General features: G+C 38.5%; 5 protein-coding genes, 4 long non-coding RNA genes, 3 other non-coding genes and 1 pseudogene across 25 annotated transcripts; 6 read left to right on the forward strand and 7 right to left on the reverse strand.

Annotated features, from left to right (window-relative positions):
* Nucleotides 1-5,092: 5,092 nt before the first annotated feature.
* On the reverse strand, nt 5,093-60,642 carry TRIM66 (tripartite motif containing 66). Of its 5 annotated transcripts, XM_087921060.1 has the most exons (22): nt 49,212-49,289; nt 48,705-49,019; nt 46,646-46,824; nt 44,154-44,263; nt 40,208-40,355; nt 39,316-39,448; nt 38,097-38,213; nt 36,972-37,086; nt 35,710-35,856; nt 34,559-34,676; nt 32,129-33,126; nt 29,823-29,966; nt 19,194-19,463; nt 18,334-18,556; nt 15,523-15,583; nt 14,556-14,730; nt 12,471-12,757; nt 11,473-11,608; nt 10,678-10,752; nt 8,656-8,811; nt 6,796-7,014; nt 5,093-6,478 (listed from the first exon to the last, which is right to left on the reverse strand). In XM_087921060.1, the coding sequence occupies exons 4-22, from the start codon at nt 44,160-44,162 to the stop codon at nt 6,419-6,421; spliced, it is 3,591 nt and encodes a 1,196-aa protein (XP_087777186.1). In that variant the 5' UTR covers nt 44,163-44,263; nt 46,646-46,824; nt 48,705-49,019; nt 49,212-49,289; the 3' UTR covers nt 5,093-6,418. The 5 variants fall into 5 exon arrangements, with proteins under 5 accessions (XP_087777186.1, XP_087777188.1, XP_087777185.1 ...); XM_087921062.1 differs by lacking the exons at nt 46,646-46,824; nt 49,212-49,289 and adding an exon at nt 60,461-60,642; XM_087921059.1 differs by lacking the exon at nt 46,646-46,824.
* A 1,544-nt stretch (nt 60,643-62,186) lies between these two features.
* LOC148128125 (uncharacterized) lies at nt 62,187-63,939 on the forward strand. Its single transcript, XR_015740901.1, has 2 exons — nt 62,187-62,358; nt 63,815-63,939. It is a non-coding gene; the product is annotated as an uncharacterized LOC148128125 (long non-coding RNA).
* On the forward strand, nt 62,882-63,014 carry LOC113440375 (small nucleolar RNA SNORA3/SNORA45 family). Its single transcript, XR_003374713.1, has one exon. It is a non-coding gene; the product is annotated as a small nucleolar RNA SNORA3/SNORA45 family (small nucleolar RNA).
* Nucleotides 63,940-67,446: 3,507 nt separating the features above from the next.
* Nucleotides 67,447-72,254, reverse strand: RPL27A (ribosomal protein L27a). The gene is made up of 5 exons (XM_026706481.2): nt 72,164-72,254; nt 71,520-71,583; nt 70,100-70,175; nt 69,098-69,272; nt 67,447-67,639 (listed from the first exon to the last, which is right to left on the reverse strand). Exons 1-5 carry the CDS (start codon nt 72,164-72,166, stop codon nt 67,511-67,513), a joined length of 447 nt encoding a protein of 148 aa, XP_026562266.1. The 5' UTR covers nt 72,167-72,254; the 3' UTR covers nt 67,447-67,510.
* Nucleotides 69,672-69,803, reverse strand: LOC113440376 (small nucleolar RNA SNORA3/SNORA45 family). Its single transcript, XR_003374714.1, has one exon. It is a non-coding gene; the product is annotated as a small nucleolar RNA SNORA3/SNORA45 family (small nucleolar RNA).
* Nucleotides 72,255-72,298: 44 nt separating the features above from the next.
* On the forward strand, nt 72,299-100,401 carry LOC148128126 (uncharacterized). Its single transcript, XR_015740903.1, has 3 exons — nt 72,299-72,384; nt 87,435-87,538; nt 100,275-100,401. It is a non-coding gene; the product is annotated as an uncharacterized LOC148128126 (long non-coding RNA).
* DENND2B (DENN domain containing 2B) lies at nt 78,734-235,749 on the reverse strand. 6 transcript variants are annotated; one of them, XM_026706479.2, is made up of 21 exons: nt 235,308-235,749; nt 188,698-188,791; nt 155,846-155,950; nt 143,616-144,836; nt 140,052-140,188; nt 126,295-126,443; nt 122,631-122,846; nt 121,584-121,680; nt 120,456-120,500; nt 117,263-117,447; nt 116,731-116,840; nt 115,705-115,774; nt 106,214-106,291; nt 100,225-100,365; nt 98,483-98,631; nt 87,424-87,601; nt 85,892-85,933; nt 84,446-84,557; nt 80,988-81,227; nt 80,075-80,161; nt 78,734-79,767 (listed from the first exon to the last, which is right to left on the reverse strand). In XM_026706479.2, the coding sequence occupies exons 3-21, from the start codon at nt 155,923-155,925 to the stop codon at nt 79,733-79,735; spliced, it is 3,372 nt and encodes a 1,123-aa protein (XP_026562264.1). In that variant the 5' UTR covers nt 155,926-155,950; nt 188,698-188,791; nt 235,308-235,749; the 3' UTR covers nt 78,734-79,732. The 6 variants fall into 6 exon arrangements, with proteins under 6 accessions (XP_026562264.1, XP_087777210.1, XP_026562263.1 ...); XM_087921084.1 differs by lacking the exon at nt 143,616-144,836 and having other exon boundaries at nt 235,308-235,417; XM_026706478.2 differs by lacking the exons at nt 188,698-188,791; nt 235,308-235,749 and adding an exon at nt 187,969-188,102.
* Nucleotides 101,051-103,526, forward strand: LOC148128127 (uncharacterized). The gene is made up of 2 exons (XR_015740905.1): nt 101,051-101,089; nt 103,305-103,526. It is a non-coding gene; the product is annotated as an uncharacterized LOC148128127 (long non-coding RNA).
* Nucleotides 188,072-194,509, forward strand: LOC148128128 (uncharacterized). Its single transcript, XR_015740904.1, has 3 exons — nt 188,072-188,191; nt 192,771-192,811; nt 194,354-194,509. It is a non-coding gene; the product is annotated as an uncharacterized LOC148128128 (long non-coding RNA).
* LOC113440185 (cytokine-inducible SH2-containing protein pseudogene) lies at nt 212,892-214,601 on the reverse strand (annotated as a pseudogene).
* An 11,051-nt stretch (nt 235,750-246,800) lies between the features above and the next one.
* Nucleotides 246,801-253,807, forward strand: AKIP1 (A-kinase interacting protein 1). Of its 4 annotated transcripts, none has more exons than XM_026706606.2 (6): nt 246,801-247,044; nt 249,846-249,998; nt 250,853-250,930; nt 252,077-252,190; nt 252,555-252,677; nt 253,477-253,807. In XM_026706606.2, the coding sequence occupies exons 2-6, from the start codon at nt 249,861-249,863 to the stop codon at nt 253,621-253,623; spliced, it is 600 nt and encodes a 199-aa protein (XP_026562391.2). In that variant the 5' UTR covers nt 246,801-247,044; nt 249,846-249,860; the 3' UTR covers nt 253,624-253,807. The 4 variants fall into 4 exon arrangements, with proteins under 4 accessions (XP_026562391.2, XP_087777199.1, XP_026562392.2 ...); XM_087921073.1 differs by having other exon boundaries at nt 246,828-247,044; nt 249,793-249,998; XM_026706607.2 differs by lacking the exon at nt 246,801-247,044 and adding an exon at nt 247,293-247,558.
* Nucleotides 253,808-253,859: 52 nt separating this feature from the next.
* Nucleotides 253,860-267,194, reverse strand: C1H11orf16 (chromosome 1 C11orf16 homolog). 2 transcript variants are annotated; one of them, XM_087921071.1, is made up of 6 exons: nt 267,092-267,194; nt 264,753-264,935; nt 264,161-264,314; nt 261,091-261,307; nt 257,217-257,882; nt 253,860-254,422 (listed from the first exon to the last, which is right to left on the reverse strand). In XM_087921071.1, exons 2-6 carry the CDS (start codon nt 264,917-264,919, stop codon nt 254,229-254,231), a joined length of 1,398 nt encoding a protein of 465 aa, XP_087777197.1. In that variant the 5' UTR covers nt 264,920-264,935; nt 267,092-267,194; the 3' UTR covers nt 253,860-254,228. The 2 variants fall into 2 exon arrangements, with proteins under 2 accessions (XP_087777197.1, XP_026562389.2); XM_026706604.2 differs by lacking the exon at nt 267,092-267,194 and having other exon boundaries at nt 264,753-265,104.
* A 939-nt stretch (nt 267,195-268,133) lies between these two features.
* LOC113440184 (uncharacterized) lies at nt 268,134-270,314 on the reverse strand. The gene is made up of 2 exons (XR_015740902.1): nt 270,180-270,314; nt 268,134-269,023 (listed from the first exon to the last, which is right to left on the reverse strand). It is a non-coding gene; the product is annotated as an uncharacterized LOC113440184 (transcript).
* Nucleotides 270,315-274,873: the final 4,559 nt, after the last annotated feature.

Consider the following 274,873-nt stretch of genomic DNA (forward strand, 5'->3'; position numbering starts at 1 on the left):
AAAATCGGGCAAAACTCAACAGATTTCTCATTTAGCAACAGAAACAGACTCCATTGTAGTTGTAAGTCGAAGGACTACCTATACTAATCTTGCTTAAGAATTAATATGTCCAATCACTCAGGGAGAAGGAATGGTCATAGTACAATATTGTGATTCTGTTCACAAAACACAACCCATAGTTTATCAAGGTTGCATAGTTCAGATGAGTTTACTTAATTACTTGGGACTGCACAATACACTGAACACAAATTTCTCAATTACATTATCCTAATGTACCAGGTGAACCCAGCTTGTTGGTTGCCTAGGAAAAATGTATGTATCATCATTTATCAGATTGATGCTCTATTTGTTATAAGAACCAAAAACTTCACACTCTGAATTTCACAAGCTATTATTCAGTATTACCATAAAACAATCTAATTAAACAATAAGAGCAAATATTAATAACAGAAGTTTCAGTATGTCCTAAAACTAATTGTCTTTTTAGATTTAGTACAAGGAGAACACAGATACTATCATCTATGCTTTCAGAACTTAGTTAACAACTCAATGTACAGGTTATTACATATGTTATTATGCATGGCTAGTTTCTCATGGCCAAAAAAAGTTTGATTGTAGGTGACATAGCATCTTGCTTTCAGAGAATGAGTTATTGTATGTACTGCAAAATCTGCTTTGAAGATTCTGCTAGATCTATATTACATATTTTGAGAATACATGTAATCAATTATGAGGAATTGAAGACCATCTACCCATATAGCATTCATTTTCATCAAATTTTCTTCTCAAACAATTGACCAGATTCTATTTTGGTAAGCTTTATTGAAGTATATACTTGGGTATATATTTGTTTTTTAAAAGTAGATGACAGTTGTGGGTTGTTGTTTTTTGGTAAAGTGCTTAATGTTAGAAAACACTTTATCTCTTTAAAGATACTTCAATTCAGCAAAGTCTTTTTCAGGTCTATTTTCTAGTCAAGATGTTTTTTTATCTTGTTTATCAACTGCAAACACCACTGTTGAGACTAATGGCTGGGTCACTAAACAAATATTTCATTTGTTTCTAGTGAACCGTGTCTGTGGCCACAGATGACCCAGCAAGCATTTCAAGGCAACCTAGAAAATTCAGTTGCTACTGAATACAAGGGTTGTGTTGTATGAATAAGTTGAGTTGCCAAAAACATTTCAGTATGTCTTATGCCAGCATGGATACGAATTATCTTCTCATCAAAGAGCTATATACTAACTGGCTTTTGCATCTAGTAATAATAAGCATAAATAGAGTATGAAAAAGCAAGAACATCAGCCTGACATTACCCATTCCCATAGCTACCTAGTGTTGCAAAATTTGGACCATGAAAAACTAGACAGAAAAATTGACTTGTTTGAGTTGTAGTGTTGAAGAAGGTTCCAGTTCATTTCTTGATCAGCAAAGGGGACAAACAAGCAAGTAACAGAGCATACAAAATCAGATATATTACTGGAAGGCAAAAATCACAAAATTCCACCTTACTTATTTTGGCCATGTCAGGTGATCAAACTCATTAGAAAAAGGCATTTATGCTCAGCAGTAAAAGGAAATAAGGGCAACAAGAACAGTGACTGGACACCCTGAATGCTGAAACCAGTCACGGCATAAAACTGAAGTAAACCATACAAGATCAGAAAATGTGGAGAGAGATAGTCTATAGAATTGCCAAGAATTGGACATAATTGAACAAATACCATCATCATCATCAATCTTCTATATGGTCCTAGTCATATAGATTCATACCTGGGTGCAAATCCACCAGACAAGGAAATTTACTTCTAAGGTGAGGTAATCTTAAGGCTTCTATTCTAAACACAATTGCTAGAAAGTAATTTTTAGTATTACAAATGAAATTTAATAGATGCTTAGAGAATAATTGCATTGACTGTGACTACTAGATTTGAACTGCTTCCAACCACTGGATGGAAGCAAAGAAATAGGGAAATTCCAAAATGCACCCTAAAGTGGTTCTCTCCCGTGCTGCTCCTGCCAACTTCAGAAACTCAGATCTGGGTTGCAATTGGTGGACAACGGGGCCAGGCTGGTAGCCAAGCCACACTACAGAGCTAATTGGTATTCCTCCTGTTCCTGACTCTTCCCCACTAGATTGAGATGGCAAACCTCAGTGGCTAGCTTCTATGTGGAATCGTCTATCAGTTCCTGCCTTTTCCTTCCTTCAGGTATTGTTCCCTTGTCATTATTTCTTGAACCTTTCCTTTCCCTTATATTTACATACATGGATGCGTTTACACACACCAGGAGAGGGGGGAGATGGAGAGAGAGAGAGACAGAGAGACAGAGGGAGACAGAGAGAGAAATAGAGAGAAACAGAGAGAGAAAGAGACCGAGAGAGGGGGATCTAGCCCTCTCATATTACATCTTTTAACATTTACACAGACTGTTTCTATTTTTAATCCCTTTTGGTACCCTTGTGATTCCAACACTACAATAATCAAAAGTAATAAGGAACAGGATGTTCTTTCGTTTCCGCTTTCCTCTGTAGGTCTCCGGAAACTTCATAGCAATGTTGAGCTGATTGTTTAGCTTCATAGAAACAAAGTTCTAGTGTTCCTATTTCTAATGTAAAAAAAAATAAAAATAAAAGGAAGGCAATAGAAGTTTTATAGTACAGATAGACTTCAATCTATGGCCTACTGATTCAACTACTGATTGAAGTTGCAATGCTGCTGAACAAATGATAGTTACAACCAGTCCTCAAAGTTCCAGCCTTCCCAGCACCCCATGGTCTCTTGGTTGCAATCTGGGCATTTTTTTTAAATTTTGTCAAGCGATTATTAGATAACAGGTATAAGTATAAACATGGTTATGAATACATGAAATGGATACATATAAGAAAAATAAAGAAACAATAGGACAGGGACAGTAGGCACGTTGGTGCACTTATGCACGCCCCCTACAGATCTCTTAGGAAAGGGATGAGGTCAATAGTAGACAGTCTAAGGTTAAAGTTTTTGGGGTTTGGGGAAGAAACCACGGAGACAGGTAGAGTATTCCAGACATTAACCACTCTGTTGCTGAAGTCGTATTTCCTGCCATCAAGTTTGGTGCGGTTTACCTTGAGTTTGTATTTATTGTGTGCTCTTGTATCGTTGTGGTTGAAGCTGAAGTATTCATTGACAGGTAGGACATTGCAATGTATGATTTTATATATTATACTTAGATCAGACCGAAGGCGGCGTAGTTCTAGGTTTTCTAGGTCTAGAATTTCAAGTCTGGTGGCATAAGGTTTTCTGCAATGAGTAGAGGAGTGGAGAACTCTTCTTGTGAAATATTTCTCGACTTTCTCAATTGTATTAATATCAGATATGTAATGCAGGTTCCAGACTGATGAGCTGTATTCAAGTATTGGTCTAGCAAACGTTTTGTATGCTCTAGTTAGCAGAGTGATATTATCGGAGAAAAAGCTACGCAGGATTAGGTTTACAACTCTTAATGCCTTTTTGGCTATGTAGCAACCTGTTTTCACTTATGACCCATTACCAACTGTGCTAGGCAGGAGGACAGTTCAGTTTTTCTAGGCCAGAACTGCACAATTTTTCCTCAACCCATCAGTAACCTACCCACAAAGAAAACATCTGCCCATCTTTGTTACTTCGATGTCAACAGTAGTATTTTCTCACTTCTGCCAGGATAAGCTGTGCCAAGCAGTCCACATGCTGTGCTTCACTTTGTTATAGGTGATGCCTTTTCTCCAAACAGCTATTGTTTGATGAGCATGCCCCCTCCCCTTTGAATTTGGATGCAGCCCTCTGTGTCAATCATCTGGGTTACCAAGCTGCTTGCTCCCCCCTCCCACTTCATAAGGAACATTTTCGTACTAAACTGCCTTTTTCTCCACTGATAAAATGGTGGGGTTTTTTTAATGTTCACTGATGGTGGATTGAAACATTGGACATTGCTTTTCCTTTTCCTTTTAATATTCCTATGTAAGTGCTGAAGCTACTTGCTACCATCATTCCCCTGTACAAATTGTCAAATAAGAACATTTGGGAGCTGGGTGAAATTGACAAGAGTTCACTGTACTTCTTTTAGAACAGGTGACTGAAAGGACTAAGAAATGGTGTGTTTCCCCTTGGTGAAATGCCAAGAATAGGAAAACAATTCCTATACTGAGCCTGGGATTGGAGTAGATGACTTCTAAAATCCATTCCAACTATATAACTGTGGTTCTATGATGTTAGTCATTGTTTGCTCATGCAAATGGAAACCATATATCCTCAAAGATCCATCCACAGAAAGAAAAGTGATCAGTCCTTATTTTTGCAGCATGTATGGGAGAGGCAAATAAGTATGGGATACCAATCAGAGGCCATAGATCCATGATGGCGAACCTATGCCATGTGTGCCGGAAGCGGCATGCAGAGCCATCTCTCCAGGGACTCAAGCCATCACCCGTTGTTCTTCCTGGTTCCGGTGTGCCAGCCAGCTGGTCTTCACATGCATGGGAGCGCTGGAAAGCAGAACAGCAGCTGCCCGGTGCACATGTGCGTGCTAGGCAGCTGCTCTTCTGTTTTCCAGCATGCGCATGTGCACTGGCCACCTGGTCTTCCGGTTTCTGGCGTGCATGCATGCATGAAGACCAGGTGGCTGGTGCACATGTGCGTGCCGGAAACCAGAAGATCATCTTCCCGGCGTGCACATGTGCACCAGGCGGCTGCTCTTCCAGTTTCTGGTGCACTCATGTGCACCAGCCAGCTGGTCTTCGTGCATGCATACGTGCCAGAAACTAAAAGACCAGGTGGCCAGTGTGCATGCTGGAAACCAGAAAAGCAGCCACCTGGTGCATGCATGTGCCCCAGGCGTCTGCTCTTCCGGTTGCTCTTGTTTCGGCACTTGGTACCAAAATGATTCACCAACACTGCCATAGACTATGCCATCAAAATAGAATATCTGGGCAACAAAATTGCTTGAAATTCAGACACCAAATTTTTAAGCGAATAGCTCCATATGCAAGTAGATTAAAGACTGCTGGGAAGAACTGCCTTAAGAACTTTACAGGAAATAATGTAGCAAAACAATTTACATTCCTTTCATAGGCTAGTTTATTATACAATTGAAAAAGAAATATTTTCTACAGAGTTTATATTGAATATTATTCACAATAATAATGGATAAAATATTCCAAACTTCCTAACAACTCTATAAACTCACATAAAGTGCCTTCCACTGAAACATTCATGGATACAATATTGAATGAATTCATAAAAATTGTGCTGAAAAGCCCTCTTCGTGTCCAGCAGTGTTTCTTAACCTTGACAACTTTAAAATTCTTTGCTGGCTGGTAAATCCTGGAAGTGGAAGTTCATACATGTTAAAGTTGCCAAGGTTGAGAAACACTGATTTAAAGTATGGTCTAGTAGTGTATCTAGGAAATTGTTATCCTTTGAGCTATTAAATCACACTTGCTTTAAGAGATGAGAACTAGGGAAGATAAAATGTCCACTACCCATACTTCCAGTTGCTCTGTATGAATTACATAATTCATGGGTTTGAGAATGAGGCACATGGGTGGCTTTATGAACATAGCATAATCAGGGCTCAATATATTTTAAATTAGATTCCATACCAATCAAAAGTGGGCAAGAAAAATATTCTCTTCCTCTATCACTCTGATAGTTCCAAAAACTCACACTTGTTGATTGGCTCCAATAACATCCTCTCTATTTTATAGTGAAATCAGATAAAGAATTAGGATAATCGAAATATATCTGTAGTGTGAGTTCTTGGTGTCTTGGTATTCACATCTCCCAATTTCTCCAGGAGCAACATTCTTGCATGATGTGCTTTCCATTTTTATTTCTTGTAGAGTCACATTCTAGAATTCTATTAAGTAAAAAACCAAGACCTCCTGTTTCATTTAGCCTCTTAGGATATAGTCAACCACCGACTGCTTAGCCAAAAATACCACGTGCCTAGAAGGGCACTGTAAGGTAGATTTCAGTTTCTTCAGTGTAGGAGGAGATAGACTTAGACAGTGCTGCCTGCAGTATAACAGTTAATAATTTTATTTCAAGAAAACCAAGTGGGAAATATGTGTTGCATACAAAAAACTGCCATGTAGCTATATTACTTAAAACTATAAATCAAAGGAGTTTTAAAAATAATTTTAAAAATAGCATACCAATACTAATCACTATTTCATGAAACTTCTGTCTAAATACAAATAATTAAACAGAACAGATAACTTGGAGAGTGTCCTTTAAAATATATTATGTTTAGAATGTATCCTCCCTTCACAGATATAAAATCAATCAATCACTCTGAAATTCATATTAAGCCTTTAAATATACATTTTCCACCTCCTCTTACAAAGTCAGTTCCTTTGTTGTTGCTGTTGTTCATAGTATACCAAGCAATGTTCCAGAAGTCATACTTGAGAGAAACCTTTCGCAGGCCAAAACATGGGTCTTTTAGGTTTTTCATTTTCCTGTTTAAAAAGGGAAACAAACATGTGAATTGCATAAACATCTCATCTTTTTCATAATTATTTATTTTCTTTTACATTTAATATTTATAACCCTGCAACTCAAACATATCCTGATTTATTCAACAGTTTCTTCACAATGAAGCTGTGGGTGTACCTGAATAATGGAGACATTATGATAATATATGGAAAGGAGCACCCTCATCTGAACGGTATTTGGGAATATATTCTCAAACACATCAATTCTGTACCAACAGTTTTGAACAGAATTAGCTTTATGGCCATTTAGCTATGAGGGGAGTTTGCTCTTGAATTCTTACAGCATGTCTCCGTCTTCTTTTAGGCTGGATACACTCTTGCCTATATGAAGGCCACTGCAATCCTTCAGGGGTTGCTTGACTATTCTCATGTTCCACATCTTCTAAATCAGAATCATCTTGTTGTACCAAGGGAAACCTTCTCTCTGGATAAATTTCCTTGAGTTTACTTTCAAAGAATATTTCCAGGCACCTTCCAGCCTCAGCAACTTCTGAATCAGGCTGCAAAAGAAACGCCATAATTAATTAGGTCATAATGTTGTTTAGGATAATAAATCTCTATTATTTTATCTATTAAGGTTATTTGTTTTTCAAAACTAAATCACTTTACAGTAACATATATAGTTCTAGCAAAAGCACTTAGACTTACTTATATACCACTCCACAGTGCTTTACATCCCTCTCTAAGCAGTTTACAGAGTCAGCATCTTGCCCACAACAATCGGAGTCCTCATTTTACCAACCTCGGAAGGATGGGAGGCTGAGTCAACCTTGAGCTGGTGAGGATCAAACTCCTGGCAGTCAGCAGGATTAGCTTACAATACTGCATTCTAAGCACTGTGCCACCAGGGCTCATATATAAAGCCAAAATATTCATTGCAACATACACTAAGAAAAATGGTCCACAGCAATAGCATGTCAAAATAAACAATACTATATATTAGTATAATATATATAGTAGGACTTCAGTACCATCATTAATTGGTTCCAGGAGGCATGCTAATACCAAAACCGATGAGTACTAAACAAGTTTTCCCCATAATGAATAATGTAATGAGTCACAAGGCAGCCAACACCAACAAGTTCTAGTTTGTGCATCAAGTACCAAACAAACAATGTACCGGGACAATTTTTTTGTGACAAAATACATTGAGTACCAAATTCGAGGAGTTCCAAAGCAGTTGAGTACAAAGTACTGGTGTAACATATATTATACTATGTAATGGAACTAGAATGGGTGGTACATAAGTTTAATAAATTATCTGTTCACAACTGTGTGAAATTAGAGCTGCCAGTTCTGGTATGGGCTTTCGTATGCATCAAATTCTTTCAAAGAACCTAGAATGTCGTAATGTATCAGCATAATATATGTGTGGATCCAAGCAATCTGGCCTTTTGCAACTGACAAAGGGAATTTTGTTAATGTGCACATTTTCTAAGTGCCATCCAAGATTTTTTTAGTATGGTACCCAGTATACCAGCAACCCACTGAAACTACCACAGCCACCTCTCAATTTTGATTTTCAGCTCTCAATATCTCTCATGTTCTCCAGTTCTTTGTCTTATATTCTACATACCACATCAAGTATCCATACTTATATTCTACATATCACATCAAGTATCCATACTTTCAAGCTATTCATAGTCTCCAGTGCCCTACAGTTGATTGGCAGGTTTTTCAGGTACAGTGTTTTACCACTGAAATTAAAAATAAATAAATAAACAACAGATGAGGACAAGCAAAAATGACAACAAATTACAATTTGCTGAAGACATGTCAAACATAAAGTCTAAAATAATTCAGCATACTCGTTCCCTCATTTTTTGTACCTTGGTTTTTTTTTCTTTCAAAGCAGTGGAACCTGCAGATGGGCACAGACTGAAAGGATGAAGTACTCCTTTCTCCTTTAATTCCCTTAAAATTATTTTGAATTACACTTTTCAAAATTAAAATATTCAAACCAGAACTAGTACCAGTGTTTTTTCTATATGCATCTTTTCTCCTTTTACCTCTAGCCAACTCCATATTTTCTTTATCTACAATCTCATTTAAAAACTCAAATAAAAATATCCATTGCAAAAGAAAAGCCGTGTCCTTTTTGGGTATAAACGTGTGCTGACTTCTGGAATACTAGAACTTACATAGTTGAATGTTGCACAGTTCCAAAACATAAGGCGCACGTCAGACACCAGCTCTTCTGAAGAGGTATAATGCAGTTTGTCTATTTTTTTCTGAAGTTTTTTCCGAATGATGGACAAGTCCATGGGCTTTTTGATAATCTGATAATAATGGCGAGCCTGCAAATAATCCCATTAGCAAAATATTTGATAAATCCCATGATGCTAAATAATTCACAAACCAAATATTTCCTTAATATTTGTAATCAGTAATTCTAATAAAACCTCCAAGTTTTTCTGGTACCTATAGAAACCCGTTACTTATGTACGTATTAGAATGAGGTCCCACTAGTTGATGTGGAGTTCAAGAGGGTGTCATGTTTTGAAACTAATTTTTATTGGGAGAAAAGAGCAAAATTATTAAATAAATGACTACAGATTCATACTCATTCACTGAATTTTAATTCGATGTATAGTCAAAGTCAATAGAATAAAATTCAATTTACCTTTGTCATGACCGTGCTCCCTACTTTTAAGGAGAGCGGCCACACTCAATCCATTCAAAGCACGTGCAACCATTGACCTAAAATGTCTATGGAGACTCTCTGTCATCCAGGTCATGGTTGTCCCAAATATGCTTTTTTCAAGAGGCAACTGGCCTTCAGTTCTGACTAAATAAGTTTCTTGGATGAAAAGCTAAATACCTTCAAGGGCGGGGGGAATGACTTCAGGGCCAGTTGCCTCTTGAAAAACATTGGAAAAACATTTGGAACATTGACCCAAAAGAACTGCCATGCTTAGCTTTTGACAATACTGACCATGTGAAATTTTAGCTATATATGTTTTTTTTAAAGCAACATTTTAAACATTTCCTCTGCACCTCTTCAGGAGAGATAGCAGGGATGAGAAAGAATAGCAACTTTAAAACTCTTCAGCAAAGCACCAATAGAAAAATCAGGCTGAACCAATCAATGTAATGAATATCTTATAACACCTAAGAGAAAAAACTTTAAAAAGCTATGACTGCCTGCTTTTTCTGGAATGGCAGATTGGCTGGCATGGCTTATTGACAAAATTAGCCTTTTCTGTGAATGATGGATCATGTATTGCTCGTGGAACAATTTCAAAAAAGTGATGATTATTATTTAATAGAATAGCCCGTTCTCTAACATAGCAACACTTTCTCCTTTCAAAAGAAATGCCCTTAAATAAATTATAACATAAACAATAAAGCAATTATTCCTCAAGTAGGCAGAATGTATAGAAGTTGTCAAATTTACTGGCCAAATACAGGTAGTCCTTGATTTACAACAGTTCACTTAGTGACTGTTCAAAGTTACAATGGCACTAAAAAAGTGACTTATAACCATTTTTCAGACTTATGACTGTTGCAGCATCCCCATGGTTACGTGATTTACATTCAGATGCTTGATAACTGATTCACATTTATGACGGTTGCAGTGTCCCTGGGTCAGGTGATCACCTTTTGCAATCTTTTTGACAAGCAAAGTCAATGGGGAAATTAGATTCACTTAACAACCAGGTTACTAATTTAACAACTGCAGTGATTCACTTAACAAATGTGGCTAGCAAAAGTTGTAAAATGGGGCAAAGCTGACTTAACAAATATCTCATTTAACAACATAAATTTTGGAGTCAATTGTGGTCGTAAATTGAGGACTACCTGTATTGTATTCATGTCAATATTAAAGAGCACATTGTACCTCCCTTCCTCTTCTTTCCTTTGTACATGTAGTATATGGAAAGAAAGCTGGAATAGTGTTTCAAAGTCCATTGAATCTCTAATCTGCCTTCACATTTTTTTTGTTTACAAATCTACCAACTAACTCAATTACAAGATTAGATCAATTTCTAACATAATTGGCAATTTTGTTGAAATAGGTCTGCTCATTTAATTGATAAAAGTATTTTCATTATAGAAAGCAAAGACAAAAAAGACTGTACCCACTGAAAGGGAAAAAAAGGGTAATCATTGATTGATAAGGTCCTACTGCCCAGAGAAGTTACTTCATTCTGTGTACTTACCAGAGGACTGACAGGTTCATGGAATGGAAGACTCAAGCTATTGCAGAACAGTGAAAGCACCAATTTTTCACACTTCTATAAAATATAAATCTACAATTAACTTATGTATATTAAATGGCTACATGAATATCTCTATGTTCTGTATAAATATTTATATTATACACAGACATTTGTATTTCTTAATATTCCTAGCTTCTCATAGTATAATTCTAAAACAGGTTGATCTCTATGCAGCTTAAAACAAATTATTGGCTAGCTTCCACTGTTTCCATTCTATTCTTTTAGCATAATATCTCTAGTAAAATTCAGCACAATACAGTAATACAATGGGATAGCCCTGACAAGGCATGAAGACCTGGTTGTTTCAGGAGGCATTCAGGCCAGCTCTGCAGGTGTTGATTTGTATTTTTGTGATTGGGGGTTATTGTTTTAATTTTGGGCATTGTGGATTATATGTTGGGGTTTGTGTTTTAATCTTTGTATACCACCCTGAATCACTATTATGAAATGATCATCCATACACATCATTTAAATAATACATTCCAAGTTAAAAATTAGTATCCTGTACATATTTTCCTTCTCTCCTTTCATTTCATAAAAGAGAGAAAAGCCAAAATAATTCAAAAACTGCTTAATTTATCTAGATAAAATTCAGTCCTATTGTAACTCAAATCTTAGAGCTCAGTTCTTCCCAGAAGCTCTTTCAGTGCTGTTTTCTGGGACATGCAAACTTACCGAAAATACATTGTTGGCAAAGAAGATAGATTTGTCATTAATATTGTTACCTGAACCTACCTTTTGGTCATATTCACCAAGGCTATAAACTGGTCTTGCTTGCATGAGTGTATTGTAGTCAAATCGTGTGTTTTCACAATCATAGACTACCTCTGGGTTTTCCACGTTACGACAAAGTGTGCACACCCATTCTCCTCTGCAGCACAAAAAAACAACATGCAGCTTTGAGCTACTGTACAGTTTTATTAAAATGGCAATGGTAGACAATGATTTAACCAACATTCCATTAGAATCAAGTGTCAAACTTGATTTCATTGAGGACTTTTTTCGCTGCCAGAGACACTGCAGGCATGTTTCCTTCCTGTTTCCAGGGTAGTCCTGCAGGCCAGATCTAAGCACCCCGCGGGCTGCATCTGGCCTGTGGGCCTTGAGTTTGACATGCCTGCATTAGACTAAGAAATTCTTGATTTTTTAAAAATCTGAAATGCTAAATTAGAGAAGAATTTTCTTTTACTCATTACCCCTGGCAAAAAAAAATCCCATTGCAACAAATACTGCAGAAATCTCTATAAATTCTACATTCTTTAAGTTAATCTAATAAATTTAATAACATAAGAAAGGACAGAGGATAAACATAAACAGGATTCACAAGCATCAGGAGCAAAGCAAAAAGTTACGATATTCTTTCAAACATACTTGTTTGTTTGTAGAAAGTTAGATTGTAATAACCTGAAAAAATACCCAAACGTCTTTTTGGTGTTTGTCAAGCTAGTTATCCTCAATGTTTGTCTTGTTTCTTCTCAAAAACAAAAATCCCATTGGAAACATTTATACTGTGTTAGATTTTTATATAATCCAAATTTAACATTGAATAAGTTCTTATTTATTCAAGATTTCAAAACAAACAAACAAAATCAGTAGGAAAGAAGCACTAAAAGTAACACATCAGTTCAAGGACAGATACTGAATTATTTGGGTATGTATGTTCTAAAGCAGCTCACTTGCAAAAATCTAGCCCCAAAGAAGAGAACAGATATTCCTAATTCTGTTATACTCACACAGGAAAACTAAGTAATGCAGGAACATGGCATGAGAGATGAAACACCTTCGGGCAGTAATCACAACACAAAAGTTCTCCTCCATTCAGGCAAACAGCACAAAAGTCTTCATTCTCAATAGGGTGATCTTCCTGAGGAAGCCCAGATTTCTTCACATTATTACTGAGCCTGTGATCTCCTGAAGGAAGTAACACCTGTTCACTCAGCTGGCTTGTGAGGATCCTGCTTTTCTCCAGCTTTTCTCCAAGTTTAGGATTCAGACTTTCAGATGAATGTCCTTGATTGACCTGTGACGAAAAGTGAAAATATTTCCACAAAAAGTGATTGATATACTGCAGAAGTTTAAGTATAGTACATTTCCTGTAGCAAATGTAATATATTAGTTTCTTTTGAAAACTGAATATTGGGAATGTCTCCTGAGGTTTCAACTGTTACATAATCTCCAGTTAATATTCATTATATAATTCATTAATTTTGCCCAGAGTTTAAATGACCTAACCAACATAGTCACCAGCTAATTATAAAGCTAAAATGTTTGCATCTGAATGGAAGTATACCTTATCAGTTAGACATATAAGCCCTTCCTTGTAGTCAATCTGGCCTTTTAATGAAAAAAGATTCCTTCCATTTAAAAGAGGGAAGGAGGTTCAATGAAGACACCCTAACAGAAGAAAAGGGACAGCGGGGGGGGCAGGGGGGGGCGGGAGACAGAAGCAATGTTTGCCAATTTGTTCTTTTTCTCTGCAGTCTTCAGAACTGCTTCACATGCTAATCTGAAGAAGCCTCCATCTGGGACAAGGGGATAATAAGGGGTCCTGAAGGGAAATAAAATAGGAATATACCATAGGCTGAATGAAGTTTCAAATTGCACTCTGCTCAATGAAAGTTGCAATCCACCGATGATATTGTATTTTCATTAATTATGATTTTAAAGCTTTGCTTTATGGCATGATCACTCCTGCTGGCTTCTCCATTAACTCTGTTTGTTAGAAGACAGCAAAGAAGTCTCAAATGCCAATCACATGCCCATGAAACATTGCAATGTTATAATTGTGAGCCAGTTGCCAACTGTTTGAATTACAATCATGTGCCTGCAAAGATATTGCAACAGCCACAACTATGAGGACCTGCTGAAAGTCCCCCTTGTTCAACATTGTCATAATTTTGAATGGTTGTTAACTGAGTGGAATTAAAGGAGGACCTCCTACATTACTTGCGAAATATAAGCATGACAAATTGAGATGAACATATAATTATTATTCATAATAATTATTTATTTATACTTATTATTATTCATTACTCTCCGGCATTCCTGCAAGTAAAACCATAGCTTTATAAACTTTAAGTAAAGTAATTGCTTTATAATATTCAAGAGTGATATTACTTAAAATAAAATAAAATGTATATATTAATGAATATTAATGTAATAATTTCTTCAATGGCATAGCGGGTAAAGCCACTCAAAGAAAATAATAAAAAGAGTAAATACAGTAATATGTGGGTTCTACAAGATTTTAATTTAAGCCACTTAACAATAACAATATTCTCAAAAGCATTGTATATCCCATCTACCTCAGTGCATATGCAGAAAGAACAGTTATATATTTCACTTCTGTAAGTATTTGACACAAATGGAACTATGATTTTCAATGTTTGGTACACAATGTTTGAAAACTCTTTTTTTATTATTATTTAGTATGCTACTGTATACTGCTTCCATCTGTCAGCACCTACTCTTCCAAAAACATCACAACTTCTAATGAAAGAATACTTCCAAGTCAAGATCCATATGTAGCATTTATTTCTGAATATTTCTCCCATTAGGATATTCATTTTGATATTTGGGATATGTATTTACCTCAGAAAAATGGCTTCCCAGAAAAGCTACCCTCGTGCCCAAATTTAATGTTACTTAAGCATTAAAAATTGGGAGGATGTGATTATGAATCCTAGCTGTCTCTATACTTTGGCTCAAAGTATATCACCATGATCAAATTCACCATGATTATAGTTCTCAGTGAATGCTACTAAATGCATTTGAATAAAATGGAAAAAAACAAGTTAATGCAGATAAATTAAATTTACCTTAATAGCCATGCTTGAAGACTGAGTACCACATTCAATAATCAACAGAAATGTCCCATCATGTGTACTTTTTTGTGGCTGCAATTTAAAAATTGGAAGCTCTCCAGATTCTGATGTGCATATTTTCAATCGTTCCAATCGCACATATGGGATTTTCACCTCTTTGGCACAAATTCTAAAAAGTGTTAAATAGTGAATCAGTGCTATGGATCATTCCTCTATCTTACCTTTACCATTTTAACACAATTTGGCAAACTAAGTCAAAATATTGCATTTTGTTAATATTTAAATCAATACTAATGTTTTAACAATTTTAATTTTAAAAAATTAAAATATTTTAACATTGTTTTTATTAATTAATCTTATATTTCCACACTATCATTTCTACTTTAACTTCAACAGATTCCCCTATACAATAGTAAGCTGTTTCCACATTTCCTCAAATAATTTTTATAACTGATTCCATATATTAGTAATTTTGGAATGATGTCTAGGCATTTTAGAAAAAAGGCAATATAAATATATTAGATATTATGATTTCTTATGATGCATATAAAGGAAATATCTGATTTTAAAAGACATATACAATTGTTTCAAAATTAGATAAACTAAAGTGAAAAATGGATTTATGTAATTATAGTCATGTTATAATTTCTGCAGGATATATAATTCCTTTGATGTATTGAGTAATTTATGCCACTCCTATCTTATTAGGTATGGTACTACTTAAACATAATAGCTAGTTATATTAGTATTCATATCTGCAGTTTTACAGACAAATTTACAGTTTTCCATTTACTGTATAATTTGGATTAATGTATGTTTCATACATTTTTCTCATCTAGAATTGCTTCATTCTATCTCGATTATTTCAACAATCCATTAATTCAAATTTACATACTTTCTAAATGAAAAAAAATATTCATTGCTTGAAATGAGCCTTAAAGCTTCCATTAATTCTGATTACCTGTTGTTCTGACTACTTTTAATTTCCTTTTCAAAATGTTCTTCTTCATAGTTAGGACAATCTACAAGAAATAAAATGAGTAAAATAACACAAAAGCTACCTTGATTAAAAGGGAGAGATATTTTTTTAGCATCCAAAATACAGACCTACAGTAAATTTCTCACAGAAGTACAGGTAGTTTTCAACTTCAATTCGTTTAATGCTGGTTTGAAGCTACGATGATACTGAAAAAAATGACATACAGCACATCCTTGAAGTTACAACTGTTGCACCCCCCCCCCCCAGTTATTATAATTCAGACACTTGGCAACCGGCTCACATTTATGACAGTTGCAGTATCTTGTGATTACATGATTGCAATTTGTGATTTTTCCAGCCAACTTGTAACAAGTAAAATCTGTGTGTGTGTGTGTGTGTGTGTGTGTGTGTGTGTGTGTGATTTGCTTAATAATGATGTGATTTGTTTAATGACCATGTGGTTTGCTTAATGAGTCAGTTAATGGCTGCAATAAAAATTGTTGTAATCATGTCTGGTCACATGATTGCATCACTTAGTAACCAAAATTCTAGTCCCAATTTTCATAAATTTAGGAATATCTGTACTTTAATTTCAGTCAAAATCACTAAGATTTGCTCCAATGGAATCCACTGGAACATGAACAGGTGTATTCCACAGAATTTCTTATTGTTGTCTCAAAATATTTCTTAGTTCAAAAGACATGGACAAGGAATTTATTGCACTGCATAGAAAAAGTTGCATTCAGGGCAAAAATAGCTACATTATGACGATGATGTGCAGATAACATGAATATCAGAAGCTGTAATTCTGGAGCTATTTTTAAAGTATCTCACATTTACTGAACTTAGGTTGATATTCATATCCTTAATTTATTCCTTCCATAGTCCATTAACAGAAAAATCATGTAGGAAGAGAGAATTCATGGCAGGACAATTCCCAATGCTTCTTGAATCGATGTTCCAAGAACCATAAAACAGGAGGGTGAGTTTTTGCCTCAAACTTTATTCATAGTTTGCTTTTGACACTTACAACAGCTCCAGGGATGACATAGTTTTCTCCAATTACAGGAAGATACTGAGAAATAAGGGGCTTTGTATCCAGCAGATACAGACTCTGTTCTAATCTGTCACTCGGGTGATCTTTTTAGTCTCTCACACAACTATATTGGTAGAGCTCATCCCTGGAAGTCAAAGGGAATTTGAAGTTTTCTTTCTTGTCAGCATGCAAATTTCTATAATCATTTTTAGGAAAACTTAGAATATCTATGATTCTTGAAACCTCTTAGGGATTACAGGATTGTATTCTAACACATGGGGCAGGAAAGTCTAGAAGAAAATGTTCTTGGACTCTTATTAATATAGAGGTGGCTTTGTTTTTCTTTATACTTATGAATCTACTTTTGTGTTTTCCTAGGGAAGGGGGCATTGCTAATCTTATTTATAATACTGACCATCATTAAGTGTCAATATGGTGACCTCAGAGAATAAATGCTTTTTACAAAAATCTTTATTAATAAAGCAACATTACAAAAATTAGAGATACAATTAACATATAACATCTAAAAATAGGCTGATCTATTCACAAAGTTTCCCTACTTTTGACCTGACACAAGTCTAAAATCTTATCAACTCTCAATTATGAATCTTAAATTCATAAGGCTATTATCTGAGAGCACAAGTCCTCCACTGGCAACGTTAGTGGCTGGAGGAAGCTAGGAGCTTGGTGGTTTTCCAACGGCCTTTGCTGTCAGCAAGGAGCACTGCTGGGGTGAGATCCAACCACGGTGAAGACCTTTATTGCATTCAAGCAGGCGGAAATCTGTTGGTAGTTCTCCTTCCGGCAGTAGTCAGCAGGAAGCCACAAAATGGGTGTTCTGGGGTGGGGGCATGGAAGAGTCAGTTTTAGATCTACTGGATCCAAAGCTATCCTATTCCCTCAAATGGACCTAATTAGTCTTATCAGCTATACCAACCCTGGAGTTGCCAGAAATAATAGCCCCCCGCCTAAATGGGAAAGAAGAATGCTATAAATTTGAAGATTCAGTGGGGCAAAAAAGCTAAAGAAAAAAAATTGTTCTGCCTGAGACAAGCCAACAGAGCTTGAGATATAGCAGAATTCAAAAGCTATTTCATTCTGAAAGAATTGTGATATATAATTGCCATCAATGGTATCCTTGTATAGAAAATACATATATCCTAATTCGGATGTACTAGAATCTAAATGATAGTTGGCAGATCTGTTGAAAATGATTGTTCATCCTACAAAGTTACATCGCTTTTACCTTCTGTAAACTGGCCTTGCAGTACCAGTTAATCACAATGAACAAAATATGCAAAGGTGCATATGTCAAGTGATGGTGATAGTATCTGGATGTCATTCTTTAATAGCCAAACTCCCTGCTACCTTTTCTATCTTAATGCATAATAAACTCTTCTCTGCTATTTCTCTTCTGAGTAGTACAACAATACTGATAACATTTAAAATTGTACTGTATCAATTTTATTTATTATGTTATCAGGCTCATTCAAATTAACAGATCTCTAATATTAAATCAAGCCTAGACAAATATTATATTTTTATGTATTATTAGCCAGGAAGTTGTTCCATGTTTACTAAAGGCCAGTATAGTGAACATTAATAGAAAACATGGGACAGTTACCTAAATCATAATTTAATTAATGGTTTCTCATTATAAAACATTTGTATTTTCAGCAGCAAATCTTGAAATAATTATGCTATGCAATATATGATTTTGAACATCCATGAAATATAAAGAAAAAATAATCTGGTACCTTCAGTGTGTCCTGGTTTGGGATTAACAGACTGCATGAAGGTTGTGTTGCTGATAAGTAAGGGAGGGGAGGTACATGGCTGAGTTTTCTTCACTGAGAGATTAATGGGCTCCTCCAGAATATTTTGTAAAGGAAGAGCCATTTCATTCATGCCTTTTGATTCCGCAGTGACAATATTGCTCCCAAGAGGATAACTCACATGGCTAAACTCTTCATTTTCCAGCTGATAATTGAAGGGGGAAAAGAGTGATTTGCAAAATATTTTAATACATCAAAAAAATAATCAATAGAAAAGCAGAATTATTTTATTCCGTATCAGGGTGCTTCATTCTGAGGGGCACACAAAGCATGAGTTCAAATAATTTAAGATCTTTGAATAACATATCTACAACAAATTTTCACAAATTTCTCAACATCCTATCATATATATAGGCTCACTCTATGTGGCAATGGCAAATTACTTCTATAACGCTGCCAATAAAATTCCTTGGAACTCCTTCATGAAAATCCAAAGTCTAATTTTTCTTGAAGGAGATTTTAACCTTTTGCCATAAGAACAGAAAAGTCACGCATGGATTCCAAGGTGGTCTCTAAGTCAAGAAATAAGACACTCTTGGCAGGAATTTGATCTGCATAGAAGCTTTTGAACTGGGTTTATACAAAAGGCACATCGAGTACTGAACTTCCAGATAATTTAAATGAGGCCTGCATAAAAATACTGCCACAATTTTTCAGGTTCCAATAATCTTAGCAGAGATTTTCCAGCTCTGTGGTGGTTTATGAAATAAACTAGAATGACCATTCTTGTGATTTTTTTGACCCCATATCAAATGATTATCTGATGGATCAACTGTTCTTACCTTGCAAACTGGGTTTACCAAAGGCATGCCACCAATTGCTAAGTGTTCTATATTTTCAGAACTCAGGGTCCTCGTTCTATCCAAGGACATATTGTAAGTAGATATCGATTCAGGAAGCATTTCAGAGACATGCGGTACATTCTGGGACAGGTTAGGTGTTGCACTGCAGATTTCTTTTGCCTGTGAATCAGCTTGTCTGGGTGCCCTTGTCGAAGACAAGTCAACTTCTAAAATGTTTGGAAAACCCACTATGTTCATTGAAGCTGACCGCTGGGAGGAAGAAAAAAAGATCATAGGAAGCTCAGTATTCATTGCAACATTAATTTTTTCACTAGGAAGGTTTTTGTAGCTTGATTGCAATATTACAATATTTAATTGTATTATCTTGTCTAACACCATTCTGAATGCTTATTATAACAATGGTCTGTCTATTTTAAATGTTTGAATCCACTAAAAGGTTCCTCAATTATCAGACAACATATGTGTTTTCTTAAAATGCCTGCATTCATTCATTCATAGATGGACAATGACCTAACAGAAAAGACCTTTTGTCATCTCATTTAAAAGTAGAAAATGCTTCTTTTTTGAAATTATCCATACTTAAAACCCTCAGATATAAAATTTAAAAGCAAACTGAATGGCTTTTCATGATTAATTCAGTTAACAAGTTTTCAAGTATGTAAACCTCAAGCAAATTTTACAAAATTAATTGTTATGATTTTTCATTGAGTTATATTTTGATTTATTTTATATATAAGGAAAGAAAGGAGTTTTTTCCTGTTATATACAAATGTTATTTTTTTCCTATGATAAGAGTTATAGCATTTTGGCTAATCTATTGGCTGGTGGAATTTTCATACATTGTGGCTTCTGAAAAAAAGTCTTCCCAACTGGAGATTCCATATTTGGGAAATCAAGATATTAGAGCTTCCAAGTGCTAGAATCAGAATTTTAAGAATCTCCAAATATCCCAAAATTTGGAGACTCTCATGTGACTGAACCATTCCCTGACTACTGTATGTATTATTGGGTGGAAGTGCTAATCACTCATCTTTGATTGGCTCCAAAATTGTCATGTCTTCCCTGCCAAACCCTGTCCTGCTTCCTGGTTTGGATGACTTCTAAATCGCTACAAAATATTACTGTTAATAACCAATAATAAAAACCAATAATAATACTTTGAGGATACGTCATTCACAAACAAAATTATTGGTTGCTTTCCTCTGACTTGCTACCCATTCCAGCATACCACCAGCCAGTGGGAAAACATCACTGTGCCATCTCTAATTTCAGGCCTCTCCCATGATCTATTTTCCCTAGCTTGGGTTGATGGACCCTCCTCCCACAGCTCACCTGGGCATCTCCCAAGTTGAAATAACAAACACATGGGAAGGCATCAGGACAGAAATTGCTCCAGAAAAGATAGAAAACTGGTTGTATAACTAATATAGAAGAACTAAAACTGATTTGCTAGTGGGAAATAGATTTCTTCCTTTAAGGAGAGGGAAGAAGGTACAGAACATGGCAAATAAAAGGAAACTAGCAAGGAAGTAAACCCTTACTTTTCCCCCCAAATAAAATAGGGAAGATGAATGATGCTTTGTCTTGTTAAACGACTGGAGAAAAAATGATGTCAAAAGCAAAGAGACGAGTAGTTACAGATCTAGAACTAATTTTGGGATATAAAGTGCTAATAAGACAAAGGCTGAGGGAGAAATGGACAAAATGAATGCTGGCTAGTGACAAGAGAAGAGGTATAATCCTTGCCTCTGTACATTTCAAAAATACGACTCAGGCCACATCCACCCAAGATATCAGGATGATAAACTATAAAGATTTTTTACACACTAGGGCTGTCCTTGGTGTTGAAAAGTGAGGAAATATTTCTTTGTTACTGGTACAGCTAATTATACCTTCAGCTAGTCTCATCCATGAATGAGATCAGGGCAACATCTTGGAGACAAATAAGGACAGTGTCACTGTTATGGTATTGTGACTACGAATAGGAATTTGGGAAAGACTTGGTACTTAGACCTCAAATTACCAATAACATTAAAGAATTTAAATTCTTTTAGTAGCATAGTTACATGGAAAATATAACTCCTTAAGTCAATATAAAATTTTAATCTTACTAAAAGAAGGAAGGAAAACTAGCAGGGAAATAGGAAATGAAGCTATCATGTCACCTAGTTCTCTCTGGACTAAAGGTTAATTTTCTGATATCAATAATGAAGAAACTACGCAATGCCCAATAAAATGTATATATGGAATGGTGTACCTATGTGTATGTGTGTGCCTACTTATCTAAGATCCCAGCAAGATCTGATGCATTTTCATGCTGATTCACAAAGCTACTGTCAAGGATACAATAAAAATGTATTGGGAGTAAGGTTCATTAAGTCCAATTAATTATCTCTTTAAAATGATCATTCCTTTTTCCATTAGTGGAGGAAAGGGAGAGGAATCGTCCCCCTGTGGTTTTTACTGCCCTAAATTATGATACTTCCATCCTATTTTTATGTTGTCTAAAAAGATTTAATATCTCACCCTTCAACATCACAAACGTTCATGTCATGTGCTTTTGTGCTGCAACTTGTGCTATCAATTCATTTGACTTGATATATTATATATTGCGCACACTTCTGTTTACAGCCTCACATATATTCTGCAGTTTGCTTGCTTTTCTCAATCCTTATGTGTTCATTTGTTACTCATTCTCATTTGTTTCCACACATGTAGTGAAAGAACATCTCACTTCTATATTTCTCCTTAGACAAACATATAAATTGCAGGAGCATCTGAAATGATGCTCTTTATCTAAGATGAAAATGATTAATTATGACCCTAATGAAAAAAGTGTTTATTTTCCTACATTTCCTTTCATGTTTACTGTGTGGGTTTTAATATTGTAGGTGCCAGTGTTTTCACTGTCTTTATTCCATACATTTAATGTCAGCCTTATATAGAAAAATTAGGATATGATAATATTAATGGCATGAAAGTGAAGAAAATATTGACTTTCTTGTTTTTACAGTATCAGGAACAGCTACAGCACAAACTGGATAGAGAAATGACAGCTGTTAATAAAAAAAAACAGGTTTTGGATTTGCTAAAATGGCATAGAATCTTTGCAATTGCAGAGAAATTACTGAGAATGGCTACAAAGTAATAAAAGATGCAGTTAAGTAGAACAACATCTTGGCAACTCCTTTATGCTGTAAACTTAAACAAATGCAGTAATTCAAATCAAGTTAGCTCAAGTTTAACTCAGAGTGACCAGAAACCTATACCTGATTTTAAATGAATTGTTCCTGATCAAAAGACTCTCCTGTTTACACGAGAAGGAACATAAAGTCAGCTCTGTATTCTGTAAAAATTCATCCTGAACAAATTGAGTTGGCTTAATATCACAGAAATAGTCAGCAAAACACATAGAACTGTATATTATTTATATTCCTTTCAAATCAATAAAAATAACATTTTTTTTATTGTTAATAACAATAAAAATAAATGATTTGACAATTGTCTCCCCTAAAAAAAACAGAAAGGGTGAGGAGAGATGATGAGTTGGCCTTCTCTAATGCTCCAAGATGCATAGGGTGCTTAGAGTCCAAAGGCTCTGATCCTTGCCTATTTCCACTGATCTATCTACCTCCATGACATTTGTGGTACACTGGCATCATGCCCCCATTTCTAACATTTAGGACTGCCAACTGACCTAAAACAAGGGGGAAAAAACTAAGCAACCTTTCTGCAAAGTTCAAACCAGCTTGCCTGTTCAAACACATGGTCAGGAAGACAAAAGATAGTTGCTAGGCATATACTGAGAGATGGATAGCATAGCTTCTCACAAGACATGATCTGAAAGGAACAACTTGGCTGATGCTGAATACTTACTCCATCCTGAGTGTTTGATTAGTAACAGAATTACTCTTTTGTGCTATCATATAATCAATCATTTTAAGTGAATTCCAAATGTAGAAGTGCTTTGGATAGCAAGGTGGATGGTATATGCACTTACATCAATAAATGTATAAATAAATGTATAAATAAATACATAAATAAATAAAGTAATACTTATTTATAAATTGCCCTGCCTTTACGTATAATTAAGAGAAGTAAACAACAGAAGTAAACCTACCAAATTAAATCTATGATAGAAACAAAACTGTTTAAATGTCAAAAGACTCTAGGATAAAAGGTATCTTTAGGAGATCACTACCTGCATTCTGGTTTTATTAGAATAAACAGCTTGAAAACGTGGTAAAGTTACTCTGACAAAGCTGTAAGCTTATGTCAGGTGCATATTTAGCAGTGCAGCAAGGTTTAGGATTTAGCCACGAATGACTACAATCATCAACAAATTTTGAAACCTTACATCCACAGTAGTGCCAAAACTTTTTGTTATAAATTGGATAAAATTGAATCTTATAATCCCAGGTTTCTAGTACTCAGGGAGGAAGGAGGGAAAGAGGAAGACTCCAAAAGTTCTATATTTGAATTGGTTTTTATGCTGGTTTCACAATGAAATGGATGAATAAACAACACAAGAGACATGTGGCAAGAATTCCGCAATGGAATATGGATCACCTGCACTGGTTGCAAAAGCTTGACAGAGCCTCCACATATGGCATTATATTGTAGATTTTAAATGTAGAATAAATAAATAAATGCACATTGAAAGATTACATGTAGCCTTTTCTTTTTCGCAGAAAATAACAACATGCATTGGTTTACTGCATCATAAAAAACATCCTGGAAAGGACACATTTTACTAAAAGGACCAAGATAAAGTATGAAATTACACATTTTATTGTAATTAATTTAAATTGCTCTGAGAATCCCTGTTGCTATCTAAATATTTGTTTTTCCTAAGCCCCAGACAAGTATTGCTGTTACTTGCTCATTCTGAGATGGTGCTCAATTTTCAGTTTAAAGATTTCTCAGACAGTCATAATCATGTACAGATGGTCTTCATATGACACTGTACTTGCACATATACTGGTCATATTTTTCCTACTATAGTAGTTATTTCAGATAGAATTTTTATAAGAGTGAAGTGAAGCCATTAATATTATTGTTGCCCTAATATGAGATACCCAAATGATTAGTGTTTGCATGTGTGGTAAGCTTAAGGTGAAGCTTAAAATGAAAGTTGAGTAGTATTGCTATTGGGCTCATTTGATGTTTTGCGTTCTTAATAGGTCACAAGTCATGTATATGACACTTATGTCATCACAGCAATTGCAAACAAAGTACAAATAATTATCACCATCTTTATGCACAGTATAATTTTCTACCAACAAATCCATACGATTGATATGCTTACATATATCTCAATGAGTTTCACATGACTATATTTCTATATATCATCCACACATTAGCAAATACAATAGTGTTTTTGTTACAAAACTACAGTGTTAGTTGAATAGTCAAAGAATATTGTATACTTAGTGATGTTTCTCCCAGAAGTATTGACACTGAGAATGCAATATACAGTATCACTGGCAACTATCACATGAAGTTCCACATCTTCCCTCCTGTGTTCATGCCACTATTGCTTTCTCAAGCTATCAAGGTTTAACCTCTTCCCTATTCAGAACCACACGTACAAGATTGTATGTCTAACCAACATTTCAGAAAAGACACAAATGGCAGCATGACTATAGCCCCATCTATTGGGTGGAATATCCTCATGTTCTTAAGAGTTGTTGTCATGCTATCTTGCATTTGCCAAATTACATTTTCAATCATTGTTTGCAATAGCTCTGAATATATACCACTGCAGTCTGTCATGTAAAGTATCTGAAAAACCTGAAACTAAACAGAGTTTCCAATTGTGCAACTGCATTATTTTTGGAATGTATCTTCTATCTGCAGAAGGTGATTATATAAATATATCGGTTATTGGATTTGATTCATATATAATCATAGTGGCATCTGCTAGCTGCAGTTACAGTATTGCCATGTCAGGGCACCCCTTTGAATGCATGGGGATGGGAAACTGCCTGATGGTACCAAACATAAAAATAATCTTTAAATCATCCCTAGACATTTGGTTATCTTGTTTTTTTCATCAAGACTTTGCGAAGGAAACATCCGCTGCTTTCTATGAATAGGAGGCTTTAAAGTCATATTTAGCAAAAAAAAAAATTGCAGCTAGTCAGTTCAAAGATTCTCCCATTACAGTTAAATAAAGTCATAGCTCATTTAACTGAATTAAATAATGTTGCTTGAAAGCATTTTAAAATAGTATTTTATTGAAATTAATGTTAGTGATTGAGTTTCAGATATTTTGCCAACTTAGTAATCTAAACTACCCCCTCCATTTTCCAATGTCCTTCTATGAAAGTTTCTTCTTAAAAACTGAAAGAAAAAAAACAAATCAAGGGACAAAAAATTGTTTGCAAGATAGCATTACATTATTAAACTACATGCTTAAAATGTTGTCAGTACAATGTCCACATGTTATTTGACCGATTTGAGAAAATGGTACATTGGAAAACGCCAATGTTGAAACTATATTACTTTATCTTTTTGTAATAGGTCCTTGAAGAAGGCAGAATTTTCTTTAAGAAGTTGATGTGCCTTTGCTGCTTTCCAGTTGGGGGAGAAGACAAATCCTACATAGCATCAGGTCAGAAAGCAGATTATTTTTTCAGTAGTTCCAAATAGTTAGAGTATCTTTAATGAAAACATGTTGAGTATTTACTTAAGTCTATCCCTATGATATTTCCTAAACAACTTCCAAATCAAGGCATCTAGAATAAAGTGATTGGCATTGGTGTGTCCGATCTGTTGAAGCTTTGAGACACATATACTCAGTTAATAATTGTAGTGAGTTGGTGTAAAATACAATAAATCATAACTCTGTTGTATCAGACTGATTTAGTCATAGTTATCCTTAAGAGTTTTGTGTTGACTTAGGGAAATTGATGAAATAATAGAAGAGTCCCTGGATTAATTTGTTTCTAGCATGCAGTTGGCTAAAAAATGGTTGAAAGACCTGAAGTGATACCAGTTTGATATGCTGAACAAACTGATGAATTGTTTTAGGAGCAACTGAATTCCAGTAATAGTTGGCTTCATATTCGGATGTTTTATAAAATCTATCAAGTCAATCTTGGTAGGGAGATGTTGAAGGTCCAATCAGAGAAAAGGGCTGTACTGTTTCATATTTGGTTCACTATATTTACCAATAAAAAAAATCTTCTTCAAATCATATTCATAATCTGGTGACTTCATTGACATATCCTTCATTGACATAACCTTCATTACAATAGTATAGAAGTTGTTACAGTTAGACAGATAGCTTCTCTAACATCTCTTTTGAGATGAAAGGCATAAAAGTCAATTCTTTATATCAGCTCTTATAATGTAAATAATTAGCCTGCAAAGCCATGGTAGAGTTAAACCCAGAAAGCATCTGACAAAGAAAATTCAGCACAACAATTTTCTTATCATGGGACTCAAATGATGGGTTTTTCTGTTTTGTGCATTATATCAAAAATGTAGAAGACTTTGTCCATCATGTATCATCAGGGGATGGATTCCATTTGATCAGAATGGGTGTACTGGGTGTTGTTGTCCAATCTATCGGTTAAGACCATTGTAAAGTTCTTCAGATCCTAATTAATGAAGGACATTGAGCAATAAGATGCAATCATAGCCTTTCTCTGTTTTATCTATCAGTTGTTTTCTATTACTCATGAATAGTATCTAATTAGTCAAATTTATGCAAAATGTCTCAGTGTTTTTCTGTAAGAATTATATACAAATATGTCTTTTTGCCTTGCTTGTTGCTTTGCAAATGGCTCCAACAAATTCACTGTTAAATTGCATTTGTAAGGCATCCCTTCTTTATTATCTATAAGCATTTCATATCATGAAGTACACCATGGAAAAGAGAACAGAACAGAAGAAGATCAAGAACCTGGAAAGAGCTAACATCAGGGCTGACACATGAAGAGCTCAAGTTGCAATTCCAAGAAGAACTGTCTCATTTCCATATCTGTCAACTTAAGTAAGCAGCTTTCATAATGTTATATTACTTATATTACAAAAGGAGGTTCCATCAGGCATGGCTGGAACTGAAACAACAACCACATATATAGTAATCATTGGTACAGTCCTTAACAATTTATTTCTCTGTCTCGTTATACATGTAATATTAGGAAAGATACCTTCTGTGCATGTTAAAAAACAAGATACTTTTTCAATACGAACCAACCAGTAAGGACAATTCTTCCTAGGTGTCCACACCATAAACCTCCCTCCACCCTATCTATATTGATATCAACATAAATGTATCATTTTTATTGTCACTGAAGATAATATATCACTCTTCTCAGCAACAGGGCAGGGGGACCTCATTGACATTATGCAAAGAAGACTTAGCTCATCTACCTCCACAGCCTCAGAATCCTTACTAATCTACCAAATTCTTGTATTCCTCTCTTTTCTCTTCATGGAAAATGTGAGGCAGGGGGCATTTTCATATACCACATTTTGGCCTGAGCTCAGGCTTCATTTATCTGATTGTTGTCTTGCTAACAGATCTTCCCTCTTCCCCTCAAGGCCAGCTTTTGTACTCACTATAAACATCATGCCCTGTGAGCAGCCTCCCAGTTTGTACATGTCACCTTGCAGTCTACTGAAGTTCTTGCACTCCCAATAATATATAATACCCAGTGGTCACATTCAAGGGGATTCTGAGATTTATAGCTCTTGGCATATCAAGAATTTGGAAAAAGCTAAATCACATGATAATTCTACAACCTGTGGAAGTAGGAATTAGGAAAAAAAACTACATGCCTCATCCTGACATCAGGATTGTCATTCTTTACTTCTCTGCCTTTCTTACCTTTACAACAGTCTCCAATTCATTGTATTTTTCTACATTACATGTCAGATTTGCCAACATTATTGCTACAATTTTGTATGTTAGTTAGAAGCCTTTAGTTATAAATATTAATTATTCACAAAAGAAACAAAAACAATTTTCCACATGAAGGAGCAATACTGAAGTTCTTTTTAAATAAAAAAAAAATACAAGTAAATATAAGGCTTTAAAATATCAGATCTTGCTTGATTTGTGATAATAAGGACAAGAGTTGTCCAGAAAAGTTAGAAACTCCCTACAAAATGTTTTGATTGGTAAGTCTTAATGTATATTGGCTGCCTCTGCTAATTATTGAGTATTGATTTGATATTAATAGTAGTTTTAAAATGCTAATTGATAAATGCTTTGGGTGTTTTTTTTTCCAGTTTTATATAATTTTAAAATCTCTTTTCAGCTTCTTTCCCCCCCCTCTTTTTTCTTGGTTATGCTTTCAAATAAAATAAGTAAAATAAAAATAAAATAAAATATTATTTTAAATATACAAACAAACATCATCTACAAAACAGCCCTAAAACATGAAGGTCCATCTGGAAATTCATAACTCATAATTCATTGAAGAAAGACCTTTGTGGATTTTTTCTGGTATAATTACATTTCAAAGATTCAAAGGTGTGTGTGGGTGGTGGTGGTGGTGGTGATGGGTGGGTAGGATGCTTCAGCTCTAGTTGTAATTCAAAGGCAAGTGGATTCAAAGTTATGCAATGTTATTTGTCAGCCGGGACAGTAGAAACAGGTTGACACAAGAAAACATCAGGCTTTGAGAGAAATGCAGGCCATTATCTGGCACAGATAAAGCAGCATTTTTTTTTAAGAGCAGCAAACATTTTGGTCAGTGCTTATGTTAGCCTTGTACCCATTTATTCCTTAGTGGATGAGTTAAACCTGTCCCACTCATGAGGAATTTAAAAATAAAAGTTGACCCAAGAGACCCGAGGTTGGGTAAACATGAGCCCATATTAAAGTGCTCAGAATTAAGCGCTCAGAGTTAAGGTCAGATATGTTACATTCCAGATCCAGCATGATAAAAGAGCAGAGTTAAGGCTTGTGATTGGCCACATTACAGAAAATGGCAGTTGAAAAAGTAAATGAAACTCAATTCAAGGTTACCTTTATCATCCCAAAAGAGCTCTAGTTGGCAGGCAATTGAATGAAATCATACATGAGATGCTGGTTATTCATGTCAAGGTCAGAGAGTCTGTTACACATCACTTCCACCGAATATTCTCAATGTATGAAAGTGAAATTGCAACAATGTACTTGTCTGCAACACTCCCAGCAGCAGAAAAGCCTCTGAACTTGCAAATCAAATTGAAGTACTGCATATTTATTAAATTTATTACATCAAAATGGGTCTTTGCTTCACCTTGCAAATCTGCTTTGATAGGGTGATTTCAGCAAAAAAAATTGTCGAAGCAAACTATCCTTTCAGAGTTTTACCTTGCCATAATGGATATCTAAAACAAATGAAAGGCATTTTGATACTTAAACCTTAAAATGGCTTCAATTACTTTGCAACAGAAAGCTCATCTAACAAATACTTTCCCCCCTATGTTTTACTTCATTCACAATGTTCAAATGTGCTTATAAATAGCATGATATCATGTAAGGTTTCTACACAGAATTCCTCCACAAAGGTGAAAGATTCACCTTCGATTTTTATAAAGGTACAGAAAGAGGGTTTTTTAGTACAGAATTTAAAAAAATATTTTATAGGAAGGAAGGTTTACCTTTCTGACTGGACTCAATATACTCTCTGGAGATTGCATGTTGACGGTGGCTTCATCTCCTGGCTGAGACATAGATGGAATCACATTTCTGTCAAGAGGAAGTGGTGGCTTTTGACCTTCTGATTCAGCAGACTCTTCGCCAATCTTTCATAAAGAAATAGTACATAGATATAATAGTTTGTTCAGTCAATGATCAGCAAAATAAAGGAATAATAAGCACATAGTAACAAGATCACTTGCAGCACATAAATGTGGTCATTTATATTATCCAAACAAAAGGATACCTTTCAGGCTTCATATATATGTATATTCTATGTTAACCTGCCTGCATTTGACTGCCTAGATATCCACTGATTTAGATGTTGCTATCCATTTTGAGATTCTTAAATGTCCTTACCCCAACATTTCAGTGAACACATCGCTTCTCAAATGAACTTCATAATACTTTCAAAATTTCTGAGGTTGCTTTTGATTGCATATAAGAGAAATTTATGAGGTTATGGAAACCTGGGAGACCGCCAGTTGCTGGGAATCAGCAGAGTGTAAAAATAGTCCCCAGATCCTATTTTTCTCAGTCATTTAGTTTGAATTTTTGTTGCTGTAACTTTTGTTTGTTCAACATTTTATTATTATTTAAAAAGAAATATTATTTGAATTAAAATATGGTAAATCACATAAATTGCCTTTCAGCAGAAAATATATTAATAAATTTTATAAATAAAAAGATCGTGCTATCTTAAAATAAGATTTCATTATTATTCACCTCAGAGACAGCATTTTCATTCCACTGGTATTTTAAACTTATAATGTTATCTATTATGAAGAGGAAAATGTTTCTTTTACAGAACATTCTCACATCATTTTCCAGGTAATGAATCTGATCATAAATTTTCTCCAAAACTGTAATTTGCCCTGGAAATACCAGATTTCCACCCAGAAAAGGATTAACTTTTTGGGAAGATGAGTTTTATCCAGTTTTTTTTTAAAGAAAAGGTAAAGATTTCTCCTACCAGACATGTCTAGGGTGCAGTGCTCATCCCTGATTCACAGCAGAAGATTATGGGTGTATGGGTGTAGAATTATATAATTATGTATACTTGATAGCAGGCAAAAGGATTTCATTTTTTATGTGTATCGGTTTGCCCACAGTAAAAAATGACAATAAAGGTTCTCTCTCTCTCTCTCTCTATCTATCTATCTATCTATCTATCTATCGTCAGCATTGTCCAAAGATATACTGTATGTGTCATGTGGCCAGAATGACTATATGCTGAAGCCGCATGGAACGCTGTCACCTAGTAGTGGTAGCTATTTATCTACTTGCATTTGCTTGCTTTTGAACTGCTAGGTGGGCAGGACTTGGGACAAGAATGGGAGCTCACTCCATCACATGGTACTTAGGTCTGGAACTGCCAACTTCAGATTGACAAGCCCAGCATCTTAACGGATCGGTCCCCTTACAACATGGAAATATATAGAGAAAATTCACTCCTAATTATAGACTGGGAATTTCTCAGTGGATTCTATTTAATCAATGTTTGGTATAACTTTAATGTAAGTTGACTCTTAGAGTAACATGTCAAGCCACATTCTTTTCATCATGCACTAACTGTTGGTTTGTACTGGTCTAAGAGTCAAGCAATTGTAGGCATCCTACAATCACATCAAAGTAAAAACAGGGCAGTTTAAGATGACAATATTAATCCACTATCCTTTCCTTAATGTTATCTTTGATTTGCATCCCATCTTTCTGATCCGGTAACCATGCTCTGTTCTGAGGAGGCCCAAAACATTTAAAAACAAAAACAAGCATTAAAAAGTAAAAAAAAAAACCAGCTTTAATAAACATTACAACTATTTAACAATTCTTCCCCTGGAGAAAGAGAAACATCTTTGAAGATTTCCCTAAATAAAAATGAGAGAATGGGAGCCAAACGCAATCTATAAGAAACTGTTCTGTAGCCCTGAAACCTTTGAAGGAAGGATATCTTATAACTCTAATTTTCACGTAAATCTCAATGGAAAGCTTAATCTTTCGAGCCTAGCTTAAAGATCAGTTACCTGATAAACATATCTACTTATTTATTTAAAATAAAGTTAAGAGTTATTCTGTGGTATGATGGATGGCCAATAAATTTTACAAATAAATAAATAAATAAGGTTAAATTAGCAGTTATTTCTTAATCTGGGCTAAATGTCTTTTACTCAATCCTTAGCCAGCCCTGTTTAAGATTGAATATTCATTAACATTAACAAAGAAGCGACCAAATGTGAAGATCAAAAGAAAATAAATCTAGTCAGCTCACTTGCTGTACTTCTTCTTGGTTTTGCTGCTGAACCGTGGCTGGCTGCCTGACAATGTAGTTTATTTGGCCAACAATGGTTTGCTGCACATGCTGTGGCTGCTTGGCCTGATTGAGCTGCAGGCTTGGTTGCTGAGCCTGAAGGAGAAGCTCCAAATCTTTCTTCATTTCCTCCAGTTCAAATTGGTGGTGCATGATGTCCAAGCTCTGTTGTATCACTTGGTCATGAGCCTTCTCATTTGGGCCTGCGGCAGGTGACTGCTGAGGTGAGAGTGGGGGTGGGGGTGGGGGTGGCAATGGATGTTCCTGTTGTGGTGGCTGTGACTGTGACTGTGGCTGTGGCTGTGGCTGTGGCTGTGGCTGTGGTGGTGGCTGTTGCTGTGGCTGCAAATTATTCAGCTTTAACTTCTGCAGGGGACCGCCTTGAACCTGCACTGTTGGACTGTGCAGAGAAGACTGTGCAGGGAGTTGCTGGGAGTGACTACCTTGGCTTTGGTGGCCATCTTGTGATGAAAGGGGATAAATAGATGGAAGGGCATGGTGCATTGGCTGCTCATGGGAGTTCTTGCCCAATCTGGTAGTTAGGCTATCAGACTCTTGGTGAGATTTCTGCTCAGCACATGGCTGTATGCTTTTCAGCACTCGTGGGGCACACCTCTGCTCCCTCTCATGTTGCTGCAAGCTGTACTGCACAGGGAAATGCTGTGGGTGGTGTTGCTGCATTTCAGAAGGCTGGCGGAAAGCCTGAGGATGGCTCACAGTTTGATGAGAAAGCTGCCCTTTGTTCATATGTGGGATATTAAGGCAATGAGTACAGCACATGGGTGCCAGGCAATGGACAGGAGGCTGAAATTGGTGGGGCTGGTTATTGAGTGGGTCATGTTGTGGCACTGGAGAATGATGGCCATGATGGTGATACAGAGATGGCTGTATTCCTTGTATACTTGCATAGGTTGGTACATCTGAATGGTGGCTTGGCCCCCCTTCCATTGACAAGTGGCCTAAAAAGAACAAACCAGAAATAATGTAGGACAGCATCAATAGTCCCCATTTTAAGACTCTTTATACAGAATGGGATGTCTATGGAGATTCTCAGTCATCCATGTCATGGTTGTCCCAAAGGTGCTTTTTCAAGAGGCGATTGGACTTTCTGCTTTTATTTTTTTAAGATTTTTCATTTCTCATCCAAGAAGTTTCTTCAGTTCTGGCAGAGCTGAAAAAGCTTCTTTGATGAGAAGCAAAATGTCTTCAAAGAAAAAGCAGAAAGTCCAGTTGCCCGTTGAAAAAGCACCTTTAGGACATCCAGAATAGAACAATTTCATGTTCAGTAAAAGGTGTAGAGAAGATAGCCATCTAAAAGCTTTCCATCCTGGAATTCTGCTTACCTTATACAGTAAGTATAAGAACAGCAGGAAAACAGCACTGATCAACTAAATTCGGAAAGACAGTTCTACTCTAAAAACAGTATTGAGTGAAAATAATGGTTTGATCCAATCTATCAGTCTTCATTTTTCTATAGGCAAATATGAAATCTCTGTAAGTCTGCACTTGAGGTAGCTGACCCATACAGGGATTTAATCCATGACCCAGGCATTATCAGTACCATCAGCAATATTACTAAAATTGTTGATATTTGACCAAATGCTAAGCATCAGAAATCAAAAAAGTATACCGCAAAATGTATATGTAGAGTGTGCCCTTTTCTAATTGCCGTCATTGTTGATTGTCTACCCCCAAAAACACTAGACTGAAGGAAGGCATTACAATGTAGTAATCAATAGAATATAAATCCATGGAAGTCCTTAATAATCAAAATAATAATGCAGTGGTTCCAGTGCTTATCAGCACACTGGGTGCATCTGCACATCAACAAAATGTCATCAAAACAGGATATCATATTCCCAGGTTCAGGAGCCTTTCAAAACCCTGAAGACACCAATTTTGAGAAAACTGTCAACAATCTTGTTATGCCATCTAGCCTGAAAATATAATATTGTACTTTTTCTGTTTATCAGTTAAACAGGAGACTGGATCACTAAGATAATCAGAGTTTTATTTCCAATATAGCAACAAGAAGGAAAGCGTTAAAGAATCCCTGGGCTCTGCCAGTCATTTAAAACCCTCCAGTGACCCCAGGGAACCACTGGAACAAAGCTCTTTTATTGGAAAATTCCCAGCCTGCGATTTCTTACAATGGTCTCTCCTAGATTCTGATTTGTGTTCTGTTCTGTCACATCTAAAACTTTTTTGGAACTGTAAGAAACAATTCTGAGCTGGCTTCCTCACTCCCTTGGTCACAAAAACATTGGAGAAAGGACAATGTCACATAGGTAACATAGAAATAAAGAACCATTCTCTCTGTCTCTCATTCTCACACACACAAATACATACATTTTTCCAAAAAACTGTATAATTATGCAATATACTTTTTACCTAAATTGGATAGTTGTTTAGTCCAAAAAGATGGGTCCCATGTGAATCTGATCTTCCAAGGACAACCCACATCTGGATTATAATTGGTTTCTAGCAAACGTTGGATCTGAAAAACAATCTAGAGAGAATCCCGAGAATTATAGTTTAATGCAATAAATATATAATTGGCTGCTTATAGCTTAGGACTTGAAATTGGCATCTAGTCCTATATTTCCTTATTGTTCCCATTCACTATGGGCTTGCTTACATGGGCTTGCTTAGATATTTAAGTAAAGATTCCTAAGCTATTATGAACTGAAAAGAAAAAATGAGTAGAATGCCATTTACTATAAAATAAATTATCTTGCATTTAGACAATAGAGTTTTAACTCAGTTTTATCAGCATTAGGAATTTTGGAGGCAACAAAGGTTGTCCACCATAGTAATCAATGATGATAAAATCATGGCTCACATGAAAAGCCATTCCAGAACAATGATTATTATATAGGTAGTCCTCAACTTACAACCACAATTGAATCCAAAGTTTCTATTGTTAAGTAAGTCATTTGTTAAGTGAGTTTTGCAACCTTGCTTGCCATAACTGTTACATAAATCACTGCAGTTGATAAGTTAGTAACCCAGTTGTTAAATGAATTTGGCTTCCCCATTGATTTTGCTTGTCAGAAGGTCACAAAAGATGATCAGACGATCTTGGGACACAGCAATGGTCATAAATATTCAGTTGCCAAGCATCTGAATTATGATGACATGATCATGGAGATGCTACAATGGTCATAACTGTGAAAAACAGTCGAAAATCACAATGCTATTTTAACTTTGAACAGTCACTAAACAAACTGTTGCAAGTCAAGGACTATCTGTACTTTTTCTTAGAGACTTAATAACTATTTACTTCAGTTGGGATGACTATCTTTATTTGCTTAAAAAATCATTTTAAACGTTTTATTCACAGGAACAAGGCACTTTTGACCTATCAGTACTACCTTATCATTGTCTACTTATTTTATTTCTCTCTTCATAATCTTTCATGATCATTCAAGAAAGATCAGTCTGAATAATTCTTATAGCAAACCATGTTCATTTAAAAGGTCAAACTACATTTTAGACAAGAAGCCCATCTAAAGTATCTTGAGGTAAGCATTTACCCTTACCAGCTCTTTACTGAAGAGGAATGGAACGGTGCTTTTACTGCATACTGCCCAGCTAAGGAAGTTTTGCACGTGTTCAAACTGCCTGTTTAGCACCATGATGCTCTGAAGTTGTTGTTCCATTTTTTGCTTCCTTTCACAGGTGATCCGCTGTCAACAATCAGAAACAAAGAAGCAAACAGTTATTTTAAAATATAGTTCGCTTTGTAATAAATGATATCTATATTCAAAATGAGATATAAAAATCCACAAATTAGATCGGGAGTAAATAGCCCTTGCTAAGTCAATAGGCACAAATAAAATGGTTCAAGTCTATGCTTGGCACTCTCAGAAAATGGCTGCCATGGAACAGTGATTTGTTCTTATAACATTTAGGCATGACCCAGTAAGTACGGCTACTCACAAAGAGTACTCTCATTCCCAGAAAAATAAACTGTTTTTGTAGCTCTCTGTCACCTCAAGAATTATACGACTGTTGCTTAGTTTTGTCTCTTTTTCTGTGTAGATGAGCAAGCACTCAATAGAACAGCCAATCTCCATTTTTATTTTTAAAGATGGCCTGTAAGACTTGGAGCATTTCTTGTAAATATAGTTATCAGTAGATGCTGAATTTTTTGTTTTAGTACACAGGCTGATTTATTTCCAATTTAAAAAATCTTTGAAAATTAATTCAGGTTATGATTGAACACTAATGCTTTAATCAACCAAGAGTGGTAGAAGTTAGTTTTCATTCATTCTCTTTTCCTTTTCTAAGCCTAAACAGTACTAAACCTTCAGTACTAAGTTCCCGTAGATCTAGGTTGACATTGTGAATCCCATCAATGGTACAGATCTTATAAATATCTAGCTGTTTCTCTCTCCCAAACTTGGTAATAGCCTAGGGAATTGCCAGACTTACTTACAGAATATAAATATCCTTCCAAGTTTTATTTTCCCTCATCTAGTGTCAGCTTTCCCAGGTAGATCAGACAGGAAACATAACTAGGTGAGCTAATTCTACTTTACTGTAAGGCTACATTAAGAAAATCTTGCAAGTCTGATAGTTGAAATTTCCCACAGTCTTTTCTTATAGTATGGGTTTCTTTCTTTGCCTATGTCCTCTCTTATCTAAACATTCCCTAGGAGGCATTTTCTTCCCTCCCCCAATCTCTCAAATCAGTCTCACAGATTATTATAACTAGTGAGTTTATCAACCAATCAATGCTGCAGTAAATTGGCATCTCCTGCCTCCTTATCTTCTTAGTTTCAAGAACCATCCTATTTACCTCCAACTGTTCAAGGAGAACATTTGTCCGCTTATTTATTTCACTGATCAGGACCATTTTGGCCATTTTGATCTGATTTTCTATTTTCCGTTGCAAGTGTTTTGCTTCAAACAATCTGTAGAGAGAGATTAACAATTTCAATAACTATAATCATATTTCAAAATGTTTGGAAGAAATCATATTTATAGAGGTTAAAAATGTGATTAGCTGCTTATTTATGATGTAAACATGTGCAGAATGAATTTGTATATGGATTTAGGGCCTGAATTTTTCAAGCTGCAGGATGCATTGATTCACCTAATATTTACTTTTTAGCATTTGTACACATTTAAATGGTATACTTAATGGGCTTATCATTTTTTTCTCAAAAGTGAAGAATAGTTTTGTCAATATTAAGCACTACATTTTTAAATTTTATTTGCCAGGACTTTTGAACAATTATTAATTGTATAACATTCAATATTTACTTGTCACACATAAGTGTTTCAATTTTATTTTAAGAGTATTTTGGTATCTATTTTCACATCTTGAAGAAACCCAACCTCAGCACTTTTTTCTCACAATGTAACTTTATACCCATAGAACATGGGTTCATATTTTATGAATATTTATGAATGTTAAAAATCTATTTTTAACCTCCATGAATATTTCAGAAACTGAATAAACAAAAAAGGTTATTGAAAACTTGTCACCATATAGGCTATACTGACAGTGTCCTAACCTGTACTAAGTTACTTACTACCCAGTAAGTCATAGTCTATACCAAAGTTACACCTCTGTAAACATCAGAAAAATGTCACTAAAGAAATTAGATTAAAAGAGGAAACTTTAAAAATATGGAATGCTGAAGGTTGATACGAGGATTGTCTCATAGCTGAGGATTATTAGTTAGTGCAGTGCAGCTACGGTGGTGTTTGAACAATAGCATGACTGCATGATGTCAATCCACAGTGAAAGACGCTCTGAATTTGAATGAATAGGGAATTTATAGAGTTGCAAAAGCAGAGGCACCAAATCATTCTCTTTGTAGTCCCAGGAATTAACTCTTAGAATTACAAATCAATTTGTCAATGAAAAAAGCCATTACAGAATTCATCTTCTTAAAAGAAGGATCTCCTCAGTTACCTGTCTTCAATATGTTTAGCCGAGACTTGCATTACATTTTTTTTCTCTTCTACTTTGCAGGTTATGTTTTCCAGGATAACCCTTTGATTTTGCAATGCTTCTTGAAGATGCCTGAATCTAAGGGAAAAAAGAAAAGTCTTTGAAGTTTTATCTTGGTTCAAGAGGTCAATCAGATAGTTTCCCTAACAGTCTGCCAACCCTCCTCATAAGCTCGATCCCTTCAAACTTCATTTCTATTCTCTCTTCCAATTCCATAAGAATTAAACAGTAACTCTGTATTCCTCAACAACATATTACATAGCAGAGATGGGCAGCATATATTTCTTGGCCTAATTTTTGGCATGTGTGGGAAGCCTAAAGCCAGAGAAAGTGGGCAAGAAGAAAATAACAACAGCAATAGCACTTAGGCTTATATACCACTTCATCGTGCTTTACAGCCCTCTCTCAGCAGTATACAGGGTCAGCATATTATCCCCAACAATTTTACCTTGGAAAGAAAGGATGAGTTCAACCTTGAGCCAGTCAGAATCGAACTCCTGACAGTGGGCAGTGAATTAGCCTGCAATACTGCATTCTAACCACGGTTCTGATATAAAGGAGAAGCCTCTCCGGTGATTATTTCAGATCTAGGCCTATATCAATGAGAATCTATGGAGATTCGCAGTCATCCAGCTTTTTGCTGCAAGGACTACACTGGGCAAGCACCAGGAGTCAAGGCACAAAAATGAAAAAGGATAAAACCTCTCTCTCCATGGTTAGAGAAAAAAGAAAAAGAAAAGGATGGCAAGAACAAAATAGGTGGGAAACAGCAACAACAAAAAAGAAAGTTGTATGCTGCAAGCTGCCCAGAGTTGCTGTTACAGAGAGTGTGGCATATAAATGTAATAAATAAATACATAAACAAAATAAAGCCCTATTACGTATTTTTTATTCTAGTCCTGCTTACAATGAGCAGAGCCTCAAATGTATTCACATTGGCCATATTGGCCCACTGATTTAGTGGGACAGAGAAGCTTCCCCGGGGTGGCCAGGAATAGGAGCAGGCACGTGGGTGTTCACAAACTGAAAGGAGGGAGGACTTCCAGCAGGTATAACTTGCTTGAAAAGTTATACCTGCTCCAATTCTCTTTTCTGCCTAAGTCTTAAAAAAAGAAGGGACCTTGTCTTGTTATACCAAGCCATCTTTGGGTGAGTCAACATGGCAATTTTGATTTTCTACCTGTGATCCTTGTGCTCTGTCAGGAGGCAGCAGCGACAGGTAAGGACGTCACAAGTCTCACAAAACAGCTTAAGCCTCTCTTGGCTGTGAATTGGACAAAACAAGGGATATTCATTGGCTTCCCCTTCAACTCCTGAAAAAGAAAACATTGCCATTAAATAAGAACAGTTGCAATTGCCTACAACATCAGTTTCAGGCAACAAGCTGTCACAACACATGGACTGGTAGTCAGTTGAACCGAAAAAAGTGGACCCTGCATTTTGCGAGAAAAATTCTAGGGGATAAAATGCAGATATAACAACATGTTGAGGTTGATTTTTAGAGAAATATTGGTTTAAATTTATGATTACTAAATGGTCTTATATAGTAAATTCTGAAAGTTAACACAATTAATCTTGGGTTGTCAGGAATCATGTATTTTCATATCCATCAAATTTCAAGCTCATATGTAAATCATCTAAATTCTTCATAAGCAAATATCATAAATTTATTATGCTTCACTATTTCAATTTTGAACTGAAAATCATGCCTTCAAAATACACTATGTTCCTCCTCTGGAAGGAGCTAAAAAAATAAATAAATTAGAACACACATTTAGGTGAATCCACAGAATTTCAGAACCTTTTTCAGTTTCTCTTTGGTGATTTTCAGAAATTTTTAGGAAGGATATAGAAATTCTACACCAGCAGCTCATAATCTTTTGGGCACCAGGGACCAGTTCTGTGATGAGAGGTTTTTCCACGGGGTTGGGTGGGAGTTCTGAATTCTGTTGAGAACTGCAACACATTAGATAAGGGAGTGTTTCTGCACATAACACAGGTCCTATAAGTGAATTACAGATATATTGTTCAGCATCAGAATGGGAATAAACATGAGCAGGTTCCATTTCTACCTGAACATCCCTTCAAGGAGACTGGCAAAAAATGTTCTCCAGTTTCTTTGCTATGGCTGTGTTCTTCTGTACATAAGCTACAAAGCCACTTGTTGCAGTTAGTACACAAACTATGTGCAGGTCTCTTTTCTTTACAACCAGAGCAGTTCTGTAACAGATTCAAACAGGAGAAAAACAGAATTACATTGGGATTACTCCCATTAGCTGACAGAGTCATTTTCTCAATATAATGCACATTTGGAAGTTATTCTTTTTAAAGGTGGCATTTGCTGTTTAATAGGTCAGCAGTGGTTTGAAGCACATATAACTATGATGGCACAGGTCATCTCTTTACTAGCATCTTATAGCATTATCCAGCCTTTGAAATTAATAATTTAAGGCAGGATTTATATCACTATAGTGATAGTTGGCTATGAGATAATATAATTCACTGGAGAGAAAATAGTCTTAATGGACAAAGAGATTTCCATCTCTTAAACACTATGTAAGAGAGGGGAAAAATCAGGGGATGGCGAATTCACACAAATAAAATGTTAAATTGTGCAGACCATTCATTCTGGTAATATGTGGGTTGCAAACTTCCTTGATCATCAAATCAAAGAAAGTCCTTTTTCAGAGTTCATCCAACTAAATTGAGAAATTTTAGAGACACCCAGTGACATGTTTCCAATAGAGAATGTAAAGCTTGAGCACCTTATCTAGTGGCTGAAGTAAATAACATATATTATTTGACATATCACATTTCCAAGCTATTTAAAACAGAAGTATGGGATTTCTGGCTCTCTTATTATGACTGTATGAGTGCTTAGCATCCTTCATTATCAGCCATGCTAACCGGGGTTGCTGGGAGTTGAAGTTTAATAAAATTTTCCATCCTTTGTTTTAATGGCAACATTTAGCGTTCTGCACCATACATTGCACCATGCAAAAGAAATGGAGAATCAAGCACATGACCCGTTCTTCTTGATCTCTCTAACTATATTTAATTCACATATTCAGTGAATGGATAAGGAGTCTGAAAATTCAGGTACAGGAAGCTTACAATAAATTAGGAAACTTTTACATGTATGAGACATATTTAAATTATTTCATCATATCCTATGTGTTTCTTTTCACCTCAAAATATATGGGAAGTAACAGGTAAGGGTATCATTTCAGCCTTAAACTCTTGTTCTATTTTCTAACCAGTATTTATCAGAATTCAAGCATAGCCTTGAATTCCAAATATATATTTTGCCTTGGAAAATATAAATATTTTCCAAGGCAAAATATAAATATATCCAGTCAAACACCTGTTGCAATTTTTAAAAAATGAAAGCAAATGAAAAGTAGCAGATTCTCATGATCTTGTTCTCCCTAACTAATAGCTATGCTTTTAGAGTGATAATTCCTTGAGTGATATGTGTGTGGGGAAACCCACAAATTCTTCTTGAAAAAGTTATTTTCAAGTTGGCAGATCATAAGTGGGATGTCTGTCTTTAAATGTCTTTTTCTAAAGCCCATGTTCCTTTTTTCAGGTTTCCCTTGATTCATTTTGCAAACGAGTAATAATTATTTAACAGAAGTACACACCCCTATACTACCCAGAAAAATGCCTAAAGTCTCATGGAACTCTTTGGAGTTTGTAGCACAAATATAGTTAATCATAAATCTAAACTTCAACTAAAAGTAGAGTGGCCATGACAAGTAATGTATATAAAATTCTTCATCTCTAGATCTTACTACAGTACTGCCGGAAAAAAAAGAACCAAATCTAGAGTGTGACCACCTATAACTTTTGAGCTATTAAAGACTGAAATTCTTCATCATTAGCTACCATGAAACCCTGAGCTGCTGTAACCATTATGGCCTCAGCCTGGATATCTAAATCCATCAGAACTGCAACCTTTGGTGTCTTCAACAGAGTCCAGTTCCCTGTTACCTAGGCTTCCTTTGTGCGATTACTTAGAAGAGGAAGTCCCTCTGGGAATTTGCCCGAATTAGACTGACTGAAAGCTCAGGAAAGCTTTTCTGTGCACTCTCAGCCTGAGCCAGACTGTTGCTGAAGTAACATCTCTCTTGGGGCTCTGAGATCCTGTTTGTTCTTTGCCAGCTCTGAGGTTCATACTGTAAGTTTTATCAGAAGTGAGACAATGGAGAGTAAGAATTGTCTTTGGGGAAAAGACCAAGGCTAGGGTACAGTAGTTATTCCTTGCTATTCAATACTTCTATACATGTTTTTCAAGTCATTACAAGTCATTGACAATCTGTGTCATGTATAGAAATCAAATATAATTTGCTCTGATTCTATATCCCTACACAATTGTGACAATACAATTAATGGAAGTAAACACCAACTAATAAATGCTCTGTCCTGCACAATTGGCAAAAAAAATCAGAACACCAAATACAAGTTGGGTGAAAACAATCTTGTAACCAACCCTCACTTTGCCAAGGACCTAGGAGTACTCATCTCAAACGATCTAAGCCCCAGAGCTCATTGTAACAGCATTGCCAAAAAGGCATTAAGAGTTGTTAACCTAATCTTGCGAAGCTTCTCCTCCGGTAACATTGTATTGCTAACTAGGACATACAAAATCTTTGCCAGGCCAATTCTTGAATACACCTCATCCGCCTGGAATCCACACTGTATATTGGACATTAACGTGATTGAGGGGTCCAGAGGTATTTCACGAGAAGAGTTCTCCACTCCTCTACTCACAATAGAATCCCTTATGCCACCAGGCTTGAAATTCTCGGCTTGGACAATCCGGAACTGCGCCATCTGCGGTCCGATCTAAGCATACTACATAAAATTGTCTGCTACAATGTTTTACCTGTCAACAACTTCTTCAGCTTCAACCACAATAATACACAGGCAAAACAATTGATACAAACTCAAGGTAAACCGCTTCAAACTCGATTGCAGAAAATATGACTTCAGCAACAGAGTGGTCAATGCCTAGAATGTTCTACCCGACTCCATTGTTACAGCCTCAAACCCTCACAGCTTCAACCTCAAACAGTCTACCATGGACCTCACCCCATTCTTAAGAGGTCCCTAAAGGGGGCGGGCATAAGCGCACCAGTGTGCCTACCATCCCTGTCTTATTGTCCCCATTTATCTGAACTTACTTTGTTTATGTTTATGTATATACCTATACCTACTATCTTGTACATGTTTGACAAACAAACAAATAAATAAAATAAATACATTTTAGCAGTGGATGCAGCATAAAAATTTGAAAACTTCTACATTATTTAGCTCTGATAACAATGAAAACCCATCCTGTATAACATGTGCAGACACATGAAATGTATTTTATTAAGGAATTCATGGCTGAGCAGGACTAACCATTTCTTTTTAAACATGACTGCTTCTTTCAAACCACAACTACTGATCAACAAAAATGTATGCCCTGAGTATCTCCTTCTTTTGCTTCAAAGTGGAAATGGACCAATAACAACAATAAAAAACATTGATGGAATTCAACCTATGCTCAGAATTCAAAAACTATTTTGTAGATAGAACATAGTAGACTATTACAATGAAGAATAGAAACTCCCAGGCATATCCCTATTATATAATGAAATATTAGGCTTTAAAGTTTGTTAAACTGAAACAGAGTAGATTACTTAATCCACTAAAGAAGAAGCAACACATGGTCTATAATAACTGATTAAATTATTCAATTCAACAGTGTGTTAAATTTTCAAAATAAAAAAACATACTGTCAAGAACACTTAATTAAAGATATCTACGCTAATAATCCTGAGAATTTATTTTTTGGATTAAGAAATGATTAAATCAGATTCTTTTATAAAAATTTCTTTTTAGAACCCCAACAATCAACAGGAGCTGGACTATTTATCCAAATTTGTACCATTCTTAAAGCATAAAAACTCTGAAGTTACTTAATCTGTACGAGGCATACCAACTTATTAAACAACTATACCCCATACTTACTCTTGCCATGTCTGGCTTTTTTGTGGCAACAATTCCTATAACAGAAATCTTCTATGATACAACATTCCTTGGTACAGTAATATAGAAGTCATGTACAAAATCGATGCTACCTACATAAAAAGAAGGAAAAAAAACCATCAACACAATTCAGAAAATCACATTTGAACACATTTTACATATTTGTCTTGAAATCTTAAATGATCATATATGCACCTAAGAATTCAGTATTTATGAAGAATTTCGTACACAGAATAAAGGTACCTGGCTAGTACAGACCCTGATTGCTTGTTGAATGTATTACTGTATAATAACTGCATTGCTACATAAAATCAAGCCAAGATTTTAAAATCACGATTTATTGAACAAATCATGGTAGCCTAGTTCATATATGACATCACACCAGAATGGTTGAATTTATACACCATGCTAAGCCAAAAAACAATAATACCTCAATTACACATAACATGAACTTGTTTTTAAATGTCTTTCTTTCAAATTATGCATCACTACCATCATATTTGTTCCATGCTCTTCTAGAGAAAGTTCAGGGAAACTCACATGGGAGTATTTCTTTCACAACAAGAATAATGGCTAAGTGATGAAAGTAGGAAAGAAAGCTGTACTTTACTTGAAATGTATGAATGAGCAGAAAGGCAAACCTAAGATTTCCTTGTTCAGGTATATCACACTATCCATTAAAGAAAGGATAAGAGATAGATAAATTTTGCTCTTACATAGCATCTCATTTCTTTCAGAAAATATATGGAAGTAAATAAAGATGAAACAGTTAACTGAAACCCAAATTTTGTCAATGTATTAAAATTTAAAATTAATACATTTCTTAAGATAGTGGATTCTTACTTTTTTAAAATGTATTTTCAGTATTATGATGTTTTTCGTAGTAGCATTACTTGGAGATGTCCTTATCACTTAACAAATGTAAATAAGAAAACAAAGGAAATATGAGGACAATTATGTTGTGTTACTGACCTACTCACATAATATGGACAATATCATTTTTCCACATTATATATTTATTTGATTTATATTATTCTTTCAAGTCAAAATAAGCATTTAAAACAAATTTATCTGATGGCCTTGGAGCCTTATTTTTTAATTTCATAACTGTTTTGAGTGATTATGCACAGATTTCACCAAACTGTGAAATTGTAGCAGGAATACCTTATGGAAGATTCTGGAAACTATACAAAGATAACAATCAAAATAGCAAATTGAAATTATTTTCTGACTACCATAAGTTTTATGTATGAAGTAATTGGCTTTTTCATTGCTTTTGCTTCGTATTATTCTTATAGCATCTGTGATGATGACTCTGAAATTAATTTAAATAAAAAGCATCAACTAAATCAATCCTTTTGTATTTAAAAACATTTAGTACAAATCTAGAAGCCTGGGAGAAATTTCTTAAGAGTAAATGATAGACATCTTCACTTATTGTTCTAAATCAAATTTCAGGATAGAGATAAAAATTAAGTAATGAAAACCTCCACTGATTTGACTAATCTAGATATATATAAAAGTGAAACACCTCTCATGCATCATCACAAAATCTCTAGAACCGTAAAGCCTACAAACTTGAAATTTGGTACGTATGTTCCTCTTGGCTTCTAGGTGCTCACTAAGAAAGGACTTTTTGAAATGACCATCAGAGCATTAGTATTTTGTATATTATTATTAACACGCTCTGATGCTAAGGAGTTCTACTCTCCCTCCCCATACAAAAAGAAATCTGTTCCAAATACAAAACACAAGCAGAGGAGAGGAGTTTCAGTTTTAGTTTCACAGCACCAAGCAGCTTTAGTACAGAACGCTTGAGTTAAGCCACGCCCAGGCTCCTTGGAGTCTTCTTCTTGCTCACACACTAAATACTGTTTCAGTTTCCAAACAGGACATTAGTCAGATGAATACCAATGGATGCTGGTAGGCAGAGGCAGATTTTTTTTCCTCCTTATTTTCCTCCCAAAAAACTAAGCTGACCACATAATATCCTAGAGAAGCACAGGTATCGAGCTAGTTTATTTATATAGCTACCCATTTGTCAAGCAAAAATAGAAGAATGAGGATACAAGTGCCATAATCCCTATTTTACAAAGGGCAATTACATTATATTACATTACATTAAAGAGGCATCAGTCTACTAACTGTAAGTATCCTCTAAGTCAGTGGCCCCCAATCTTTTGGGCACCAGGGACCAGTTTTATGGAGAGAGGTGTTTCTGCAGACTAAAGTGGGTGTGGTTTCATGTGCTGCCTGCATCTTACGGATGGGGCTTCATTTGGTTTGTGCGGCCCAGTTTTTGGCATGCCGCAGCCTGGTGCCAGTCCACAAATGGGACCCCTGCTCTAAGTAAAAGAGTAGGCCAGTCTTGGTTAAAGAACTGAAAGGAGGAAAGCAGCGGTTGTTCAGTTGCCCATCAGGACTTATCACTTGGGCAGGACACAGAACAGATTTATAGTTCACTTAATCGGTACCTTTTCCACTGTTCTATGTCCAGCACCTTAACTGAGCATAATAGTTTGTTGAACTTAGACTGGGGAAATCCAAATACAAGTCCCCACTCAACCACAGAGTGGCATAAAGCTCTCCCTTCTGTATTTTTGAACAAAATTTTCCCAGGCTGACCATTCTTCCATGTGTGAATCTGGGAAGACTGAAACAATACAACACATTTTGTTACACTGCACCTTTTAAACATATCTCTGTAATAGTTTGCCCTAGCCATGTAAGGACAAAGGAGAATTTGTGCCAAGCATGATATAAAATAACATTAACTACATAAAGCAAAACATTCATTATGTTAATGCAAACATAATCAAGCTGTGTGTTATTAATGCATCTGTGCTTTTTTAAAAAAATGCTGATTTATTATCATAAATAAATACTGTGACTATTCATGGAGCTCATTTAGTGACTTTGGGCCAGTCACTTTGTAAAAGACGTATTAACAAGATTGTTATTATGAGGGGACCTCCAAGTTAGCTGACTAAGACTCTTAAGAGGAAAAACAGGATAGATAAGCAATAAATAAAAACATATTTCAATTATTTAAATAAATACATATTTACATTAAATTATATATATGTGTATCATGTATTTAAGTTAGCATATGAAAACTTTATGCAAATTGATGTCATATCTTTACTTCTTTTTGCTGATGCGCTTCCATGGGGGGACAATGCAAAGATGCAGGGGAGAAAACCTAGCAGAGGAAAATTCAGCACCTCCTTCCCCTCTCTATTCTGCTCAAAACAAGTCACTCTTTCTGGTGACTTCTTGTATTAAATCAAGTGGCCATTATAAACACATAAAATCAATATACAAATGTGTTACTAAACCATTATTATACATTCATGCAGGCACAGTATCTGAAAATCAGAATAACTAGGACAAATTTTTAGACTTTATTGGAGAAAAGACCTAGCAAATATATCAGTTGTTCCAATGTTTGCTTCCTTTTTAAACCATTTAAACTTTGTTTTTTAACTAAAACAATTTAAGTAAGATTATTTTTCTTGACAGCTGGCGGCTCTACAGTACAATTCGTTGGTGCTGACAGCTGGAGTTCTGATGCAGAATAGAAATGCATAATGCCCTTGTGGGGACTTGTATTTTAATAGAACAAATTAAAAAGCAGTCTATGGAAATATGCTCTAATTTGCACTAGTCTCTGCCTAACAACTGTATCTGAAATGGTGTCCCTGGAATTGCTATGTGTCAAAATTAGGTTAGATGTATTTCACCAATGGGCAGATCTTTGAAAGCTTGTACTGTACAAACGTGATACAGGGGGAAGAGCCCTCATCCCCCCCCAAAATTGTGACAAGTTCAGTACAAAGATATAGTTTAAACAAATAAACATCTGAATTGGTCTATCGTTCCCAATCAACAAAGCTTCTGGACAAGGACAAGTCAGGTGATTATGACCTTCAGGCCTTTTAGGTAAGAAAAGAAGCAATGGCAACAGCAGCAGCACTCCAAATATAACTGCTAGTATAGCAGACATAATAAAGCAAAGTCAAGACATATGCAGTTAGTGCATTAATCAGCTTCTCTCTCTCCCTCTCTGCCTCTGCCTCTCTCTCTTTCACACACACACATACCCCCCAACTTTTACCTTTTGATCAGCTATCTAAATATTATTCCATCTAGTTTTTGGTTGGTACATTGCTGTCTTTATCTCACAGAGAGAGAACAATTGCCCTTCAGTTATTCAAAGTCAGAGCATCACCTACTTCCATTACTTGGTAATTTTAAACCTGAGCACCGAAGAGATGCACCACTCTCCTCCCCCTCCACGTGCCTGATGGCTGTTACCTTTTAAATCTATATATTATTTAACCATCAATACCTTTCCTATTGGAATGGCTATTCAAAGTTCATCAGCATACCTTTAAGCAAGTCTGGAAAAATAACCAGGCAATAAATCGTAACTGACAAGACAGCTCCTCTGATCAGTAATGTTAAGGGCTTATGATCCCAAGCTCTGCACAATTTCTTCAGAAAAAAAAAATACTTCTCATGTTTCCTTACCTGTTCTCTTTTTAAAGTGGTTCACTTAAGAGTCTCTTGTTTGAGGAAATGGGTTGTTACTAAGCAGACAAGCATGCACAGCATAATCCCTGGAAACAGCTTTCACTGTTCAGCATCAGGCTTGGTGCTGCGAGAAAAGGGTTAGACCTTCACGTGCAGCATCTGCAGGTTCACTCATCTTTTCTTTTCTTTCTTTTTCTCTCTGTTAATGCCCACTTCAAAAACTAAGCAACACGGTTAGGTGCAGAGATCACTGAACAGGTTTGTTTTTCTTCTCTTACATTTAGACCTCCTCTGAATTATTTTCCCTGTTTTCTGGAAGAAAATACAATTCCACAGTCAGGTAAGAAGTTCAGCAACGTCTCTTTTGTCAAGTAGATTTTTTTTCCAAAGAAAGTCTCTCAACATATTTCACAATAAATTCTCACAAAGGGAAAGTACAGTATAATGCAGCAACCCAAATTACAAACAATTGTTTACAGTCAGGTATTTCATTCAGTTTCCTACCCATCAAAGTGGCTGATTTCACACCCAAGACCATATCTTTTTCCAGCACCTGCATCTTAGGGAGACTTCTTTTAAATAAACCATTATTATACCTCTGTTGGTAGAGGAAAAGTATTCAGCTTTGCCCTAGAGATTTACTGTTTGTACGTATGAAGAATGATGCAATCAGCAAATCTAAATAGCAATCCAAGATGAAATTAGACAACTCAAACCACAGTATTTTAAAAGCAATAGAGCAAATTCAGTTTTTGTATTATTACATGGTCCAAACTAACACATCTTGCTTCTTACAAAAAAGCTGCCTTTAGTCTTTGAAAAATATTTTGATTTCTCCAGAAGAATTAATATTACTTAATGCATTCCATAGGGCTGTGACTAAATTTATCAATTACTAAGTTGTTGGTTTGAATCCATAGCTTTCTATTTATGGCATTACAATGCTGTAAAAATAATCACAGTGTCACAGGTAATTCAGAATGAACTAACAAAAATCCTTAGACCATTAACTCATATAATGCTTATTTTGGAGTTTCCCACGTCTTCAGAATGCAGAAGTACAGCAGTTAATGAAAATAATCTTTAAATGTCAACCTGTGCCACATCTGGGTAAACAAGGAATGATAAAAATAACTAGAAAAAGCTAAAATGTGTTTCCATAGTAAACCAATAACATACCATAAAATCCATAATGATTTATTTTAGCTACAAAAAAAGGTCAGGAATTTGTCCATACAGACATTAGAGGTCAGGCCCACTTTGATGCATCTAACATTATAAAAATAATATAGTATTTTTCAACTGACAAATATAGAATAACATGCAACAGTATAAAACTCCCAAACCAAATTTGGCTTGAAATATAAAGTTTTGAAAAATAAACATTCCCCTACTTTACACCTCATCTGTGGGTATTTGCAGGTGAGGAAATAAGTGCATGATGCAATTTATGTAATTCACTTCATTTACATGATGATGTCATGATGCCTATGATACAATGACTTCATTACTTCTCACGCTATTATCTAGCAGGGAAGGGTGGCTTGCAATACAATCTGGATTACTGCAATGCACTCTACATGGAGCTGCCCTTGAAAAGTGTTCAAAATTTCAGCTGGTACAGAATGCAGCTGTACAGGTAATAAATGGTGTTGGGTACTAAGCCCATGTAACATCACTACTTTATGAGTTGCACTGGCTGCCAGTGTGCTTCTGGGTGCAATTTAAGGTGCTGGTTGCCACCTTTAAAACCCTTCATGGCTTCGGACAGAATTCTTTCTACCTTGTCATACTCAAGCTTCCATTGGCAAATGAACACCAACCACCAGGACAGAGGAGGTATGTTTTTTCTGTCTCTGGAGATCAGGATGGCCCCATCCCTGTAGGAATGGGACAACTCTCCATGACCAACTTGTTGCAGCCAACTCATCATGGCCAACTCGCTGCAGGATAACTCATTGTGGGACAATGTAACAATTCTATTTAATTATTTAAAATAAATAACAAATATTTAAATTTTTGCCCTTCACATTTCATTCTGTCCCATCTTTTGCATCCTTTATTTAATGATTCTATTCCACCATTTCTTTGATATTAGTGTAAGTCTTGTCCTGCAGCAATTTGTCCTGTGGCCATAGCGAGTTGTTCTGTAGCAAGTTGGCTGTGGTAAGTTGGCTGTGATGAGTTAGCCATGATGAGTTGGCTGTGGCAAGTTGGCCATGGCGAATTGTCATAGACCCAACCCTGCTGGCCTTTTGTAATGCCCTAAATACCTGGTTAAGTGCCTGGGCCTGGGACTCCAAGTGTGAGAGTCTCATCTCCTGCTTGTTTTAACAATCATGGATTGTAATATTCTCTTCAGCTACTGTGTACATTTTAAATTTTGTATTATGACAGCAATTTGTTTTTAATTTATTTTATGAATAAATTTATTTTGTTCACCATCCAGAGTTACTTGCCATACATGAGTCACCTGTCATACAAAATGAATAAATAAATAATATTCAAAAGAGAATTCTTAGACTTAGAGGAAACGTAATTGCTTTATTGTTGCTTTATATTCCCAGATATGAACACAGTACTGATTCACTGGGATTTATTCTCCAGTGAAAGCATATGGGATTGTATTAATATAATGATTTATAGGTATAATCCTCTCCACTATTGTTTCAGAGAGTAAACTGCATTGACCTTAAAGAACATCTTTTCTAGGTAAAAAGATGTTACCTAGGTATTTATCTATCTGTGTATTTGTTTGTTTGTTTATTGATTAAATTTATATGCTACCATCTCAAGATTCAATGCAACTCTGGGGACTTACAATGTAATGTAAACATGCAACAGGTTGGACTATCTTAGCTTATACATATGCCCGGTCAGTATCAGAGTGGATGTTTTTACTGATACACCAAGCTTCAGACGTACACCACTATTCTAATAATCATAAAACATAGAATTGAATAGTATTTTAACAAATTCATATTATGGGGCAACCAAGCCTACATTAGTACAAGTACTAACAGCTTCAAAATAATATAAATGATCGAACCAGATTGTTAATTTAAATAGTACCTTCATGGCACACTTAATGTGAGAAACACAACACCAAGGAAACAGCTCATTTGAAAGAAATTATGATTGGTAGGATTCCCCCGGGTTCTTGATTATCTCCTGGATTAAGAATCTAAGAAACAGCCTATTACAACCCCTAATAGAACTGGCCTCTTGTTTTCCACAGTGGCCAATCAAATGCCTTGCCAATGGGAAGCCTAAAGCAATATACAAAGGCAACAGCTCACTTTCCCAATTACTGCCCCCAAGCATGGTGCAGCAGCAGATCATGCCTTTAAATCTGAGAATCTACATCTAGCATGACTTGCAGACTTCAAAACAAACAGAACTTCTATAAAAGTGTAAAATTATGCAACACATAATGCCACAGAATATTAAATCCACATATTTCTTTCAGAGCTTCTATATTTTCTATATTATCACCATATTTCCCAAATTTATTATTGTGCATCGAAGATTATAAACAATATCCAGTTTCTATTCATTTATATTATGTTTGCTTGTGTGCTTTACTGTCAACAAAATAGCGACCCTATTTTAGGCTTTTTCTAAGACAGTAGACTAATCATATATTAATGTTTAAATATTGAGAATATGATAGGCAGTTTGACTTAGTGATTAAGAACTAGATATCAGGAGACTAAATTCTAGTCTTGCCTTAGGCATACAGCTAGCAGCTGACCTTGGCTAGTCAGTTTCTCTCATCCTAGGAAGCAGGCTATGGCAAACCATTTTTGAAAAATCTTGCCAGAAAAGTACAGAGACTTGTCCAGGCAGTTTATGAGAATTTGACACAACTGAATGGAAAGGGAAAAAATTGATAATACACGCCTCTCTGTGCATTGTTTTGTGACCTGAACTATAGCAGATCAAACTGAACTTGAACTATTTCAGATGAAGTTATTAGTTCTCAGCATTTTTCTGTCTTTTTTAAACCAGCATATAGTATTTTTCAGTTATGATAGACTGACTGCAATGGCCTCATTCTAGGAAATAGTGAAGAAAAAGCTGTATTCTAGAATCAAGATATTTATCTGGACAATCTATTATTTCATTTCATTTATACAGTATAACCAGGCTCACACACTGATCTATGCCAGGCACAAATAAGTCACATTACAGCCACACAGGAATGTAGTATTTAACTTCCACCAGCTTGAGGATTGTATCTGATTTTGCACAGCATGTTGAGACCATACTCCTCATCTGGATGTGGGAAGGAGGTCCAAAAGTTTTTAAGGCTATAGAATACTTAATCATTTGACCCTTTAACCCATTTCCACGAATCACAGGGGGAAGGTATGTATGTATGTATGTATTTTGGTATGTATGTATGTATGTATTTTAGAGTCTAGAGGAAAATCTGGGAGCCATAAAAGATACGCAGCCCGGTCCCCAAGTTGCTTTTTCTGCATCCCTGGCTTTAGTATATCATGTAAATCCAGTCAAATAGACAATAATCCAGCAAATCATCATCAAGCCATTTTAGGCTTAGCACAAAGCCTGAAGTCTCTCACAGAAAACAAAACGAATGGACCCAAATTGTATGGAAAAATATCCTTCCAAAACATAAGCCAGTGTGAATGGTCCAGTAAAATTATATGCATCACCTGGGTTTGAAGTTTTATTAAGAAACTCAATTTTTACTAAGAAATTCAACACTACCCATTCATACACTGATATGGAGATATAGGGGTTTCATTTACTTCAGTCTGATTGATTCGACATCTCCAATGCCTAGCTATTTCACCTTCTGGCTAATCCTACTTGTTCTAAGCAAATGCTAAGATAATAAATCTCCAAAAGCTTTACCTAAATGCTTAGAACACTTGGTATTATTCACATGTTCTCAGAGGCCCAATTATGGGACCTGACAGCACTGTCTTAAAGGCAAAATAGGTATTGTATGTCTTTTTATTTACTTGGCCAACTCCGTTGTTCAACTTGCCTTCTGAGTGGAAAGCAAAAGAAGGACCGAGTGGGCCTCACAGTGCCCAGGAAACTTACCCTTATGCAAACTGCTTGCAACATTTTATTTTCCTGCCCACACTTCTTGGTGTGATTAATAATGCTTTCATCTACACCTCAGGGTGAATGTTTAATTAAAACTAGGGGGTATTCATTTTCAGACAGGAGAATGTGTAACAAGTTGCATCACTTGCCTTTGGAGAGGCTTCAACAAAGCAATTTCACTTGCAATCCCTATAATCTAGCACCAATAATATAAAGCTGGTCAAAATAGCATACATAATTATAATTTGCTTTTTCAAAAATCTGCAGTAATAAAAATGCTGCATCAATTCTACCATTTTCTATTTTAGGGGTTTCTAAGCAGCTAAAATTTGGCTGGTCAGACATTCCTGCTTCTAGTAGAAGTATACAAAAATCATTCCTGATTCAAAGATAGCAAGTTTAGGCAACAATAAAATAAATTCATGGACTAAAAGGAATTTACTCCTGGAACAAATAGCAGTGGTCTTTTTATCTACTTTAAAAATTAGTATTCATCGGGGTGATTGTTAGTGTTCCTTTGTGCCTTTTTGGTATTTATAATTTGCCCTTAATTGGGATTTTTCTGATAAGTTTCCTTAAGAATGCATAAACAGATCTAGTTTTTGAATGTCTATTGAAAGGAAATGTTTCAAGCTTCATCACTTTAGGAAACTTCCTCCTCACATTTTCATTCTATCATTACACATCTCTCATTCTTCGACAACCTAGATAAAAAGATTTCACAACTCACCCACCTGCCCACCCCTCCAGCCAGGAATGCCTCAGAACATATGAAACTTTCTGGGAAGAATCAAAGAGCTGGATGAGACAATCAACCTTATCTAGAAAACTATTATGTTACCAGGGGTGGGATTCTACCAGTTCGCACCTATTCGCTAGTACCAGTTGTTAACATTCTAAGCAGTTTGGAGAACCGGTTGTTGGAAGAAATTACTGGCCTAATCCTGTAAGGAAGGCAGGAAGGAAACATTCTGGTGTTGCTTATAGAAACTGCCTCTTCATTAACCCTTATTACATTGTTGGCAGGACTAGACTTCCTGTCTCAGGAACGTCTCTGGAGGTTTTTTTCCCTCTTTTGCTGGTACTTTGCTTGTGTGGAGTGACCATTCAAAGTTACAATGGCACTGAAAAAAGTGACATGACCATTTTTCACACTTAACACTGTTGCAGCATCCCCACAGTCATGAGAGGCCAGGCGAGGAGATGCGTGCCTCGATGTGAGTGATATTGAGTTGGCCACAGCCAGCCAATAACATGACCGCCAAGCCATGACTACCCAGTCACATGACCACCAAGCCATGCCCACAGAACCAGTTGTTAAAAAATTTGAATCCCACCCCTGTATGTTACCCTTTTAACAGCTCTAGGGGACTTAGAACAGAGGTATAAAACTCAAGGCCCACAGGCCAGATCCGGCCCACAAGGTGGTTAGATCTGGCCCACAGGGCTGCCCTAGAAATGGCAAAGAACTGGACCACGGCGGCCTGGCCTGACCCAGGCCGACCAGGCACAGAACTGCAACATGGTAGTGACTATCTGGGCTGATATGTGCCCAGCTTTAGATCCACGGCGCTGCTCTGGAGTCAGCAGGGGGCTGCCCCAGCCCTGCCCTCTTGTTCATGCCCAGAAGGAGGTGAGCATGTGTGGAGCCTGGAGTTCCCGGGGACTGTCTTGCCCCACAGGCTAAGTTCTGAGTGCTTCGCTTTCACCCAGGATGCCAGCGCTTCTGCCTCCTACCTCTTCTTCCTCCTCCTCCTCCTCTTCTTCCCCATTGTCCTCCTCTCCTGGAACTCCAAATCGGCACGTCTCTCCAGGGTTGCAAGACAACCAAGCAGCAGCCCAACTTAAAAATGGGGGCTTTCCCAAAGTTTTGTTGGAGAGGGGCCCTCCCAAGGTATTTGTGGGGGGGGGGGATGCCTTTTTCTCTGAGTGAAAATAGGGGCAGGGAGAAGCTACTTTTCACCTTAATTGCTGCATCTCCAAGGGAATCCCTCTCTTGTTTGCACCTTTTCCAAGACAGCTGGGCTCCGTTACACTTCAACCGGAGTTTTTTGCTTTTGTTTTGATGCTTGAGGATGCCTCATGTGTTTTGACTACATCCTGCCTGTTTTATGTGGTTTTCTTTGATGTCTGTGTGTGTGTGTGTGCGCGCGCGCGTGTGTGTGTGCTTAAAGGGTTTTCATGCTTGCTCCAAGCCTTTGCAAGCTGAGGTGACTGCATGGTTCAGGTTTGTTTGCAAAGAGGCATTGTGCTATGCCAAGTTGGTTTGGTATCTTTTGGGTTTTTTAATTGTTTTCTCAGCACTTCCTCTTGCTATTTTTTCCTCCTCCTCCTTTTTCCTCACTTTCTTCCTCTCTGCCTCCTGGCACCTCAACAAGGCTCAGGTTCCTTTCTTTGTGTAGCTCCCCAAGTTTGCAAGCCAAGCCAAGCGTGCTCCAACCCAGCTTGGAATGGGAGATGGAGGAGGGGAGACTCTACCCTTCCTCTCTTAAGCAAGTGCTGTGTCTCCAAGGGAATCCCTCTCATTTGCACCTTTTCCAAGACTGCTGGGCTTCAATTTGTTTTGCTGGAAGGCTTCCAGAGCAGAACAAAAAAGCTTCTTCCTGTGAAGGCTTTTCCATGTCTTTATTCTGATTTTCCCCTGGAGCAAAAGGAAGTCCTTTCTAGTGAAGTCTTTCCTGTGTGTTTATTCTGATTTTCCTCTGGACTGGAGCAAAATCATCTGGTGGCAGTCCTTAAGTAACAATCCCACACTTATTTTACTCCGTGTGTGGCCCACCCACTATTTAATATACCATTTCTGTCTGTGCCTCTTTTCCAAATTGTATACCTCTCTCTCTCTCTCTCTCTCTCTCACACACACACACACACACACACACACCACATACATACACACATCAGTCCATGGAAAAAATGTCTTCCATGAAACCAGTCCCTGGTGCCAAAAAGGTTGGTGACCTTAGACCATGCAGGGTCCCTACAGGAGAGCCCTTTTAAGAATTATGTATTAATAGAAAAGCAACTAACTTAGCTCTGTTCCTAAACACTAAAGCTATTGCATATAAAGAACAGAGGAGCTCTGATCAACTATCACAGCCACCATTTTGACAATTTTGCTGTACTGTGTCTCGGGATAAACTGATCAGGATAAACTGAGCTTGGTTTGTTTTCAGCCTTTTAAGGGGCCACAAACTACTAGTAAAAGTGGCATTTAATCACAAGGCAAGGAGGCATCGAGAAATGTTTCCCCTTTTGCATTTGAACATCCACGAAGGGACAGGAAAGGAGAAAGGGAAAGAGGAAAGACAAAGAAAAAGTGGGAAAGGGAAAGAGAGCAAAGAAGGAAAAAGAAGGAAAGAGCAGAAGGAAGAAGAAAGGAGAGGGGAGAGGGAAGGAAAAAGAAGGAAAAGGAAAAGGAAGGAAGGAAAGTTCCCTCCCAGCCCTGCCCAGGCCCCCACAGGTGTTCCCCAACACAAGTGATGTCGAACTGGCCACGGCCCCCATGGTCCCACCACACTACCACGCCCCCCTCAAAGTCCACCACAACCCTAATGCGGTCCTCAATGAAATTGAGTTTGACACCCATGACTTAGAAAAATACAAGCCAAAAACAAGACCATATACCTACTCCTTGCTACTTCCTTGGTTAGTAACCTTTTCCAAATATCACAGTGATAAACAAAAATAATTCATTTTCCAACCAATGCACCCATTTATGACTGAATTTCATGTGCTTAACAACACACACTAGAGTGAAAGAGTAACTTTGGCATAACTGTACAAGAGAATTTTATCTAAATGAGACAGCAGTCTCTTTCTTTTCTCTTCCTTGTCATGTGTTCACTTAACAAACATATTAAGTAACCTGGTCGTTAAAATGGAACTAAGTCACTAAATGAAGAGGTGTGCTTAGAAAAATTAAGAATATAAAGCCTTAACACTAAAATAATTGTGGAACATTAAAACAATTTAAAAAGAGAATTTGGCAATACTATAATTAATAAAATGGGAGGAACGACGCTGTTTGTAATGGTTAGTTCGTACTCTCACAAACCATACATTGTTATTCACTTGTTGAAGCAAAATTTCTAGCTACAAATTTCAAATTCAACCTTCTCCCTCCCTATTTCATTGGAAGCCAAAGTGTCATTAGGCAGTCATTTTCCTTAAGCCCAATCTATTTGAGACAACGATGAATCCGCAGTTGAACAACTAGCCTCCTGTTGTGACCAGAACAATCTGGAACTGAACACACTCAAAAACGTAAAAATGGTGGTAGACCTTAGGAGAAACCCTCTCATACTACCATCTCTTACAATATTAGACAACATACTATCAACAGTAGAGACCTTCAAATTTCTAGGTTCTATCAGGTCTCAAGACCTAAAATGGACACCTAACATCAAAAGCGCCATCAAAAAACACAACAAAGAATGTTCTTTCTGAGCCAATCAGAAAGCTCAAACTGCCCAAGGAGCTACAGAGGAATTATTGAGTCTGTCATCTGCACCTCTATAACTGTCTGGTTTGGTTCTGCAACCCAACAGGACAGACACAGACTTCAAAGGATAATTAGGACTGCAGAAAAAACAATTACTACCAACCTGCCTTCAATCGAGGACCTGTATACTGCACGAGTCAAAAAGAGGGCTGTGAAAATATTTACAGACGCTCACATCCTGGACATAAACTGTTTCAACTCCTTCCCTCAAAACGACGCTATAGATCACTGCACACCAGAACAACTAGACACAAGAACAGTTTTCTCCAAACACCATCACAAATGATTCCCTCAACACTGCCCAACTCTTTACTAATTCTGCATTACTATTACTATTAATCTTCTCATCACTCCTATCACCCATTCCCTCCCACTTGTGACTGTGACTATAAGTTTGTTGCTTGTATCCTTACAATTTATATTGACTGTGTCCTAGTATGATTTGATTGCTTATTTGTACCCTATGACTATTATAAGTGTTGTACTTTATGATTCTTGACAAATGTATCTTTTCTTTTTATGTACACTGAGAGCATATGCACCAAACAAATTCCTTGTGTGTCTAATCACACTTGGCCAATAAAGAATTCATTCATTCATTCCTCTCTCTTACATGATTGTTGTGGAAAAGAAGCTTTATGTTTGCTGCCTTGAGGTCCTCTCTGTAACTATAATGGTATGTGACAATGACCTTGGGAGACATGTAGAAGAACCACAGACTAGTTATCAGAAAAGTGGCAGCTGAGCCTGTAGAAGGAATTTGGATGTGGTAAACATCTCAGAAAAAAACCTTTCCTGGTTTCTTGAACTGTAAAGGTGATGGAAGGAGGAGACATACTTTCAGATTCACAAGATTTTGTTAATTGAACTTTACAATAAAGTTAGAGCTAGCTAGCACTTTTGGGTATGCTTCTTGTCTGGACTATCTCACAAGACTGATAGGAACTCTTTAAAGCAGCTGCCACACAACCCTGGGAAAAGGCATGGTTATATTAAAGAATGGAAGACAAGAGTTTAATTCATGCCACTGTGTGCATTCCAAGAAATCTTTTGGGAATCAAATCCAAGCAGTGCTTCAGAGCCATACTACTGACTTGTACTTACTTAATAACCAATTCTCTAATTCCACAATCATTTTCAGGCAACATGTTTTCTGCTTCCCAAATGAAAAAGTTCACGTTTGTCTCTTATTACATTTTATATTGCTGTTTTCAGCATCTTTCTTTAAACAGATGAGTTCAGAGGACATGACATTTTTCTCAAACTGAAAAAAATTCTCATGCTGTCCCACTTCCATTCCTGATACACCTGCATAAGATGTCAGGATGCAAGTAAACAAAGGCGTTTGTTCCGCAACAGTGCAACACCACTTTTATCTTCTGGACACCCCCCACACCTTGAATTCCATGAAGATGCCTCCCCCTAAAACCTATCAAGATCCCACTCAAAATACATTCCTGTTCCTTAGGCTCTTTCTGCAACTGATCGCTAAGTAATTTTTGAACATTCCTCATCTCTAGGGTAAATGATCTTTCTAGGCTATGAACATGTCGGCTATGAAGGTAATGTAGATTACTATAGAGTGTGGCAAATATAACCTATTATCACCATCCTTACCCTTGTTAGAACTGGGAATCAATTCCGACAAACAGAATAATAAACACATACTAGACCAACCATATACAATAATTTATCATTTGAACTGTAAATGAGAAAAGTGTAGCTGATTCTCCATTATCATTTCTTTCATACTGCCTGTAATCTCAGTTAAGTAAAACTCTTCCATGTTTTCTTCCCTCTCCATGCTGCTAACATATTAATTAGAGTTTTGCACCTGGTGCCTTGCATGGGCCTATGAGAATATAACTGTTGATTGATTCTTCTCTCTCCTTTCTCCTGGCCTCATTTCCTTTTAAAAAAATATATTTGAATTTAAAAAAGAAAAAAACAAGGACATAGAATTATTAACAGATTCTATCTCCCCTTTCCTACCTTGTTCAAGCATTCTGGTTTTGATTGGTTAGTAATTTGTAATTACTAATTTTAAACCAAACCTTTAAAAACATTATTATTTCTGTTAATCAGTTTTTTTATCAGTTTCAAAAAAAGAAAAAAAGCCAATCCCACACAGATCTAATGTGAATACGTGCAGCATATTTATACTCACATTTGCAGCTTTGTCCTTGGTTTTGACCACAACAGTTCACAGCTCACAGCCGTGAATTGTAGAAGCTGTTCTTTATTTTAAAAAGTAGCCTAGGGATTCAGTGTGCAGAAATACTACAGGGAAAAGCAATCCCAAACACGCACATAATAATATAGTAGAGTGTGAACTCAATACAAGATGTATTACAGTGTTATCCTGTTTTCAAATGACAGTCACTCAGTTCAGGCTAAGTTTGCTATTAGATTCCTTTTGCTGGCAAAACAAAAAACACACTAAAATAGTATACGTGCATGATTTAATGTTATATTTTTGTGGCTTTATATAATACTGATATAATTGTTAGACTTGTGTATATTAGCATAAATATAAAAAGGAATAAAGTTGAAGATTTGGTATGTAAATATCAAGCAGTTGTTTAATAAACAAAACAGAAAATAAAGTGTTTGCATTGGATTCAATGAAAAGTCCAAGATTCTCTTCTTTTTTCTTAAACTGACATGCTAAAACAGAGACAGGAATTTGACTCAGTATCAAATCATGTATGAATAACTTCCAAAACATAATGCAAAATAATTTTTCAGGATGTAAATTTTAGGTCTACACCCTCATCATAATGAAAATACTAAGAAAAAGAGAACTCAGAATAAATAATAAAGGTTGAAAACACAATGTTTATTTTTACATGAATTCACCGAATCATGCAAATACCTGATAATGAACCCTAATTCTAACATGGAAATTCGGAATTAGGCTTCTAAATTATGGTGTGTTATTCATATTTTGATCTACAAATCTTATCAGAGATTGGAAGACTTTCGATATAGAGTAATTAAGTTCTATAAAGATGATAGCAGATCCAAGGCCCTTCTAAAGTACTTTTATTTTGGCGCATCAGGAGAATAGCAGGAAGGGGAAATACTTATAACAGGCATCCTCAACTTATGAGCATAATGGCCCATTATAGTCATCAGTCATGGAAATTATAAAGTAGATCACCACGTGACCCACTTTATAATTGTAAAACAGTTGTTGTAAAACAAATGTTGCAGTTGTAAAGTGAACCCATTGTTCGCTCTGGGTCATTTTTGGCAAAAGCCAGGTTAGGGCAAAAATATTGTACAACAGGGTAGGGTTGCTGCAAAGCAGGACAGTAGCTGAGCTCCTGACATAGGATCACATGGCCATGGAGACAGGTGACTATTGAAATTTCAGAACCAAGTTGTAAATATCTTTATGGGCCCCTGATATAGCTTCAACTGATTGCTGAGCAATCAACCACAAGTTAAGGACATCTGTACACATATTTACTTAATAATGGGTGCATTTATTAAAATATCTTATCAGGCAGCCAGTAAGGAAGCCTAAATAATCACCATACCACATTATTCCTGAAAGAATCCCTGTGTATATATATCTGCCATTCGCAGCTTAGTAAGAGTGGTATTTTTATAAATGCAACTAAACGACGAGGAACTGCTTAAGAAATGACTTCAGCTTAATAGGAGCTGAAGTTGGAGTTTAACTTCTCGCCTCAAAACAGCTGCTTTGTATTCTCCCACATAACTTATCCGATCGCATCAAAAATGCCGGCTGAGAGCGCGCGATTGACATCATCTTTATTGCGAGAGAGAAAGGCGGAGTCTCGAGACCAGCAACGTACAACCGAAAGGAACCATGGGGAACGTCTCTAATTTCTACCATAGAGTTACCACGGGCTAGCAACGACTTGTCACTTTAACAGACCATAGCGACTCCCGGCGCTTTCCTGGCATTATCGGATGTTGAGTGGCTGTGCTTCCCTTTCCCGCGTCTTTTCTCCTAGAGCATGCTGGGAAATGTTCTTAAAGAAAACCGTCTTCCGTTTTATTGGTCTTTCCTGTGCAGCGCTTGGCAACGTGGTAAGTCTCGGCGGGGGCTGTTAGAGAGAATGCAAATAATCAGCGTCGGTTGGTTTTATTTAATTCTTTTAAAAAGAAAAAAATCGGTGGTATTGCGTTACATACGTTAGATTTTTGTGAACACGGAAAGCTAAAACAACACCCTAGGACTACCAGTCATAGCTATGATATGGTGGAAAAGATATTTTTAAAAAATTATTTAAATGAAATCAATTAAAAATTAAATATTGCGCTTCTGTAGAAAAAGAAATAACCAAAATAGTGGGTTTTCAGGACGATTTCCAAGATTCAGCGTAAACCTGGAGCAGCGTAGTTTTGCACACACATTTTTTATATCTTTCCTTTCAAACCTAAACATGAACAATAGTCCTGCTTTTCTACTGCTTTTGACAAAAACTGGTTTCTATTTTTGCTCTGCTTCTTTTGAACGCTGCAACCAATAAGACATTCACAATATGTACCATGACTACAGGTGGAATTCCTCTACTAGGCTGAAAGTCTTTTTAGCAAGAAATTATTTGTGATCGAGACTAAGAGTCACATCTAGATGCCATCAGTCATCATGGTGTGCTATAGTCCTCGAAGAATAATAACTGACCTTTATTCACTGACTCTGTGATTCATTAGCAGGGTCAGCTGCCAGGTTGGTAACAGTTATGAATTATAACAAACTTGCACTGTATTGCTGGGAATAGGAGATACTTTCTGATGAAAGTAGTATACACTTAAAATGTAAAAACAAAATGGAGAGCAAAAAGGACAGGCCTGTTTTGCTTTCTAAAAAAAAGCAATTCTCCAAAAAGGGAATAAAATACTAGAACTACTTAAGTTATGTTATTTGTAAATGTAAATAAATTATTTTAAAAAAGCTATTGCTTGGTAGTGAGGTTAGGGTTAGGATTGTGTTCCAAAATGGGCTTGACCGGTACCTGAAATTATGCCCCAAAATATGGATAGTTTCTATAGATTCTATGAGCGATTAAAATACTTTCAGATGTTTTCAAATAGGCATTGATTTTGATTTTTTTTTAACGTACTGTAGTTAGAAAATTTAAAAAGTATCAGTGAATCAGGATTTGCCTACTTTTATGTTTGCACAGAATTCTCCATAGAATTACAGAATCTAGATTAGGGGTCTCCAACCTAAAATGCCACCCAACTCCCCACACCAGTCAACCACAGTACAATCGTTGTGCAAAACCCCAGTTGCCCCACCGCTATGTTCTCCAGAAGTTCTTGATGCCTAGCTTTACTTTCCCATTAACCCAACCATTTTTCTCCTGCCTGCTCATGAGGCATGCCCTATTTGGACAAAGAGTGGACCATGTGACTTGGGAGAAGTAGCCTCAGGAGGAAGACCTGGTGTAGCCAGCTACAAACTGATAGACACAATAGCCTGATTATATATTGGTAAATTGATATAGATTGAATACTGACTTTTGATTTTTTTTTCCAGGGTTACTACAGAATCGGTGAAAAGAAGGTGTTTTAGTAATTGACTACAGAATTTATCTGCAGCTGACAAACTGATGTACAATATTTCAAAGTTTTATATTTCAATAAAAATATATAAAAATTGAAGATTAATTTCTCCTTAATTATTTGGGCATCAGATTTTGAGAGGTGAAATGAAATTTCCATGTTCTACAACTTTAGTTGTCAATATCCTGTTTATTTATAAAGTAAGATGGTGTTTAAGACATTATTATTTATTATGGAGAACCAGTTTGGTGTAGCAGTTTAAGGCATCAGGCTAGAAACTGAGACCATGTACCCCTTCAGGCACAAGGCAAACTGGGTGGCCTCGGACCAAATTTTTTCCTTTAGCTCTAGAAAGGAGGCAGTGAGGAATAGATAGAAGAAACTGCAAAGTTCAAAGCTTATAAATATATATCCCACAATGGTTCCCCTGAAATTAGTATTTGGAAGTGTGCTACCCTCAGTGTAGTATGCGTTTTCAAAACTAATAGCCCTTGATATATTTGTTTTTCATGAATGTACTCGGCTGTCTTATAATCTTTCAAGATAGTCTTGTAATAATAACTTTTCCAGGTTAGTAGGGCACAGTAAGAATTGCTCTGGTCTGTTCAAAAACTTGTCCATGCTGGACATGATTTCATGTATCTCAAGTCAAGTGTGTATGCCTTGCCTTAATTCCAACTGGGAGTTTAACATTCTAGCATTTTCCTCATCAGATAATAATAGCACTTAGACTTAAGACTGCTTTACAATGCTTTACAGCCCTAAGCGGTTTACAGAGTCGGCATATTGCCCCCAACAATCTGGGTCCTCTACCAACTGCAAAGGATGGAAGGCTGAGTCAATCTTGAACTTGATGTTCTACCCTCTTGACTAGGTAACAAGTTCTTTGGTTAAGGAAATCTGCAGATACAGGATGAGGGTTACTTGGCTTGGCAATACTGTGTTTCTCATATAATAAGGCCGGGTCTTTTTTTTTTTTTTTGAGCCCCCAAAAGACCCATCCGTGGACAGGGAGGCAAGGCAACGGCCTGCGCCATGTCCTCCGCTGAGCTGAGCCCGGCCAAGTGAGCGCCGATGCCCGTGGTGCAGCATTTGGAGCTGCCGGTGCATTTGGAGATGTGTGAGGACAGGGACGGGCTGGGTGAGGTGGAAAGGACGGGTGGGTTTGGGCTCCGCCGGACCCACTGGCCAGGGAAGCAGCACTGCCGTCGCCTCGCCTCCCTGTCCACGGACAGGTGGGCACTATCACTGCCTCGGGCAGCCTCTCCCGGTGGCTCCTTTGGGGTCGGGCTGGAGGGACTTGGGAAGCCAAGCTTGGGTCAGCCCGGCTTTTGCTTGGCAGGCGGGTGCGCACCTGCAGCTCACTTTCCCGGCTCTGGCGCGGCCCTGGCTGGATGAGCGGAGGGCCCAGTGGGGAGGCACTCGCTGCCTTGGCCAGAGTTTTGCCGCCAGGCAGGAGGGCCCGCCTGTCAGCTGCACTGGGTGCCCCAGGTAAAGCTCTTCGCACTCTGCCTGGTGCCAGGCAGGGGTGGTGGCTGGGCGCTTCTCCCGGGGTGGGCCAATCTTACGCTGTGGCTCCGGGAGATTTGCCTCCCCATGTGGGGTTGGGCTGCCCTCTCAGGCAGAGGAGGCTTTGTTGTACAGGTAGTAGGGCGTCGTTTTTAAAAGAATAGGCTTTGCCTTCGAACGATGCCCGGGAAAGCGGCGCCAGGAGCACCTGAAGCCGAATGTCTCCACCAGGCTCCGGTTGCAGGGAGGAGCCCTGGCTGGCTGCACGTGGCTGCGCCAAACATTGCGGCTTTGCTCTAAATGCCACAGCAGCACGGGGAAAAGGGAAAGCAACGGTGGTGGAAGTTCTCCTGATATGAAGTGCCCCACCAACGCCGAGGTCAACACAGGCAGCACCATATCCGGGTGTGCAACAAAAATACTTCCTAATGGCAAGCCCCCCAACCATTCCCCCCCATTTCACATGCTTTAATATAGGCCTTAATTTGGGGGGAGGGGCTTAATTTCATTTCATGCCTATAAAACATGTTGGGACTTCCTATTGGGGGAGGCCTTATTGTTGGAGAAACATAAGTGTCTATACAATCCTAAAATCGTAGCTAATCAGAAGTCAGTAATGTTACACTAATTGCAAAAAGACAAGTTTTTTTTCCAACAGTAGAATTATTTTAAAATTATAGAAAATTAATTGCCCTTTGTATTCTGCACTGGTCATTGCCTGTAGTATTCTTACATTCTGGGCACATCACACTGGATCCATATCACTAATAACCTAGTTGTATTTTCCTAATGGTCTGTCAACAGTTACCAACTGGTTAAAATCATTATTTTGGGGAATAATATGCAACCCCTTTGACCAGAAAGTGCTAATATCCCAAGTCATTATATATTTGTTTTCTTAATCTGCTACAGATCACGCATTTATATTTTCTCACAAACTTTTGTTATAACATTCCTATTCCTTAGCAATTCTGTGCTTGTTTCTATTTCCTGTCTTAATCTACAATCTTCCTATTAACTATAAATTTACAACTTTATGTTCTACATCAACATTCCTGTTTCTAGTTCTGTCTTAACTTTTTCAGTCTTTCCTTTTCTCCCCAAGAAGTCCAGTTCTTGCAATAGCCAATCTCAGTCCATTTGAATGTGAAAATGCTTTTTTGCTCTTCTGGCCTTGCGAAGATTCTCTCTTCCACCACCACCCCATCCCTGCCTTTTCAGGAACAGATTTGTGAATTCTGATTCTGAGTTGCTACACACTAGGCTTGCAGGCTGATTCAGACTCTTGCTCTTCCCACTCAGCTCCCTCAGCTAGTCTTGCCATTTTCTTTTGCTGTAGAAAGACCGCTGCTGAGATATTGCCTTTGTGTTCTTTTCCTTTTCTGTCATCTCCTGGGCTTGCCTCCTTTCTTGCTTTCTGTTCCGTTTTGAGAAGTCTCCAATTAGAGATGGTGGTATCATTTCAGCCCTCCTTCCCATGTAGCACCAACATCCAAACCCAGGAGAGAAATGTCTGCTCATTCTGAGTGGAGTGTTCATTCTTGCACACCTCACTAGCTTCTTCCCCCCATTAACTGGGCAGATTGAGATGGCTACAGCTGTACTATTGTCAAGACATTTGATTTGCCTTGGATGCAGCTTTGCATTCATAATATTTTTTCAGCTTTTTCTCTAAGGGATAGATTTAATTCTACCCAACACTGTCAATATAGGGTTTAAGATAAGTTGGGGATGTCCTCTACTGCCACAAAACATATAATATTCAGAATAAAATAGCAACGGATAATTGGAAGTGGAATAAAATCCCATGTTAAAGTGGGAAATTGTTTTATATATAAATGACTGGCCAATTTTCTATTATCCCACATGCAAGATAATTAACATAGAATATTCTGCTCTAAGCACTAGGAAAAGTCCTAATTATAATTTTGATAGTGGAATCAATTAACTAGGGAGGTTGTGGTTTCCTAGTTCATCAATGAGAACTCAAATCTGGAAATTGGATTCGTGGCCTAAATGTCATCTTTCAGGTCAACATTTCTTCTCAAAATCAACTTTCTAGTATTGAATATAATTGTGAGAATATTCAGATGAAAAATCGTTCCAACATTTGAAAGTTTATTCATGCCTGAGATTTGAGTTTGCATACATATATAAACTTTTATGCTACTAGAACACAGGCTCCTCCAACTTCCTTGATTTTTTCTTCTGCTCTTCGGCTGAAGAATTTTGCTTTCACAATGACAGGCTGCTTGGGCAGCTTTCCTTTGCCCAGGACTTTGTAATACCCCTGAAAAATATCAAAACAAAAGTTAACGAATAGTCTCTTGAAGTCATTACTCATGGTGTCAATAAAATTAATGGACAGGTGTTTTTAAAATATTGTATATCAATTCTTATAACTGATGTCTTTATGGATTTATTAGGAGGGGGGAGTATTGATCAGCAGTTCTCTTTAGTTTGTGCATACAAGTTACTGGAAGGTTGGCAGTCCAAGATCAAAGCACTACATAACAGAGTAAGTTGCCATTTTGCCCCAGCTCCTGTCCACCTAAGAGTTCGGAAGCAAGAAAATGCAAGTAGATAAATAGGTGCCCCTTCAGTGGGAAGGTGCACCTCGGCATATAGTCATGGACCATAAAATAGTCTTTGGCAATGCTTGTTCCCTCATTTAGGAAATACCAGGTGAGCACTGCCCCCTAGAGTTGGAGACAACTTGACAAGGGAAACCTTTGTCTTTTAAAGCATAATTGTATTTGAATAAGAGTGTACTGTTTCTCATCTTACCCAGTTTCATTTTTGTTGAAGATGACTATTATAGCCCCAAGTTTGAATTCTCATCAAAATCTCGAAAAATGATTACATTTCAATTTGTAAAATCATATAATCTCTAAAGTAAAATGGAGATGTTTGGATCTGGATGGACTTCGCCTTAATCAAGACTGAGTGGGCTATGGCTGTTTGCCCCGCCTCCCCCAGGGTTGAGGATATTTTTATCACTGGTATTGGATGGATAAGTTACTCTTCTCCATTTAAGACTGATGCACAACTTGGGTGGTCCTCTTGGATTCACAGCTTTTGCTTAACGGCAGCTATGGCCAGAAGGTCCTTTACATTAGTCTGCCTTGTGCACTGGATGTACCCTTCCCTCAACCAGAAGGCCCTTCAGACAGTCACCTACTTATGCCTCTGTCAGTTCACAACAGAACTGTTACAATGTGTTCAATGTGGGACTGCCCTTGAAGACCACCCAGAACCTAAAGCTAGTTCAAAATGCAGTGGTAACACTGCCTATGTCATCACTGCTATGTGAGCTGCATTGGCTGCCATATGGATCTGGGTGCAATTTATGCTTGTTACCTATAAATCCATTCCTAACACGGGGCCTGTTATCCTAGTTAACAGGCGCCTATTTGTCTCGATATGTTTGGGTAGAGCAAGTGCATTCAAGGTCTCCTCTATTAAATATTGTCATCTTGTGGGACAAGTAAGTGTGCTTTCCCTGTTGCTGCCTCGTCCTCCAGAATATCCCCCAAAAGATACATCCAGTGCTCACTCTCCTGGCTATAGAAGAATGTTAAGATCTGGTTCTGTTCCAAGGCCTGGGATGTGTGTGTGTGTGTGTGTGTGTGTGTGTGTGTAGATGTCATATTTGTATTGCTTTTAGTTCAGGCTATGAGCTGCTCATTTACTGGAATGGGCAAACATAATATATATGAATTTTCAAAAAACAGATGATACCACTTACAGAGCGTACAACATCAATAACTGGAGCTAGTCCTGCTGGATTTTTAGCATAATTCAGCCTTGTCTGCTCACTAACAAGCGTCCAGAGCTTATCCAGATTCACTGTTGGGCAGAAGTGCTGGTTTTTTTTCAAGTGGTAATGTCTCATACCAACCTTTCCAAAATAACCAGGGTGGCTAGAGAAAAAAAAATGCATACAAAGTAAATTTACTGGCCAATGCATTATGATACTCACAGGTAACCTTAACTAGAAAATACAAAAGACATCCATCCATCATCTAATTTATTGGCACCCGGCGTAGCACAGGGTATTCTATAATATACAGAAGAAATCCCTTTTGTCTTCAGTTCATGACTTAATGTCATAATAAAGCTTGTAAAATCTTCAACACATAAAATCTAATTAATTATATTAATATGGTTATTACAAACTTATTTCCTGTACTCAATGCTATTCCCCTCCATCTACTATGCCTAGATGCCATTCCTACTTCCAAGTAGAAATACCAGGGTCCATCAATAGCTAGTTACATCATTTCATTTTAGAAAATATGTAATTTCTTAACCATTCAGAACCTTGTTACCAACCCTGGTGGCTGACTGTGTTGGGAAAGAGACAGACAGTGAATAAAGGTCAGTTGTTACTCTCTGAGTACAATAGCACACCATGATCACTGGCAGTACCAAGATGTGACTCTAGTCTCAGCTATTTGTAAGTTACTTCTGATAATAAATTATAAATGACAACTGCGATCCTAAAACTTTTATTAAAGTTTTATTAAAACAATTTTAGATGTGATGAACTGCGCAATTTCCATCACCTGGCCAGAAAACTCAAATAATGAGTAAGTATCATAGCACTGTGTGCAGCTTTGTTTCAGTAAATAGGTAACAAAATATATCCAGGATATGAAAGCTGATCTTGGTTCAAAATGTAGATCTGCTCTTTGTATTCAGAAAACTAAAAAAGGCAGTTATGAGATAAAAAGGGAAAGGAGCTTACTATTTGTCAAAGTTAATTCTATGGTGGTGCATACCGCCAGCATTTCCACGGCCTCCTGGATGTTTTCTGTGTTTGCCTATGACAAACAACAAAAGTTATTAATTGGAATTTGGTCTAGAAAAGTTATTCAGTCTAGAATACTACTTAATTTGTTGATTTTAGCTTTCTTTTAATGCCGGAGTGTCCAGCCTTGGCAATTTTTAAGATTTCCCATGCTGGCTGGGGAATTCTGGAAGTTGAAGTCTACAAGTCTTAAAAGTTGCCACGGTTGGACACACATTTGTTTTAATATAATAATTACCATTTAAGTTTCATTCCAATAAATCATGTAGATACTTTGAATCTGCACAGTTAACACAGCAATCAGTCACAGATGTGAAGACTTGGAATATCTAGACAGAACTGTTTTTGTGTCTTGCCTTTGAGATTTATTATTAATCCTTCTTCAGAGAAGATAGTACAAATGCAAGATACGTCGCATGAAGATGTTATGCAAGCCAATCTACATCAATAGTCAAATCCAACATGAATCTTGACAGCCAAAGATGGAAGCTTGTGGTCTCTTGGAAGTTACAGTGTTGTCAGTATAGATAATAGATAATTCTACCAATTCAGCAGCCTCTAGAAAAGGAAATTTTTTTATTTTGATCTAGATGATATTGCCATCTTCAGTAAGAGAAGCTTAACTGTGAATTATTCCTTGCTTTTTGGTAACCTCTGCTCTAATTTTCATATACTAAAAGCAAGCATCATATATCTGCTGTTCTCTATGTGTATATAAAACTGTAGCAGCAAATTTATTTACCTAATTATACTGCATTAATTGCACTAATTTTCAGGACTGCAATCTAAAACAACCTTCTGATGTTGTTTGGTAAATTATTTGACTACTGAGTAAATATTTTCATGATTAAAAATGTCTCTCCACTAAATATTTTGTATTACAAACAAAATCAGAAAATCCTACTACTGTAATAAAAATATTATAAGGCAGAAAAACATTCATCTCAATTTAAAACACCACAACTCTCAAGACAATACATTCTGAACACGAACAAAATATCCTACATCAGAAGCAAAACAAGGGGCAAATCTGCTTTTTCAAAGGAAGAAATCAAAGACCTACAATGATCCATATTATGAGTGTTCTCCACCCTAACATTTTTAGATGATAGGAATAGCTAATGGGGCATTTGATACTTGTCACAAATTTAAGCACATTCATATGACATCTCACCCTCAGTAAATTTCATAATTTTCCCATACAAGGAATTATTACTGTGCATTGTTTAGCCAAAGTAATAATATAAAAAACATTCAAAAAGTGTGTGTCTTTCCCAGGATTTCCAATTTTATAGCATAAGGGAAACAAAATCTGTATTTTCAAAATTTCCAAAACGTTTATATCACTAGTGCTTACCAATACGGCCATGGCCATGACTGACGTGCCCCCTTAGTTTCCTTGTCTTCCTCAGTCTGGAAGGCTTTCAAAATATAAAAAACAAATTTGGTTATAATAAATGTACCCTATTTTTTGAAAAATCCACCCCCCTTTACTTCGCCCATCTCTGCGGAAGGTTTTCTACAATCTCTATTTATACAAAAAAACAAGATTTTTGCATTGGGTTCGCTTCATTGATTACGTTTTTTTAAAAATAATAATAAGATGCCTGGAGAAAAAACCAGAGGGAATTTGTTTTGGTGGTGGCAGAAGACACGGCTCTCCGATCACTTTCTTTCAGGGAATGGTGGGCTTCGATCCAACCCCAACAAATAATTAAACCCAAACCCAATAACATGAAAAGTGGGTCGGCTCCCGTCCTTCCACGGACATCTAACGAATGTGGCTTCTCCCCCGTTCCCGCCAGCCCAGCCCAGCTCTCCGCCGGGGAAGTCTCCCACCCTCAAGGCAACCTCTCCTCCGAATATGAAGAGACATACAGCCAAAGGGCTGCGCAGCCCCGACAAAAGCAGCAAGCGAAACCCGCGCGGCGTCTCCCTTGCCCGAAAAAAAGGAGCCAGAAACCCCCCAACCCAAGACTAACCACGTTGCTCCCAACCTACCATCTTGCTCGATCGGCGACAAAAAGAACGAAGGAAGTTGGAAGCAACGTCTCGCGAGATTTCGCGTCCCCCTCCCGGAAAAGATCTTTTTCTCGCGATCTCTTGAGAGAGAGAGAGAGAGAGAGAGAGAGAGACGCTCCCGTTTCCGCTTCCGGTTTCTCCGAAATGGGGCTTTCTTTAAACCCGGTAGCATTTTAGGAATTTTGAAAGAATAAGGCTGTGTGAGATAAAAAAAAATTGTTTCGCTTTCGAGTAATCCTATCCCGTTTTCCTTCCTGTTTTTTTTTTAAATAACTTTTTATGATGGGTTTAGTTGTTGACTGACTAAATAAAACACTAACGTTGGAAGGTGGGATAGAATAGCATAGAATACTTTATTGGCCAAGTGTGATTGGACACACAAGGAATTTGTCTTAGTGTAAATACTCTCAGTATACATAAAGAAAAGGTACATTCCTTAAGAATCAAGAATCATAACGTACAATGATAGTCATAGGGTACAATCAACAATCAAATCATACTAGGAAACAGTCAAGTGGGAGGGGAGGGGTGATAAGGAGGGATGAGAAGATTAACAGTAATACCGTGTTTCTTATAAAATAAGTCCAGGTCTTATATTTTTTTGAACCCTGAAAAAACGGCTAGGCCGTCTTTTGGGGAAGACTTAATTTCGGCCCCCTTGCATCCTCGTCTAGAGCACCCTGTGGGCAGCCTCACCACCAGCTGCTCCTAACGGGTGATCATGGCAGAGTGCAGAGAGCTCCCTACTTCCACCAAACACCTTTGCTGCAGACCCGAGACCTTCGGCGCCCACCGCTGTTGCTTTCCCTTCTGCCCATGCCACCGCCACGTTTGGAGCTGCCACTTCCATGTTTGGAGCACCACCGCTGTTTGGAGCACCGCCACTGTTTGGAGCACTGCCACTTTTGGAGCTGCCACTTCTGCGTTTGGAGCTGCTGTCACGTTTGAAGCGCTGCCGCCATTAGAAGCGTCTTTGGAGCGGCGGAGGTGCCAAACACGGAAGCGGCAGCTCCAAATGCAGCGGTGATGCTCCAAACAGCGGCGGTGCTCCAAACATAGAAACAGCAGCTCCAAACGCAGAAGTGGCAGCTCCAAACACAGCGGCGGGCAGTTCCAAATGGCAGCGGCGCTCCAAACGTGGAAGTGGCAGGTCCAAACGCCGCTGCGGCATGGGCAGAAGGGAAACAACAGTGGCGGGCGCCGAAGGTCTCAGGTCTGCAGCAAAGGTGTTTGACAGGAGTAGGGAGCTCTCCGCACTCTGCCATGATCACCCATTAGAAGCAGCTGGGTGTGAGGCATGGCTGCCTGCAGGGTGCTCCTAATGGCAAGTCCCCCTGCCCTTCCCCCCATTTCGCATGTTTTAAAATAGGCCTAAATTTGGGGGGAGGGCCTTAATTTAATTTTATGCCTAGAAAATATGCTGGGTCTTCCTGTTGTGGGGGCGTATTGTTGGAGAAACACAGTAATAGTGTATACTTTGTAAATAGTTGAACAATGTTGAGGGAATTATTTGTTTAGCAGAGTGATGGCTTTTGGGAAAAAAGCTGTTCTTGTGTCTAGTTCTGGTGTGCAGTGCTCTATAGCGTCGTTTTGAGGGAAAGAGTTGATGTGAGGGGGTCTGTAAATATTTTCACAGCCCTCTTTTTGACTCGTGCAGTATAACAGGTCCTCAATTGAAAGCAGGTTGGTAGTAATTGTTTTTTCTGCAGTCCTAATTATCCTCTGAAGTCTGTGTCTGTCCTGTTGGGTTGCAGAACCAAACCAGATAGTTTTACAGATGCAGATGATAGACTCAGTAATTCCTCTGTAAAACTGTTATCAGCAGCTCCTTGGGCAGTTTGAGCTTTCTGAGTTGGCGCAGAAAGAATATCCTTTGTTGTACTTTTTTGATGATGTTTTTGATGTTAGGTGTCCATTTTAGGTCATGTGATATAGTAGAACCTAGAAGTTTGAAGGTCTCTACCGTTGATACTGTGTTGTCTAGTATTGTAAGAGGTGGTACTATGGAAGGGTTTCTTCTAAAGTCTACCACCATTTCTACAGTTTTGAGTGTGTTCAGTTCCAGATTGTTTCAGTTACACCACGAGGCAAGTTGTATAACCTGTGCGTATCCAGATTCATTGTTGTCTCGAATGAGACCAATCACTGTTGTGCCATCAGCAAACTTCAGTATTTTAACAGATGGATCATTTGAGATGCAGTCATTGATATATAGGGAGAAGTGGAGATAGCACACAGCCTTGCGGGGGGTGGGCTGTGCTGATTGTACAGGTGTTGGATGTGATTCCGCCTCACTTCACCTGCTACTTCCTGTCTGTTAGGAAGCTTATGATCCACTTACAAATGTGTTCAGGTACCACTAGTTGGTTTAATTTACTTAGAAGAGTGTCTGGAATTATGGTATTGAATGCTGAACTGAAGCCTACAAAGAGGACCCTTGCGTAGGTACTTGGAGATTCAAGGTGTTGTAGGATGTAATGCAGAGCCATGTTAACAGCATCATCTGTCAATCTATTTGCTTGGTATGCAGACTGCATGGGATCTAACAGCAGATCCGTGATGGTTTTCAGGTGGGAGAGCACAAGCCTTTCAAAGATTTTCATAACTACAGATGTTAGAGCAACTGATCTGTAGTCATTCAGTTCCTTGGTGGAGGGCTTCTTTGGCACTGGGATGATGGTAGAACGTTTGAAGCAGGAAGGAACATAGCACATCTCTAATGAACTATTGAAGATTCAGATAAAGATGGGGGCCAATTGGTCAGCCCAGACTTTTAAGCAAGGAGTTATCTTGTCTGGCCCTGGTGCTTTTCCTGGCTTCTGTCTGTGAAATAGATCTTGCACTTCTTTTTCTATGATCACCAGAGGTTGTGAGCCCAATGGATTGGGGCCAGTTGTAGGAGGCCCGCGCTGTTGTTGGTGTGTTTGAGATGTGGGTTGTAGAGATAGGTGGCTGTAGGGCTGTTAAATTTCTTGGGGATAAATCGAGGTGAAAAGTTTGGCAGTGGGCATAATTTTAATTTGCTTTATTTATAAACAAAAGCGCTTCAAAGAAGACGCAGTGTAAAAGCTCTTCTGCCCTGCTTTTGTTTCAACCCAAGGAATGCGATCCGCTTCTCAAAAGCTGCCTTTCTAAAGTAGTCCGCCACTGCAATCAGACATTAATCGGACATCTCATGGGTAGCCCCTAATTCAAGGGGTCTGTAAATTTGGCAACTTTTAAGACTTGCGGACTTCAACTCCCAGAATTCGCCAACAAGCATTGCTGGCTGGGGAATTCTGGGAGTTGAAGTCCACAAGTTTTAAAAGTTGCCAAGTTTGGAGAGTTCTGCCCCTAATATAATCCTTATTAGTCTTCCACTATTTCATGAATTTCTGACCCTTACGCATCCTTTAGAGCAGTGGTCGCCAACTGCTGGGCCGCAGCCCAATGGTGGTCCATGAGAAAATTTTGGTGGTCCGCAGAGAAATGTCACCCCCCCAAAGCAATTGATTCAGGCTGTGTGGGAACACAAGGCTTGCGTCACCTGTATTACGGGCAACACAAGGTAGTGGGGAGAGGGGGGGGGACTTGCCCCACTCACCCCACGCGCCTGGCCTGGCCACCGGGCTGCTTCTTTCCGCTTCTTCTGCTTTTGGCTGCATGCAAGGAAAGCAGCAGTTTTTCTTTCTCTCCCCCAAAGTTCACCAGGAATGGGTCTTTGGGGCCCTGCAAGGCATCCTGCTCCAAGAGGCTGCGCCAGCAAAGACTCATTTCTGGCGGAGTTTGGGGGAGAGAGGGAAAGACTTCTGCTGCTTCTGCTGCTTTCCTTGCATGAAGCTCTCACTCTCTCTCCCCGTTAAGAGCTGGAAACAGTATCCTCCGATCCCAAATAATGATTGATCAGTAGGAATATGGGGTGGGGGATCTTCCCGCAGACTTTTTTGGGGATTTTCCCATGGTCTCTGCCAGCAGAGACCCTCTGTCTCCCTCTCTCTCCCCCGCAAGAACAGAGCTGAAAAGCAGGTTAGGAATATGGCTGCCTTGGAGGGGGTGTGGGGATGTGAGGGTCCTGTGTGTATCTTTCTCTTTCTCTCCCACCAATGTCAGCAAGCCACCGTCCCATCAAAATTCATATTAGTGGTCCCCGAGATTTAAAATGATAAGCTTGGTGGTCCCTGAGGTCCAAAAGTTTGGCGACCTCTGCTGTAGAGGACAGTTAATGTGGGTTCCTCGGAAACGCTTAATCCAGGGGTCTTCAAACTTGACAGCTTTAAGACTTGTGGACTTCAACTCCCAGAATTCCTCCTCCAGTTATGTAACTCAGGAATTCTGGGACTGGAAGTCCACAAGTCTTAAACTTGCCAAGTTTAATTGGTTTTGGTTTAATCCATAGTCTGATTTCTCTTAAGAGACCTCTTAAGGCACCTACATTAACTAAATCTAATCCTGTTCCCCGTGTGACTTTTAAAAATATCAATTAAATCATTGCCCTCACCGGAGCGTCAAACAGCAAAAATCTGACTACAGGAATTTACATTGATTGAACCCTCACTATGCCCCATTTCCCCTTCTGTCCATGTGCATGATATATAATGGTAAGTCCTAGCAGGATTGCAGAGGCCAGTCAAGGGGCAAAGTTCAGAGCAGGTTTTGACAGTGCTCCTCTTGCACAGCCTCCTGTACAAGGCTTTAAAATGATTATCACTTCTCTCTAGAACTCGCCTTTCTAAATGTTGACAACTTTAAGATATGTAACTTTTTAACTCCCAGAATTCCCCAGTTGGCCAACTACAGTGTGAACTGTTTGCTCCATTCCCTGCCGGGGGTATACATTTGTTCTTACTATGCATAGTTCTTACCATTAAAGAAACAGAATTAAAAAAGCATTGAGCGTTACTGAAGAAACAAGCAACAAATGCTCAATGCTTCTTTAATTGCCAGGTTTTTGCCTAGCTTTAGATCAAACATTGTGGAGTTGACATCTCGCCTAAAGCTCAGTAAAACTTACTTCTGATGAAATGGATATCTGGCCTTGGCTGTGGCTCTGGTGCAAGTTTAGCAAACTCAATGGCTATCTTACCTGCTCTAAAAAGGGAGGGTTAATATATCACATAACAGAGTAAATCTAAAAAATTTACTTAAAAGACATATTAACTATCAGAAAGCTGATGTTCAAGCATCACCGAGGCAGATATTTGTGCTAATTATTGTAAGTCGACAGAATTATCAAACTGCTGCAATCCAGAAGATTCATGCTGAATTCATGTGTAGTTCCAATAACCTTCTCTGCTTCCTCTCCCACATATTTAGTTTTCAAAAATATAGAACTTCAGCCATTCATTTAATAAAGTGGAACTGTCTTTGCTGGATTCCAGAGGTGTGTATTTAAGGTGTGTTTAAAAAGAAAATATAAGAATGTATGTATAACCAGTTATGACCACCAAGGGCTAGTGGTAATAGTCCCCCTTTTAGGGCATTGTATTTTTTTAAAGGCATATTATACCTCTTTTGAACACACAGAATGCATTTTAACTACAGCAGCACGTAGGGTTGCATAATTGGTTTCCTAAAGTCATCTAAGTTCACAATACTGCATCCTGATCTACGATAACCATGTATTTCTCAAATATTTATATTATTTGTATGATCAAGCAGATGTACAAATTAGTCAAATGAGATAAATTGACAGAATTGGTTTTAACATTTTAGTGCTATAAAACTACTCAAAAACTACAGCTGGTGCTAATGTAGCAGTCATACAGCAGTGGAAGAATGCAATTATTGTCTACTGGTTGGCTTCTAGTGCTGGCCATTACTTATAAAGTTTATAGAGCATGCCACTGGGATATATCAGGAACTACTTTATCAAGTGGGATTCTGCCCATCCCGCAGTTTGAACACTGCATGAAAAGTGGTTAGACTCCACTTTCTTTATATAGAGCTCTGCATTGTAGAAGTTGCTGCTTCTGGATACGTTTGACCCTGACTCTGAATTTCTGAAGGTCTTGCAGGGTGAATGTGGACAGCAATCTGATTTAGTCTTGATATTTGTTGTTGAGACTATTACATTCTTACCTGCTTTTATTATGCTAATAATTTTTGTGATTGGGGCAATTTACAAATATTATGAATAAAGATACCAGTGACATAAATTTAGATTTAACAGACATTTGGGTATTGCAGGCATTCTATCCCCCCTAATAGTTTTGTATATTATGATTTTACTATATATTCATCCATGTATTATGCAATTTAACTGGCTGGAATCCACTGCCAAATAGGTCCATGATATGAACCAGAATGTTACCATTCTGTGATAGGATCCATCTTTGCATGGTATTTGCCAGCTCCTCAGAATGGCTTGTGATAGGAGTAGCAGTAATAGGAAATTTCATTTTTTAGGTCAAAGTGTGCTGCTTATTCTTTGGAGCAGTTTGCATAATCTATTGTATATGTTATTTTGTCATGAAATAGAGGACATGTTACAATATTCTTTTCAAAATATGGATTATTAAAACCAAAGGCTCTTTGAGTTCAGTAGGATTTGCTTGAGGTATAGGATGGATATAGGTTGTTAGGGATTTATTTATTCAATTTACATGCTGCTGATCTTACTGTCAAGCAATTCTACATGGCTTTATAGTTCAAACTTTATTTACAGTGCAAACCTGCATATATCTAAACAATAAAAAGTCCCTGAAATTAGATTAAAACTCTAGGTTACTAAAGGATTATTCTAAGTAAATCTATTTACTGACAGTGAAAATATTTTAGAAGCACATTATTTAAACAGCCAGAATTTGAGAAGTTTTCTGATTATGAAAATCTGATACAAGTATTTACACAATTTATTAGAAATAAAACATACACTAGAAAAGGATGCAATATATCTAGTCAATTGCTGCCAAGGTGTGGAAAAACCAGAGATTTTCTTCATGTTTAGTAATTATAATGCAGAATGCATTGCAATTTACTGACCATCACTCAAAATAAAACAGATAGTTTGGGATTGTGAATCAAGTACCTTATTGCAGAAAAAAAAGGATATTTTCTTTGAAAAAATTAATTAGAAGAAAAGCTGAAGAAAAATATAAACTCTGTCATATAAAAATCAGTCTTCTTTCCAATTCTCCCACCCCTGAATTCACCCACTGGTGTTCATTTACTTCCACAGCACAGCCTTAAACAAATATCCTTCAGAGTCAGTGGTTCTGCTGAGACAGTCAGCTGCACATAATTCACCATTCAATTTGCACTAAGCATAACTCAGTCCCTAATTAAGAAAAAAAGCACCTGTTTTTTTCAGGAATATACAAACATTACCACAGTTGTCTGTGCTCATTACAAAAAACATTGTTAAAGCTTACAGCGTGCAGCATATTATTTACAAGTCTCTACCAAGTACATTATTTTTGCTGGCACACTGTTAAAATTCAATTTGCAGTCACTTAAACATGTGAGCAGCTCATTCTGTGCCCTCCAGCACTAGCATCGGAACAGCTGCAGGTGGTGTTCTGTGCCCAGTGTCATAAATAGTCTTTTGATCCACATCTCAAAGGAAAAGGATTAATTCTTCTTATGAAGAAACTTCATTTTATTTCCTGCAATGGCAACAATGAAAAGCCTCCCATTATTATATACATTAAAAAAGCAAACACATTTATAAAAATGCTACAGTTCCCAATTGACAATCAGGTTCTAGCTGCTTAGTAAAAATAGATACCCAGTCTGAGGATTCTTGTCTGTATCATTTAGACTATATAATTCATTCTTTAAACCCACCAATGTGGTATACTAAGGAAGCCTCTAAAGCAGAATATACTTCATATAAGAACTTTTGCCTTCTTGTGCCATATGCATTACAACCTAATCTCAAAAATACAAATATTTCAAAACGATATTCCTTACCAAGGCCTCGTAGAAATTTATTTACTCCACTTTGTTCAGTATCTGGAAGTTCTTCCAAATACTGTTCAACTCTCTGTTCAAAAAGACCTACAAAAAGAAGATCAAAGAGAAAGCACTGGGTTTTATCCAAGAAAAAGGAGGATCCCATCTTAAGAGTTTTTATTTCTGATGTAGCCAGCCCAACAGTCAGCTTTCACCCAGCTTTTATGTTGTTCCACATTGTTTTCAAAGGCTTTTATTTCACTCTGCTATTTATAGAGTTACATTTTTTTCCTCTTTCATCCATGTTACAAACATTTTCCGCTTTCAGGCTATATTTTAATTTTCTTAATACAAGCATGCACATTCCATAAACTTTCCAGGGAAAATGCTGAATTCGACATATCTGCAATACATACCTTACAAATCTTGCCAATTGCAAAGTATGTCCAGTTAATATGAGAAGAGAGTAGCAGGAAGTCCTGTCACCTGACTCTAAATCTATTTTTATACAACTGGAAGTAACACAGTATTTTATAAATAATTCAGAAAATATATCATTTCTAAGAATTAATCTCTTTGTTGCATCCATATAAAGGCTACAAAATCAAATTCATCCATCACAGTAAGCTATGATTTACTTTACACTGTTTATTAGTAAATGTTGATATGCTATAAATGAAACCTAATCCAAAATAAAGCATATTATGTTTTGGCTGAATGTACTAAAATACTTAAAATGCATGCACAATATCTTATCTGAATACAAAAACCCTTAAGGTAGAATGGAATATATGTATATCTCTATATTGTTCAGAAATAGCCCTCTGGTGGAGTATACATATGGCTGAAGCAGTTACACGTGCCAAATGTTTTGCTCTGTGGCGCTCTAGCAGTCTGAGAGGAAGTCTGCAACTAATAAAACAGGTCTTACCTTTTGCCCTGCATTTCCTCAGTTCTCTGTCTTGAATAAAGCCAGCAAACATTTGAGATTCCATAAAAACTTCTAAAAACCGACGGATGCTCTTTGAAGCAACTGATTTGCGGAAAGCTTCCCTCTGAAACACTCGCTCAGCCTTATCATTCTGGGTTAGGAAAAGGGAATAGTGTCCAATGGTCTCCACAAAGAAACGGATGAAAACCTCTGATACTAATCCATTTAAGGTGTTACATTCTTCAAGAAAAAGCAGGGAAAATATTTATTTGCACTATTTGTATACAAAGAGCAATTTATACAAAGCATAAAGTTGTATTGTAGCAGCACAATTAATACAAATGGATATACAAACACTCAGCCCTAATCATTTTACCCCCAAAGTCACACTCAGTCAAAAGACCAACTTGCAGGTGGCTAAGGGGAGAAGGGTGTTCCAAAGCAGGATCCTGTCTGCCTTCAGGATCATGTCCCCTGAATTTATTTATTTTTCGTATATGAACCACCCATCTGCCTCAGAAAAGGGCTCTAGTCTAATAGGGATGAACCATCAGAATCCCCTCCCTTCAACTCCACAGTAAAATGCTGGATTACGTTCAAAATTATCTGTTTCCTTGCCCAACTGAAAGTAAATATATTTGCTTTTACGGACTAAATTACTACGTTAGGAGAAATTGTTTTCTTTATTATTAAAATATAAGAAGCTGCATTATCTGAATAAGTTTTACTATGTATGTATGTATGTATGTATGTATGTATATGCAGGTCTTGGCATGTTCGGGTCTTTTCCCGTGTAAGATTGAGAGTATCTTGATGACGTTTCGACGAGGTCCCATTCAGCCTCTTCAGGCTGGTGCTTTTGGCTTCGTGCTTGTGCAAGCAAAGCGTGATTGGAGCTGCCGTCTCTCTATAAATACTGGTGGGGAGATGTGGTGTGCTGGCTCTGTTGTAAGCGGGCTGCTTGGCTGTGTTGTTATTTCTTGATTGGTTGATGGGAGTTGATGTTTGCAGATTGGTTGGCTTTTTCATAAGAACCTGTGTGGCTGAGGTACTGACTGTGTGTCTATCAGCCTCCTGTGTTGTAACGACCTGGGTTATGGGCTGTGTGATGACCTTCTGAGTTCTATTGTTGTGACATCCTGGATCGTGTGCTGTAATCTCTTGGGTCGTTGGCTATATACACACACACACACCCCTATCTGTTCCTCACAGCCTCTTTCTCTTCTATTCTTGGTATTCTTCAGCAAAAGATTTTGGGGGGCTGAATATTTTAACAGTGAGAAGGGACAACAATTTTAACTCAAGCATTTATCTTTTTTGAGAAACTCCTCTCAAAGGATATTTCATAACAAAATTATTCCATTTGTACTTGGCAATAAAAAGAAAAATGTATGTTATTTTTTTTAAAAATTATAAAATTTTAACAATCTAAACAAGCCTGAAATATGTTGAAGTGATGAAATATATCATGACATGTTAAATAAATGATGCAATTTTATACTTGCATCATGAGGGCTAATGCAAATAGATAATTTCAATCATTTTTGATGAATAATGGCACATATCCTGTCACTTGCCACCATTCCCACATGCATACAATTGCCCATAAATCCCATTATTAGTGCAAACAGTGGTTCACATTTTGCCCAAAATATTGGAGTTCAGTCCTGCAAGGATTTACTCTATGCATGATACATGAACCATATTCATGAAACAAATCACATAAATGTGTGTGTGTGTGTGTGTGTGTGTATGTGTATTGGCTCACACAAGCACGAAGCCAAAAGCACCAGCCTGAAGATGGCGAGTGGAACCTCATCGAAATGTTGCCAAGATGCTCTCAATCTTAACCAGGAAAAGACCTGAACACGCCAAGACCTGCATATATACATACGTGTGTGGGTGTGTGTGGGTGTGGGTGTATATATATATATATATAATTCAACTTTGTTCGGGTATTTTCCTATGTAGTTATAGCTGTGCTTTTAAAGTTATAGCAATGTTTTGGCAGAATCTCATCTGCCATCATCAGGCTTCTGTATTGTGTTCATCTGTGAGTCAGACTTTCACAGCCATTTCTGTTTTAAATTTGGTGCTAGCCGACGCTTTGCCAGAATGTTTTTTTCTTCATTCTGATTGGTTGGGAGTCTTGGTCTGTGTTTATTGGTCTTGGAGTTTGCTGTGTTCTGCTTGATTGGTGTTTCTAATATCTTCTGTCTGTTTTGTAGCTTTTTTTGTCTTGATTGGCTGGCAACATTGTGTTTCCTGTATTGGAGGCTTTTAGTGTGGCTTGGCTCCGAGTAAATGGACAGCCATCATTTATTAGGAAGCTAGGTTTCATCTGGGTGCCTGGTTGGGGTGTGTTTGAGCTGGAGGTATCAGGGGGGATCTATTTGTGCCCAGGTGTTTGCCTGGCTAGTGGTGTGGAGATTTTTTTGTTTGAGAGTGCAGGCTTCCAGATAATTGACAGTCTGGTGGAGTCATCTCTTCTATTCATGCTTTCAGGTCTTTTTTCAATCTCTATGGCTTCTCTGATAATTCTGTAGCTGGGGTTTTCTATAGTGGCTAGGGTTTTGGTACCATTGAAGTCAATGCTATGACCTGTGGCTTTCATGTGTTGGACTAGTCAGGAAGTGTGTTCCAGCTTTTTTACTGCATTTTTGGGTTCATCTAGATGGGTACTTATTCTTCTATTTAGAAGAAGTCCAACTTTATCTGACTTTGTCTGACTCACAGACGAACACTATACAGAAGCCTGATGATGGCAGATGAGATTCTGTTGAAACGTTCCTACAACTTTAAAAGCACAACTATAATGATGTGGGAAAATACCCAAACAAAGCTGGATACCATACATATAAATACCCGCGAAAACTTAAGAATATGTGTGTGTGTGTGTGTGTGTGTGTGTGTGTGTGTGTGTGTGTTTTCTTAAGTTTTCGTGGGTATATATATATATCACATGCCATCACATACATACATACATACATATATCCCATTTAAATCATTTCTGGCATGTGACACAGGATAATTTTGTTTTGCTAGGAAAGTTTGTTTGTATCAACAAAGCCAACTTATTTGAACTAAACACAGTTGCTCTTTTGCTTCCTCTGGGACTAGTACAGCATCCAATCTTGTAATTAAATTCTTACAACAGAGTAAGTGAGCCAAAAAACAGTCATGGAAATGATTTTTCAGAATGCCTGGGCCTAGATTTTATATTCAACCAATGATTAATAATCTCTATTTTGAAACATAATGGGAACAACCATTAAAGACTCCAACAAACTGTTTCCTACAGAACAGTGTACTTTTAATTATGAAAAAATAAAGATTTATAATAAGGTGGTCAGTTTAAATACAACTATCTTTGTTTCTCTCTTAGTTTCCAAGGACAAGTTATTCTCTCTTCCACAAAGATTCTGTTGTGAACAGGATTACTTCCAAAACTGTCTTACCCTCATCTGATTCACTGTCTGAATCTTGGTTTATCAGATCATTTTTCCTCTCTAGAGCCTGCTCCAGAGCTGCTTGCAATTTCCGAGGCAAAAGTGTGTCTTCATCATCCATCTGAAGTGGAGGGAAGAGAGTGCTAAGATTTCATTCTTCCTTTTATATCCATCTACTGTCAAACATTTTTAGAATCAAATGTATTGCAAAATAACTGCTAAACGCTTATACAAACTTCAAAAATACAATGCATTTAAGACTTATTTTCCTGCAAATGGGAATTCATAAAACATATTATTGGGAGGAGATAGCTATTCTGTAGCTACTAAAATTTCATCCCTTCCAGGCCTATTACAATCAGCTCACAAAGCGCAAATCTTTTTACCTCTAGAATGATATCTAGCAGAGGAAGAATGGAAGAACAAGTTGCTTCATGGAGCTTCCCCCCAGGAAGGATGAACAATGTAGGAACTCTTAAGGAAGACACAATTCTTTTGTAGCAATACTATACTGGCCTCCAAGGGCATTGATTTGTATGGTGTTGTCATGAATTAATGGGGTCAGATTTTCAAGTAAGTTTTCGATTTTATTCCTTATAACTATCTAGAATAGGAATCACTAATACTGTCTTCTTTTGGGGGCAGATTTAAAGTAAAACAGCACACTAAATTTCTGCAAGTCCATCTGTAAAAGTTGTGAACACTTCTTTAAGGTAATCCCTCTCTCCCTCTCCCTGTGTGTATATATGTGCTCCCTGTGTATACATGTGCACACACACACTTTCTGGGTAGTCTTCTGGCAACTGTCTGGCAAAATCCGCACAATTCTCTTGGCAAAATTTGGAAGTCCTTGCCTTCTCCTTCCTAGACCTGAAGAGAGTGAATGGTCCAAAATCACTCAGCTGTACCTAAGGTGAGACTAGAACTTATGGCCTCATGCAGGAAGGTTCAATGTCATCTATGCTTTGTCCTGCACTTAATAAAGTTCTGCAGTCTCTGTTCATGCCTAAATACAAGGTTTAATTGCTCCAGATTGATTAATCTCATCTGAAGTATTTTTATGGCAGTAGCCACAACAATGTGTCGTGGTTTTAAATGCAGAGGTATGGCAATACATAGTGTATGTTGCAAATAATGTGACACAGGATAATCTCATTCCCCCACTATTGTGCACTGCACCATCTCTTCCCTGATTGTGACTGCAGTGCAGCTAAGTACAAACACTGCTATAGAATTCTTGTATGCTGAATAAGGCAATTAAAAGACGAAATTTACAGATTTTGCATTCTTCAATGGGAATTACTGAACACATATAGAACTCTCCATCCACGTTTTCTCATTCTCAGCTGGGTGGGAGGACATAACTGAACCTTACAAATCTATTTTCTAAGTTGTGAGGCTCTTCTATACAAATAAATACAAAATAAAAGACAAATGCAAATAACATAACAGTACCTGTCTGATGAAACGATCAGACCCAAGGTTTACCATCAAGGCCTACAAGAATTGAAACAAAAATCTTTTGATGATTGGAAGCATTTTGTTGCTACTGAGTGACTGGCTGTCTTGATCAATGAACAAAACTTCTATTTAATACCTCATGGCTCCAAAGAATTTACAGCAGAAACCACCTAATCTTGTGGACTGTACATATTCATGTCTGTCTGTGGTTACCAAGTCAAATAGAATACCTTAAATAAAAATGAAATCTTAAAGCTGTGGTCTAAGACAGCAAGTATAGTGCAGTATTATCCCAAACACTATTAGTATTACTTTCAGGAGGAAGCTTACATTTTAGCAGAGAATGCATGTCCAAAAAAGACACACTGTGTTCAAGAGAAACACTTTATAGTAATTTCTATATTCTTCCATTCATTGTATATGTAAACAACATAGTGGTATTAATGTCTTAATTTTGAAACAGAAATAATTGAATCTGGAATCTATTCATATCTGAGAAGAACCGAAGGGAAGTATCTGTGTCAAGGAACATATATGTGAAGCTCTCAGATGGGTCAGACAAAATGACATAACTCTCTCTCAGGAGTGATGTGAAAAAATAACATGATACATAGCTGACTCATGCAGCTTCTCCTAACAAACATTACCAAAGGCTTTAAAACACTCTACCAAATTTAATAATAAAGAAAGCTACTTTTTATCTGGGGAAAAAGCTTGTCAATGACAGTAATTTAATACATTTGAAAACAGAAGGTTAAGAATACAAAAGCTGCCTGACACAGATGTTAGATAACACTGGCTCCGAATCAATCCTACTTATTGTACTTATCCCATTTTTATGATATTTCAGTATAAAATAACACCAGATACACCTGGTTGTTGTTAATACTAATTTTCCACACTGATAGCTACTTCTCACATTTCAGTCCCTTTTCAGCTACCTTCCAACAAGCTTTAATTCCAAATTACTGTACAGTGAATCAAAATATAGGCTTTTTCAAATATTTTTTGAAAGACAAGTTTACAAAGTTCAAAGACTTTCACCCAAAATCTTCACTGGCATAATGTCCCCTTTCTTCCCAATATATTTATTTTACAATATTTTAATAATGCCACAATTAACTGTGAACGGTGGACGGTGAACAACAAATCTCAAAAAAATGTCTTCATGAGACAAAAAAACAAAAACCACTATCAGAATCAGATGGCCAACCAATATACAAGTATTAAAAATCATCAAAAGGTTGATTTTTCCCTCCTTCAAAGAAAAGTTTTCAGAATTTCTAAAACCCGTTAAAGAAGAAAAATGGACTAAAGAGGCATAGATGCTGGCATACTTATTTTCACCCTTAGAAGCTTCTTCACTGATCACTCAGCCCAAGTAACCCTAGAGTTTGTCTTTAAAAAGAGCCAACAAAGAAATCTAACTAATGGCCGATACACAAATACATAAAGCTTTTGATAAAAAATATATTGAATTTCTTGATAACTTCTATTTCAGTATGAGCTATTGAATCCATTCTTACCTCTTCTACAGGTAGCTCCTTTAATTTGGGCAGTGAGCTTGACAACAATCCAACCAAAAATGGAGTTGGGCAGCAGACAATGTCAATCATAGAAGATGGGAGGACGGGAATGAAGGTATGTTGCCATGAGAAGGGGTAGAGTAAAGCCACTACAGCATGAGAACAACTGGAGAGGGTGCTGAGGAGAAATGAAATGATATTGTTATGTGCCACCTTTTTCCTTAATAAAACTCAAGAAAGATTATTCTGTGCTTCTCTACTCCATGCCATTTATAAGCACGGCATCCAATATAAGTAATGTATGATAAGAACACTGATTAAAATGTAACAAATTTAAAAAATTCCACATTCAAAATTGACTTGATAATTTCTTTGTAAGCACGGTGGCCATATTTTCTTCAAAAAAAATAAAGGACAAACCTGAAAAAGGAGCATAACTAAAAGAGGTTGGTATGGATAAAAAAATTAATGATAAAGGATTAAAAATATTAATCCTAAAAAGATTAATAGCTGGCAAACATTCAAGCAGTAAACAACCTAATCAAGGAACTACCAAAGAGAAGGAAAAACACTCCTAATAACACTGACAGTGCAAGCTATTGTTTGCCTTCTGAAGCACCTGAAGGCAGTGACAGGAAAGAGAGCTAATGCTGTTAGATGTTACCTCATAGGCCATGTGGACCTCTCAGAAGCAGGAGAAACATGTTTGAAAGTAAGTGGTATGCTGCAAGATCTTCGTAAGGGGTGGGTGATGGGGCCAATCTATCATTCCCAAAGGCTCGTGTGCCTTGGAGAGTGGCATGGGGCGGCATTTCTCAGTGATAGCGGAGGCTCTAGGACTCACAAACAGGTCTGAGCCAACAGCAAGGCCCAGTGCTGTGGTCAATGTCGCTCTGCAGGGAGTCTAGATTGGGGAGAGATAGGCAAGTGGGAGCAATTGCAGCAGCAACTCTTCAGTGTTGCCATGTGCCCAAAATTTTACTGTATGGGGGGCACTGCAACAACCAGACCAGGCCATAATTGCTTTCTATCAGCACCATTGTAACTTTGCATGGTTGCTGAGTGAATAGTCATTAAGTGAGGATTAACTTCTATGTAAAACAAAGAGCAAATCCCACTCTCTTATAGTGCTGAAGATGCTACCTAGCCAGATAATGAAATATATGTTAAGAAAACACCAAGCTCAGAGAGCACCAAGGATTCAACAAGTCAACCCTGATCTACATATATCCTATTGGTACCACATATATTGGCACCAAACACAAAAGCACACAAATGAGAGAAATTTGCATGCAGGCAAACCTCCACCAAGGAACAACTATTCTTTCTGTATGAATGCCTAAAAGAGTATTTCCTGTCTACCAGTCTAAGATACAAACCGCCAATAAATTGCACAGCTGGAGGGAAAATACTGGGCAAAAATAACACAGCTAACCATTATGGACGTTAACCTCAGATTAAATTTCGACCCAACATGGATAACTTCAAGGACGAAAACGAACAACCCATTCCTTTTCCTAAATAATGTTGTTTATTATTTTCTGAAGTAGAGAAACAGCTAATAACCTTGGCAGAAAATTGCCATGTTTATTTATTAATTATATTTATATGTCACCATTTCACTATCCAGAGCAACACTGGGCAGCTTACAATGCATTTTTGCACTTTTACAGCTAATCATTTCTAGTTTAAGGCAGAGTAAAGGTCAAAATGTACCTACCAAATGTCCTGCTATGGCAACTCTGTTAAGATATCTTTCTGACAATGTCTGGCAACTGCTCTTCCTTTATCTTTCAACTATTGTTCATGTACCATCTATCATGGCTTATCTTTGTCACACCTCATCTAAAAGGACAACTTGTCTATGACAAGTAGAGTCTCGTCTATGTGGCCTGAAGACCAGAAGAAGAAAAGTCTCCACCTAGACCAAAAGCAGTTTTCCTTGATAGCATTTGTTTTTTCAATTCCTCCATTTACCAAACATAGAACAAAAACGTTGTCTATTTGCAGAGCATTTTTCAAAAAAAGGCACTTCAAACCACTACAAATTCAGAAATGCTTGTATGTCTTTCCAGAACCTACACTTTTAACTTCAGTACTTTCCTCAGTACTTTCACATTCTGCAAGGCAAAAGTCAGAAGATTTTTTTCCTCCAACCAGACTTTAAGGAAGAAAAGAAAAAGAAAGAACTTTTTATCATATGTGCCCCTCCCCAATCTGGTTAACAATGGTTTCCAACATCAACAAAAGTATCAAACTGTAGTTAACAAAATGTCCCAAATTAGTGGTAATGAGCAAATGCTTGAATCACAGGATTTCTTTAAGCCAGATTTTAGTAACAAGGGGTTGTGGATGTGTGGGTGTGCATGCAAATGCGTGCACAATACTTGTTTCTAGTGTGAAAGCACACACACACACACTTTTCAAAATTTTTATTAGTTGAAATGTTGTCTTGTAATAAGTTACTGATATGCAAGGCCATAAGGTGACCCTAGATGGCATCAAACCTCTGGAATATTTTTGCTGCCTCTTTGAGCAAAAGTATTCCTAAAGCCTACAAGCAGAGAAGACACAAAACTATTTGCCCAGTACTAAGTACAGATGGGATACCTGAGGAAGATTTGGAATCTCTGTTGTCTGAGCATTCTTAGAACAATTTTTTACAGTAATCTGACTTCTCTAACAATAATTTGTGCTTGTGTAGACCCACCAAGTGTGCTGTAACAGATGAACTTGCAACACTCAGTCTTCCTGCCTGTTGAAGCCATCACTGCTGCATTGGCCATGGTTTTTTGCATCCTTTTTCCCTTTTAAAAGACAATATGGGAGAGTAACCTGCAACAGATGCATACAGCCTTTGACTGCTAGCATTTGAAGCTCTCCATATGGAAGTGCCTCAGACCACTAGGATGCCAAGGAATCAGAAATTTGGGGTGTTTCCCAAATTAAGTGGTCATTTCACAATCTCTGTCTTGTTCATGGAATGTTTTAAGGGATTTAGATAGCTATGTACTCCTTTTGTAATTCATCAGTTTTTCCTACCTCTTCCATCATTTTTATGTCCAGAGAAAATGTTTTTAGTAGTAATAGCAGTGATCTATCTGGAAACCCTATAAATCCTGTGCCAATCTAATAAACTTTAACAGAACTGGGAGGGGAGAAGATGAGGCAGAAAGCCACGACTGGTAAAAAGCCGATTATTAGAAATTACACTGCTTTGCAGGGATTTTAGGAATTCAACAATGCTACACATATTAAATATAGTAATGCCAATACTATTCTCTTTTGCACATATCTAGGCCATAATATATGTGTGAAAATGAGTATGAACTAACTTGGCTGAATCAGTATTACTTAGGAAAATAGCTGTCTTAGCAATCAGAGATTAAGCTGTTCTCCTGCGTAAAAAGACCAGCTTTTCACACAGTGACAGGAAAAGTAGCACTAGATGTCTCTTCCTACTCTAAGTAAGCACAGTTGGAAAGAAAAACTTTAAGGGGTCTCCAACAATCCAGAATGAAGGGCACTCTAGTCTGGAATATTAGCTGTACTTCTTCCAGGCACTTTGACACCTCTTGAAAAAAAATATTTAAGCAGATATTTGGCTGACATGTTTATTCATATTACAAATTCTCTTCTTCATTTATAATTGGCTTTGCTATCATTATACTCCATTTGACAGCTAATTTATTCCCTTTTAAAAATGTTTTTGGTATGTGATTATGGTTTAAAAATTATCATCTTGACTACTTATACATCTGTTTCCTATTTCAAAATTTAAGAAAAAAACAAATACCAAATCCCCCTTTCTTTATCCCATATACAGGTAGTCCTCCGCATATTATGGCAATTGGGACCTGAATTTTCATCACTAAGCAATGTGGTTGTAAAGTGAACTGCATTGCTTAATGATGGCAATCCCTGCGGTCCTGGTTGCCACTGTTAACTGGATCATGTGACCACAGGGGTGCTAGGACAGCTGGAATTCTGAGGACTTCCATAATTTTAAACGGACACTGAATGGAATGGTTGTAGGACAAGGATTACTTTTATGAGTAACGTAAAATTGCCACATAACAGCTCATTCTTGGGGACAGCTTCTTAGTTCAGGAGCTTTCTTTTTGTGTGAAATTCCTTATGCTCAAAGATTGCGGTTTACTCTAATTCTTTTGGATTGGGTGAAATACTTACTGCAATAAATTTATTGCTATATATTCAGAAAAAAAATTCTGTTTGACTCTTCCAACCTTGCAATTCCTGACGCGCATAGGAACTTTAATGTGTGTAGGAGACAATCTTAGGCAAAGGAGTTTTCCCATTTGCAGATGGAATTCCAACATCTTTGGAATGAATTCAGTTCCACAGAGGGCCTTGGGATGGCAATCATGATTAATGCAGCCTCTTTATCAAACATTTCCCTTTCAGAAGTGTTATCTAGCATGTGAGGCTTTGGCCTTGACTTTTATCTTGCTCAATAGAATATACAGCTTTTTCCCACCCTGAAAAAGCAAACAATGCTCTGATTCAGAAAAGAAAAATAGGGCAGGCTTGAGATTTTCAAGCATAACTTTTTAGCTTACTTTTAATGACAGTGTAGCTGATCAACTAAGAAAATAAATGAAGCTAAAACAAGAGCCAAATTAATCTAAAAATGAGAACACAAACATTCCTCTAGTTTCTATAAAATATCCTTTTCTAGGTTTTGCACTCTTCGAGAAAGCAGGGCTGTGAGGAAATCACACACACACACACACACACACACACACACACACCATCCTCTCTCATGTGCAGTTCCCACATTTGGGCCCATTCTCCTGAGATCTGCCTCACTGAGAAACTGGAGGTAATAACAACTGGTCAGTTACATTTGATTTTAACTGCTACAACAATAGTAACAGAAAGATTATATTGTAGTAAATGTAGGAAAATCAGGCATTTAAACTTTACTGGATTTGATATGGCATTCCAAAGATGAGAAAGGAGGCTTTATACCCTCAAAGTTCATTTGATACAGCAAATGTCACGATCTGATACTCTATTTGACTTTGCTGTGATTAAAAAAAAAAAAGGGCGAGGGGGAACAGGTTGGCTTGATTCAAACAATCAGAATAGATTTCTAAATGACTTCTTACACATTTGAATTGTTTCATCTTTAGTTTTATATATATATCCAAAGACCAGCCTTTGATGAAGCTTTGTATCTCATACTAAGTCAAGGACAGATAATGGTCTCATCCTTCAATCAAGCAGGGAATTGTTGGGAGTCCATGAAGGGCACTAACACAGCTGTTATAGGTCTTTATGTAGATTGTCATATTCGGGGGTGAGGTGGGGGAATCCTGACCTACCTCTTCAACCAATAGAGTTGTCATCTGCCTCATCATCTGACTTTCCTAATCATACTACATCTGCAGATATTACAGACGAATTGATAGCCTTTATACATCATCCCAAAAAAGCAAAATGGACTTACGATCATTCAAAGTTACAACAGCACCGGTAAAAGTGACTCACCAGTCCTCAAGCAGCATCCCATGGTCAAGTAATCGCAATCTAGGCACTTGACAACTAGCTTACACTTATGACAGTTGCAGAGTCCCAGGATTACATAACCGCCATTTGCAACCTTCCCAGCTGGCTTCCAACAAGCAAACTCAATGGAGGAAGTTGGATTCCTTAATGACTGTGTGATTCATTTACCAACTAAAGCAATTCTCTTAATGACTGTATAGCAACAAAAAAACTTGTAAAATTGGGTGTGACTCGCTTAACAAATGCCTTGCTTAGCAACAGGAATTCCAGTCCTAATTGTGGTTGTAAGTTGAGGACTACCTCTACAGGAAGAATTGAACGGCCAATAGAGTTTTTTGTATAAGAAAACTCAGAGTGGTAAAAGTAGCACTAAATCATTGAAAAAAATCAAACCTGTTAATACATAAAAATGATTTTAGAAAACATTCATCTTTTGAATGGGGACAAATAATATAAAGAAGCATACTTTTATAGGAACTACAAGTGAAGATGATCATGTATCCTCATTAATCTGTATTAATTTATCCAACAGCTTTTTGATGTGATGTGCCACATAGAAGAAGGTTATGTCTCACAATTGGCCAAATGAGTACGTATAATCTCAAAATGTTCTTGAAGCTTGAAATACCAGTGTGCACCACAGTTGGATTCTTGGTCAGAATACAATCAACAGTTGCTAGAAAATCTTGAGTTTAATCGTACATAAAACTCTACTAAAAACAATGCTACCTAGGAAAACAAGAGAATACTGCAGAAAAAGTCAATGTGCCATAGCAACTTTTGAAAAGTTAAAACAACATTATGATGTAGACATATGTGGATTTTTCACAAAGTACGCCCTAACATTCTGATCAGCAGATTAAGGGAAAAGGCATAACAGGAAGTGTAGTTCATCTGTGGAATAAATTGCCCAGATGAATAGTGTGCTCTCCTTCACTGGCTACATTTAAGCAGAAGTTGGGGAGCCATCTATAATGGATTCTGTAATTTGGATGATTTCTACACTGAGAAAGAGATTTTACTCAATTACCTAATTATCTCTCCAATACTATAGTTCTATTGCCTGTGATCTGCTCCAACGATATTTATATTTTGAACTGTACCTAAAATCAATGTTTTCTAGTCATGCCAGCAAGTACCCCTTCAAGCATGGTCTTTCACAATAAGGAGGAATTTTCTTAAGATTATAATCCAAGAGGGATTCCAAATGAGATTATGTAATTCACAAGACGTTTAAGATATACCAATTTGCTCTGAAGACAACATAGAACTAAATATGTTGGTGTTCTGAAGACAGAAAGACTGCTGATCTAATTGAAACTATGGGATCGTTTTGCCCTTCATCAAAATGGAGAAAATACATGCTATGCATAGTTTGTTACAACATTTCTTCCTCTCAGAAATATCAAAATAATAACATGAGTCACTGTCGCTCTCTATCCATGAAATAAAATTGTTAGTGGAAAAAATACAAAGTGAATAGTTATGACCGTGAGAAAAGTTTCTGAATTGCAGAATACGCTAACACATACACCCTAGAACAATAGTAGCATTCAAAGTCAACAAAGTAAAGGCACAAATTAGGAGGAGTAGCTCGCACATAAAGGTGACATTTCCATACAACCCTCAGAAATATTTCAAGGATAAAAGCTTCAGGCACAGAAAATAAACAGGGTTGGAAGATCAGACATGCATTAAAAAAGTGTTTTATTTTTATGCCTTAAATATTTAGCATGAGGGAATCAGTGTTATGCAATCCTGGTGATGATTGGTGGTTTGATGGGCACTCCCTCTGCCTTACTAACTTTTTAACTTAAAATTTTTAATCTTAATACACTACCTAAAATCACTTAGGTGAGATGGGCAATGCAGAAATTTGATAAATAAACAAAAGCTATTTTGCAGTATTAAAAATTGCTTACAAACTGCAATGCAAACATTTGGCGCAGACCACGCTTTGCTCTGATTCACATACAATTCCCCATAAAGTCATTTAGTAGCTCATAATACAACTTGATAATTCGTCCAATATCAGTCCAGAGATTTGGAACCATGGTTTGAAATGTTCTTAATGAGTCCACTCTTTCTGAAGTTTTTATTGTGCCCCTGATGAGCTGACATCCATAATGAGTGTGCTACATCTACCTTGGTAGATATGAAACTATGCAAACCTTGCCTGAAAGCCTGGTGTTTGTTTTTTTTCTTACAACATTGTATTTGTAATAGAGTCTTATTTTGGAATTGGGAAGAACATGCCCGACAGAGCAAAAGTTCATTATCATTATCTTAGAGTGCTTGGTGTGTATATAGAGTTTGGGCCAAAGTTCTGAGGTAATATAACACTGAAACAACCAAAAATAATGTAGTATGGTCCTATATTATCTTCTCAGAATTATCCCATGGCATATGGTGTAGTTTACACCCAAATATATGTAGTGAGTTTATATATTTTTTAAATTATTTTTTTGAACTTTTTAAGAAATTTCTCCTCCTTGCATATGCAGCAAAAGGCTTTGAACAAAATCTCAAGTCTTCACAGCAGGCCAAAGTGGTCCCAGTTTAATTATATGTTGACATGATTGTGGCAAATGACCTTTCTGACAAAATGCAGAACACAAACCAGTTTTGAATGATAAAACTGAAGTTGGGAGCACTAAATGAGAAGGAATTGCATTCTTTCCACATCACATCAGCCAATTATCAGATATCTACTTGTACAAAACTGTTTTAACTATGGTTACAATGTAAAGAATAACTTTTTAACTATTCATCCTTCTACCAAGTATTTTTTCCCATGAATGCAAGCCAATATAAACCTCATGTTAAAAAGACATGAGTCATGCTTATGGATTTATCTTGTTGGGGGAATTGTGTATAAAGGATTTAACAAAAAAATATAATCCTAGGATACTTGATGAGAAGTTTAGGTTTTGCTGTAAAATTATTTTGATTGCCTGACTTTACAATTATCTTTTTTTGTCAATGTGTAGCAGAAATTCTTCTACAATACGCCAGTAACTGCCATAAGCTATTTTCATTATTACAAAGATACCTACAGTGGTAAAATCTTATAAGGGAATGGATTTTGGTTCTTTTATTTTATTTAATAGTAATATTTGTGTACATAAAGGGATTTGGTGTAATGGTTAAGGCATCAGGCTGGAAAAACAGGAGACTAGAGTTTTAATCCCACTTTAGGCACAAAGTCAGCTGGGTGACCTTGGGCCAGTCACTCTCTCAGCCCTAGAAAGGAGACAACGGGAAACTACTTCTAAAACCTTGCCAAAAAAACCTGCAGGAATTTGCTTCGGCAGTCACCAGCAGCCAACGCTATCTCAAAGGCATAAATAAACAAAAAAAAAACACGATAGAGGAGTTTAATCACATTTATAACATGTTATATAATATCAAATATAATAGTACATACCACAATATACAGTACTCGGATTACTGGATAAGATAAGAAAAGAGCAAAGCCCAATTTGGACAGTTATGAATCAGTGATTCATTTACCATCATGGGATGTTAATTACCACTGAACCGGTGCAGGATCAACTCTCATTCACTAACACTGTTATCTGCATTAACTGATAAATAAACTCCAAATGGTTTTAGGTAGCAGTTTCACAGCCTAACCTGGCAATGTTAATTGAACCTAGATCCTATTTATGTTCAGTGTGTGCTCTAGCCATGCATTAAAGCTGCATCACAGAACCAACAATGATATACTTGAAAAGCAGAATAAACCCATTCAAGAACAGACATTATCATGATAACTGAAGACAAACATGGCCGCTTGGCCATAAAATGAATCATAACAGTGCAAGTTTGTAGATTCAACCACCTCAGTAAATATTACTACTATTGTTATTTTTTTAGCATTTCAGGACAGTTTTCTAAAATCTTTGACAGATATTTTTTAAGGAATGTAAAAACACAAAAATATTCAGTGAAGGTAAAAAATAAAGTATTTCTTTCATGGAGTTAACATGCAATTTAAGCTCACAGGTTTGGTTTGATTTAGATTAACTTAAATTTCTGGCCTGACTTCGAAAGGAACTTTCTTCCAGGCAGAGAAATGGGCTGGTGAACATTCAGTTATAAAATGTCAATCTATACCTATAAGTCTATACCTTAAGTCACAAGCTATAGGAAAGATAATTTTTCCCAGGACAGGGATTGCAATACTTAGTTATTTTTTTTTTTCATTCAAAGATATTATATTTCTGAGTGCAATGTCAGACAGGCAGTCCTTGACTTACAACCATTCATTTAGCAATGATTCAAAGTTATAACGACACTGGAAAAGGTGATGACTGGTCCACTCACTTGTAACAGTTACAGCATCCTCAAGGTCACGTGATCGCCATATGTGGCCTTTTCAGCTAGCTTTCGACTAGCAAAACTAATAGCAATAGCACTTAGACTTACTGCTTTACAGCCCTCTCCAAGCGGTTTACAGAGTCAGCATATATCCCCCAACAACCTGGGTCCTCATTTTACCCACCTCGGAAGGATGGAAGGCTTGAGTCGGTGAGATATGAACTGCCAAATTGCAGGCAGCCAGCAGTCAGCAGAAGTAGCCTGCAGTACTGCACTCTAACCACTGTGCCACCTCAGCACATGTTTGTCAAATGAATCTACCTTCCCCATTGGCTTTGCTTAACTTAACAACTAGGAGGATTCACTTAATAATCATGGCAAAAAAGGCCATAAAAACATGTGTGATTCACTTAACAACTGACTCAGCGATGGAACTGCCAGTCTCAATTGTAGTCTTAAGTCAAAAACAACCTGTATTTGGTTGTGAAAAACTTAAGAGGGTCAGTTCCCTCTGTCCTATTTTTTTGTTATTTTGTGTCTTATAGTTTGAGGTAGGATATGAAATATTATTAGGCAGAAAGCATTCATTTAGCCTAGCAGTACACAATTTCTTAGCCGGCTTGAGGGTTAGTGACACAATGATAGCATGCAACTGGTTTGTACTTAAAAAAAAATTAGAAGTCTTTAGCCTATCTTTTTTGGCTTTGTTATGAAAAGTGACAAGAAACTAGACTTTTCAGATTTGCTGCTGAAATTCAAGATTCAAAGATTTAGGAGCGGAATAAAAAGCAATACACCCTTTAATATGCCAACCCCTTTGGTATGGCAGCAAAGCTCTACTCTGGTGAGAAGTGTTGCCTATTTCTTTTTCTTTGCTTAATACTGTGCATCTTCTATTTTACTGACACAAGATATACACCAATTTTTGAAAGGAAAAAGAAAAGGAAGATGACTATTTTCTGAAGCTATCTGCTTCTGCTTTATATAGGGGTAGTCTTGGTGCTCTCTGACAATGAGAACAAAATTTTGTATATATAACATTCCTGACAAGTAATTAGCAGAAAGCTATGTATGTTTAAAAAAAATGGAAAGAGAGACATGATTATAAGGAATAGTAATATATTATTCTTTTAACCTTTTTGAATCACTAACAATTTTCTATTGATATTTCTATTGACACCCATGAAGTTCTCATATGGCTCACCTGAGTTTATCTGCTACAAAGATTACGCGTCGCTCCAAGAGGAGTGAAGCAAAGATTCGGATGATCTGTCGTATACTCAGACATTTGAAAAGGCACTCAAAGTCCACATGTTCCAGCCGAGAATCCATTGGTCGGCGAAGCTCTATCACCTGAATGTATTCCATAATCACAATTGACACTCAAATTAGCTTGACTTTAATGTAACAACAGTGTAACAATGTAACAATCTTAGTTCAATAATTCTATAATAGTTTTAAAAAACCACCAGAATGTTTCTCAAAATATTTGAGACTTGGATGAAGGGTTACAAAATACTACAATCAAATGTCATAAAGTAAGGGATGGTATTTTCATCAGAGGGTAGTATTGGAGGAGGATGTTGACATACCAAGACAATGGGCAGAAACCAAAAAAAGATGAATTTCAAGAAGGACAAATGCAAATTTCTACATTTTGGTAAAAATAAATAAATCAAAGCATCAGTAAAGGATTGTGGGGTGGGAAAATACTGGGCAGCAATACATGCAAAAAAAAAGTATCTGGGTCCACTAATGGGTCACAAGGAACATGGACCAGTAATGATTGCATCAGCAGAAGAATGTTAAAATTTTAAAGAAATGTCATAATTCTTCTTTATGAAATTATTGGAATTATTGACCATTCTATATTGGTCAGCCCACATTGAATATTACGGTCTAGGCACCAAGTTTTTAGGAAGGACATGGACCAACTTGAACATGGAAATTGTTCAAAGGAAAGTAAGCAACTAATATAATAAGGGACTTACACTGCCCAGAGCCCCTCTATCAGGTAAGACTGATGGCCCAGAATCTTTTAGCGTTGTTCAAGGGACAAGAAACAATGTCTTCAGATTACAAGGAAATTGATATCAGTTTGACATATTAAAAAAAATTCATAATAGATAAAGATGTTCAACAATGAAGCCAGTTGCCTTAGGAGATAGTGGATTCCCTTTTGTTCAAGGAGTTCAGACCAAGATTAAATGATAATATGTTTGGGAGATGCTAACAGATTCCAGTACTGGGAATATGTCAGGCAACATGATTTCCAAGGTCCCTACTAACTCTTACATCCTATCATTCTATATTTCTCAGTTCTTCTATCTAAAGTATTCTCAGTGCAAACTTGATGGCTGGTATTAGCTTATGCAGTTGATGAGAATACAGAAAATGAAACTAGGGTTCATTCCATCATTCACCTAATATGATACATAACCACATAAAAAAGCTAGCTGATAATCAGATTATCTTTTGCATGACTAGCTTTGTTTTTATCAGAGATTTTATATATCTCTAGATTCAGTGGCTTTGTAATGTTTTAGTGACCAAATAGAGGAAACACTGTTAGCTCTTTAAAAGGAATTTGTCTGTGATTATTTGTTGCTCCAGATAAAACAGTCAAGGATTAGTCATATGAGAAAACACTGAGGCTGATTGCTAGCTCACCAACCTTCTGTCAGTATTTTGATTTTTCTTAGTTAGATCAAGAAAGCTTGTAGTATATAGCAGCTAGTTAAACACAGATTCAAATCCATGAAAAGGCATCTACGCACTGTATACTGGTTAATAAAAATCTTCATACATGGGAACTATTAAAGAACAGACACAAGGCACACAATCCGAAGAGTTGGGGTATCGCTTAATAATCCACTTTCATTCTTCTTAGTTATACTATTTTGGAGAATGAATGTTTGCTAGGGCTTTATTTCACAATATATTTACCTCATTTCCAGCTCCAGGCAGGAAAGTTTTGACTTTGATTGTCTTTCCAGGTGCAGGGAAAGGTGACTCCATCAAACTTCTCATAAATGGATAAACCAGAGCAGCCGAAATCCCTCTCCTTCTTTCAACTTCATCCAGGATCTGATTCATTACAATCAAAGCAGAAGCAGAAAAAAAGTAAAACAATAGCAAACATTTGTGTACTATATAAAGGGAATGACAACTCTCTTTTTAATTTCTGTTTAGGGTTCTGTTCCCTTGGGGCAATTTATACAAAGTTGTCTGCTACTTTTAATATTATAATATTTTAATATTTAATATCCTAGCAGTCAATGATTACTTCAGCTTCAACCACAACAATACAAGAGCACACAATAGATACAAACTCAATGTAAACTGCTTCAAACTCGATTGCAGAAAGTACGACTTCAGCAACAGGGTGGTCAAGGCCTGGAATGTACTATCTGACTGTTGTTACATCCTCAAATCCCCCACTCCTTTAACCTCAAACTATCCGCTACTGACCTCACCCCATTCCTAAAAGGTCTGTAAGGGGCGTGCATAAGTGCACCATCGTGCCTACTGTTCCTGTCCTATTGTCCCCATTTATTCGTACCTATTTCCTGTATTCTCACTCATATTTATACGTATACCTATTATCTTGTAAGCGATTGACAAATAAATAAATAATAAAATAGATAATAATAAAAATGAACAGTACTGAAAGAGGAGCAAGGTTTTCTCCTCCTCTGTCTGCAATCTTCTTTCTCTTTATGCACGGCGGTATTGCTTGTCCTCTGTCACATATCTCATTCTCTTTTCCCACAGCCTGACCACATACTAATCAAAAAAGGCAAAGTCCCAGGTAAGCAAATCCTAGGTAATGCTTACTTCAGTGCAATTGACAATCCTGAATTTCACACAGTTCTGGCACTATGAATTATTCCACCAAAAAGAGCTGCTCCCCTCAGAAAAATGTATACAAGGAAGGCATTCCCAATGACATCAATTTGGAAAAGAGGTTTCTAGCACTCAAAATATTTGTACTATCATGAATCAAAATATCTACAGTAGCATTTTAATGGATGGACAATTCTTGAGTCATATGACTAAATAACTCAAGTTGCCAGTGGGAGTAGAATTCCAAACACAGAAAATACTAGTTTATTTTAAACTTGTCAATTCAAGTTTCATCATATTGCTACTAATTTCAGTATGATCAATATGGGTTAATTACAAACTGGGCACATAAAATGAACCATTGTCCCTTCACTCTGTTTTTTTTCAATCACTTTGTTTTATTTTAACAGATATCTAAAAGCACAACCAAGAAACAAGGGAAATGAAAAGAAGTGAATGAGGAAAGAAAGATTTATAAAAGAAAAATAAATTATATAGTAATGTCATACTAAAACATTACATTAGTTCAGTGGTCGCCAACCAGTGGGCTGCGGCCCACTGGTGGGCCGTGAGAAAATTTTGGTGCGCCGCAGAGAAATCTCACCCCAAGAGCATCCCCCCAAAACAATTAATCCAGGCTGTGCAGAAACACAAGTGCCTGCACCACCCACATGGCCCGCAGGAACCCTCCCCACCCACTCACTCCTTACATGGTAAACTTGCCTGCTAAATTTCTATTTTTCCTTTTTCTGACCTTCATTTGTTTTCTGCGCCGAGAGATTTAGATTAGCTAGGAAGCAGAAAATGGTTGGATATCTTGCTTTCCAGCTAGTCTTTAGATCTTCGGCTCTGCTTTTAAGTACAGCCGGTCCTCCCTTAGGACTGAAGGTTTGCTTGCAAGCAAATTCAGTGCAGACTCATGGCAAGCAAATTTGAGAGACTGAGCTAGCCGATGGCAGATAGATAAATAGATAGATAGATAGATAGATAGATAGATAGATAGATAGATAGATAGATAATCATTGAATGATTCTGTGAGCAACTCAATCTGCCTGCTTTGCCTGATTTTGGGTAAAAGTTGCTCTTTTTTATAAAAAATTCAATATTTACATGCATGGTGTGTTGTGAGTTAATTTTGTGAATTTGTTTGCGAGCAAATTTTATCTAGCAGACTGAGCTACTAGCCAATGGCAGATAGATAGATCTCTGAATGAATCTGTGATTCTGTGGGCAACTCAATCTGCCTGCCTGCTTTGCCTGATTTTGGGTAAAAGTTGCTCTTTTTTAATAAAAAAATCATTATTTATATAAATATTTAAATATATATACATACAAGCCATGCCCAGCCAGTCACATGGCCACCAAGCCACACCCACAAATTAGGCCACACCCACAGCACCAGTTAGTGGTCCCTGGGATCTAAAATTATGAGTTTGGTGGTCCCTGAGGTCCAAAAGATTGGCGACCCCTGCATTAGTTCACACATAAAATAATCATTATTATTATGGAAATCAAAGCAATAATTAGTAAAGTAATTATGTTTAGATCAAAACTGGTGGACAGAAAAAAATGGAGTATATCAGAAACCTATTGTGGAATTTAAAAAAAAAAGATTCAACATAACATAGGGAAAATGTAAATATTACAATTGCAAACTGTAAAAGCAAACTATACAATTAAAAATTTCAAATTACTTCAGTTAGGCTCCAAATCATATCAAAACTAACCTTTATTAAAAGGTTAATAATTAATAATTTTGAATGGCTTTTTGAAATTTAAAAGTGAGTCATTTTGATTCTCGCACATATTGGAGTTTTCCCAAATCTTGCTAAATATAATTTATACAAAAGTAATTCTAATAAACTTCCCCCAAATATTCTAGACTCCGCCTCTCAAAAACATGGAGATAAATATCTTTTAAAGAAAGAATTGTTCCATTCACAAAGCTTAAGAATATACATGTATTAGATAATTATAAAAATAAACTTATAGCCCTTATGCAAATCATAAAATAATAGTAAGACTGCACAGAGGAACCTCTGGCTCAAAAAAGGAAACTGAATAGCTATTATTATTATTAGATGAAGTTACTAAATTAAAGTGCTAATATGAGTTAAAGAGTTAAAGAACATCTTTCAAACTAATTTAATTTCTAATAGTCCTTTCTTCTTTATTCACAGTATGGGATTCCAATAAAGAGTTTACGAGATGATTATTTGAATAAAAAAAGCAATATAGAAATTGAAACTGAATAAATCCTCAAGACTAGGGTTTTTTTATTGTAAGATTTTTAAAGCAATCTGTTCAAACAATAATCCAAATAATGACTGATATACAATGAGGTCTTCATGGCAAAATACTTCTTTCTCTTTGATTTACAAATAAAAGAATGATCTAATTCATTCACAGCCACATTGGCCTATCTTTTTATTGAATGTAAATGTAAAATGTAAAAAAATAAACGTAAATGTAAATAAATTTATTGAATGTAAAGCAAACTTGGAAAGAAGTTAAATGGCCTTTAAGTGATCAAATACATCCTGATCAGATTGGATTTGTCCTGAAAATACATATAATATCAGATATATCTTGAAGATCTATAGTATGTATGTATGTATGTATGTATGTATGTATGTATGTATATGTATTATGTATGTATATATCATATTCTGAATGTATATTTAGAATAGGTGCCACAGTGGTGCAGTGCTTAGAATGCAGTATTGCAGGCCATTTCTGCTGATTGCTGACTGCAGTTCGACAGTTCGAGTCTCACCGGCTCAAGACTGACTCAGCCTTCCATCCTTTCAAGATCAGTAAAATGAGGATCCAGATTGTTGGGAGCAAGATGCTGACTCTGTAAACTGCTTAGAGAGGACTGTAAAGCACTGTGAAGTGGTATATAAGTCTAAGTGCTATTGCTATATTCTGACTATAAATTAAGGGTAGTTGTATTGGAAGAAGATGAACTGGAGAAAGAAACATTAATGACTTGAATTATGTTGATATCTCTAATAGTTGAAAACGTAAAGGATCTGCAAGGTATACTAATAAAAGTCAAAGAGCATATGAAAAAATGGGATTAAAATTAAATATAATGTCAATATATTTAACAATCACCCTTAAAATTGACAATGAAGTTATCAAAGTAATGGATAGCTTCAGTATTTTAGGATCAGCCAATATTAAAGGAAGAAGCAATCAAGAAATATGTCATAGACTAATACTTGGTAGAGCGATTATGAAGACATTCAAAAATATTTTTCAATGTATGCTATTCTATGATGTGCCTATAGTGTTATCTATAAAGATCAGAATAGTTCAAGCAATGATATTCCCTGTGACACTCTATGGAAGCAGATGCTGGACTCTGAAGAAACAGGTTAGCCTTAGTGGCAGAATGAGTCCACTGTAAATCAAGTTAGGGATACATCATCATGGAGAAAAATATACCTATGTATTTCACATTGACAGGATGGCACACAATCAGTACTTTGAATGCCATAACCATCCATATCCAGAAGTATTCAACAAAATAAGATAGGCACTATCCAAGCTAGAGAACATTATCAAAGAAAATGAGTGAGAAACTGTGTTTAGGATATGTCTCCCATATTTTCAACATAGAAATACCCTATATACTTGCAGATAATCCCAGTTGCAGATAAACTGAATCCAATTTGGGAGGAGGAAGTGATGGGAAACCATTTGCCTAGGACAAGGTTCTTCAAACTTGGCAAGATTACGACTTGTGGACTTCGACTCCCAGAATTCCTGAGCTAACATGACTGGAGGAGAAATTCTGGGAGTTGAAGTCCACAAGTCTTAAAGCTGTCAAATTTGAAGACCCCTGGCCTAGGAAGTTGCATCTGTAATTTTATCTTTGACCACGTTAACTGGGAATTATGATAGCTGAATCTCAATACAAATGGAGGGGTCCAGATAGGGAAAGATTAGCCTTCATCTCTAGGGGAGACATGATAGCAGGGTTCCAATATCTGAGGGGCTGCCACAAGAATAGGGAGTCAAGCTATTCTCCAAAGCACCTGAGGGCAGGACAAGAAGCAATGGGTGGAAACTAATCATGGAGAGAAGCAGCCAAGAATTAAGGAGAAATTTCCTGACAGTTAGAACAATTAATCAGTGGAACAACTTGCCTCCAAAAGTTGTGAATGCTCCAACACAGGGGATTGGACTAGAAGACCTCCAAGGTCCCTTCCAACTCTGTTATTCTATTCTATTTTATTCTATTCTATTCCATCACAGAAAAAAATAATTGATATATACAAAGATCTTGAGATTCTATTTTTAAGAATAAGTTTTATTGAACAAAAAAGAAAAAAAGCATTTAAAAACAATGAACATGGTGGTGATCATCCTGACCCAGTAATACATATTTACATACTATATACATAATATATAACATATACATTAACATTATCTTTAATAATCCTGATCCTTCCTTTTTTCCAAGAGATTCTTTATCTATCCTAGCCTTCACCAGGAGTTTCACCTATAATTTCCAACTAAAGAGGAACTATCGTTACTGAGGTCAAACACATCCACAAAGCATCAGATTAACGAGTTTCCATATTTTTCCTTCAACATACCATCCCTATTTAGCAATCTGTAGCACAGGATAGAGGAGAAGAAGTTACTACATAAGACTTGGTAAATTCCAAATCAGTGTGCATGCATTTGTTTTTCCTGATAGGCAATATAGAATGTAAGGATTAAATATGTAGTAAGTCTACAACCATGTCCTGGGAAAAAGAATTCTATTCAAGTATTACATCTTCCAGTAATAAATAGATAACGGATTAGCACTATGACACACCATCTTTTCAGATATATCTATCCAGAATTGCAACTCAACCAAAGTAACTTTAGGAAACAACAAAGCATCAAGACATGTATTTCAGACACAGAAATAATAAAACATTCATTTATAAGATCACATAAATAATTAAAATATGCAGCAAAATCATTCCAAGATACTGTTATCACCCATCAAAGAAAGAATACTCCTTCTTGAACAAAAGTTTTCCACCACCAGCTAAACAAAGACAATGCTGAAAGACCAGCTTACCTTGGAAAATAAGTCAAAGCAACCCAGGCGGCTGATGACACAATATACTTCAGGCAGGCGTGGCCCTTTTCCACTTGGCTGCCAATTTGAAAAAAAAAAAGATTTGAATAACCCTTTAAGTCATTTTCAGATAGGATTATGCTTTTTGTATAATTTTTCTGCCATTCTTCCTCAAAGTAGTCACACTGTTTTCCCTATGATGGGAAACCAATTACATGAAGAGGCCCCTTTTCCTGTGACAATTGCTGTGCAATGGAAGCACTCCAGCTTTCTTTCAAAGCAAACTAGGCATAATTACAATGTCTGCAAGTTGGAACCTGGTTTCCAGAGGTGGTATTCAGCAGGTTCTGATCAGTTCTGGAGAACCAGTAGCAGAAATTTTGAGTAGTTTGGAGAACCGGCAAGTACCACCTCGGACTGGCCCCGCCCCCATCTATTCTCTGCCTCCTGAGTCCCAGCTGATCAGCTGGGTCTTCTTTTGTTGCCCTGCACAGGAGAACAGAGCTGGAAAGCAGGTTAGTGGGTTGGGGAGGGAATGGGGATTTTGCAGTAACCATCCCCAGGAGTGGGGAGGGAATGGGGATTTTGCATTATCCTTCCCCAGCTATGCCCACCAAGCCATGCCAAGCCCACCAAGCCATGCCCACAGAACTGGTAGTAGAAAAAAATTGAATCCCACTACTGCTGGTTTCATTATTCCATGGCACAGTAGTACCATTCTGTGGTCAAATGTATTGTGATGGAGTTTGCTGCTGTGGACTTCCATTAATGAATATGCATGTCGAATCAACAATATATCAGAATCCATAACAGAGTTCTTACACCAATGAATACAATCAGGAAATAGTTATATTTCAGAGAACTGCAGGAACCATGGCATGATCTAAACAGGTTGATTTTATTTTCTTTCTCCTGCTCAACTGTCCAATCACTATGAGGGCAAAATATTCCTTGCCTATATCCTGTTGATATAGCCCAGGTTCAACAACAAGGAGTAATCAATCACTGAGGGGATACTATTCTGCATTCCTTATTTTAGATACAACACTTCTTTCCATTTCCAATTATATCAAAAGCTATGTTGAATTTAAACAAGAATCCTGTTCGTTAACCCGACTTTTATGGCTCTTTCAAAAAGTTTTTATTATTGGTGAATACCCTTGGTGATCAAATTATTTCGCTTTTTGCATATGACTCAGATTAATATTTTAAAATGAAGATGTTGAGATGGTCAACAGGTGTATGAGCTGCTATAATTAAAAAAAAACCATAAAAGCCCTATGTTACTAAGTGAACACAGATGAATCTATTTCTGGATCAGGACCTGCTGCTTAATTGACGTCACATTTCTGAAAAAAAATAGAATCTTTCTTTGTCCATATTAGGTATAAAAAGGCCTTCTAAAAGCATCAAGTGATTATATCCAGCATGTGGGATTTGGGTTAAAATCATTGTGTCAAATCTGCAGGAATGTTGAAAGCATGCCAGTCATCCTGGAAAGCTACCAGCTAAGAGCTATCTTGCTGAGTGCCAGTAAAAACAGTGCATTCCTGGTCCTATATAATAGCAGGAACAACAATGCTCACAGTTTAATCAAAGGATGCGCCCAAGAAATATTAGGGTTTTTTCCAATATATATACAGGTGAAACTCGAAAAATTAGAATATCATGCAAAAGTTCATTTATTTCAGTAATGCAACTTAAAAGGTGAAACTAATATATGAGATAGACTCATTACATGCAAAGCAAGATAGTTCAAGCCATGATGTGTTATAATTGAGATGATTATGGCTTACAGCTCATGAAAACTCCAAATTCACAATCTCAGAAAATTAGAATATTACATGCAATCAATAAAACAAGGATTGTACATAAAACAATATTGGACCTCTGAAAAGTATAAGCATGCATGTGTACTCAGTACTTGGTTTGGGCCCCTTTTGCAGCCATTACTACCTCAATGTGGTGTGGCATGGAAGCTATCAGCCTGTGGCACTGCTGAGGCGTTATGGAAGACTAGGATGCTTCAATAGCGGCCTTCAGCTCTTCTGCATTGTTCGGTCTCATGTCTCTCATCTTTCTCTTGGCAATGCCCCATAGATTCTCTTATAAGGTTCAGGTCAGGCGAGTTTGCTGGCCAATCAAGCAGTATCCCATGGTCATTGAACCAGGTTTTGGTGCTTTTGGCAGTGTGGGCAGGTGCCAAGTCCTGCTGGAAAATGAAGTCAGCATCCCCATAAAGCTCGTCTGCAGAAGGAAGCATGAAGTGCTCCAAAATCTCCTGGTAGATGGCTGTGTTGACCCTGGATTTAATGAAGCACAGTGGACCAACACCAGCAGATGATATGGCTCCCCAAATCAACACAGACTGTGGAAACTTCACACTGGACTTCAAGCAGTGTGTGCCTCTCAATTTTTCCTCCAGACTCTGGGTCCTTGGTTTCCAAATGAGATGCAAAAGTTGCTCTCATCAGAAAAGATTTTGGATCACTGAGCAACAGACCAGTTCTGTTTTTCTTTAGCCCAGGTAAGATGTTTCTGCCGTTGTTTGTTGTTCAGGAGCGGCTTGACAAGAGGAATATGACATTTGAAGCCCATATCCAGGATCTATCTGAGTGTGGGGCTCTTGATGCACTGACTCCAGCCTCAGTCTACTCCTTGTAAAAGTCCCCAACTTTTTGAATGGCCTTTTCCTGACAATCCTCTCCAGGCTGCGGTCATCCCTGCTGCTTGTGCACCTTTTTCTTGCACACTTTTCCCTTCCACATAACTTTCTATTAATGTGCTTTGATACAGCACTTTGGGAACATCCAACTTCTTTTGCAATTACCTTTTGAAGCTTTCCCTCCTTATGGAGGGTGTCAATGATGGTTTTCTGCACAACTGTCAGGTCAGCAGTCTTTCCCATGATTGTGATTCCTACTGAACCAGGCTGAGAGACCATTTAAAGGCTCAGGAACCCTTTGCAGGTGTTATGGCTTAATTAGCTGATTAGAGTGGGACACTTTGAGCCTAGAATAATGAACCTTTTCACAATATTCTAATTTTCTGAGATTGTAGATTTGGAGTTTTCATGAGTTGTAAGCCATAATCATCTCAATTATGACAAATCACGGCTATCTTGCTTTGCATGTAATGAGTCTATCTCATATATTAGTTTCACCTTTTAAGTTGCATTACTGAAATAAATGAACTTTTGCATGATATTCTAATTTTTTGAGTTTCACCTGTATATTTAATTTATAATGTTACTTTTTTATTAAGTATGCTTACTTCTCAAATGTTTCTTCCTTCATGGCCCATATTTTAGTTAACTTCCTTTTATCAATAACATTGATTTACACTGTGTTTATAAATCATGACAACAAAAAATGGAGCGCGCTAGAATGGAAAAAGTTTTGACTGGCTGAAACCTTTACTTCTGTTAACTCTATTGGTGATGGATGGCAAGAGCCATTTGATAGTTTCAGTCCCTTCTAAATCTATGATGTGGGGGGAATAAAAGATCACTTCAAGTTCGCTATTTCTCAGATAAGTTTGTTTTCCCAAAACACAGCCTTTTTCATATTTAAGCAGAGCACCTGGTTGGATTGTAGTAAAGTTAATGTGAGTTATTTGAGTTCTGTAGTTACAGGAAACCTGCATGCTGTGATCTTGATTAGTATGCTGAGACAAAGGAAACCTTTCTACCAAGGTTCATCTCTGGATACCAGGAGGCGGCCACCTTTCTGTGAAACTTTATTGATCCAGCAAAGTATGGTTCAAGCAATGAACCACATGGCAAGAGAAACGACCTGAATCTGAGGGCAGATTCATGTAGCTCTTCTCTATATGGCTAAATTCACTGGTTCTGCTCAGATGTTTTCATATAACTTCCTTTGTCAAATGAATCATCTGAATTACTTCCTATTGTATACCATGAAGTTCTGTGCCTCCCAGCTACCCCTACTAATGTGAGTTAGGCTGAAGCATGTCAAACAGCCTGTGTGGCCATGGATCATTCAAATTATCTACTTCCCACAATTAAGGTGGAAAATACAATGAGATCTTGGTGTTCTTATTACATGATCAACAATGCCTAGAACAACTATAAAGGATAAGCTTTGAATTTCCTGTGCAAATGAAATTAATATAGTCTTAAGCATGGGGAAGTATATTCCCGCAAAATTTAGTTAGCCATTCGTCCAAAGAAGCTATCATGCAATATAACTAAATAAGAAATACTGTGGCAATTAATATATGCAATGCAATACTTAAAGGAAGTATATGGCTTAGTAAGATATTGCAAGTTTAAATGGAAAATTCAGTTTTATTTTTTAAATTTTACTTTTAAAATTATTTTCAAACTAATATGAATCATTTTCTAAAATTATAGTTTTACAATATTGCCACCAAATATTTAAAAATGACCTAATTCATTACATTTCTAACAATTTTGCAATCATTGCCATTGTTATCCATTTTAGCAATCAGAAGTTGTATGATATACCAACAATGAAACCTTTTATCCAATCTTCTCTAATATTTGGAATAAATTAATCATGCAATCTTTGATTTATTTTGGATTTGGACCCATACCTTTCCAATAATTTATAAACCCTAGCAAATGTTTCAAATTACACACTATAAGGTTTATTAATTCTGTCAAGATTCTCACTATTCCTCCTTGTTTCTGTAGTTCTTTTAGTCTATGCTACCAATTTGAAGATATCTAAACCAATCTTATGACCCTCTAAAATTGATAATTACAATTTGCAATCTAAATGAGGTATTAGATTTTTACTGAATATTTAATTTTAAAAAGTAGATGTGGTGGAGCAAGCTGGACTTACTGTACTTTTTTTCTCTCTTTGTCCCAGAAATTCAATAGATTACTTATTATATGAACTTTTATATATTGTTTATTCCTTCCTGTGTCGAAGGGCAATCATACGTGAGGATCTCATGTAGTATTTCACTTAAAGAAGCAGGTTCCAATTTAGTTTAACAGCTCTGCCTTGTAAAAAAAGCAGTGGAAAGGCATGAAATACCTAATTAAAGAGTCTTTGTGCTAAGTAAAAACAGCAATTGTTCATTAATTGAGTAGAAGTTTCTCAATGCCAGACTGTATGAGTCAGCAGTGCATCAGGGTAACCCTATACTATCTTTGTACTGTTGTCAACTTTACATAATATTAAATACAAAAAGCCCCCCACCATATCATCAAAATCTATTTTCCCACCTGGAAACATCAACATTTGACTTTAAGTTAAGGAAGCATTTGATCTTCTTATAACACCTTACAATAAAACACTCAGCAGTTAACAATTCTATTTAAATGTTTAAATGTTATGTTTTAATAGGTTCCATTAAAATGATCTATTTAAAGTTGACTCAAACAAATCTTCCTGCAAGCCTATGAGCCTACTTCTTCAGTCAGAATGAAGGTGCAAGTGTTATTGTCAGAGTTCCTTACATAAGAAGTTCATCCTGGGTGAAGCATAATCCTAAAAGGCTTCCTCAGAATTAAATCATACTATATTCTTTGAAATTAGATACGATGTTATAGCTGGAACTCCTTCCTGGTCTTCATAACAGATAAAATAAATACTATAGGTTGTTTGCCCTACTATTAGTTGTGGGACAATTAAGGTGAGCTCTTGTTCTTTTGTGGACTTTTTGGATACACAATTTGATTCCCACAGAAAAAAAAGTTGAACTTTTTTTGAAAAAATTGATCTCATCTAGCAAAGGTATTTCTGTATAGGTGTTGAAATATATAACAAGCAAAGCAAGAACAAACTTCCAGAGATTGCAAATACTGTATTTTTCTGAACTATAAGAAGCACCTATCTTTTGGGGAGGAAAACAAGAAAAAAAATCTACCTCTGCCTCCTAGCAATTTGCCTCCTTGCAGCAAACGGCAAACAGCCTGGTCAGCTTCAGCACAGCCTGATTTAGCAGGAACAGCTGATTGGCGGTTGGATCGGCCTCCTGGAATATCAATGATCAGCTGTTCCAGGATGTAGGGATCGCCATCGCTTATCGCCGCCTCCACGCACTCCATTTTCAGCCGCCGTGCATTCTGTTTTGGGCCGCCATGTGCCCCATTTTCGACCTCCATGTGCCCCATTTTTGTCCCATTCCAGGCAGCAAGGATCGCCGCCGCCACCTCCTATCCCCATCACCTGGAATGGGCCAAATATGAAGCATACAGGCTGAAAATGGGGCACACGGAGGCTGAAAACAGGATGCGCAGGGGCTGAAAATGGGGCACATGAAGGCTGAAAAGGGGATGTGTGGAAGCCGAAAATGGGGCATGTGGAGGCCGGAAATGGGGCACACGGTGGTCAAAAATGGGATGCACAGCAGCTGAAAATGGGGTGCCTAGAGGTGGCGAGGGGTGATGGTGATCCCTGCAGCCTAGAACAGCTGATCATTGGTATTCCGGGAGGCTGATCCAACCACCAATCAGTCGTTTGTGCTAAATCAGGCTGTGCTGAAGCTAACCAGGCTACTTGCTGTTTGCTGCAAGGAGGCAAATTGCTGGGAGGCAGAGGCTGAAGGTTGGGGGCTGGCAGGGGGTGGGGCTTCGGCAACATTTGCTCTATAAGACTCACAGGCATTTCCATCCAATTTTGGAGGGGAGTGCATCTTATACACCAAAAGATATGGTAATTGCTACTTTCTAGATTCAAGATACCAGGAACTCCTATTAAGATTTAATTAATTAGAACTACAGACTCAATCATACAAACAAAAATATTTGAATATAATTTCTAATAACCCTAGAAGTAAAGTAGTCATCCAGAAATCAAAGTTAAATTTGTCAAGAAGACATGAATGGCAGTCATCAGAATCAGCTTAATACAATTAGTTATATAAAGGCAATAAAGCATTTAGTTATTAAATGAGACCATGCTGTATATATTAATACTTGCGGGAATTTGATAACTATACTTGTCTAACTTTATTTTTTCGGAAATGAAAATATTAAGCAAAAATTGGACTGGAAGCAGAACCTGACAGTGCCAGACATTACTCAACAGAGACTGCCAACATTATTTTGTATCTCTCTAATGCACTTATTACAAATTCAGATCATGTTGCATAGATCAGAAAGTTTATTATGAATCTTCATTGTCAGAATGAAGAATAAATACAAGGCTAGATAAAGATAAATAGAAAGCTTAGTATAGTAGCAGCAGTTAACTGCAATTCCACATGCTCTCAGTGTCCATATGGTCCTCCATCTAGCTCCACTAGCATTTTTGAGATAAATGCCAACCTAGTAAACATCCAGAATTCACTGTGAATTGCTCCACCAATGTAAATTATTGATTACTGCTGCTGCAACTATTCTAAGGAAAACCATCCAAAGAGAGCACTGTATCATCATCATATGAGGATATACTTTCTCATTTCTGTTAAAGTTTTATCCAGAAATACTCTATTCTGGGTTATATCTGCCAAACAGAAAGTGAGACTAGGTGTGGAGTAAATGAGAAATGAACATTAGAAGACAGCTCTGCTTAAAACAAAAAAAACCAAAAATACTTTGCAACACTGAGTGAAAAGTGTAACACCAAATTTGAGGGAGAAAATACTCTAATACTTGAAAAGTTAAAGTAACTTTTTTGTGTCTTATTTATTTTTACTTAAAATATTTACTATTTATATATATTATATGTATTTATATGTATCTTAGCCTCAGGACACAATAATAACAACAAATATCTAAATACAGTTCCTTTGCCAAGAAAGCTGGATTATAAATAAGACTTCTTATATATACAGTATTTACGTGTCAAATAATAGAACTGAAAGGAGATCAAAAATGTTTTCCTTATTTTAGGTTCATTACAAAAACTACAATGCAAAATGCAAGTTCAGCATCCATAACAAATGGTTACGATATCTCTGCTCGAGTGTGTGAAGAGAAGGAGAGCCGATTAGCTTCTCCTCTTATGAATAGAACATTTCTTTATTCATGGAATCTAACTGAAAGCTTCTCCCCTGAGATAGCAACACTTATCCTAGTAGACCATTTCCTTATTTAGCAATCTGTTCTTTAAACCAAAAGCAAAATTATTGCTTTTGATTGCTAACTAAGGGGAGCGGGGGGCAATGTTGTGAAGAATATTGGTAGCTACCATTTCATTTAGATAAATTTCTTTCATACAGCATTACTCTCACTCTGGGGTATGTTGTGGTCAGGAGCCATGATTAGAATGCAATATTGCAGGCTGTGCCCAGAGTCAGGAGTTCAATCTGACCAGCTCAAGGTTGCCTCAGCCTTCCATCCTTCCAAGGTCGGTAGAATGAGATCCCAGATTGTTAGGGGCAATATCCTAACATTTGTAAACTGCTTAGAGAGGGCTGTAAAGCACTGTGAAGTGGTATATAAATCTAAGCGTTGTTGCTATTGCTACATGAAATATTATTCTAAGTGCACACTTTGTTCAGAAAATGTTTTTTCAATTGCCATCCTATTTGAGACAACACTAAATGAGGAGCAGCTGTACATTCTGGAGTGACTGAGAATAACATCTTCTGCATGGGATATAATTGAAGTAAAGCTAACTAACTCCATGAGCCAAGTTGATTACTAGTCGGCTGGTAATCCGATTCAAGGTGCTGGCTTTATAATTTCTATGGCATGGGACTGAGGGTTATCTGAGGGACCATCTCTCCCAGTTAAATCAGCCTGCCCCACAAGATCTGGCAGAGTAGGCATTTTGCAGGTACCATCAACCAGAGAGAGACCTTCACTTGATGGGTCTCAAGAGATGTATCTTCTCTGTCTCAGTGCCTATCTTATAGAATGCCCCCCACCCCAAATTAGAGTAGCTCCATTGCTTTGTAAACTCTGAAAAGCCCTCAGGACTTGGCTATTTTGTCAGGCCCGGAACTGTGGAAGACAATACTAGAAGTCAACTCCAAACAGATCACACAAGTGGCCATTAAGTGCAACTGCAGTGTATACCAAAGTGATACACTGTGGCTGCTGCTGTTCTGCATAGAACCCCCTCAGTCAGGTAATCATCTCCTCTACACGGATGACATCAAGATCTATGTCAGGTGGATCAGTGAATCGCTGCCTTGTACATTCTTTGAATACAACTTTCATACAACTTAATGTCATCCATGAAGAGGAGGTAGCTGTTCGCAGTTGCACTCTTGAACTTGTATCCATACCCAGTCCTTATAATTATCTAACTGGGCGGGTTCAAACCTATGTAGAACAGCAGCAAGGATATTGCATCATCTTGGTATATGCCACAGCCGCATTTGTTGGCTACTTGTGTGAGGTGTCTTGAGTTGACTTCTAGTATTGTCTTCCACTGTCCCATTGAGTTATTGAGGAAGGTTCTAGTGTCCTGTTGTGTGAGAAAAATATTAATAAGTAAACTAACACAAAACCTTGTATTTTTTTTCTTTTTGAAACTATTGCCATGATGTGGTTAGCATTCCAGAATTTAGTACTTAAAAAAAAAAAAGATAATACTCACCAGTAATCTCCTGCAATAGCCAAACCTTCTGCTGCCATCTTCTCCAGTCAGCATGAAAGAGAATGTTTCACTGCAGCAAAAATTAGTACATGTTTTAATTTCTTACAAAACATGGGGCCAAGAATAACACCTCTGCTTTTTCTTTCAACTAATCATATTTTTCTTCACATTCAGTTGTTGTCAGATATCTTCTAATCAGATAAATCTTCTGATTTATCCACCATTTTTGTTCAGATTTTGATATTTACCCGACAACATGCACCTATCCATGTGTCAATAAGTACAGTATTGAAAATGAGGTGCAATGAGGAAACATACCTTATATTTCCTATTTTAAAATTAATCCAACTTTATTTGTATAAAACTTAGTACTAAACATTAAGTAAATAGAAATATAGCAAAAGTAGAAGTGGAAAATCCACAGCAGTCCTGCAGGTCTCCTTATTATGGACTATAGCATGACCATCATTAGCAAAAAGTAAAACAGATTTGTCAAACCTCAAAAAACATTAACATTTAAAAAAAATTCTCCCCAAAAAGGAAGAATCACAATTGGGGATGGGGGAGACAAAAGTTCTACTTCTACTGCTGCCTGTGTTGATTGCCTCCTGCAGGTTTATGTTGCAAAAATAATGGTAAAAAATTATAATTTAAATGCAGTACAATCCTAAATGGTAAACTCTATATAGCATAAACTATTGTTAAAAAAAATCTAGGAAATGGAACAGAAACTCAGAGTTTCAATTAATTCCAAATGAAATAATTAACAGTTGCATTAAACTTAGGACTCAAAATCTATTTGTTCAAATATTCTGGCTTTTAAGTAAACAGAAGAATAACAGGTTTTTGCTCCATAATTCTGTTCCTAACTTTTCAATTATGTGAGAACTGAATGAGGAGGAATAATATAACAGAAATTATAGAGAGATGCTATTCGTTCCCTAGAGTTGAATACAACGGAAAGCATTGTGCAAGCTTGGTTACTTTGTAAAAAGCTAGTACTGTGGTGATAGGAGCACAGTTCACCTGTTATATTCAGATACTGGACTCCAGTCCTTGGCATCTGGAAAACAAAACTGAGGAATGGCTTTGAGTCTCTCTTCAGCTTCCCGAACTTGTTTTGTGGGTCTTTCTAGCTGTAATTGAACAAATCAACAACAGCGATATTTAGCCCAGGCTCAAATTAATCTTTTGAAAACAACACTAGGAATTCAGAATTCAGCAGCATAACGTTACTTGCATCATTCTCCCTTCCCATACAAATAGCTACATTCATTATTTCTATAAGCCAAAGGTTCAGGCTTAATGATGCCACAAAACAAAGAGGAACAGCAGAACTAAACTTTTCAGCAGTATTTTTTTAGGAAGATTCCAATACTAAAAAGACTATATTTCACTCATCTAAATAAGATTTTTTGCTCTCCCCCCCGCCCACTGCACGCATTTAGCATTGTTCCAAATATCATAGTAGAAACAGACCTAACAAGAAATGAAGTAAACAGATCTCATGACAGTAATAGAGAAATTACTCATAATTAAAAGGAATTCTTACTTTTACCTTTGGAAACTGATATGTAACTTCAGGAAGGTATGTATTTTTGGAGGGCTTCTTCTTAAGAGAAACCACCACAAAATATTCAAACAGTTCACGTTCCTGCCATTCAATTAACTCCAATTCCAGAGTTCGATAACTAGGAGCCCTCTTCAGCATTGACTGGATGTGGACAAGCCGCTGGGTATGAGCTAGAATTTCCCAAAAACAAGAAGCATTAGCTGGTGGTTGTGTGAATCATCTGAAATTATGAGCAGTCTGCATATGTTAGAAGTCCTTGAAAAGAATCATACACTTCAAAACCAGGCATGTCCAATCCGTGTCACATGAAGCCTGGACCACAAGCAATAGCCCCACAAGATCATAAATTTTTAACATTATTATATGAAAATCCTCTTCGCTCTATGGGACCCAGGCAAGCCAAAAGATTGGACAACCACAGTCTAAACCCACTCAATCACCTGCACAGCACCATATACTATATAACAGATGTCATGCCTAACATTTCCCAATGTCTTAATTAATATGAATCAAATAACCTTATAATCAATAAATAATCCATTCTATATTTTAGTGAAGTTTTTACTAAGTACTAATAATTTATACATTACTAATGATGAAATCATTTCCAGATTTCTGCATGTACTAACCTTGCTATCTTTATGCACAATCTTATTAAACAAGACATGTATGCATATGTAATCTGTTGGTTATTTTTAAAAAAGAACTATAGGAATTGAGAGGTAGTTTGGTGTAGTGACTAAGGCACCAGACTAGAAAGTGGAAGACTATGAATTTAAGTCCCTCCTTAGCCATAAAAGGTGGCTGGGTGACTTTGGGCCCATCACTCGCTCTCAGCCGAACCCTCCTCACAGGGCTGTTGTTGTGGGGAAAACAGGAGGAAGAAGGTGTGTTGGGTATCTTGACTTATTTGTAAAAATAGTAAAGGTAGAATACAAATTAAATAAATAAATAGATTGATTGGACTTAGAAATCACTTTCTCACAAAACTGGTGGTAGTTAAAACTAGCCCAGGGACACATTATGAAGATATTGAAATTTTAAAATCATTTTCCAGCTGGTTAGAAAAACAAATGGGAATGAAGAAGAGAATATCTCTCCAAGTCACATGTCAGGATTGATTTACTGCAGATCTGACATGTAGAGGCCAGTATTTCAGTTTTATATGATAGTTTTGATTTTATAGAATATCTACTCTCTATATATTGCAGCAAGGTCCAACATGTAAATAAGCAAGATATTATTTTTGAGGACAATAAGTAACAAACATACACAATACTATTTTAATAATATCACTCCATAAAATTAGCTGCAACACGTTGCAATTTTCCCATCTGTTTCTGCTGTATCTCAAGGTACACATACCACAGCGATCTGCATCAATCTCAGCCAGAAAATTTATTTGAAATAGAAGAAAGTCTGGCATTAGTTGGGAAAACAACTCTATAAAAATATATTTACTGGCCAGGTGAGAGAGTGTTAGATAGATCTGACTGCTGGTCAGCAATGGCATCAAAAGCAGATACAGGAAAGGAAACCTGATCGTGTCCAGTTATTTTACAATGTTTTCATTTTTTAAAAAGAATTCTAAAAATGGACAGTGTCTCAGTCAACAGGGATTTTTTTAAAAAAAACTGTCCTTCAAATTGAGGAACTTTCTCCATGGCTAAGAGGCTGCACAAAGACAGAACTAGTGTAGTGCTGAAAAGCATACGCTCACAGCTGAGAAGAATTTAGTCCAACTCTTAGTTGAGTACAGGAATCCTCAACTTACAACAGTTCATTTAGTTACCATTCAAACTTACAATGGCACTGAAAAAAGTGACTAATGACTGTTTTTCACACTTACAACCTTTGCAGCATCCCCACGATCATGTGATCAAAATTCAGATGCTTGGCAACTGGTTCACACTTGTGACCGTGGCTGTGTTCCAAGGTCCTGTGATCCCCTTTTACCGCCTTCTGACAAGCAAAGTCAAGGGGGAAGCCACATTCACTTAACAACCGGATTACTAACTTGCCCGCTTTTGTGATGTCAGTGCATCATCATTATGGACCGCTGCAAATCAAAGGCCAAAACTAATGAAGTAATTTTGTGAAGAAATGATTTCCTCCTTTAGGGAAGTTTCTTTCCTTCCACTATATATCAGGGGGGCAACAATACTGGCAAATTATGTAAGTTTACTATATAGTGATTACTAATACAGGGCTGTAACTCTTGATTATATCCCAGAGGGTTACAGAATATGTGCAGGGAACTGCTAGAGTGAAGGGAAATTTATTTAATTTACAGGGTCCTTTCATTTGGCATATTTGAACTGTTTTGTGCATTTAAGAAAACTTAATAGTAATAATTTCTGATTGCCCATGTTATTAGTTATATAATCTTAAATTTTAGTATTAAAATGAGAATACAGTTTAAATGAAAACAGCAGGTGTCATCACTAGAATAATATAACTCAATATTGAAGCAGTCATCCCTTTGAGTTTTTGTAGTTTTAGGACTGCGGCGCAGCATTAGCTGTTTGAAAGCTGGACAACATCCAAACTTTTCTGCAGAAAACAGTTATTAGCCACCAAATAGCAGGTGAGATCAGGTCCCGGACAGGTCCATCTACAAACATTTCCTAACTCAAATATAACTATTTCCCACTCCAACACTGCAAATAAAACTGTTTTATGCCTCTACTATATATGAAGCTCTGAATTCCATTTGGCAGATGAATTATTTCTTATCCTTTGCAAAACCTATTCTGCTCTTAAAACTGAGTTTTTGCTTTCTTGAAGTATTTTGCCTTTTTTGATCTAGGTGTTTGATTAGCATCTTTTGAAATAACAGCAGCACAAGGTGAATTAAATACTGTGACTTAATACACAGTATATTTCAAAATAGCTGAAAGAGGTATAAACAATTGTTTCCAATTACACAAAACCATATACAAGAGTCTATTTCTTTTATTCCATTGCTATTTCTAGTCAAGATATTTCTGGTTACTTTTTAATATTCTAAAAAGAAAAATAAATCTATCTATGAAGCATGAAAGTAGATGGTACGCACAACAGTCATCCGTCTCCTAAGATGCCCTGAGTTCTCTGAGGGAAAAAAACTAATCTTGTCCCCAACCCAATTTCATTGGATCATAATGTAATTAGCAAAAACAATTGATGAATTTCTCACCTTTAAATCTATCATCTGAATCACTCTCACTCTCACTGTTTTCATCTGAAAAAGACAGGAAGATTCTACTAACAAAGATGCATTGCAATGAACACGTGCCAAAATTTTCTTTGCAGAAAATGGTTCATGATTAGCAAGTGTTTAAGGAAAGACAGCTTGAGGATGTTCAAGATGATATAGGAAATATTTAGAAAACTGTTTTTATGTTTCCCATCCAAATTATTTAAGTATTAAAAGAAGTTGTGCAACATCTACATTGTAAAGAGGAACAATTTAAAAGTTTAAATTGGCTGAGTAATATCAATTAATTATATGAAAAATGCCAGCTTGAACAAAACATAAGGGCCATCACAGTAGCCAAACTGTGATTCATTCCCAGCAAGCAGCTTTCAAGAAGTTCAAGGAAGAGGTGTACACACTAGTTAAATGCTCTTAGGCAAGCAAACAACTATACCCACACCACCAGTTGCTACGAGGAACAGCCACATCTACATCAGCACTATCACACAGGTCTCCCATTGTCAGGAGCAGGATTAAAGCTTCATCCTAAAGCTATAGCCACATACCTTGGGAATAAGGTTCATTTGGAGTTTCTGACATTTCTTCTACATCGGCACATATATACACAGGCAGAATTCAAATAAATGACATAGGCATGATTTCACAGATATTAAAAACATTTCTTTGGAAACAGACATACAGTCTAGTTAATAAATCCTGCTATTGTATTTATGTGTTTCACATAATAAATAGATAATTGAATATATTGGTTCGCCATAAGCACACTTGTGGACTACCACTGCTGAAATTGGTGAATAAGTTCCAAGAAACAATGAAAACCAGCTGCTCCTCACTTTATACAATACAGATTTATGAAGCTACGCTAGCTTTCCAGGTTACTGCAGCACTAGTAATTAGGTGTATTTACTGAAACTGATGCAAAGACTTGCATCAGAAAATATAACTTACTCATATATCCCTCACATGCAAAGAAACAAGCATCTAATCTTACAACTTTTGTTTTTGTCATAGGACATATTGTTATCCGAACTACCTAACAAATCACAGTAATTTCTATAACTGGTAATCAACACTTTCCTATAAATCCCCCAAAATTATGGTCTATACCTCGCAGTGATGCCGTTTCAATATTGGACATTGAAAGCTTCTTCAATCTTTTTTTCCCTCTTTTTGCACTATAGATAGAATTGATCCTCTGTACCAGCTGTAAAAGAAGAAGGAAAGAATTGTTGGCACTGCATACAGAAATTCAGGGCAAACATTAATCAAGCAGAAATTCTCTTTCATTTGAATCTATTACGACTGTTAAATATGAGAAACAGTTTCATGTATTCAAAATTCATGCCAAAATAGGTCTTCCAAGATTCAGTAGAAGGCCATAATATATGGACCCAAAATGTAGCATAGCTTCAGTCAAAGATTGACCTTATTTGTTTCAAATGATTTCCAGTATTTCCAGTATTTAATTTCACTGATGGATTACTTGAATGACTGTGTGCCAACAAGTTGGTAGGACAGACCTTCTCCAGGATGATCTATCTCACATCTGGCCCTCAGGTCTTCCAATCACCACTGCAATCAATTCAATTTGTCTTACTGTTCTTTTTTTTTTGTTCTTTCCTTCCATTTTCTTAGTGTTATGGGCTTAATATTTAATATGCATAGCAATATTGTCTCTGTTCATGTGGCACATTTAATTGGATGACAGGGGATAGTTTTTCTTGTGAACACAAAAATGAGATCCGTGAACCCAATTTCAGTTAATCACAAATAATCCTGGTTCTTTGGGGTTAAATGGATATGAGGTATATCATTTGAACAGCTGATGGAGAGTTATTTGCATTCAAAGTAAGAAAGGTAGTTTACATTCTGAAATAGTTATTTAATCTACAACTGAGGAGGAAAAGTGTAAAATAACCCAACAAATACAGCACACAGTTTACTTACAAGAATAATTCAAATATCAGAACGTATTTCAAAACCTTTTCTTTTCCCTAAGGACTATTATCTTTTTCCCAGTCTATGATTCCAAACTTGGGTTGGCACAAAACAGCCTGGATGTAGGCGCGGGTGTTTCTGAGTGTGAGTGTTTGTGTATGTGTGTTTTGTGTGAGTGTGTGTGTGTGAAGAAGACTGCGGTGTCTATTACTGTACCTTTGGGACTCTGCGAGCCCTGCGTGCGGATAGAAGTTCACTGGTAGTACTCAAATTGTCATCGTTCAGGCTAGAAGGAGAGGAAGGGATGCCAAGCTGGGCCAGCAAGAGCATATCGTCATGGCTGTGCCTCTTGGGTAAACGCGGCAGGCGATGGCTTTTCCTTTCTGACCAGTTTCCAATTCTTAGGGACTGGCTGCTAGGCTTTAAAGGTAGCTACAAAGAAAAAAAAATAGAATTGTAGCTACTGAAATAATAAGGCGGCCTGACTGAATTCTTAATTAATAGAAAATCAAACGTGTTGAATAAAAGCTAACAATCTGACACAGCTGCTAAACTGCTACATTAGTATTTATTTATTAACTTTCTTATTAATTTTTTTATATATTATTTGATTTCTATAGCCACCCAATTCAACCAACTGACTTTGGATGGCTTATACTTTTTAAAATGATAAAGCAATTAAAAACAGTAAAACAGTAAAAACACCCACAATTAAAAAAAAAAACTACAAATAGCAGCTGTGATGATTAAAGCTAAGTAACGGGGCCTTTAACACATTCTGAGCCCTGGGCCAGACTACATAGCCAAGTTTTTAAAGCATTGTGGAAAAGCCAATAGGATTGGGGCCATTCTAATCTCTGAGGGTAGAATATTCCATAAAGCAATGGCTACAGCAAAGAAAAGTCATCTAGTTCCTGCCACTCAACATTCTTTGACTGATGGGATCTGCAGATCCAATCTGTTGGATCAAGTTGGATGGGTAGAAACTCTTGGAAAAAGACAGTCCGTGAAGTAACCCAGTCCCAAGTCATGTAGGCTTTAAAAGTGACAACTAGCCCCTAGAAACACACCAGCAGCCAGTGCAGCTCATGGGATAGTAATGTTACATATGCCATGCATATGCCACTATTTGCTGGTTTGCAGTGACCCAGAATCCATATCATGCAAAGTTCCATTCTATTCTGCTGAGATTAGATCCATGTGGAACATTGTAACCAATTCTGGACACCATAGTTCAAAATGGGTACAGATAAATTAGAGTAGGTTCAGAAAATGGCTACAAAAATGTAAAGTGTTGGAAAATCAAGCTCTGAAAGGAAACCTGAAAGGAAACCTGAAAGAAACTCTGGATCATTAACTTATAGAAGAGCTTATTAAGCATGGATACATAGCAATCTCATATCTGAAGAACTGTCAAATGGAAGACAAAGTGAACTTATTTTTTTATTGCTCCAGAGGCCGATACCAGAATCCATGAGGAAAAAGGTTCACTATAAACATCATGAAGAACTTCCTGGTTGTATGAGTTGTCAGTCAGGCTGCCATATGACATGACAGTGTTTGGTTCTATTCTAGGTCCACTTTCAATAATATTTTAAATGAGCGTCAGTGAATGTTCAATAAAAGGCATTTGTTAGATTAAAGTAGAAATGACATGGAATCAAAAATTGCATTTTAGCATTAGTATAAAGATTTAGGAGTACTGTAGGAATGAGGCTGCACTGAGCGGAAGTACAGAGGAATCAACAACAGGAAATAAAACAAGAAGTAATTCAGGAAGTAAAGCAAACCATTAGATACTAGGATTTGAAAGCACAGATTCTATATGCCCGTCTCTGAAGAAGATGAACAGTTTAGAAATATGACAAAGAAAGAAAGAAAGAAAGAAAGAAAGAAAGAAAGAAAGAAAGAAAGAAAGAAAGAAAGAAAGAAAGAAAGAAAGAAAGAAAGAAAGAAAGAAAGAAAGAAAGAGTTTGTGGCGCAGTGGTAAGAATTCAGTATTACAGGCTTGACTTGGCTTTCCATCCTTCTGAAGTTGGTAAAAGGAGGACCCAGATTGTTGGGGGCAATATACTGACATTGTAAATCACCCAGAGAGGTCTGTAAAGAACTATGTGGTAGTATATAAATTTAAGTGCTATTGCTATTGCAATTTTAAAAAATTAGATAAATAAATAAGTAAACAAGCATTAACAGGTCAATTAGAAGTTGCTGTTTTAGGGCACAGTTCCAGATTCTGCTTCACAGAATTTTTGAAACAAACCCTTGAAGAAGAGGGAGACAGATAGTTATTATCATGATAGTTATGTATTACTTCCCATGTCAGGGTCGATACACTATGTTCAGGAATACTAGCTGAAAGAAACAGGAGAAGATATGCCACAATTTCCTTATGGATTTTTGAAGCCATTCATTTATTTATTTAATTATAAACATGCTGTACTAATGGGATTTGCATCTGATTGAATAGGCTCTTCTTAGGGTACTGCTGTTTTATAGTATTCTCTAGCAAGCTTTCTTGTCTACTATTTAAAAATCAGGAAGGGTCTGATAGCACCTTTTCATAATAAAAGGTTTTATCCTTAAAAGCATATGTTAGTTGGAAAAGGTGCTACTGGAGTCCTTCTGATTTGGCTGACACAGCTTTCCTTCTACACTACCTACAAGCTATAATCTGATGATGCAATAAACATTCCTGGTTTAATCAATGATCTACAAGATATTTTTTGTTATGCTGAAGTTTGATTCTTTTTGTTTCTTTTTTACTATAATTTTGCTTGATTGTATATCTGATGCTTTAATAACAAATAGAATATTAACAAAACTAGTCTATCACCTCACATTCTTTTATGGGGAATACAAAAATACTCTGCACAAAGTAGTCTAAAGTTGCAATGAGAGATATACTATCCTGAAAAAAATGCCACAAACTCAATGGGACCTTTTTCTGAATAGAAATTCATGAAATACTGTTATAAATAACTCTTTAATTTCCAAAGCTAGAATCAATTGTTCATATATACTTCAATCTATCCTTCACACATATAGTATACATTTTAAAACATCAGACCTCAATTCTTGAATGACATTTGTCCAGTTTCAGAGGAGCTGAACGTTAAAGTCTATTTACATTTAGAAATATAAAACTGAGCAGAATCAGGAAGTTAGGCCAGATACACATTTAATGGTTTTACAATAGGTTATTGTGTGTTAAATGTTTTACTCTTCCAGGTTACTGAAGGCATTTCTTTGGAAATACAGTACATCCTATTGTTTTCTGTTAAATTTATCTGGAAATATATCATACTGGGACATATCCTTAAGGTTGGAATGGTTATTGTAAAGTAGAAAAACAGATTTGGGGGATGAGAAGTAAAGCAGATGATTATGGAAATTTATGTGTATTCTATTATTTCCCAAGCTAATTATATTTTATTAGTTGCTATTTTTAACAACTTCATAGAGTACATTAAGTAAGAGAAGGCTGCACATAAATTATATAAAACAAAAAAAAATGAAAAACCAAACACTGGTCTTTTGTTTAGTAGAAAGCATTCAATAACTAATTCTGGGAATTACAAGATCGAAAAAAAGTTTATGTACTTAACAATTTCACAATCCTATTCCAGCATTTAAAAAAGAACAGCAAATAAAAAGTGAATACATATTAAAGATTTTAGATTGAAGATGTTAATGTCCTTCTTTTCTCATGTCCCTTTCTCAGTTTAATATACTTATATGGTTAAATTGTCTAGCTATTCTCCTGTTGCTGATCTTTTTTGCAAGAAGAAAATAAATACTGTACTCGGCAACATACAGTTCAAACAAAACGCAGTGCAGTGCAGTGCAGTGCAATGCAGTGCAGTGCATTTATTATTACCTGTGGAGGTGTTGTGTACTTCCTGTCCTGTGGACTCCACATCCTGTGCAAAGAATCCAGGGAACTTTCAGAAAGCTGTTGGGGTTTTCGGCCTGCATTACGGGCTTTCAGTTCCACATCCTCATATGGGTTTTCCTTGGATGAATCTCCTTTACAATTTTTTTTCAAGAAAAGAAAAGCAGATAGGAATGTTAAAGAAAAAAAAATCATGTGAACTAAGAGAAAGACTAATAGCAAACCTCCTCAGCTTCCAGCGTGACTCATCTTTCAACTGCAGCTGGAAGTACTTGGAGTAGATTTTGGCTATGAAAGACAGTTCATTTTTAAAAAAACGATTTCACAAGATTGCTTTCTGAGCCTCTACAGCTCAAGCTTTGTTCATGAATTTAAAGCACACACACACATTAAGCACATAATTGTTTTAAAGAGAACCAGACATGTGAGACTTGATTCAGAAACACTATTGAGTTCAGTGATACTTCCTAAAGAATAACTGTGTATTGGATTGCAAATATGAAAGCTCTCCATCCCTTCCTATAAATAGACAATTATACTGCTATTTATGACCGTTTGGACTATTTGGGTATAACTATGGGAGATAAATTCTACATAACATTTGTAATGGCATTACCCCATCTTTTTAAAAATCTTTCTTTTTAGCCTAATTATCATTCCTGGTATTAATGATTAGATATAGTTAGCATTAGGCACAAAGCACCCACCACACATAGAATTGCAGCATCATAGTAGGATTGCAAAACTCTGGACAACCATTAGAGCAGTGGCCCCCAACCTTTTTTGAACCAGGGACCGGTTTCACGATTATTTATTCTTCCACGGACCGGTACCTGAGTAACACGAGACTCCACCGCCATCGGGACGGCTCTTTGTTCGAAGCCACCACCCCCTCTCTTCAAAGAAACTAAGGCGCAAGCACCCAAATGCCACTTTCAAACTGAAAACCTGGAAGCACTTTCCAACCGAAAACCTGGAATCGCCGTCGGAACAATATGGCGGTGCCCAAGCTTTGCAGCCCAGTAAAAAATGATCCACGGACCGGTACCGGTCCGGGGACCGGTGGTTGGGACCCCTGCATTAGAGGACACCAAAGAGCTGTAAGAAATTCTGACACAAAGAAAAATATATCTGTTCTGAATCCTAAAAAGTGAGCTGCTACAACTATTGGTTCCCTGCAAAAGAAAACACTAAAATAACTTGTCAAAGCCAGGTATGTTCCAGTTTTGCATTTATTAGTTATGATAGCCCTGGAACAGGTAGAGCTAATTTTCTCCGCTTTATTATTACAAATATCAAAGGATATAACATTTTCTGCAAAACTGGCATTTTCAGTGAAACATTTCTAACACATCCAGCCTACTAATCTGGTTATTGCTCCCACCACCCCCATAGCAATAAACAGCTTGTATCTTCAATAAAAATAAAAGGCTTAGGCTTGATTTAAGATATACAACATTTCTTAGATTAGAAAACGGATTACATTATTTGGAAAGTTTTTCACTTTGTTAATATGTAGTATCCTATCAGATGAAAATACTAATGTTCATTCTGGAATTCTGGGGAATATTTAGAAATTCAGAGACTGCTTGCAAGCTAAATTGGAGATATGTGGGCTCCTATATATTTTCAGAAATATACAGAAAATCTATAAACAAAAAACTTAACAGCCATGCATTCAAACACTAACCTTTCATGCCGTCTCAAGAAGCCTACAAACATGGGAATACTACAATCAGTTCCCCACTGTCAGCTAGCACATTTTCTTATGGGAAATATTCTTTTTAGGGATGAATAATTGTCTTTTTACTGATTATCTTCTTTAAATGGAAGCAAAAACTGTATCATTTATGAAACTACAGCAAAAATACTTCATACCATTTCCTTGACTATATGCATATACACTTTTTCTTCAGGCACAATTTTTGCCACTATTTTTTTCCAGTGAGAAACTATTTTGTCTACACGAATATCTAAGTATAAACTCACTTTCTCTGAGTTGCAAACAATACCACAATCTACTCAAAAGTATTCTTTTAGTGCTCTTTACCCAGCCTTGGAGTTCTCTGCCATCTGTTCCTGGTTTACCAAACAGTTGCCTCAGGAGTTATCACCTCATTAAATTCAATCTTAAGCCATGCATTTCAAGTTGTCAATTTATGAAGTTCCAATTTAGTATTGGATCTATATTAAGAGATTCTATATTGATTAACTTGGAGAGCACTTGCCTATAAAGTTACCAAGAGCTGGACACAACCAGATAGTTAAAACAAAAAAACCCACTGATTAATATTTCATGCATTTCTAGTTATCAAGTCTTATAGCCATTTTTGTATGAACCAACCTTCCCAGACTCTCAGGGTTTGATGGACATGTTTGAGTATGCACATACATATGCTTTTGAGTCAATGTTGACTTAAGGTTTGCCACTGTTTTTGTTCTAGAGCTGAGAGAGAAGGACTGGCCCAAGCTTACCTGAATGGCTTTTTGCCTAACGTGGGACCAGAACTCACAGCCTCTCAGGCATTTCTAACTGATGCCTGAAAAGCTTTTTCATTTTATTCCTTCAGCGATGCACATTATCCCAAACTTTGCTATTGCCCCTCTAATTCAAAAATTTTGGAGATATCACTTTGGAGTTCTTCAATGCTGAATAATTTAGTGTGATCTGTAAACTTGGCCATCTCAAATGATTTGTGTATATTAAATGCTATTGCTCATCCCTCTAAACCAATATTTTAGGATTGTTTTAATTAAAAGGCTTGAACTGCCGCTGCTGCACTACAAAATGTTTCCACTGGCAGTCCTTGATTATTATCTCAGAAGGATGGAATGCAGTTGTATAGACTGTACTGGAACTTGCAGAGTCTGGAATAGAGACACCACCCAGCTTCGATCAAGCACAGTTTAGAGATGTATTTGCCTATTCAGCAAGTCAGCTTTAATGACAACATAGTCGTTATGGGATAATAATATTCTACATTGATATTTTTTGTCTTCCCTCCTTGCCAGAAAAATCTATAATGGTGATAAACTGAGGTTGCACAATTGATTTTGAAGGGAGTCAGCTTACAGGTGCAAAGTATAGTAACAAAAAGATGATTATAGGGTTTTGGCAGCTGAAGTAGAAACTCATAAAAACAGACCTAACACATCTAATACTCTTGTACATCATGAGGCAAAAATTATAAATGTGTTTTTCAGAGGGTATTTTGTTCATCTACCATATGACAATGGCTAGAAATTGGGAAAATAAAAATGAAAACATATTTTCAGAAGCTCCAGAAAGTTGGAAATACAATTCAGAACTGATTGCATATGTTTAATTCTCTTTAAGAAGCTAATTCTCTGTTAAGAAGTCTCTTATCCTTTGCTTATTTTGGAGTAAGAATGCAAGAGACATTTGATGCCTTTGCTTATTTGGAATTTTCTTGCTTATTCTTTCTTGATCTACTTTAACTTTGGCCACATAAAAATTGGAATGTGGCCCTTAAAGTCTTTTCCAGAATTGCACTGTAAAGGGTTCTCAGACATTATGAAGTAAACATGCATAAATTATCATTTGGACATTTTGTTTGGCTGTATAATCAATAAAGATGACACCTTTAGAGCCTGAGAGACAGAACACATGGTTAGAAGAAAGAATTAAAAATATGTGCATTATGAGACACATTGAGGTGGGCACTATTTTTAATTTTGAAAGTCGATATGCACATTTATTTACTTACTCGTGCATTTTGGCTTCTATCTTGTTAATTCCCACGGGCTCTATGTAGCATACAGAATGCCAAACATGGAATTTGAAAAGTCACATCACTCTGTTTAACACCCAGTGAGACTGCCAGCCTGAGGATAGGCTAAACTATTATATCTACAAAGCTTTCCTAGAATGCTAGATTTTTATTGCCTTTTGGAAACCTAGTAAAGTTGGGAAGTAGATGACTATGCCATAGGGAGAAAGTAAGGGAGAAAGTTATTGTAATACAATCAGGATGCTTCAGAGGAAAAATTATAATCTAGTGCTGTGTAATTCAAGCATTACTGTTATTCATGCTCACAGTGCTGCTTCATCATACTGAAAAATACACCCAGCCCCTTAGGACAGAGACACTCTTAGGACAGATGGAGGATACCCCATCCCGTTGGCTGTGAAGCGTGGTAGATGGAAAGCGGCATCTAAGCAAAACTAAGCGGTAATACGAGGCAAGAGTGAAAAATGAGACAGAAAAACTGCATTCCTTATTTTTATATGAAGTCACAGTTTTAATCTGGGAGAAGGAATTTCATGCTGCACTGCAGTTAAAGAATTTATCCTGCAGTTAAGCGAATTCCCCTCATAAAAGGACCAGATCTGGAAATAAACAACTTACTTCACAGGCAGTTTCTAAGCCTGCAGACAGACCTGAATAATTCACAGCCTCTTTAGAAAGATAGATGTACTGACACAAGATTGACAGCAAGACACAAAATCAGAAAACAGATGGTACTTGGAGGTGGTGAGTTTTAGCTGCCTAGCTACATTCTAAAACGAACAACTGATAACTCTCTGGAAGTAATGCTGGAATACTGCCCCATAATCTATCGGTGTACAAGAAAGTTACGGATCTCCAAACAACCATAATTAGTTAAATCATTCTACAAAGCAAGCCTTCTTTTGCAACTTTGCTGAAAGATGGGTCTGATTGAAAACTGGATCTGAATATTGGCAAAGAAACTGTTTCCAACTAATGATAAATGCAATAGATACATTATAGCAGGGATCCCCAATCCCCGGAACAATACCAGCCCCTGGCCTGTTAGGAACCAGTCTGCAAAGCTAGAGGTGAGCAGTGGGCAAGGGAGCACAAATTGAATAGCAATAGCAGCTTAGATTTATATACCGCTTCATACAGCTTTACAGCCCTCTCTAAGTGGTTTACAGAGTCAGTCAGCATATTGCCCCCAACAATCTGGGTCCTCATTTTACTGACCTTGGAAGGATGGAAGAGACTGAGTCAATCTTGAGCCCTTCAGGATCAAATTCCTGGAGCGAGCAGCGAGTTAGCCTGCACTATCGTGTTCTAACCACTGTGTCACCACGGTTCTAACTAAAACCATCCCCTCCCCATCCATGGAAAAACTGTCTTCCATGAAACTGGTCCCTATTGCCTGAAACAAACTTGCAGCCCGCAGGCTGGATGCATCAGGTACTGGCCACGCCCACCAGCAGTTTAGCAAAGGGAGAAAAAGTCATGATACATCACATGATGACATGACTCCACGAGCTTGACACCACTGGCCTAAAAGGTCAGAGACCACTGCATTGTGGGACTGAGACTGTATTGTCTACTAGATGTCTTTCCTCAGGTGTAAATTGTACAGATATAAAAAAGAACCAGACCTTTTTTTTCTAGCAAAAATTTATGTTTGCCCATATTAAGAAAAAGGGAAAAGGAGATAGAAATAGTGGAGTGTTTAGGGGAGAATATTAAGGAAGGAAGGGTGATGAACATCACAATGGACATTAAAGTCAAATGCTCCCCCATTCAAATCTTGGTGGGACAGAGTGCTATGGAATTTTCTACCTTTCAAAATTTGCTCTTCTGATTTAGATCTTCCTGTCTAAACGAATTATACCATTAATAGAAAAAACTGGCAAATAAAATATAGTAGATTATTAAAAGAAAACATTTGTGGATGCAATGAAACTACTATAATGAAAGTTGACCATGGAAATGACTTTGGACAATGCTGGCTCCCACAGCTAAGAAACAGATGAGCATTATCCCCTAGAGTTGTACATGATTAGATAGGGGAAGCCTTTACATTTATAATGAAACTATGGTATACATTAAACATCCCTCCTCCCCTGTTGTTAGGTGGTTGACTAGAGATAAATGACTCTATTAGGAATTAAGAGTTTCCAATGGGCAGAATGGTTGCATTCAGGCAACGTGCTTAATCTAGTTATGAATTTACCCATTTTATGCACTCAGAAAATACCCTGAATCATAAACCAATAAAATAGGCAAGGTTTTCACAATGTGCTAAGCCAACAATTAATTAAATCAACAGCTAATATTAACCAAGCTTGGTATATACTGTGGAAGTGCTAAGTTGTACGTGTGATCTACTCATGAAATGGGTGGCCATATAAATATATATTTAAATAAACAAATAAATAATACTAAACCCCTTTATGTACCACAATTCTGCCACAACAGCCTGTCTCTGACCATGTAAAAGTTGAGGCGAATGTAACTGAAGAGATAAATGGACAAAGCAAGATGAATTATTGTAAATCCTCCCTGTTTTCACACCCTTTCAATGCTTATCGTCATAATGTCATATGTGATCATTTGATGTAGGTACATGGTTTTTTTAGTGGAACAGACAACTGTAAGCCTCTCTTAAGCAGTGCATCTCCAGACTTACTGTACAGAACCTCTACAGCTGTTCTAACTTCCAAACTTTGCCAGCCCCAACTCTCCTCCAGCTGGATCTCAGTCAGCAGTTCTTAAATACATGGTGATTCACAGAAAACAAGCACTTGGCAAAATGTGTTAGTTCTTCAAACAATGTGTAGATACTTTAAAACAGTATTACATGAATCCTATAGTAAATGCCAATAAGAACTTGTGAGCTAAAGAAAAAAACTAGAGTGCAAAGCTCACCATATTAACCTTGACTCCACTCTTCAGCCCATCTTAAATTTAACTGGTACCTATGATGGTTCATTTTTGAACTATTTACATTCCAGCTGTTCATGATAAGATCATCAAAATCTAATCAAAATTACAGTAATTTCATGCTTCCTTTTATGCCATGTCTCATGTTGTATAAATACAGGGGGGTAAGTAGGAGATGCCTCTGAGTCAGTTTTGACTAGTGACAATTCCTGGGCCAATCCCTGTAGTTTTCTTAGCAATCCCAAAGGTGCTTTTTCAGGAGGAAACTGGACTTACTTGCTTTTTCTTTGAAGGTGTTTTGCTTCTCATCCAAGAAGCTTCTTCAGCTCTGACAGGATAGTGGGGAATAGAAGTATCCTGTCAGAGGATCCTGAAGAAGCTTCTTGGAGCAAAATATCTTCAAAGAAAAAACAAGAAAGTCCAGTTGCCTCCTGAAAAAAGCACCTCTGGGACAACCAAAACTTGATGACTGAGAATCTCTACAGACTTTTTTCTTGGCAATGTTTTAAAAGTGGTTTGCCATTCCTTCCTAGGGCTGAAAGATACGAATTGGCCCAAGATCACCCAGCTGGAATCATACCTAAGGAGGGACTAGAACTCAGAGTCCCCCAATTTCTAAGCCTGATGCCTTAACCAATGCACCAAACTATGTTTGCCTGTCATATTTCTATTGCTCTTTAGAACAGAACAGAACAGAATGGAATGGAATGGAATGGAATGGAATAGAATAGAATAGAATAGAATAGAATTCTTTATTGGCCAAGTGTGGTTGGACACACAAGGAATTTGTCTTGGTGCAAATGCTTTCAGTATACATAAAAGAAAAGATACATTGGTCAAGAGTCAAGAATCATCAGGTACAATACTTAATGATAGTCATAGGGTACAATAAGCAATAAAATCATAGTAAGAAACAGTCAATATAAATTGTAAGGATAAAAGCAACAAAGTTACAGTCATACAGTCACAAGTGGGAGGGGATGGATGATAAGGAGTGATGAGAAGATTAACAGTAATAGTAGTGCAGACTTTGTAAATAGTTATACAGTGTTGAGGGAATTATTTGTTTAGCAGAGTGATGGCTTTCGGGGAAAAACTGTCCTTGTGTCTAATAGTTCTGGTGTGCAATGCTCTATAGCGTCGTTTTGAGGGAAACAGTTTATGTCTAGGATGTGAGGGGTCTGTAAATATTTTCACAGCCCTCTTTTTGACTTGTGCAGTATACAGGTCCTTGATTGAAGGCAGCTTGGTAGTAATTGTTTTTTCTGCAGTCCTAATTATCCTCTGAAGTCTGTGTCTGTCCTGTTGGGTTGCAGAACCAAACCAGACAGTTATAGAGGTCAGATGATAGACTCAATAATTCCTCCATAGAATTGGATCAGCAGCTCCTTGGGCAGTTTGAGCTTTCTGAGTTGGCGCAGAAAGAACATTCTTTGTTGTGCTTTTTTGATGACATTTTTGATGTTAGGTGTCCATTTTAGGTTATGTGATATAGTAACCTAGAAATTTGAAGGTCTCTACTGCTGATACTGTGTTGTCTCGCATTGTAAGAGGTGGTAGTATGGGAGGGTTTCTTTTAAAGTCTACCACCATTTCTACGGTTTTGAGTGTGCTCAGTTCCAGATTGTTCCAGTTACACCACGAAGCAAGTTGTACAACCTCCTGTCTGTATGTGGATTCATTGTTGTCTCGAATGAGACAAATCACTGTTGTGTCATCAGCAAACTTCAGTATTTTAACAGATGGATCATTTGAGATGCAATCATTGGTATATAGGGAGAAGAGAAGTGGAGAAAGCAAACAGCCTTGTGGGGGCCCTGTGCTAATTGTACAGGTATCAGATGTGATTCTGCCTCGCTTCACCTGCTGCTTCCTATCTGTTAGGAAGCTTATGATCCACTTACAAGTGTGTTCAGGTACCGCTAGTTGGTTTAATTCACTTAGAAGAGTGTCTGGAATGATGGTATTGAATGCTGAACTAAAGCCTACAAAGAGGACCCTTGCGTAGGTATTTGGAGATTCAAGGTGTTGTAGGATGTAATGCAGAGCCATATTAACAGCGTCATCTGTCAATCTATTTGCTTGGTATGCAAACTGCATGGGATCTAACGACAGATCCATGATGGTTTTCAAGTGGGACAGCACAAGCCTTTCAAAGATTTTCATAACTACAGATGTTAGAGCAACTGATCTATAGTCATTCAGTTCCTTGATGGAGGGCTTCTTTGGCACTGGGATGATAGTAGAGTGTTTGAAGCAGGAAGGAACATAGCACATCTCTAGTGATCTATTTAAAATGCAATGAGACTCTTTTACACTGAAAAATAGCATTATAAGGCCACTAATAACAATCCAAAGTCACAACTTACCAGTATCATGACTGCTAGTATGTCATAAAAGAGCATGCAAGTTTTTAAGTTCTTCACAAGTCTTACATAGTAAAAAGTTAACAAAGCATTTTTGTTAATAAAAAATCAATTTATTGGGATATTTCTATAACACTCAACATATAATTATCTTGATATTTGGCAACTTAGAATCTTGAAGTAAGCAAATCCAATTGTTATATTTAAAAGAAGGGAGAAGGAGATAGAAATCTCGCCAGGTCTCTTCTGATATTTTGGCTAGCATTAAAGAGCTATAGATTACTGGTTTACTTTCTTATCAACCAACATAATCATGTTTGCTTCAAATAATTAATTAAGTCCTCAGAAAGTTTCAATTCTCAGTGACCATAATTCTCAGTTACCATATTTAGTTTACATATGAATGAGAAAAGCAAACACTGTATTAGTTTCTACTAAGAATCTGCAAAGTTCAGATAGAGCTCTCAGCAAAATATAATCACATACATAGACATGCAGAAGACATATTTTTTGTTCCAGATTTGCTTTCAGTCATCAGTTTAACAATAAGAATTTTCCAAATTCCTGAGAGAAATTTGGAGTTTATGGAATATCTCCAAAAATAATGAATATTATACGCCTAAAATCATTTTTAATTTAACTCTAGACTCAGTTTCAGTAATTACGATGGTTTCTGATAGATAGATAGATAGAATGGGAGCAAATAAAAACCAAAAAATGTAGGAAAGGTTAAATGATGCCAAGTCTGTCTCTAAAACTGAACAAAGTCCAGAAGCAAAAATGGACAAAATAACCCAAATAAAAGCCAGTTTGTTATAGTGGCTAAGGTCACGGCCTAGAAACCAGAAGATTCCACGTTCTAGTCCTGCCTTAGGCATGAGAACTGGCTGGGGGACCTTGAGCCAGTCACCTTGTCTCAACCTAACCCATCTCACAGGGTTGTTGTTGTTGTGAGGAGGAAGGAGTACTTATGTACATTCACCACCTTGACTTATTTATAAAATAATTCAGATCAGAATAAATAAAGCAGGATTATAAAAATCTAACAAAAAATGAATAAAATTACAGTTACTAGTGGGGATTTTTGCATAGATTTTACAGTAAAACTATCTTCAGCACTATCTGGAATATGAATTTCCCACTGGCAACACTGTTTAATTGGCTCTTTTCCCATTTTCCTTTCAATTTCAATTAATTTCTCTTTTTGTAGATTATGGGAAAGCTGGATAATGCCAAGAATGCCCATTGTGTGTCCAAGTCTGTTTCTTTGAAATTTTGGTATTTTGAATGTTCTTAGCTCCAGATGAAATATGTTTTTATCATAAAGCTAATACTAAGAACTTTATTCATCTTTCAGAACCAGGCAGAGCAACTTTTATTTCAGAAAGTTTTGCTTTCTGTCAGATGAAATGCCATTACTTTGTGTTTTTAAAATATTAGAATTGCTTTGCCCCTCTTAAACATTTTTTCTATTTCAGTTTTTTTACCATTATAATAAGCTTGATTATAAAGTCTATTATAGTCATCACTGCTGTTTTATATATGATAACCTGAAAAAAATCACTTTGGTGGAGATTGCTCCTGAATAAAACTAATATAGATTGCTTTAAATGACTTTATGGATTACCACAGAGAGGAAATTCAAAGAATAGAGTGCTCTGATCCACTAAGATACTATTATTAAACTAATTATTAACATACAACTCAATAAAATAGCACAGAATATATCAAAGGAGAAATATTTTCATGATTTGGTATTAATCTTTGAAAATGAGTCAAAAGGGTGGGCATGATAACAACTGTAGTTGCCAAAGCATATTGTGATAATAAAACTTCCCTAAAGAAAAATGAAGGAGAAGGATGTAGAATTTAATATATACACAGGAATGGTTTCAAAGGTGTTATACCAACAGAAAGTAATTGGGGATTCTTTTATAGACCTAATATTAATAGAAGTTCTTCTCTAAAGAAGAAGAAATTTAAATCATTTAAATCATATCCTTTCAAATATGATATAACTACTGTAGACCGGAAGGGTCTTAATATGAAGAGAAAACAACTCGTAATTCATCTATTTTTATCGTTAAATATTTAGTTACCACATAGTAATCATTTTAACAGAATGCCAACAGTCTCATAGGCAACAAAATGTATTTTTTATGCTGGGTGAAAATGTTGGCTTCAGTTTGACTTTCACACACAGAACTAATGATGAGGTCATCATTATGAGTTCCTGTCTTGATGCAAATCTCCTGCAATAAGACTCAAGCACATTCGTGTACACACTCTAAATTACTTCCTTAGTATTACCTGGTAGAGACATTCTGAAATCATTATGTTAATTGTAATACATAAATTTATAGGAAGTCAAAATGTGTTTAATTACAGAAATGAATTAAACTGTGTGTTATTAGTGCTAGCATTTTAAAAATCTGTGTGTGTGTATTCATTTTTTTTTTATGAATCTGAATTTATTTTGATCAAGAGCTATCAATGAACTTCAAGATTGCTTTATAGCATCCAGAAACAAGATATTGTGGTCTAGTGAGCAGAAAAGATCACTGTATATACCACTGTATAGAAAGAAGAAAAGTATCTGAAGTGTTGCTCTTATTCTTCATGCTAGCAAAGTTTTGTTTGTGCTGTATCAAAGAATAGAGCCATATATGGAAAGAGAAATGCCAAATGAGAAGCTTCAGACAAGGGAGAGGGGCAGAAAATCAAACAGAAACTATTAAAGCAGTGCTTCTCCCAGTAGTAAGAAAACTGGATCCCGTGGAAAAGAAAGATCTTCATTAATGGAGTTACAGACAATGACTAAGATTACAGAATAAGAAGAACCATTCAATCAGTTCAGTAAGAAAATAAAGACTGTAAGCTCCCTTGAGACAATGATTAGCAAACAGAAGTTTACATCATGTAACATGATCTGACAATGGAGGAAAAAAATAATCATGATCAAGAGTCTGAGGGAAGTGAAAGAAGGGGAGGCAGTGAAAATCCCTCTGTGGAGAGGTATGTTTGGAAGGTCTTTTTCTACAAAATATAGGAAATCCGATCGAATTCAATGAGACCTAACCAATAATTAGAATTAAAAATGAAGAAAATGCTCCCTTTTCTCCCTATATTAAATCAAAATATGCTCAGTAATTATGCATATGCTCATGAATAATCTGATCCCGTAAATTCAGGGATTACACATTTCTTTTACTCCCAGGATTTAAAAGAGCCACCAATTTTTCTTAATATCGGCAGGGAAGGGATAATAATAATATAGCAAGAGCACTTAGGCTTATCTACACTTTACAGTACTTTTACAGCCCTCTCTAAGCAGTTTACAAAGTCAGCATATTGCCCCCAACAATCTGGCTCCTCATTTTATGGACCGCAGAAGGATGGAAGTCTGAGTCAACCTTGAGCCTGGTGAGATTTGAATGGCCAAACTGCAGGCTGCCAGCAGTCAGCAGAAGTAGCCTGCTGTACTACAGTTTAACCACTACACCACATGGCTCTTATATATAGGTAATCCTTGACTTACAACCAGTCATTCAACAACTGTTTGCAATCATGACAACCTTGTTACAGGTGCTTTACAGGCCATAAACCACTTTCAGCTATCCTAAAGCATCTCACTCACACACACACTTTTACATTACCGCATTTTGGGTGCTTGGCAACCCGTTCACATTTACAACAGGCTGCCAAGTGTCCTGTGAATATGTGATTGCCATTTGCCATCTTCTCTGTCTGCTTCCCTAGAAAGTCAATGGGGAAGCCAGCAGGAAAGGTTGCAAGGAGAAGAGAGGTTGGCTTTGAGGTTCATTTCTCCAGTGTACTTGAGGGAATTCCCCCTCCCCTCCACGCAAAGGAAGGATATTCTTCTGCTGGAGGAATGGACCTCAAATCTGGAAAAACACTAGCAAACGCCATTGTTTTGGAAAACTCAGAACAATGTTATTCACTAGCATTTCCCCCTCCAGAGGGGAAAAGCTAGTGGGTGCCATCATTATGAGCCTGGCACTCATGTTCATTCTCCTTAACAGGGTGGGTAGAGGGCTCAGGCTTCCTGGGTATAGTGGGAAGCCTGGGCTCTCCCCCCACCACCACACCATGGCAGTTCAGATCCTTTTTCTCGCACTCCACTTAACTCATGCAATCACTTAACAACTGCAACTAGGAATGCTGGGATTGCAGTCATTGAGTGAAGTAATCATTTGGACTCTCACTTAATTAACGACTGCTATGCTGAACAACTGAGATTCCAGATCCACTCGGGGTGTTAAGTGGAGGAATATCTGTACTCTGGTTCTTTCACCTGGTGGCACAGCAGTTAAAAGGCAGGATTGCAGGCAAACTCTGCCCACAACTTGGAGTTTGATCCTAACAGAGGTCCAGGTTGACTCAGACTTCTAACTAACCCTATACTTGCAGGAAAACATGAGGAAGAAAAAAAGTATGCAAAAGATCATCACAAGTAATACACTTTTGTACAAATGCTGAGTCACAGAATCTTGTTTAGCATATCAAGGTGGGGAAGAATAGTGGATTTGTTCATTGTAATGAACAAGACTGCAAATAAGGTATATGTATTTAACCATTCCACATTCACTAAACACCTGAATACAATAAAAGAAAAGTTCCCCCAAGTTGCTATGTCACTACCTCTCTATATCAAGCAGCTATATTAGACATTGTAAGATGTCCTTACCTACGATGTCTTCATAGGCATTCTCTTCTAAAGTGCTCTTAGATCCAAACTTGTGCTGACTGTCAGTACCATTCTCACTTGGGGAGGGAGGATACAATGACTGGAGGCTTGAAGCATCTTCAAATTCAAAGGATTTTCTATAGGGGACAAAAGATAATACAATCATTTGTGATTGTGAGTGCTAAAACTTTTTTTTTTTAAAAAGGAAGTTATTAAAAGAAAAGTCATATTGAACAAGATCCAAACTATTCTTCGTATATTTTGTTGCACTTGTTTTGCTATAACATCACTTTAAACTAGTTAAATAAGAAATATTTCTTTACTGGGGGCTTCCCCACGACCACAATATGACTTTAGGCCAATGCTGATTTATCAGATTTTTTTTCTATGTGCCGCTGTAATTTTACAGAATTTATATTAGATCATAAGTTGATGGATATGAGTATTTTTTCAAAATCATTGTGACAGGTAAAACAACTAATTACTTGAATTTACTGCATGCTTGGAGAACAGCAGAAAAAGACAAGACTGTTTTGCCTTTCTCTGGTAGAGCAGTACATTTGGGCTGGTGCATATCTTTATAGGTAACTTACTTTTCTGTGAGCCAATTAATGCTACTAATATGCTGTGGATACTCTGACATAGGGATTGAGGAGCCACTCTCAGAGTCACTGTATTTCTGAAACTCAATTTAAAAAAAGAAAAATGAATGGGCCAGCCAAGAGAGGAGAACTTGTTCATATACTTTGCATCCAATGGCTGTGATTTGAATAGACATTCCACTTCGACTTATATACCTCTTCACAGTGCTTTAGAGCCCTCTTTAAGTGGTTTTACAGAGTCAGCATATTGCCCTTAACAATCTGGGTCTTCATTTTACCCACCTCAGAAGGATGGAAGGCTGAGGCAACCTTGAGCCAGTAGGGACTGAACCCCTGGCAGTCAGCAGAATTAATCTACAATACTAGATTCCAACCACTGTGCCACCACAGCTTATATCGCAGCTGGCAGGGGAATCTTTCCAGTACACATACACTCTTGTTTCTTACAATATTATCTGGCCAAGGCCTCAGCCATCTAAATATACCCATGGCATTCAAGGCTAAAAGAAACTCTCTGTTCATTCTGATCCTAGCCTAATGGTGTTGTACTTATATTATAAAGGAAGATGCAACAAATAATTGTTCTCAGATACCATCACTGCTTTAGTCAAGAGTTTCCAAAACATTTGTGTCTTATATTCCATAACAAACTATTAACTTCCAAAATAAAATAAAATGTAAATATCAAGATTGCTCTTATGGTGATTAAATCTAGTATTCAAAAATACATAGTCTTCTACATACAGCACAGCACACAAGCTACTCATAACTTATCTCCCTGCTTGAAAAGCAAACATTATTTTTGCTTATTTTTTGTCATGATGAGAAATAATCCCCAAAACAGGTGGCCAGATCGTTCCTTTTAAGCATCTCCTCCCACCATTTTATCTGGTCAAGTTGTTCTGACAGTACCCATTTTAATAAAAACAAGACAGTACCCAAGAACATCCAGTTTGGTTTATTAAGAGTACTGAATATTGGCTTTGCTACTGACCAACTTTAAAATTATTTACAAGAACTGTATGTACACATCCAAATACAACTGAAACTCAACAGCTTGTTTCCCAAGAACTGCACAGGAGATTCCATTTCCCAATGAGATTCTTACTCTTCTCGTTACACACACAAGAACACTTCTGATAATGCCTGTGCCCATTAAATTTAAAATATAACATGCATCTTTATATGAAGTTTTTCTTCACTTAAAAAAGAGGTTCAGGTCAGGAACCTAGAAATTAACTGGGACTAAATCACACGAGGAAATTTAATCTAGCGGTTTTAGCCATTCCCCCCAAAAAAATCAATATACTTTTTTTAAAAAAAGCATTACAAGACAAGTAGCTATAATATGGGCAAGGCTTGGCAAAAATAGAGGAGCTTTACATACGTGGAACTGTCAATCAGTCATAATTTTTTTGATTACAAATTCTGTACTCTGTACAATACTCTGACAAGCAAGCATAGCTAAGCAGAAACATTCTCTTCTCATTAAGAATCATCATGATGAGTCACATCGATTCCCACAATGGATGAATGGCTACAAAAATTGATGGAGTTAGCAGAGATGGCTAAATGGACTGCTTGGGTAAAAGAAAAAAATACAAATACTTGCATTTCTACTTGGAAACTACTTCTGGATTTTGTGCTTAAGGTGGGAAAAAATGAAACTTTGGTTTTGGGTTTTACCAATTAGATAGATTTGTTGTTATAGAAATGGCTAGTTTCTATTATTATGAAAAAGTAAAAAGTTGAGGGTAGATCTTAATGCCTTATTTTACTGCACCAAAGGAGTCAGAAGTCAATGCCTTTTTTTTCCTTTTTCCTTTGCTTCCCCGCACTATCCACTATCCACTTCCATTTTGCCTTTCCTAATTTACCTAATATTTGCTTTTGTGTTTTTTGTATGTCATATTATAAATTAATCAAATTGCAATCCCCCAAGAATCATCACGATGACACTTAAAATGCCCTCTGAGCTTAGGCGTTTCATTACCCTAACTAGGTATCAGCACTGGTAATGATGACGATGATGCACTAGCACTGATGATGTTAATTAGTTAGGGTAATGAAATGTCTGCAAGAAAACAAATAAGCTCAGAGAGCACCAAGGACCCCTCATTTCAACACTGAGCTACAAACTTTCTTCTTTACTGGTACTTAAAATGCTGCTTGCAACTATATAATGAAATTGTACAAACTATGCAGAAAAGTTTTGCCTTGCATTTGGAGAAACTGATGGATAAGTTTTCCACCAGATTCCATCAGTAAATTTCTCCATCTTGAACAGATTGCCTGGCTGAACTAGGATTTCAGTGTACGATCTTGGCCATTTCAGATTTTTCTACGTCACTGAAATCCCATCAGAGTGTAACCGAAAATAAGGAAAAATGTTTTTTAATGATAAGACGGGACATGAATATAATAAATTGTGCAAAATAAGCAAATATATCCACAACTGAAGGTTCTGAATTAGATAACAAATGACTTTGTGCTAGGTACAAGAGCTAGAGTTTGGATAGGAAAATTTCACTGCATCCCAATAAGCCATGAAAACTCATGAGGATCAGGATTAATCAAGGGGTTAAATATGAAGTTGAGAGGGAGGAGCAGTAAGACAATTTATACAAAGCATGTTCACAGTCGCTATAAAAAAATAATAAGAAATAGATGTTCTTTATTTAAGAATTTTCCAGTTTGTATTTGCTGCAATAAAAGTCAATCCCTCCAGCAACTACAGCAGCTAGCAGACACTAATATCATTTGGACCAACATACTGTACTTGACAAAACTCAATTAACAGGCCATAACAGGCCAAAGAGTCTACAGCGTGAAAGTGGTGGCCTAATTCTGCTTGCTTTCACTCTCATCTGAAAAGCATTACCTTAAGAAGGAAAGGTTTCTTGCTCTGCAGAAATGTCTCCCCAATATTTAAGGGTATAGGACAATAGCTTTCCATGTTTACCTATTTGGGGATTTTCTGTGAAAGCGTGACTCTTTTTTCGGTCTCCGTGTGGCGGGGGGAGCAGGCGTTGATGGAAGAGGGGGAGGGACAGCAGCCATTGGCGAAGGAGGTAGTCCGTTGCTTGATTTACTTGTATGGTTCTTGTCAGCTTCATACTCAAAGGTGCGTTTCGGCTTGGGCACAGGATTTACCGCTGTGTTTGCCAGGCTCTCTGGAAGCAGCTTAGAACTAAATGAACTAACTTTGGTAGTTAGCCCATGCAGCATTTTACTAATTTTTTCAGTCTCTGTGGGTGTCTCCAGATTACTCCCACAAGTAATGTTCCCTGCTTTGCTGTCATTTGCAATCTCAGTCAAGCTCTCTGAAACCCCTAAAATTAAAGACTTCTTTCTGCCTCTATCCACATTGTAGCAGCTACTTGGCAACTGAGGAAGTCCCCGGCCAGGTTGTTCTTTTAAGGCCTGTTCAATTTTCTGGATTCTGTTTAGCACAGCAGAGCTTTCTTTCGGAACCCCCTTGAGAAAGGCATTGGTGGACTCATTCCGGCTCAGTCGCTTTTCAAAGCGGTGGCAGGAATCTCTGTCTAGAAATTCCTCCTCTTCTGTTTCTGGGTAGGAACATTCAGAAAATGTTCTGCTCATCCTCTGGAAGCCTTTGTATTCAAAAGCCTTCTCACTGCAGGGAGAAGGCAACATACTAGGGCAGCTCTCACTGCCTGACCTCTCCCCAACATCCCTCTTGTCCAAGCAGACACTCATTCTGGGGGAAGGCTGTTTGCGGCATTCCCATTCCGTTATCTTCTGCCTGATATCAAGAGCCTGCGAATGGACACTGACCCGGCTGAGAGAGAGGTTACGTAGATTGGCTGCTGTTCCCAAGGAGAGAGAGCTCCGTCTAAGCTGCCGGTTGCCTATTTCTTCGCCATCCTGAGCCTCATTGGATACCTCCTTTTGTTCATGTCCCTGGAAGACAGAGAGCCTTTTATCCAGGCATCCAATGCTGATGGCTTTGAGTGGGTGATGTGGAGCTTCTGTATCTGATGGGGAAGTGGAGGTGCTTCGTAAGGCAATTCCCCACTTAGCTTGATCTTTAAGGAAGACTCTGGAATTGGAAACTTTGGTGAAATTGCCAGAACAGCAGGAGTCCTCACTGTCACTGAGTGGATGTGTTTTGAGGCTTCTTTGTTGATACAGAAGAGGTGGTGGAGACACTGACTGACACCTGGAAGTGAGAAGACACATACCATTTAGCCAACTACCTATGTAAACAAATGAGCAAATAAACAGATAAAATAAATACGATTTTTTTTTAAAAAAGAACAAGCTCTACCAACCTTCTAAAACTGATTTCTATTTTATAAAAAAGTTTTAATAAATAATTTATCAAGTAGGGATTAATTTTTTTTAAAAAGAGTATTAGTTAAAGTTTAAAAATTAAAAAAAAACCATAATCAAGTTGATTAACAATTATAATTATAGCATTCTCTGTCCAACACTGGAAACTAGTTCACAAAGAACATTTAAAACTTGATTGCTTATTATGTCTTCATTTCTGCTCTTTATTAGGTACAGTATATGTTTTCTTACAATGAGGACTCTCCCTTTTCCTCCCCACTGCTTTTCTGTTTAATTTTGTATTTTACAATATTTTGTAACTCAATAAAAATGTTCAACTTTAAATGAGAACTCTAGTTGGACTGGATGATTATGATGATAAAAAAACCCAATCCTTTCTTCCCTGAAATTGTAAATAAATTATAAATAAGCTCCACTACCACATTCTGGAAACTATCATTTGGGGCTCTGAATCATTATGAAATGAGACTCACTCCCTTAAAGTAGCTTGGAAGGATAACGTGCTGGGTATTAGTGACAGCTGAAAGTCCAATAGGTCACAGACTCTTTTCCTGTTTTCCAGATCAACATTCAGCATAATTAAAGTTAATTCAATGCAAGTTAGGCCTAAAAACAAACTGGAAACAGGTTCCAATGTTCTGTTTTATCCAAGAGCTGTTAAATGTGTGGTGCTATTATGTCTAAAAAGTTAAAGACAAAACTATTATGATTTACCTGTTAAGATCTAAGAAAGGTTTCTTCAACACTATAACAAATACATATGATAAAGCTCAGGGAGACTGCTTCATTGCTTTCTAAGGTTGCAGTGATGAGAAAAGTAATGAGAGAGAGGGAGGGAGGGAGGGAGGGAGAGAGAGGGGGGAGGGTTTCCTTGTAGACTATTTCCCACCAAATCCATCCTCCCAAATAGCTCATCTACTCCTAAGGCAGGGAACAACTTGAAAAATACAGAAAGGTTAAAAATCACTCAATTCATCACTGTAATTTTCCTCGACATCTTAGCTTCCTAAACTGTTTGTTGTTTATATATAGATACACATACACTTGAATTTATGGCTTAAAAATTCTCTTTTTCCCTTATACACAAACATGTATATTGGAGCTTCATAGTTGTCATTTGTACATAACATGTCCCAGAACCATCTACCATTCAATTTACTTTCAAACTACAGTAACCCACAACTAAAATGAATGTTACATATAGATGGACTTGTTAGTATCTCTCCTTCTATAGTCAAATATTTTGTGCCTTTTCAGGATCAATTACTACTTCCTTTGCTCTCATATTGCTATATGAATGAAGCCATTCAACAGTGCAGCAATTGAAGAAATTATTTAAACTTTAATATTAATTTAAAAAATGAAGTTTCTATAAAGTTGACAATGATCATGGACTTTGTACAGTATAGCCTGAAACTATACAGATACTAATTAAAACTCTTTTGGAGAGAGGAAAGAAATTAAACTTTTTTTGGAAAGAGTTGGCAAATTCAGTCTTTTTTTGAAGGGAAAAGAGGAATTAATTCAATATATTTTGGAGGCTTTGAGATCTGCAGCAGAACAGGTACAGTCCCTATGCAAGGCTGCCTGCCTGCTGTCTGGGAAAAAGGGACACGCTCAGCTTCATTGCAGAAGCTGGACCAAGAACTCATGTCATGTGGTGCAATCTTTGCATCTGCAATTAAGCTAAGGCAGCGTGTACGTTTGACACTTCTGTATTAAGAAGATCATATAAGTAAAAGATTATTAACCAAAATCATGCCACATTTTAAAACAAAATTACAATTTAGTGATCCTAATATGGAACTGAGGCAGGAGGATGCAGACTCCAAGTCCACATTCAACTCAGTAGAAGATTTTGGACTACTTGTCAACTTTTAGCCAAACTTACCTTACAGGATTATTGCGAAAATAAAGTGAGCATGCTACTACAGGTAGTTCTCACTTAGTGATCCTAATTAGGATCAGCAATTCTGTTGCTAAACAAGTAGTCATTAAGCAAAACACCTCCCCTGTTCAGTGACAGCAGTTTCAGCACATCTCAATTTCAGTCATAATCAGATCAGATAATCAGAGTTGGGTCATCTAGTCCAACCCCCTGCCCAAGCAGGACACCCTACACCATTTCTGATAAATGGCAGTCCAATCTCTTCTTGAAGGTCTCCAGTGATGGTGCTCCCACAACTTCTGAGGGCAAGCTGTTCCATTGGTTGATGGTTCTCACTGTCAGAAAGTTTCTCCTTATTTCCAGGTTAAATCTCTCCTTGTTCAGTTTCCATCCATTATTCCTTGTCTGGCCTACAGATGCTTCAGAAAATAGCTTGACCCCTTCCTCCCTGTGGCAGCCCCTCAAATATTGGAAGACCGCTATCATGTCTACCCTTCTCTTTATTAGACTAGCCAAGCCCAGTTCCTGCAACTTTTCATTGTATGTTTTAGCCTCCGGTCCTCTAATCATCCTGGTTGTTCTTCTCTGTATTTTTTCTAAAGTCTCAACATCTTTTTTATAATGTGGTGAACAAAACTGGATGCAGTACTCTAGGTGTGGTCTTACTAAGGCTTTATAGAGTGGTATTAGTACCTCACTTGATCTTGATTGTATCCCTGTTAATGTAATTTAGGATTGTATTGGCTCTTTTGGCTGCCGCTGCATACTGCTGGCTCATATTTAGCTGATTTTCCACTAAGACGCCAAGATCCCTCTTACAGATACTGCTATTGAGTCTGGTTTCACCCAGTCTGTATGTGTACTTTTGGTTTTTCTTGCCTAAGTGTAGGACTTTACTTTTCTCTACATTGAATTTCATTTTGTTAGATAGGGCCCAGTGTTCAAGTCTGTCAAGATCCATCTGGATCTTAAGCCTATCTTCTTGGGTGTTAGCTATTCCTGCCAGCTTAGTATCATCTGCAAATTTAGTAAGTTTCTCTTCTATTCCCTCATCTAAGTCGTTAATGAAAATATTGAAGAGTACTGGGCCTAAGACGGAACCTTGTGGCACCCCACTGCTTACTTCCCTCCATGTAGACTTAGACCCATTAAGGACTACTCATTGAGTACGGTTTGTCAGCCAATTGTGAGTCCATCTAGTGGTGGTGCTATCTATTCCATTTTTTTCTAGCTTACTAAGAAGTAGGTTGTGGTCTACTTTGTTGAATGCCTTGCTGAAATCTAAATATATAATGTCCACAATATTTTGCTGGTCTACTAATTTAGTTACTTTCTTGAAGAATGAAATAAGATTGGTTTGGCATGATCTGTTCTTAACATTAAGCGGGACATAATGTGACCTTAATTTCCAGCTTCCTGCCAGCTTCCCTACTGACTTTGCTTCTTGGAAGTCAGCTGGGAAGATCACAAATAGCAAGTACATGAGCACAGGATGCTGCAACTGTTGTCACCTGTCTGAATCACGATCATGTCATTGCAGGGGTTGCAAGCGTAAGGACTGGTCATCAGTTTCTTTTTCCAGCACTTTGTAATTTCAAACAGACACTAGACAAATTGTCATTAAGTGAGGACTACCTGAATATACTTTCAGAACATCTATGTTAAGGAAAATTCTGAGTCTGATAATGCATTTTATTTTATTTGCAGTGTCCATTTTAAAAAACAGACAGGACAAATGATTACCATAAAACACTATTCCTTCACTTATTCCTGTTTTAGTTTGTAGGAGGGTGGGAAACTCCAGACAGGACAAATGATTACCATAAAACACTATTCCTTCACTTATTCCTGTTTTAGTTTGTAGGAGGGTGGGAAACTCCAGCTTCCCTAAGAGTACTTTATTCAATTTATCTCTTTTTCATACCCTCAGGATTTTTTTCCCCCCATACTGCTTATTCCTGAGTTAATAATTACCCCTGACTGTTCTCTTTCATTCCCACCTTCTGAATTCTAGGGATAAGAAATGATCGTTCCTGCATCAATGCTACTGTTCTTACCTAATGCATTTCTCATGATTGCTGAAGGAGGGGGGAAAAAATCAAACAGTTAATTTGAGGAAGTCAGATTTCTTTTATAAACTACTCACATAAACTAAACCAAGAACCCAATGATTAAAACTCTTGGAAAAGAGATTTAGATTATTTTAAAAATGGGAAGAACTCTGTGGGACTCAAATGTGTACAGATACATTCTGATGGAGTAGGAGAAGGATGTAAGGAATGTGTGAAAGTTACAAATGTAATTAAAAGTCAGGAATGTACAGCAGCAATGATGAATCCCATTCTGGTAACCAGCTGTGAAAAGACAAAAAAAGAGCAGTTCATGTATTCCTTCCTTGCAAGCAATATGAGTGAAGAGAGAATTTCCACCGCTACTCAACTTGCTATTCAGTCATCACAGCACTCTATCTGTATAACATGCAAACACTTATGGCAGTTTGTTATAACATGAGACTTCTGTTCTTGATGACAATTGTAAACTCGGGTGTGTGTCAAATTCAAATTTACAATAACTCCATCAACCCTGAAGTTATAGAATCCTCAAGGATTCAATTAAGACTCAAATTTTCAATAAACACAGTATTTTCCACCTGCTTCCTTCATTTAAAAAATGGAAAAATACAGTGTTCTGTGAGTGTATTGAAGACATTAAAAAACCAAGACCTTGTTTTTCTGATTGGAGATGCTAACCAAACCAAACCAAAGAGTTGTCTCCAAGGTACAACTGTTTCTTCTCCAAGAAAGGTGTGCCTTCGTAGTAACAAGGTTAACCAGGTCATGATAGAAAACAATTGTGTAAAATAACAAAGTATGCAATTCTTGTTTCCTGTATCTGCTTGCTTTTCTCATATTTCCCTCTGGGTAAATCATGACCAGACTTCCAGACTATCCTCATAGATCAGCTTTTGTTTCTAGAGAGGAAGTGACTATGAACTGTAGTGGGAGGCATCTTACTGCAGTAGTTGAACAGGTTTTATCTTGAGTTATGTGCCTCCTCTTTTCTTCCAAGACAGTCAGTGTGTAAAGTACAAGCTAGAGATAATTATGACACAACACTAGCAAGGCTGAGATCATGAAATTATCTAAGCAAAAGAAAGGATAAAGAATAGAGGATAATATTCAGTTACTTTACAACACTGCAGATAATAACTAGTGTGAGTTGAAAAAGTTTATTGAAAATGTATCCATTCAATTCAATTATGAAACATACAGTATATATGGTGTTATGGTGATACATTCAGAATAGAATATCTTGGTGCTGTCTAATCCAATTTTATTTGTATATATAGTCTCCTCAGACATTTTATACTACTATAGTAAGCCATATATGTTCTTTGCCTTAATCTCATCAAGACACAGGCTCCAATCCTCTGTGTAGCTTACTGGGACCAAAATCGATTGAGTTCTTCTCCAAACTTAGAAAGATGTTTAGTGGTATAAATCTTTATTCCAACATCAGTGTACTGACATAAATCTAGGACAAATCCCAAGAACAATTAATCTATGCTTGCATTCTCCAGGCCTTTGGCTAGTATGAGCTTCCTTCATAAACACTGGAGGAAGAATTAGATTTGACATTCTACCAATCAGAAAACAGATTATGGAACTACACATTTTTATAGCTTACACTATTAAGTTTGTATTTCCCATGCAAAATGATCCTACTACAGTTTTCTGAGTTTTCAAATAATTCTTTAGTTTTGGTACACTACTTGCCTTTCCCAGCAACATATTTAAGCTGTTTCTGAGTGTAGCAAAATGTGATGTACAATAATGAACACTGCCATATGCAAAAAAAGTATTGGTGAACCACAAATGGGCACACTTTTCATGAAAATCCCAAAGGTGCTTTTCAAAAGGCAACTGGACTTTTGTGGGTTTTTCCTTTGAAAATGTTTCACTTCTCATCCAAGATTATCCATTTGAATTGAAGAAGCTTCTTGGATGAAAAGCAAAATATTTTCTAAGGAAAAAACTAAGAAAGTCCGGTTGCCTTTTGAGAAGCACCTTTGAGGACAATCGTGACCTGGATGACTGAAAATCTCCACAGACATTTTCATGAAGGTCAACTCTGAACAATTGACTTTTTATCTCTAGCGTTAACAATGGCTTTTTTGCATATATGTGATAGTCTAAATATATTTAAACATAATGACTCCCTTCCTTTAATAAATGTATGATTCATTCCAACGAAGTACACTATGCCTGAGTGCAGCATGGCAGACAGCTGATGGAAATTAAATTCCAGGTCATCACAACATTTTGGGGGAGTGGGGCCAGTGTTTACTATTCTTGAAAGGACGCCCTGTTCTCATGCAATTCTCAGAGGCTGTGTGAGAATGACTTGTGCTCTCTTGCAACCTCCCCACTTTCCAACCCTGGGGTCTTCAAAAATCATAGGAGAATGGGGCATGCTTTTCTATAGTTTTTGGAAGCTGCAGAGGCTGTGGGAGAGCATTTTTGAATCTGCGTCAAGAAAGAAGGCCCTTTGTGACCCAGAACAGCCTCAGGTAAGGCATAGGGGCCTGTCAACAGAAAAAGAACACAGCCTGAAGATAAGAGATATCCAGCAAATCCTAAGAAATGCTAGATTATGGGGGTAATCACATAAGGCAAGCTTTTTGAGTGGTAGCAATGGTGTTAGAGCCAAAATCAGGATCCAGGTCTCTCCTTCAGGTTCCACCTCAACACTAAGACTGAGGGTGAACAGGCCCAGGAACCCCAAGGGACAGGGGAAGTAGTGAAGGGGCTCTGTTATCATTAACATCCCTTCATTTGCAATTTCTTTGTTCTTGCTCTGTCTTTATAGTCTTTTTATAGTTTTAATATTTTTAATAACAATGATAATTGGTTTTTGGTATTTATTGATTGTTGCACTTTATTATTAAGCACCTCGTTTGGTGAAATGGGCAGCTGTATAAATTGGATAAATAAATAAAACACTCAATTTTTTATTTCATAACTTGATACCTCAAGGGTCTAGAGGCTATGAGAGTCTGATAGGGAACATCAGACATCAGTTCAATTAGATGTCAATTTTACTTTAGTAAGATCAGCTGTGGCTTTCTTGGGATTCTTGTGTCTTGGGATTCCATGTCGTACAAGGCATATACAAAAAAGGGAGAAGGTCAAAGAACATGAGGTAGATCCAGAAGAAGATGGAGAGATAACATCAAAGGCACACTACAACCACAATTATCTGGATCCAGATAATTTCTTTGTTTGGTTCTAAATGGGGTGGCATTCCCCCAGAGAGAAATGGTGTGCAATTTGGGGTCATCCTGGATTCCTGGTTCCTGTCCAAACAGGAACTGGCAGCTACGTCCAGAAAAATCTTGGCACAAATCCATCTTGTCTGCTAATTGTACCCAGTCTAGATCAAAAGACCTACTCACAATCATTTATGCTTTGTTCACCTCATGGCTGGACTAATGCAATGTGGTGTATCAAATTACTTGCAAGACCACCTATCTCTAATTGAATCTGCTTGTTCCATGAGATCCAACAAGGTGGGCATGCTCCAGGCCCCCTTCATAAAACAATGTCATCAGGAGAAATGCCTTTTCTGTCATAGTGCTTGCCCTCTAGAACATCTTACCACCCTACCTGTCACAAAATGTCCCCAACCATGTTGACTTTCTATAAATCTTAAGGTCTGACTTTCCCCCACAAGTGTTAGGTCAAGGAAGGATGCCTCTGCAATAATTTTCTCTATTGCACAGATCTTGACAGAATCTGAAAAGAAAGATGCTCCATAACTAGATCAAAGACCACTATAAAAAGCAAAGAATTAATAGAACTGACATCCATGTTCCTCTTCAAGCAAGCTAAAGGCAAGAAGAACATTTTTTTTTAAAGGACATGAAGCTTTCTGCCATGAACATTGATTCTGTTTTGTAGTGTAATTCTAAACTTGATTTTAATTTAATTTCAAAGCCAAAACTGAATTATTTCGAAAAGAAGAAATATGAACACTGTCGGCTGTTTTCATTTCAAAGGGGGCTGGTTCAAAGGAGCTTCAGATGATTATTTTTTTAGTTCCTTACATAGTCTTCACAACAGTATATTTATTATGTAGAAAGCCCACTCTAAAAACTGGGTGGACTCTTTCCAAGCTATGCAAACAAATTGGTTTCAAATTCTAACACATAAGACTGGAAATTTCCTTATTTGGCCATTGATATGACTACTTTTTGGCTCTATTTCTATTGCCTTCTACACCTGGATTTCCACTACATGAGAGATGATTGGTTACTTTTATCCATTATATAAAAATGGTTTGTTTCCATTTTCCAATTTCTATGTACATAATTGATTAGTGCTGGATTTCTTCTAAGTTATAAAAATGATTTGTTCCATTTTGATTCAGCATTCTGTGAGAACAGAGCAATTATGCTTTGTAAACTATGTTTTGGTACAAGGGCAAGCAAGATGTCTGAAGGTATTGGTGTACTTTCAAACACTTCCTTTGCATGCTTATCAGGCTCTCTGCTCCATTTTACTACAGAAAAAGATTTAATATATTTATATATTCATAATAAAAACAATATATAGAAAGCAGGAAACAAAGATCCAGCCTCTAGTTTCATATTTTTTTCTGGAAAACCCTGAAAAGTCGCACAAAAATTTATTCACTTTCATATAATTGGATGTTTGGGGCAGTATATCAATGATTTGATGAATAAATTTCATAATCTAAATTTCATGCATAATCCCTTGTTCTTATAATATCAAAGTCTAAAAAGACTGTCTATATCTGGAAAACAGCTAACAGTGTTCTGAAAAATCATCCACATACAGTTCATTCAATATATTCAATATGGTTAAATAAATTAGTTTTTCCAATTCTCATGTTTTTCAGATATATTTGATTCCAACTCTCAGGTTTTTGGAACTTTAGGAGTTTGTAGACTTATCTATCTTGGTGCTTTCCTCTTACAAATCTCACAAGTCCTGCCTTACCTATACTGACCTCTGTTACCAAATTGTTTCTTTTCTTTCAGACTTTCTCTGGTTCAAACTTCAAAAGCGTATCTCCAAACTCTGCCATTCTACCTGCTTTTAATACACTCCTAGCAAATAATATCTTCAGTCCACTTCATAGATAATATTTTAAGGTATTGAAAATGATTGTAAAAAGCATGTATGTTTGTAACACAAACATTTACTGTATCTATCAAAGATCCAGGGCTAGTTGCATGATTCTATCAAATGTGCTATTTTTAGTCTTACGAAAGAATGAGTAAAAAGGCCTGAAAACACCAAGACATATTGTTCTACCACAGGGGTGTCAAACTCATGTCACGGCTGCATCCAATGAGGTATCGGGACATTTTTCCCCTTTGCTAAACCAGGCATGGGCGTGGCCAGCATGTGACGCATCTGCTCATGGGCCAGGAGTTTGACACCCCAGCTCTACCAGTTCCAATTCTAGTTTGATGCTTGTTAGGAGAATGGGGAAAAAAATCACTTGCTATATTTGGTTGTCCATTCTCATTGTTTTCAATTGCACCTCAAAATTGTGTTTCCCCTCCCCTCTCCAGCTGCTTTTTAGTTGCTTCTGTTATTACAGAGTAAGGAACAATTTTCATGAATGCTTTTCATATAATACTACATTTAACAAATTACTAAACCTTAATATTAGTTATCACATTTCTTTCAACCGACTCTCTATGTCCAGCTCCTATAACTTACCCTTAAAAGTTTTTCAAGTAAGACTTACAGTTAGTCTTCACTTAGTGACATCAAATGGGGCTGGCAATTATGTTGCTAAGCGCTGCAGTCATCAACCAGAAAATCATGTGACCATGATGGGCTTACATCACTTCTTGTTCAGCAGGACATCATATGACTATGAATTGCTATTTTACTTCCATGTTCTCAGTTAATTCTACTTGTTGGAAATCAGTTGGGAAGCACGCAGATATTGATCACACAACCAAAGAACTCTACAATGGTCAAAACTGTGCTCCAATTGCAAAGAGTCACATGCTGATTGTGTGTCCACAGGGTACTGCAACAGTCATAAAGGATTATAAGAATTGGTTGTAATAAATGTTATAACTACAACTACAAATGGGCAAATTTCACAACATTTTGACACCTGTCTTGTTTGCCAGTTTTTGTCTCAATTTCTGCTGACTGTGGGAAGAAAATATTCAGACAAATAATATGTTTGGTTGAATTCACTCTTCAATATTAACATACCTCTATTTAGTACCTGCATACAAGTATTTGCCATGGCAATCAGTTTATCCTACTGCAAACACATTCTGTGAAGACTTAGCTTCTAGAGAAGACTTTAATGATGGGGAAAGAAGAAGGAAAGAGAAGAGGATGACCAGCAGTAAAGTTGATAGACCGTTATAGTAGCAATGAGTACTTCACTGAAATTAGGGACAAATCATCATGGAAAAAGATCCATCTATGTCAGGGGTGTCCAACCTTGACAACTTTAAGACTTGTGGACTTCAACTTCCAGAATTCCTCAGCCAGTTTTGCTGGCTGAGGAATTCTGGGAGTTGAAGTCCGCAAGTCTTAAAGTTGCCAATGTTGGACACCCCTGATCTATGTGGTTGCTGGGAATTGATATTGACCTGATAGCACATAATAAAATCATTTCTTGACCTGTCGACCTGTCAGACATGCACTGTACAAACCTAGAGGAAGCACCTAATTACCTGTGAGAAAATAATAACTGAGATATACAAATTACACTGACTCCAAAGAAAGCCAGAACTATCCCTAGATATCCCTCTATATACTGATATCAAACCATATTTAAACATCTTTAAAAAGCAGTAATTCTGCTACGACTATGATAGAGTTGGAAGACAGATACAGCCATCAGTTATAAAAAAACAAACATAAAGGACACTGACACAACACTAAAAAAGAACAACTAGAGCATTTGCATTTTACACTTACCGCTCTAGAGTATCCCGAGACACCTTATTTGCTCCTGCTCTCTTGGTGACACTGGCATTCTTGTTGGCAGTCATGGTCATTTCTGCCCTCTCTAAATCTGGAAACCTGGGAAAGAGAAGAATGAAACCCCAAAGAAACTTGTTGGAATTGTATGTAAGAGATGTTTACTAACCGATTTAAAATGGTAAGAAAGAGTGTCAAAGGAACTTCAGTCACATTTTCCTTTCTACAACAGCTTTGATTCAACTAACTTAAAACTGAACATGGACAAGGTACTCCCAAACAGGCTAGATATTATAAACTAAAGAAGAAATATAGGTTAGTGAAGGGGCACTTGGATTAGGTTTATACACAATAAACTTTTATTCCTTACTCATTTTGTCAGCTCTGCTGGTGAAGACAACCATGTGGGACCGAAAAACCATCTCATGAATTATAAACTAGCATCTTCCAGAATCTTATTTATTATAGCCAGAGAATATGACTCAAACTCAGGGGAAACACACAAGAACAGAATGACTATCTTGGTTTCCAGCTTTTTGTTGTTGATGATGATGTTGTTAAACCAGAACTACAACAATTTCAGGTTTTTAGATGACTTCCTTTTGAACAAACCATAACATTTTAGAAATGATTTCACTGCATTTCATTGTTGGAGATGCAATAAAATTAACACTTTATTTAAATATATTGTTTCAATTGGTAGGAAGCACTTACATCAGGGATGGGATGCAAATATTTTTACTACCGGTTCGGTTCTGTGGGGTGTGGCTAGGTGGGCATGGCCATGTGACTGGGTGGGCATGGCTTTTTTTACCCTTCCTCCTGCGCTCCATCTTTTGCCTCTGGGGAGGCTGTTTTTGCTCCCAGGAGGCTTCCCTGAGGCCCCTGAGGCAGAAAACAGTGATGGGGGGGGGAGGCGCAGCACACACACACCCTCACACCCCTTTTTGACTCTTGGGCCTCAGGGAAGCCTCCTGGGTGAAGCAGTAAGACAGAGAGGGGAATCCCAGCACAGCTGATTGTTGGAACAGCTGATTGTCAGGAGTGGGGGGGAGAAATACTGGTTTGGCCAAACCAGAAGCTGTTTTTTTACTACCAGTTCGGCCGAACGGTAACGTTTTTTACTACCAGTTCACTCAAACCGGACCAAACCAGTAGAATACCACCACTGATTTACATGTACAGTATATATCATAAAAACACATTTGAATGATAAAGGAGCTTCCTCCTATATACCATTCGTTGCTAGAGAATGAATGCATAAAAATTCTCCATGTTAAAATATTGCTCACTGAACGTATTTTCACTCAATTTTTCCTCCAAGAAAGTCAGGCAGTTTACACAGAATTTATCATTTGCAGCTCACAGTAACTCTGAAAGGCTACCAATCATTTTTGTTCCTGTCCTTCAATTCCAGTTCTACATGCTAAAATAGTGATAGAAATTACTCAAGCTCTAAAACTACATACCAGTACTGATGTCTATTTCCAACTAGCCAATGTCTATAATTTATTTCATAAACTCCTGGATTTCACCACACTTCAATGAACTCAACCATATTTGCAAGTATATTGGGAGAAGGTAACTTTTCAGGAGTCCAGCTACACAATTCAGCTACACAAAGAAACAATTATTTCCACAAAACAAAGCTAAGTGACTTCCATTGGATTAAAACATTCTATATCTTGTTCTGGTGTTGAGCCTGACAGGTAGCCCTTGACCCAAGCACAACTTCCCCAACCATCTTGCACACCTCTGGTTATATTATAGCTTCCTTTATAAGAGTTCAAATAAATCCCCCCAATACTGCAAAATTTAGCTGCAGCTTCCAACTTCTGACTGGTTTCCATTCAAACTTCACCAAAATTAGCTACATCAAACATATCCAAACTTCAGAAAAGATCACCTGGAATGATGGGCCCCAACCAAAGCCAAAACTTTGAAGGAAGAGCTGTCCTAGAGTATGGAGTTTGTTACAGTGTTAGAAACTTACACTTCTCTCAAGTTTCTTCCTCATTTCTAGTTTTCTTTTACCTGATACACACAACATCCTAAACCATACTGTGATTCGTTTGGCTTATCTTAACATACTACATGAGCATGTCATATACTAGTTAAGAAATCCTGGCTTAGTTGCAGTCTGTAAATTCGTCTCTGGGCAGACTTTAGCAATTTAAGCCTCTTAATGAATCTTTGGAGTAACACAATTTCAAAAAGATTTAAGTATACTGGACTATCCTGTGGAGAGTAAAATGACAGAAGTAAGGGTGTTCACAGGGAGGGATATCAAATATCTGTTTGACTTACCCCTATTTACTTATTGAAAAAGGGAATGGGGATTCGAACATACAGTCATGGAATACAGGAAGGAAGAAAAGAAAGAGATTTTAAAAGAGATAATAGGTGGAAGCTTCTTAAAGAGAGAACCAACCTAGAACTAGAGAGAAGTTTCCAGACAGTGAGAACAAATAATTAATGGAATAGCTTGCCTCCCAAAGTTATAAGTGCTCTATCGTTTTTAAGAATAGCCTAGGGCTAGGCAACAATTTGATCAGGATAATATGAGGCTTCCTGCCTTGAGCAGGGGGTTGGACTAGAAGACCTGAAGAGTTCCCTTTCAGCCATATGATTCTATGTTCTATGTAAACCAGCTGAACCAGAAGATCATATGTATTTTAGAATTAGAAGGGGCGTTGGTTCTTACCTGATACGCTTCTTTTCGTAGAGCTGTCGAGAGCGTCCAGGTTGGGAGGAGCTCCAGTCTCGGCTCTCACAGGCTGAGCTTGAGATTGAGGAACGCCTCTCACCATCACGTGGTCCTCCGGGCGCTCCCCAGTTTTGCGAAGACGAGAAGGAAGGCCCTGTTCTCATCTTACTCAGGAAAAAAATATTAGTTCGCTCGGTCGAACAGCAAGGTTTCCCACCAGACGGCCTATGGGTGGGGCTGGACGCTCTCGACAGCTCTACAAAAAGAAGCGTATCAGGTAAGAACCAACGCCCCTTTTCCATAGAGCTGTCTCGAGCGTCCAGGTTGGGACATACCAAAGCTTGGCTAGTCCTGCGGGCGGGCTCCCGTCTGGAACAGAACCTCTCCTGGAACCCTGATGACCCGCTGGAGGGCATGCCCGACAGGAGAACCCCCTGGAGGTTGGAATGCCTCAACAAGAGGGCCTAATGAAGGAGGCGGGGCTGTCCAGAAGGCAGCCCTGCCGGGGGATGCCAGCAGATGCTTACTGGGACCGTGTGGCAAGGAGGCTAGGTAAGATCGGCCAGGACCCTGTTAGGGACCCGGGTCGAGGAGCCCGGGCAGGGGCGAGGATGGGAATCTTCCCTGAGGGAGACCTAGCCGGGGTCGAGGGGAGGAACCCTCAATGACCGGAAGGCTACCGTTGCGAGGATGGCGATGTGACGCCCTGGGGTGTTATGGGATAGACCCCTGATGGGAAACCCCCTGAGAGAACTCCAGGTCAGAGTGATGGAGGGGAGACGTGAAGTGTTCCCGAACTGTGGCCTCTGCTGGTGGAGACCAGGTCCAGATCCGCCCAGGGCGAGGCGGTCGGCCCTGCTGAGAGGCCAGCTGACCGAAGGCCGCATCAGCTGGGGATGAGGGTTGTAGAGAGGACCCGGGCGAGGGATCCGTGTACCTAGATTATGAGACTGTGGAAGGCCGGGAGCCCAAAGAGGAACCCCAACTAACATGGGGTGGGGGTAGATGTGTTGCCGGCCAGATGCCCTGGGGCAAGGTGAGGAGGACAAGAGTGCTCCAGGCTAGGAGCCTGCGTCCGGGAGCCGTATGGCCTACCGGGAGTCTTGGTATGGAGAGGTAATGCAGATATGAGGATGAGGCTTCCCCAATGGTTTGGGCAAGGCTGAAGAGAAGGGATTTTGCAGGGGTTAAGTGTCAGAGTAGAGCCTGACTAGGCGAGAGGCCTGAAAGGGATTGGCTTTCTTGCTCTCCTTCTTCCTTTTTTTTGGGGGGGCAGCCACCTGAGGGCGACTGCATTATCGGGAACGACGGAACGAACCTCTCCCGGATCCCCGGGAGGGCTTCCTGGAAGAGGTACCTCCGGACCTGTCTGGTTCCGAGCGGTCGGGAGGCCTGTAGGGAGAGGATTGGTAGTACCTGGGGAAGGAGGAGGAACGGAAAGAACCTTGGCGAGAAGAGGGAGAGGAACCTCTGAAGTCAGACCTCCTAGAAAGAGAAGGGAGATACTTGCGTTTGTTACGGGTCTCGGCCAGGAATGGATCGAGAACCGGTCCAAATAGCTTCCCCCCAGAGATGGGGGCTGATGCTAGCTTAGCCTTGTTTTTTACGTCCGCCTGCCAGTGGCGGAGCCAGAGAAGGCGACGGGCAGTGACCTGGGACGAGATGGCCCTGGTGGAAAATTTTGCAGCCTGGAAGGTGGCGTCTGCCGAGAACTCGGCCGCGGCCAGGATCTTGGCAATGTCCTGGTGCGCTCTAAGATTAGCTGCGGGAACGTGCTGCTTGAGCTGCTGGAGCCACTTGATGGAGGTTCTAGTGAAAAAGGACGCGGCAGTGGAGGCCCTGACTGCCCAGGCGTCAGAGAGGTGAGCGCGGCGCAGGGCCAGTTCAGCTCGTTTGTCCTCGGGCTGGAGAGCCTCGAGTGACTCGCTGGGAGTTGAGCGGGAAGCCAGACCTACTACAGGCTCGTCCACCGGGGGGGGTCGAGCAAGGTAGAGAACTGCGGTTCCAGATTGAAAAACCGCTTGTCCTGGGCATTGGGAGGGGGGGGCCCCAAGGAGGCTAGCTGCCTTGAGACCATGTCAGAGAATATGGGTGGGACAGGGATCACTTCGGTTTCCACCACAGGCTGGGAGAAAATAGAGTTGGGAGGAACCCCGATGCCGCTGGGTTGGGTGGGGGAGGATTCAGGCCCGAGGTATTCCTGGCCTTGAACAGGAGGGACCTAAATAGGTGCGGTTTAAACAGCCCCAAAAACGCGGGCTGGCCTGGAGTGAGGCCCTCATCCTCCGACATGTCCCCTTCTAGGGGGCCTGCTCCCGAGAGGAGCTCACTGTCTATGATAGACCCCAGTTCGAGATCCTCCTCGTCCCCAAAGAGGGTAGGGTCCCCGGGTTCCTGGGCCTCCATCTCCTCCATCTCCAAGGGCAGGGTCAGGTCCCCGTGGAGAGCTACCTGACCGTGCGAGGCCGTTGATCCTTGAGCCTCGGGGGCCGCAGGCCGAGGGGCCAGACCGGCCAGCTGCTGAATCTGTTGCGCTATCCCCTGCCGGATGGCCAACTCCATCGCTTGTTTCAAGTTTTCAGGGATTTCCACCGTGGGAGGTGGGTGAGGCTCCTCCGGGCATAGTCCTACAGCAGAGGGGGGTAAGGTGGCCTCAGAGGCCTGTGCAGGCTGTGAGGAAGAGGCAGAAGCAGGGGAGGAGGGAGGAGGATGGATGGAGGTTGAGGGGGTAGAAGGATCCAGAGGTACAGAGCTTGACTCTTTAGAGCGTCTGTCAATCTCCTTCTCAAGGGCCCTGTGTCGCCTAAGGGCATCCCTTTGAGAGGCTTTGGATGCTTCCTGTGCTTGTTTGCGCAGGTGATGAGATTTGGCCTTGGCCTTCAGGGAAGTGCCACGAGATGTATTGTCGTCTGCCATCTGGAGAGGAGAAGAAAAGGAAAATTTTCGATTAATGTGAGGTGATTAACAGGTCTAGATACGGCCTAAGCAGGAGCCGGGAATCCCAGTACTCTTTTTCGTACCCCTCTTTGGTCAAAGGCAACAGAGTTGTTTTGCCACGTTGCTGAGAAGTAGGGCCTAGCCCAGAGGCCATTAGCCAGGAAAGAACGCCAAAAAACTGTCCCTGCCGGGCGGACCGGGGAAGGGGAATGGCAGAGCTGCTATCTCCCTTGCTGGGGAGAGGCTGTGAAGCCAGTAGACTCTTATATCTAGAGGAGTACCAAGGCAGGATTGCAAGGTACAAGTAAGAATTTGGGCAGTCCGAGGATCTGCCCAGGAATCAAAAACAACGCAGCCTGCAGGTAGGCCTCTAGCAGTGGCAATCGGCCCTGGGGCCACCAACAAGTAGTTTCAGGAATGCGAGACGGTTGCACGTCTGGATGCGGCCTACGTAAAGGCCGGGGAATCCCAGCGCACGTTTCACACACCCCTTTTGGTCAAAAAAAATTTTTTTTTTATTTAAAATAGAACGTTGTTGCACAGCGGGGCCTAGCCCAGAAGCCAGTCAGCCGAATTTTGAACGCCAGGCAGCTACCTCTGCCGGACGGACCGGGGAAGGGGGATGCTGCTACCTCGCCTGCTGGGGGAAGGGCTGTAGGGCCAACTGACCCTGGTAAGCGGAATAGCCAGATAGAGGAAACGAAAAAAGGAGCAGAGATAAAGGCAGTCCGGAGTCTGCCTATCAGTCAGGATAAGAAAAACGGCCTGTTATGGGCCTCTCGCAATGGCGGCAGGCCATGCGGCCACACACAAAATGGCGGCGGCTCCTGGGCACACCCAAGATGGCGGACGCCACAGGGAGCCCGAAATGGAGGCCGCAGTAATAAAAGCAGCCCCAGCGGCGGCAATCTCCCAAACTGAGGCCACAAGAAGACCCCTGGGAGAGACAGGGAAGCGTTCCCTGGACTAGAAGGCGTTCGCGGGGGGGAAACGGCGAAAACAGTAAGGCAGGAAGGGAAGAAGCGGCCTCGCGCGGGGCGAATAGACAGCAAATGAAGGGGGGGGCAGCGCTCGAAGCGCTGGGCTTTCCCCTGCAGGGATGGCGAATGCGATTCCCCTGAAAGAAGAAAGACTCCCTGGGGAGTTCAAACCTCAAAGTCCTGCGCTGGGTGATAGCAGGGTCCAAGTTGAAAGAAGAAAAACTCTGAGGTGCTGAAACGACCAGGAGCGAGGGAAAAAACAGCCTGGCTGCCACGAGGCTGAGCAAAAAACTGGGGAGCGCCCGGAGGACCACGTGATGGTGAGAGGCGTTCCTCAATCTCAATCTCAGCCTGTGAGAGCCGAGACTGGAGCTCCTCCCAACCTGGACGCTCGAGACAGCTCTATGGAAAAAAGGAAATTCTAGTCATTTACCCGATTCAATAAGCAGAATGCAAATTTAGGGTGAATGTGTGAATTCACACCTGCACTGTGTTTTTGTTCTGTTTCAGTCTTTCATTCACGCATGCTACTCCTATACAGAATAGTGATTAGAAACCCAATCATTTATTAACCTGTAGGGTCTTATTGGCCTGAAGCAGAAATAATAGCTTCCTAGTTCTTTTACTATCATCCTATTGCTTCATTTAAAAACCACTGTGAGTAGCTGAAATGGTAAGAAATTGGCATATTTGCAACCAGGTGCTTTCCCCCAAAACTGTTATAATGGTTGCATGTTGCTAGGAGGGATTTATTGCAAGGAGGAAACATTGCTTACAAAGAGAGACAAGATCCAGGAAGAGGGAAATGAAAATCTGACTGGGGAAAGAGTAATAACTAGCTTGAGATCAAGAGCCAAGAAATGGAGTGAGACAAACATACTGGCCTGTGCCAACAAGTAATGAAAAGGAAGTTTCAGATTTCTCTGAGTTTCTGACAAAGATAGAAATAAATCATCTCAATTCCCAAAAACAGAAAACATCAGGAAATCAACATCATGTCTAGAGTAATCCCAAAGTGTTGCAAATTATTGAAATGATTGGGCTCAGGAGTGGGATCCGACCGGTGTAACTTCCGATTCAGTGATTTTACATTTTGCCGCCCGGGGGTTGCGGACCCCTTCTTTAAGTGATTACTATTATAATAAGGTCAATGAAAATTATACAATAAAACAATTACTGTTTTATAATTTTTGTAATTTTATATACAGTAATGTATTTAAGTACTGTAATCAGTATTTTTAATATTTTACTGCTCTTGTTTCCTACCCATCTTCCATCCATAGACACCATCGAGGCAAAAAAACTAAATGAAGGTCATTTGGAATTCTATTCAAATATTATGTATGTGTATTTGCGTGTGTGTGTAGACACATATATACATACACATTTGAACGTGCAACACACTTACACAAACACAATTCTGCTTATCTAAGAAAATCAATTCAGAAGTACCATGTCTAGCGGGATTTACCATGAATTGTAAATCAAGCAACAGTAGAACTGAATTTCACTGTAATTGCCATTTAATTTCCTACTATAAAGGATTGCAGTGCCATGCCGTGCCTTTTATATTATTCATTAGAAACATACATTATGTCATCTTCAGCATGGAAATAATGGCATACAGGCTTTAAGGACAATTATTCTAAAAACATTAATCAGTTTATAATAACTTGAAATAATTATTTGTAGCAGATCTGCAGTCTACTGTAATTATTTCAATACAGGTACCAAATATCTAATTAAGGTAGAATTCTATTCTACCTTAATTCTATTTTCATACCTTAATATCACATGGGTTCAGTGTGTGGAACATTATCTATTATAATTTGCCACCAGCAAACTGTTTGGAATATTTCCTACAGTTTTAATGCCCAAATTAGCCATAGTTTTTTTGGGGGGAGGAGGGGAATAAGTGTTTAAGTTCAGAGGAGCAAAAGGGAACAAAGTACAAATGTTATTACTAAAATGTGCTCTCTCTTTCTCCCACTCCCTCTTCCTCTCCTCTCTAGAATCCCCCAAAAGTAGATTATTTCTAACTTTTTGCTTCAAAGCACAAATCCAGTGGTCCATTCATCTTCATTACAGAAGAATGGTAACTAAAACAGATATGATTATGTAAAAGAGAATGCTACTTTATTTTTTTTTCTCTTATTAAGAACATAAACAAATTTCTGTCATAGCAATATTATTGCTGCATGTTATTAAAGTTTAATCTCAATTTAGGAAACCACATGTCTTGTGTAATATCTTGTTTTGGAGATATGTCCAAAAAGAGAAGAATCAAGAACACAGGGCGTACAGGGAAAGACAATTAATTATTGCATTCAACTTTCCATGAATAAACCAGAAATATGATAAAATTCTTTTTCAGAATCATCAGGTCTAGTTTACTTTAGCTGGGTATTGGTCCTAGCAATTGTATGTCAGTACAGAGTTTGTGGAAGAACCGTTTGGAATCTGAATTATACTCTCTCAAAGTACAATTTCAAAGCTACTTATGAGGATACCATGAAAATTAAGCTGGGCTTACAGTAGAAGTTATCTCAAGTCAGCTTAGACCCTGCTGTCTTTGTGGATACATCCATGCAATTGTTTTGGCAATAATATGGAAATACCTGGAAATATGTTGCCATTATTTTCTTCCAGAATATTGTCCTAATACTTCCTGATTGTCTCCCAGATAAGTTCTCTGTCAGGATACCTACCCTCTGGAACAACATTCCCCTGAGATTTGTATGGTCCCTAACTTGACATTTAAATGTGCACTTTTTTTAAGGACTAGCTTTTCCTTAAAGCCATGGGTTAGAGTGGGGGAAGCGCCTCTGTGCTGCACTTTATTTTTAAATTTTTATTTAAAGTTTTAAAACCAGTAAGAAGAATCAATACAAATTCACAGATTCTGCAGTCACCCAAGGCTTGGTCACCTCCTGTTTGTATTACTGCAATGGTCCAGAATGCAGTCATGCATGCAGTGACAGGTGCCCCTAGGTTTACCCATATACCTCTGTTTTGTGAGTTGCACTGGTTCTCAATTTTCTTCTGGAAATTCAAGGTGATGCTTACTACCTTTAAAGCCCTATATGACACCAGGCCAGATTGTCTGCAGGACCGCTGCTTCCTAAGAACATCTGTAATGCACTACTGGCCTTAAGAAAAGAGAGATACTGCCTAGGAAACAATCAGAGAAGAGAGGCAGGAACCGGCAATCACTGAACTGTCACAGAAAAAAAAGTGAGAAGAGACCTGTCCTAATGGATCAAGCAGTTAAAAGTGGCAAGTGGGAAATCTGCACTTTCAGACAAGATCCTGTTAATGTCAGGCCTAAGTCCAAAGACAACAAAGTGAACTGAGTCCAGCTCTTTATTTACTTATACCTAATAGACAAAATCTTACTAGCTATAAAGCTATAGCCTTTTGACCCAATAGATATACCCTTGAAAATTCTCGGATGTGGCAATCCCAAACCTTTCCACCATCCAGTTTCTTATTTTGAGCCTATGTCTGGAATGTGCTGCCTCCTGCCTGGGAAGCCACAGTACTATTGCCAAGATTCCTCCCCATTTCTTCTCCAGCTGCACATTCCATCAAGTTAAGGTAGCCTTAAAATAAAGTAGAAGTAGGTCATGCAGTCCTGTTCCCTATCTGGTTTATCTGAGAAGGCCCTACCAGATTAGATACGGTGATACGGTGAGCATATTCCTAGTCCCTTTCCATAAGTGTTACCACCTTGTGGGACCTTGGAAATGTGCCATTTCCGAGGCAGCTTCTGCCCTGTGAAACATCTTTCCCCTTGAAGTTCAGTAGGCCACTACTCTCCTAACCTTCTGAAAAGCACTTAACCTATCCTTTTCTCCAAGCACTGGGACAAGGTGAGATGAATGAGAGGATGTTAGAAGTTTATCTTTGGTGCCAGTTTTTTTAACAGATATGGTTTTAATAGATTTATGTATTATACTGTTTTTACCAGTTGTTTTAATTGTTGATTGAGAGCCACCCAAAGTGCACCATAAAATGGAATTATATTGTATCTGCTCCCTAAAGTTAAAGTAGTCTTTCTTTCTATAATCTGTCCAATCAACAAAACCATAAATCACAAGTTCATTTTTTTATTTTTATGCAAAAAGTCCATAAAGCTTTTCCAGTCACCAGCAAATGTATATATTTTCCTTTGTCTAATCAAAAAAGTCAAGTTTGTCTCTTGCAGCAGTAATCATATATTGAAATAATCTTTCATGGCTTTTTTCTAAGTGTCCACCAATCCTAAAAAAAAAAAGTTCTGGCTTCACTTCTGCATGATGTTTTGGTTTTTAATTGATATAATTTCTCCAGATACTTTTTTAGGTTTTGTACTTTTTCTGTTGGGTCTATTTTGTAAACTCCAAAGCTGTGACAGATTGGAATAGCCTAAAATTTTTATTAATAAGTAAATTCTAACAGATCCATCCCTGCTTAAAATTTCTTTGTTTTACTTTAGTTGGCTACTTTTCTAAAATAGTGTCTTTCCAAGGATGATTATAAAGCAAAAATTAATATTTAGCATCAAATCAAAAAAATAAAACTAACAGTTAAACTGTGTTCAAAACATCTAGTTAAAATAATGCAATTTCAAATATCTACCTGCAGCAAATACTATAACAATTCTTCAGTTAAAACACAAAAAGAATGTCTTTTGACAACCCTCCCTATTAAAACAGATGTTTTAATGATGATCAGTAGTAAAAAATGAGTGCATATGTGTATACATGTATGTGTATGTGTGTATACACGTGTACTGTGCCTGTGTATGTATCTGTGTATGTATATTAATGACTATCTGCAAAAAATTCAGCATTTTTAAGCATTCCTCAAATACTAAGCAAAATCAGTAATTCTAGGAGTTTCATCCAAAAATTCTCTGCAAAGGGATTCCCAGATGTTTAACTACCCATCCAAAGGATTTATGTCCTCAAAAATCAGGTTTTAATTTCCACAGAAGGCCTTTTGCTTTTTGGGAGAATAATTTGCTTGGCAGTTGGATTTGTTCTCTACCAGCAGAGTTTCTGGGAAAGAGGAAGATTTCACTTTTGCCTTTTAAACCAAGCCTAGAACAATATTTTGAAAGAAAACATGCCAAGCTTTATCCAGAATAATATTGATTTTTCAAGCACCATTTGCAACCAAAGACAGAGAATTACTGGACAACTCTTTAAAATTATTATGGTTATGCACATCAGGAATTGGCTGATGAGGAAACAAAATTTGCTCTCTGTGTAAGATCTCTAATTTACTCTTTTTCTGCCAAGGGGAATGTATTCTTATCATTCCTGTCATGTCATTTTCAAGCTACTTAACTAGAATGGAAGGGCTGAGTTGGATGTATAATTCCAAACTATATAGAATTTAAAACAACCTAGTATTTGTGGCCAAAATGACACATTTAAGAACCACACTGAACTCTGAGCTCAGTTGTCTCTAAAATAATGGGAGCCTACGTGACTATAGGTAGCCCTTACTTTCAGCAAAACTGAAGTAAGATTGTAAGCACAACCACAGTTTAACTTAATGACTTAACAACCAAGTTGATGATGCTCCAATTGTAATCACTAAACAAGGACTACCTATACACTATCATTTCACATTTATTACTAATCAAAACTGACAAAATGTAACTGCAAGGCACAACATATATTTTAGAGGGCTCATGTTCATGACTGCTATGTAACTATGGATTCTTTCTTTTTTTATTCTTTCTTTCTTCTTTATTGGCCAAGTGTGATTGGACACACAAAGAATTTATCTTGGTGCAAATGCTCTCAGTATATATAAAAGAAAAGTTACATTCATCAAGAATCAAGAATCATAAGGTACAACACTTAATGATAGTCATAGGTACAATACGCAATCAATTGATACTAGGAAACAGTCAATATAAATCGTAAGGATGTAAGCGACAAAGTTACAGTCATACAGTCACAAGTGGGAGGGGATGGGTGATAAGGAGTGATGAGAAGATTAATAGTAATAGTGCAGACTGTAACTATTCTCAGCTATTCTTCATTACTAAGCGTTAGAAGGTACCTTTGAGTTGAGTTACATATTATATTTTAAACTGGCATGAGAATCTGCAATTGTGTAAAGTTGAATAGGTGAAATTAAATAATTTAAACATTTAAAAAAAACAGGTGGCACTGCTGAATCATATCCATCCCCAGATTTTTAAAAAATCAAGCATATACAGAACTTCAAAGTCAGGTTTTGTCTCTGGGCTCCCAGCCCACAGCCGATCAGTCCACAAGTGTCCACTGCAACTAGTTCTCAGTGCCAGAGTGTGATTTGGAAAAACTGAGTTTTGTTCTTGCATTGTTTAGCATGGAGAAAAACATAAATGGCTAAATGACTAATGCTGGTGTGTGTGTTTTTAATCAAAATGAGACATTTGCAGAATCATAAAACTATTGTGAAAGGCTAAAATGTGCCACAGAAATTTTCAACACTGACACATACTTTTAAAGTGTCCATCTTATTTTGAGGCAGATTCAAAAATGCTCCATGACATGCAGAAAATCTATGCCAAATTTCAGGCAGATAAACTGAGAGGCATTTGTGCAAAGAAAAGGGGGTAATCATACGGAACAACAATGCCACTATTTTAATGAAATGCAGCTAATTATTGGAGGTTAAACCTAGGGAAAATATGATTCCTTTTAATGAAAATTGAGCTCATTAAAAAAAACAACCATAGTTATTATGCTTTAACAGTCAGCAAAGACAGTTCACAAAAGCATCATCTTACAAGCGTTTAGGATGAAAAAAATAGAAATAAGCAGCTAGTGTATATAATAAAACTAAGACTATTCCAAGATCACTATGATCTGGGGTGATGCTGTAATCAGTGGTAGGGAGCCTTATTTTTTTGGAGAGAATGGCACTATATTTGTAAAAGCCATTTTGTTCTAGGTTCTGATCCTTGCAAATCAAAAATATTGATTCAATATAATCTAGTGAAAGATTTTTAATCCAGTGGAAGATTTTAATGTGAATCAAATTGAAACTCTGGTCCTGAATACTTTTTCTGGTTTGTTTGGTTACAGGACTTATTTCATTTGTCAAGACAAACCAAGAACATATGGGGAGGGATTAACCCTCATTTTAACTCTTGCCAGTTACATGGAATGAAGAACGGGGAATGGATGTGCTTATTTATACAGGTAGCCCTTAACTTAATGACTGCAATTGGGACTAGAATTTCTGTCACTAAGTGATGTGGTTGTAAAGAATTACCATTGTTCAGAGATGGTAATCCCTGCAGTCCCAGTTGCTATTGTTAACTGAATCCCATGGTCATTAGGTAAAGAAATACTTTGCCAGTTTTCCACAACCTAACTCAGTGGTGAAGCAAGCAGAAAATTCCAGACCCCAGACCCTCAAACAGATAAGTAGCTAGTGTCAGATGAGGAGAGAACAAGAGGGTGCACAAAGGTATGGAGAAGGACTGGGATGAGTGGCTGCTCAGATCAGTAATAGTACACAAGAGTGTAAAAAAGTGCACAAGAGGCACTGCACAAGAAGAGTTGGGGAGGCTATGTGAGTGGCCAGCACAGCATAAGTGCATAAGGTGGCAGAGACTTATGCCAGTGACATGCAACCTTCCCTGTCAGTTTCCCCAGTGACAGCAGGAAATGTTGCAAATGGCAATCAAGTGATCAAAGGATACTTGACAACAGGATGTTGGTGCGAATGGGTTGCAAGTATCACACAACTGCAGAGGTACTAGGATGACCAGAAATCCAAGGATCAGTTCTAACCACCATTTGTTCAGTACCTCTGTAACTTGGAATGGGGAGTAACCAAATAGTTCAAGGACTATCTGCATACATAATTCTAAAATACTTTACCATTAAGCACAGTCTTATTGTGCAAAGGCAAAATAATATATTCTGCAAATTGCATTACTCCACTTAAGTGTCATTACTTTAAAAAAAAGACTATGTTTGCATTTAGAAATATGTCTCTTTATTTGCCTTCATTTATCATTATACATTTTTTCACCATGCAAATTCTATAAAAATATGATCTACATTTCCAGACAATTTCTCATTTGTGTCTATTGCCAGGTGCTCTAGAATTGTGATCCTCTGGCTCTGACATGAAAGACATTTTTATTAAATGTCCAATTCTCTGTCATACCCTGGATTATAATGTCACATCAGACAGAACAAGAGCTCTTAAGTACTTACACAGCTGAGTCTCTGTAATGTCTTGATTAATAAACAGCAAAGGAAATATTAATAAAAGCAAAAGGAGGATGTGAACAAAAGCATACAGAAACATGAAAAGGCATTTTTAGATTTTTTTTCTTCCAGGTTTTTGACAGGACACGGTAGGATCTTTAAAATAAATTCATTGTTTCATGCATTCACTTCATGTTAAAATACAAACTACAAAATCCGTACAAAAGAAACTAAATTAAGCTGACATTCCTGCAACATTGACTTACAACCCATTTACTGTATTGTAGACCAAGGTCGGGATTGGTCCCTAAAAGTTATGTAAATACTGAATGAATTCGGATCTAAGCTTTTTTCCCCTATCTAAAAATATTTCCCGGTAGAGAGATGAAAAAGAAAATGTACTTTGTTTTATTTTCTTACTAACCAAGCCAACATAAATATCTTTCAAATAAGACTAACGGGAGAATTGGAAAACCCACATTACTTAACTGTAATCCACAAATGACACTGCCCTCCTGGCTGCACTAGGAGGGTGGGCCCACTAGCAGAGCAGAATGAGGAAACTCAAATAACCGCTCTGGAATGGTGGGACAAGCCCCTCTATAATTGCTTGGGTAAGCAGAACCCACTGTCAACCAGAATGTTTGAATTCTCAGATATTTTTTGGCAAAAGCTTATGACCACAAATGGGAAAGTGAGAGCCAATGAGAGATTCCCGGCAATCCACTAGCCTCATCCAGTCACTGGAAAGGACATGTATCAGTTATTTTCACCTTTGCATTTCAGATTCTTAGGATGAAACATTTTTCTTCCCACGCTTGATCTTCTCCAGAATCAAATCAATCATAGATCTAAATTGAGTCCTCCAAGGCCTCCCTTTTTCCCCCTTTTTTTTGCTAAAGATGAATTTTTTCCTCATTTCTTCTTTCCAATCTTTTAACAAGCTCATTTTAAAGAAGTTCAAGACTTCATCTCTCAAACAAATCAGACAGAATTATTTTCTTAAAACTTTATCTTAATGAAGGTTATTCTAACCTTGAATGAATTTCAAACTTGCTCTGAAAACTTTAAACAAAGGCAAAATTTTGCAGTCAGTCAGCAACCTAAAATTAGGTGATATTATCAGAATCAAACCAGTTTTCCACACATCGGCAGATGACCAATTTATCAAAATTTCAATTTATTTTTATATTAGAAAAGCTCTTAATGAAATCGTAATGCTTAATTAACTCCAAAAATTATGGAAGGTCTATTTTGGTATAGTGATTAAGGTGCCAATCTAGAAACCAGAAGACTGGGAGTTCTAGTTCCTTAAGCATGAAAGCCAGGTGGGTGATTTTGGATCAGTCACTCTCTCTCATCCCAACCCAACTCACAGGGTTGCAGTTATAGGGAAAATGGGAGAAGAAAGGGGTATTACATATGTTTACCACCTTCAGTTATTTATAAAGTATGCTGAATAAAAGTCTTATAAATAAAATAAATGAAGAGGAGGAGCACAGAAAGAAAGAAAAATGTAAGAATAAACAATTTTAAAGTTATCATTTATGAAATTCGCAATTTAATTACTCTTTAGAGGCCTAACATCGGACTATGCAATACTTCTCAATGGCACGCTCATTATTTAAAATAATATATACCTATCATCAGCTTTAATACAAATATTATAGGCAACTCAAGTAGGCTTAATGTTGAAAATGCCCAGGTAGAAGGTGATGGAATCCTCAGTTATTTGGGCCTTTAAAAGGACAAAAGTATCACCATACGTTCAACTCAAAAATGAATAATCAGTTAATATCCAATATATTTAAAGTCACTGTATTAATAGTTCAGTTCATAATGATCCATGTCAGACCGAAGATATTTTGTTCTCTATTTCCTCTTTCTTCACTTCCACCCATCTCTTGCTTCGGTTTCTTTTCCTGTTTTGTAGAAATGAACTGCTATTGAGGCCATTACATATCACAAAGGAAGAAAACTAACATGGTTATCTAAGGAGATAACCCGTGTCCTGTCATAAGAAAACTGCAATCTACAATTTCTTTTTGGTGGGATGGGGGATTTCCAAGTTACCAATTTTAGTTGGTAGAAGACTCCAGGTCCACAAAGGCAGGGGTGAGATGCAAATATTTTTACTGTGGGCATGGCTAGGTGGGTGTGGCTAGGTGGGTATGGTCATGTGACTGTGGGTGTGACTTTTTTTGGCAGCACCCCCCCTTGGTCCATTTTTTTGGCCTCCTGGGCCTCAGGGAAGCCTCCTGGGAGGCTGTTTTTGCTCCCAGGAAGTTTCCCTGAGGCCCAGGAGGCAAAAAACAGAGCCTCCTGGGCAAAGCAGTAAGACAGTGAGGGGGATCTGTCACAGCTGATTGTCAGAAGAGCTGATCGTCGGGAGGAGGGAAAAAAGAAAAAGAAATACCGGTTCAGCCCAACTGGTAGCTGTTTTTTTACTACCGGGTCAGCTGAACTGTAACATTTTTTACTACCGCTTTGGCCCGAACCAGTAGAATACCACTACTGCATCAAGGGCATACCTTCTTCCTCTGTATTGCCCTCTTCCCCTAATGTTGTCACTTTCCAACATGAGGACAAAAGAGCACTTCTGGATCAAGTAGATGTGTCTAGCATTCTATGTCATATACTGATTAATCAGATATATTGAAAAAGGAACTTGAGCAAAATTTGAGGATGAAAGCTTTCTTCTGATGTGCTTCCTAGCAACTGGACAAAGTAGGGGACAGGAGATCCAAGTATTAAAGTTAATAGCCATTGATATTACTTCCTCTGAAAAGTTTTATATTCCCCTTAAAAAAACATTAATTAAACCATAATCTATGCACTATAAAACCTTACCAAAAGGGGGGGGAGGGGGCAATCTTAAAGTAACAGTTCTTCTCAAATAATTTCATCACTTTTTAAAAATTTATATCTGTTATAGTAGATGGAGGTACCTTGTTTAGCCCTCTTCACGCACTTCCAAAACTATATTTTATTTCTATTACAATTGCTTTGCATTCTCTCTGGTCACTTCTATAATCGGAACATCTTATCACCTGCATATCCTTTATTAATTTTCTTGGTCGTGTATCACAAGGAAACATATTAATTGTCTTTTAGATTTATATAACTATATATTTTTGCCATGACTGTGTTTGAATACTTCTAAGTATATACCACTTGTTTGAAGCAAACAAGCCTTTTAAGCAAATACTCACCAAACAATTGCTTTTTCATTCTTGGGTCTCTGAAGTGAGGTAATAGCTGGAAAGATTATCTAAGGGTTTTGTATCAAATAATGTGGATATTCAAGAAGGGACTGAAATGAACACTACAAATGTTACCATCACAGGAAAACAACTGATCAAAAGGATGTATGTGAGAAAAGTAAATATGCTGTAGGTGTACACATTGATGTGGAAATGGAGAAATGTGAAAGCAAGATTTTTTTTAAACTGTATTATGTGAAACACATGGATCCATGAGAATTTGATGGGTTTTATGAGAGACCCAGGAGGAGCAGCAATTCACTCAAATACAGGCTCCATCAATGTCCATCATAATTTCTTTAAAGTACAGTGGAAAGAGTAGGGATTATATTCCTGAAAAAATTATGTATTTTTGGAGTTATGCCTGAAATCACAGATCAAACAATTATAAGAAGAAGAAAAAGAAGGAGCAACTCAACATTACTACTACTACTTCCATGTCAGAGATGCCAAAATGCTTCCATGGTGGAAGGATCTGCTGATGACATTATCAATGCCTGGAGGATGCCCAGTTGGCTCCTTTCATGTTTCCCACTAAACTAGTACCCATTTATCTACACACAGTAACCGGTTCTGAACTGCTGGGTCGGCAGGAGGTGCAGCGTGTGACAGGAGCTCACCCCATCCCAAGGCAGCAACCGTGTCTCAAACGCAAGCCTGACAATCATCATTCCAATCTCATGGGCCACCACGCTTCATCAATTCAGTAATACACTTTATTATTTTGATCATTCCCTTTCTAAGCAAGGAGCAAGTCTCATTTAACTAACAAGAAATAGAATTTACAGTACTTATGAGATATCATGATTTGGAGTGTATTCACTTATTTTCATTACTTTGCTTTTGTGGAGACAGTCTGTTGAGTATAAGATTGACTATACAAATTTTACCAAGAAAATAAAAGTGGCTTTTGTAATGAATCCCTCTCAATAATGAACATAAGAGAAACAAGGAGAGCAAACTAATTAGAAAGAAAGTATGGGCAGTTTTTATATCATCTGGCTACTATATATTTGGCTACTTTTTACTTATTTTACCAAGTGAAAGTTATTTATCATCTCCTATCAAAATATGCCCTTCTGTTCTCTACTTCAAAGCGTAAGTTTGTAGTCTGTATCTCACCTCGAGCTTGGTCCATCAATAATTTTTTGCAGTGTCATTAAAAAATCAATAAATGGTCACAGTGTGACTAATTACTTTCCTAGATCCTGTAGTCCAGGGATACCCAAACTCCGGGCCACAACCCACTACTGGTCCACGACCTGTTTGAAACAGGCCACATGAGTGATAGGCAAGTGTGAAGCTCCACTTGCACAAGCAGTGGGTCCTTGTGCTTGTGCGTGAATTCATATGAACAGAGGGCATACCACACCGCCGCTTGCACCAATGGAGTTCTACACGTGTGTGTGCAGCTGCCACTCACATACCCTCTCCCATGCTGGGCCACCAATGTGGAAAGGTTGAGGACCACTGCTGTAGCCCCAATGTTTTTCATGGGCTTTACTTCTCTCTTGTTCATATGTAAAACTGGAAATTGGACCACATGGTACATATTAGAATTTAAATAAAGATCTTACAAGTATACATTAATAGATGTCTGGAATAAATGTAAATATTGTATTTACCTGGGGACTGCATTTTATTAATACATTGCATATTTCCATTTTGTAACATATACTTGGTTTTGACATATATCAGATTTTATTTATCAAGTTGTTCCTAAGGAGAAATCCTGATATCCATAGGAAAAGGCAGACAAAACTAGTTTGGCATGAAATGATAAGTATATTTAGATACATAAGTGGAATATTGATTCTGAAATTCTTGCTAAGAATCTCCTGGTAGTTCTTAGGAATAATCATGACTATTCCTTAATTGCAGCTAAATTTGGGGTCTCACAGGAGGAAATTATGGCAGAAGCACTGTAAGTTAACTTTCTTGTAAGTTATGCATCATCATGATTTTGAACTTTTTCCCAAAGTTTTTTTTCAGACATAAGTGGCGTAGTAATGATTTATATCTAGCCATCTTTAATTTTGTAATCTGTTATTTACTTTCCAATATTGTTATGACACCTGAAGTTCTAATAAGTACCTATTTTGTGACTTATTGATAGCATGAGAATGTTGGATATATCATCAGCAAATTTTATGTGCAGACTACTTTTTTTTTTAAATATGCCATGTTCCTTGGAAGAAATATGTGTGTCTGCAATAGAATGTTCGCATCTGTTTTGAATCTATTCCATTTTTAATGTTTGATTAAGCTTAACAGAGAATACACATCCAACTCCCTTCTTCTACACTTTGAACGGCTCAACATACACATAGTGAGTGTTATTATTTCTATTTATTTAATCAATTTATATCACTTCTCATTTCATACTCATGACTCTGGGTAACTTACACTAAAATAGGTAACTTCATAAACTGAATACACTACAACAAATAAAAACACAGAGCAGCCAAAATAATATCTGTCAATACAATCAGAATAGAGGTTCTATTCACACACTTGTTGGCCCAGAGTTGGGTACAAAACGTATTTTCAAGGTCTTGAGAAAGACCAGCAGGGTCCAGATTGGGACTGGTCCAATCTCCAGAGGGATGATAGTGTAAAGAGCAGGCAACAAGGTAGAAAAGGCTATTCTGCTAGGTCGAGTAAAATGGGTAGAAACAACTGAGAAGAGAGGTCCCATAAGCAACCCAGTACCAATCCATGAAGGGCTTTAAATATGACTACCAACACCTTGAATTGCCCCTGGAAACATACTGAAAACCAAGGCAGCTTACAGAACAGTAGTATCACATGCACCAAACAGCCAGCACGGTTAACTGCCCATGCCATTGTGTTCTGCACTAACTGAAGCTCCCAAATAATCCTCAGGGGCAGCTCAGTGTAGAGCACATTGTAGTAGTTCAGTCTAAGTCTTATTTAATAGGCTCATTATCCTTCCCCTATAATCCTTAAAGCAATGTACAACTTTAGATTATAAACAAACAAACAGAAACCTTAGCAGAGTTCATAGAATTGTTGTTCTATCCATTCAAAATCACTTTCATTAGACAGCCATACACGTTTAAGACAAGGACATTATCAGAATATGAGGATAAATTAATATTGTTTTAAACAGAGTAGTTTCATACCAAAATAATATGTAATTATAACAGAAAATATATTGAATATTTTAAAATAACTCTCTCTAAACCTTACATGCTTTACATTGGTATTATTTCTCTTTCAAGCAATTATTGTAAGTCCTGGATTTTAGCTTCCACCATATGAAGCCTCTAATGATAACTCCTTTTTTTAGAGGCAATAATTGGTTTGATTTTCATCTACAGGAAAAGTATTACTGAAATAAACGATCTTCACAACAGCTGACAATATTTCCCATTCTTTCTAAACAAAATTTTAAAATGTCATATAGTATTCTACAAAGATTGGATGCAAGAAATACCACATAATATTCTGTTTTGAACAAAAGTATCCATGCTTCCAATACATCACAAAACATTTTTTTCCTCTCCAGTCATCTTGCAACTTAGCATAAATGAATGATTTGAATATATATCACATGTCTCAAAAATATATCGGCTGATTCTGAAAGTTCTGTGTGAATAGTGTATGTGTTTGTTAAAAATGTACTCTTGAATTAGGGCACTCTGACTCTTCAAAGGCCAGATCCAGTGAACTATGAAGAAAAACAAAGCTGCCAAACCATTCAGCTCTGTGAAAGATTCATGAAGAAATAGCAGTGGCATCCAAGTCTCAATGACCCATAGAAAGTCCAAATTCAAACTTGTTGATTTGCATTATAATACTATATATATAGTGGTTGCCTATAAAATGATGCAAAATGACCAATTCCCTTGTTTAAAAGGTTTGGTTGTTTTGAAGGACAATCAATATAGCCTATTAGGCTAAAAAAATGTAGCCCACTCAAATGTGTTGCTCACTATGTTCTTCTCTAGTCACATGGAGATCAGTTAATAGATGATGGTCATATGATCCAAAGCTCTGTTTTCTTTATTACAATTTAAGATCAACTTAGAGAAAAATAAACTAGATTTTCCACGATACAGGAAAAGCTCAACCTACAACCATTCATTTAATAAAGGTTTGAAGTTATGATGGTGCTTTAAAGAACAAACCCATGACCATCAAAATGCAGGCAGGTGGCAATCAGCATTATTTACAACAGTTGCAGCATTCATTTGATCACCATTTGCAATAGTCCCAGAGGGCTTCTCCCAAGTAAAGTCAATGGGGAACACTTGATTTGTTTACCGTCCACATGATTCTCTGAACAACCATGGCAAAATGGTTGCAATATCAGGTGACAACTGCACTGCTTAGAGACAGAGGTTCCAGTCCCAACTGTGGTTATAAGTCAAGAACTACATGTAATGCAGCAGCCATGCCAAAAATCACTGAATACCTTCACTTGATGCTTAGTGCTTTTAAAACATGGCCTCTCAGGAGCCAGAAACTTCATTAAGTTCATTGGGGAAGAAGAGACTAAACTCTTCCCATTCGAAGCTCTCTTCACTGGGTCACTGGAAAGAAGAGGAAAGCGCTAGGGATTTGGTCTATGTCCCCACTGTGAAAATCTGAAACTTTAGTAGCTTCAGTTCTAGTACTTGTATGTATTAATATAATCAATTTGGCCACACATCATTCCCACCATTGTTTCATGAACAGATAAAAATGGGCAGCCCTAACTTTAGGCACAATGAGGCAACTGTTTCAACTGAGAAGTGCTGCAAGCTAGGGAGGGTCATCCTGAATAAAACATAATTCCTAATAAGTTTGCTTTTTGTATATGAAAGGGAAGGGGGGCATAATATCCTTTAGGCTTACGCCTAAAAACAGTCTTAGCCAACCCTGAAAATAGGCCTTGCTTTCCTGTTGCTACTTTACTACTGAGCTTTGGAGAGGAAGGTACTCTATGTATATTATTAAGAAATAATGTATTTGAGTATTTATCTTTGAACTTTTTTAGGTTACATACACAGGTATTGTTTAACATCCCAATACCTTTCTGTAAAGAAGATTACTTTCTCCTTCACGAATGTTGTTGTTCCAGCATTCAGATAGACCAGGGGTGTCAAACTCGCGGCCTACAGGCCGGAAGCGTCACATGCTGGCCCCACCTCCACCCGATTTAGTGGAGGGGAAAAAAAGTCCCAATACATCATGTGACACCGCTGGGACGCTGTGAGTTGGACACCCCTGAGACAGACTTACGTCAATTCTGACGTAATTGAAGAGTTATTGCGATAACCCTAGAAATGCAGGACATTACTCTCACTGATATAACTCTAGTACTTCACTGTGATTTGGTGCTCTTACTAGATCATACTAGCCTAATAAGGTGGAACTGGAAAAAGCCACTTTCAAGTGTAAGCATTGAGAAGTTGATTGATCCTTTGCCTCTCCTCAGAGCCTGCCATTTCTCTCTGTATGCACAGACACACATACATATACTTCAGACCGGACCTTGAGACTTCAAACAGGATTTTGCCAAATATTAAAAGTAAACCAACGATTCTTTGAGTTTGCCTTGAAATTAGCCAATTCATCATCTTAGCAGTCCCCATTTGGAAATTACATACTTTCAAATTGTGTTCTGGAAAGTACCTTCCTTTGCAGGACAGGAGAAAAGTAACATGCTAAACAGGTTATCTGACCAAGCCTTTAAATAGGATTATAAAGAACAGCTTTTCCTCATGGCTTAACAAAAACTAAAATACTTGAAAAATATTTGATTGCACTTGGCCTCAGTTTTGCAAATTTGTTTCCCCCAGCTGGTTGTAAATCCCCAAGAAATAATAAAATACCCACTACTGACACCACATAACAATACTATTTATATTAGTTGTCTGCAATTCATCCAGCAAAAATGAAAACCAGCAGGGAAAGTTCATACTATCAATTCTGGAGTAAGACAGAGTAACATATGTACAAACAAGGGGCAATCATACTGCCCTGAAACTTCCATTGATTTCGCTGAGCTGTCTTGAGTCAATTAGTTTGTGCTTATTTTTATCAATTAACAACTTAAGATTTAAATACAGATTTAAATGCCTAATACAGGTAATCCTCGACTTACAACAGTTCATTTAGTGACCATTCAAAGTTACAACAGCACTGAAAATCATGACCTATGACCATTTTTCACAGTTATGAACTTTTCAGCATCCATAACCATGTGATCAAAATTCAGATGCTTGGTAACTGGTTCATACTTATGACCACTGCTGTGTTCCCAAGGTCATGTGATCATCTTTTGCGACCTTCTGACAAGCAAAGTCAATGGAGAAATCAGATTCACTTCACAGCCAGGTTACTAACTTATCAATTGCAGTGATTCACTTAATAACTGTAACAAGAATGGTCTTAAAATGGAGAAAAACTCACTTAACAAATGTTTCACTTAACAACAGAAATTTTGGGTTCCATTGTGATCGTAAATCAAAGACTAACCTGTATTAGATTTTCTACTTTCTGGGGGAGGGAGCATTTGAGGGTTTCTTCTCATTAATTAGACCCTTAAAAGTTTTACATCCTCTCTCTCTTACAGAATGGAAATTTAAAAAGAATATAAAGAGAATGATTATGGAGCAAATAAATTACAGTTTGTTATATTTCCAGCAGGAAGTACTAATATTGGGAGGGTTTGCAAGCATAACACTTCTCATTAATTTTGGGACAGGTGGATCAAGGCACCTGTCAGTGGTTAGGATCTTGCAGGTTTCTTTGTATGTATTATATTTGTATTTACTTACTTAGTACATTTACTTACATTTATATTAGGGTAAAATGCCAATTGGGAAAAGCTGTGCGAAGTGAGTGGGTGGCATAATGAAATGTTAACTGAGATTCTTCTATTTGAATTGAGGTTTATTAAACAAGTTCCACCCAGTCTCCAACCTATCTTTTGCAGGGAAACCTATTGAGAAGTTGGTGAACAGTCAACTTACAGAGAATCCTAAAAGTAGATTACTTAGATCTTTTCATGATCTCAAACATGAGATGGGAACAGTACTGGTTATGCTAGAATTTTATTAGGACCCGGAAAGAAGATTACCTTCTCCTGGTCTTTCAGATTTCTCAACAATATTCAAAACCACTGCCCATTATATTATTGGACACTATTCTTCAATAGTCCCATTCCAACCTGAGTGGTGAATTCCAAACAAGGAGAGAAGCAATCAAGCCTGCTGTTGTGTTCCACCCTGTATAACCCCCTGCTTCTACTGCATTCTTATTAGCTTTAATTTATCCACAAGCCTTCTCCAATCTGGGTGTTCAGAAATGCTGACATTTCTCTTCCCAACTTCCCCAGCCTCTACATCCTCAAGATGAAGAATGCCATAAAAATTCAGGAAACAGGAGTCAGCACACTTAGCGATGCTCAAGTTGAGAGGGTTACCTTATTTTCTCATAATAGTGCTTAGTATTAACACAATGTCTTAAATAGCAGAATGTAAATCTGCCCAATCAGTATTAGAAAAACAAACAAACAAACAAACATACATAGATACATACATACATACATATCCATTTCCTTTTGAGTTAGATGTCCTTTTGATTGTTTTGATTATAATGTTATGGCAATTGGGTGGCCTGTAAAACTTGCAACAAAGCTTACACACTTCAGACAATGAAGATATAATTATCTGAGGTCTTAAAAGATATCTTACTTCATATTCTAGTTTGAAAGTAAGGTTTACATGCTACCTGTCAAAAGGAAAAGCAGCCTCCAGGTCAAACTAAGCCTCCCTCTGAAGATAAAATTCTGTCTAGGGATTAACAGGGACTAGAAAATTAGAAAACTTCCCTTATCTGTTTCTCCCTCCCCTGTTATAAACCAGTTTCTTCCTTCCACCTCATCCCTCTGGGGAACCAGGAAAGGATTGAAGGAGAAATCCTTACCTCACCCTAGGTCTGGCTGACTACAAAAGGGGTAAACAAACAAGCCTTTGGGAGTCTGTAGCTCAGCCAAGCTTAAATGGATGCTAGAAAGCCACCAGTCAATTCCAGGATTGAAACAAAATTGAACTGTTGCCAAAAGAAGATAAGGTTCCCCATAAAACAACCCCCAGTGAAAAAGAGATAAAACACACACAAAAAAACCCCTAATGCAATGCTAACTGCAGCCAAACAACTCAGTTTCCAGCCTTGCCTGCAGTAAAGTCCTCATCCAGGACTCCAGCTAACTCTCCAAAAAAGTCAAAATTCTTCAGGCCCAGAAGCCTGACTGAACCCTATTGGCCCTCAGGGCTCAGGTGACTCCTTCTGGGCACATAGTTGGCTCTTGTGATTGTATGGGCCCACTGCTTCCACTACACTAACCTAACAAATACAATTTTATTTCTAATCATTTTCTATTAACATTAACATTATGACTTTAAATTTTCCACTGATAGAAACTATGTGTGTGTGTATCTCCTCACTCAGAACAAACATATGGAAATTGAACTGAAGAACTATTAAAACCATACTTTTGTTGTATTTTCCAGAGGAAGAAGCACAAGAAATGAATATTAGTATATTCAGATTACTATATTTTGATATGTACTATTAGAAATCCACTATTATTCGAAGTCTAGAATGGATGCCTGCTCCAAATCACTTTACTGAGGAAAGATTTTCATATCTAAATATTTAATATATTTATAAATGGTAAGAATACTGTCTATGTTTAAACATGATAAATAAAATTAGTGTAGAGACACTTCCAGAAAAGTCTTTTATTGTACAGTCTCCTCTGTCTCATTCATTAAATTTGGACCAGGGATGTGAGGGGGCAGATCTTTCTATTTATAATATCTTGTACGTTTTTCCCACCATTCACTGGGTTATTACACCATAAAAAAATTGAAGAGATAAAGATGGAATAACTGTACATTATCTCTGACTGGTAATGTATAAGAGATTAGAAGTCAAAATGACAAACTTAAAAGAAACTATTCAGTCACTATATGGTTTACAAGGCACAATGATTAAGCACATACTGTACTGTGCCATTATAAAAGTATAGTAGTTAAGTTTATACCAACAAAGGGGCCACCATCCAACAATTATTGAATTGGGAGAGCTTATGCTCCTTCTCTTCCAGTTTAAGTCAAATAGAGAGGAGCACATAAATAATTGCACATAAATAATTGCTACATCCTTTGACATTTCCAGCCATTTTTGCTTCATGTTCAGGGTGGATTTAATGAATCTGTACCTTCCACAATGCTGCATGTGAGTTTTATCAAATCTATATTACCAGCATGAGGATATTGTATCAGATACTTACTGGTTGAAGAACTTCTGTCCCCTTAAAACAACTTACCTTCATAAAAAAATCTATTACCTGCTGGATCAGATCTATAGCCTAGTCTACCTAATATAGGTAATCTTCAACATACAAGCATTCATTTAGTGACTGTTCAAAGTTACAGCAGGACTGAAAAAGTGACTTACAATCAATCGTTACACTTACGACTGTTGAAGCATCCCTCTAGTCATACAGTCAAAATATGGGTGCTTGGCAACCAGCATATGACAGGTGGAAGCATCCCAAGATTATGTGATCATCATTTGTAATCTTCCCAGCTTCCAATAAGCAAAGTCATGGGGGAAACTGGATTTGCTTAACAACCACATGATTCACTTGACAACTGCAGGGATTCACTAAACATCTGTGGCAAAAGGGATCATAAAATCAAGTGTGACTCATTTAACAACTGCCTTACTTAGTAAAGGAAATTCTGGTCCCAGAATTGTGGTCATAATTTGAGGACTACCTGTACTGTACCCAAATTTATGCAGCCATTTTAAAAGAACTGAATTTATTTAAAAAGGGCAGATTTTGGGGAGGGAGCTAAATATACGTATTTCATTGGCATAGCATTCCACAGCTGGAATGCAGATCATAAGATTTTCTTAGACTGGTTTTTAAAAGGGTCTAGAACTCATCCCCTGGTCTTGATCAGAAACCAAAGCTACCAGGTAAATCAGTAGTTGCACTATGAAAAAGTTTCTAGGGAATGGTTTGCTCTAATAAAGACTGAAGGTGAATTCAAGATTTAGAAGTTTTTCTGTCGAATCAAACCCTCCTAAGCTGTATGTCAAGCTTGAAAAGTCTGAATATTTCCTGGTCTGAAAGTGAAGTGAAATTTGTGCTTGAGCACAGGTCTATGTATCTGAGTGTTTTGGTGTGCAAATATACCCAGTGCATGTGACACTAGGAAATTTTTTAAAAAAGATGAATTGGGCTCAGGGGAAAATGTCTGTGTGATGGAGAAATCCTGGTGTGGCTTCCAAAAGACTTAACTCAGTGTGTCTCAATCTTGGCAAGTATTAAGAGGCGTGGACAGAGGCTGCCTGGGGAATTGTGGAAGCTGAAGTCCATGCCTGTTAAAGTTGCCAAGATTACAAAACACTGCTTTAACCAATGGTCTCCTGTATTCGACATAACTTTCCAGCTGTCCTTTCTGGAATTATGCGGTGGCTTAAGAGAAAAGACGATAAATGTGCATGGATCGGAGGGGCTCTGATTTCCACATCCCAGTTTCACTTAACTTTTTTTTTTTTTTTGGTAAGATTGTGGGATTGTTTCATATCAAGGAATATAAAATGATTTTAATCTGTCACTGCCGTGCTATGGTGTCCACTTTGTATAATTGGTAGCACAGACGTTTTAAGCATTTGGTGGCAGTGGCTGAAAATGACTTCGAGAATAATACTCTGCATTTGCATCCTCCTCCAGATATGCATATGCATGCAAGAATCCAGAGTCATTCAAACACATTTTCAGACATGCCTTAAAGCATTTGGCACCTATAGTTACTGTATAGCTGACAAAGACTTCAAAAGGCCATTACTCATTAGTTCATGAGAAAGCAACATAAATGCCTTAATGCTGATATCAGAGCAGTTACGTATGATTAAAGCTATTATTTTGTATTTTAGAACAGAAAAAAATATATATAAATGTTAACCCAAAGTGCTTTTTTCAAGAAGCAACTGGACTTTCTGGTTTTTCTTTGAAGACGTTTCGCTTCTCATCCAAGAAACTTCTACAGCTCTGGCTCTTTTTAAAGAGCCACTTGGATCTAGTGGTTAAGACACCAGATTAGAAGCCAGGGGACTCTGGCTTGCCTTACGCATGAAAGTAACCTTGTGCCAGTCACTTTCTCTCAGTCAATTGGGTTGCTGTTTTGGAGAAAATTGGAGGAGGAGGGAATATTAGGAATGTTTGGTGCCTTGATTTATGTATAAAATGTATAAAGGTGTGTGTGTGTGTGTGTGTGTGTGTGTGTGAGAGAGAGAGAGAGAGAGAGAGAGATTGTGTCCCAAACTTCTACGTGTCCTTCCCAAAATAAGACCCATTGAATTCTGTGGAGTTCACCTCTGAGGCTGCAAACTAACGTCACCTGATATAGGCCTTGACACGGGCAATGATAAACTCTTGTGTACATATTATATCATGCCACATTCCATTCTCGCCTCTTTCATTTAACTTAGGCAGATCAAAAGATGGGTGCTAAGGCTTTCTTTTTTATGAACCAGCCGCGATAGGGCTATAATGAACATAGCAACAAATGGAAAAAAATTCTACCTAATTTGTAAACCTAACTTTTCTTTCCAACCAACTTGCAGAAAGTAGAAAGAGGCTATCCTAATTTGACATTATACTGGCAGCCCCAGCAGCCCCAATCACAAATGTCTTTCATTGTGCAGAGGAACACAAAGGCCACTCTGTTTGAGCAACTCAAAAAGAAAGCTAAAATCTTGCAGGCCACTCCCCATGTCAAAGGCTTGATCTGAATGCATGGAGGAGACTTACTGATTACAGAAGCAGAAAAATCAGTTAACAGAACTTTGGTCTGTTAAATTTCAGCTAGCTTCTCCTATAGCCTTACTCACCCATCCACCCATTGCTTGGAAAGCCTTGGTTACCCAAATTTCATTATTCTCAACAGTTCTACATAGAAGAAAGAGGAAAACGTGGAGCCTACAAATTTTTGAAAAATATTCTGCTGGATGGTGACCCTTTGCATGTCAGGATTAGCTTTACATTTTGCATGGCTTTCTTTAGCCAAAATAAAAAGGCGACAGAGTGGCAGATGTCATTTAGGGCAAGGGTCGCCAACCTTTTGGACCTCAGGGACCACCAAACTCATAATTTTAAATCCCGTGGACCAGAGACCCTGGGAAAATCTCAAAAAAAGTCTGCAGGAAAATCCCCCACCCCGTTTTCCTGCTGATCAATCATTCTTTATTTGGAATCACAGCATACCGTCTCCAGCTCTGTTCTCAGGGGGAGAGGGAGAGAGAAAGAGAGAGAGACTTTTGGCTTATTGCAAGGAAAGCAGCAGAAGCAGCAGAAATCTTTCTTTCTCTCCTCCAAATTCTGCCAGAATCGAATCTTTGTGAGACTTGTCACACTGGCACAGCCTCTTGGAGCAGGATGCCTTGAAGGGTCCCAAAGACTCATTTCTGGGAGAGTTTGGGGGAGAGAAAGAAAGACTTTTGCTGCTTCCCTGTGTGCAGCCAAAAGCAGAAGAAAGAAGCAGAAAGAAGCAGCACGGTGGCCAGGCCAGGTGCATAGAACAAGTGGGGCAAGTTCCCCCTCTCCGCCCTTTTTCCCCTCCCCTCACTACCTCATGTTGTTCGCAATGCAAGCGATGCAAGCCTTGTGTTCTGTAGGCCATGTGGGTGGTACAGCCTTGTGTTCCCGTGCAACCTTGATTAATTGATTTGGGGAGTGCTCTGGGAGTAACATTTCTCTGCAGACCACCAAAAAATTTTCCGGGCCCACTGGTTGGCAATCACCGATTTAGGGTATTAGAAAATGATGAGAAGAGAAACTTAGGTCTGGAATATAAATGTCGCATATTCCTACAATGGTAAGAATGTGAACAATGAGTATAGTTCCCAGTTAATCGTCCAGTATAGCTTCAAGAATCCTAAATTATTACTGTCAATCTAGTGTATTTGGTTGTAAATTAGATGGCATTTGTTTGTTTGTTTGTTTGTTTGTGCAACAAGTTGTCTGGTTTTATTATACATTAATTAACTGTTCTTTAATCCGAAGGTACCTATTGTAAAATCACAGCCTGAGGCACTTCTTTTAAATCTTTAATTGCTCATCTAAACTGAATTTTCTTAAAGCTCTGCTTACATCGGCACACATAAAGAATTTACCATAAAAGGGGTTGAAAATCCTTGTTGTACTCTCTCTAAAAGACAAGAAAAAAGAACTCACCCTTTATTAAGGAACAAGTCTGAATACAGAACTGCAAAAACAAATAATAAGAACATTCTCACCGAATGTTATGGAACATTTTGTTAAAATTATACTTCTGCTTTACCTCCGTAGGAAATTCATTTAAGCCACCTTTATTTTAAATCACCTACTAGCAACTAATTCATATTCTCATACAACAAGTTGAGATCAAAAACTGTTCCCCAAAATACGTTCTTCTGAAGAACTCTATTCTATACACAGATATACATAAAACAAACACTGGATAATTATTTGTCACACTGACACTTTTTGTTCATACAGATCAAATACAATGCTCGAATAATAGTCTCAAGCTGCAGCTGTAGGTATCTCAGCCAACAGAAAAGCACAGTAAACTTCCAATGAAACCATCTTTTCTGAGGTGGTTTTAAAACTGCCATCTGCCAGACACCGGAAAAATGTCCTGATTTCCCCCTTCTCTTTGTTGTTTGGAATATATCTTATAATAAAAGAGAAGTAATCCAAGTATAAAATTCACTGAGTCCAAATACTCTCTATAAGGATTGGGGGGCTCACTAGGTCCTTCTTCTTTGCTTAACCAAGTCCAACTGTTGAGTATGACATCACTCCCAAGAGCTTGGGACTTCCAAAACATATGCTGACATGCCGTTCAGAACACACTGTCTAAGCAGGAAAGAGCAGGAGCAAAAGAGAAACAATGCAAGAGAGAAGAAGCAAGAGAAACACAAAATGGAAAGTTTTCATTACCTGATACAGAACAGACTTTCTTTTCCATGCCATGCTTGATTTTGTATTTCCCAGACCAATTTTTTTTTTAAAAAAAATTGCCCTATGAACAACAGGGACCGGACGGCTGAGTTGGGAGTAAAATACCTGCTGTGATTCCCACAGCTCCTTCACATGACCTTTCACAGAGCAGAATTTATCCAAAATGATTGCCCAGAGAGAGAAGGAGGGAGAGAGAGAAAGGGTGAGTATACAGACTGGCTGGGTTAGTTGTCATGGAGATCACTCTCCCTCACCCTTTCCCTCACACATGCTCCCTTGCTTTCTGCGCACAGTCTCTCTCTCTCACACACACACACACAAGTCATACAGAGCGTCACCGCTTTGGAAGGCAACTATCAACCAGAACTTTTCTTTAATGCAATCTGTCTCTCCTCCCTGATTTCTTTCAAGAACAAAAAACTTTTTAAAAAAAACCTGTGGTCTGTAATTGATTATTACAGATTAGGAAAGATAACGTGTCTTCAGCAAGTGACGTAGTATAGACAGAAGTGGGGGCAGGGATAAGCTGCATTGCCAAAACTTATTATGCAATAAAATAGGAGTGCCTGATGTTGAGTCACTGAAGGTGCAAGCATATGTGGCCTATGACATGACAAATCTGGTATTTCTAACTTTGACATGGACTGGAAACACAATAGTAAGAATCTCAAAGTTAAAAAAAAAACCTTCTGTTGCAGCAAGACATACCTTTATGGCTTAACTCCTCTTTTCTTTGTAGGGCTCTTAATGTCTGCAGATCTTCCTTGTTCTCAAGCCCAATATCCGGTATTCTTTCATCCTTCTGCAGTTAAAAAGAAATTCAGGATTGAGATCACCTTGTGAAATAGGATGCAATCCTTTCTCTCAAATGTTTTCCTTGCTTCCAGGATTCAATGTACAATACCACAAATGTTAGCCACATTTCATCTCAAGTTAACATCTCTTTGCTTGCCTACAACTGGTTATACTTGTCATTTGTTCAATTAACAAAAAGAAGTATTGCAACAAATCCCAATGTTGTCAGATTCAGCAACTTAAAACCATTTCATTAGACGTGACCAAAATAAACCCCCCACTTTTTTTTTAACTTCTCAGTCAACAGCAAATGTGCATCTCTTTGATAACCTTTCTAGTTTTAAAATGGAATGATTTTTCTTAAAAAGAAACCCTGGTATTTGAACATATAGTAGGTGCAAAGGCTATTGAAGTGGCATAATTACTGTTAGTTTGATTAAGTTTTTTCAGGCATTTCATAGAGCTGTTGTACCCACTACTGACATGGATATTAGATACCCTGAGATATATGGGATTCTAGTTTTCTGGATAAGGCTTACCATAAGGGTAGGAGAAGGAGAAGAAGAACCCTTTCCACTATAAATACAGAGCAAATCAAGTAAGACTTTGATAACAAGAATAACATAAAACCAGCAAGACTGAAGACCTAGCTCAAAAAAAACAATGGGTCCATTCTATCAGGATACTCGGCATAAATACATAAAACATATTTTGAAAGCATATTTTAGGTATAACAAAACTACAGTTTAAAAAACTAAAATGTTCCATTGCAAAAAATAGTACAAGATAATTAGAAAAGTAGATATATATTCACACACACATACATGTTTATAAATGTTGAAAGAGCTATTAAACCTATGATTAATAAAAATGCTTGAGATTTCCAAGGTGCTACGTGCTTAGTCAGAAATCCTGAGCAGGAAACTACTTACTTGAATGAGCTCTTCAGTTCCTAAGCTTACAACATACTTTTCCAGGAAAGCTCATGACTAGAATTGCTAATTCTTCCATCCTTATTATACAAAGGTAAAATAATACTGTACATAATATTTGAAGATTGGTGCACAATATACCTTTGCCATTTTTCACCTCCACTCTCTAGTTCTGTTTCCTTCAGGAACCTAGATTAATTTCAGAAGAAAACAACTTGTTGAATTTTGCTTGAACTCTTCCTTGTTGATGTAAACCCAAGGACTGAATAGGTCTACAAGACTGGGCTCCCAAAAAGGCCATACAGTATTCCAGAATAAGGCCACCAAAAATCTACTTTTAAGCTCTCAGCCCCGACAATATCCAAAGGGAGATGGGCTCAAAACATCACTTTCTGAGTGAATTGCATAGGGAAGGCAGAGTCTACTTGTAAAAGACAGTCCTATATATAACATGGATCCATACCATAAAGAGATTGATGCCATTCCATAGGTCAACAAATAGCACTTTGACTTGTACTCAATAATATACTGGCAGCCAATGCAGCATTTCAATGTATATGAAGCAATGCTACAGTGGCTTTCCAACACCAGTATGTGAGCTGTATCAATTACAGTTTCGGGGGGATGGGGGGCTTCAAAAGCAGCCCAAGGAAGAGTATGTCTAGCTAAAAAAAAATGTATGATGGTCACTTCTGTTCAATAATTCTCATATTGGCCAAAGTTGAGACTCTGGATGCAGTCCTTTTGTTCTATAAGTAGAGCCCCCAAATTAAGGACTGCTTTTTCAGCAGCAGAATAATCTTGGTCCTATTCAGCATAGGGACCATGCCCAAACCTGATGGCTTCTGGACCAAAAAGCAACTCTTGTCTTGTTAGAATAAAACTTTAGCTTGCTTCATCCAGTCCAACTCTGGGTAAAAGCATCCACTGCACCTCCTTTCCAGCCAGAATGAAGATATACACCTGAGTATCTTCTGCCAGGAATCCTGTCACATCCTTGGAATCCATATAATCAAAAGAATGCTAGGTAGACAGTCAAATATGTTATCCAATTTCTCCCCTTGTCTCTGCTTAAAAAGAATCTAAGCTAGAGCAAATGCAAACAACTTTATCAGTAAACTGCCTTGCAAACATGCCTCAGCAGCCTGCGGGGAGGGGGCATGGGGGGGGGGAAACATCCCATCTGTCCACTCCTAGTAGGATACTGGCCACTTGCCAGCCAACATTCACTCATGTAATGAATTAACAAAGAACTCTTAAGTTGATGAATGTAAGGATGAGAGCAATCAACCAATGGAACAACCTAATGATGAATCAATGAATCAACCTAATGATGAGAGCAATCAGTCAATGGAACAGCTTGTCTTCAGATGTTGTGGGTGCTCCATCACTGCAGCCTTTCAAAGAGACTGGGTAACCATTTATCTGAAATGAAATAGGGTCCCCTGCTAAGGTCTCCCTTCCAACTCTATTATTCTATACAGGTAGTCACAATTGACCCCCAACATTTCTGTTGTTAAGTGAGACATTAAGTGAATTTTGCCCCCATTTGGGAGACCTTTCTTGCCTCAGTTGTTAAGTGAATCACTGCCGTTGATAAGTTAGTAACTGGATTCTTTAGTGAACCCCCACTGACTTTGCTTTGTCAGAAAGTCGCAAAAGGAGGCTCTCATGACCCTGGGAGACAGCAAAGGCCATAAATATGAACCAGTTACCAAGCATTTGAATTTTGATCACATGATCATGTGGATGGTGGAAAGGTTGTAACTGTGAAAAACGATCATAAGTCGCCTTTTTCAGCGCCGTTGTAACTTTGAATAGTCACTCAATGAACTGTTGCAAGTCGAGGACTACCTGCATAGATACTCCTCAATTTTTTTTCTTTGTATCCCACCTTTATTATTTTTATAAGTCAGCCAAGTGGCAGGAATGTCTGACACTCCTTCCTACTCCTATTTTCCCCACAAAAGCAACCCTCTGGGATAGGAGGGGAGGGGACGAGCTGAGAAAGAATGAATGGCTTTCACGCCTAAGGAAGTGGGACTACAGTTCACAGACCTCAGGCCTGTGCCTTATCCGTTAGACCAGGGGTCTCCAACCTTGGTAACTTTAAGACTTGTGGACTTCAACTCCCAGAGTTCCTCAGCCATCAAAGCCCTGCATTAGACCAAACTGATGTTATTGGGGCTGGAATTTCCATCACTAAACAATGTGGTCGTAAAGTGCATGCCATGTGACCACAATACTTAGCAACAACAATCCTGGCCATCCTTGTTGCCATCATCAATGAGAGGAATGCGAGTCACTAAGCAAAGACTTGACATGAATAATCCAGTCATCAATAATCAAAGTCAGTGGGGAAGCTGGCAGGAAATTGGAAGCCCTGATCACAAGTTCTTTCCAGTTTGAAAGCAGGCCTGCGGACAGGTAGTCCTCGACTTATGAACAGTCCGTCTTTTCAAAGTTCCAACGGTGCAGAAAAATATGACTTATGGCCGTTTTTCACACTTACGATCTTTGCAGCATCCTCATGATCCTGTGATCAAAATTCAGACGCTTGCCAACTGGTTCTTATTTATGACTTTTTGCTGTGTCCCACCATCGTGTGATCTCCCTTCTGACAAGCAAAGCCAATGGAGAAGCCAGATTCACTTAACAACCACGTTACTAACTTATCAGCTGCAGTGATTCACTTAACAAGATGATGAAGATGGATTGGAACTTTATGACTGCGGACAAACTAGAGATGCAAGTGAACTGTATGAAAGAAATGCTTTGAATGTGTTTGCTGCATAGAGAGAAGGAATGAGGATCAAACTGAAAAGCAAATACAGTATATTAAGGTAAAATAAGAGGTTTAGAGAAATATCGAAGGTCATGGCTGAATGGGATTGAGGAGATCCAGAAAAAAAGAGAGTTGAAAAGTTCAAACAAAAAGCTATGTGCAGTATTAATCAATATATACATGTAGTAGTTGCAAAGACAGACAGTGTTATGGAGACATATAGTTAATTATGTTGGTGTGAGCTAGGTATTTCCTTTCTCTTTTCCTAGAATTACTTACTCTCAAAGTGAACAGTGTGATCAATATCCAGGTATGTACTTATGTTTTACTACCATTTCCATTTATATTTTGCTTCCCCATTCCCCAAGAACTCAAAAAGATATCTCTTTTTTTCTTCACAACCACCATTCTATAGGCAGAGGTAAGAATGTGTGACTGGTCACCCAGTGTGGCTCTTTAACCATCATGGCATCCTGCCATCTATCCACATTATAAAAAATAAAATAATGTTAATTACACCAGTATCTAGTGCTATAGTATGGAAATATAAAGCATCTATTGAACTCAAGGGGAACTCCTGCAAGAATTTCAGTTATGGCAGAAGCCAATCAAAACTTTTAAACTTTAAGACAAGGGCTTGGAGACTTCCTTTAAAATGAACTCGTTCAATGTTGAAAGCTCTCAGCAATAAAGGCCCTACAAACTCAAAAAGATTCACATTTGTCCTAGGGAAGGTAAGCAGCGAGCTCAACACTCCCCCTTGTGGGAATGCAAATATAGCACAGATACTAAGTTCTAATTTAAATTAAGATCTCCTATGTTTCTGTTTGCATACTAATTCTGATATTATCCAATCACCACAAAGCTTTCATCATCCAGCACTTCGTTAAGGAAAAAAAATGATACTTTGAACCTTTCCTAACAGCATCTTATTGATTTAGCTTACAGAGAAGGCTATCGCTTAGAATTTCACTTCTCCATGAAATGTCCGGAACTACTAAAACAGAAATCTACTTGAGTTTCCATTAGCAGCTATCTACTCAAACTCTGACACAAATACTCATCTCAAAATGAAAGGAACAGAAATTATTCTGGCTTTTAGGCTGGAATGGGCAAATCTGCAGCTTTTGTAACATCTTTTGCTTTTCAGCAGGACACCTGTGGCTGTCCTCATCCCATCACTGGACTCCAAATGTACTTTGGGTAACTCACAATATAATAATACATAAAACTTATAACACAAAAAAACACCTAGAATGAGATCTGGTCACTCTGTACAACAACATGGACAAAGATACACCTGACAAGGGACTCCATCCACTGGGCAGTGTTGGTCTTCAGGATTTGGTGATCTAGACTGCAAATGTAGGAATGATCCCAAAATGCCATTGCATGGGTATAACCTTAGTGGCCATTGTGCCAGCTGCTAGTCAGGGCAAAGGGATTTAATCAGGTAGCGTGTGCCAAGAAGTAGTAAGGTACTAGAGCAAACCTGTGCATTATGAACCGTAGTGGCAAAGTGCTTAGATGCAGTATTGCAGGATAATTTGGCTGACTGCCAGGAGTTCAATCCTGACTGGCTCAAGGTTGACTCAGCTTTCCATTCTTCAGAAGTTGGTAAAACGAGGAGCCAGATTATTGGGGGGGCAATATGCTGACTCTGTAAACCGCTTAGGGAGCATTGTAAAGCAATATGAAGCGATATATAAGTCTAAGTGCTATTGCTACTGCTACATGCTCTGTACCTCATCCTATAAGCAACATGCTGCCTTTGGTTCTGTGGAAAATGCTACCTATTTTATCGGCAATGCAGGTGGGATACAAGAATGAGCCATCTTGTTCTTTTCTCCAGATGCGAAGCTGTCTGCCTTGGTCCTACTGAAGGTTTCCTGGTATCCATCCTGTTTTCTCAGCCTTCAAAGCCCATTGAACTGGATGATGCATCATTATCGGTCCATGGATTGTTTAACCATGAGTTATTGAATAAACAAACAAACAAACAGCTAAAACAGTGCAGTAATGCTTTTGGTCAAAACGCATGATTTATAGTACATAGTATCTGGGTCAATATACCACAGTAAACCAAACAGATGTGCAAACTGAGGACTATTGATGCCTATAATATATGCAGTTTTTAATAGTAATATCATGGATTATTGTTATATGTCACTAAAAAAACATATGAACATATTCATGAATAATTATTAGGAATTCAGGGGAAACCTCATTACCATTGGGGGTTCAGAAAACAACCCGGTTTTCTATCTCTTCCAGTCATGCTCTTGAAAAATACACTGCTTGTCTGTACAACCACAACTGACTCACTTCCACCTCCTGTCTAGTGATGTTAATCAAACTGAGTCATCTTCACTCATACTTTCTTAGATCTTCTTACCTTCCACTGTGATTCCGCACTGGTACTTTAGGGGGACTATAAACAATATTTTGTTGGGTCTAAAGAGGCATCATATCAGGGAAATCATCTCTACCCAAAGCTGATGCCAGGTCAAATATTTTGGATTTCAGTTTCCATGTGAAACTTCCAAACTTATCACCACTATTTTTTTTTACTTCCTTGGATGATAAATCTGAAGCATTTGCACAGCCTTGCTCTGTGTTGTTAAGACAAGCTGAGACAACTAGACTACTGAGGCAACAGATGTGTCATTCCAAAATACCCAGTTTTTTTTTATTATACAATTCCAGCAAGATAGCCCAATCCAACTTTGCATTTGTAGGGCAAAGCAACTGTTGACCTTGTAGCGTAAAAAAAAAAAGACATTGTCAGTCATGGTCTCATCTGAATCTTCTGAGTCAGAGGCTAAAAAGGCAGACTGGACAGTCAGCTTACAATTAAGCAATTAAGTATCTGCAGCAATTTCAAGAAAAAAAACCTGAGCAGGTAAGACTCTGGTCTGATAATGAATGGTTAGATTTAACAAAAGACCTTAAACTGAAGAACATACCAACAGCAATGAAGAGTTGAACAAAAGGGATCAGCAAAGGATTTTCAAGTCACCAATGGCCCCAATCAAGCCATGTCAGCACCTAGAGCTATATAAAGCAGCTTTCAGGACTCTCCCTCTGTTGGAAGCAATGTTCTGGCTTTGTGTTCAGGCCAGCACATGACATTATCTGGTGCTATAGAAAGTGTTATCGGAACCTTTACAATCATTGCAATAGCAGCTTTCAAGTTTGTATCCATCATTCTCTCTTGTATCAGCGGGCAGAGGACATTCTCACCAAACCAGGAGGAATCAAGTGTTTTCTGAATTTGCCCCAAAGCCGTGGTAGATTGTGGTTCCCATTGGAGCTTTGGATCTTGTTACATCAGTCTCCTACTATCTTGTGTGAGTGATCAACTAGCACTGATGGTATTACCTAGTTTGGGTAATGAAACATCTGCAAGAAAATGAGCAAGGACCCCGCATTTCAACCCTGAGCTACAAATATAATCCTTTACTGATCAATTGAGCTGGTTTGGAAGCCAAGAAAGTGACATTTGAGCACAAAAGTCCATCCTTTTCCCAAAATGCATTTTTCCCAGAATAGATAGTGGGAAACAGAAGCTGAAGTTGAAAAGTCATCCAGAAACATGAAGGAGTCAGGCAGCCTCAAATATGATGGATAAATAAATAAAGCAGACATAGCACAGTAGCTTAAAGCAAGGAGAGAAATAGTCAAATTAAATAAAGGTAGGAAAAATGGTATGGAAGACAGAACGAAAGTGTTGTTTTGATTCTCTTAATCTTCCACTTTTCAAGAATGTTATATTTAGTGCGCTGAGCCAAAGTTTATTCCTTTGGGAGCCTGGTTTTAGGGAAACACAGTCTGATGCATTTGTCACTCCTAGATAAACAAGATCTCTTCTGTCTTGCCATCTGTTGTGAAAAGTAGTCAGACCAACTGAAAACCAGCAATTGACTCAGGCATTTTTGCAGAGACCTTTTCACTCTTTCAAACACACAGCCCTTCCCTTATGTCACCCTACAGTATCCCTTACTACTGGCTGCCAAGGAACCCCAGGAACAAAGAAAACCACAGGAATTAAGCTGGTTAAACTTCTTGGGCACAGCCGCCATTTACTCACCAAACAGATGTTGTGAGTCCAGGACTCCCAAATTATAAGCCAGTTCTGGGAGAGAGTAGGACTCCAACTAAAGATAGTATTTCTTCAGAATGAGATGGATATTGTATCCAGTGCTACTCCACCTTGCTGGAATTAAGTTTCAACCTATTCTTCCCAATCCAGACACTTATATCCTATAGGAACCTAGACACATTTCGATATCACTTGATCAAGGCAAGATGTAAAGATAGCTGTGCCCGTGGATGACTTGTCAGTGGATGACTTCACGCAGTTGCTTCATTTAGATGTTGAATAAGAGCAGGGAGAGCTCCAAGCTCTGCAGCATGCATAACTGAGGAACCTAGGTCATGATTTCTCCCCACTATCACCACTGGCTGGAGCCACTGCAGAAGAATAGCCCCCAGACTGAACCCTCCCTAGAAGGCTACCATGTAGAGCAGGACTGAAAACTCGCAGCCTGCGGGCCAGATGCATCATACTCTGGCCATGCCCACGCCTGGTTTAGTGAAGGGGGGGAAAGTCCCAATATGTCACATGACAGCACCATGACAACGTGAGTTTGGCACCCCAATGTGGATGGTTCCAAGGGCTGATGTGAAATCAAGCAATACCTGCAAGGTTTTACTCATCCATTAAATTGTCTCTAAACTATTCAGTCTTGTCTCTATACTATATTCCAGGCCTGAAACCAGTCAAAATAATCCATTTCCCTCTGGGTCTTCAACCGTTGCATCATCATCCTAATCCTGTCTCCTGTCCTCTCCCTGGAGGTTTTCATTAACTGAAAAAGGCAGAGGTCCAGACTGATACTAGCATAGTATTGTGTTGGACTGCACTACATTTATATGAAGTTGAATAGCTGGATAAGGAGAAACCACAGTGACTCTCGGCATCAGAAAGCGGACTCCTAGTCGCTAAAAGATTGCTCCTCCCTGCTCTAAAATATGAATTGTATTGGTTTGTTACAATTCATAATAGGACACTTTGAACAACTGAAGGAAACTAAACAACTAACATGCAGAAGGAGACAAATTGAGAAGAGTTATAGAGAGAAGCAAAGACGTTTTAGTAAAAGATTTTTTAACAGAAACAGATCAGTTATTCAATAATTTTCAACTAGTTGAGCCTAGAGCTAATGTTGCCTTAAGAAGTTTTCACTTAGAGCACCATAAAATTTGGGAAAGACATTTGTGCTACTTTCCACTGCAACAGAATGACAATTCTGAAAAAGAAAAATGCATGTTTCCCTTTCCATTGCTTTGGATTAAACTAACCTTGCATTGTCTTGTCTAGTCTATTTATGTGGAACTCTGGAGTCAGACAAGTCTTCAGAGTGCTAAAAATTACAGACACAGCTTGTTTAGGCTAATAAAAATAGAAGTGCACGTCTAATCAATCCACAAAGTGTTCTCAGATCTAATCCTGTTAGTACTGTGCAGCTAGGAACTGTAGCTTTTAAAGTATATCTTTATATACTTTGCAACCTAAGAAACTTTAAGAAGTGTTGTCCTACAATTTCCAGAATTCCCCATCAGCACTGGGGAATTCTGGGAATTAAAGTCCACACCTCTGAACATTGCTGATATTGAAAAACACCGTTTTAAAATATGTTTTGTTTCTGATCAGACATGCATATTTCTCGCATTAAAATCTGCAGGATACATAAAATAATATTTTTAGAAGGTTCAAATTTGGTTTTTTTCTCATTTAGAAATTGACATAACAAGATAACCCACTCCTAAAGATTTCTGGTAAACTCATCTGGTGTTTAAAGACATACACACACACATACACACACACACACACACACACACACACACACACGCATATATATATAATTTTTTTTTTCTTAAGTTTCCGCGGGTACTTACATGTATGGTATTCAGCTTTGTTCGGGTATTTTCCCATGTCATTGTAGTTGTGCTTTTAAAGTTGTAGCAACGTTTCAGCAGAATCTCATCTCAAGCCTGATGATGGCAGGTGAGATTCTGCCGAAACGTTGCTACAACTTTAAAAGCATAACTACAATGACATGGGAAAATACCTGAATTTATTTGTTGAATTATATTTATTTATTTATTTGTTTGTATATATATATATATATATATATATATATATATATATATATATCAATATCAATATCAATATCAATATCAATATCAGGCTAATTATAATCAGTCTTTTAAAACAATGTTTTCAAAAACAATAGTAACTACATAAGGGTGCTGAATATATTCAATAACATATTTACTTAGAACACTTTCTGGCTTAACTATTTGGATGAGACACATTAGCTTTGTCCGAAACATGATGCAGAAAAGAGTGTCAACATCATGCACCAGAAAGATCAATGCTGAAGATCTCATTCAGAGATTGAATCAGAAATTAGGAGATTCAATGATGGTCTAACTTCAAAGATATCACAAAATGGCCATAAACAGAAATATAAATGGGCTGTGGACAGGTAGTCCTCAATTTATGACCACAACTGGGACTAAGATTTCTGTTGCTAAGCGCAACATTTGCATTGTAAGGTTTGCTCCATTTTATGACCTTTCTTGCCACAGTTGTTAAGTGAATCACTGCAGATGTCAATAACATGATTCTTAAGTGAATCTGGCTTTGCCACTAACTTTGCTTGTCAGGTCACAAGAGTGGATCACGTGACTTCTGGAAACTGCAATTGTCATAAATATGAGTCAGTTGCCAAGCCTCTGCATTTTGATCACACAAGTAAGATGCTGCAACAGTTGTGTGAAAAACGGTCATGTCACTTTTTTCAGTGCCGTTGTAACTTTGAATGGTCACTAAGTGATCTGTTGTTAAGGCAAGGACTACCTATATTTACCCGATAACAGGTAATTATAAAAAGTGACATGATTGTAACTTTACAGTTACCCACGAACCCACTTGAATTACCTTCTACAAGATGGAGGGATGGGTTACAAAATGGGCGTTGGTAGAAGTTACCCTGAACGCCCTTTCTATCTATGCTGCAAGAGAGACCAGGATGGGTTGACTGCTTCCTATGACATCATTTAGCTGAGTCTGTACTAAGATATAAAAGCCAGCCCCGGGAGAGACCTCAGCTTTGGCGAAGATACTTGACAGACTGAAAGGTGTCTCTGAAAGCACAAATGAATACAGAAATATGTCTTACCCTCTCCGGAGGAATCAAGGGAGGGGCTGGGCTCTCTCGCAGCATAGATAGAAAGGGTGTTCAGGGTAACGCTACCAACGCCCATTCTCCTCCATGCTGCATTGAGAGCCCAGGATGGGACATACCAAAGCTTGCATGTCCACAGGCAGGTCCTCGTCCGGCTCATCACACCGACTGTTGAACCACTCGTTGAAGCACCCGTCTGCCGAAGGCTGAAGTTGCCAAGACAAAGGCATCCAGACAGATCTCCTCCAAGGGTGCTTGGGTCGCCCAGGCAGTCGAAGTGGCTGCGTTTCTGGTAGAGTGCGCCATCAGACTTCGAGGAACCAGAAGGCCGCAGCTTTGTAGGCCTGCTCAATGCAAGATCTGACCCACCTGCTAATAGTAGTAGAAGAAGCCTTGTGCCCCCAAGTGAGAAGGGAAAAGGAAACAAACATGGCTTCTGACTTCCTGAAGGAGGAAGTGCGCTTAATGTATATTCTAAGAGCCCTTCCTACGTCTAGCATATGCCACTGCTGCTCTAAGTCATGGTGCGGGAGGGGGCAGAAGCCAGGCAACATAACAGGCAAGTTAACACTGGAACAGGTGTTAACCTTTGGAAGAAATGAAGGATCCAGACTGAGGACAACCCTATCATCGTGAAAGGAACAAAGGTCCTGTCTGATGGAAAGAGCAGCAAGCTCGGATACCCACCTGGCTGAAGTGATGGAAATGGGGAACACTACCTTCAGAGTCACGAAACGGAGAGACAATGTTCTAAGGGGTTCAAAGGGGGGCTTCATAAGGGCATTAAGGACCTCATGAAGATCCCAGGAAGGATACCTGTGAATCACTGGGGGTGCAGGTTGGAAGTCCCCCTTTCAAAAAAACCTTCCTGACTGAAGGGTGATGGGATAAGGAAGGAAGCGAACCCCATGAAAGAACCGAGGAGAGGGCCTCAACCTGCCTGCGTAAGGTGTTGGGGCCAAACCTTTCTACAGATCATGCTGAAGGAATCTAAGAAACTCTGTCAACTGGGCTGAAGCAGGAGAAAGACCCTCCCTAAGGAACCCTCGGGAAGGGCCTTCCAGGTGGCATCATAGATGCGCCTTGTAGAAGGTTTGCGAGATGCCAGGCTAGTGATGATGACCCTTTCAGGAAGATCAGCCACCCCTAGCCGCTGCCGCCCAAGTGCCACATGGTCAGCTTGAGCCACAGGGGCTCCAGGTGGAGCAGAATCCCCTGATGAAGGGAGGTTAGATGGGCTGGGATCCTCCAAGGAGAAACCCCCGATAAGTTGACCAGGTCCGTAAACAAGGGCATCCTTGGCCAATAGGGTGTCAGAAGGAGGAGCTCCGCCCGTTCCTCCAACATCTTCCGAATTACTGCCAGAATGATGGGAAGCAGGGGAAGGCACAGAGGAGACTTTTGGGCCATCTGCACCAAACAGCATTGGTCCCCTTAGCTCCCTCGCAAGGAAACCTGGTGAAGAATCTGGTGACCTGGGCGATTTGAGGAGTGGAGAAGAGATCCACCTCCAGCGTTCCAAATCTGAGGAAAAGGTCCTTGAATAGAGATGGAGGAATGGACCATTCTGCCTGGTCGACTAGGCTCCTGCTGAGCCAGTCAGCCTGGGAGTTGTTGATCCCGGAGATGTGGTCCGCCAAGATTGAAAACAGGTGTTTCTCTGCCCATAACACCAACTGTAGCGCCTCTCCCATGAGGGCTCTGGGCCTCATCCTCCCTTGCCGTTTGACATGAGCTATGGTGGCCATGTTGTCCATAAGGACTAGACCATGAGAGCCGGTCACTGAGTGCCTGAAATGCTTGAGAGCTAGAAAAATGGCTCTGAGCTTTAGCCAATTTATGGGAAGGGCCAGCTCTGACCTGGACCAAGGTCCTGAGCTATCTGGCCCTGCATATGGGACCCCCAACCCAGGAGGCTGGCATCGGTGGTTATCACTAGCCTGCCTGGGACCCTGAAAGAGAGTCCCTTCCAGATTAACGGGGAACGCCACCAATTGAGAGATTTCCGGATTTGTGGCAGGAGCGGGACCTTGATGGATGAGAGGCTGGTTCCTGTTCATTGGTAGGGAAGCAGGAACCATTGGAGTGGAAAAATCCGTGGCTCTGGAGATATGACAGGGTAATTTGCAGATCCTGATGGGCTGCATGGATGGAGGAGGACAGAATCAAAATGTCGTCCCAGTAGCATTAGATCCTCACTGGAACAGAACGCAGAGATGCCATCAATGCCTCCAGAACCTTCGTGAAGACCCTTGAAGCCAATGAGAGGCCGAAGGGAAGTGCTCAATACTGGTAATGGGTATTCTGATAACAGAAACTGAGAAACTGGCGATGATGAGGCCAAAAGGGGATGTGGAGGAAGGCTTCATGAGATCAATGGAAGAGAGGAGATCACCCTCCCAAATGCTCTCTAAAATAGAATGCAGAGTCTGCATTTTAATTTGTCTGTATTTTACAAATTGGTTGAGAATTTTTAGATCCAGGATGGTTCGCCACCCCCCCTGAGGCTTTGGGAAAGATGAAAAGACGAGAGGAAAGCCCACGTCCCCGTTGAGAGGGGGGAACAGGTTGAATAGCTCAGATTTCAAGGTGGTGTTGAATGGCCTGTTTCATGAGGTCTTGCCTTGAAATGTCCCGAGAGACAGGCCAGCTCAAAAAAAAAAAAAAATTTCCCCCCTTTTGGGGGTGGCATTAGGAAGTCCAATTGTAACCCTGACCTAATAGTGCAGAGCATGCAGGCATCCGTCGTTGATTCCTCCCATTTGGAGGCAAAGAAGGCTAGGCGACCTCCGATGGGTGGAGAGAACGAAGGATTACTTAGAGTGATGGAAGGAACGAACCCCCCCCCCAAGGGCTGTTTACCAGTAGAAGGTTGTTGCCTGCCAGATGTTTCAGCACGTTGGTCTTGGCAATGGGAGTATGGACTCTGAGACTGGGGGAAGCAGGATGAGGTCTCCACTCAAAAGGCAGGAGGGCGATAAGGAGCTGGGAGATAGTCGGCTCTCTTCCTAGAGGAAGAGAGAATCTTACATTTATCTCTGGTTTCGATGCCATAAGGTTCCAGAACATCGTCAAAAAGCTTATCTCCCGCGAATGGAACTGAAGCCAGCTTCCATTTATGGCGTGACTCCGCCTGCCAATTTCTGAGCCATAACAGTCTTCTTGCTGCTACTGAAGATGCCATGGCCCTAGATGCAAATTTGGCGGAATTGAGAGTGGCATCTGCAGTGAATTCCACCGCTGCAATAATCTTATTAAGGTCTTGGTGAGACCGAAGGTCAGATGTAGGCAATCTAACCTGGAGTTGGTGCAGCCACCGTATGGATGCCCTTATGAAAAAAGGATGCTGCTGTTGAAGGCCGAACAGCCCATGCAGTGCCGGAATGTCAACAGAAGGCACTGCCAGGGCATTGTCCAGAGCTGCGCTGACATTGTAGAAATGCTTATCCAGAGAAGATGGGTGAGGACCTACCGAAGGAGAAGCGCCTGTTCCTTGACCATGTCCAGGAACAAAATGGGAGAAGGTAAAATCTCTGCATGCACTACAGCCTTGGAGAAGAGTGAATCCCCTTGGCTAGAGGGATTTCCTTGTGGCTCGGGAGCCACTTCCTCTGGTGACAGCTTGGCAGTGACCAAGGCCTTGCTGAGTAATGGCTTGAAGAGAGAAGGATTGAAGATCAATGCAGAGGATGTCTGCTCTGGGCGAGAATCCTCTTCCTCTGAGAGACTTTGGTCAAAGATCTTGCCCTAAATCAGGGTGATGAGGCAGGGAACTTATAGATTGAGAAGGGAGAAGGGCCTGAGCCCTTTCCAGAGGTCGAAGAATTTGCTTGAAGCTTTCAGCCAATCCCTGCCTAATGGCCAATGAGACAACATCTTGGATATTCCCTGGTCTGTGCTCAAAGGTAGAGGCAGAAGGCCGAAGGCCCGCTGCTGTGGGAGTGAAGGTGGCTTCAGGCCTAGATTGAGAAGGTTCGAGGCCTGGAGGGAGGGGGAGGAGCATAGGGCCCAGAAGCCTGTTGAAAATAAGGCCCAGATCTGCTTAGATCCTGAGGATCATATTGTACTGCTCAGAAGACCAGGATGGAGAATGGAAAGGTTCAAGATAACTTCTCCTCCCCTGGGAGGGCTTGGCTGGTGCCCACGAGTATCACCTGTAATTGCACTCCCTTCTGTTGAATAGTTCTGTTGAACTGCCTCTCTAGGGCTGCATGTCTGCGCTTTTCTACCCTCAGCTCAGCCTGAGTTGCCTTCTTAGGGGCTAGAGCCTTAGCTCTGATTTTAGCAGCCACCTCCCTCTGGACCAATTGGGTGTGTTGCCTACATCTTTTTCTCTTATTGGGCTTAAGAGACTGCTCCACTGGGGTGGCGGGGGAAGCTCTGCCTGACCCTTATTTTGCTCCATTGTAGAATAAAAGGCTCTTGTGATAGAAAGAAACTGTAAATTTTTCTATTAAGCCCCTTAGGGTATAAATGGCCCCCAGGCTTACAATATGGCCGCTCACCTCGTGGTGGAAGGCTTCAATCCAAGATGGCCACTGACTGTGGGAAACAGGCTCCGAGATCGAAGAATCGCTCCTTAGGCTATAAAGAGCCCCGAGCGAAGTCAGCAAAGGAAAGGGCAGCCTCTGGCCACACGATCAGCTGGCTGACACTGGTCTCGGTTTGCCAATCGCTTATTAGACCGCTCAAACCGCAGGCGTGGGGGAGGTCTACAGATGCTGCCCAACTTCCCTGAACAGCACTCTGGCAACGCTGCTACCAACATTGCAGGGGAGAGAGAGCCCTGCTCTCCTGGAAGAGCAGCTGTCCAGATCCTGGAAGCTGCTGAAGCGAGGAAAAAGGGTACTGAACATCGCTGGTGAGTGCTATCTACAGAACCTCAGCTGGCTGATGCTGTTATTGGTTTGCCGATCGCTTTTTACGACCACTCAAACCGCAGGCATGGGGGAGGTCTACAGACGCTGCCCAACTTCCCTGAACAGCGCTATGGCAACACTGCTCCCAACATTGCAGGAGAGAGAGAGAGCCCTGCTCTCCTGGAAGAGCAGCTGCCCTGGGAGCTGCTTGAAGCAAGGAAAAAAAGGTACTGAAGATTGCTGGTGAGTGCTAACTAACAGAACGCTATCAGAGACACAGCTACTGACTGAAAGGAGCTGAGTCAAAAGCTGGGGTAACTTCCGGGGTCTGGCTTTTATATCTTAGTACAGACTCAGCTAAATGACATCATAGGAAGGAGTCAACCCATTCTGGGCTCTCTTGTAGCATGGAGGAGAAAGATCTTGATCCCAAGGGGAGTACCATAGCAAAAGACCAAATGAGATATAAGTGTCTTTTGAAGTCATTACTTTGGATATCAACACTATCTAGATAAATATTTAAGAAGTCATAAAGTTATTAGTACAGTGGTAAATATAGTGTTAGGGAATAAGTGTCAAGGATGTGGTGTTAAATCTTATTCCAAACATTTGCAATCTATTAAATTTTGAAGTTTTGATTTACCGTGCATGGATAGCAATTAAAAAAAAATCTGGATTGATGACATGTACACATTTTATACACAAATTAATGTGTTAGAAAATATACCCAATATGATTTTGTGTGCACAGGGTTTAACTTGTCCAAAAGGTGAGTTCCATTATTTATAATTATGTTTTTCTGTTTATTATTTGTTCTTTATTATCCTATTTATTTATTTTTTTCATTCTTTATAATAAAGTATTGATTTTTCTTTTTTACATACAAGAGCCAATTTGTTCAACAACTGAACACCTCACAGAAGAAAAACAGCCACAAATCCATAAATTCTATTGCATAGAAATTTCAGGCTCCCAGTTGTTCAAAAGTACCATATATGTTCATCAAAATATGGTGTCCAAACTTTGTGATGAGAAATATTGGTAGACATACACTACTTGAATTTGATATAGAAGTTTAACATTCCTGTGAATCAAAACGTGGCTGAGTGACTGCCAAAATGGCTCTTTTAGAAGGGGGCATTTTGCTTGTTTTGTTGCTCTCAAAGAATAAATGTTTAAGTTGCCAGTTACTGAAAAAAATATTTCCCTTTTCCATAAAAAGCATTTTTCTCCCTGATAAATCCCTTAAGATGTGTGCAATTCTTCCTGCTTAGAATCTCTCATTTGTTACTAAAATTTGTTCAGCAACAAACAGTCCTACTCTTGATGGATTTATTCCTGCTGCCATGTATCTGCAAGATCCAACCTCACACACTGGGAGCATTCCTGGTACTTTTGTTCATTCTTAGAAAGCCTTGGCATGGCTCATAGGAATATAAATATGAAATGAATATAAATAAGTCATCTTCAATGTTTTTCCCACGATTTAAACCACAAGTAAAAGGGCATTATTTAAATCAACTAATTTAAATCATAATTTTTAAACAGCAGCTGTCATCTCTGTCCCGCGGCAGCTTCCTCTTCTGACCCACTGTTGACTCACCAACAGCCCCGTTCATTTTAATGGGATGGCTGGCGATGCAGCTGTGACACACCAAGGTCAGGGACGTGGCAAGCAGCAGGTAAGTGGATGCCCACTAACAGGTGCCCCCATGATGGATCTGAACTGACAGGTGCTCTTTAATATTAGATTTATAAACTTAGGTTTTGTTCTGAGAAAGTCTTCTTGGGACCATAATTAAGCACACACTTAGTTAAAACAACTCATTTTATTTCAATGCTGGGAATTATGTTCATTCCCAGCCGGTCATGAGTCCCAGAGAGTCCCTTCGAGATAAGCACTCACCTTTCATTTCCTTTGAATTGCTGCCAACAACTAGAGTGTCAAATGAATTATAAAAAACCAACCAAAGTATAAAGTCCACATAGAGTTTCAAGGATTAATCCGAACAGAACAGATGACTTTGCTTCCTACAAAGGTTTCATCACCTTTGCCTGTCCTTTATACCTTATGGGAGGGGCAATCACCTCCAAGCCTTACTCCCTAGTTGCCCCCTTTGTCTCAGCTGCTCTTGCCTTCTAGCAGTTCTGCGCACACGCGCACTGGGAACAGGCTCCCCTTATTCCTCAGCCTCGCTGCTGCCAGACTCCAGAGGCTCCAGAGTCAGCACCCCACTCCCAGATGGTCCTGGCCCCATCTCTGTATCGGACACAGGACCCTCATCCAAGTCGTCTCCTGACTCCCTAACTGGTCCTGTTCTTTCCTACTGTCCGATTCCGCTGCTGTCTGCACAGGCTGCTGGCGAATCACAACTGGTTTCACTTTCATTTTTACTGCTTGCCCTTGCTCCTCACACTTAGAGCCTGGTGGTACAGATGCATTTCTCTTCAAACTATCATAGAGTTTGTAGTGTGCATAGATTTATAAAACAATGGGATAAAGGAATATTCCTTAACTTTGTTTTATGATTTATTTCATGGTTACTGTGAAATTGTTGGGAATGCATCAATGCAGTGCATATTATCTCAGCTTGCAGAGCTTGGATTCATTAAATGAGTTTACCAAAAATGTAAATATTGCAGAATATACAGTCTCATGCTATATACTGTAACTAAACTCCATTTCATGCTGAATAAACTAAATGATTAATGTATCTTAAATAGAAAACTATCTTTAGTTAGATTTTTAGTCCAAAAGCATTTTATTAAAATAAATTTGATTTTAAAAAATCTGATTTAAATAAAAACAATCCTGTTTTTAATTTTTGTTTAAAAAATCTATTTTTATCCACCCTGGAAAGGAGAATACAAGATAATGACATTATAAACTCCTTTTGTGCACAAACTCGGGGCCATCCAATAAAACTATATGTTGGAAGATTCAGGACCAATTTTCAGGACTATTACCTATTTCTTTCTAGAATAGTTAAATTGACTAACACACACCATGAAGGCCTTCAATTCTGCACCTTAAGAGAGGCTGGAGAAATTCACAAAGAATCAAATTATCACCAGGTACTAATCTTGAAAACATGTATTACCTCCTGAATTATAGGGAGAACACTGGAGGAAGACTATTGTTCTTCATATTTTTAAGCATCCTAGTTCCCCAAAGTATAATAAGGAATGCTGAAGTATGGGCCTAAGGCTTCATTTTATGTTTTGGGGTAAAATGAAGCAGTGGTTGTAATTATTTACTGGAGAGGATTTGCATTCTTTTGAACTGTGGTATTCTGAAGCTGTATCAGTATTACTAGCTACACTTTTTTTTCTTTTTGCATATGTTTAACCCAGTCTACTGGATGCTTCCTGTGGATTTCCATTAAGAGAAATACGATGATTGGTGGATGTGCTGAGGAAGAAAGTCTATGAACTTCAGCAAGAAACAAAGGTCATGTTTTAATAACATTGGTGGGAAAAGATCATTTAGCACAGAGTGATCTTTAAAAGATTTTTGAAGACTGGGTTCATGATTTCCCTGTAGATTAAATTCAAAGAGGAGAATATTCTCTTTGGACTCCATAAGAGAGCTGAAAATTTTTTCAATTATCCTAAATCAGCAGCAGATGAAGTGAACAGGAAGTATGCTCCATTCCAGAATAGAAGCCTTCCATTTCATTATGTGCAACATTCAGACATATTACATTCTCTGTTGAAAGCAGCTAAGGGTAATCCAGTTAACTCTGTTAAACAAACATCTTTGAGATTAAGTTTGGATTTAAACCAAAGTATGAATTCCTCAGCTGGTTAATTTCACATCAAGGACAGCTAAATATTCTCTTTACCAACTCCAACAGAACAGATCTGGGTAAAATGGAGATAGTGGAAACTTTCATGCAGCTGTCTGGTTTATTCAGAATTGCTTTCTCAGTCTGAGATCAGGTAGTTGATAAAGCTGCCACGTTTATTGTCCTTCACAATGCAGCATCATTGCAGAAAGGCATTTCTATAAGAGCACAAGACTCAAGCCCCTCCCTGTCCCTACCCTTAAATCTTCTCTCATTGGCTTAGGCATAAGCTTCACATGAGAATACAGAAACTTGTATATAGGTTTCTGTGCGGTCACATGGATGTTATTCCTGTTCATGTTAACTCACAAATGACTAGAAAGAGAACACTAGTGCCTTCTTCAAGCATGGGAAACCATTCTTTCCATACAATGAACATATGTCTCTGGTTAAAAAAGAAGTACTTTGCTTTTTTGAGGGGACTACCTAAGCTAAATGCTGTATTATGGTGATTTTTTCTATAAAATCCATTTTCCAGAAGAGCATTAATCCCCAAAATATGGATATATTACTTACAGCAAGGGTTTAAGCAACCTGTACAACCTGTGGGTCGCAGCCTATTCATAAACGGGACATGTGAGTGGCTGGCTGGTGCATGCGTGCATAGCCCCACTCACATGAGCATCACAGCGGCTTGCGGCATCACTTGCACGAGCATAGTGGATGCTCAAGGCCTCACTCGTGCAAGCGTCACAGACACCTGGGGCCTCACGAGCGCTTGGGGCCTCATTCATGCAAGCATTGCAGGAGCTCGCGGCCTCACATGTATGAGTGTCACTGGCACTCACAGCCCCATTTGTGTGAGCAACAAATGTGTGTGCACACACCTGCCCCTCCCCACAAACCATCCCCCCTTCCCCCACTCCCCTCTCCTGTTCCAGTCCACCAACACAGAAAAGGTTGGAAATACTGACTTACAGTATATTAGAATTGAAATATTGAAAATTGTGGTTTGTTTCTTTTTACATTCTTGTAATTTTTCCACTTTGAAGAGATTCGAATTTATCAGCAGCATCTTCCTTCAACCAGCAGACAGAATACGCCACTAGACTTTTTGTAAATGTTTTTTTACCCATGTATTAATTTATAGTGTTTATGTATCATCAATTTCACAAGAAAGTAAACTAAAGATAGCACTATTAAAACAGAGACAATAGCACTATATCACAATGTAACTTTAGTGTCCACGTTAAGTGAACTTGCCCACTTTTGAATATCATTCCCTGGAAATCATTGCCCATTCTCTTAAACTACTTTCATCACTGGTGGCCCTTCAGCAGTCACTGAAAATGGAATTTTTCTGAAGTGTATTCACAGAATAAGATAATGCCAATTGTGGTGGTTGTTAAAGAGTTTTATTATTATTGCTATTGTTTATATTCTAAATTGTGGCATTTTAATTCTATCCTTTCTTAATTGGTTTTCACTGTATAATTAATGATCTTACTGTGCACATTTTAATTCAAATGCATTGACTGTAGTATGCTATTAACCACTCACGTTTTAATAGCATGCAAGTATCATAAATATATAGCAAACATTAGGAAACAACAAAGACAGAATTTTCTGTATCTCTTCCCTGCTTATCTTAGTGGCTACCTGAGGTTTTGTAGCACATACTCTAAGTTGACAAGACCAAATTTCTGAAGCCTGAAAATGACAAAACAATAGACAATTGCTTTCAAGGTCCAGCCCAATAGGTGAAGACAATGTTCTCCTCCAGAGAAAAGAGATCTATAATAGGTTTCTTGTGATCTCCAAGCTGACCTTCCAACAGTTTCTTCTCTAATTTCACTCCTACAATCACAACTGTTCCTCAAATCATAATAATAAGATCTATCATTTAAAATTCTTGGGAGAATGGAAAAGGGAATTCAAGGCAACTATGAACTTAGAAAAATATTATTACTTCAATCAATTTCTACATAATGAATTGATACTTGAATGCAATTTATTTCTTGAATTATTGCTTTTCCCTTTGTTTGGCTTTAAGCTTCTTTCTGCAGTCACTACCCTAGTTCATACTGCAGTGTGCTATAATGTAATTTCTTTTTATAGCATAATGTGAAAATCCAATCACTGTAGTTTATAAATCTTCATTTAAATCTTAGCATCTTGTAGAAACTGTTTGATGGGGTATGTGAATTGGTTAATCTTTCTTCATGCAACCATACCTTCAATTTCTACTTTAAAAAACAATCAAAGAGGAAACAGAAACAGGAGCTGGATTTTTTTCAGACTTAATTGTTCCCAGAACTATCCTTACTAGCCATTTCTCTGCTGCCCTCCCTTTCCTACATCTGTTATCATCACATCTAGCAAGACATCAGCTGTATCAGATCTAACACATCTCACCAGATGCTTAAAAATAAAAGTACCCCAGCCACTGCAGCATCACCAAAAGTGGGCATCTAAATCAGAACCAGGGTTGAGGTTTAACAATTTTGCCCTCAAAAAAACAACTTTCTGGAAAGTGGAACATCAATTGGAAGTGTTTATCTCTGAATTGCAATATCATGTGTTTAAGGAAAGATCATTATCCACAGCTTGGCAGTGCAACTTGGAAAATATTAACAGCAGAACCAAGTCTTCATCTTATTTCATGTCACCAACTGCTATGAAACAAACTAAAGGAAGCTATAAGCCACACAAATTTACCAATGGTAAAACAAAACAAAACAAAAGCTAAAGGGGGGAAACAAAGGTTTTTTACTTGGACTATTTCTTATGCCCCTGACTCTCAGAAACATTGTGCAGTATACAATATATTGTATTTGTTTATTTTTAGTAGATATTCTCCCATTCATTTGCCCTTGTTCCAGAAACAGAGAGCAATCTAATCAATAAAGCAGATACAACACATACACACATTATGTCAATTATCAAAGTATTCAAAATAAAACTAGAAGTACAACAAATCCTGGAAAAAAAAACATGAGAAGAAATTGACGCTGACTAGATATACCAAGCACACTGGATTGCTGATGGAGCAGACTGCTTCTTTTGTTTCAAGTTGTATTTAGGGCAACATCAGATGTGTTGGGATTATACCACCCAGAATTGTCCATCAGCAAAGCCAGTTAGAATTCAGGATGCTGTTGTCCCCATCTGAAGGATGCTGTTAGAAAAGACTGCCCTAGGATTTGATCCCTTCCTGGAGCACACACAGATAGCACAGGTATTCACTGTTGAACTACAAAACCATGCTAGTATGTATAACTCTCCTGAGGATTTTGACATATATGAATGACGATCTTTTGACAACACAAATTCTCCATCCTCAGCTACTGTTGATATAAGACAGAGGAAGGAGCGGAAGGCAGAATTAATGCCAAGAATTTTTTCTTATTCCTATACAGCCAATGCTGTATTATTTTAGCTTCCTATTCAATAAATATAAGGTGCATTAGAGTAATTGGGAAAGATGGAAGCTGGAGTGACAATTCCTGCTATCCTCTCTACCCCATTGTATCAGAATCAACACAGGCAAGTACTAACAAGTAAAACTGGTGATAAAGAATGTATAGGTATTTTGTTCTCCCTGAAGCTCCTTTGTGCTGGTACAGCACTAATGTGAGTTAACATTCAGTTCACGAGTTGACACCAATGTGGTAATAGGAGAAAAATGGCCTGTTTCCCAAGTTTTCTCTCCCAAACAAATATAAAAACACACTATAGTAATGAACTCAGGATGTGACTATTTCTCCAAGGACAATGGTATGTTTCATAGTACAGATATGTAGGAGTCTCCACTGGATAATTTAACAACAAATCATTTGGATCAAATTAATTCAAAGTAGGAATATCTTCTTCAAAGAGGGACAGAGAAAAAAAGCGACTTACTGATCCAAGTTCAATAAACTTGGAAAAAATAAGCAAGTTATCTCTTTGTTAACCTAATAGGAATTAAAGTCTGGGTGTTGATTGTAAGTGGAGTCAAACTTTTATATGCTTCCAATGTATTTAATATTTTACTATGAATACATCAAGACAAATGATAGAGAACCAATGGCCAGAAGACTTCATTCAAGTCCATACTGCTAGTCACATACTATGTCCATCTTTAAATAATTTTCTTATAAACAGAAAAGAAGGATACTCTATTTGTACTCAAAAGTAGGGGAGGGAAAGAGTAACTACCATGGAAATAAATAATACAGTTCTGAGGCTTGAATGTTCCTGATGCAATTGTGATTACACAGTTCAATAGTCTGCACACACCAATAGTACTTCTGCAAAGCTAATCAGAGAAAGAAGAGAGGTGCATTGAGCTTTCAGCCTTGAATTTGTGTGCTTGTGCATACTGCTTCTTCCATGGCATAACAATAAAATTAGGTAACTAAGAAAAATAAGTAAGAAGATAATGGGAAAAACAATCTCTTCTACTGGCAATTTATTTACTCTGCCCGCTTAAAAACACAACTCCATCAGTGGATCAAAGCCATTTGTAGTCAGCAGAGGTGCTGCAGGCTGGGAGAAACGTCCTTGTGGCTCAGTGGCTGGATGGTATATTATTATGTCCTTGGGTGGAGAAGCATGGGAGGTAGGTTGGGAGCATCACTCCCATACTCTCCATAGTACAAGAAAGAAAATAATACTGGATCAGACTAACCACATTGGGAAAGACCAACGCCCAAGGTTTGAGGAAGGAAATGGTATCTATCTGTGTATTCAGTGAATGGTTTTTACTGGTGTGAGCAGGTAGCTGGGATGAGCACTGTCCCACACCAGAAAACTCCCCTCTGGCATCTTCTAAAGCAGCTGCTTGGCTTCATTGGCTGTCATTTCTGCAAGAATCCAGCTGATATAAGAATGTGCTGGCAATGCACAGCAGATCCTTCTCTGGGTCTCTGTGTTTGAGACGAGTTGCTTTCAAGCTTGGGTATCAGGCAAGGGAGGCTGCATGACCTGCTCTGACATGTTTACTGCAAATATTTCACCCGATAGGCTTGGGAGTTTCTCCTCTGCTACCAAAGGATAGGATCCACTGTCATAATCTGTGTAGCTTTATTCTATCAGAACTGATTACTGTACTTATTGGACTGGCATTTCAGCTCAGGCAGCTTTATTATTTAAAGCAAAGTGCTATGCGACCTTGTGCAATATATACATTTTCCCCCTTTCGCTAGGTATATGTTGTCTGTTTCCAGTTCCTGATGCTATAGTTCCCAAGTAGAACTAACATGCTACAATGAGCCCTGATTAAGAGAAACTCGCCACAATTATCTTTGCATTTTTTCCCCAATTTTCCGTACCAATTTGGAAGGGACTGAAGTTCAAGAACAAAATGAAGTAGGAGATAAGTGGAAGGCAAATCCCAGGACAGAAGATATTATTGTACACACACTTTTCACTCCAAGTTTTTCTTAATACCCAAAACTTCCTTTATTTCTATGTTAAAGCCAGTGGTGGTATTTGACCAGTTCTGCCTGGTTCTGGAGAGCTGGTAGCAGCGATGAGCAGCAGACACCGAACCAGTTCTCTCCACTGCTCTGTGTTTGGCTCACTTGCCCACCTGGGCTCCCATACTCACTTTTATAGCCAGAATTCAAAGCGCAGCTGCTTTGCGCAGCACAGAATAGCGCCGTGCAGCAGCTGCTGCAGTGACCAGCATTGTGCAGGCTTGCAGGAGGTGAGTTAGAACGCCTCTGTGCCTGCGCAAAGTGCATATTTGGCACGCATGTGCATGCAAAGTGTTTGCACACATGCAAAGCACACCCACCAAGCCATGCCCACCAAACCGGTGGCAACTTTATTTGAATACCACCACTGGTTAAAGCTAATCTATCAGCATTTTTCATTTAGGCCATTTTTCCTGAGATTCAAGTGTTTTTCCTCCCTCCCTCCATCTTTCTGTTTGTTTGTTTTTTTCATTCTTTGGATTGTTAGGAAGTGTGCGTGTGTGTGTGTGTGTGTGTGTGTGTGTGTGTCATTTCTGCTGCATAATCACTTTGCATATCAGAAATGCTGTTTTGTAAATAAAAAGTCCCTCCCCCAAAAAGCAACACTGCAAATACACTGGTCATAAAGCAACAACGTGCAGTTACAATCAGATACTAGTGTAAATTTAATACTGTCTGCATTCCTGCCGATTTTACAGCTTCCTTGGTAAGCCACAAGTCTAACTTACCAGACATAGTAGATGCAATCAGCATTTTGACTGATCTGGTCTTCTTTTACCAAAATATTTGATCAAGTGCCAAAGTTGAATTATTCAAATTTGCTGATTGCATTTTTCCATCTCCTGTAGGTTAGCCCAAAGGTTTAGTGGCAAGTGATGCAGTATGCGTAAGTTTGGCTGAAATACAAACAGAAGACTTTCTTCTCTGACGTTATTTCCTTATCAGACCAATAGTTCACCACGTTAATGCATTTCAAAGCAGATCATTTGCAGTTCCTGCCTCATATCAGAACTATATAGACACATGCATACTAGAAGAGGGAGCCTCACCAAATTCAGTGGGAATTATTCCCAGAGAGTGTGGGCACATTTACACTTGAAGTCTTTAATTCTATATCCATTTACTTTGCAGTAAGCTCCACTGAACTCTGGGATGTGCTTAAAATGTTGTACACCATGTAGAAACTGAAAAAAGATAAAAAAATTGTTACATTCATAATAGAGACTCATTCAGTGAAGAGCGGTGGCCAACTTGGGCTAGATAACAGGAAATACTTCTTTATTCATATATCACATATGGATTTCATTTCCTGCCACAAGCTGCAATGATCAACACCAACAAGGAAAGTTTTTTTAAATTAAATGAAATCACAGAGAACGAAAACACCAGTCATCTGCTAGCATTGTTGGTCAGATGCTATCTTCAATGTTATATATGTTTATATTACATACTATACTTGCCTTATAGATGACATGACATATACATTTAATAAATATAGGGAATTCCTTGACTTACAAGAGTTTGTTTAACTGTTTACAATCACACTGAAAAAAGTGACTTATGACCGTTTTTCACACTTAGAACTGTTGCAACATCACCTTGGTCACATGATCAAAATTCAGATATTTGGTAACTGACTCATACTTATGACAGTTGCAGTGACCTGGGGTCATGTGATCACTTTTTGCAACCTTCTGACAAGTGAAGATAATGGAGAATCCACTTAACAGCCGTGTTATTAATTTAAAAACTGCCGTGTTATTAATTTAAATAACAGCCGTGTTATTAATTTAAAAACTGAAGTGATTCAATTAACAATTGTGACAAGAAAGGTTATTAAATGGGACAAAAATTATTTTACAAATGTCTTGCTTAGCAACAAAAAAATTGGGTTCAATGGGTCGTAAGTCAATAACTACCTGTAATATATTATTATTTTATTAAGTGAATGGGACAGAGTCCAATCTTGTCTACTTTAGACTTACAATGCCTAGATCGGGTGTTGGCAACCCGCTGCTCCAGAGCCACATGCAGCTCTTTTGTTCCCCCTGCTATGGCTGTCGGCTGGCCCTACCCTTCACCCTCCCCTCCCAGTCACTCCTTGCCTAAGAAGGTAAGGGCAACGGCAGCAGATGGAGACTCATTCTGTATTCCAAAGCAATGGAGAAAGAGAGAGGGATGAGAGAGAGAGAAAGATGAGAGAGATGAGAGAGTCAGAGAGGGAGAAAGAGAGAGCGATGAGAGAGAGAGAGAGAGAGAGAGAGAGAGAGAGAGAGAGAGAGAGATGCACAGAGAGTTACCCGTTTCCCAGAGAAAAGAAAAGACCAGGAGCCACAAAACTGGGTAGGTGTAGCTGGGAGAGGTCATGTGACTGGGTTTTGTGGCTCCTGGTGTATTCTTTTCTATGGGAAATGGGTCCAAATGGCTCTTTGAGTGTTTAAGGTTGCAGACCCCTGGCAACAGAAAACACAAGCACATTCAGAATATATCAACCTGCTTTTGCCCATCAAACTGCTACCGCCTCAAGGATTCGCTGAGGAAAAATAGAGGGAAAGGCAGGTTCTTTTGGGGGGGGGTGTTATCTTTATCTGCGGGACGCCTGAATGCCGATAGGCAATCAGGGGAGGCTCCTTTCTTGTCCCTACGTGGTTTATTCGCTCCTGGAATCGAGCCGCCAACCTCAGCAGTGCACAGGCCCAATGTCTTACCATGTGAGTCACGCGGCCCCCAGGGAAAGGTTTCTGTAAACTAACTCAGAGATTGAGACTGCATTCATCAAGAAAGAGAGATAGTAGTTGGGAGAGAAAAAATGTAGTTTATGGTTTTCTATATAAGTTCCGTTGCAAAGGCAAACTACATTTAAGGCACTCCCAGATGATGACATTTTCTATCACAAATCATTTCAACCCCAGCAGAAATTGGGACTCTATAAGGACGCCATCATCTAACCAGCATTCTGTTCTCTTCTTATCTTCAAGGGGGGAAAAAACCCCAAATCCTTGTTAATGTTCTGTGTTTCTATTGTTTAGACCCCTTTTCCTATGCAGCAGGGTTGGTGCAGATCTACCAAGAACACTGAATTTGGGTTCCACAGCAAGCCCGTGTTTTGCAGTATAGCAGGAAGTTGGGCCAAGTTGGGCTTTCACCCAATAAGAGTCCAGATGATCCTCCCTATTGGCAAGAAATACAACTCAGCTATTTGAGGGAAAGCACAGACACCCAATTGACATAAGAGGAAAATAACACATTTGCAAGGTGCTGGCAGTATTATCCATGAAATATCTCATCTTAATTATTTGTTGTATCAGAACCTTCATTCTGACATGCTCCACGGCTAAAAAACGATACCCACTACCTATTTAATGTTATCTCTTCCCCCTGAAAAAACTGTGAACACCATAAAGGTGAGCCTAATCATTAATGTGTTTTGCTAAATGAAAAAAGATCTTCCTAGTATTTTCTGTTACTAACCACTGGTTTAAATCAAGGGCAAGATGAAAAAGCTGACTGTGGGAAATTGGGACATTAAAAAAAAAGAGAGCGAGGGAGACATGGGGGAACAATCAGATTTGGTAATGTTCTCATGACAATTCTGTTATTCTTGAGTTCTTCTATCTTGCTTTCTTTTTTCTTACAAGGAGGGTGACCTTGGATATGGCTCATATCGAGCAATAGAAAAACTGTTGCTTGATAAGGCTTGGCTGCTGTTTTAAATAAACTGGAATTACTAAAAGAATTTATAAAAAGGGCAAATTATTTCAAAATGATTCCATTAAATCTTATTGTCCCCTTTAGCCAGCAGATAAAACAATAAGAAAGAAAAAATACATAAAAAGCAAATAAGCCTATATATAGTAATATGCCTCGTTTTCCACTATGGATTCCCTGTAGAATCTTGGCGTAAAGTAACTCTCAAGCCTGAAATTGACATAAGTGTAGCCATTTTAGTTTGTCTTAGTGTATATTCTTTTTCTTATTTTCTCTGTGGCAGTAATGGGGTAAAGAGTTTTGGGCTTGAGACATTCCTAAGGGGGGAAGGAGTGGAGATAAAGAGAGTGTTATGACTAGGTGATCTTCTTTCCCATGGGAAACGAGCTGTATGGACTTGGGGGCCTGGAGGTGGAAATTTATGACATCAAGCAATGTTGAGTTACTTCTACTGGAGAATGTGACTTCTGGGGGTTGTTTCTAACTTCTAATATTGTGGGTCAGATCCGGAATTACCATGGACTTTGCCAATTTGATGCTTTCCTAAATAAAAGAAATCTTTTTGAAGATGGACTTTGTTGCTTTTCTTTTAACATGGATTTCATTATTTTAAAACCTGACATGATTCCAGATCTGACCCAAACCTGACAGTAACCAAACTTCAGCAACCAGGAATTCACTGTAGAAGTTATCTAATTAACCAGGAACTACTGCTAAAGGTTGGATTTCAGAATATTTTTGTAATTTACAGGGCGTAGAACTGAAAATTATGGGACAGATGCAATAACTTTGGATTTAAAATAAATACCCTGTAATTTATAAAATTATATCTGGGTGGTACAACTTGTGCCCTCCAGTCCTAGTGGGTAGCCCCAAACAGTCTATAGTTGTGATAGTGAACTCTGGGCACATGAGCCATCGCCCTGGCTTAGCTCTGCTGCACCTGCGCATGCACTCCCACCGGCTAGCTGGTCTTCGGGTGTCTTCCGCACATGTGTATGCATATGGGTGAGGTGCACATGCATGGGGGGGCAGGGCGCACACGCAGGGGTCACGTGTGCACATGCAGGGGGCAGAGCACATGCACAGGGGTCATGTGCATGTACACGGGGCGCAGGCATGGGGGTCACACACACATGTGTGGGGGTGTGGGGGCACACACATGTATGAGGGCACATGCACAGGGTGCGCACACATTGCATTTTGGGGGTGCGCAGGCACGTGCTTTGGGCACTTGGTGCCCAAAAGGTTAGCCACCACTGGTTTATAGCATAATAATTAATACAATAGGTAAAAATGATAAATGCACAGGAGTTATCCTATTAATTTAATAGTAACTAAATTAAAATTAGAGATTTGGTTATAGTTTCATGTTGATTCTCCCTACTTTTTAAAGATTCTAATCTTGCCTTATTTTTTGCTGTGCAGATTCTGGCATGCCATAAACAGGAAAAGTGCAGCCCTCTATTATAAAAGAGGGCACAAGTAAAAATCATAGAGAAGATGCTCAGTAGCTGACTAGATAGGCAATCCAAATACATGCAGTAGAAGAGTACCTTAGTAGGGTAACACTAAGAAAAGTAGTTTTGCACATTTAATATCCTGATATTATTGAGGCTTTAAACATCCAAAGTCAATATAAAAGTATGCTGTGCAATCATGATAAACCCAACTCAAAAATATTTAGTCTCTTGAGGCATGTGCAGGCAAAATGTTTTGCCTACAATACCTTTCATATCATCATGGCCTACGAAAGCAACTCTGTAGGCATATATATTTCTTAACTTCCTAAAACATGATCCCTTACGCTTACGGCTTGATGAAATGAGAAGAAAAATTAACCTCCCAACCTATGCCTTAGTCACACCATACACACAGAATGAAGGATCTTGGCATCACATTTCAAACTTTTGAAATTTTCACTGAAAAATTCTGAAGGATCAGGATTTTTTCCAGAAGACATGAAAATCAAGTAAAATGTTCTCAGCTAGCTGATTTTAACAGACCTACCTTTAAATAGAGCAAATAAAAAAATAGTCTTATAGGTCTTATGTACACTTACCAAAGACAGAATTCTACTGAACGTAGTGGCCCTTAATTCTGCAGATAGTTCTGAGGAACGCATAGCATGTCAGGTAGTTCAAAGATAGACAACACCAAATCTAAAACTGGATGGAGTTAATATAGCAATAGCACGTAGACTTATATACCACCACATAATGCTTTACAAAGCTAGCATGTTACCTCCAACAATCTGGGTCTTCATTTTACTGACCTCAGAAAATGGAAAGCTGAATTAACCTCGATTCCCATCAGGATCCAACTCCAAGCTGTGGGCAGAGTTAGTCTGCAATACTGCATTCTGACCACTGTGCCACCATATATATATATATATGAATGACGCATTGACACATAAGGCCCATATATATATGAATGACGCATTGACACATAAGGCCCATAGGATGCAGGGAGAATTCCATGTCTGTTGCTGGACATTCACTCAGCATTGGTTAAAAAATAATGCCAAAGGATTGCAAAGTCAGAGAAATCTCCAGAATTAGGCTTCCCCAAAGAATCAGCCTTTATTCTTTTGGCTCTCAACCAGATATTTGCACATTGCTTCTTATAGGGTATTTTGATCTCCAATTAGAGAAAAACTGCACCTTCCACATAGCAAGGAGCTCAGCTTTCATCATAAATCACTTAAGGATCCCATCAGATTTGGGTCTTTACATACAATATTTCTATATTTGGTGGAAACACTATGCGCTGCTAGAATCTAAAACTGAAATAGATTTATTTCCTCTTTCTGGAACACACACACACACACACACGGGAAAAACTAGGATCATATCTAACAGCCCAATACATTCTCAACAAATGATTGTAGTGTGGAGTGTTCCTACTCAGTGATCCAACCATGAGCTCCACCAAGGTGCTCTGATTATTTTTTTTAACTCTATTCATCCAACTTTTACCCACTTGCCATTCAGCATTCCTTACTTGTTTTATCGTTCCTAATGGATCTTAGATACTTCCATTCAGAGGATGTCTGATCTTTTCTCTTTCTAGTCTTTGCTCTTCCACAATGAGCAACAAGGAGAATTGCAAACAGAATGATAGCACTTTAGGGATTTAATATCTTCATGTGTACACCCACTCAAGTCACAAAGTTCTGGCCATTAACAGACATGACATAATCTATTGTGGACAATGTTATCTCCACCCCCTTTCCCATCCATCACATTACACAACTCCTGCATCTGACATTTTGAACAGGAAATATCTTAGTATCTTCTTGGTATTAAGTGTGCCTGTTGTTGTTTTAAGCACAGAACCTCAGGAATGTAAAAAGAATTCAATATGCCTACAACTCTGGACTAAAGCTTATAACTTGCCTCCTAATAAATATAGTTAAGGATTGAATAAAGGTCCCATTGATTTCTCCTAGGAATGATCAATTTCACACTCCAAATTAATCAAAGAATCAGAATCAGGACATCTGCTGACTCAATTTCTTTCTTGTTTATTATAGTAAAATCACTGAGAGCAAAGAAATATTTTTTTTCAAAAAAAGAAAAAGAAGTGTTTTAACTCAGGCTGAATAGTTGAAATGTATACACCCCAGCACTGATAGTAAGTTCTGTTTGTTTAAATGCAGTCTACTCACTGAGTCATTCATAGAAGAACATAACCTAGGAAATCATTGCTGGAAGCAGTTAATTTAAGGATGAGAACCATTTGATCACAGAAAAAGCAGGGCCACCCTGGAAATGCAGACAATGGCATTCCCAGCATTTCCTAACTTCCCAATGGCAAATTCTTTTATGATGTCCCACTGCAGCATTATTCTTCCCACATATGCCAAGAAATTGCTAGGCACTCTGCTGCTCTCCTTGTTAACAAAAGGATGGAAAACATAATGGAAAAAGCATAGTGGCAAAGAGGCAAGAAAATTAGATAAATGCATACAAGATTATTCTTACAAACGTTTCACAGGAAATTTCTCTATGAAGAGAATATGAAGTTCTTCTTTTCCCCTTCAACAAACAGTAATATTGTTTCCTTCTATACCACAACTTGTTATGTTTTTTTATTTTGTTGTATCCTAATTTCACTTTTGTTCATTGTTGCTTTCTTCCCAACTTCTTCTGTTTTTGGAGGTCAACCCTCCTTGTGAAAACTTCCTGGCAAATCCACCTGGCTTCATATCTTTCATCTCTCCAGAAACACCAATATTTAATACTTAGTTTCCAATCTGGCAATCTCACAATTATCAAGCTGGATTTAGAACAGTAAAGTTATAGAATTATAGCTCTAACCTCTAACTTTGAAAATCTGGAGAAGCAGATAGCAATAATTTTTAAAAACCTAGCATCCCTTAGCTGTTTCTATTCAACATGTGAAATCATAATATGCTGCTCTTGTTGCGGTTTATCCTGATAAGCATTTTGGCTTCTAATCTTTGTTTTATGACATAGAATGATGTTGTGTGAATCCAACCAACTATGGTAAAGTAAAATATCAATTAGCATATTGTGTGAACTCAGCCATAAAATTGCTAGAATGTGTTTTTATTATTATTGCAGAGGTAACATGCCATAATATTAACTATGCATTTTTGGAGTTGGGTAGGTTTTTTTAAAATCTTGCTCAGGATTTTTCTTCATGGGCTTACTTGTCCAGTCAGATAGCATTACAGGTAGTCCTCACTGTACAACCATAATTGGGACTAGTATTCCTGTTACTAAGCAAGAAACGGTTAAGTGAGACATGCCCAATTTTATAGCCTTTTTTGAAATAGTTGGTAAGACTGCGCTGCAGTGTTCAGCGAATTATGCTGCTATTAAGTAAACCTTGATTTTGCTTGTCGAAGCCAGCTGGGAAGGTCACAAATGGCAATCACATGACCACAGGTTACTGCAATCATCATAAATACATTCTAGTTGCCAAGCATGTAACCATGTAACCATGGAGATGCTATGATGGTCATAAGTGCAAGGACTGGTTGTAAGTCACTAACAGCCCATTTATGCAGCTTCAGCCTAAAACAAGCTTCATTGGGTTAAAAAAGCACAATGCCAACACAATTAAACCCTTAGAGTGGTCATGTTTTCTTCAGTCAAAGCTGGTTTGAAACTGCAGTGCCAGCACGCTTATCTACTGAGCACAGAGAGGATTATTTCTGGGTACGTATCCTTGAGACTGGGCGCAGCTCTTGGGACACAGCATTAGAGTTTAAGAACTGAGAACAGAAACAGCTTCCAGGGTTGCTATTGTTTTACAATTGAGTTTTCCAGCAGCAGGACAGCTAAAATGTCTTTCATACTCCTTCTGCCCCTCAAATTATAGGCCTTTCTAGCCTTTGAGAATAAGAGCAAAGGGGCTGCAGAGGCGTATGGTTGGAAACAAGAAACTAGCTGTGGTTAGACTAAATATTCCTGCACCATGGGTGTCCAAACGTTTGGTTTGCCTGGGACGCATTAAGTGAAGAAGAATTGTCTTGGGCCACATATAAAATATATAATATAGTTAGTGTATATAAATCACATAATAATGTTACATTTATAGTTTTGCGGGGTTGCATTACTAGCTGTCCAGTGTCACATGCAGCCACAAGTTGGCTATGCCTATCCTACACAATAGGATTGTGTCCTGATTGCAGTACCCAAGATGTTACTCAAACTAGATCACTATTTGATCAGTACCCACCAACAACCACCTGGTTTCATCTTCCAATCTTGTTTATGTTGGGTGGGGGGGGATGAAGAATTTTATGAATAAAATTGATGCTTTAAACTTTTCAAAGTTAAAATACTAATTTCACACTTTAAGAAATGGTACTTGTCCTGTAGAAGTGAATTCACTGTCTACTGTAATGGAATGGCAGTTCCGTGTGAATGGCAAGGAAGTAATGCTTGCTAGACAAAACAAAATGGTAGCCACCCCAAAGAAAAGAGAAGACAAGTCATCTTACTCATGTGTTTTCTAGTCTGGATTCACACCTTCTTTTTCTTCAAATGCAACACTGTATTAGCTTATGTACATCATGGTCTTCCCACATTGGGAGTAGGGGTTACAATTTCATTCTCAAAGCTAAGGTCTTAGCAAGGACACAAGCAAGTTTATGAAACCTAATACTCCTAAAATCACTGTTTTGTCTGTTCTAATCTAATTGGTTCAGTTGATCCTTAATCTAATTGGTTCGGTTGATCCTTCTCTCTGTCCTCAATTCACCCTTAAGCACAATTTTATTTATATCAAAGTTCATATTTATGCTTTTAGGAAGCCGGGAAAATGGCAAGATATTCAACCATTCCTCCCAAGGCCCCAGCAAGACTCTTGGAACAAAACTGCCACAGACCTTGGCAAGACATTTACTAACAACCCAGTGTGTTTACAAGCTGAATGACTGACGCTAAGAACAGAATGCAAATATTTGCATTTGGTTCCCTAGACTTTTCCATCATCACCCTGCCAGCCCACATGCAACCACCAAGTAAAGAAAGGGAGACAAGGGAGAATTCTACTTTCTTCGGATCCATAAAGGGGCTTTTGATATTCTGTCCCTAAAATTCTAGGAATTATAATAGTAAGAGATGCAAATGTGTTCTCTAGTTCCCTAAGGCTAGGGAGCTTTTTATAAAAAAAAAAAGTAATAAGTTATTCCATAATGTTTTAAAAATGGAGGGTCAGACAACTCAATAAGGATTTCCTCCCACACTGAACTGGAACTTCCTATTCGTTACAGTATTTTTGGTATGAAGCTTTAATGAAGGAATTTAACATGATGCTAAAACACCAGCTCTGTTATTCTGTATTCTGTACATTACTCAAATGTAGAGTTATTTTAATTTTTTTGTTTTTAATAGACATAAAAGACTTCAAATCTTAGGTGGATATCAGAGCTCCAATTGAGCCCCAGTATTGTGTCACCACTGTGGGAAACCAAAAATCATCAGAGAATGGAGGAGGGTTTCAGGAGATAAGAGTTGAGAAAATACTGTAGGCCAGCCTTATAGGTTTTGGCATATTATGGACTCTTTGCTTGAGATCCATTGATGCCATTGTCAGCATATTTATAGGCTTCCATCCAAAGTACATTACCCATTGTCATATATAGCAAGCTCTTTGCTACACCTCATTCGTTCTGACCCATGCTCAACTGATTCAATCAATCAAGCAGAATAGAGTTGGAAGGGACCTTGGAGATCTTCTAGTCCACCCCCCCTGCTGAAGCAAGAGACCCTATACCAGGGCCCCCCAAACTTGGCAACTTTAAGACTTGTGGGCTTCAAGCTGGCTGGAGAATTCTGAGAGTTGAAGCCCACAAGTCTTAAAGTTACCAAGTTTGGAGGCCTCTGCCCTATACCATTTCAGACAAGTGACTATCCAATCTCTTCTTAAAAACCTCCAGTGATGAAGCACCCACAACTTCTGAAGGCAAAGCTGTTCCGCTGGTTAATTGTCCTCACTGTTAGGAAATTTCTCCTTAATGGCAGGTTGCTTCTTTCCTTGATTAGTTTCCATTCATTGTTTCTTGTCTGTCTGGTATTCAACAATTCAACCTGGTATTCAGGAGGCTGAACCACCCAACCAGTAAGATTAGCAGACAAATCAACAGAACCAGATTGTCTTTTCATAAATCTTACCTAGAAATCAAATAATTAAATAACAGAATTACTAATCATCTACAACTTAATCCACTGAACCACATTATTAATATGTTGCAGGCCAGACTGGAAAATGGCACTGTACTTTCTCAGGTGTTGGGTGGCATGCTCACCCCCATATACAATCACCAAACCTTCACAAAGAATAAGAAACAATAGCACAGTGATGCTAACATGGGAATCAGACCCTATAACAAATCCAGATATCTACTTTGCCTCCATATCTACACAATCAGCACCCCTCCAACAACACATACACAAAATTACAGATGCCCTCATATGGTCATTCTCTAATGTGAGAGGTACCATCATGAAACATCTGTAAGAAAACAACCAAGCTCAGAGAGCATAAAGAACCCCACATGCTAGCAATGTTCCTCTGGATACTGCATGGGACAAATGGGGCAAACTTTGTACAAAAGAATTAATAGACACAAGTTTGACATCTGGGTCCAGCATATTTCAACCACCAAGGACACTATTGGTTATAGAAGTAGCCATTCGGGGAGTGGGGGGATAGACAGACAAACTTTAATAGCATCATTGATTGAACTCAAAAACATAAAAAAATTTCAGGCTCTTTCAGAAAGTCTCAACAAACGTATCTGTGACCATTATAATTGTTCATAGATAAGATACTTGTAATCTATACAAGTGGGAAAGATTGGACAGTCAAAGGGATCCCTCTGTAAATGAGGACTACACCCAGGGATGGAAAAGAATAGTGCTTAATGTGAAATCAGCACCACTCTCTCTATAATGCAGGGGTGTCAAACTCAAGGCCCATGGACCGGGATACTTAGATCTGGCCCATGGGGCTGTCCTGGAAACAGCAAAGGACCAGTCCGCAATGCCTCTGCCAGTGAAAATGGGGCTCAGGAGGGCTGCGCATGACCCTCCCAAGTGCCGTTTCCACTGGCAGAGAGTTGCAGGAGACTGTTGAGCCAAAAACAGAGGTTGGGAGCCTGTTTTCACTGGCAGAGCGCTCGAGTTGTCACAGGCGCCCCCGACATGAGTGATGTCGGGGTGGCTACGCCTATCCTGGCCATGCCCACCTTGGCCCCCAAGGTCAAACATAACTCTGATGCATTATCAATGAAATTAAGTTTGACGCCCCTGCTATAATGTCCTGGGATCTACTGTTTTCCCCATAATTGAAGCCTGGAATATACAGCCAGAACACATCACAGGAATGGTCCGTCTATTCAATATCCAGAATGTAATAGTTTTGGGGTAAAAGCAGCAGAAATAATACCACTTATGAAAGTGCTTCTGCTTCACATGATCTTTTGAACCTCATAGTTTTAACATTGAAGGGGTTTTTTTTTTTTGTAACAAACAGGCTATTGGATAAACTGGAGCTAAGTCTTAAAATAGCTTACATTTCTGAGTTACATTTCAACCATTCCAATCCTGCAGATCCCACTCAGCTATATTTTAATGGTAACATTTGTTTCACCAGTAATTAAATGAGAATGTCCAGCCTCTCTGGTGATTTTTCCCAGAAGACTATTAATATTTACAGAAAACAAATTAAAAACAATACAGTGTATAAAATCACTCAGTTCCATGCTTTTGGCCTAGCTCGTCAACACAGAATGACACACCATGGTGTATTACCATCAATGCATTACACAATGGCAATGAGTAATAAAGGGTTGTATACTTCCTTTAAAAGATACACTTGCCAAAAAAACAATACCGATTTTCCATTAATGCTATAGGCACAGTCTGTATCCAAGCCCTGGGAGATGGTCCCATAGAGAATTTTAAAAATAAAGCCAATCACTCTTACACTTTGGTAACCATGCAGTTAATTTATGGCAGACAGTTCTTTGCTTGGAGCACCAGCTTCAATGCCAGTCAAGTATCTAAATACCTCTGCTATTGAAAGTTTGTCCAGTCCAAGTCTGATACCCATTCACTGAACATTTACAGTCAGCTAAGCCTTAAGTGGCTTAGCTGACTGTAGTGGGATTCCGTGCATTTCTATTTAAATGTATATTAATTACTACAAAAAGACAACTACACTATACAAAGGGCAGGACAAGAAGCAATGGGTGGAAACTAATCAAGGAGAGAAGCAACTTAGAACTAAGGAGAAATTTCCTAACAGTTAGAACAATTATTCAGTGGAACAACTTGCCTCCAGAAGTTGTGAATGCTCCAACACTGGAAGCTTTTAAGAAGAGATTGGATAACCATTTGTCTGAAGTGGGGCGTTGGTTCTTACCTGATACGCTTCTTTTCGTAGAGCTGTTGAGAGTGTCCAGGTTGGGAGGAGCCCAGTCTCGCTCTTCCAGGCTGAGTTGAAATTGAGGAACGCCCTCACTGTCACGTGGTCCTCGGGCGCTCCCAGGTTTTTGCACAGACGAGAAGGAAAGTCCTGTTCTCATCACACTCAGGAAAAATATATTAGATTGCTCGGTCGAACAGCCAGGTTTCCCACCAGACGGCCTACGGGGGGGCTGGACACTCTCAACAGCTCTACGAAAAGAAGCGTATCAGGTAAGAACCAACGCCCTTTTCCATAGAGCTGTCTCGAGTGTCCAGGTTGGGACATACCAAAGCTTGGCTAGTCCTGGCGGGTGGGGCCCCGCCTGGTATAGAATCTCTCCTGGAACCCTGATGACCCGCTGGAAGGCATGCCCAACAGGAGAAAACCCCTGGATATTGGAATGTCTCAACAAGGGGCCTAAAGAGGAGGCGGAGCTATCCGGGAGGCAGTCCCGCCAAAGAGGCCAACAGGTGTGCACTGGGACCGGGATTCAAGAAACTGGGAAGATCGACCCGTGCATGGGAATTCCCTGGGAGAACTCTGGGACAGAGAGAAGGAGGGGAGGCGCAGAGATCTGTGTGAGGCCCGGGAGCGCAAGAAGGGACCCCGCTAGCATTGAATGGGGGTAGATGTGTTGCCGACCAGTTGCCCAGGGCAGGGTGAGGAGGACAAGAGTGCTCCTGGGGTAGGAGCCTGTTGCAAGCAGGGGTTAAAGGTCGGAGTAGAGATAGGCCTTCTCGCACTCCTTCCTTTTTTTTTTTTTTTTTAAAGACAAGCGCCTGAGGGCGACTGCATTATCGAGAACGACGGAACGAACCTCTCCGGATCCCCGGGAGGGCTTCCTGGAAGGATTACCTCCGGGACCCATCCGCTCCGCCGGTAGGGAGATCTATAGGAGAGGATCGGTAGTATCTGGCAAAGGAGGAGGAATGAGAAGAACCCTGGCGAGGAGAGGGGGAGCCTCTGAAGTCGGACCTCCTAGAGAGGGAAGGGAGGTACTTGCGCTTGTTCCGGGTCTCGCCAGGAATGGGTCGAGAACCGGTCCAATAACTTCCCCAGAGATGGGGGCTGTTGCTAGCTTAGTCTTGTTTTTAACGTCCGCTTGCCAGTGGCGGAGCCAGAGTAGACGGCGGGCGGTAACCTGGGACGAAAATGGCCCTGGTGGAGAACTTGCCGCCTGGAAGGTGGCGTCTGCCGAAAACTCGGCCGCGGCCAGGATCTTGGCAATGTCCTGGTGCGCCCTGAGATTGGCTGTGGGGACATGTTGCTTGAGCTGCTGGAGCCACTTGATGGAAGACCTGGTGAAAACGACGCGGCAGTGGAAGCCCTGACTGCCCAAGCGCCAGAGAGGTGAGCGGCACAGGGCCAGTTCAGCTCGCTTGTCCTCGGGCTGGAGAGCATCGAGTGAGTCGCTGGGAGTAGAGCGGGAAACCAGGCCTACCACGGGCTCGTCCACGGGGAGGGGATCGAGCAAGGTGGAGAACTGCGGTTCCAGGTTAAAAACTGCTTGTCCTGGGCGTTGGGGGGGGGGGGCCCCGAGGAGGCCAGCTGCCTAGAAACCATGTCTGAGAATATGGGCGTGACAGGGATCACCTCAGTTTCCGCCACGGGCTGAGAGAAGAGAGAGTCGGGAGGAACCCCGCCGCCGCTGGGTTGGGTGGGGAGGGGGTTCAGGCCCGAGGTGGTCCTGGCTTTGAACAGGAGGGACCTAAATAGGTGCGGTTTAAAGAGCCCTAGAAACGCGGGCTGACCTGGAGGGAGGCCCTCGCTCCTCCGACATGTCCCCTTCTAGGGGACCTGTTCCCGAAAAGAGTTCACTGCCTATGAGGACCTCATGTCAAGGTCCTGCTCGTCCCCAAAGAGGGAAGGGTCCCCGGGTTCTTGGCCTCCATTCCTCCAACTCCAAAGGTAAGGTTAAGTCCTCTTGGGGAGTTGCTCTGACCATGCGAGGCCGCTGATCCTAGGGCCTCGGGGCCGCGGGCCGAGGAGCCAGGCCGCCAGCTGCTGCATCTGTTGCGCTACCCTTTGCCGGATGGCCAGCTCCATAGCCTGCATTAGGTTTTCGGTATTTCCGCCATGGGAGAGACTCCTCCGGCGCAGTTCTACAGCAGTGGTGGGCAAGGTGACCTCAGGGGCCTGTCCAGGCTGTGGGGGAGAAGCAGAAGCAGGAGGAGGGGAGAGGAGGATGGGTGGAGGTTGATGGAACGGAAGGGTCCCGGGCACAGAGCTTGACTCCTGAGAGCGTCTGTCAATTTCCCTTTCGAGGGCCCTGTGTCGCCTGAGGGCATCCCTTTGGGAAGCTTTGGATGGTTCCTGTGCCTGTTTGCGCAGGTGGTGGGATTTGGCCTTGGCCTTCAGAGAAGTGCCACGAGAGGTATTGTCGTCTGCCATCTGGAGAGGAGAGAAAAAGGAAAAAAAAATTTTTGGTTAATGCGAGGCGGTTAACGGGTCTGGGTACAGCCTAAGCAGAGGCTGGAACTCCCAGTGCTCGTGTTGCACCCCTTTTTGTCAAGGCCACAGAATTGTTCTGTAACGTGTTGGGAAGTAGGGCTCTAGCCCGGGGCCAATCAGCCAGAGTAACGCCAAGGTGTCCCTGCCGGGCGAACCGGGAAGGGACATGGCAAGCAACTAACTCCTTTGTTGGGGAGAGAGTATGAGCCAGAGACCAAGGCAGGATTGCAAGGTATTTGAGCAGTCCCAGGATCTGCCCAGGAGTCAGGAAACAATGCGGCCTACTGGTAGGCCTCTGAAAAAAAAAAAAAAAAACCAATGACCCTGGGGCCGCAGGCAGAAGGGAATAATGTAAGCTGAAACCAGGTCTGGATGCGCCTCACGGGAGGCCGGGAATCCCAACGCACGTTCCACGCCCTTTTAGTCAAAAATTTTTTTTCTGTTTAAAATAGAGGTTTGGTACGAACCAGGGCCTAGCCCAGAGACCAATCAGCCAGAAGGTGAACGCCAGGCAGCTACCCCTGCCGGACGGACCGGGAAGGGGTGGGGGGGCAGAGCTGCTACTTCGCCTGCTGGGGAAAAAGGCTGCAGGGCCAACAGACCCTATTTCTGCAGGAGGCCTTTGGTAGAATGAAAGACAGGCTGAGACGAGGGAATCCCAGGCTGCCTAATAGTCAGTTAAGGCTGCGGCCTGTAAAAGGCCTCTAGTAATGGCGGACGGCCATGCGGCCACTCCCAAGATGGCGGCCGCTCCAGGGCACACCCAAGATGGCGGCCGCTCCAGGACACACCCAAGATGGCGGCCGCCCAGGGCACACCCAAGATGGCGGCCGCTCCAGGGCACACCCAAGATGGCGGCCGCTCCAGGGCACACCCCAAGATGGCGGCCGTTCCAGGACACACCCAAGATGGCGGCCGCTCCAGGGCACACCCAAGATGGCGGCCGTGCCAGGGCACACCCAAGATGGCGGCCGCCCAGGCCCACCCAAGATGGCGGACGCCACAGGGGCCCGAGATGGAGGCCGCAAGTAACGGAGGCAGCCCCAGCGGCGGTAAACTCCCAGGAAGATTAGAGCCTTTGGGAGAACCAGGAAGCATACCTGGGCTAGAAGGCGTTCATGGGGGGAACGAGCGGGTAAGGCGAGGAGAGGCAGGCAGAAACGGCGGCCTCGCCGGAGCGATTAGGCGGCAAACAAAGCGGGGGAGCGCTCGGCGCCTGCTTTTCTCCCCTTAAAGAAACGGCTCGATATTAAAAACACCCTGGGGAGTTCAAACCTGAGTTCCTGCGCTGCCTGCCGGTGATCCACGTGAAAAGCGATGAGAGAAGAGGCCTAGAATGCTGAACGACCGGAGCAAGAGAAAAACAGCCTGTTAGCCACGAGGCTGAGCAAAAAACTGGGGAGCGCCCGAGGACCACGTGACAGTGAGGGGGCGTTCCTCAATTTCAAGCTCAGCCTGGAAGAGCCGAGACTGGAGCTCCTCCCAACCTGGACACTCGAGACAGCTCTATGGAAAAGGTGTAGGGTTTCCTGCCTAAGCAGGGGGTTGGACTAGAAGACCTCCAAAATCTAATCTAGTCTAGTCTTCCCTTTGTTTTGTGGGCTTCAGTGCTGATCCAGGTAATTCTAGTGGATGGTAATCCCTCTCTACTTCAGATATTTTGAATTATAGCTACCATCTCCAGCCATTTGGTGTTCAGGACACTAGTCAAAACATCTGGAGGACGTGAGGATGGTTTAGTGATGGTTGTAGAAGGGAAGGCATGTCCCATTCACTAGGCTTTCTATATTGGTTATGAAAGAGCTCCTATTTTTCACAGATCAGCCTTTTTCTATTGAGAAGATTGTATCAAAATACCTGAATAAAGGAATGGTAAGATGATACAGGAAACCCTAGAAAACACTGAGGCTGATTTGAAACGGTAGTCTGCATAAGTAGTTTTTTTTTTAAACTGATTCAATCTTCCATGACAAAAACTAAATGCATAACCTTCAAGAAAAGGCATGGCCACCCATTGTGGGGATGGGTGAAGCAAGGCAGGTAAATAACAAAGTTCCTGATAATCCAGAAAGGCTTTACATTCTGCAAGGCATGCAACTGCTTTGGAATTAGCCTTCCTATCTAAACCTGGTCTCATAATGTCCACAGACTAAATCAGTTCTGATAACGTGATACCAAAGAATCAGAATAAATTTATGCTTGTTGACTTTTTGGAAAAGCACCCATTTGATCTACTCTACCCTGAAAAATAGGGAATTTGAATAGACAGCAGGAAATTAAAATTTAAAAATATGCATGGTATTTCCAATGTCCACCAAAGTTATTTAGATTTCTTTCTTATAAAAATGTATTATCCTGCTGCATGGTTCATGAATATTGCTCCTCTAATCACAAAAAAATGATATATACCAGCAGTGCCAAAGTATACATATTTCAGCAATTTTACTTAAAGAGTAATAGTGAGTCTCCAATCTGATCAAGAGTTCCACGCTAATTTTCTGGTAAGTCCACTCAAAGTGCCATTTACTGCACAATATATTGATTCAGCAAATAGAAATGAAGATGAAGTTTAGTCCACAATGCCTCCAAATATCCAGAAATTAACCAAAAGCAAAAAATAAATAAATCTCCAACTGGGTATCTTCTGGAAAAGTTTGCCTACAACTCTCATCATTCATTTTTACTACAGTCAGAGTATTTTGATGTAATTGTAGTCCATCAAATCTGATGATTTGCCCTGGTATTATACCTCCATTCATGTTACATCCTTTTTAATACAAAAATCAACATTTTAATTTTTCAGCTAGCCATGATTCCTTCTGCACATTTTAACCATATGTTCATTCCAGCAAACATGCTTTTTAAAACAAGGTCCTGGATTTCTTCCTCTATCTACATTTGTTAGCAATCCACATGTTCCATTCTGGCTTTTGCTTTGCAGTACAGAATTCAGATGAGAACCAGCAATTCTTTTTCTAAATGCCTTACAGAAAAATGAAGCCTTGTTTAATAGTACAAATACGGAGTGTTGTTTAATATTGAAGACTTCCAAAAAGGAACTGAAGTCCATTCTGTGAATCACACCATTGGTCTTTGATTCCAAGAGTTGCTCTACAGGGATAGGACAAGCACTACTATTGGATTATTGCAACCACCTCCAGGCTGGTCCTTTCCTGACCTGTCAGTTCTAGGGATTATAATCTAACGTATCTGGAGGAAGTTAAATAATTTTGGGAACCTGAAAGAAAAACACAGCCAGATTTGGATGCTTCCATAACCACTTTGTTTTCTTCTCTCCAATTCAAACCTAGTGTGAAGACAATCTGATATCATTATTCAAGTCCAATGACACTACATCTACCAAGGTGAGCCTGGAACTGGGCTGAGGAGAGTATTTCTACCAACAGAAAATAGACTGTCCTAAAGCTCTGCAGAACTTCAGTTCATTAATAAAGAGATTCAGGTCCTGGGCTCTGCTAACCTCCTGAGAAAGGGAAGGGCGAGGATTGATTCAAACTTCTTCAAAGACTCTATGTGTACTTTATCTCACAACTTGGGTCCTAATGAACATGTGTCTGCCTCTCAGTAAAGGAAATCAAAATGGTAATCCATTATGAAAGAACTCCTTATTAATGTCATCTACACACTATCTCCAAATATTACTCTTCTTGTTCAGATGTGCTCCAATATACTAAGTATCCAAAAGACTTCTCAGTGATATGGAAGTCTGAAAATAGAATTATCCATTATAGTTTGGTTGCTTTTTTATGAGGTTGCTCCTTGGAGCAAATAAGGCAAACACTTGGATACTATCCATACTCCAACCATGACATCTAATTTCCACCACAATCACTAAGTGAATTCTGCTTTTTCTTTTTGTATATAATGCTTTATTGAGTTTATACATAATACCTTATACATTTATACATAATACCAATAATTAAACAGCACTGTAACATTATATATACATTTATGTGTCCTATCAAAACTTGCAATACACAATACTTTCATACCCTCTTATCTATTATATACATTATTTATATTTTCTATTCAAATGAACCATGTTTCCCATACTGCATTGTATTCTGTGTCTGTTTTCCCTTTCAATTCCATAGTCAATTTATCCATTTCTACACACTCTAAAAAAATTTGATTATTAAACCTTCAGGTGGTATGGAGTTTTTCTTCCACTACTGAGCATATGAAATTCTTGCTGCTGTTAATATATGTAATATAAGATATTTTGTCTTTCTGTTATAGTTTTGAATTCTGCTTTTTCATTACATTATGGAACCAGGAAGAGTTTTATCTTTCAGAGCCCCAGATGCTGCTTTCTCCACCAGATCATAGACATGTGGCCTAATCCTTTCAGAAGAAAGGTTAAATCAGTGCAATCATATTAGTCTCTCCAGCAACCTCAACCAAAGTCTGGTGGTGATGGTGGTGGGGAGAACAGGAGGATACAATGACCTCCACCAACACTGCTCTCCTCTTTCAAAGTTGAAGGAAGTGGGTGTTTAGCCGGGAGAAGAAAAGTTGGGGTGGGGGCAGGAAGCCTGGAAATATTCTTCTTACCGTTACATCGGAGCAACTGTCTCATAAAAGAGTTAAAATTTGGGAGAGCTCTTCCACAGGAAGACGTTGGTGGTCTCCAAGGACTTTGCCAGCGATCTTTTTCAAGACTATAGCCCAAGACTAGAGAGCCATCAGAGATATTCCCGCGCTCTGCGTACGGATGGCATGCAAGTGAACTTGGGCAACCGGGTTAATTCACGAAACCACAACCCGGTTAACATGGGAGACGCGGTGCAAAAACCGCCTCCGATTCTGCAGCCATAGGAAGCGCCGAGGCAGAGAGCTACGAGGTCGAAGCGCCACCTACCCACCGAGATGGGACGCCGCAAGTCCATTGGCTGGAAAAGTGGAGGGGGGGAGAGAGAAAGCGAGAGATGCCGTCCCCGCCGTCGTATCTCAAAGTTGCATTAACGTCTCCCCCAAAGGAAAGAGATGAGCGGGAAAGCGTTTCAACAACTCCGAACGAGCCACCCCCTCCCGCAAAAGCCAGGCAACGTCCCAACGACGCCGCGCGACGAGAGGCGACCGAAGCCTTTCCTCATTCTCTCTGCCTCTCTCTCTCATGCGCTCTCAAACTCCGCCGGCGACTTTCTTCAAACACCGAAGAACCCCATTGTCCTTCCCGGCTCCCAGCCAGGCGGCCCCCTCCTCATCTTCCCGGCCGCCCCGCTTTTCTCCTCACTTTCTGTTCCTTTTTCTCTCTCACACACACACACGCGCGCGCGCGCGCGCGCCCTCAAACGCACCCTTCCTTACCTAGGCGGCTCCTGCCCCGCGGCTGAGAGAAAGGCAGACGCGGGTTCCAAGCTGCGGAAGCAGCTCGCTGGACGACGCCTCCTCGCTCCTTAACCGCTTCCCTGGCCAGATGCGGATTCCCCCCTCCGGTCTTCGCTCGCTTTTGGTAGAGGAGCTAGAGGGGGGAAGGGAGCGAGGAGACAGAGAAATATGCAAAGACAGGAAACGGAGACGGCGGGGGCCAGTGCGGGAGATTAATGGGAATCAGCCATCCTTCCACTTAGCCGCCAACAAAGGAACCTGCGCTCTGGGGCGAGTTGGCTTCTGCGGCCGCCTGACCAGACCAGTCCGCTGCAGCCAGCGCTGTGGAGTACGGCGCGGGCCGGGCTGCTCGGGAAGTGGGGGGGAGGGAGCCATTGACATCTCCAGGCCGCCGCCACCCTCTCCCCCTCCCTTTAATCCCCCCCCCAAGTGGGACGGACTGCTCACTCCCCTTCTCCGAGTCGCATTCGAGCGCCTTTCCTTTGCGCGCACCTCTTCCAGCAGTGGTCACAACTGCTACACAGGAGCCACTTTCCGTCCGCCACGAAGGAAAGCTGCATCCTTCTGGTTTTATAAAAAGCTGCAGAAGTCATGGGCGACCCCCCCAATTAATTCCCTGACGAGCAGCATCTGGTTTCGATGAGGGTTTTTTTTTTTTTTTTGGTTCCCCCCTTTTTGTAAAAAAAAGGCGCGGAGGTCTTATGAATGAAAACCAGAAGTGTTTGCCAAGGATGAGTCTGGGGTAGCTTTGAAGGTTTCTGCTTCAAAGTATTCCCAGTTGGAGGAGGGTGCTATTCCCCACGATCCCGCCTACGATGCATATGGGTTTCTGTGGATTCTATTTTCTGAGCATGGCATGCCCACTCCGACCAACTTTTAGCCATTATTGAATTGCCAGATTACTGGATTTTACCTTGTATGAAATCATGGTTTAGTAATGGACGGATGAATGAACCATCATAGTGAATTCACTCATAATTGAAAATAAGTGGTTTATAGTGGTTCATACCACAATGTCTGATCTGAGCCAAAGAACAAGAGGAAAAATGAAACCACCCGTAACCATACTATGGTATGTCTTGACCATGCTCTAAAATAGTCGAGCCAAAAGGCACAATAATACAAAGCAAAAAAAAAAAGTTTTCTATAGAGCTAAGGCCTACCCAATATTTTTTAAAACTTGCAGGCATCCTAACATCCTCAGTCAGCACAATACTGCTACATAAAGATACGGAGCTGCTAGCTACACTACTAGTGGCTTTGATAGCTGTTCACACTGAGATTAACAGATTTTATATAGCTATTTTAGGACAATATTAGGACCATTCAAAAACATTTTTCCCAGCATGGAAACTTTGAGATTCCCAGATCTCTTAAGCATGTCAGGAAGGAAATGGAAAGTGATAAAAGCTTGACCAGATGCCAGGCAAGTCATAAATTAGGATGGGGAATATCTGACTCTTCAAAAGTTACTGGAGTCTTATCTTTATAATGGCTTGGATTTCTGGGAATGGCAGCTCAATAGTATCTACACTTTCCACCACCATTTATATATTTGGATGATTAATTTCTATAGACTGATGTTTCTCATCCTAAACAACTTTTTAGATTGTGGACTTCAATTTCCAAAATTCTGGGAATTGAAGTCCATACTTTTAAAAGAGTTCCTAAGACTGAGAAGCACTGCTCTAGACAGGCTGTGGGAAACACCTGCAGATATTTAAATCAATCTCTACCTGGTGCTTTATGGTTTTATTTCCTACTTATGATTCCATGAAAAATAAGCCAGCAAACAATGGCCGATTCCTCACTAGAGGAAATATAGAAACTTGAAACTGTAATCATTCTTTGATGAAATATACCAATTCCTTGATAGATGAAAAACAAGAGATAAATTATACTGTTGTTATACATTAATAAAGTTGGAGTTAATTTTAGATGTATGCCAAGTTTTTTTTTAAGAAGGAAAAATTGCATTGGGTAGCTTTAGTTGGTACCTATGGAGATGAATCATCAGAAAAGAATACTGTAGTTTCACAGGCAATTCTGTTAATAAACAATTTTCCCCCTCTACCATAGAATTGCACAGATTGATAGCTAACGTAATATCCTTTAGGTCAGACAAAAACCAAAAGAGGCTGTGAAAATTTAGTCATATTTTATTGCAATTGCAGATTATCCTGGCAACCATTTTTAAAACTTGAAGCAAATTAACATGCTGACACACTAGAGTAACTAAAAAACAAAAGCCTTAATTCACATGATCAAAGTTTAATAGTAATAAAGTATATCTGTCAACAATGGGGCAGGATAAGAAACAAAAACAAATGTGATTAAATGACATGGGTGCTTGGTTTACACTGGACACCATTGGGGGGAAACAATTTAACTATAACGGCTATTCAACAATGGGATACACTGTCTAAGGATTTATAGGAGTTGAAGTGCAGAATTAAAGATTGCTAAGGTTGAGAAATACTAGTCTAAGGTCTCTTCCAATTACTGTCTGTCATTTCAAGATCATGGGCAATAAAGCTTAACAAAGTTTACACCAGGGGTGTCCAACCTTGGCAACTTTAAGACTTGTGGACTTCAACTCCCAGAATTCCTCAGCCAGCTTTGCTGGCTGAGGAATTCTGGGAGTTGAAGTCCACAAGTCTTAAAGTTGCCAAGGTTGGACACCCCTGGTTTACACGTATCCCATCTTTGAGGGAGAAGGCAGTTCAGAAATGTGAAATATAAATAAATAAAATCCTGAAGCTGTCCTTGGATGCTGTTGGAAAAGAAGAAAATCATCTCACATTGTTTGAATTCATGCAACCAAATACAGACAACTGGATGCTTTCCCCATAGTATTCATATTCACTTTGAAATATCCTGCCTGCCTTGGCTTCTGAAGCAACTGTATCAATTTCGTATTTAAAAGCCAACAATGATTAATGATATATTGTTTAGCTCACAATAGACTTGCTTTTATTTCTTAGCAAGAACAGCTGGAGCTCAGGAACATTCCCAACATGTATGACTTGGCTAGACAGGAGACAGCATGTAGCTGACTTTGACTGGTCTCAGAAGCTAAGCAGATTTGGTCCTAGTTAGTAGTTGGCTGGGAATCCCCTGGGAATTGTAGGATTAAAAACTAAATTAGATCAGACAGTGGGGGGGCGGAGTTAAATTTGCAATATTGTAATGAAAATGGCTCAGTCATATTTGCCTTTCACCCTAGCAGATAACCATATGACCTTTTTATGCTCCAAAGCTAAAAAGGTAGGGCTCAGATCTGTATTTAGAGGAGAACTTACAAGGAAACATCAAAACCTATATACTCGAAAACCTTTGAGGACATGACGATGAAATTATTAGGAATGACTTAGGGGCTGCCATAAAATAAATGGAACCACATCATACACATAGGTTGGTCTTTATTATTATTTTGGCTGTGATATGCATACTACTGAAAAAATTAAATATCTCTCCAAGTGAACATATCTGGAAAGTACCAAGCTGGGCATGGTGGACCTGTAGGAACACACCAGACATACAAAAAAAAGCGGTATATATTTTTAAAAAAGAAAAGATTAGGTTGCAAGGCTAGGTTGTTGAAAAATAGAAGTCACAAGTTTTTCAGAAATAAAATTCCAGTATTGAAAGTACTCAAGCATTTTCATTACAAGAAATATTACAGATTTTGTATCTAATATGAGGTGCTCCAATTCAAATTCTATTTCAGCAAACATTTAAATATGATCTTGCATTTGGAAAATTACCATCATAGTTGATCATATTTCTCCCTTCTCTCAAGCGAGACAGGAAATGGCTGTTTATTATAGGATAAATCTCTGGCAAACGGCTGCTTGCTGTTTAACGAAGCAATTCAGACATGATGATAATACAGTATAAACAGAAATTGGGACATATTCTATACTTTTCGGAGACTGAAATATTTTAAATGAGATCCCAGGTGATCCAATTGTCATAGATTTAACCTGGGGGAGGCAGTAACAATAACAATACATGTTCCCCATTTCTGTTTCCATCAACCCACTACAGGGTTGACTCCAATATAAAAGGGAAGTTTCAATCTGCCTCACATGCAAAAAGGGTTCCTTTAGGCTTTGAGAAGGATCAGTATCTGATGAGTTAATACAAAGTGGTGAAAGGGCAAAGCTGCAACTCAGAATGAACTAGATAAAGGGGTAACTGTGCAGCACCCTGAAGGGGAAGCAAGAGTGAAGGGCAATATAACATGCAGATGCCAGAGTTGCCGAGAATGATCTACAACCGGTTCTTCACAATGAAACTAACTGGGAATCTTTATCATAAAATACTATCTCCCGCAAAGTGTAATCCTGGACAATATTTATTGCCCCAATCTATCACTACCATAAATCAACTATTGTGCTTTCAAGTACAGTAATAATTATAAATTTGTTACAAGTGAAAGCCACTTTGAAAATGAATTAAGGTTAAATTGTGCAATATACATTTACCAGAAGACCTTGAATTCATTCTTCATTCCTCTGCAGAATTCCAAATTATCCAGCTGGAGATATAAATACTGCATTATTAGTTATGTCTGAATTTTTATCACCAGCCATTCTCTAGGCAGTGTTTACAAACTACAGTTCACATAACATACTAAGTCCCAATTAAACAAATCACATTATGCCTAAGTGTCCTAAAGAAGGTCATGATTAAAACTGTAAGTGTATTCCCTTTGTACTTGGTTTACACAGCATCTGAATTCAGCTGTTATTTGTGAATCATGGTGTACAGTTTAGGGCGAATAATTAAAATATTCCCTTAAAATTATTATTCTTCCACTGAATAAAATATAAAAGTACTATGGTGGCTTCAGCAGGCTTAATTTTTTTTTCACCCGTTACCTTATTTTTTTTCCTTTTTACTTGATCATGATGTTTGATACATCCACTTGCTCTCACCACTCTCCTAGGAACTGTAGGAAGTTAGCACCCACCCGTCCTAGAAAATTGAAATAACATAGGAAATATTAAAAAGGCAGAATATTTCCCCTATAAAGAGTACTCAGCAGCAGAAACTCACCTCAGAAGTAGAAGCTCACCCCCCACCTTTGTTAATGGGTGGGCCATTAAGGCCTGGGCCAGAATACTTTACATAACAAAGATCTCCAGGTAAAGCTATAGCAATTGCTCAAAAGCCCTTTTCAGTGCATCATCATCATCCAGCAAGGCTCAACCAAGCCTGGAACTCAGGACAGCCTACAGAGTTGCCCCTGCATGTCCCCATGGGAGTCTGACAGCCAATCAGAATACAAGCTCCAATTCGAATCCCAACAAAGGTTATAAAACCCAGGTACTCTCAGCATATCAGCCCTTTCTTGATCTCTTCCTTCACCTTGAAGCATGTGATCATCCTTCCTTTTCACTCTGGAGCTCCAGGCCATGTGGTCCTGTCCACCATTAAACCTTTCAAACAGCCTCCATGTTTCCAGTGTCTTTTTCCCCACTTGGAACTGAACCCAGAAGGATTTTTCTTCCAACAGAACAGAGAATAATCTAAATGGGAACTTGTTCTTCCAGGTTTAGACTTTGTGATTAGAAACTCAACAACTTAAACTTCTCCATCAGGTAGGGGGCCTATGCACCTAGAAGAGAACCAATGAATAATTGTTAAGTATATATATTGTATTATGCTACGATGTGCTTACACTTAATCATAGCACAATTATGTTTATGGATATTCTTAATCATTCTGGTCAGGGTTGTCCCAAGGGTGCTTTTCTTGGGTTTTTTTTCCCTTGAAAATGTTTTGCTTCTCATCCAGGAAGTTTCTTCAGTTCAGTTCAGTTCAGAACACAATTATGCCTTTTCAACATGATTTTGCCTTTTTCCCATCTCTGAGTGAGACTGCCTTAAATCATCCTTAATTGCAGGGGTGGGATTCTACCGGTTCATCCCAGTTTGGCTGAACCACCGAAGATCGTCTGGGAGCAAATTGGCTGGCTCTGACAATCAGCTGCTGGGCCCACCCACATATTCCGGGGGCTCCATACTGACCCTTTTTTCCTGCTTTTGAAGCTCAGCTGCATCACACAGCACATTACTGCACGTCAGCTGCTGAAGACGCAGGGACAGTGCAGGAGGTGGTCAGTAGGAAAGCTTCTGCGCATGCACAAAGCATGCCCACCAAGCCACACCCACCAAACCAGGGGTGAAACAATTTGAATCCCACCACTGCTTAACTGTACCAGTGTTAAAGAAGCATTTTCCCATAATCCAAGGGCAATCTCAAGACATATAAATATGATAGGCTTTGTGACCTTTAAAGGAAGTGAAGTCACCTTCAAGTGGTTGGGAAAAGAGGCAACAAAGACAGGTGGGGAATTAGACAGGAGGACAGAGTATTTAAATTCTGTGGTGGTGAAAGGCCCTGTCTGTCTCAGGTGCAAACACAGTCAATTAGACTAATTATGTGATGTGTTTAGATAAGCCTTCACTTACCTTTTCAGTCTGTCAGATGTGCCAGTTGAAGGAAGGATAAGTTGTTCTTCCTTTCCTCTCCCCTTTTACATATTTAATATTCCATATGGTAGTTTTAGATGTGTTTTTTTTTTAACTTAAGACATTTTCTTTTAAGCAGTATTTCTATGCAGGGGTGGGATTCAACCGGTGTTACTACTGGTTCAGTGAGTACATTTTATGCACGCATGTGCACTTTGCTCACACACACATGTAAAAAAACCTTAGGCTGTGACGCCCGGACAGCTGAAAAGTGCTGTGCACAGTTGGGCAGCATTTGAAAAGCCTCTTTTTACCTGCTTTTTCAAACTCAGCTGTGCCGTGCAAAGCAGCCGAGGTTGAAAAAGCAGGAAATAAAGGACAGGTAAGAGCCCAGGCGGGCGGGTGGGCCAAACAGCAGCAAACACAGAACCGGTTCTGTGTCTGTTGCTCTTCAGAGCTACTGGCTCTATAGAATCGGGCAGAACTGGTAGCATCCCACCCGTTTCTATGCCTCCTGTGGTGTTCTCTATGTAGAAGCCTGATTTTGCTTCTTAATTGCTAAGGAGTCTCGTCACCTGTATCTGCTTTAGGGAGAATAATTGTTTTGGGTGGCAAAATAATGCCTTCTCAATCCCGCAAATAGCCTCGTATACTCAAATAACAGCTTTCAGAACAGAGGCTATAAGGGTGTCTGCTGTTATAACAAGCAATTGCAGACAAAGATGCCACTCAAAGTGTGAATAACAACTTAAAATGTTCATAATGTGGATTCTTGCATATATGGATGCAAGTCTCAACGGTAGGGCAGAAATGTTATTAACAGTCCAAAGAGCCTGTCAGCTTACTAATTAAAACTATTTAAACCAAGAGTTACGAGGCATAGATAGTCTTCAAGGTATGACCACAACTGAGCCCAAGTTTCTGTTACAAAGCAAGATAGTTGTGAGTTTTGTCCCATTTTATGATCTTTCTTGCCACTGTTGTTAACTGAAACACCCAGTTTTTTTTAACTTAGTAGAACAATGGTTAAGCGAATCTGGCTTCTCCATTGACTTTGCTTGTCAGAAAGTTGCAAAAGATGATCACATGACCCCAGGACCACTGCAACCATCATAAATTACATGCCAGTTGCCAAGTGCCCACATTTCCATCATTTGGCCACAGGGATGCTGCAACAGTTAAGTGTCAAAAAATGGTCACTTTTTCAGTGGTGTTTTACCTTTGAATGGTCACTAAATTAATGGTTATAAATTGAGGACTACCTTTATAACAGGGGTCTTCAAACTTGACAGCTTTAAGACTTGTGGATTTCAACTCCCAGAATTCCTCCTCCACTCATGTTAGCTCAGGAATTCTAGGAGTTGAAGTCCACAAGTCCTAAGCTTGCAAAGATTGAAGACCCTTGCTTTATAACTGTGAATATTAATATTTTCTGAATAATCTTCAGTTAAATAGGCAAAAATATTCAAACATTCCATTATAATATACACATAAGCAAAGTTGAAGTTCCAATCTAGATCTAAAAATAAATAAGCAGGTCATCCCTAGTTACCAAACATGGTATGTTAACATTTAAAAAAAAATCTGACATGCATTGCTACCCCTAGGGAGCGGGGACAGAAATTACAGATGTGATTCAAGTTGAAGAAGTTTAAACAACTTTCTGAAATAAAAAAAGTTTGCTTTACAAACCATAACTGGTTTATATACATTATGCTAAACCAAATAAACCACATTATGATTTCAAACAATTTGTGAAACAAATGTTAGTCCCTTTGGTTAGACAAAAGTTGAGGTGTTTGTTGGCAATGTACAGAAAATTAAAACAAAGTGTCTATGAACCAAGAGTAAACTCAGTTGCTGTCTTCTTTCTGGAGCTCAGTTTTGTCATGGATTTGGTTTGAAAGAGCACAACACTGAAAAGAACCATGTTTATTACAGGGATCCTTGGGCACCTGTTTACAAGAAAGAACTCAAAATAAGGGGAAAGCAAAGATTATTATTGAAGGTCAAGAGCTACAAGGTGGGAAATCCTAGAGCAGCGGTTGCCAACCAGTGGGCGGCGAGAAATCTCACCCCCAGAGCACCCCCAAAGCAATTAATTCAGGCTGCGCAGAAACACAAGGCTGTGCCACCCACACAGCCCACAGGAACCCTCCCCGCCCACTCACTCCTTACCTGGCAAACTTGCCTGCTAAATTGCTATTTTTCCGACCATCAGCTGTGAAATTTAGATTAGCTAGGAAGTAGGAAATGGTTGGATTTCTTACTTTCTAGCTAGTCTTTAGATCTTCGGCTCTGCTTTTAAGCACAGCCAAACCTCCCTTAGGACTGAAGATTCTATTATTCAATGCAGACTCACGGCAAGCAAATTTTATGTGACAGACTGAGCTAGCCGATGGCAGATAGATAGATCACTGAATGATTCTGTGAGCAACTCAATCTGCCTGCCTGCTTTGCCTGATTTTGGGTAAAAATTGCTCTTTTTTATATAAAAAATTCAATATTTACATACATGGTATGTTGTGAGTTAATTTTGTGAGTTTGCTTGCTAGCAAATTTTATAGGACAAATTGAGCTAGCCGATGGCAGGTAGATATCTGAATAAATCTGTGATTCTGTGAGCAATTCAATCTGCCTGCCTGTTTTGTATGATTTTGGGTAAAAGTTGCTCTTTTTTAATAAAAAATTCAATATTTATATAAATATTTATAACATTTACATACAAGCCATGCCCAGCCAGTCACATGACCAAGCCACACCCACAAATTAGGCCATGGCCATAGAACCAGTTAGTGGTCCCTGGGATTTAAAATTATGAGTTTGGTGGTCCCTGAGGTCCAAGAGGTTGACGACCCCTGTCCTAGAGATCTGATTTGCTGGCCAATTTGGGGAGGTGAGTTCTATTGTTAAGACATAATGGACCTTCCAGGAGGACAGCAAAGCTGAGGAATATAGTTGTTAAGGAGATGGAATGCTGAGATTATCAACTAATAAAAAGATGGAAGCTTGGGGTTTCTCTAAGTTGCAGCTCCCTTGTTAGGGCTGCTCCTGGGCTACACTGTGAATTGGTGAGGAGGCTTCTATGCTTTGGTTTAGATGGGCTTATAGGGCGACTTTGTCTCAGGTTGGGCGGGGTGTCAATTTGAGATTAAGGAAAGAAATTAACTGGGTTTGACCCTGGTTGTGTCTAAAGTTCTAAGCAAATCTTTAAAATCTTTACAACAGAACAGCTAACAAATGAACCTTGTGTTCTCTTAAATGCTTTATGGTGACAGGTTTCAGCCTTTCAAGTATGGTTCCATTCTTAGGTCCTAAAATCTAAAGGGAAGTCTATACCTGACACCTGTCTCATCTACAGAAGTGGGGAGCAGCCAAATAGCCTGGACTTCTTTACTCTGGCAGGGATAAATCAGGGCAGCAAATTCAGCAACCCACCTCACAGGGCTGTTGCTATGGGGAAAATAGGAGGAAGAATATGTGTTGGATATGTTCACTGCCTTGAGTTATTTATGAAAATAATAAAGATGGGATGTAAAGAAATAAATTCTAAAAGATCCAGAATTAATAAGGAAAAGAGTATAACCACCTTTTCAGAATAAGGGATGACAATGTCATATTCCAGAGTGATCCTGACCAATGTTCTATTTGCCAAAAATATTGCTTAATTATTTTCATCTATTTCTTTCCTCCCTACCCAAATGCAAATAGATAATCTTTTTGGCTTTTGGCTGAAGGAAACCTCAAAGAAAGAAAATCCCAACACAAAAACCAAACAAATAGTAAAAGAGAGAATTAAGCTTTGCTTGACCACCCTAAGTCAAGGGTGTCCAACTTTGGGCAACTGTAAGACCCGTGGACTTCAACTCACATAATTCCTCAGCCGGCATGGTTGGTTGGGGAATTTTGGGAGTTGAAATCTATAGGTCTTAAAGTTGCCACAGCTGGACATACTTAACCTAAGTTTTGGCTTATTAGATTTGTATCCCAACTTTTTGTTTCAGGGTAATACATTAACACTCCCCATTCCACTTCTCCTCCATCATCATCCTAGGTAGACTGGGCAGAGACAAAGAGAGTGACTTGCTAAAATGATCCAGTGAGCTTCTATGTAACTATGAGTGGATCAGAAGTGCCTAGTGCCAGCCCAGCATCACATTGACTCTCATGCCTCTTAGTTTACTAAATAAACAACTGGCTAGAACACACTAAGCTAAAAGCCAAGAATGAAGATATGTGAACATAGCCAGAGTCCATGGGGAAATTGTTTAAATTAGCTCTCATCCCAAAGCCAACATTAAAAAAAAAATCTGGTGAGGTTAAAGCAAATAGTATAATATAAATTCATCAGGCTAAGCTCAAATGTTTTTTGGCAGGACAAATTGTGTGGACCCAACAATTGTGGTTTGTAGACGATGACTTAACTTGTTCGTGCAGACAGCCTTAGTAGAAAGAATGATTTAACAGGAATTACGAGAACTGAGCTCCCATGTTGCTAAGTCTCCCAACAAATTACCCTACAGTGCTAAATGTCACCATTTGCAAATGACATTTTAGACTACAGCACCCGGGTTCAAAAACTCCACCAACAGATGGCAAAAAGATATTAATTTTTTGTATCTTTCTGCCATCTAGTGGTCCAATGGGTTTTGCAGCCCGGCTCCCTCATGTATTAAACTTACCATTTAATAATTAAAGGGGGCAGACAGCAATTCTGTTAAGCACCCATTTTACAACATACTTGCTTAGAAGTGCCTAGTGTTGAACCTAACAGTCCAATATTTAAACGAATTCTCTCCGGAGCATTGGCTCTTTAGAAAGCACATCCAGATGTGTAGTAGCTATTTTTTGACACTAACACACCTCAGGAACTGACAGGAAAGGCTTGTAATGATTGTCCCTACTTTTCTTGGGCTTCTTCCCGAATGAACTTATAAGGCTTTTCTGTTTATTGCCGGAGGGACGTTTCTCCGCTCCCTCCCTGCTTTTTGGAGGATGGCAAGGAAGCGGCAGGAACACGTGCTCACTACGAAGTGAACGAGCAAGGACACATCACCTCCGCCTTAAATATGCACCGAATAGCATCGTAAAGGCGAGGCTGTCGTATTAGTCTAACCAGAGCGTTGCAAAGGGTTGCATCGGTTATTCCGGCCTGGCCATCATTCCGCCGAACCAATTCAAGACCTCAATCCTAAACACGTGGCTTCCTAAGTATCTACTACGGCATCCAACAGGTAAGTCGCCTCTCTGCATCTCCAGCCTGAAGCCCCTCTGATATAAATAGCAGCACTCGGGGGTCGCGTTTTGCTCTTGCCGTGTCGATCACGCGGGCCAATGCCCTGAATTCAAAGAAAGTAGAAGTGATCCCCGAGACCGTAAAGCAGCTATTATTTTGCTATACTTTCACCACTTTGCCAAGCAGCTTCCGAAAGGAAGAAGGCGGACCCTGACGCCACGAATGGCTGTGCCGCCAAACCGACGCCCCTCCCTCCACGCCAGGGCCGTGGCTACAAGTAGCCGCTGGCTCCGGTTAGAATTTTTGAGGAAATTAGCCGTTTTCTTGTAGCCGTCCTTGGTGACGTCGCGTAGTTCTTATTCACTGGTTTGTCATTTGAAAGGACAAGCAAGCATATCCTGGGAAAGGTGGCTTTTGTGGAGGAGATAAGCGCTCTATTCCCTCATTTCCGTTCCTTTGGCTTTGCTGTTGCTTCTGTCGAGCGCTGTCGTCTTCTGGGGCGCGTATCGGCGGTAAGTTCCTAAAGCTGCCAGCAGATGGCGCATGTGTGCTTTTTGAGCGAAGATCCTTGAATAAGAGTCTGTTCGACCTTCGCCCCATTTAGCGTCCTTTAGTTGTATTACAACTAGCCAACAGTAATTAGCTTGGGGGTGGGAAATTGCTTATCTGGACCCTCTACAATGAAGAAAGCAGTTCCTAGTTTAGGAGAAGTTTGCCAATCCAATTTGGTTACTTCCCATAATTGATTGCTTATTGTACCCTATAACTATTATTAAGTGTTGTACCTTCTGATTCTTGACAAATGTATCTTTTATTTTATGTACACTGAGAGCATATGCACCAGGATGAATTCCTTGTGTGTCCAATCACACTTGGCCAATAAAGAATTCTGTCTGTCTGTCTGTCTGTCTATCTATCTATCTATCTATCTATCTATCTATCTATCTATCTATCTGTCCGTCCGTCCGTCCGTCCGTCCATCCATCTATCTATCTATCCATCTATCCTAAATTGTAGCATTTTTGTATGTTGGGTTTCCTGGAAAGACTGACTCTTCGGATAGGTTTATTGGCAGTTTTTTAATAACGGTAAGAACTAGCTGCCTTCTTTTTCTGGGTAATCAGGACATCAAAATGGCCTTCTTGTAAACTTCCAACAGTTGCGTTATAATGTCTGCATGGAACTATCTAAAGCAGGGGTGTCAAACTCGATTCCACAGAGGGTTGTGTTTGACCTTGGGAGTGGGCATGGCCAGGGTGGACGTGGCTAGCTTGACGTCACTTATGTCAGGGGGGACATCGGGGCTACCTGTGGCAACCCAAGCACTCTGCCAGTGAAAATGGGCTCCCGAGCTCCATTTTCAGCTGCAACAGCCCCTCTGCCCGTGAAAAAGGAGCTTGACAGGGCTGCATGCAGATCCAGCCCGCGGGCCTTGAATCTGACACCCCTGGTCTAAACATACAAGCTCCTATCCAGCCCTACACTTGTAGAATTTAAGTCACTTTTCAAAATAACCGGTACAAGGCTTAGGTGTCTATTGATGCCACAAAGGAGACAAGAGTTTCAGTGTATTCTTTTGATAAATTCAGCTGAACTCACAACTGTAATTTGCACTGTAACTTTTTTTCAATTCTAGCACTGTAATGTATTGGTTACACATAGTACCCCAAAGTCAAAACTGGTAACAAAGGCATCTCTTCTGGAAGATATGATGTGGAAAAAAGTGTAACATGATACATATCTGAGAAAAGTATTTTCCTGATTTTAATGGTGCTTCCAAGCAAAATGTACTTAGGGTCAAAACCTAAAGCAAAGGTTTAAAGCTGGAATATATTTCAAGTTAGATTAACAGTTAATTCTGCTCCTTTTCAGGCCTGATTCAAATGTACCAACTAAGCCAAGGTTTATTTCAGTTATGGCTTACCAAATAAATCATGGTTGACTTATGCCATAAATCACAGGTTATCAAGCACTGTTGTTGGCTGGCAGTATTATACATGCAGTGATAAAATGCAAACTGTATTATATTTACATTATCAAGAAAGGCCGAAGATGATAGAAATAGCAGCTTGGTGTTTTGATCCTGTCTTGATAGAGTATTAATTACACCTAATTAATTAAGGCTCAGTTTAGAGATCAGAAATAATATTAAAATGTGGTTAATTGAAAATGGGAGTCCTATGGAGCTGTGTCTTTGAATCACAGCTGGTTTATATCAAGTAGCAAAAATATACAGTAGCCTTGAACTGTCAGTAGCTCTTCTCCTCATCACTTTAACTGATTTACTTAGCTGTAGGGAGAGGCCAAGGGGCAGATACAACTTTTCTTGTCAGCGTGGTTCTCCCTTCATATGCAGGAAAAGAAGGTGAGCAAACAGGAATGGTGAAGAAAAGTTAAACCAGCTTTTTACCAGGTTAAACCAGAAGAAAGTATAAACCAGCAGGCTTCAGCAAGTCCCAAACCTGGTCATTTTTGTGCCAACATTTCTGAGAATTCATAATGAATTTTGTGTGTTTGAAGAGTGACTTTTTCTTCTTGCCTTGATAACTTTGTAATCTTTTGTTAAAGAAAAGTACTCGTATTGAGAGAAGGCTGGCTTGAGCAAAGAGTTTGAAGATGGGAAATGAAGGTTTGGGAAAGATCCCTTGTAAGTGAGGTAGAATAACATTTATGCTGGAAAACTGGTGGAAGGAGAGGAGTCAGAGAGTTGGCTAGCTAGCCAATACAGTTCTCCCTTGTCTCCTAGTCTTTTCTCCAGGACTGCTGTTCTTGACTGAGCAACTTTTCTGGGTTTTTAAGGCTTGAATTCAAGGAATGGCATCATCCCAGTCACTAAATGTGAACCATCGCATGCAGCGTACAGCAACACTTTCTCGGCAAGTTCTGGAGCGAGCAAAAAAACGGAAATTGTACTGGTGCCATCCTTCTCATCACCAAAGTAGGACCTTTCGGGTAAGAGTTGGTTGGTTTTAACCAATAGGCCTTAGAGTTTGTACCAGGATTCCAGTTCTTTATCCTGCAGACAAAGGTTTTGGTTTGTTGGTTTGATTGATTGATATCTCACCTTTATTATTTTTTATAAACAACTCAAAGCAGCAATATAATATTCCATCCTCCTCCTATTTTCCCCACAACTGAGATGGGTTGGGCTGAGAGAGAGTGATAGACTCAGAGTCATCCAGTTGGTTTGGAGCTATAGCAGGACTGGAACTCACAGTCTCCTTGCTTCTAGTCTGATGCTTTTAACTACTGGACCAGATTGGATCTTTTCTTATATAAAGAAAGAAAATTGTATGTCTCATAGCAAGCAATGTTAGTGGTTTATTTTGGTTTAAAAAGTGTCATAAGATAGAAGCAGCTAAAATATTTCAACAAATAGAAATGAATACTATTTCTGACTTAAAACATTTTGTGTGGATTTTTACATTTGCTTCAAGAGCTAGGGGTATACGATGGCTGCATAGGATACCTTTTCACTTGGGGGATAATAATCATATCATTTTGGCCATATAGCTAAGGACGGGGTTTAGATGAAGCAAAAAAACTTCAATAAAACAGATGCTTAGTGTATCAATTTCTGTATATAAACCTGACAAAGTGACAAGATGCAACACTGAATAGCATTTTAAAGGAGACTGTATATTAATGATGTGCCAAGAGTATCAAGCCATATGTAGTTGGCCTCATATTTTGGAAGGCTGTTTCTGATTCATAATATGTTTGTTTTTTTTCACCATGTGTGTCACCATGCATGTACATTCACCATGCATGTACATTTTATAGTAACATTTTGTTTTTGACCATAGGGAGAGGTTGATGTTCCTCTTGAAGTTGCTTTTGCTGCAGTTGCTGAACACTTGGCCTATATCTCTGCAGTTTGTGAGGTAACTAGTTCTATAAGGAGCCAAAATGCTATTCGGACAAAAAAGGGTGATGGGTTTTTCTGTGGGCTAAATTTAGGCTTGGCTTTTTCTTAGTGAAAGCTTAGTCTGTGTTCCCATTCACAGAAAAGGCTGAGACCCAGGAGAGGCCCTTGAAAGAGGGAAGGCAAAAGTTGTTTTTAATTATTTCACCTCTAGCCTCTGTAGCATCTTCCACCTTGTCCCAAACATTCTTAAACCCTTCAGAACAGATTTCTGACTTACTGTATGCTGAAAAGACTGGTGCTCTTGACTCAACCCTTTGAGAATCTAATACGAGCAACTACAATCCCAACCAATTACAATTACTTTAATTTCTCAAAAAATCAGGATGTATTATGTTAAACTATAACTTGTGAAATAAAATAACACAATCTTTTCTTGGGGACAAACTTCTACTAGCTGTATTAGAAAATTCATTGCTTGGAAGAAAATGCAGGATATAAATATATTTTATTTTGCATTACACATTATTTCATGTGAGATACAAGAGCCTAGAACCTATGTTTAGTTTTGGTATCCTATTCACTTTGCTTCCAGAAAAGTTTTAACAGTTGCTGCCCACATACTTTCAGGCCCCGCTTTAAGCATTTTTAAGGCCTTGATGTAGCTGGTTTTAATTGCATTTCCTATCTGTTCCATCATTCCAGCATTTAAACTGCATATATGTGTATTCAAGATGATAGATAGATAGATAGATAGATAGATAGATAGATAGATAGATAGACAGACAGACAGACAGACAGACAGACAGACAGACAATCAGTCCAGAGATAATGGATCATTATTCTCATTTCAAGAAGAATAATCCGGCACTGTAGAGTAGGATGCATTTCTGGTTTAAGATTCACTTTGGCGAGGTGGGTGGCATATAATTAGGTAAGTAAATAAACGAGCTTCTTTTCCATTTGCTGTTCTGAAGGCAGAAAGTAGAAGCAGGGCATTTTCCAAGGAGACTGTTGCTCACCAGGTCTCAATAGGACAAGTCTGGCTTCGAGCATTAAAACAACAACATGGATTTAAATGGAGGGGTGAATGTGGAGGGTTGCATTGAACCCTACACATACTTTAAGTTGTTTCATCCCTTTTTCATCAACAACTTTCCTCTAGGATTACTACTGTTCAGTACCACCATTTCAGTTTGATGAGAATGAAATTGAACATATTTTTCGCTACCACAGCAGGGAAGCATCTCAAAACTTGCTAAGAGCATTTGAAGATGAGGTAAGTGTGCTGAATGTTGCTTTCCACAAAGGTAGAATTGTTTTTTTCAAGGGCAATGGAACTTTCCATGTATTCTCTTTAGCCAGGATTTTAAAAACTAGAATTGGGTGAATGAATCATTGGGCCTTCTGTCATATAATGTCACATTTTTCTTTCTTTAGAAATTATGAGGGAGGTCAGAGAGGTATTGCTGTGCATTGTTTTTGCAAAATTATGCTTGTCCCCAAATCTTGATGGATGTCCTTGACACCTTCAGGCATTTACTGCTGCATAGTGTTATTTATGATTTGGGAAAGATGATGGCTGATATATAGCCTGAATTTAGTCACTTCCAGACTTGAAAACTATAATGTGTTCTCTCTAGGAAAAGAAAAATGCTCCAATAGCGAAAAAGCAAAATGTTTCAGGAGTGGAAAAGCCTGAGCGTCACAAAATTACTTTTAGTGAACCAACTGCTGTAATTCCAGCTCAGCCATCTGTATCAGAAGCAAGTATCAAGTTGCATTAAATTGCATGATGGGGATGGGGAATCTATGGCCATCTGGATATTGCTAGGTCATATTTTCTAATGTTCCTTGCAATTAGGCATGCGGACTAGAGTCATAGAACGGTTAGAAGGGAGCTTGGAGATCAGCTCCCTGCCCAAGGCAAAAGTCCTTATGCCATCCTGGAAAAATGATTGTCCAATCTTTTCTTGAAAACCTCCAGTGATGGAGCATCCACTTATCCCTATGACTAGAATTACTGAGAGCTGGATTGTTAAGGCTATTGCATTTTTCATTTTCTGTATAGTTCATTACCAGTTTATATCTGTCCACAAAATGGCAGATACAATAATTGCACAGACACAAATGCACACACACCAAGGCAAACTTTCAAAATCAAGAGAAGAGAGGGAGGAAACCTTGTATTTTTTCAATAAAAGTCTACTTGCAAGGTATTGAATATCATGCTATAAAGTATACGGATTGAAAGATTTCTTGAAATAACCATGTCACATTTATGTGACACAATGGATTGGAATATAACATAATAGATTTGAGACTGAAAACTCAGCACTGTACTTACCAGGACAGCTGCTGCCTTAATCTCTGATAAACTGTTACTATCTTTCTCCAGTTGATTTTAACTATAACGTATTTCAGCTCAGATAGATTGATCAGTAGAGTAAATTCTTTTTCACACAATGCTACTAAACTTAATTCATTTGTTTGTTAAGAAAAATCTCCTCCTGATGTAGAAGTTTTTGTGTTTTAAAATTAAAGGGTTTTTTTTGTTCATTGCAGGAGATCCTCATTGACGTGTCACCTGGCTCATACATAATCAATACAACTTCATATGATGACACAATCAAAGAAGCACATCTAGTAAATGTTCAGCCAGGAAAAAGTGTAAATCTGGTTTTTAATTTATCTCCTTCTAAAGGCAATTAAAATCAATTTCAATGTCTGAAGTGTCATCTTTTCATAGTATTCTCCTCTACCTTACTTTTTAACTGTTATAGCTTGAACTTGATTAACATTTGCTGCAATTTGAATCATGAATGTATTTTTACTTTTGTGCAATGTGATTGCTTGTACCTAATAAATTGTGAGAATGATATTGCTTTCTTACAAACATTTGAGTCTGCTCTGTGTTTTGTTCACCTAAAATTCTGGCACTTTTGGAGTAGAGTAGGGAAAAGTAATTTTATTTTGCTTCTCTGTAGATAGAACAAACAGTACATTCTGGCTAAAGAGAAATGACTAAATCCATTATACTCATCAGCATCAAATGCTTAGTACAAAGCCTTTTGGCTAAGAACATATTGATCTGATTCCCTTTTATTCTTTTTTGTGCCATGACTAGTCTCAAATTTTAAAAAACCAGTTACTTCAAAATCTTAGCTTAACCAATCTTAATTTTGGTGTTATTCGGGATTTTGATAGTATGGCAAGAAGAACTTATGAAATAGCTAAGAGAATCTTACAAACAGTGCTACTGTTTAGTGCCATCTTCAATTTCTGAAAGAAAGAGGGAGCAGCAATTCTATACATAATTAACCTCCCCATGATGAGCTAGTAATTCCATGGCTCAAGATTTTCTTCATTGAAAGATGCCTTTGACGAGACTGTTCAATGGTTTCAAAAATAGCACTGTGGTTGTACAGAATTGGTGGAAATCCATTTGTGGATGAAATGGCTTTGTTGCCAGCTCTTTCTTTTCTGCAGCTGCCACTGACAATGTTGGCTCCTATAGACGATATTATAACAATTATATACTGAAAGGTTGAAATAGAAACTTGACCCTACAAAATGTCAGAAATCCACAAGCAGAGTATCGGAGATCCATGAGGAAGACTCAGTAGATGAGCCCTGAAAATACTAATGTGATTTGTAATTTAGCATAATGTGTAAACTCAGCCAAATTACTAGTTCTGTTTAAGTACTATAATGCCTAGAAAAGATAGTTATCCCCCCTATGAATCTGCTTTAGCTTGATTGGTTATTAACATGAAATAACATTATCGGTAACATTGTTCCCTTGGTGGCATTCTCTTAGAAATAGAAATAATACTTAAACTTATATACCACTTCACAGTGATTTGCAGCCCTCTCTAAGCAGTTTACAGAGTCAGCATTTTGCCCCCAACGTTCTGGGTCCTTATTTTATTGAACGCTAAACTGCTGACAGTCGGGAGTCAGCAAAATTAGCCTGCACTACTGCATTCTAACCACTGTGCCACCAAGGCACATAAATACTTGGCTTTTGTTTGTTAGTTGACTTCAATGACTATTTTCAGTTAAATCATGGGAAACGAAAAATTGTTGTTGACTTCAGTGACTATTTTCAGTGAAATAATGGGAAATGAAAAATTGGTTTAATACTAAACTCTTAGAAGCAATTTTGGCAGAACAGCCTATACCAAAGACCTTTATCACAGACAACACAAAAAAGTTAAAATACGGAATGCATTCCAAAATATGTAGGAGCATGGACTATTGACAGCATGATAATATATAACCACCTAGTAATGACCTGCTTTAATATACCTCTGGATTTAAGTAGGAAATTTGCTGGCATTTGTTAACTTTGTGTATTTTGCATGTATACAGGCAAGGTGAAAACTGACCTCTCTATTGTCACAACAGCCATCTTACAAATTGCATTGTTGGAAACCTTATCTATGGTTTGGCTTTGAGATCCTTTTCCTAATGCAATGAAAATCAATTCTGAGTTGTCAGCTGAAGACAGTTTTATGGAGCTCCTTCCAAACTTAGTCAAAGGATCAGAAGTGGCTTTTGCAAAGAAAAATACGCCATGGCTGGAATACTATCTTCCAATTGTGAACAGAGAGTCGGCAAACCCCCAGCATAAAGATTTAAAGGATGTGTATGGGTGATATTGTGTTCAACTCACTTCTGACCTATCAAATGGCTGTCTGCACTTCCCTTTTAAGGGGCCATTTTTAGCTTTTCCCAGAACAAGCCATTCTGGTTCAAGTGCATCCTACCAAGGTAAATTGGGGTGAGGGTGGCCTTGCTCCTATTGGTTAATTGAGACTGCACACCTTCCCCCAACCCTTGCCAGTTGATTTTTCAGGGCTACCCACTTTTAGCAGTAGATTTCTGGCTATCCTATTTTTCTTTTCAAATCAAGAGTGGCAGAAAAAAGTCATCTTAATTCTGGTTTCTCTCAGAGAGCAAGGGAAGTGGGATGAAAATGGCTTTTCAGCCAGGGCCCCTGCAGTAACTTTAAGCTCTTCCCCCCCAATAGTACAGGTGCCTTCCTTCCCATTCTTCCTCCACTGTGGAAGAAGCTAAGCTGTGGGAGAGGACAACTGAACAGTGGGAGAACTATGGGGACAAAATTCACTGGGAAATGGCTTTTCCATGGGCTTCTATAACCAGTCCCCTCACAGTAAAGCCTTCTACAGGTTTATTACTGGGATGCTGTCTGAAAAAATTGTTTCCAGCCTCTTCCTTCCCCAGTGAGAAAGGAAATGGAGCATGTAGCTCTTTTTGATGCCAGGAGAACTAATGCAAAGAAAACTCACTTTGCTGCCTGACCGCCGCTTCTCTTGTTAAGCATGATTGGCAGAAGAAATCTGAAGTGGGCAAGAGGAGCAGGGGAGAAGGACTCCATGGGATTGGAGAACTGGCAGCAGGAGCCCCATGGATCTTCTTTTAGTAGCTAGCACCAGAAGCAATGGTCCCCATCCCAGTTCTCTCTTCCCTCCACTTATGGATCAGATGAAATTCCTATTCTCTTTACTGAATAGGCACTGAAAGTCCAGTCAGCACACTTCTTAGGGTGGCATGAGTTTTGCCAATTCCTGCACAAAATGTCACCACTTTACAGCTGCCATGTAAAAGTGCCCTCCATCATCATAAAAAATATTTTGTCTTTTTCCTGCTGAAGTGGACTCATAAACTAGATGTTATACATGGTTGATCACTCCTTATCCTCCAAATAAGTTATTCCTGAAAACTAACCAAGCTAGTATAAGTGGTTATTTGCCCTTTCTCAAAGATGAAATTAGATATGAAAGTGTCTATAATTGAGTACTTCGTTTCCATTAACATTGTAATATTTATAAAAGTGTCTGGTTTGCAGGCCAAGTCTGGAGAATCCACAATCTTTGAGATGATACTTTATGGCACTTCCAAGCATCTTTTGCCAGTGTGATCTACAGTAAATTGCATCAAACAACATCTATTAGATGCAAACAATGTCTCCCCCCACCCCGTTATAGTATCTGTATAAAGGCAAAAGACAAGTTTAACATACTAAATCTGTGCCAACTTGCAGAGTGAACCATCATTAATTAATATACACTCATATGAGACAGTGACTGGGTTTTACACATAATGTTAAGAAATCAAGGCTAAGTCATGATAGTTTGATTTAAACAACACACCAAGCCATAGTATAGTTGGGTTGAGATATTTGAATAACCCATTGTGTGGCCTGATTTTCACCCTGTATGTAAAACCAACAGGTTCAAGATATCTACTGGAGATCAATCAAGGGAGATCTTGTGTACCTTGGCTTTTATAAACGAAGGTGGGTTGGTTTTTCTTCCAGTACTTCCACTCTGGTCTTCTGGTTTCCTGTAGGGTGAGGTTTTCAAAAAGACTAGAATCTGTGTTCACGGCACGATCTACCATTGTGCTCTCAGTCCTACTTTTTTCCCTTTCACATTGAGATTCTGAGGAGGATGAGGAAGAACTGGACAGCACAGCAGCAGGTTCTGCTTCGGGAGAGGCTTCTATTGCTAAGAATGGTGGTGTAGGCTTAGTAGTGAATTCTTTTTCAAAATCTCCAGAGGTTAAATTGGCTAAAGAGGGTCGTGTCCACCAACCATTGTGTTCAGAGCAGCAGCGGCAACAACAGGAGACACATTGCCTGGGCCTAGGCAATAAGCATGTATGATGAAAACCACTACAGCAAGGACGGATAAAACAGCAACGTTTGCACCAGCACCTTTGGAAATCACCCAAAGCACAAGTTGGAATAGTTCCATGTGAGTAATTGTAGTAGCCAGGCCTGTGAAGCTGCCCCTCAAACTGCTTCCTGCTTGTGTAGGGCATATGGATCCTCTCTACAATTCTCTCCCACTGCACTGGAGAAATCCACAAAGCAAGACCTAATGGAACTTTGGCTTTCTTGCCATTCCAAAAACTGACGGTCATTTGCTCGTCTTCTTTTTCTGTTGAAAAGAATATATTAAATGTTTGTTTAAAAATGCCAAGCATGTATTCTTAACAATTGACCTTGTTGCTATACCAAGGTGTTTTTTTCCTCATACTTAACTATTCCATCTTATTTGTGGGAAAGGATTTTTTAAGCAGATAAGAGAAAAAAAACCTCTCACTTAGCATGACGGATGGTGTGTTGGCATTAGATGTAGTCACAAGGTAGGTAAAGGATATGTATTTTATTTTCACAGAACAATAACTTCTCCATCGACACTACAGCCTTATTGGCTTCACATCTCATGGTAAGGCATCAATGAAGTCTTTCATGGGTTTTTCACATCAAAAATTGGCTGCCTCGGGGACTGCAGAGTAATGAAAAATTGCCAAAACTCCACCATTCTCCATCATTTCACAAAAATTAAATTAAATCTAAAATCCCATCTCAAAATATTTTCAAGTATGCCAAGAAAAAAAAAATAGAAGAACATATGCATTTTTCAAATGGGAAGAAAATTGGGAAATCAAAAGAAAGATTCCAGTCTGAACCTAATTCATTTAAATTGTACTTGCAGAATATGCCAAGTCAAAAAGCCCTATTGAAGCTATTAATCTGTGTAGGTTACAAAATCTGATTTCTGCAAATACTGCAATTCCAAACTGGCAGCTCTTTCAATTTTAGCAGACACAGTGAGCCTCAAACCTCGGTTAAAATGCAATATGTAGTGTGGGGGGAAAGAGATGAGGACACATATGCTCAGTAACAGAGCTTTTTGGCTTAGTCACTATCTTTAATTATGCTTTATGCCCACTCAGATGGCTGCAAAGAGCTGCCTCCATATTCTCCCTAGGTGGCATTTTGTGAAGAGCAAGTACTACAATACAACTTTGCACCAGATGCAGACTTAACAAAACATATCAAGAAAAAATGAAACTTTCAAAGGTTGTTATACAGTTGTACCAGAGGTGGTATTCAGCAGGTTCTGACCAGTTCTGGAGAATCAGTAGTGGAAATTTTGAGTAGTTCGGAGAACTGGCAAATACCACCTCTGACTGGAGATTTTACAGTATCCTTCCCCTGCCATGGCCACCAAGCCACGGCCACAGAACCGGTAGTAAAACAAAAATGGAATCCCACCACTGAGTTGTACATATTTGGATCAATTCATTTTTTTTTTTGTCTTTCGTTCAGACATAAAATTATTTTTCAAGTTTGCAACGAGCTGCTTTCCCATTTCACCAAATGATGCCTAGATAGAATCATAAATGGCTGGCCCTTGTCACAATCAAAAAGCTCTTTCTAGCTCCTTGTAGAGCAGAGATTCAGAACTATTTAAAATGCTAAACAATATGCATAGTTCTATTATTTTTATTTCTTTCTGCATGTGCCTTTGGCTGCAGAAAGCTGCTCCCACATACTGCATGGTCTACATGTAGGCAGGGGTGGGACTCTACAGGTTCGCACCTATTCGCTAGAACCGGTTAACATTCTAAGCAGTGCGGAAAACCGGTTGTTAGAAGAAATTACCGGCCTAATCCTGTAAGGAAGGCAGGAAGGAAACATTCTGGGGTTGCTTACAGAAACTGCCTCTCCGTTAACCCTTAATACAATCTTGGCAGGACTAGACTTCCTGTCTCAGGAACTTCTCTGGAGTTTTTTTCCCCTCCTTTGCTGGTACTTTGCCTGTGTGGAGTGACCATTCAAAGTTACAATGGCACTGAAAAAAGTGACCTATGACCATTTTTCACACTTACAACTGTTGCAGCATCCCCACAGTCATGAGAGGCCAGGCGAGGAGATGCGTGCCTCGATGTGAGTGATATTGAGTTGGCCACGCCCAGCCACTAACATGACCACCAAGCCACGCCCACCAACTTAACCACGCCCACAGAACCGGTTGTTAAAAATTTGAATCCCACCCCTGCTGCAAAGGAACATTTTCAGAAAAGCTATAAAGGGCTATGATATCAAAGATCTAATCATAAATGCTAACTATATTTCAGAGCTGATGAAGGACAATTTAGCAATGTGTGAATGTTCACTCTTGCTACTCTGAAGTCAATAAAGCAAATTCAATTAGAGCCTCTTATTTATTATCCATGAAAAAACCCATCCACAAGGCAATCTCCACAGTGACTTTTGCGAGCTATTTCTTGTAAATATGTGTAGAAGAATTGATTCTGCCACAGAAACAGGTAAATTACCTAGTGTGATGCAACTTAATGAAAGATAAAAAACCGTGTTATTAGGATATCAATTTAGAATTAGGAAATCAATTTAGAATTCCCAGCAGGAGAAGAGATAGTGCAGCAGCCTCAACAAGAGGAAACGGTGATCCATGACAGGAAAAGGGTACCTGCGTCAGAAGGAGTATAGATGCTGAGTCACGGTTAAGGTTTTCAGAAGATCCAAAGAGATGTCACTGAAAAGTCTTTCCCTTCAAGTCAAGAAGGAGGACACCCAAACCCTCCTCACAGCACGACACTGAGAAAATGCCAGATGCTAAAGCACAAACATAGCTACTAACCATAAGAGAAAAAACTTATGTGAAGGGATAGTAGTCATGAACAGGTGCACACACCTATGGGAAGGGGGTTGGAACATCAATTTGGGTGTATATAATCTCACAGGAGACAGTTGGAGTAAAAGTTAGTGTAGTGTTTCCGTTCTTTGACATGTCCTCTTCAGTTAGACTGGTATGCTCATGGCTAACCCAGTTGCTGTTCCTGCTCTTTTCCCTCCATAAATCTTTTCTCCCTTCTTTGGTAGGTACCATTCTAGGTTCCATGAGGTCTAGTGAACTATATGGCCTTTCATTCTTTGACTAGATCCATATGCAGCTAGATGAGGTTTTTAAACTTTCTATCTCAACGCAATATCCTAATAAAGATTTTCTTCTTTTTAAAAGAGAAACACCAGCCTATTTTTATTTCCATTGGCAAACACAGCCTAAAGCTGTATTTTTTTTTCTTTTAAAGACACTATAATCCTTTGTATTTGGGTGGAGTTGGGGTGACTGAATGGAGCTGAGCATTTATTGGTTGGATGCCCTTCCTAATACCTATGCTGAGTTCACAGAAGTTATTTTCCCCTTGCACTCAGAAATATCAGCCATACCTAGAATCGAACCTACAGCTTCCTGATTGTGAGTTCCATCCCTAGACTACCATGTCTCTATTAAAGCTATCCCCAAGTTTATGGCAAGATAATTTCAATTTTACCTCGCAGAGGTTCTCTGGTCTCCATGCCCTGGAGGACAGTTCCTGGCCCGTACCTCTTCTGCTCTGGTTCCCAGGGGGCCATCACTTTATCACCTGGCAGGATAGAATGTCTCATTCCATTCACACATTCAAGGATATCACTGCTGGCTGTTTTTTGCAAATAAGGTGCATCTTGCCCCATTGCAAATTGTACCAGAAATGATCTTTGCTCACTTCCCTAATAGAAAGAGAAAAAATGTTTTTAAAAATGGCACAAATAATTGGAAATCGTTCCTATTGATAACTTAGAACACTTCTTTTTGAAAAAGTAAACCAGTTCAAGGGAGGAAATAACACCCCCCCCAACTTAATTGTTAGTTGGATTTCTCTTTGAATGTTTGACATTTTGTGCATAACACAAGAAATAATATATTTTAAGCTGAAAATGTTAAATGGAGAATCTATTACCAATCAGCCATTCTTTAACTGCAAACTGATTTTTTTTAAATAAATAAGAAAAACTATTTTGCAATGATTATCCTCCCTCTTTGGATCAGTCTTAGCCAGGGGTGGGATCCGACAGGGTTAACTACCAGTTCGGTGATTTACGATATGCTTCCCTGCATGTGTGTGTAAATCTTTGTCTGCTTGCTGCCTGGACAGCTGAGCAGCACTGCGTGCAGGGAAGCAGCGTTTGAAAAAGCACTTTTTTCCTGCTTTTTCAACCGCAGCTGTGCCTCCCACAGCAGCTGAGGTTGAAAAAGCAGGAAATAAAGGTCAAGTAAGAGCCTGGGCAGGCAGGTAGGCCAAAACAGCAGCAGACATAGAACCGGTTCTATGTCTGCTGCTCTTCAGAGTTACTGGTTCTACAGAACTGGACAGAACCAGTAGAATCCCATCCCTGGTCTTAGCCAAAAGAAATAATGTCAGATGTGTTTGGTAGAGTCTATCCTATTCCAGGTGGTCATCTGGGGTTCCCTCTGAGGTAACAAAATTTCAGAATTTGTTCCCAAAGTTAATTGCTCTTTGATCTGTAGGAAGAATGGATAAGTTCAATATCACCAGAGATCACAATACCTGAAAAACTTCGCTATTGAACTGAATACTATTCAGCACAACCACCCCAAATTTGGATTATATTATGAAAGGTAACTCAACACAACCATACCGTTTAAATAGCTGATTCTGCAGTAAAAGCAAAGTGAACTAACATGATATAAAATCAAAAGATTATCTTCTTCTGACCCCACCATCCCCTTTGGTTTTTCTGTCTGCTTTGGGGCTGTTTAAAAATTAGAATGTTTGTTTTCCTAATTACACTCTGTCTTTGTATATAGAATGACTGGAGTACTGAGTTGGTCACATAAATGCTGGATTCACTCCAGAGTTACTGCCTTCTGAATAGCTGGTTCTTCAGAATTATCAGATGTTGAGTGACTGTGGTGAGCAAACAAACCTCCTTTTTGCTTTTCAGAAGGAACATATCATGTTTGTTTCAGGTGCTAACAACTAATGAATTGAAGGCAGGTTTTCTTTTCCACTGTCAAGTTTATATATCAACATGTCAGCCACCTTTCCAGCAATAATGCTATTTATCAAATATCACTAGTTGCCGAGATCTTCAAAATAGCACAAACACTCCTAGAACTCTGGTGCTATTGAAGAAATAAAATAACTAGTTTTAGCCAGATGAAAAGGTCTATTAGGGTAATCTTATACCTCTAGTTACAACTATTGCCCTCAGTTTTGTGCCCTTCAGTTGCTCCTCCTCCTACGGTATTCCAAGTTGGCATATTTCTGTTTGGCTGGGAATGAAGGAGTTGAGTGTCTCAATAGCACTTAGACTTATATACCACTTCACAAAGCTTTACAGCCCTCTCTGAGCGGTTTACAGAGTTAGCATATTGTCCCCAAAAATCTGGGTCCTCATTTTGCCCACCTCGGAAGGATGGAAGGCTGAGTCAACCTTGAGCTTGTCAGGATTGAACTGCTGGCAGAATTAGCCTGCAATACTGCATTCTAACTAGTGTGTCACAACAGTTCTTATAACTGTATCTAGGTTAGGGGTTTAGGAGAGTTGGAGTGGTATTATAATACAAAGTTAGTTCTCAGTATAAGTCATGGATTTTAAAAAATGGTGCTCTGGAATGATTGGATAATTTCCATTGATTCTTTCCATTCCCCCATTGCTGCTGGGACTGTTGGATGTTGATATTGGTTTGCTTATTCTTGGCATAAAATGTATGTTCTTAAGGTAGTGCAAGGTGGGACTAAGCAAATAAATGAAACCCAGAAAGCTGGATGTTGGAAAAATTATTAGGCAACTGTCATGAAGTCTTCTAATGATGCTTGTTAGGGTTACACGGTTATAACTGCCTGGAAGGCATTCTCTAGGATTTGTTAGAGAAGGAGGGCTGGATGTCATGATTAACAGGCTCTAAACCTTGACTGCCCCTGCTCTAAAATAACATGAGAAAGATTGGGGTGGGAGGTGGTGGGTGGTGAGTAGAAGGGAGGAACTGTGATATCTGGAAAATGAATACAATTGATGTTTATTGCCCTTATCTTTGTAGCATAACTAGAACAAACTAGTTATTCTAGTTTAAACTTTCTAGTTTATTCTTCAATTGATTTCAACAGTATTCATCATTTTCTAGTTTATTCTTCATTTTTTTACAAGAGAAGCAATGGTTATCATTTACTATATGGATAGCAAAGGCATTCATTCCACAATGAGATCACCTGAAATTAATTTTATTTTGCTTACTTACTTATTTATTTATTAAATACATATGCCACTCATCTCACTGTCAGGCAACACTGAGTAGCTTATTGTCCACAATCACATACATTTTTATATTATATTTCTCTTGGTGTGATTCCTTTGCCCTGTTATCTCTGTCCTTAGAGTTATTCAGTATGAATTAAGTGGATCCATATACCCCTATGAATTGATCCCTTGTTCCACTAAACTGAGGGAAATGGTTATTGTGAGCAAGTACGTTCGGTTGAATTTCTGTAGTTTCTTTATATTACTTGGTGTACATTTAATCACCTTTATAACCACATACAAAATAATTTTGCAACTTGCCTCTAAATCTTTTATGATTGTTCCTTGGTAATAATAACTGTCACTTTCTTTTTTTGCCAGAACTGGACTACCAACATCCAGTGACCTCTCCAAATTCTGTCCTGCCCTACATTTTGCATCATGAAGGAAGGGACAGTAGCTGTGGCCCAAACACCTTGGAATAAAATGAAAGAATGTTAGTTGAGAACCCCACAGCAAAAACTAATCACACATAACAATAAATGTGATCCATATTCTTAAGCTACGTGTGTTTAAAGGCCATTTTAAATCCCAGTTTGTCTGCAGGTGTGGTTAAAAAATATCAAATTGACAGCCATGCCAATGCAATGAATGTCTACTTTTATGCAATGTCTACTTTTATGCATGTTCCATAGGACTATCATGGCTGCCATCTTGATTTTCTTTTAACCATACCCTGTGAACACCACTGGTCCCAAGAAGAAGTCACACTTCAGCAAATTCTGCTAAGCTTTGCCCCCACCTGCTCAAGTAAAAACAAAAAACAGCAAGGATGCATAAGACTCTACTTGTGGAAATCTGGGATATGGTATTCTCTCATTTCTTCTCATTAAAAAAAAAAATGCTTTATTACCTTGTTGTGAGAAGTGGGCTAATGCCATATGAAGGATGCACTAACAAGCAGCTGCTGCAGATGGAACCGGGATAAACCAGGACATTTCTGTGAAAAGATTCAGCTTGCCCGGGCATTGTACAGCAGCGCCTGTGGTATGGCCAAGAGGACAAGGAGCATTCACTCATTCTTCCAGGGCTCTCTCTACAATAAAAAATAGCAAAGCCTATTATACATGGAGAGGTGTGCATCCTTGCTTGAAAATATATTTAAATCAGATTCTTTTCCTCAAATAACTGATCTAGAGATGAACCTCTTGTTTTTTTCCAGAAACATGGTGAAAACTATTTGGTGCAATTGCAAACTAATCCATGCTTAACCAATGGTTAATAAAGTTCTGGAGACTGCTGCAAATGAGAGTGAAACACTTCAAATCAATGGACTTAATTTTGAATTGCTTCACACCATCCCTCCCAGATCAGTCTGTTCTTTTCGCTAGATTCCCCAGACTGTCTTTTGAATAGGCTCCTTCAATGTCTTCATTCTTTTTCTCCAGTTGCTGGAAGCCCAATCTTTTTTGCAGCCAATTAAGGGTATAAATTACCCATAACGAGCCCAGAAGTGCTTTTTCCAAAAGGTAACTGGACTTTCTTGGTTTTTTCCTTTGAAAATGTTTTAGTTTTCATCCATAGGATTGTGCTCTGCAAATAGCAACAGTATCCAAACTTTCTTTATAAAGGAAGCATTTCTGTGGTAGGTTCTATACTGGTCAGAAGGGAAAAGAGGGGGAGAGCCTGGGAAAACCTGATGTTTGAGTTTATTCTTTTTTTGTAAAGAGCGGGAGGGAGAAGGAGAGAGAGAAACTGCTCTACAAATCCCAACTGATGGATTTACATATTTTAGGCGTGTCTTTTTCCTCTCTGCTTTAGTACAATAAAATGCACATAAACAATATGGATGTTCTATTTGGATCAAGCCACAAAGATCATTTCTTTGGGGTTTGACAGACAGAGTATGCTGGGAGACTAACAAAGAGATGTTGATCATGGTGAATCATAAATGGGGTAATCATCTCCCTATTTCTGATGCTGAAATGTTGGCAGGTCGAGTCTTTTGCATAATTGAGCAATATGTCTAATGTCTGGAAATAGCTCCGAAATGACTTGGGGCGGGAGCTTTACAGGTAAATGTAATGTATTCATGAAATGTATGAAAATTCTTTTCTTAGCACAAGCAAGGCTGCAAGTTACACCTGTTCACTTAGAAGAAAATGCCACTGAACTCAGTAGGGCACAGTGGAGTATAGGCATGTAAGTTTTCTTCAGTCAGACTATTACAGAGTAGTGCAAGTACAGATAGTTCTGGACTGACAATGATTCATTTTTAGCAACCGTTCGAAGTTACAACGGAACTGAAAAAAAGTGACTTATGACCATTTTCACACTTATGACCATTGTGGTATCTCCATAATCATGTGATCAAAATTCAGGTGCTTGGCAGCTGACTTGTATTTATGACGTGTCCCCAGGTCATGTGACTTTTTGCCACCTTTTGACAAGCAAAGTCAACGGAGAAGGCAGACTCATTTAACAACCATGTTACTAATTTAACCATTACAGTGGTCTTCTAATTCCCCGTTGATTCTCTGAAGAATATTTACTTGTTTGCCTGCCTTGTAGTTGGGTAATCAATTACATGTTCTGAATGACCCCACTGGCTGTATTTCTCTGCGTGTTAGGATGAGATGATAATATGAAGCAGGGTTGCTTTTTCTATTAAGTTTCAATTATTTTTTATTTAAAAAGCCATCTTCAGTATTCTCGTTTTCTTTCTCCATCAATGCACAAATAATACTGCTGAATCAATGCAGAACAGCATTCTGTGTGCTTTTTGAACTCTGATATGTTCGTTTTAGACAAATTTAAATTCTTAGGAATATATCTGGGAATCAATTTGCATTTATATTTTTTTTTAGTTTTGTTAAGTAACAAAAAGCATCACTAACACTGAAGCCCTGGTAACTTTATTTACATTTCATTGACTAGTCCCTAGGTAATTGTCTAAGAAAAATACTACAGCATTAGTCTTTTTTAAAAAAACAGTAATTCTTAAATAATAAAGAACTATAGAATAGTAAAGGTATACTTTGCTACTCCAGCATCTTTTAAGAAGTTTCACATGATAGAAGATCCTAGAAGCTTATAGCAGAATTCACTTGAATGAATGAAATTAAGTGATAATAGCTAAAAAGTACAGTACTGGCAGAAATAGTACTGGGTATGTCAGTTAGCTTTTTTGTAAAAGGATCTGGAAAGTTGGAGAGATTATCAATGTAAAAGCAATTTTAAAAAACAACTCACCAGAGTCTGCTGCGCTAAAGAATTACTGAACTGGACTGACCTTGGCAATATTGAACTGCTTTGCTGCTGGGCAGAGTTGGTGGCTAATGTTTCCTGTTACTAAGGAGGTTGCCATGGACTCATTGCTACCAAGAATATAATGTAAAAGAGCAACACTAATGTGTACACACACACATGCACACAAGTTTATCGGCAAGAATTGGTCTCAGTCTTCTCCAGTTACTGACATCAGCCAAAAATTAAGCAAGAAGATCAGAGAAGGAATACTGGGGAGTGGCAGAAAACGTTGTTCAGCATCCTACATTTGTGTATGATGAAACCTTCCTTCAGGGGATGACCACATGGTGCTACTGCAGGAAAAGCATTTGATCCACAATGAATTAGCAATCCTACTCAATCCATCTATCTTTTGCACTCTTTTTTCAAGATAGAAAGATGAGGCCTAAACAAAACTGGCAGAATCTGCTTTTCCCAGCACTTTTTGTAGGCTAAATGCAGTTTGTGCTTATTACTACCTAGTTGCTAAATAAAGTTACCATGGTTCCAGACAGCCTTCTATGACTGTCATCTTATTCATATTCAGTAGACATTGCTTCAAAAATATCTCAGCAGTGAATGATTTTGATCCAACTGGAATTAGAATCTCAGAAAATTGAAACCTAGTATGTCTGTCTGTTTCTTTATCCCTCGGCCAAATCGAAAAAAGCCCTCTATCAGTTACAACAGGAGAGTCCATTTGGTGGGATCAAAAAAATCAAAATTGTGACTTCAAAAATAGAATGACAGTATCCCAAGACCCATAGAGCTTTGCTCTTGGTGTATTTCTTAAAGTACTATATTCTCTACACAAATCAAGCAGCTTGCTTTGAGAGATATAATTACAATATCAATTTTTCCCTTTTAGGCAAATATCCAGCAACTTTATAATCTTATTTGTTAATTTATTTGTCACCTTCGGGAAAATTTTAATTACTGGGCGGATTAAAAAAAATCTAACAAATGAATACTGTAAATAAAATTAATGATTTTCACAAAATACCAGAATCTTTCAATCCTTTTTATTAAAATATATATTTACTTAAAATGCACTGCTTGAAATGACACAGTGCGATTGTTTCCTTTCCTGTTGTAATAAAACTTGCCCACATATTATTGTTTATTTTTAAGAATCATTTCAAATTCCAGATGATGTAATTATTTGAAATCTGCACACCCTTAAACATATCTCACAGGCATATGTCCAGCAATGTTAATCTTGCAACTAGTTTTGATCTCTACGAAGAAGATATTTCTTATTTTGATATTTTTTAGTTTTGATCTGTACAAGTGAGATATTTATGGAGTTTTCAGATCTGATTATATTTGCCCTGTGTAGAAGAGATTATAAAGTCCTTGATGATGGATCCCTTTGAGTACTCCTTGAGGGAGGAATGGTGATTTCCCCTGCGATCTTCCTCTGAATCGTCAGAAAGTAGGGACTGGAGAAACTTGATGTATTTAATTGCAGCTCTGAGTGTTTCAACTTTGCTGAGCCGTTTGTCTAAGAATTCTGGGGGTAAGTGGTGTCTAAGTTTGGCATAGCCTTCATTGACACATTTAACTCTCTGCCTTTCCCTTTCATTTCTTTTCCGGATAAATGCTGGGCTGCAAGAGTAGTCACATCTGCCGAAATTTCCACAGGTGACTTGAAATGGGAACCCACAAGGATTGTTGTAGAAATTCTCAGGAGTTGGAGGTTCTGCTGTTAATGGAAGTAGAGGCAACTCTTCGGAACTATTGAATTGACTGAGGTCCTCTGGGCACAAATGAAAAGTGGCAAAAAGGTCTCGGTAACAAAATCTGGACATCTGTCCCACGTAGCAGTCACTGAAGGTTGGCAATTTGTCCATGGCATCCCAGGAGATGTTCCTGGTAATGGTGTCTCAGGTAAAACTGAAAATGTTCAAATGCATAGGAGCACAGTGAGTCATAGGTTGCCCAAGATTGTCAATATTTTTAGTGCATTTCAGATGTAATGAACATATGTGAGAGAATGTACAGATGTAATCCTGACCTACGTAGCTATATTTTTTATGAAAAAGGGATGTTGATTACATTGCCAATATGTGTGATCAGTGTTTATACCCCAGTAAATCTTTGCTCTTTATGTTGAGTCACAAATGTTAAGATTGACCAAGCATCACAAATTTTAAGCTTTATAAGAAATGTAAGAATTTTCATTATTATTTCTTTTGCTTAGTCCTCATGATTTGAGTCTATACCTAACTTTGCTCATGATCATCTTATAATTAGTCCCAGGGAAAGGGGATATGTTCTATGCAGTTTACAATATTAGTAACTGTTCTACAGTATAAAATCAAACAGACATAAATACTCTTTATCTTGGCTAGATTGTGCCTCATTTTTTAACAGGTACATCCTGTTTGGACAATATGTGATGAAATATTTATCCATAATACAGTTCTTCCAATGATAAAGGACATTGTATTAGGAGTATTGCAACATTCTATATCAGCAGTATAAAAATAACTTTTATCCTTTCTTAAGCATGGATTTATTTATAAGAAATCATATAAGTAATCAAAACCTTTCTTGTATGGAAGATTTCTTCACATCAGCATACCATCAAATATTTCACTTTAAGTATGTAAAAGTAACAATCAAATCATATCACCTTAGCCAATCTATATTATTAGAACTTCTGTGGTACAAAAGAAATCTCTATAATGAGTTTAAATACACTAATTGCTTCAGAACATTTAAGAAAACTACCTCATCTTAGTTGAAGGTTCAGGCTAACTGCTTCAATATTAGACAACTCCTAGAGTTGGAAAAGAAGTCTAAATTCTTGATTCCTATAAGGTGAAATGGAGAACTTCCAAAATCACTTACCAAATTCTAAAATATTGTACAACCTCTGAGCTCTATCTAGAGCATCACACTAATATAAATCATATTTTGCATTAAAGAAGATAAAAAAGACCCTGAAGTATTTAACTACATGTATAGTTTAAATATTTAAAAACTCGAGGTTAACATTAATATAATAAAAGCCATGCAAAATTTGCTATAAGGCTGGGTGTCTTACCTGACTTCCACAGTTCTTATGTTTGGTGAATTGAGTCAAAGTCAGCTCTAAATTTATACTCAAATGACAATATGCAAAGTAGCTTACAGTTAGATCTGCTCATTTCTGGTTTAGCTTCTTCCACCCACACTGTAGCTATAAAGGCAACAAATATTGACGGATTTGAATGCAAAACATATTTATATGACTGTTAATATATAATGTGCAGCATATTTATATCCTTCCAAGATATGTTGTAACATTCTAATTATAGATGCATTTATTACATCTGCTATTTTTATATAGGTTTGTTACATTTTTATCATTTTTATCATCAAAATAATAGCTTAATGCTGAATGTTTACTGTCTGAAAAGTTTAATTGAAAATGTCAGAAAACGTTGACAGCTTATTAGTAAGACTCAATGACAGAAGACTATCCAATTTATCAACAGAGCTGGTAATGTAAGGAGCCTACTTTAAGTAGTCTTGGATTATGATTTATTAAAGTAATAAACTCAATTTTTAAAGTGAAAAGAAGTGAACAATGTAAGAAATTAATGGAAGAACAGGCTCTTAGCAATCCCTTACTCCATCCTGACCTGGCTGCCTTCCCAGTTATGAGTTTCTGGTTGTGGTTATAATTCCAAATATATAACTGAAACTCTATGGGAATAATAGGATTTCCATCTGGGCAGAAAACAGCAAGCAATGAAACATTAATGTTCTCAATCCTAACTACTAATCTGATCCCAGTTAGTTTTCCATTTAGTAGGTCCCAGTTAGTTCTATGGTTTTCCAAGAGTAGCCATAATAGACAGAAGCAGAGGCAATAGTGGTAAGGATAGAAAAAAGTAAAATATAAGTACAATGTAGACCAGGGATTCCCAATCCCTGATCCGAGGCCTGGTACTGGTCCACGGTCCGTTGGAAACCAGGCTGCACTACTGGCGGGTGAGCATGGAAAGCTCCATTTGTGCAAACGGTAAGCGTGAGTGTGAAACCATCTGCCCTTCTTCTGCCACTGCCGCCATTGCCAGTCCGTGGACCTGGAAAGGTTGGGGACCACTGGTCTAGACCATATATATGATAATAGCAGTAATAATTCCAAGCAAGAACATCTCAGTCAAGATTTCAATAGCCAAAATAACCACAAAAATGGGGAAAAAATTTTAAAAGAAAAATCAGGATTTTTTTCACAGCTAGGAAAGGTCTCTTGTACTTAAAGCTAATAAGGAAATAGTTCTAATAGTCACAGATGAGGTTAGATGGAAAGCTATATTAGATGGAAAGCTATACAAAATCATTTACAAATGGGATAGTGGAATGAGAGAAACCCTTGTCGAGAGAGAATACATTCAGAAACTGATGCTTCTAGAAACCAAGGTACAATACATAGTAAACCAACTTTCAAATGAGAAAGAATCAAGTACAATTGAACTGCTTCAAGCTACAGAGGAAAAATCTCAGTCTGATGATTGAGGAGAAATAAACTAGCTGATCCCTTAAAATAATGAATGGCAAGCAGAAACTGATATTTGAAGTTAATAAAGGAGAGTATTTGTAGCTCAGGGTTGCCATGAGGAGTCCATGGTGCTCTCTGAGCTTGCTTGATTTCTTGCAATTACTCAAACTGGGTAACATCCTCAGCAAAGATGCACTAGACAAAAATAAGTAAACTCATTCTGAAAATACTGCAATGAGATACCTACAACCCTTGAACCAATTTCAGATCTTATGTGCGACAGATTATTTAGGACACTCAGACATGAAGGTTTGCTTGCAGCTTGGGAAAGTATGAGAAAAACTATAATCTGCCTCCTTTGTGGATTTAGACTCACTCAATGACTGCATAAGCCCTCCTCCCTCCATTTTGTAGCTCCTCAGGAAATGCAGACTTTTTCATGCATTAAAGGAGAGATCACAGCATCATAGAGCAAGAATTAGTAATTGAGTTTTGCTAAGGATGCATCCCTCCAAGTACCAAGAAGTACCTGTTAAGGAAGCGTGGCAGAAAAGGATTATATCACTATCTCCCATTTGCATGCAAACTACAGACGTCTGGTTGGCCAATGAAAAACATACTGGCTTAAGATGGGTCTCCGAAATGTGCAGTTGATTTACAAGGAAATTTTGTGCTAGCAGGGACAGGTAATAGTGAGTTCTCCTTTGACAGGTGACTTCAAGATCTTGGATGCTTTAATTCAAATTCTTAAGCAGGGAGGTGGACTCAGTGCTCAGTATTCCAATTAAATGAATTTTCTGTGTGTCTGTGTGGTTTGGTTAAGCTTAATATACCAAATGCTCATTTTCTCTGCCTATTCATGTAAGGGATAAATATAGCTGCCTAACTCACAAGTTGGCATACCAGGCAGTGTATATCAATAAAAGAGTTAAAATGTATTGAAATATTAAAATCAACCATGAATCAACAACAAAACTCAGAGTTGGGGCACAAGCAACAAATACTATGCCTTACAGAATGAACTCATCTGATTTCCTTACCCCAGTGCCCAATGGGATAGCCACATCTTCACAGCCTTCCGGAAGGCTAACAATGTGAGGCCCAATCAAATCTCAAAAGAAAAGTTATTCCACAGCTCAGGGGCCACAACTAAAAAGCCCCACCTCCTAGGTCTCATCAGAGGACATGTTTCAAGGTAAGGTTCTGGAGTATGTCCATTCTAGAGGTTATTCATTGATATTTCTCAACTTCAACTTCTCAACATCATCAGACTCTAGGTAGGGAACAATAGGACAAAACCACAAGTTATATAATACAACCCCTACTAAAAACCATAGTGGCTTTCCCATTCAGTTTAGGACATAGTCTGATGGGATAAATGTGGAATTTGCTTGCAAAAAGCTAGGAAGCTGGGAATCCCAACCTCTGATGGGAAACTATTCCATGCAATGGAAACAACAGACATCTACATTGTATTTTAGAAAGACAAGGGATGAGTACTTTTGGTTAAGGCAAGGCAAACTATCACCCATATTTTTCCATTCCCTGGATCATGAGGACATTATAGTCAAAAAAGCAGCTGGATGTTAGAACTGGACTGCTGAAAATCTTTAAAAGATTTGGAGATTACCCATATGTATGACTTTGCTGAATAGATGGCAGAAATCATTCGTTTTGCAGCCATTTGTAAGAGTTATGGGTTCATGCTCTTGAGTCTTGAGTATTAACTGCAGCCTTTTACGGACATAAGGTTTGACCAAACTTCATGTTTTTAATTACTTTGGAGCTTACTTTTTTTCATTGCTTTTAAAATTGGAAAACCCCTCAGATCTGCAAATTTACCAATCACAGGAAACGTTGTCTTCATCCATTTATTTTAAAAAGAAAAATGTTTTCCCAATTTTGTAATTAATTTTTGCAATTTTTTTGCAATACACGGCAAAGGGGTGTCTTTGAGGCTTTTAAGGGGTAAAGTTTTGGATGAAATTGATGTAAAGAAAAAAAATGATGTTAATTAGAAAGATCTTCGATAAAAATGATAAGAATTTTGAGGCAAGAGGCAAAGATAGAAGAAAACAGGTCAGAATTGTATCTGTGGTATTGAATAGGAGGGGGGAGTACAAAATTGGCCAATTTTAGTTATGGTGTATAATGGTTATCTTGATTAAATAGGCTTTTGTGAGGGAGAGATGTATGAAATAATGCCCAGAGGGGGAGCTGGTGTGAAGGACTACAGTGAGGTGGCAGTTTCCCAGGAAGACAGGAGCACTTTCCAGAAAGTGAGGGGGGATGAGACAGGTGGCAGCATAGCCCTGAGATGGAGAGGAAAAAAGTTGGTATAGCCACTCTCTAGGATCTCCTAGGAATATCCAAAAGGATTTAGGGTGTCAAGATTTTGTCTGTTATGTGTAAGCAAAGAAAAGTGAATTTTGGCTGAATTGTTCCATGCCATTCTTGGGCTTAGCCTGACAAAATGTTTAATTTGATATAATGTATATAATGTTTGTGACATTAACTTTATCCATTTTTGTTATCTAAATAAGGGATTATTGTTTCTGGTAATATTTAATACTTTTTAATTGTTTTGCAACATTTGTCAATTGGGATTAGATTTAGAAAGGGATGAGGGATTTTTGACTAAATAGAAAGTATATACTTTTGTTAGGTATTTTTGCTAATTCTTATTAGATCCTTGCTAATTAATAAAGAGCTAAAGATTTAGAGATGAGTTCATAGAAAATGGGTTGAGCTATGGAATGAAGATTATTTGACTGTATTTTAAGAGACAGTGATTAGTTGTTAATGTTGAATATACTTGCTGGGGATGAAGGGGAAAGTTTCTTACTAGCTTTTGGGGGGAGAGGCACATTTTTTTTCTTTCACCCTTTTCATTATTTTTGAATTAGATCCGTGTATTAGATTTATGTTTAATATAATTCTTAATAAAATTATTGGGAAAAAAGGCAAGGGATGTATACCCTTGGCAGACCCTCTTGCAATGACCAAACTAAGGAGAGATTCAGCTTTGGTTGCATAATATAATCAATGTTGCACTATATGGATCTTTAAAAGGTAACAACCAGCACTTTGAACTGGATTTGGAAACCTGGTTGTAACCAATGAAATGACTTTAAAATAGATGTTATTCTGTATTGGTGGGATTGATCTTCTAATGCTCCGGACACTGTTTTTTATACCAGCTATAACTCCAAGAGTATCTCCAAAGCCATCCTGACACAGAGTATTTGGCA

The sequence above is a fragment of the Pseudonaja textilis genome, chromosome 1 (genome assembly GCF_049901715.1).
Source record: "Pseudonaja textilis isolate UNSWEBS1 chromosome 1, rPseTex1.2, whole genome shotgun sequence".
NCBI lineage: Eukaryota > Metazoa > Chordata > Lepidosauria > Squamata > Elapidae > Pseudonaja > Pseudonaja textilis.

Coding starts and splice junctions, on each gene's coding strand:
- DENND2B (XM_026706479.2), bottom strand. CDS start 155,925: ATGACCATGACTGCCAACAAGAATGCCAGTGTCACCAAGAGAGCAGGA. Junction 140,189..143,615: donor CACAGAAAATCCCCAAATAG/GTAAACATGGAA, acceptor TGTCCCCTATAG/AAAATCCTTTGAATTTGAAG. Junction 106,292..115,704: donor GCTATTGCAGGAGATTACTG/GTGAGTATTATC, acceptor TCAAATTGGCAG/CCAAGTGGAAAAGGGCCACG.
- RPL27A (XM_026706481.2), bottom strand. Junction 70,176..71,519: donor TCATGGCCATGGCCGTATTG/GTAAGCACTAGT, acceptor TGTTTGTCATAG/GCAAACACAGAAAACATCCA. Junction 67,640..69,097: donor TTATTGATGTTGTACGCTCT/GTAAGTGGTATC, acceptor GATATTTTTCAG/GGGTATTACAAAGTCCTGGG.
- TRIM66 (XM_087921062.1), bottom strand. Junction 34,677..35,709: donor TCCTCTTCAGTAAAGAGCTG/GTAAGGGTAAAT, acceptor GATTCTCTCTAG/ATTGTTTTTCAGATCCAACG. Junction 8,812..10,677: donor ATGAACCTGTCAGTCCTCTG/GTAAGTACACAG, acceptor GATTATTTGCAG/GCTCGCCATTATTATCAGAT.
- C1H11orf16 (XM_026706604.2), bottom strand. CDS start 264,982: ATGCACACCTCTCCATGTATAATAGGCTTTGCTATTTTTTATTGTAGA. Junction 261,308..264,160: donor CAATCATAAAAGATTTAGAG/GCAAGTTGCAAA, acceptor TCTTTCTATTAG/GGAAGTGAGCAAAGATCATT. Junction 254,423..257,216: donor CTTCGTTTATAAAAGCCAAG/GTACACAAGATC, acceptor TATCGTCTATAG/GAGCCAACATTGTCAGTGGC.
- AKIP1 (XM_026706606.2), top strand. CDS start 249,861: ATGGCATCATCCCAGTCACTAAATGTGAACCATCGCATGCAGCGTACA. Junction 249,999..250,852: donor ACCAAAGTAGGACCTTTCGG/GTAAGAGTTGGT, acceptor TTTTGACCATAG/GGAGAGGTTGATGTTCCTCT. Junction 252,191..252,554: donor TAAGAGCATTTGAAGATGAG/GTAAGTGTGCTG, acceptor TGTTCTCTCTAG/GAAAAGAAAAATGCTCCAAT.